Genomic DNA, 268,061 nt, shown 5'->3' on the forward strand with positions numbered 1-268,061 from the left:
ACCTAGGTTCCAACAGTTTAGCAGGCAATCATTGCTCTTCCCATATTTCAACAACTAATAGGTGTCTGATATTGATGTACTGGTGTCTGTACTGTTTAATTGCACCTACTTACATAGGTCAATAAACAGCGACTGCAGGATATCTATTGTACTGTCCAAGATGTTTTGGCAAAAGTTATTGATAAATGGACAAATATCAGATGTGGAACGAATAACACAATTTACATGGTCATGTATTCTCCTTAGGATGCATGATTTCTTCCTTCAGCCTGAAACAAATGCTGTTATGACCATATAGAACGTAACACTATAGGAAATATGTGAAATATATGAACATCACATACATATACACATACACATACATATTTACATAAGAAATGATGTATACTGTATATTGCTGGAAAGAAATTAGATATAGGCATGCCCCATAAATTGCCATACAGATTCTGTATTCCTGCCTCTGAGGAGTGGAGCCGAAAGACTTCTAAATGTTACATCACTCTCTTAAAATGAATAGCCTACTTCTAGAATCAAGCTTGTAAAAAAAAAAAAACTAGCTGTGTTCACTGTGAGAAAAATCTATTCGTGTACAGCATCTGCAGATCAAGTTGAACAAATTGTAGCCAAAGCCTATAGAATATGCAATGTTCTCAGTTAGGCGTGTTGTTATGGTGACGATGCCAACTCTTCACACAGATTGCACAAGTGCTTAATTAAACTTTCATCAATCATATGTTTGGTCTCCACCATGCGAGCTGTCAGACTTTTACTGAGTCTCTTGATTATGTAAGGATTTTCCCTCTTTTTTTAAGTTTTCAACCATTCTTTGAAAACACTGAAAAGCTTCCATAGTGTGCATGGAGTTGTAGATGACAAGAAACGCTATGAACTAAAGCCAGTGACTAGATGAATGAAAATGGTATTTTGCAGTCTTCACTTCAAGCTCTAATAAAGACTCCATCTAGAATAAAAGAGTAACAGAATCTTTCTTCTTTAGTACTCCTGTTGCACACCCTCCCTCGCCAAAATCAGTCAAGATGCTAGACCTCTTGACCGTATTCATATTCAGGTCTTGATTGATTAATTCATTTATTAAAATTCTTTATTGTCAAATACAAAAACACTTTCTAAAGATAGATAATTAATCAAATAACACTATTGTCAAAAGGATAAAAAAAACAATAAAGCCTAAAGGTTTATTTCTATTAGTCCTCAGGGGTCAGGGTCTGGTAGTGTGGTGTCTTTGTGATGATTTGCTTTATGAAGCTTCCTCTCTGTGGCTGAAATGAGCCAGTGACTGCTGTGGCAAATCACACCCACAAATAGCTGAACAACAAGTTCTTCTGAAAAGCCCTAATTGCTTAGCTGATTCTTAAACAACTTTGGGTTCAGCTTTACAGTAGAACATACTGTCTGTCATAATTATACGGTATATTCATTCATTCAAGTTACATAATCACACCACAACACCACCTGCCCTCTCATAGTGCAAATACGACATGTCTGTCATTCTGCATGCTAAGCAGCTTTCTCTGTGGTGGGTGTTTAATGAGTTCACCCTCATCACAGTTCTAAAATATGTCCACCCAGGCATGGAAAAAATGTATTGGCTTCATTTATATCACACATGTGCTTTTCATTACACTATTTTCTTTCCAAAGACATGACTCGCTAAACTAATTACAGGGTTTCAGGGCCACAGTGCTTGTAGTTTTGCGTGGGGGCAGAAGGGGGAGAGAGACGTGGGAGAGGGTAGAGCTGCTGTTTCTCACGATGGCTACCGACCAAGCGGCTCGCAGCCCGCTGCAGAACTGTGCCAGTAGTAGGCCTACCCAGTACTTTATTCCGGAGGATAACGAGAACAAGAGCCTAAAACTTGAACATGCTTCCATTTTGAAGGAGGGCCTCCTATTTGTTCCGCATGGCCCCAGGGTAGAAAATCTCTTCCCCCAATCCCCCACTCCTAGGTGCCTCTCCCCTGCGCCTATTTAGTGGCTGGAACATTGAATCAGGTGTGTGTGTGTGTGCTTTGTTTGCCATATTGAAGCTGAGCTGTAGCGTACAAGGCGGGATAAAGGTGAGGCTTTGAGGAAGATCGGGGAAAGTAGGTATACACACTGTAGGCCTACTTCTAGAAATATAGTTTGTACAAAACTACACAATGGGCACAATTAGTTCCAGTGTTTTTTTTTCTTTTCAAGCAATAAAAGGCTTCTGATATATTTGGTTATGGTAATATTTTACACTTACAGGTCTGTCGAAATACCAACAGTTAATCTTGGCATTGGTAAGATGTGTTTATTTTATTCGTCGCCAATACTGACCTTAAACAGACTGTAAGCAAATTGCTTCATGGTACTGCAGTAAATGTCCCTGTTAGGACGTTAGCTTCTAAGGGAATGGTTGATCATGCTGTTTCATTAACGTTCCACTGCAATTTCACCAGCAGATGGCCTTCTCCTGCCCCCTGTTTTTTATCAGATAAATGCGTGTGAACCCCTAAAGAATGCTTAATGTGCTAAAAATCAAGTCGGAGTACAGTGGTTTGGACCCTGTGCGACCCAGTCAGTCTGCCGATGTATGTGACACCTGTCCTCCTGTGTGAAGGGGAGTGGTCATCTCGGGAGAGCGCTCAGGGAGGGTGAATCCGATTTATACGCACGGACGTGCTCCAGCTCCCAGGGCTGTGAGGAGAGCGCGGTCGGCGGACTGAAGAGATTCGGATTGCGGGCTAATTTCAACTCCCCCAGAATGGAATACATTCAGTAAACCATCGTTTGAAGGAGTTGCGGGGACCCTGTGCCATGGCCGTAGACGGTAAGTTCAAACATTAACTTTCTATTTATTGTTCCAAGTTCGGATGCTTGAAATCACTTCTAACATCAAATCAGCATTTCCATCACCCACTTGTCTTATTGTAAACGTTGGACACTATGAGGTGACAAAACATTCTTGAGACAAAGCCTAGCCTACTTTGTGAAATTAATAACCAGTAATTTATGTCATGTATCATTTACAGACTATGGCAACAAAACTGGCGAGTTTCCTTTGCAATACTGATTGCAAAGATTAGACTACACAGGCAGATCGTCATTAACCATACTGACAAAAGCTTTAACTTTCAGACTGGAACTCTAAAACAAATACGCTCAGCATATATATCTGGGAGGGAAATTGAAAGCGCAGGGATTTAATATGAGCGTTGTTAGCATGTTTTGAGTTATCCTATCCTTAATCTTTTCCTATTAATTTAGTCTTTACATTCTTGAGAAACAGGTTCGGAGCGCAGTTTGACTTCAGGTTCACATTTCTAGCATTATAACCATGCCTATGATGTCATTACAGTATTTATCTCAGTCATGCATAGTCGTTTACCTCTTTATCATCAATAGGCTACTTAATCCTACTTTCACTTGTTTCTGTGAGAACAAAATGTAATTCACAAATTTCACCAGTGTTCTATGGCTTATGTGTGCTACATTTAGGTCATGTTGGCGGTGGATGTTGTTTTTCCCATGCATATCATCGCAATCAGGTCTGAACTTGTCCAAAGGTGCCAAACCCACGAATTACCTCACTCAGTTCTCGCCGCATAGAATGTTCAACACAGACAGTTTAGTGCCCTGATGTGAATGGATGGATCTATAGTGGACTTTATGAATAATAAATTGTGATCACTCAGCAGATGTGCAAATTTCACTGCCTTCCTCAGATAGAAGGTAAGGGGGAAAGGAAAGCAGATAAGTGCTTTATAACACCTTCTCCTAAATAACAGTTATAGCCTTATCTCTGGGGTGACTAGAGATATGGGCAGATGGATAAGCAGGTGGGTAGTTGGATGGAGTGGCAGTGGATGGATGGATGTTTGGATATGTGGATAGATGGATAAATACATTTCCAATTGAAATTTCAGCAAATGGTAGATCTGTGCATGATTACAAAAAAGACTATCATAAAGATTGATAGTATGAATGACCAACACTTGAAAGTGCAGATCATGATAAAAAAAAACTTTTGGCTGTTATACCAAAACAAACAGCTTATGGTCTGTCATAAAGCTTATCAGCTCATAATGGCTTGTTCCTGTGACTGTCATAATGGCCCTTTATGATTACTGTGACCCCCTTGACAGGTCTTTCACGGCGTGCTGTGAACCCTTTTACCCTCTCTCTGAGGTGCCATTTTTGGGCAGTCTAACTGTGTCGAATATGTGGGAGAGTGACATAGTTAAACAGTAGCCTAGTTCATCATCTACATTGTGCTGCTCCGCTTTTGTAAACATTGTCCAACTCACAGTAACCCCAATACTGCATAATATACATGTAGTGAATGCATGTTAAGACATCTCTAAATGTGGCTGCAAGGCACATAGGTGGTGTCTTTCATTAATAACACCCGTAAATGTCTACTTACAGTCCGACCTTAGATGTACGCACAGAAAAAGGCACATATGTTCATGTACACATATAAATAACAAATACACACAAACCTCAAAAGGGAATCCAGCACCTGCTAACATACATTCACATTTACCACGGTCACAGAACCGCCATCACACATAAATGCATGCATGCTTAAAACATTCCTTTCATAAAAGGCAGTAGACTACAGCCCCCACCGCACAACCCGCTTCCAATCAGTTTTGTTCTCTCTTACACACACACACACACACACACACACACACACACACACACGCGTGCACACACACACACACACACACACACACACACACACACACACACACACACACACACACACACACACACACACACACACACACAAATACAAGTCTAGTTCTGAAGGACATAGGGATTTGAGGCAATCAAAGGCTCTGTGTTTGAGACTAGTAGCACTTATTCATGGACAGATTAGTTTTACACACACACACACACACACAGACACAGACACACACACACATACACAGGCTGACAGATATAAACACAAACTCACACACACAAGTCACATGAAGGAAATGACACCATCTGTGAACTAGGGAGTTGAAGCCATAACCCACACACACACACACACCGACACACACTGACACACACACACACAAACACACACACACAGACACAGACACACACACACATACACACGCTGACAGATATAAACACAAACTCACACACACAAGTCACATGGAGGAATGGACACCGTCTGTGAACTAGGGAGTTGAAGCCATAACCCACACACACACACACACACACACACACACACACACACACACACACACACACACACACAAGACTGTTAATAAAAAGACATCCCTTTTATCTTTTCCCCCAAGCCCTCACTACCCACAACACCCCCATCACATTTGACTGGCTGTCCCCATTTGTGCTAAAAACCTATGGTGTCAATTAGAGGGGAGAGAGATTTTAATGAGTGTGCGCACACACACACACACACACACACACACACACACACACACACACACACACACACACACACACACACACGGCCTGTGCTGCCTAGAAGCATGCTACAAATGAAGTGGAGAAGCAGCCCAACCTGTGCTGCCTAGTAAATCATTAAAACGGCGATGCCAGACTGAAGTACTGAGCATCGGTGTTTTCTCTCTGGGCGCCGTGATGAGAAACATGCCACCTGCTGCACACTGGGACTGCCAGATTGCCCAGAGATCGCCCAGAATGCAAAGCGAGAGAGCAACATCTGTTGGCTGTCATAAATGAGAATGTAAATGACCATTATCTATCTGTGGTGTCAAATTGGGTTATGGGGAGTACAGTGTAGCCCTTTAGAAGAAAAAGTTTCTCCACGGATTGGCTTAATGCAGATAAAGGGAGATGGGTGGCAGCTGGTAGACGTTTAGCTTGGTGTGTGGTTGCACCAAACCAACCTATGGTTGCTGTTCAGTAGGTTGGATCTCTGGAAACAGCCTAACTATTCTCTCCAGCACCAGTACAGTATGAAATTGGAACATTTCTTGTTAACAGTCTCACATGTATGTATGTGTAAGCATTTGGGTTATGCAAGCTGCTTGAACCATAAGATTTTACAAGCTCTGTAAATCAAATTCATTATCAGTGAGCCACAATTTGCTCACTAACACAGCTCTAATACTAGCAAATTAATTAATCCACTGTAGGATTAGATCATCATTACCACTGCTCCGTAAATGATGCCTCTGGATACTGTTGTAATCCTCAAACATTACCAGTGTTGGCATAATTACTATTACTGATACTGATCCATGCATCTGTGAGATTCTGTGACAAAAGATTAGAAAAATGTCATAGTAATAGTAGTAGTAATAGCAGTAGTAGTGGAGAAGTAGTAGTAGAAGTAGTAGTTGGTGGTGGCGGTTGCAGTAATGGTGCTATTAGTGGTGGTACTATTTCCATTTTCTCCCATTGGAAGAGTTTTGCATCAATCATTGAATTATGAAGATAGGATGGTTCTGAATAAAACCTCCATAGGTCCTTACGGAGACAGAGGAAGGAATTATTAGATAGAAGAGCCTAGAAAAGGCATAGAAGAGTACAGAAGAGAACACATGTTGAGAGGGAAAGCATCCCTCCCAACACGCACATCACCCCTTGTGTCAGTGCTTTGTTGCTTAATTTCATTGTCTGCAAAATGGCGCTCCTTTATTTAATCACCTTTTCTTTTCGTTTATGAGAAATGCAAAAAGAATTTGCGGTTAAAAGACATGTTAAGCTGCAATCACTTCTCTAGCTGCTAAATTAAATTATACTGTAACACAAGAGCTTACATGAAGCTGAATCTCAGATCTATGATGCCTCGTATTATCATTTTCACTCTAATGTGTGCACATCCATTTAGAACAAACTAAGCAGGACCTTAGCGATTATGTGCTCTCTCCAAGGATATGTGAACGATTGACTTAAAAACAGAAGCAAAATGATTTGCATATTCCCAGTTTAAACAGCACTCCGTACATTCATGAATTATTTACTGAACACGGCAGTGCAATATTTGTGTGTACCGGTATTTGTGTCAGAGACACAGATTAAACATTCAACTTTATTAAACCCAGACACAGATTGAAGCACACACACAAAATCAAAACAATGGGTCAAATAAACAAATAAACATGGAAATAAACCACAAACATTTTAATATGCGCCCCCAATTTTCTTTTCATCAACAACAAAGATGAGTAAAGCCTCATCTCTATTACAGTAAGCCAAGGTGTGTAAGAGGAACCCAGTTTAATATGTGGCCCTGCAATTAGTCTAAGGGCAAAGGCCAACGATGACAGCAGGGCAGCAAGGCATTAAGAGAAAAATTATGGACATTATCGATTAAATCAAAAGCAAAGAGCCATGACAAGGCTGATTTGTTGTTTTCTTTCTAGGAGGGAGGAAATGTGTCAGAAACCTCTTAGGTGTCAGGACAAATGGAGATGTAACATCATGTCAGATGCTGATACTGATCAATACCAACACTGCATTGGTAGCATTCAATTAAAAGCCAACTTTACTTTTAAAGGACATCATTGTTACTAATGCCTTTTAAATGCCTTTCTTCTTTCCTTCTTTCCTTCTTTCTTTCTTTCTTTCTTTCTTTCTTTCTTTCTTTCTTTCTTTCGGTCACTCTCTTTTCTTCTTTCTTTGTTTCTCTCTTTCTTTCTGTCTGTCTTTCTTTCTTTCTCTCTTCTCGGTCTCTAGCTGCCTCTAGTTTTAGTTTCTGTCGCCCAGCTGTGGAGTACAAGGCCCTTCCTGAGGACTTCAAGTACCACCTCACCCGCTGCACTGGGGGGAACCTGACCTGGCATGAGGGCCGCAGCCAGAAGACGGCGGGGGGCCGGACAGTCAAACTCCTGCAGCAGCCAGGCACTGAAGGACTGCAGGTAAAGGCCGTGTGCACACAGTAAGACAACTTCATCTTTATTGCCATGCCAGGTTACATAAGAAGAGTCCTTATCCTGCTTGAAATAGGCTTCCAGTACAAAGCCTTAGAATGCTGTTGTGTGGGCCGGTGCTGAGTGTGACAATGTGTTATTATACAAATGTAGTTTTTTTCTATGTGATTATCTCGCTCTCCAATTATTGTCTTTCTTGTCTTAGTGATAAAAGGCCTTTACATTATGAATTCCATCTTGAAGTCAGTTTTTTCTTCTTGATATGAAGCCTTTATGGTTGCTGTATGCCCAAGTGGCTGAGTTGGTCTTTGTGAGTTTCCCCCCATGAAAGACGAGGTTCATGGGAGGATGAAAAAGTGACCCCCAAAAGAGGCAGCTCTGAGAATCTACCATGGCACCCGGCGCTTTTAAGTAGCCCATCTACAGGGACCAGACAACAAGCAGGCCTTTTCATAGCATGGCTGCCTTTAATGAGCCATTCTTTCTGTGTCCTCATTTCATATCTTTGTAGGAGAAACCGATTTCGTGAGAGGCATACCTATGTCTTATTGCCACTTTTTTTTTTTTTTTTTTGAGTTATCAAATTGGCCCCATGTTTGCGTGCTTCTCCTTAGTCTCTGCGATGCATTTACACAAAAGCTCCTCCGCAAAAGAAGGGGAGGGAGGAGAGGAGAAAGAAGAGGAAAAAAGGCTAAATGGACTCTTCCTCTCCGCCTCTGTCCATGTATCCTGCCATCCAAATGAGCCCTTTGTTTGGGGAGAATAGGAGAGATGCTGTTCACCCAGGGGGCACTGTTAGCGGGCACTCAGTCAAACGCAGCTTTAAATAGATTGCAACTCCTTTACTTGGAAACAGCGTTGCTGGTCAGTGCATGGAACAGGACTAGGGCAAGTGTCTGCTTTTGGGTCCCCTATTTTTCTTGCCCCCCCCCCTTTCCCCCCTGCCCAATTCTGTATTAACCAGCCAAAATCGGTCTCTTTGTCACTTGAGTTATGCTCAATTTAATTCCTCTCACACTCTCTCCTATGCATTTTCCTGTCATTTTTTTAGTCATGTTAATTAGCAACAAATTCATGGTGGCTAATCTGATTCAGTTAATGTTATCTTAATGAGGATGTTGACTTCTTTCAAAAACTGTTATTAGAGAGGAATATAGCATGGCATGTCAAGGAGTCAGGCCTCTTTTGTTACGTCCTAAATTAACTTCTCTAATCTCGGCAGCGGAATAACTCCTCACATGGTGCCTGTAATGAACCCAGTCCTCAGTAATTACACAGATTGTAGGGGTTAATGTCGTGTCCACTCGATAAAGCATAATGAAAACGATAAAGGAAATTACTTTTATTTCTTCATTGTTGTATTTTTCGTGTATTTAAAAAAAAATGTATTTATAATGCTTTAATGCATACTTAGCATGCTTAGTCTAAGGAGGACCTGGGACTTTTAATATTTTCTTTGTGGGCCTCTGTGATTTTGCTGGTTTAATTGGGACTCATGTACCATGCTTAATTTGAACCCTTTGAACTTCAAAGTGGGGGTATTTTTCTCACAGGTCTAATTGGCGAAGGACCAGCACGTCAGCAAAATGCTTAAAAAATGACTGCTCCTGAATTGAATCCGGTCAACCTAGAAGGAGTAAAAAAAATAAATAAAAAAAATAAGCGTTTATTTGGTTCCAGATTTTGTGGTAGGTTCTCTCAGCTCTGCAGAAGATGATCTGAGCAGCAATTTCCCTCCTTGTTTGATGTTTTCGAAAGGGAATATGTGATCAAACACAGCGGTTTGATTAGCCCACCATGGTCATTCCTTTTCTCATGCAGATACTAAATGGAACGTTGGTCAGGGATACAGTCTGACCTCAGCACAATCTCTCCTTTCTGTGAAGGAATCTTAGGCTATCTCTCCTTCCTCGCTCAAGAATGCTTGCTTTTTGATGTGCATGAAAGTAGGGGAAAATTCAAGGGGAAACCTTATGATCAGAGATTAATAAGTGTGCGTGAAGGACAGCTGGAGCTCATTAAATATGATTATTTTTTTCTATTAGCATGTGACTATCTGCACTACTAGTTCACATTGACCACACAAGCACCAGCTTCATTCTTCCTAACAGTCTCCCCATCAGCAATAGTGCAGCTTTGGCACTGAATGGCACTGTTGTGATTCCAGGAACTGCTTGAAAGTATGATGGGTATGAATCCTCAATCAGCGCATGAATAATAAACAACTGCTCAGCTAAGTACAAATGAATTCAGCTGTCTCTCTCTCTCTCTCTCTCTCTCTCCCTCCCTCCATCTCTCTCTCTTGATTTACACTGATCCTCTCTATCTTCCTGTGTATATCTAGGAGGTGGTCTTGTGAATAAGTAAAAAAAAAGCAAATGCTGCTGACATTCCTAGCATCATCCATACAACATACAAATAACTCTAACATACAAAAAAGAAACACACACACACACACACACACACACACACACACACACACACACACACACACACACACACACACACACACACACACACACACACACACACACATACACAAACTAAATGTGGCACATGGGTGATCTGAGCCAGGACTGCCCTGGCCTGTCCTGCCCTTCAAACTCAGGGGTTGTACGTAGAGGGGCAGCCCAGCAGCTCAGCAGAAGCCTGGCAGTGTGGAGAGGGAGAGAGGGAGGGAGGGGTGGGGGAGTCGGGAGTCTGTAGGGTGGAGGAGGGACGGGGTGGCACACTCACACTCCAGTGACATTGCAGAGGCTGAGTGACCGACATGCACCATAGTCTGGCAGTCCCCGCAGAGCCCATGTTTGTGTTTGATGAATGGCTGTCTTGTGTGTATGTGTGTGTGGGGGTGTTTATTGGGAACAGAGGGGGAAGGGGGTGTGTGTTTGTGCATCAATGCATGTTTGTGTAAGTGTGTGTGATATATGTGCATGTCTGTTTGTGTGTGTTTTATATACGTGTGTGCAATGTTTCTGTTTTGTGTGTATGTGTTTGTGTTTGTGTTTGTGTTTTTGTTTCTCTGTCTCTCTCTCTCTCTCTCTCTCTCTCTCTCTCTCTTTCTCTTTCTTTCTGTTTGTGTGTGTGTGTGTGTGTGTGTGTTTGTGCATGTTTATTTGTTTAGTGCAGATGCACGCTGCAGGATGAGTGGAGAGAGGTTTGCGGTGTCCAGAGCTGTTCCCTACGGATGAGGCTCTGCTGGTGCGAACAGCGCTGCTGTGCGTGTGTTTACTGTGCACTTATGGATGTGGGTCGGTGTTCTCACGGAGAGGAACCCAGGGCCGCCCAGGGACCAGTGAAGGTCAAACACCAGAGGGGAATAGGAAAACGCCAAGAGTGAGATAGCAGAAAGTAAAGAGAGAGGGAGAAAGAGAGAGGGAGAGAGAAAGAGAGGGAGAGAGAAAGAGAAATGGTCATCAGGCATTTGTAGAGGCACAGAAGCACTTGAGAGAAAAGTAGAGACGGAGAGGGAGAGAAAGAACGATAGATAGAAAAGGAGAGAAAACTAATGAGGCAGCAGATGGTAGGGGATGGGTGAGGAGAGGGGTCACTGATAGGACAGAGCACAACCACCAGGCTTTAGAGGAGAGGCAGGTAAGATAAGGGAAGATGAGAGATCAGAGGAAATCTGGCGAGAGAGAGAGAAAGAGGGTTTGAACGACAGAGACAGCTCTGTCGACAGAGAGAGAGGTACCCCAGTGGTGTTTGAAACTGACGAATCTCTGTGATCTTCAAAGGGTCCTGTAGGCTAAAAGCAAATTGCACATTTAGCATAAAAATTCTCTAAATGCAGACAGATCAGTATTGTAGGTCTATAATTATAATTTTTATTGACCTTGTTGTATAATTAGATTAGTTCTTATTTTATTATATTTATCTACAATTAGATATTGTTTTATTTATATGACAATAGAACCTGATAAGATTATTAGATACTAGTTGTCTGTTGTCTGTACTTTCAGTATAGCAGAACAATATTGTGAAGTTATATGAGAAGTGCTTGGTCCAACAGTAAAATGTACAGTAACTTGGTTGGTCCCACACTGTTGAGAGCCCCAAGCCTGAAATGTCGATCTACATACCGGTATGTGACTGTAGTGATTGGATGGTAACTAGTGCAGAGCGGCTTGTGGATTTGATGCTAGGATGGCCCCTGATTGGTGGAATGATAACAAGCAATGATGCTCGACATCTGAAGGGGAGCCATCCGTCACCGAGGAAAATGACCCTGCTTTGACAAAGCGAGGATGGTGGGGAATATCAACACAAATATAGAGCTGCATTTAACGACTGCAGTTTGGTTAATTATGGACAAGTCCCTTTGCCAACCAATCAGAGGGGCCGCTTGAGATTAAATGATCCATCTTAATTATGGACTGTGCATACTGTGGAACAGGGTTATTAAAACACTTTATTTCCCAAACGGGTGAGAGACAGCATGAAAGTCATGTGTAACTGGCCAATGTGCATTTAGTCAGAACAGCATGTTTTTGTGTGTGTGTGTGTGTGTGTGTGTGTGTGTGTGTGTGTGTGTGTGTGTGTGTGTGTGTGTGTGTGTGTGTGTGTGTGTGTGTAAGAGACAGAGAGAGAGAGGGAGGGAGAGACGGAGGAAGGGAGAGTTTGTGTATGCTCTTGTTGCAGCACCAGGGAATGAGTGTACTCGTTACTTATGCCTTGGGAGAGCACACCATATGCATAGCCCTCCTCTCCAGACTGTGCTGCACAGCTTATGTTGTTTGTTGTTGTTTGTTTATAAGGTAATTCTTACAGTAATGAAGGTTCAGTGTATAATAGATTTACAGTAAAACATTAAGGCTTTTTCAAGGCTTTTTGAAATATGTTTTGGTCTAGTTTTCTCTGCCTCTTTTATATAGTTTTCCCAAACATCATCTTTCATTATATGACAAACAGATCGCTTGTGTCTTTGATAGTGGTTTCCCCTCTGTGTATATCTTTAGTTAAACTTATTTGAGAACATCAAGCTAGTTTTATTAATGGGTTTGCATACTTTATTTCTCTCTCTGTCTCTGTTTCTCTCTGTCACACTCTCTCTCTCGCTCTCCCTCTCTCAGCTGCGTACAGGCGATTCCTACTCTGTGTACCACACCAGTCCCACCATCCCCAGTCTGTCCCGGCCTGTGGTGCTGTGGAGTCAACAGGACGTGTGTCGCTGGTTGAAGAAGCACTGTCCACACAACTACCTGACCTACGTAGAGGCCTTCTCCCATCACGCCATCACAGGTAGCTCACCACTGGACCTCCCCCACTGGGCAAGGGCCAGTTGTGTTCACAGTCCACAGTGATATTGTGTCAAGCAGTTGTGACATTTTCACTTTAACCTTTTGAAATGTAAAATTTAGTTGCATACTTAGTTAGTAATGCTGTTTCATATCTATCCTTATCTTTAGGTAGATGAACTCTAATATTTCCCTTCAATTTACCTCTACAACTTGCTGTCATGGAAGTTCCCAATGCATAATGCTGTTATGATAGTAATGTGAAAAGGTCAGCAATCATAATGGTTCTTACACTTTGCAGCCAACTAGACAAGATTTTAAAATCTATTTTGTTCAGATAAGCACAATAAGCCAGCCTCAGCTTCCAAAAACAACACATGTTTCCAGTTTTATGAGCATATGGTTGTAAGTATCATAAAAGTCAAAGCCACAGACATACCACATGCAGATGGGCTTCCACTGGGCTGAGTTCTGCTAAGGGTTTTCACCTCTGCAGGGAGTTTTTCCTCACCACTAACATCACTGACGTAGGCACTTAGTTTGATTTAGGATGTGAAGTTCTCCAAGCATTTGGGTTAAGATCCCAGATATGCAAAACAAATTTGTAAATGAAAAACTGAACCGGATTGGCTTGGATTGGAAATGGACGAGTGGGTGAAAGGGACGGGAGAGCTCCGGTGACCTCCCTACCACCACGCGGTCACAAACCCTCCACACTAGTGGAAAACCTCAGACGTGAGTCAGAGGATATAAAACAGGGCCCAGAACCCAGCAATTACCTTTGGCACAACCTCAGAAAAACAACACATATCATCACAGCTAGTTGTGGGAAAGCACAAACGTTGAGTGATAGTGGCACATGGAGGGTAGTCACAGGACACAAACACACAGACACACACACACACACACACACACACACACCCTCATGGAAAGAGGTGTTTGGTGCGGATTCAAAGAGGAAGAGTCCTCCCCACCATTATGTGACCGACATCTGGATTCGTTAATGAGAGCGACTCCAGGAGGTTCAGCTAATGAGAGCGAGATCGGCTGCTTCCAGGAGAGCGGAGGTGGACAGAGAGCATGGCACCACTTTCACTCTCAGCCCCAACGTTCACTTTCCCTTTTTTGGAAAGGCATCAGCGTTTGGAAGCAGGGGACATGGGGAGAAGTGGGTTGCAGCATCTCCAGAGCTGCAGCAGGCTCCAGCACACCAGCGATTATTATAAATCTGTCATATGAAAACTACAGTCTGACAGAGCTATTTTACAACAGTGAAGTTTTATTTTTTTTGCCACAGAAACATCACTGAGACGTGTTATCTTCTATCTCGACCATGCATTGATATATATTATGTGATGTCACACACTCATTAAGTCAGATCAATCGTGCCTCTGCCCCCATTGCTTCGCATGGAATTATGAATACAGCAACCTCGGGGTTAATGCAGGACAGGGGGCGTGACCTGCCGTTGAGGTCAATCAGATGAGTTCCTGCTGTCCTGTAGTGACGGATGCAGTGGGGTCAGAGGTCGCTTCCCCGCTGACAGAACCTTGGTCTGCCCGGTTCTTCTGGCTGTGTTCCGCTGAATCTTAAATAAGTCTGTGAAAGCTATAGGGAGATCTAGGTGTCATAATATCACCATCAAGATCCACAGCAGGTCTTGTAGGGGCATGGTGTGTATGTGGTGTGAGTTAAGGATGAGAGAGGCAGTGTGTGTGTGTGTGTGTGAGGGGGGTGTTTGTGTGTGTGTGAATGCATGTGTGTGTGTGTGTCTTTTTGTGAGTCTGTGCATGATGTCTGTGCGTATGCATGCGCTGCTTTATGCTAAGAGAGTGTGAACGCGTGGGTTGATGAGAGTGTGTGTGTGTGTGTGGGGGTATCTGTGGATGCATCTGTTGATTCCTTTGAGGTGGTTACTACAGCTTGGCAGGAGATGACTTGGGTCTGAAAGGACACGTTCCAGGAATCTTGCTGGGATCATAAAACCCTCTCAACAGTCACGCATGTGTGAATTCTGACAGACGAGATGAAAGCAGTGATTAGAGGAACTACACACACACACACACACACTCTAACTGGGCCCTAAATGGGATTTCAGCTTGATGGCTATTATCTATTCATTGTTTCACAGATCAATGGTTATGAAGATGAGAGTAAATGAAAGCTGTTAAGTTTATTCATATGAATCACACTCTTTGCTGCCTCAGTCATTCTGCTTTGCTCGATATCTGCATTGAGGTAAATCAGTCTCTCATGATCTCTCTCAACGCTTTACCGGTTTGGTTTTCTGAGAGGGTTAATTCACAATTCGTTGAAACGGTACAATGTTTGCATCCATGTTTGTGTGAAGGGGTGTATATGGTTCATGTGTACATTTGTGAGTTGTGTGTGCATATAAATGTGTATGTGTGTGTGTGTGTGTGTGTGTGTGTGTGTGTGTGTGTATGTGTGTGTGTGAGAGAGAGAGTGCAGAGAATGAAAAGAGAGACAGACAAACAGACAGGCAGCCTGTGTTTGTGTGTGTGTGTGTGTGTGTGTGTGTGTGTGTGTGTGTGTGTGTGTGTGTGTGTGTGTGTGTGTGTGTGTGTGTGTGTGTGTGTGTGTGTGTGTGTGTGTGTGTGTGTGTCTGTGTATATACACACGCCTGCATGTGCGTGTGCATGTGCATCCCTACACCCGAGCGAGTGTCCAGACTGTATCTTCCAACATGTCCCTGGGCTCCTTTAAGACCTCTCCCGTCCGTCCATGGGGAATCGCCTGGCATTCCGCTCTGTCCCGTCCCTCTAATTGGACTCAAAGCATCAAGGGCAGAAGCATGCTGGGACCTGTTTAGAGGAGAGAGGGCTTTCTCGAGACTTAGCACTGGGGTGCTGAAAGGCACAGAGAAGTGTATCTGAGACAGAGAGGGAGTGGGAGAGAGAGAGCGAGAGACAATGAGATGGAGAGAGGGGAGGACAGAGAGAGAGAAGGAGAAAGATGGGGAGAGAGTGTAGGGATGAAGTGGAGCTGTGAGGGCAGTTCGGCCCCGGGCGTGCTTGTTTTCAGACAGTATGTGGCTATGCACACATACAAGATTTATTTAGGGAGTTGGATCAATTCCTCAAGTGTTTTTGCCCTGCAGGGGGCTATGACAACACTCCAAGAATGTAGCCAGTATAGCTCACCATCACTTTTCATTAGTTAACAACCATGTCCTATGTGTCATTCAGAATGCCTCTTTGTGTCTTTATTTTCAGTATTCTACAGCATCAAATTTTTAGCGTTGAAAGCAATAAAGCTGCAAGTTATAAAGTTGCATATATACCTATCTATCTCTCTGTCTGTCTGTCTATCTATCTATCTGTCTGTCTGTCTGTCTATCTATCTATCTAACCATCTTTCTAGTGTAATGTAATCTGCTGTGCTGTGTCCTCCTCCCAGGCCGTGCTCTGTTGCGGCTGAATGGGGAGAAGCTGGAGCGCATGGGCCTGGTGCAGGAGACCCTCAGACAGGAGCTGCTCCAGCAGGTGCTGCAGCTCCAGGTGCAGGAGGAGGGACGCAACCTGCAGCTCCTCAGCAGGGGTTTGTGTGTGTATTACTCACAACATGCCATTATGTGTGTGTGTGTGTGTGTGTGTGTGTGTGTGTGTGTGTGTGTGTGTGTGTGTGTGTGTGTGTGTGTGTGTGTGTGTGTGTGTGTCTAAAGTTGTGTCCATGTCTGTGTATTCACCTGGATTGCATGCTTCAGAAAATGTATATTGGGTTCTTGCATTGCAAGTCTGTCCAGTTGTATGTGGTTGAAGAATCTGTTGGTTGGCTGTTAGAGTGTGTGTAACCTATAGCATGTGTATAATGAGTGTATGTGGGTTTGTGACATGCATGTAGGTTGTCAAGTACTGAGTACATGAAGGTGTTTGTTTTGTGAACGTGATTGTGATCTACCCTGCTGAAGTTAGCTCATGCTCACTTGGATCATGCTACTATAGGTATTTATCCAGTTATTCTCCTTCTGTGTATGTTTGTCTTTCTCTTTCTCTCCTTCTCCCCTGTCTGTCTCCCTCTTTTTTATCTCTCATTCACCCCCCCCCCCTCCCATCTCTCTCTCATCTCCTCCTTTCCCTTCACTTCTTTTCCACTTCACTCTCTGTCACACAGGTTCATTCGGAAACCTGTCATAATCCATCCATCCATGGACCCACTTGCCCAGGCATGGCAGAGAGCGAGAGACAGAGAGTGAGCCAGAGAGGAAAGGGCATCGGACCGTGCTGGGGGAGGGAGATGGGGTGTGTAAGTGTGTGTGTGTGTGTGTGTGTGTGTGTGTGTGTGTGTGTGTGTGTGTGTGTGTGTGTCTGTCAGAGCCTCTGGGCCTGAGGCTTCTGAGACAGATAACACCAGGCTGGACCAAAGCACTGGAAACGGACTCCTGAAAGACATGCTGGAAAGGCCTCCCGTCGAGGCCCTCCAACTGCAGCCTCCTCTCATCACACACTTACTGGAGCGGTGTGCTGTAGCCCGCAGCAGTGGACAGAGGAAGCTTGAGAACAAGGGAAGGGAAAGGAGAGCATGTTGAGCACTGAGCACTCCTCTTCTGCTGCTTCTGCTTCCATCGTCTCATTTTCTCCCTTATTTGTTGGTGGCAGATGGGCCAAGCTGGAACCGATTCCATATCATTGTCTTTTTCATCGCTGGACTTAAGAGACATTCTGTGAGAATGAGTGAGTGAGTGAGTGAGTGAGTGAGTGAGTGAGTGAGTGAGTGAATGAGTGTGTGTGTGTGTGTGTGTGTGTGTGTGTGTGTGTGTGTGTGTGTGTGTGTGTGTGTGTGTGTGTATGTGTGCATATGTGTGTGTGTGTGTGTGTGTGTGTGTGTGTGTGTGTGTGTGTGTGTGTGTGTGTGTGGAATGGACTGTGCAGTGTGCAGACTGCGCCGCATGCTTCAAAGTCGCCCTAGATGACAGAAGGCAGATGCCAACAAAAGAGAGAATGCACGAGTCCCTCTTCGCCCCAAGGACCCAGTTCTTCCATCAAACAGACCAGTACTCATTGACATTAAAAAGCGCTGGGACTTCACAAGACATTGTTATGCATACAGCATACTCACTTTTGCATAAGGAATACAAATAAGTTACTTTGAAAGCATTTATTTGCCCCATATGTTTATGTTAGTATAGGTAAATGGAAACAGATTGATGGATTGTGCTTTGATATTTATAGTACTATCAATAGAACTTATTATTTTACCATATGGACTGGCATCTCCTGATTATTTGACATGTCAGAGATATAGGCATTGATTGTTATGCTAAATTGGATTGTGTCAGTTGCCCAACGGCTAGAATGATTGATAATGAATTCCCACCAGTAGACTATGTTATGTTTTGTTGTTTGAGCCATGTGTCTGGGTGATGTATGACCTATTCTAAGATCCTTCCATGAGATATATCCTGCAAATTATGTTGACACGGTGACCTCAGGGGAGAGGTGATCGCTATAATTGCAAATTTATTTGGAGTCACTTGTTTGCCAGTTCAGTTGATGCCACTGACAACAAAATCAGATTTGTCCAAGGTGACCACCATAAAAGTAGGCTGCAAAACATGTATTCTGTCCTACTATATGGTGTAAATCGAAATGACTGTAAAAGACTTTTCAAAACACATTCAGACTGTTACAAGACATATACTGCTGTTTAATATTGTTGAGTTTGCTTATTATTAAGTGAGTTTTTCCTATCTGCGTGATGTACCCACAGTTATCAGCGACAAAAATAAAACGTACAAAACCTGTGGTCTTCTTTTGTGCTTAGACAACTGGGTATATACTGCCATCATCTGGTGTTTGAAAATAGCTTTCCCGACCGGACTAAACAACAAAACCAAGGAAGATGAGATATTGTTATTATAAAAGTGGGTAATTTTCTGTGCGCTAATAGAAGCATAAAACCGACAGGGTTTGGAGCTGCTTTCATAATCGAATGGTAATGATCATTTACAATCGAGATAGCCTAGGTTGTCCCTGCCGTTGAATGAACTAGCCTACATTTCCCAGAAAGCATTTGGAGCACCGCGGCCAGCTGATTGTCAGAAATGTTCATGGCGATGTCGGAGATTTACAGGGAATGTCGCATCCCGCTGATGGAGTGTGGGAAGAAAGGCTCCTCTTTGTCAGACAGGTATTCAAAGTTGTTCATAGGGAGCAATTAATTTACTCTTACATTAAAGCAGACATTAAAGCTGTTTGTGTTCGCCACTCTGGCCGGTGGCAAGATTTTGACGATGCTCCGTGAGTGAGTCATCGGTTGAAACAGCGCGTTAATTCTGCAAAACTATTACACCAATAATTCCTGGATTAATCGAGGAGTTTGTGAAATCTGAATTCCAACGATAGTAGTTATTTTTTCTGTAGCCTAGACCATAACAATGCAGCTTATTTTTCAAAAAGTAGGTGAAGGGTTTGATACTATGGAACTATGAATGCGCATGACTGATTTTTGTCCTATTGCAGTGCCATCCTGTCCGTCTGCACCTCATTGGGTACACCAGAGAAAATCTGCCTCTTGCATAATGCCAGTTTAACATGTAATGTGGTTTTATTTTAAACGTGAAACACTATTAGTTCGAGGGAGAACATCTTTAGTAGTAGGCAGCCACACGCATAATAGGATTAGAGTAATGGCCAGCTCAGCTATGTCTGACCTTAAGGTCCAGAACAACTGCAGGTGATAAATATACCTCTACATCCCATGCTGAGGAAGCCTGTTGTTGAAATATAATGCTCAGTTCAAGTAGGCTATATTCTGACTAAAATAGTTTAGGATGGATAGTTTTTGTGGGCATATCTCTTTCTCTTCGGACTGCAATCGGTGCTTTTCTGTCTATCATAATAATGCCATAAGTGGTTCGTTTAGATGTTATCCATATTTCTTTTTTATCCCATGTTTTATGTCTGACTTCACAATCAGACTGTTTGACTTCCATTTGGCCCTGATCAGCTGACCTACTGTAGGCCTACATTTAGTGCTGGTCTTGGATCAGTGGTACCCTTTTGTTATCCTGCAGTGACTGACCTAAATACCTGGTCCCAACTCACCCAAACTTAATTTTTAGTGTGTGTTACAAAATGTTCCACTAGAGGGCAGGCTGTGGCCATATGAGTCCCCTCTCATAGGTGATAGGGGAGAGTCATGTAGGAGAGGCAACTAAACCAGAGACTTTCTAATGAAGAGACACAGCACTCAAAAAATCCTCAATAGAAAAACATGGGGTTACTTTGTAACGCCAATATGGCCAATAAGAAATGTTTATCTTCACATATCCCAGCCCTTCCGCAGCAAAACGTCGACACGTGAATATATTGAGCCAATCATGTGGTGTGTTGTGAAGACATTGTGGCAATCAGGTGTTGTGATCTCGCCGCTGGAGCAAGATTGGTGTCGTGAAGCCTTGCGCATGCACATTTCTGCCGAAATAGATGCCCGATAAGTGTCCCAAAAGCGTTGCACTATGGCTGCCGAGTAGAGGGACTTGCCTAAAAGGACTTTGACTAAACTGGTCACAGCTGACAGAGCACAGGTTTTATTGACAACAGCATACTCCAACATGACAAATGTCCATGTTCATGGAATTTCAAGATGTTTTTGTTTTCCTGAAAAGCAAATGTATCAAAAGGCTGTAATCCTCTACAGTATAATTCAACAAATTTGAGCACATCTACCTCATTTTTGTTCCTCTTGTCAGGATATAGTGCATAGAGACTGACACAGTAGATCTGCTACATAACAACAATTTTCAGGTATTGATGTTAGTAGGGAAATAGCACAGAAAACTCTGGCATATTGATGTTTAAACCTCTGACATACTGTTTGAAATAAGCTTCAGATAATAGGCCTTGGCTTATATATTTTTCTTCAGACTAAAAAAAAAAACAGTCAACAATATATTCTGACTGACGATCTCTTCTCTCTTCACTCTAACTCTCTTACTCTTACTCAGACTTAACACATGCTAACACACACAAACACACACCCCACATGCAGAGGATCAGCAGGAGATGTTCTTTGACTGATGCCTGACGGGTGTTTATGTTGTTATTTATACCAGCCTAACACGTATCACCTGCCACCGATCCCCTCTAAGCCCTTTCGCTTTCCCACAGGCTCCTCGGGCAGGTGGGGAATTAGAGGAGAAAGGAAACAAGACTGCAGGAGTGGAACCTGGAGCTTACTATTGCAGAGAGAGAGAGAGAGAGAGAGAGAGAGAGAGAGAGAGAGAGACAGAGAGAGACAGAGAAATGAGGAAAGACCAGAAGTGTCTGTGTCTGAGGTGAAATGTCAGACAGATTCAGGGCAGAAAGACAAAGTTTTTTTTGTGCGTTCCTTCCTGCTGGTCAGTATATGGCAGTACTTTTTTTTCGCGTCTTGGCAACAGTGCTACTTTGGACAGGCTTCTTGTTTGTACTTGGTGTGGGAAGAGAGATCTGCTGGAGCGGTCTGTTGAGGATATTTTGCTCATTTGGACAGCCACGTGTCGTAGATGGAAAGCTGTCGGCAGCCGTACTCGGGGGCAGATATGACTACCCTGCCAGGCTACACTGGCGCCAGGATATCTGGTTGCTGGGCACTGCGCTCTGATGGAGGGTATGTGAATGTCAATGATTTGTTGAAGAAGTCTACACATTATTTAGCTTTGTTCTACCTTTTGGCCATTTTGTAGTCAAAGTGTACTTAGTACCTTTCATAACAAAAGGGAAGATTGAGATCAAGCGAGACCAGAATCTTGATGAAAGTGATTTTAAAGAATAAAGATTTTAAAGTGGAATGTATTCTATCCAAAAGGATCAGATGGCCTCATTGAAGTTCTTGTGTCTTTTCATGAAGAAGTTGAAACTTATTATTTGCTGTGTACTCGGGGCAATGTTTGGTCTTTAATTCATCCAAGAACTGTGTGATTATCCCCAGCTTTTGAGTGAACACTTACATCAGAGGGAACCGAGGAACTTTCTGTTTTTGTGTGTGCTCCACCATGCCTCCAAATGTGTTCTCTGAGGCCTAGGCATAAGAGCTAAATGAGAAGAGCGGTAAATAAAGCAGGGTGTCACAAAGAGAGAGTGGCAGCTAAAAGAAGGCCCTGATTTAAACTGACTTAGGGTTTGCTCTCTTGCCAGACGAGCACTTCAGCTCATGCACATCTTTTGGATGCCGTCCACCGGCCAATAAGGAGACTTGAGCTGTCTGTCTTGATTGATTCTCTGTGGGAGGACCTTTTCTGCAGGGGTGATCCCCTGGGATATGTATGTTTGTATGAATTATGTATCATATACCTTACCCATCTGCTTTCCATGCCTATTGACATACCCACTTCAGGAACTCTTTTATATTTATAGATTGTGGTTCAATGCTGATGCAGGCTATGCAAGAGATGCATCATGAAATGTTCAAGTGCTTGAGTGTGCAATGTGCATGTGAATCACTAAAAGCTAGATGATATGTACTTTTTGATAGGAATTGGACTGGTTTGTTTCTGACTAATAGAAGAGGGTGCAGGTTAAATGTCTGAATCAGCTGTGAGCATATAGCATGATCATTTTAAATCACTGCAGAAATGGGCCCATTATTCAATCATTAAATACTGTATACCGAAGGTGGCATGTGGATTCAGTAGACTAGAGCATGGGTTTGAAGTATACTGGAATCAGAGTCTGTGCGCTCTTTCCTCTTGACACATGACTAGTGAAGTGTTGCGATCAGTTTGTTTGTTTTTTATTTTGTGTTGCGTCTCAGTGGCAGTGGCGAGGACTCTCTGGACCGGCTCCTGCCCACTGTAAGCAGCGCCCCCCGCAGAAAAAGCACATCTCTGAGTAAGTCGGAGCCACCACTCCTCCGCACTGGCACACGCACCATCTACACCGCCGGACGGCCCCCATGGTACAACGAGCACGGAGCCCAGTCCAAAGATGCCTTCGTCATCGGTACGGCCAGTATATGTCCCCTCCCCTCCGTCCTACACACATGCCATGTGCACTAATGCTCCTGAACGTTATTGTTTTGTTTTTTTTGTCATTGTTGGCGCGAGACACAGCACCAGTACACCTGCACGTAGGCACAAAATGTTCACACAAAAAGTATTTTGCACTTGAAAAAATATAAATATGTTGATATATTGATATCATAACTTGTACTAACAACAGTATGTCCTGAGGCATAGCATGCCTGGCGCCATGTAGTGGGACTATGGAATGCTGGTGTAACAGCTGAATATTGCCAGCGTCGTTCCTAGCAGGTCTTTGATGTGCGGTGCCTCAACCACAGGGGTGTTGGGGTTCTCAGAAGGTTGAACTCCAGTCTGGTTCTTTTCCTACCCAAGCTTTGTTTTGTTTAGCAATTTGAGAGGGTTAACATGAGTCGCTGGGTGACTCCCACACAGTGCTCTCCCTCTCATTTCTGTACAGAGAGCAGGTCTGCCATCTGTGGAGGTGTCTTGAAAGCAAACAGTATACACCACTTTTATACACCACATGTTGTGAAACAGTTTATTTGTATCATAAGATCACTGTGTAATCCTCAATTAAGATGATAAATAGACAAAGCCCATGCAAAAGAATGACTACATAAAAAGGCTTGGGGAGCTTACCTGGGATATGTTAGACGGTGTGTTTTCTTTTCACTGCTGCACAGTATAAAGGCATTTCTGTTTGAGTTTGTGTTTTTATGAAGTTGTTCGACTGCAGCCCTTAGTGTTCTGCTTCTGTGCTGTGCGTACCTTAGGGCTGTGTGGCGGCAGTGCTTCAGGGAAGACCACAGTGGCCAACAAGATCATAGAAGCTCTGGATGTACCCTGGGTAGTACTGCTGTCTATGGACTCCTTTTACAAGGTCTGTCTCTGTGTGTGTGTGTGCGTGTGCGCGCGCGTGTGTGCGTGTGCGTGTGTGTGTGTGTGTGTGTGTGTGTGTGTGTGTGCTGTGCGTATGTGTGTGTGTGGTATGTGTGTGTGGGTGTGTGCATGAATGTGCACTAATCTGTGAATGCCTGTGTCCTGTGTGTCCGTTGCCTAATCATCTGGGTCAGTTGTTTCTGAACAGGGCCAGGTAATCTCTGCCTCACTTCCTGTCTGTTTATAGTATACTAGAGAGCATGGCGTTAAATAGCGCCCTGTGCAAAGCTCACCACACAGAAAGCAATTCTCATTCCCTACTGATGTTCACTAGTGTTGGAAAGACAGGAACAAAGACAAGGTTACGCAAAGATACGAAATAAAAAACAAATCTATTTGACGTAACGTTACTCCGCACTAGATTCTATAATGTGTAGCACTCATCATCAAAACACACAAAAGAGGAGCTTCACTTCCATGAAGGAGAGATTTTTAGAGCAGATGTTGTTGATCTCATGTAGTAGTCGTCATTGACGACTCCGTCTGTGCGTTTCTGACCGAAAGACAGAATGCTTCCCCATGTTTACACACATACAAGCAAATTATAACACATTTTCGGAATGCCAAAATAACCAAAAAACATATTTCACTGATATAAAGGTATAAAGGTAGCCTACTCCACTGTGCTGAAATAGGTCTTTACTATACTCCATAGTACATTAAAGACCTTTTGATCACTTTTTATTGTTCACTCTTTTTAGGATTTTCAATTTAATATATTCTTCCCGTCACAATGACGTGGACAGCGACGTGCTGTGGCGTTAAAGTTTTGAGGTGTTTCATGTTTGCCCCTCCCACAGGTGCTGACAGCAGAGGAGCAGGTGCTGGCGGCCAGTAATGACTATAACTTCGACCACCCCGGGGCATTTGACTTTGAGCTGCTGGTGGCCACGCTGAGGAAACTCAAGCAGGGAAAGAGCGTGAAGATCCCTGTGTATGACTTTACCACCCACAGCCGCCACAAAGACTGGGTGAGTGCTGTATTAGTTAAAATGGCATGGCAGCACATATTGATTTTAAGACAGTAGAATAGTACTAATAGTGTGTTTTCAAGTAAAATAAGTAAGTCAGTAAGTTCTAACAGTTATGAAATCAGTGAGCATATAATGGAAAATGATACATTTATTGAGTGTTCAGATTCAGTAATTGGTTTATTCTAATATTTCCCATTTGGTTTAATATTTTTATCATTACTTTTATATTTGTGTTAAGAGCTAAAGTGAAAGTCATGACATGTTAAATGCTAAAATGGGCTTGATCTGATTTCGAGAGACAGAAATTATGATCATTATGATCAAATTAGAAATCATTTTTATGACCCGTTTAAATTGCTATGAAACCATTTTTATCTTCTTCTTTTTTAAAGAGCTTTTAACCCAATGATCTATTGCACTGCTCTGTTAGTAGGTGTATGTGTGTATAAGTATGTGTTCAACCAAGGACAGAATTACCTCTGGAATTAATAAGTTCAGCACACATGCATGTACAGTTTACAGTCCTGTCCATTTAGTTGTGTTGTGTGTATGCAGCAGCAATAGCAGAGGCTGTTAGCAGAGGCTCCAGGTTGGCGGCCGCTGCAACTACAGCAGCAGCTTAGGCAAATCTAATCCATCAAGGCCATTACTACCATGTACTTACATGAATAAAGCTCATAAACTCATACATCTGAGAGTTATCATGAATTCACCAAGAAGCCCCTTTTTGGCTTATACTATGCTTATTCAAACTTCAAGTTTTTATAATAAAGCTATTTCAATGTTATGTCCGATCGAGTGCCAATTGTTGTCCAGGTTTCTTGTCAGAGTCAGAGCAAAGGTTTGCTTCTGTTAATAAACCACAAAGCTCACCTCACTTTATTTCTGTAATGTAAATTTCCACAACCCCCTTCATTTCTAGTCAGCTTAGGCTTGACATTTTGAGTTGGATACTGTGGATAATTCTCTCTTCATTTGGTCTTTCAGAAAAACCTCTATGGTGCCAGTGTCATCATCTTTGAGGGAATCATGTCCTTTGCTGATAAGGAGCTTTTGCAGGTGAGAGACCTTTTGAAACATTTTCGATTTAGGCTCTTCTTCTTCTGCATGTGCCCTATGGCTGGTGCTATTGAGATAGCTGCCTGGTGAAGCTTCTGTGCATCTCTAAAGAAATTAGACTAGGCGAAAGAGACAGATAAGGCGAATAGGAAGAGAAAGGCTGGGGATATTGAAGAAAATGAAACTCTGGAGATAGGAGAGGGGAGGATTGCATGGCTACTCTTTTTTCCCCCGTGGTCTAATAGCAGATGCAGCTAGCAGCTCAGTTTTTTAGCGTGTTGTCTAAGCGGATCCGAGCGTCACTTGGTGTCTTGCTGTTTGCAGCTCCTGGACATGAAGATCTTTGTGGACACAGACTCGGACATCCGTCTGGTACGGAGGCTCAGGAGAGACATCACGGAGCGTGGACGGGACATTGAAGGTGTCCTCAAGCAGTACAATAAGTTTGTAAAGCCAGCCTTTGAACAGTATATTGAGCCCACCATGAGATTGGCAGACATTGTTGTGCCACGCGGTAAGTCTCTCCACTGATGGTTATGCGCTATTGTTTGGGCACTTATGGGCAAGATATAATTAATTATCTTTAGTTCTTTTGGACTAATATCACTGTCACAAGCTATCATTAATTATCTTTAGTTCTTTTGGATTGATACTGTCAACTTGGTCATCTATTCTTTGGTTGTTTATTTCCCTGTGCTTGTTTATGTCTGTTATTTATTTTTCTTTACTTCCTACTGCACTACTTATTATTACTTATAAGTCAACATTTCTAATGCATACTCTTATATATTCTGTACTGCCCCCCTCCCTAAAAAAACACCCAAACTATGCACATGATCAGGTGGGGGAAACATGGTGGCCATAGACCTGATAGTCCAGCATGTTCAAAGTCAACTGGAGGAGGTGAGCAGGGAGCATCATGGGAAAACACTGAGGAGCCATAGGCACTTCACTAAACATAACATACACACAAGCACACACACACGCACAGCACAGATACATTTGTACTGCATCATATCTAACAGCTAGACATTTTGTCTTTTGCTCATTTTTTATCCAGTCCTTTCTCACTCTCCCTCTCTCTCTCTTTTCTTTGTTTTCTCTCCTGCTCTTAATGCAGCGTGAACTCAGTGTCAGGTAGAGTAGACCCTCCCTTCCATCCCTCCATCCTTCCCTCCTCTCTCTCTCTCTCTCTCTCTCTCTCTCTTTCCTCTGTGTTATCTTGTCTCCCCTCCCATGTGCCTCCAGTTATATCAACACAACTCATCTGTGGGCCCGTTTACCTGTGGAACACACACAGTACTGTGCTCATGCAATCATTTGGCTTTTGCAGCAGTTTTATGACAGGAAAATATTCCAGAGTATGAACATAAACACACTCCCATTTAGCACTAGTAGTCAGTAAATCATAGTCAGTTCACATCAGATGCATCCGAGTGGACTGAGGTAAGGTAAAGAAACCTTAAAGACACTTGCAGAAAGTCAGCCAACACAGCAGTCCCCATCAAAGAGAGAATTGTACTGGCAAGTGTTTTTGAGATGCTGTTGTTGAAATATTTGGAGGCCATAACTGTCAACCCTTAGGTTTTAAGAGAGGCTCTTCTGCCTGAGATGACCTAATTGCAGCAGTTGTGCAGTGTTGCTCGTCTCCTGTTGCTCGATGTTTGTAGCGGCTGCTATTTATAAAAAGACAGTCTGCCCCTGACCTTCCTGTGGAAATCCACCAGTAGAACTTGTTTAGAGTATAACTTTGGCAATGAGACATTAGTGAGATATTAGTGAGACTGAGACAGCACAAGTGTCTATGTTTTGCCCCCAAGTGTCTGCTGTCAGGCACATGGTAGCAGACGTTTGTAGCCTCATTAAAATCTCAGGCTTCAGATCTGTCTCCGGGAGAGTCATTGTGTTCCCGTGGCAGATTGTTCCCTGTTCCTTCTCTTCATATTTTTGTTTTTCAGAACTTTTGTAAAGTGTTTTCAGTGAAGTTGGAATAATAGCAAGACTGGGCTGGTCTCTAATGGCTTTTGTTTTTTCTCCCTCTGACGTACATGTACTGATGTACTCATTCACCCACACAATCTCTTTCTCTCTCTTTCTCTCTCTTACATACACACACACACACACACACACACACACACACACACACACACACACACACACACGCACACACACACACACACACACACACACACACACACACACACACACATACACACACACACACACATGCACACATGCACACACATGTTGATACCCTGATGATAAAATCATGATAATTAATATAAAATATACACACACTCACTCACTCACACACACAAACACGCATACCCATCATGCACACTAAACCACGCACCCAAACAGAGCTGTCCTGGCCTCCGCCCCCCAGACGCAGCCTTTGCCCCAGACACTCAGCGTACTGGAGAGCACCCCACAGGTCCGAGGCCTGCACACCATCATCAGGTCAGACTGCACCTCCCTGTCTCTCTCCAGTCACTTCTTCACCTTTTCTGCCACCAAGCTTGCTCTCACTCTCCCTTCAACCCTTTTAACTCTGAATCACTGCCTAGCCGTAGCGCACAGTACATCACATATCAATAGAGCATGTAATACTAATTGTTGTTTGTAGTGTATATATCATATTTACCATACTGTGTGTGTGTGTGTGTGTGTGTGTGTGTGCTATATGCATGTACGGTTTTGCCTCTGTGGCAGACTGATTGCATTAGTCTGGGAAGGTGAGAGAGGAGGCCAAGTGGTGTACCCTCATAGCCAGGGATGGGCAGAATTTCTAATAGATGTATTTAAAATATGTATTTCAAATACAAAATACCATTTTGTAATTTGTATTTTATTGAGATGATGAAAATGCCTATTTTTTGTATCAAAATACTTGAAACACTGTGATGATATCTATCTATCTATAAAGCACAAAATCTCTGTCTCTGTCTGTCTGTGGCACCCTCGCATGGTCAAGCCCCTCTGCTCCAGTAGAGCGTTTATTTTCCTTTGCTGGACTGATTAACAGGCCCCATAGGCATCGTCTGAATGCAACATTGTTTGAGAAGTTAGTTGTGCTTAAAGGCATCAACTGAGGAGACACGACTAGCTAAGGTTACACACACTCCTTTGCTCACACAAGGACAGCACAAGGACTTGAGTTCACAAGCTTATATTGCAACACTTGAGTTTGCTATTTTCCTTTCTTTTTTCTGTTTTACAGTTTTTTTCTAGACTTTAAATGTGTCTATGTTCTCTGACCTGTGAAACATTTCAGTGCTATGGTATCTTGACAAGATACCTCAAACAAGGACATTTCCAATTTTGCACATTTTAAATAGGAAATGATTGATAATGTCTTAATTATTGGCTTCTAATTGGCTTAACTGATTGGATGGTATTAATGTGACAACCTGACTTTTTTTGTATTTACATTGATAGAGGTTGTGCACACACCAGTTTCAGTGTATACAAAATTATTCAACTGTGATGAAACTCACCATAAGCGTTGTAGTGATGGTGTTAAATAACTTAAAAGGTTAAAATGCTACCTAGTTTAAATTTCTAAATAAGTCATCCATTTGTCTTTGAGTTATTGTCACAGATTCATAGTGGGCAATCTATTACACCAACTGGCTGGGAAGTGCAACATTGTTGGCATTCAAAGCCTGTCACTGCTAAACAGTCCATCTCCAAACTCAAAAACAGTAGACTAACAGTCAATAAAAGTGGACTGTCAGAGCAGCACAAAATACTAAAAGCCATGCCGAGTGTCCTGTTCGCTCATAAACTTTCCATCACATATCTAATCTGTTGACTGATTATGGAAGGATTGCTTTCAGATGTTTTTCCAGGTAGTGTACAAGTGAAGGGATAGACGAAAAAGGCTTTTAGAAAGAAGTATTTTGTAGTATTTTGAAAATACAAAAATACACTATTTTATTTTGATACATTTTTTGGCTGCTGTATTTTGTAGCTTATTTTGATACATTTGAAGGTGGGTATTTGGTATTTTATTTGGAAATACATTTTGATGTATTTGTGCCCATCCCTGCTCATAGCTTAGGGTTGTTCCAGTTACCTGTCCCCCACTAACAGTGACAGCAGACCTTACTGTGGAGGACAGGATGCTAATTTGGATGGTATTATTAGTAACCTCACTGGCCGCCTCCTGCTCAAAGGCTAACAGGTGCTGCAGTGAGGGCAAGCCATGCCATCCCATAATACATGATGCATGTCAAGTAGTGGGAAGATACTGTGTTAGGTTTTACAGTCATGATGATGCTGTCCCGAATGGATCCAGGCAGATTCTCTAACTGAACGCTCTCTCTCTCTTTCTCTCTCTCTCTCTCTCTCTCTCTTTCTCTCTCAATTTCAGAAATAAGGAGACCAGTCGAGATGAGTTTATCTTCTACTCCAAAAGACTGATGCGCCTTCTAATAGAGCATGCTTTGACCTTCTTGCCATCTAAGGTGTGCTTTTGTGTACCGGTGTCTTAATATATATCTGTATGTTATAGAAAGATAGCTGTGCGTGCGTGCGTGTGTGTGTGTGTGTGTGTGTGTGTGTGTGTGTGTGTGTGTGTGTGTGTGTGTGTAACCAGTGCATATGTTCATCAATGCCTGTATAGGTGCTCCTGTATGAATCATGATTGTGTGGTGCAGTACTGTATACATAGTATTTAAATAGCACATTTCAAGTGTATATCTCAAGCGCACTATTGTCTCATACTTCACACCCATAGGCCAGGTCCTGTGTTATTATTATAGGAAGATCAAAGTTGGCTGTACCACACACAATACTAATTATAGCCTCAAAACCAATGGCTCGTTACTATTGTTCTGCTGACCCGGGTTCATTTGGTATGCATGTTTTTAATTAATTTGCCAGATAAATGCAGAGTCATGTGCTTTGAGTGTACTTGATGTTCTATTGCGGTGTTACGGCATGGTCAGACTGATAAAAGTGAGATGCTAATGAGATAGTAAAGCGCTCGGTTGTTTCCGCAGCCTTCCACTGTGCAGACGCCGCAGGGCCAGGAGTATGAGGGGAGGAGCTTCAGCGGGAAAGGGGTGGGTCTTAATGATGTGCACTCTCTCTCTCTCTCTCTCTCTCTCTCTCTCTCTCTCTCTCTCTATGTCTTTCTTTCTCTTTCTTTTTCCTCTATTTCTTTCTGTTTGTTTTTCTCTCTCTTTAGTATATCTGCACCATTTTTGTCATTTTTTTCAATGTCTGATAATCCTTTGTATGCAGGATTTATCTCGAGTGGATTTGAAATTGTCCTGACATCTGACATTAGCCCATATCTGGCCCATAATAGCAAATGTGTCAACACCCTCCATCTACAAACTGTAATCTGTGTGTTGTGTTGTCCTTATAGTATGCCATGTCATCTCCTAACACTCACGTATGATGACCCATAGATAACAGGCGTGATGGCAATAACACCCTCTATCTACAAACTGTAATCTGTGTGTTGTTATGCCCTCTCCTAACACTCATGCATACTCCACAGATAACAGGCGTGTCCATTCTGCGGGCAGGGGAAACCATGGAGCCTGCTCTGAGGGCAGTCTGTAAAGATGTCCGCATCGGCAAGATCCTCATCCAGACCAACCTGGACTCAGGGGAACCAGAGGTAACTAACCAGGGGAAACATCCTGCACATACAGCCAGATGGACGTATCAGTTTGGAAGGACACAGGTGAAAATTGCTTTAGCTTGGAGGTAGTCATAACAACTCAGCTTTTCATAAATGTAGTTAAATGTTTACTTTGTGGGTCTGAAGAACACTGAAATACTGAATCAGAAGAATATTGCTCTGTTCTTGGAACATGTTCTGTTTTCTTGGAACAGAGGCAATTGCTTTTAGTGTGGTGGCTTCAATGTGGCAACTTGAGCATGTGATAAAAACAAATGTGAAAAGGGTAGGGAATAAGATATTGCTCAGCTCTTACTGAGTTAAATGATTGTGTAATGAACAGTGACAAACTTTTGAGATATTTCATCGTCTTCCTCAACTACTGCTCTTCTCCTGCCTTTCTTGCCCCTTCGACTTGGTCTCCATGGTAACCAGGAGTTCCAAGTTCTCACCATATCTCTGTGGTGACCAGGGTTTCCTCTTCCTCTCTCAGTCTCCATGGTAACAGCCTCTTCACCATCCTCTTCTTCTCTCCGTCCCTCTCTCTCTCTCTCTCTCTCTCCCTCTCTCTCCACCAGCTGCACTACCTGCGCCTGCCCAAAGACATCAGTGAGGATCACGTGATCTTGATGGACAGCACGGTGTCCACCGGAGCGGCTGCCATGATGGCTGTGCGCGTGTTGCTGGTGCGTCACGCCACCACCGCCCATCTGCTTTATATGCATTACAGACCTTAATGATCTCCAGTGAGGGGCAACAGCTGTCCCCACAAAACGTGACTGACAGACTGTCACTCGGTTTTGTATATAGTATGTCTTTACTCTTGTTTGTCTTACTCCATATTATGTAATATTCACTATGATAACAATATAATTCTCATAATTATCTATTTTATTCTATTCTCAAGAATACTTACTTGCTTCTCCAAAACCTTTGACTGAGAACCATAAAAATGGATCTCCAACTGACTGTGTTTAGGTTCATACCAGGGTCATGTACAGACTTCAGAATTAGTTTGATCATGCTATGGTCATGTGTTATGTATTATTTCAGGGGAGTTATTACAGAAACTAAATCTGAACTATTGTAAGAGTTGGGTCTGTTGCTCTCCAGTGAAGTAAAAAAAATTGAAATGTTTTGAAATGCTTCGACTTCCAGAGCAGTAGCTCAAGCTCCCTGGGGTCTGGCATGTATCTGTGTGTAGCTTCACTCCTCTGAGGCCGTGTGCTAACTGGCTGTAGTGTGTTTCCAGGACCATGATGTGCAGGAGGAGAACATTCTCTTGGTGTCTCTACTGATGGCGGAGCTGGGAGTGCATTCAGTGGCCTACGCTTTCCCCCGTGTCAGAATCATCACCACCGCTGTCGACGAAAGCGTAGACGACCTTCTCCACGTCATCCCAGGAATAGGTGAGTTCGGTGGTCCAAAGGGTCAACAACCCTGCCCCAAAGCAGGTGGAGTATGTGGTCAGTGCACATTTAGATAAACAGTTAGTGGTTCTGAATTTAACATCTTTCATCCAAACAAAATAGCCTATCGTTGGCTAAATGAGTCATTTATAACTGAAAACTACTTTGATGTTCATTCCCAATATGAATGTTGATAAAGGTTTTTCAAAGAATCATGTCTCTGATCAGTGCTGTTTGTAAAATCTTAAACTTTAAAGAATGCAAGCCCAAGGTCTTTCAGTGTGATGCATTCTGAAACATTAATACAGAAGATGTCTTTCTTCAGTTTCTCTGAAACACATGCACAGCACACTGTGTACAGTATCCTGTAAACATATATTTCACAGAATGTAGTGTGTCGGAGAATAAAATGAAGTTTTGTTCTTCATCTGTGCTCATGAGCACATGACCTTGGCCTTGTGACTGTCATTTACCAGTGGCAATAGGAATTCAATATGTTACATCTGTTGCATGACTGAACTACTGTGTACATGTACATAATAAAAAACGTATAGCGTCTTCTGTACAGTGCTGACAAATCTCTTTATTATACGGCTCTTCACAATGCTAGTAGAACGCTCCATTGACTTGAATGGGATTTCCCAACGTTCTACGGTAAAATAAATTCATGTAATTACCGCTGCAAACATATAATTACCGCTGTCAATGGCAACGGGTTTTGTGCTGCTGATCATATCACTCCGCAAGTATTCCGGTCACTTCTTGCATTGGAACTTCATTCAAAAGTGAAAGCAGACGGTTGATCAGCTGTGTTCTAAAGAATGTTTGAATCAAGTTCAGTGTGTGTTGCGAACTGTTTGTTTCTCAGCAAAAGCCACGACGAAACGGTAACAATTAAGTGTAAAGAGACATATCGTGGAGTTTATTTTTTCGTTTTGGCAAGTAGCCGTATAATAAGCGGGATAATGAATAGAACTCCAGTCATTATGGGAAAATAAGTTCCTTCAGGGCGAAACAAGACCCCTCCGCTGGCGCGTCGGGGTCCGGTTCGCCCTGTCGGGACTTATTTTCCCCATAATGACCGGCGTTCTATACATTATCCCTTACGTAATACCTACAGGTCAATTGCACATATCAGTAGCTAATACCGGACACAGCACTGACCTTTATGTAACACAGAATTATGAGCTTGTCGTCTTGTCTTTTTTTTCCCCGTAGGGGACTTTGGGGACCGCTACTTTGGGACGGACGGCACGGCGAACTGGAGCGACGATGACGACGAAGATACGCCCAGCCACTGAGAACCGGGCGGTGTGCTGGTTGCTGGTGGGGGAGTGGGTAGGTGGGGGGGGCATTGATATTCTGCACAGAGCAGCCCCAGGGAAAGGCTGCGCTTCTCCTCCGACTGCCAGGGCTACCTGTCTGACAGCTTCTCCACACACACACACACACACACACACACACACACACAGTCCAGAAGAGCACCGTCTTGCAAATTGTCTTGCAAATGAGACCGCACATCCACAAATATATTTCTTTTTCTAATGAATGTGTGTAACTGTGATGGATGTTTTGATAACCTCATTTCGCTTCTCCGAAAGTGTGCAGGTTGTCTTGTAGATATCTTTATCTCTGTAAGTGAGGGTGTGATTATGAGGTGTTTTGTACTCAGAGGAAATGGACCTGTTAATTTGGTGATCCCAGATTTGTCCCGGTGGGTTTGTGAGATTACAGAAAAGCACACAAGTCATTGTTTAATAATAACTTGTACTCAATAAAACCATTACTACTCTTCACTGTGATGTTACTCTTAACTCTTAATAGTATCTCCGTTAACACTGATAAAATCCCTGTTAATACCATGGGTTAATAATAAGGATGGTTAGTTACAGCCTCTTTTCCCTTAATGCACATGTATAGATCTTTGGGTATACCCATAGAAGTCTTTGGAGGGGAAAGAAATGGGTAGGCAAAGAGAGAAATATTATGGCTGCCTTATATTGCCTCCCATAGTGCAGTCGATGGCAGAGATAGCCAGGATAGATCTACTGTATTGATTACTGTTGGTTGGCTGACAGGAAGGGTAGCGTGTAGCCTCCCTCTGAGAGCTCTTGTGAGCCGCTCCCTTTCTGATAGTCTGAGAGTCACGCTTGTCCTCAGTCTTGTTCTCCCATGTTTACTAACATGGCTGTAATTATGTGTATGTCTTGTAAAGAGCACAATAGAGGGAGCAAGAACACAAACATTGTCTTATACCTCTTTATGATATGTTGTGTTATTCTAGGAAATGCTGTGTAGGTGTGGACCACTATAAGATAAATAAGAATCATTTTGGATTGAGGATTGACTACCGTCAAACTGTTAAGAGCTTCAGTTTTTAAAGCCCCTCACATAACTTAGACTTAAATGAATGTATCTGAGTATCTGACCAACTGCTTTTACACTCAGAGATGAGGCTAAGCCCGATGCACCACCAAAATCAAATCAATGGAGCAGGGAAACCTGTCCTCCTACAAAAGCTTGCCTCGAAAGACAGCGAGGGGTTTGATATTTTCAAGGTGTGCCACATTCGCTTCAGTAAACTTGACAAACCCATTTGCGGGCAGCCGCTGACCTGAAAATAGCCCCGTGATGAGCGCTGTGACTGGAGCAGCAGTGAGTAAGCGTTTGAAACGGCTCCTCCAGCTATGCTGTGAGGGCTGTGCTCCTGTATGTTTCACTTCCACCACCAGGGGGCAGCTGCAGTCACTTTTGACTTGGCCAGTTCTGGTTGCTATGTCTTCCAAACTGCAAAAAGGGCAGTAGTGTAGACAGCAAGCATAGAGAAGTATGAAAATTCTTAAAATCTCTGTTGAGTGTAAGTGTGTCTGTAAAAAACATTGGTCAGTCTCTGGCTTGCTTAAATTAAGAAATGTCAGTTAAGTAGTTTGAATGAGACAGGGAACCCCCAACCTCTCAATGGCTTTTGGCACGGTTGCAAATGTTGTCAATAAACAACATTAAAATGCCCTCACCATTAGCTCACTTGCACAACACATCCATTTCACTTAGCATCACACAAGTTTCGAATAGCTGAGTGCATTTATGTAAATGAGAACAACAATTGCAGTTTGCAGTTAGCTTTATAATCAATTACATTTCTTTGGCTTATCGAAATGGACTGTATGTTGCTTCTCTCTTGAATTGTGTTACTCTCAAATACATGTACAAATACATGTACTTGTAGATCATCTCACATAAAATAGTACCGCCAGTGCCTTCAATTTGTAAAGTATTGGCCTTGGCAGACTGTAACGTTATGTACCATGTGTCTTTGTTGTGAAATCTACCAACAGTCTTATACATTTATTGTAGTAAAAGAGGCAATTAATAAAGACTACCCCTGTGGCACCTGCTTTAGAGCCAGCATTATGTAAGCTAAGCCTCAGGTGGACTACGTCTGTAGTGAAGAACGTTACAATAGTAGGCCTAACCTTGTACAAACACATCAACACCAAACAATGACAGTACCAGGAAACCTTTAGCAATCTAAAGGTCTGTCAATGGACCAGGTGCCATACTGCGTAGGATGAAGGCTGCTCTAGAGCCTCTGAGAGGGTGCTCTCAGTTTTTCAATTTGCTGATAGCTTTGCAAGGTTACTTGGAACCCTACTGAGTGGAAGTAGCCGCAGAATAAACGATAGATAGCTAATGCCCCCCCCCCCCCTTAAAAATATGTAGAAATACTTAACCATTCCTCTTCTGCACACCCATTTCCCTCCAACATATTTGTTTTGTCTACATAAGAAAACCGTATAAGAATGTATTGCTTAATAACTGATTAGTGATTATTAAAACATATTAGTCTCTCTCTCTGGACATCTTAAATGGATGAAATACTCATCCACAAACCATACTTCAATTGGGTTATCCCATCTGCACACAATAATTGCTCCTAGAAATGTGTTCCATATATACAGTATGGGTATACATCACAGACCAGACAATGTATCTCCCTGTTGCTATGGCACCAACTAATTATGAATTTAACAGGCAGCTCTTGCCATATGTCTGTAGCGTATGCTCAGAAGACAATTAAAAAGCCATTTTCCATGTTCCATGTTTTTTTTTAAGAGAATGTAAAAATGTAGATGTGTACTTAACAAATATAATTCTCATTGAGGACAATGGCCTGCCATTATTGCTAAAGACCGCATTCTAAGACAGCACACCAAGAGTACTGTTGTGTCGTGTCTGGCAAGTGGGAATGCTGTTGACACTGAATGACTGGTTTCAAGGCCACACCTCAAACGTGGCCATGCCTGTGCTTCTACATCTGCCTGAGCTGTGTATAAATGTTTTAGGGACGCATCCCCCGACAGTTTCCCCCCTGTCTCCCCAATGGTCCTAACCATGTTGACATCTTGGTGATTGAACCTATCATGCATGCTGGATTCTCCTAGACAGCAAGCGGGTCTATGACCATGTGACTGCAGCCTCAAGGTTAACCCGTTACTATGGAGACAAGCCCACCAATAAAAATTCAGCTGACGGTTGCTATGTTGACTGCACGCTTTTTGTTTTAAGGATGACCTATTTTTTTTCCTTAACCAAGTCAGACACAGGCCTCATTCCGACAACACATGCACACACACACACACACACACACACACACACTTCGCATCACATCACAATAGAGGATAAGAACATAAGCAGTAACATGCAGTAGAATTCCATTCACTGCCTGGGCGGTTTCTTATCTAAAATAATGAGTGAAGTGGCTTCAGGAGTATGGGAGGAACTCTATATTTTAGATGAATGTAAGAGTTGTCATGGCAACAGTGTCGCCACTAAAACTGCATCATGACATTCATGAGCGGTACTTTTGGTGTTGAATTAAATTGTTAAATACCTGCATCTGGAGGATCTAAAGGGCTTAAGATTAAGTAATAGTGTTACCCTGCAATGGATCAGAAGTAGCCTACACTGTCAGCAGAATGAAATATAATTTCCACTGTCCTGCATGCCCATTATTGCCCCCAACTAGCCCTGGCTGGGAACTGCATGACAGAAAAGCAAGAAACTATTCAGGCTTTGGATGTCTGATAATTGAGAAATACATGACAAAGCCCCACCCTCATAACACACACACATGCCATTTAGGAAGATGGTTATGAAGTGGCTATGACGCATTTACAAATTTCTGTCTGTGGAAGGGGAAGCTAGTTAGGCTATGCCAACATTTCCAGATGATCCTATTGACACGGTTGGATAAACAAATGTATTCAGAGGAAAACCGAATAGTATCCTCACTTGGCTTAGATTAGTGCCCCTGCTCAAATGAGCCCTTTTTACAGAGACCGCAGTAGTGAACTTGTGAATAAGCCCATCAAAAACCCTGCATATGAGTACATGAAGTGCTTTTTGAGTGCTACTTTATTACAAAAGTATAAACTTGACCCGACATTTTTATGAATAGTAATTTTGATATAAAAACATTACAATCTTTTGCACGTTAGCACTTAATTACACGGTTTGAGTACACACAACCCTGTTGTTTGATTTGCAAACACATGACAGTAGCTGCCACACTTGACTCAGTTTGCCTTCAAAGTACACATTATAGCGGGAATGGAGAGAGGGAAGATCAAATGAAAACAAAAACATAAAAAATAAACTCAATACAACTCACGGAGAAAGCAATTTTGCAATTTTGTCACCAAAAGTCATTCCAAAGAACACAAACAAAAATAAATGTATATTCTCAAAAACACCTAGGATAGTAGTTTCTTCTTTCTCTTTTATAACATATATACAACATTGCATTAACATATATGATAACTGCCATGTACTGGGCTCAAATATGCAGTTTTGTGTGTATATTTGGTCTAGCCAAGTTCACTGTTGTACTTTTAAGTCCAGTTAGGTTTGTCCAGTTGCTATTCTTTATATATATATTCAGTGATTCACTTTTTTTTCCAGGACACACAGAAATACTTAAGTGTCATTTCAATAGCATAAGGACTGTAACACTGTTCATGAGAACCTTTGCACCTTTGCATACAGATTGGAAGATGAAGGTTCATGACCTCCAGGAAATATATAAACTGTCACTTAGCGATTTTTGTAGCATTTTATACAGGGGTACTTCACAAGTTTTAAGGTACCGAGTCACTGAAGGAGGAAGTCATGATGCTTCTGTCTTCCATTATAAACCAGACAATTGCTAAAGCATTTCCTGGTCAGTGTTATGAGTTTTTTTTTTAGATATGATTGTGATCCAGGAAGTAGTCCTGCTCTGAGATCTCAAGTGGACCACACTGCAGACCAACACTGCCAATGGACAAAGACCAACCATGCCTTACAACCAGACAGACAAGACTCAAACTTGTCCTTTGTATGCCACTTAATATCAGTACTGGGTCCACAATGACATTGTGCTGTCTCCAACAAAATAAAAAGACATTTAAATAAAAAAAGAATCAACCAACAACAGCAATAAATAACCCATTCTCAGGTACCATAAGAACAGTGCTTTTTTTGTTCACTTTTTTAAAAGTTTGTTAGTTTTTGTTTGCTTTTCTTTTTTTAATGCATGCTCTTTTTCATCAGGCAAAGTGCATAAACAGCATAGACAAAGTAAAACACTTACAGGACTGAACTGTACTTTTATGGCAGTGGTGGCTCACTCACCAACAGTCAATCAATGTCATGTGTAACACAACCAACGGGAAAAAAAACACACATGAGAGCAAAAATATAGTCCCATTTTCCACTCAGGGTCATGATTGATTAATACAGCTATTAACACTTCATTTCTTTTAATTGGAGGAGATTAAACTTTGTGTGCAATTAGGATTCTCCATTGTTTAGTATTACTCTGTCCCTGAGCATTTGTTAACTATAGCATTGTCTTTACTGTAATTTAATTTAATTCAATTCAAATGTTTTAAATGGGATACCATATGTTCTTGACAAACTACAATAAGTGCCAACAAGAATGTTACACAAGGAGGGAGGGGTTGTGCTTAACACTAGAATAAGGGTGCAAGAATTCTCCAATCATCTTGTGCAATTTCATTTTCTTTGTACTTTCAAAATTCCAAATTTTCTTTTTTGGAACAACCATTGTCACTACGAAGATAATCCAGTGTATTTGTTTCCATCATCAAATGTTCCAATAAAGCTGTGATCATAGCTTACAGGGTACAAACGTTTTTAGAAAGCTTTGACCCTCAGAAAAGACAGTACTGATTATTTAATAACAGCACTTCAGTAGTCATTATTTAATAACAGCAACTCAGTAGTCATGTACTGATTAATGAAGGTTCTCTTTTGAGATTTCACAGCAAATGCCTTACTCCCACATGCACAAATACTGTGGAGATTCATAATTTCAACAACTTATTCTCCCTGCAAAAAGACTATGTTTAGATACAGGGTGACATTGCTCAGTAAACTTTCTATCCAACCGTTGTGCTCATTATTTTACTTTGACTTTGGAAGCCTCTCGGCAAATCTTGAAAGTGACACCTGCCACCTCAAGGGGCTGATGACGAGAAAATCACAATGGAGTGAGTGAGTGTGTGTATGTGTGTGTGTGTGTGTGTGTGTGTGTGTGTGTGTGTGTGTGTGTGTGTGTGTCTGTGCAAGTGTTTCACGTCTTTCTTTTAAATCAGGAGTGGGAGGGAGAGGCTTTGTGCTCTCCAAGATGGACACAATTGCAGACATATCAATCACTGTTTGGGGGAAAATCCAATAGAAACCTTTTAGACTAGTTTAATTTCATTGGCTCAGAGTGCTGAAATATATTGAATTTCCACTTAGAAAAACCCAAAGCCTCTGACTGCCATTATCTGGTTATCACCTCACAAGGTGCTGAAACATCACTGTTCACCAAACTAAAACTTAGCGGATGGGCCATCGAGTGTTAGGAGTAGCAGTTTATGACATGCTAGCAGAAGTGATCAACAATAGCATGGGATGCGCTGTTGTGGCATAGCATCGCAGCCCACATTCACTCTGATGCGAATGCCACCTTCCTTCTCAGACTCTGCATACTGTGCACTAAGGCTATGGGTGGGGGGGGGGGCTTGAGAATCAGCTAGACAGGGATGTAAACAGACTATGTGAAGAGCAATGTGCTGTGGGAGCTCACTTCTTTTTCTTTCTATTTTGTTTGTCGTTTTTTTTATTTTTTTTTTTTTTTTGAAGTGTTGAGAGGCAGGGCATGTGTCGTGTGTATGTACTGTAGTTATGCATTAATGTCTCTGTGACTTGAATTGCAGAGATATGTGTTCTTCGCTGTATTGTATTGTGCGGTGGCTCCACACACCCAAACACACACACATACATACACACACACACACGCACACACACAAACAAACACACACACACACACACACACACACAAACACTCCTACAAGCCAGTAACGTACATCTCCATGCCATCGTTGAAGGTGAAGATGGTGGTGGTGCTGGAGGTGGCCGAGCTGTGCTTCAGGTCCCCAATGCTCTCGTACAGGTTCTCCCCAGGCAGCAAGAGGGATTTGGCGGGCAGATGCTGCAGTTTAGGAGTCTGCTGTGGTGGAGGCGGCGGAGGCTGCTGCAGGGGTTGCTGGGGCTTCTTCTTCTTTGGCCGGAGTGTGGCGCTGGCGTTGGGCAAGGGCGGGGGTCGCTCGCGTTTCCAGGCGCCTGCCCCGGCCCCCGCACCCGCGCCGCCCCCTTCTATGGCCTCGTAGGCCGGGTCACACTCTTCGGAGCCAATGGCCTCGTAGCAATGGTCCTCCATGGAGCCAGGGGGCGCTCTGGCCCCCTTGGCCTCCTGGGGGGCCCACGTTTGCGGCTTCACCACCACACTGAAGCCCCCGTCGCGGTCGCGATCCCTGTCCCCACGCCCCAAGGTCCGGTAGCCGGTGTTGCCCGGGGGGGACCCAGGCATGGCTCTCTTCTTCTTGCTAGGTTTGCACACTTTGGAGTACATGTCTGCTATCTGAGGACCAACAAAAGAATGGTTTCACAGTCCTGTTAGTCCCACATGATCATGAAACAAATACACATTGAAGGTTTTGTACTAGCACACAGATGGGGACTTTTTTGCACAGTCATAGTTTAGGTCCCCTAAAACTATGGGGACATAAACTCTGGTGCTCACAAGTAAAGGTCCTCACAAACCAACAGCCACTGAAAACACCATTTGAGATTTATGTGAGTGCTGAATTCCTTGGTATTGCTTCAATTATACTTACTAAATGTGTGTTTCGTTTAAGCGTTACTTCATGTCCTTTATGTTGTATTTATCTGCATTGCTCAGTGTTTAAAAGGAACTCAGCTATACCCCCCCCCCCCCACACACACACACACACACACACACACACACAAGCTCACCCCAGCTACTGACGGCTGTATGCTCTCGCCCAGTGGTCCTGGTCCTATCTGTTTGTGTTGGATCATGAAGTCTTCATCATCTGGGGGCTTCCATATATACTCCTCGCCATTACCCATGAACACTGCTTCCTGATGGACCAACAGCACAGGCAGAGGAAACAATCAACACCTGTACAATGTGCTCTTTCCACACCATGGTCTCCTATGAATCTTATATGAATTGGACATATCTCCTGCACAAACACTGAAATACAGATGTATATGAGGACCAGTCAAGAGAGAACAGTTAACATATACTCCTCCTCCAATATAAATGGTCTCCTTACTTTCCATGTTATAGCCATCTCTGCTTCTGTGATCTGGTCATGATCTGTTATGATCAGGCAATGCTCTCACAATTGAGTTTACTTCAGAGAAGTTGCATGGCAGTGCACTGCGCCCAAACATTTTTCACCAACACTTTGCATGTTATATTATTATTAGCCTATCTCTGGTGCTGTAACAGGTAACAAGTATAACAGGTAGTGCTGTGATCTGCTCATGTTCTATTATAACAGGTGCTCAATTGAATTTATTTCGGAGATCCGAGTTGTATGACCCTATCACCTCAGACACGACTTGCTCTGTCTGCTCAAAGTGGTTTCCAGGGACCTCATCTTCAGGAGCCTTACTGTCCCAGTTGCCAGCAGTCATCCGTTTCATCTATAAAGATGATTACTGTCTTTCAATCTCTTACTGACCTACAATCAAAGCCCCCAACTGAGGTTGGGATACCGTCTTTTCTGGTCACAGTCAATTAAAGCCAAGCTTGTCCACCTGAGACAACAGATGATTACAGATCGGTCTTGGATTCTTTTCTCTAACTGGCAGCTCTCCTTTCATTTCAAATGGCATCGTCTCACCTCCAATCCTTACCAGCACAAGAACAAACTGCTTGCACATGAGAGAGTGTCTTTGATGACACGACTCTTCTCATGTTGATATTTGAACATAATCAGCATGACTGTGGAGAATCAGGGGGGACAATTACATTTGTTCAGGCATGTTTACAAGGCTGCTTATCACAGATAAAGGCATGAAAACACACAGTACATACATACACACATACATTTCAAACGCACACATACGATACATAACAGCACTTACAGGGATATAATGATTCGACTTACACTGTGACAGCTGTGTACAAAGACAAGGACTCAGTAAAAACACATACATATCACAGACACACACTCCCAGCTTGAGGAACATGAGTAACGAGCATTTTGTTGGTGTCCACATTTTACTTCTGGTCCCATCAGCGTTCGGTTACATCCTGCTCAGAGGAAACTGTGAAGCAACGCATTTACAAGAGTGATGAGGAAACGCTCTGATTTTTGCGCTCATTGTTGGTTTGCGAGGCTGGCGTGGCCCCTGCGCTCTGTAGTAAAAATGACAGCTCTCATTAGTCAGGCCAACAGAGGCGAGATGGGTGAATGGGGAGCGGTTGGGGGTTAAGGGGACGGGGGAATGGGGAGGGGAGGCCTGTCATAACATCAGACGGCTCCGCAGACAGACAGAGGGTAAAACATACACACACACACACACACACACACACACACACAAACACATGCACTCGGCTTGGGTCAATGCCAAGGGACAACTATTTCACATAAAGACACACAGAAAGACAATGTACACACAGAGACAAGCAAAGACTCGATCATTATTTCAGTCAACGTTAAAAAGTGACAAAATAGAAACTGTATATTTCTACAACCACAAAAAAAGGCCTCACATATGGCAAATACAGTTGAATGACAATGACAACATGAGATTTCTCAGCTTCGAAGGGATTGTAATTAGGCTACCATGTTGCCTACTATGGCAACATGACCTATCCCATCTCATTGGGTTTATGCTCCCCTCCACTGTCACGCTAAATGTAAGAGTATGGAATTAAAAGGAATATTTGGATACACACGGTTCACATTGGCTAACATCAAAATAACAAAAGGCGGGGAAGCTGCCTGGCTCTGCATATTCCAGTCATTTAGATGCAGAGGGACACAGACCAGGGAATGGGGCGTGCTAAACACAGCGTTTCCAAAATGGGGGAGATTAGGCCGTCACACACACAGGCTTTCATCTGCTGCTACACATCTAGCATGTTTCAACAGCCAGAGCCTCGCCGTTATGGATGCCGGCTCACGTGTTTGAGTGACAGCTCCTTGCAGATTGCTCCGCTCTTGATAAGAGAGAGAGGTCTGTATTTCTGAAAATTGCGTCACCTCAGAAGATGGAGATTGCTATGAGGACAATTCTACATGACAGTATCAGTATGCATCTAAAGGGAGGGTTTAGCCTCATTTCCCTGCTAAGTAAGGACTGCATTCATCATATGCACAGAGTAAGAGATTCAATTTGTTACACACCTGTATTCTCTCTAATGTAGATCTTAATCACTTTTAGCCTCTTATGGTTATTGAGTGCATTAGTCATAAACTGACTTACAAACAGCACCAGTTATTTATTCAAGGCAGAACGAAAGTCAGATATTTCACCCATGCAGTGATCAAGCCTAATTCCCTGGCTTTTCATCCTGGTGTAAACATGGTACTAGCACACAAAAACAGATTTTCTGACACAAATCCCACCTACTAAATCAGGTACTTTCATTGTTATTGAAAACAGGAAAAGTCAATACACAATCAAAATGAACTCATGGATCAGACCTCAAACCAGCAGTTCTCTCTGCTATGCCTGTACGGGATAACCAGCATGTCAACAAAGACACTTATGGTCAGCTCTCATGCGTCTTACCTTGGGGAAGGTGGGCAGGTTGAAGGCGTCCATGTTCTTGCGGGGCATCTTCTGGCTGTGTGGGTGAGGTGGGGGTGGTGCGGGGTGTGAGGGCGGCCCGTGACGCACGTCTCCGCTGCTGTGCCTCTGCTGGACGAGGCCCTCATCCGTCTCCGTCCCGTTGTCCCTCTTCTGCGCCGCCTTGTCCACCTTCCGCACCTTCCGGATGCAGGCGTACTCGGCGGTCTCCGGCGGGCCCGGCGGTCCCATCACCTGCTGCACGTTCTCCGGGTCGGGCATCCCTCCGTCCACGCCGTCTCCGTCCGGGTCCGGGGGCGCAGGGGTGTTGGCCGGGACCGCCGGAGGTGCGGGCGTGTCGGTCTCGCCTGCCCTGCCCCCTACTATGGCATAGAGGGCGTCATCAGGGCAACGGGTCGGAGAGGAGCGGCGGCCCACCTCTGAGTATGTATGCTCTCCATCCTCACCAGTGCCTGGGGGGATCTGCGGTAGCTGGCGGTCCGAGTTGGAGCGGCGGCTGGGAAGCAGCAGCAGGTCCATGCTGGCCGGGCGGTTCTTCTTGGACGCCTCTGAAGAGTGCCCATCCGAGAGGAGAACCATTACTCACAAGTCATGAGGTCAAACTGAGGTGAACATATCAGGTGACACTCATGGGCAGGGGTCTCAAACTCCAAACTCCAAATGCCCAATTCCGGCCTGCGGCCTAATGTCAAAATAATAATGTAATTCGGCCCTTGAGGGTATTTTTTTTTTTTTTTAAGTATATTTTTGGGCTTTTTGTTTTGCCTTTAGTGTGACAGGACAGTAGAGAATGACAGGAAGCGAGTGGGAGAGAGAGTCGGGGCGGGATCCGGAAAGGACCACGGGGCGGAAACCGAACCCGGGTCGCCGGGTGCGACAGTGCAGGTGCCCCAGCCAAGCCGCACCACAGCTGGGGCCCCTTGAGGGTATTTTTAATTGCGACAACAACACTGATTAAAATAGACGATAGATCCAAGTACGGTGACAAATCCCATTTGTACTCTCCTCCACCAGTTGCTAGACATCCAGAGCTTCGATTTAAGACCAAATTCACTGCACAAAGTTTGCCATGCAGGTTTAAATAAGTTATGAGAAGAAAATGTTTTTATTTGGAGGCTATGAAACTGACACACATACCTGATTTTTTATGCAGTGATAGTCCGCGGTTTTTTTCTTTTTTATAATTTGTATTAATATTTATTTTATCATTATTTTAATTATAAGCTAATGGGTTGTTAGACACAGGTGTCTGAAAAAGTCAGATAAAAATATTTGCACGGTTTGTGGTTATAGGCTAGTTATAGTTTACTATTGTTGGTTTACATCTTGCAGTTTTTGTTAATTTGTTATGAGGGTATTTGAAAAAAACAAATTGCATTTTCAGCATAATTTGAGGTGCTTGCCATCCAGTGGCAAATTAGATACATTTTTTTGTATTATTCTTTTTAACTTTCAAGCCTGTTTATGTCAAAATCCAATGGTGGTCCTGCCCAATCAGATGCTTTTTGTTTTTATAATTTGTATTAATATTTATTTTATCATTATTTTAATTATAAGCTAAGGTTGGGTGTCTAAAAAGATAAAAATATTTGGCCCCAGCTCATTTGAGTTTGAGACCCTGCTCATGGGTGTAGCAAGAATAGCTAAACATTATAGATCGACCTTCTGTCAGATCAAACAATGTATTATAATACATTCTCTTTGAAGTGAACATATATTTAAATTATGTTAGATTCTAGGCAATTTGTAGTACTGCATCAGATACATTATCATTATCATTTTAATGCTATATACACTGTCAAACATTCCCTCCCTGGTATCCTATTCAAGGCTCTAATGAAAAACCACATATTACCAGATCTCAGCGGCTAGTCAGAGGTACGTACTCTTTCCGTTGCAGTTCAGTTTGTTCATCTCGTGCAGCTTTGTGTCAGACTTGCTAATGGACCGCAGCTTGGACTGTCTCAGTATACTCTGAGAACAAACAGCAGAAAGAGAACATTCTTTTTTTTTTAAACATGTCAAATACAGACTCATTTACACCATACACAAACGATATTTGAAGAGCCATGCTGAAAAGGAGTAGCCATCTTGACAAAGGTTGGGTTGGTGGTGAATGAAGAGAGACGGTGATCTTTGGTGCTCACCATGTCCATTAGCCGGTGCTTTCCGCCCTCGCCGGAGCCACTGTGAGTCTTGCCCTTCCTGTAAAGTGGCATGCTAAATCAACTACTTTGTTTGACTTGTTGGTTTATTTCTTTATTCTATATATCAAAAAAGACTTTAACTGTTTTAGGACAAAATCACAGACCGCATGCCCATACAAATGTTGAGAGACAAAGAGGAACATGTCAAGAGGATAACTTGGAAACGACAGCGTGAGACTGGGACTGAGTGTTGGACTCTGAATGTGTGACAACACTTACTTTGATGATTTGACTTTAAGACAAAATGCTAAAAAACGTATTTCATCCCCCCGTAACAAGACAGAAACCTTATGCGCCTTTGATCTCTCATCAGCTCTGCTCTGGGGATACCTTGTTGTAAGCGGGTGCGGCTTCAGTGACCCATGACAGCAGCTACATGTTTGGTGTAGGAGACAGTACCAGATGTCTTCTGGCACGGCGCTAACATCTCTCCTTTTGCTCTGAGGTGTCTGTGTGCGCCTACACCAAAGATGGTAGGCATCTTTGCCTGCACTGTCTGCCTGCCCTTTGAGAGACATCCATTCTCGACGACGCCCTTTTCTTGTGATTTTAACAGCTTGTCAAATGGTTGTGGTGCTATCTGTCTCCCAGTGCCAGCCAGTTAAAATACCACCCAGCCAACATGATTAAATACCTTAATAACTCTGTAATTTGACAAAGTCCAATAATCCACAATAGAGTCGTGAAAACTACTTGTGTTAATACCCTCTGCCAATTAGCACCAAATGAGCTCTGTAAAACTTCTCTTGAAGTTTATTTTTCATTCAGAACTATTATGTGAACCCAACCATTATGTTTTCAAGAACCAAGCTGTCCCTGATTGTGCATGGGCAACATCAGGAGAGAAACTTCACTTCATATTTCAGTTACGTGCACCCCAGAGGAAAGACTTATTTTCAACTTACCAAGCTTGGTGTCAGTTTCAGAGCATTAGGCTGAGTTACAGCACTGTAGTATAACAGGAACATTTTTTTTTAAATATCACAGCACGAAAAATAGTGGATGAAAAAACCTTACCAATCCAATAGTCACTAATACTAGAACAAATGGTTTAAAATCCTCCAATTACAACAGAAATAATGCAGCTATTGTGACTACTAAAATGAGGTCTCTGGTGGAGTTTCTGATTGCTGGAGAGGAGAAAGGAAGAGTTTGGGAAAGAGGGAGGAAAGACAAATGTACGGAGAGATAGAGGAAAGACAGATACAACAGAGGGGGAAGGAGACGAGAGATGAGTAGCGTTTTTCCCCTCTTGAAAAATCGGTGTCTGTCAGGACCTCATTAACCGTGACACCAGTATTGTTTATCATTGTGATTAACTCTCCCCACTGTAAATGATGAACAACATCTCTGGCCAAATCAATCCTCAGATAGTGTAATGACACCATGACAATGCAGTGTGTCAAAGCCAAGTTTGATTTCTCAAAGCCCTTTTTTTTTCCGTCTCTTTGTCTCTGCGGTAGTTTAAACATGAGGCTTGCAACGAAAGGCCCTCGGCGGAGTCGGGTATTAGCCGAGGTCAGGCCTGTTGCACAGGGCAGGGAGGGTACTTACTGTTACCGGACAGAAAATCTTCCTTCTAAATCATCCTGCTTCACAAATAGATCACATGTGATTAAGAGAGAATGTAGTTCAACTTGTTTTCCGCTATGAGAGAACAGTATGAGGATGATACATTCAGAATACAATATGCCATAAAGGCAGCTTGTTCAGATACACGGAACACAGAATGACCACACAAGGACTGAAGAACAGGAACAGTGACGACGTCGGGGAAAGGGGTGGGGGAGGAGCCAGGTCCACGGCCCCAACAAAGGTTTGAGAGAGGGGGGTGACGATGACATGTTGTCCAGGTCCTGAGAGGGGGTAGTGGGGGTTTAGAGGATTGGGGGTTGGGGGGGGTTATTCCTCACCTCTGGCATCCCACACAGAGAACGACGATGAGGATGGTGACGACGAAGGCTGAGGCGGCTGCGATGGCCCCCAGCAGCAGGACCTTGCCGTAGGGAGGAGCAGTGAAGTTCACCCCGTCCTGCATGGAGGCCATGTGGGAGGGCTGCCACACTCACACACGTTCTCTCTCTCTCCCCCCTCTCTCTCCCGCTCTCTCTCCCCCACTCACTCTTCCTCTCCTCCCTCTCTCTCTCTCTCTCTCTCTCAGTATATTTCTCACTCACTCGCTCGCTCTTTTGCTCCCGCACTCGTTCACACACACACTTTCATCCAGTCGCATGCACAGTCACAAGATCTGGAAGAGAGAAAAGGAAGAGGGAGAAGAAGGGAGAAAGAGAGGGGGAGAAAGAAGAAGAAGGGAGAAAGAGAGGGGGAGAAAAACAGCATGGGGAGGGAGGGAGCGGGTGAGTTGAAATCATCTGAAATTCTCTGGCCCAGCTCCCTTGAAGAGGACCCAGTCATTAGAGGAAAAAAATAGGACATAAATAAAACAAAATACATATCAGATCAGGCTTCATCGAGTCAGTGTACATACTCCATGAGTTGTCATAAATAAACGTAGCCTCATCCATCTCCTCTCTGTGCCAGCACTGAGCTGTGAATAAACAAGCGGCCGTGCCAGAGGAGGAGGGGGATGTTCCTGCCCCCGATCTCTCTTTATTAATCTTACATCTCTGCGTCCGCCTTTTCGCCGGGTCGCTGCCCAGTGCCTGTCATTCTTCCTCTGGCTTCTTCAGCCGTCTTCTGCTCTCTTGGGACTGGGGGCGCTTGTGATATTTCCCCTCTTTGTGGATTCAAGTGCATCAGGTTTGCTACCTGTGCAATGCAGCTACCAGGGCAGTGCTCACATAAAAAAAGCTACAGGTGTACCTGGTAGCTTTTAAAAAAAAAAAATGTTTCTACGAGTAAATGCTTGCAACAATAGTGTATCTGGCATCCTTCATACATATGAAAATTAACCTTTCCTTGCTCAGATCTAATGACCTCTCTCACCCGAACAGAAGCCAGCTCTCCTGACATGGAGCATCAGAGTCCCGGCATCCCCACCCCCACACCATCGCAAGGACTCCAAACAGCACTTGTTTAATAGGGGATATCGGAGAGTGTTCCCGAAGACAACAATTAACCTCGACCGCAAAGCCCTATGGGAGACTCAGTGGAACAAGACAGCTGACTTCAGTTTTTCACCCACAACACACCATTCATTTGACTCATGACCCCCCCCCCACACACACACACACTCCACGTCCAATCACACCACCCCACCCCATCCATTCCAACACTCAGCAACCAAGTGCACTGTGGATAAATATCAACTAAAAACGGCACATTAAATCTGGATCCTTAATTCATATTGCAAAAGGCTGCTCCTAGAATGCATAGCCTACATACTAAAATACAATCAAAATGAGGTGCGTTTGGGTTATTCATTAAAAGTAAATCATCGGCTTAGGTTTCTTTGCGTATACGGCAATTGCGTATAAATGCATTTCTACATACTTGCACACGACCTGAGAGGAAAACTTTATTATCTGTGCCACTTATTAAATTTAGAGGCAATTTCTCATTGTATGAAACAAAAGAACACACTATATATGTAAATGACAATTTGGCTGTGCTTTAATCTTTGCACTCAGCTGCTTAAGGAGGATCCAAAGCAGAGAGTGAGTCACAGCACAGGCTAAAAATACTTCTGTGCAAAGGCACAGCCACAGAGAGCGAAGATGCAAAGAGAAAAACAACAGACAGGACCTATGAAAGGATGAATGTATGTTGCCGCAACTATTTTTTTTTCAGGGCAGGGGTGCTTGATCAAAAAAGATTCTGGAATATGATAAAAACTTTTCCAGCGTGACGATTTTATCGCCAGGGGAAAAACTGCTTTCTACAAATGATCTTTATTAAGGTTGCAAAGCCGCTGTCATGTTTTGACACCCTATCTTTATCAAAAGGTGCCTATCTTTATCAGAGTGCCTATCTTTATTCATCTTTTTGTTTAAATCTGCCTATCTTTATCTTCTATCTTTATCAAAGAGTGCCTATCTTTATCAAAGAGTGCCTATCTTTATCAAAGAGTGCCCTAGAAAGGTTGGCTCTTCATTTTTTGTTTAAATCTGTTGTGCTTCTATACATAAGGACCATTGTCAGAGGTAGATACTAGATACACAAAAATATTTCATTTTTACATTTAAACTTAGACCACATTATTATTGAAGTCAGATACAGCAGTAAATTCTAGCTAAGGTCTCTTCACTGTAGCTTTAATATTATTCTCTTGCTGTAAGTCAATTTAGATAAAAGCGTCTGCTAAATGAGTAAATAAGCAAAATAGAGCACAGGCGTTTGTGACATTCTGTTGCTATGTCCAGATCATTTTTTAAAGTTATAAACAGAAAAAAACTCTACATAGCACCTTAAAATTGACATTAATGAGCAACATCTTACTCACAAGAAGTTTAACCAAGTTTAACTTGTTTAAGGTTGTGCTATGAAATGTAAGTAGTTTCCTTGGAAACAATGAACATAGTGTTTGCATTAATTCCTGAGCCTTTAAAACAAGGACAAAACAAATATGCTCTTAACTTGTATCATTACTGCGAAGTCTTGATCTAACCAAAGATTGTTCTCTGTAGAAATACCGTCTGAATCCTCCCTTCAGGCTCCAATGCAAATACCAGGAAAATCTTTCCCAGCTCAAGCATATGCCGAGGAGGTTTAATTCCTGACTGGAGGTCTTTAAAAGAAAACATTTGCCCCTTTATTTATACAGTCTATGCAACTGCCATGGTGGTGAAGCAGTGCAAGGTTCCCATGATCTTTTATTGGATCAGCCATTAACCTTTACAGAGCCATCCACAGAGTCTGCATATCAGGGGTAAGTGCCATTTAACATGAAATGCTCTATATTATGCACAAATACAAACCACACCGTCCCCACATACACTCTATCAATAGACCATGCACCTATACAACACTTATTCCATATACTTCTGTCTGCCTTTTTCTTCATCTGTCGTAGTCTGTGTGGAAAACTTACAGGAATAAGCCTCAAGAGGTCATATTTTACGGTTATTTTAGATCAGCTAAGGGGCATTGTTGGGCACAACGTGAAGGTAAGATTCCTCTTAAAAGTTTAATCGGAGAAACATTTGATAGATTGACCGATTGACTGATCAATTTGGGACTGCACTGTTTCAGAGTTTCAAAGAGAACTTCAGAGATTGACCAACAGTATGCTTACCAAAATACAATTGCATTGACTAACACATTTTATCCTCAAAATATGACACCTGTGTGTACAGTGTGTACATGAGGCTACAATGGAAAAGTAGAGAAAAGACAGATAAAATCTCCCTTACAAAATGAACCACTGGAAGCTGGTACAAAACCCCCAGAAAAAAAGCATCCTTCATTTTGTTTCAGTGACAGCCATGCTGTTGCCTTCAGCAAAACTCACAGATATCCACATAAGCATGTGCTCAAACTCTGGGGGAATCATTAGGGTAAAGAACAACAGGACTCCATCATAAGCCATCCTATTTAATGAATCCATATTAGTATCTCTCTTATTAAAATGTTCTCATCACACAGACTGCTTAAGACAGACTTCATCGGACGAGAACAGGAGGTCTTACAGTCTACATTGCTGCAACTCCTTCCCTTTGCCTGAAGTGATATTTCAAACAATATTTCCTATGCTAGGGTGTCTATTCAAATTTCAGCCAGGCACCTGTGATTCTGTGAAATGTCTTCTATCCATAATTATCTTATCTACACTTTATTAGGTGCATCTTGTTGGTAGTGGCTTGGACCATTTTTGCCTTCAAAACTGCCTTAATTCTTCATGGCATAGATTCAATAAGGTGCTGGAGATTTTAGTCTATTTTGACATGATAGCATCATGCAGTTTCTGCAGTTTTGTCGGCTGCACATGATGCAAATCTCCTATTCCACCTCAAACAAAGGTGCTCTATTGGATTGTGATCTGGTGACTGTGGGGTCTCTTTGTCATGTTCAAGAAACCAATTTAAGATTGTCTAAGCTTTGTGACGCGTTGTGTTATTCTGCTGGAAGTAGCGATCAGAAGATGGGTTCACTGTGGTCATAAAGGGATAGACAGGGTCAGCAACATGCAGACGTTGGTTTAAATGATGCTCAGTCGGTACTAAGGGGCCCAAAGTAAAATATCCCCCACAACATACCACCACAAACAGCCTGAACCATCAATACAAAGCAGGATGGTTCCATGCTTTCATTTTGTTTATGCCAAATTCTCACCCTATCATCCAAATGTCGCAGAGGAAATCGACACTTTTACATTTTACAATCTTCTGTTGTCCAATTTTCTTGAGCCTGTGCCAATTGTAGCCTCACTATCCTGTTTTTAGCTGTCAGGAGTGGACCCCGGTGTGGTCCTCTGCTGCCGTAGCCCATCTGCTTCAAGGTACGACGTGCGGTGCATTCAGAGATGCTCCTCTGCATACAGTTGTAAGGAGTGGTTATTTGAGTTACTGCTGCCATCAGCTCCAGCCAGTCTAGCCGTTTTCCTCTGACCTCTGGCATCAACAAGGCATTTTCGCCCAGAGAACTGCCACTCACCCAATTTTTCCCTGAATAAAAAAGGGTTGATGATGAAATGCATTGAGTTGCTGCCATGTGATTGGCTGAGTAGATATCTGTGATAATGAGCAGTTGAACATGTGTACCTAGTCGGGCAGCCGTGGCCTACTGGTTAGCACTTCGGACCTGTAACCAGAGGGTTGCCGGTTCTGAACCCTGACCAGTAGGCAGGGCTGAAGTGCCCTTGAGCAAGGCACCTTCCCCTCACTGCTCCCCAAGCGCCACTGTTGATGCAGGCAGCTCACTGCGCCGGGATTAGTGTGTGCTTCACCTTACTGTGTGTACACTGTGTGCTGTGTGTGTTTCACTAATTCACGGATTGGGATAAATGCAGAGACCAAATTTCCCTCACAGGATCAAAAAAGTATATATACTATACTATACTAGTAAAGTGGCTGGTGAGTGTACGTAGGTCTCTTGCAAATTGCAACTTCTTGTTCAATACTCTGCTGTCTTCTTCTCTTGTCTATTTCACAATCACTTTTTCTATTTTTGTCACATTTTCACATGTAATTCCACACTTCACCATTACAGCTTGAGGACACTTTGCTTTATCTTGTTCTTATGACAAACAGATTATTGTCTACACTGTGCTGTTTATATTGCATATAACCAAGAAAGGCAGGGAAATAGACAGGGAAAGTGTTTTTTTTTATGTCTGAGAGGAAATTGTCACCTAGCTGATCCAGAAGTATCTGGGCCCTGGCAGCTGAATTGAAGCCTAATCTAAACATTCTGCTTTATTGCATCACTGGCTATGTCCTGATATTGTACCTCTCAGAGGTATCCCTGCATGATGTCTGGCTCTGACAGATGCCAGCTGAATAATGTAATTTCACACAGATTTCTGATGGAAGTCTGTGGGTAACATATTACGCAAATGACATTGCAAAATACATTAATACTGATCATTTTAAATGTGCAACATATGAAAATTGACAGACAACATGCATAAACATACCAAAAAACAACATTTTCTTCTCTGCACATAGCCTATAGTACCATCTGTTCTTTTATGAGATATTTTTTCGAGAGAACACTTTTTTTTTAAATTGCTAATTTTGCCAGATGCCAGTTCCCTGACACTAACACAAATCCTGGTCATGACACTTACTGCCGCATCAGCCCAGGAGGAATTTCACCTCCCTATAATTAGCTGTAATAGTTTATCAGTTCATAGAACCTGCTGAACACATAGCAATGAGGTATGATGAACACCATTCAGAGATACAGTAGGTAGCCAAGATCCATCCAAGATCTCATCCAGCCAGGACAATGTCTCTATTCATTTACAGCATTCATACATGCACATAACACATGGTTCCACAGTTCAAGGTTTTGAGCTGAATTTACTGTTTCTTACAATGGCTCTCTCACTGCATTTTGTTTTGTTGAGATGTTTTGATAGATAAGTGAGCCTTTCATAGGCCACTGGATTAGCTTTGCTAAGGCATACAGAAACTCAACCGGCAGCTTTCTCTGCAACAACACAGTGACAGCCAACCCGACATGCAGACAACAGGAATAATAGACACACAACACACATATTCAATTCATGGATGCCTGGAGCAACGTGTAGGAATCACCCTAGGAGATCTCGCCGACGTTCACTGCCATTAGTTCCAGCTTAGATGATTGTCTGGAGTGGCCATGGGGACAAAGTGGGTTTCTGTGTTTGGGGGGGTGAAATGGGACATACAGTGAAATAGCACCAGTACACAGAGACCGTTTCAGCCTGGAGACACTGAGAGCCTAATGATTCACTCGGTAGAACAGAAATTTAAGGTGTGGATGGGTACAAAAAAACAGTGGAAAACAGGCTTTGTTTAGGTAGTGACTTGCTATCCTGCTCAGTAATTGTGCTCAGTGACAAGAGATGGCATTGTTTTTATAGTCGAAAAGTAGCTATGAAGATGATGGCCTTAATGTAACAAATTCCACAGATGTTTCTGGTGTGTATAATTCACATTTACAGTGAGCATTTGTAACATTTCCATGGATGAGATTTTAGAGATGTGCTTCAAGTGGTATAGCAACAGCATGTTGAGATTCTACCTAGCCAAGAAAATTAGAATGTTAAAATCATACTGGCACCTAAAAAACCTTGAGATACTTGGACCCTTGTAAAGTGCTCTTAACACAGTGGTGCTATCAACTGGCTCTTCACTTAAGCATTTTATCTTTTGCTACTAAATATTGATACAATTTGATTAATAAATCATTACTCCCATGGTGGAGAGTGGTATCCAACCAAGTGCTTTTTGAAAATAAATTAAAGTTAACTCACTACCTCCATTTATGAGACCATCTTGGTGAATAAATTAACTGGGTAAATCAGTTCAGAGAGCGCAACTTCTTTCACACTCCTGACATGATCATGCTCACCAGAATTTCATCTTTAATGATGTCTAGATCTAGGAAATAGTGGATTTGTTTTTGTGGGGTTTTTTTTCCAGAAAAGTGTTAGAGTACAGTTATGTGTTTTTATAAGAATATATGTGGTGAACCTTGTATGGTGCAGGCTCTGACTACAAACAGCTATCTCTAAGACCTTATGTGAAATGATCAGTATTTTACATTTTTCAACATTCTCAGATTTCAGTTGTCATGTAACATGTCTCCAACGAGCACGGGAAATATGTTGTTTTGTCACTGACATCCAACCCCAACCAAGTGTTCCATGCTAGAGTAATGCTGAAGCTATCTAGATAAAATGCTAAATGAGCCTTAGAGGAGACCTCTGACTGTCAGCACGTGATTGGCCCTGGCCCTGAGACCAGCAGTTAAACAGCCAATTACGGCGAGTCAGCAGGAGAGTTGGAGGTGCTCTCCATCATGATGTCCTCTGCTGAGAAACCCTAAATTACTACCAGTAAAGGCAGCAGGAGTCTCTCTCTCTTTCACTCTCTCTCTCTCTTTCTCTCTCTCTCTCTCTCTCTTTCACTCTCACCCTCTCTCACTCCCTCCATCTCTACCATCCACACACACACAACTGGAGTACTCTTCTCAGATACTGATGGAACATTGGGTACCTGGCTTGTAGGTCAAAAGGATTACTTCTGCCCACAAAAAGAAGTAGAAGTATTCTGAGGGTCTGACTGGTTGTGAAGAACCACAATCTCAGCCTGTGGTGTATAACATGAACCATTACAAAAACCTCCTTAGACCTCATAAAAATAAACTCTCAAATTGCACAGGTTTTGTATTGCCTTTGATTATTTTGTGACTACTTTCAAAGCACTCCAGCAGAACCAGTAAAATGGTTCGCTTTTGTTGTGCTTCAAAGTCTTAACTCACAAGACATTAAAAAGTCACTGAGTCCTGGCTTGTGTCTAGAGACTGCCAGCAGAAAATGTGTCTCACAGGGAAGATATTATAGAATCACATAAATCACAAATCTCAAATCAGACAGAAAATGAGAGCTGTCTTTGAAGATTTGGTATCTGAAGATAAATGGTTGTGGGCATGCAGCAGTATTACCCAATAATACCCAAAGGTACGACTTGTGTTCTGCCAAGGAAGTGTCAATGTGCACTCTGTCACATGTTCAGAATCTCTGGTACACCTACATCTTAGAAAACCAAGTGGCAGTTCAGCATTGGATGTTTAGTGTAGCTTCTGTACCATACATATCAATATATTCTTCAGTTAAATCTAGGTGAACTTTGCCAGTTCTGTGTACATTGTGGTGTATGTATGAGTGCATATTAAGGTTCTTAGTGTCCTCCACCTCCGTGCCCACCTGTCCATCTGTGTCCCCTCCCCTCCCTCCTTCTTCCACCGTCCAGCCCCTCACCTGCCAGCACCTGCCCACCTGGGCCTTCGTATCCGCCAGCCTCTCCACCAGCCAGGCCTCTCTCTCCGTTTCGATCTCCCGTATATTACTGCTGTTCCTGCTCTGCTGCTGCTTCCCTCCACCAATTCTGTCTGTGACATCCTGGAGTGGCCTACCCCCCCCCCCCACCACCATCACCACCCTACCCCCCCACCCACCACCCACCATCACCATCTCACCACCCTACCCCCCACACACACCACCATCACCACCCCCACCCACCACTACCATCACCATCATCACCACCATTACCCCCTACCCCCCCACACACACACCACCATTACCCCCCACACACACCACCATTAGCACCCTGCCCACCCACACACACCACCAGCACCCTGCCCACCCACCTGTCCGCTTTGCCCAACCTCCTCTCTAAATGAGACTGATGCCTCAGCACTACCCTGCCATCCCCATCTTCAAAGCAATCTCTCCTTCTCTCTCTCTCTCTCTTCCTGCCAACTGGACAGAGCACACAGTGATCAGTCCAACCAGCTACTTGAGTACCTCTGGCTGTCTCTTCTACAAAATGAAGGCCCTTTCCTCCTGCACAACCCCCCACACACACACACACACCCTGGCAGTGCAGTCTTTGCCCATCTCTCACCCTGTTGGTTAATCCCCTGTTTCCCAAATCCAGCACAAGAAAAGAAGTTCAATTACTTGTGAACTTTGGCTTGCCAGATCCCTGTGCTCTGCCTCTTCTCCAGGCAGGACTACCTGACAAGACGAGTGCAAAAGGAAGCTGCGAAGGAGGGATTAGACGCCAGGGTTCAGAAAAGCTCACCTGTCATTTCTAAACACAAACTGAGCTTAAGGAGCAAGCCCTCCTCTCATCTATCACTTCCTTCCTCCCTCTCTTTATCTCCATCCCTTCCTTCCCCTCCCTCTTTCTCTCTCTCTCTCTCTCTCTCACACACACACACACCCACACACAAGCCTTTTGGCCTGTGTAGTTGAAAAGGTCACCGCCGTCTGAGCATACAGGGCCCATCCTGCATTTAAAGGCGGCGATGTCTCATTATCACCATATCTGAATTCAGAATGCATGGGTCTGTCTCACCAGAAGTCAACTTTAATGTCAAACTCACACACACGTCCTCCCGCCCGCCCACCAGAGAAGAATTCTTAGCCAGGCCCTTTAGATTTAAGATAAAGACGAACAGGTCATATGTGTCTGAATGGTGTGAGGAATGTAATGTCACAAAATCATGTGGGACGGTTTCTGAGTACTGAGCATTTCTGTTGTGATTGCGATTTCTCAGTTTTACATTTAGCCTATATGATGGGACACAGATTCTTTCCCAGACACTTTCCCAGTCTTCATAACGCAAGAAGCAATTACAAGCTAACGTCTCCAGTCTGTGAGTACTCATAGAGCCTGTGCTGTAGACAATGCTACAACTATTCCCAAAGCAGAATCTTTGATCTTCAGCAAGTTGCAGTGCAATGAGGGCAGGCCTTTTTTTTATCAAAGCGTTTGCTCCCTCGAAACTGAACCTCTGACCTCGGTGCTGCGTGTGAGTCGCCAGGCGAGTTCTGCAACAAACATGAGCACAAACATGACACGGGTAGTTGCAAACATTTCCCTCACTCAGATCATTGGTGTATTGTGCGTGGAGTCTCTCAGCGAAACAGAGGCACTAGCAGAGGAGACTCAATGACTGTTGTTGTTGTCTCTTGGCCTGAGTCCAGGCGCATCCCTCAAACATCAGCCTCCCAGCCCTCTCCACAGGCTGGGTTGCTCAAAAGTAAACAGATAAATATTGAGCAACTTTCCAACAATGTTGACCCTGTTTCCTGTTTTCCACTCCTCACAATAACACCGCTTCCCATAAGAAGCCCCCTATCACTTTCATGTCCATGTTTAGGTTTCCACCTGTCAACAAACATTAAATTGACTACTGTAATCATTTTATCTTCATATTTTCATTAAAAGGCTATTGATTTTTCAGATTTAGTGTAATAACATTTTAATGTATCTGATCTCAGGAATTGGAATTCCAAAAAGGGCAGAGAACACTATTACAGTGTCATAAGAGACATTCAATTTCAGATGAAGTGTGCTCATTTGAAATATCCTTTACAAACAAAACATTAATGACCCTTTTTAATGAGGATAGGGAAGAATCTGTGATGATGTCAAAGGTTTCACCATCATGACAAGCTGTATTTCACACTGTTGCCAGATTACTGTAAAAAAAAACAGAAAATCCCAACCAAGTCTATTTATAAAGAATAATCTGCATAATTTGGTCGTTAGGACCATATATAGAGCATATAAAAATGGTCACTTGGTATTAAACAAAATATTTTCATTAACCACAACAAACTCATGTGTTGGAGACAATGGTTTGATGGAAAGAATACATAGCCATCAAGTCACTTTTGTTGTAAAGGACTGATGAGGCCATGGATGAGGCAGAGGAGCAGGAAGCCCTCTTATCTTCCCTTAGGACCACGAATATCCCCAAAGGACTCCCAGATTGTCTCTCAGTCAGCGGTGTGAATACTGCACCCTGGTGGCCATAATTAACATCTGGAGGACCTACTGTATGTCTATGTGCTGTATGAACTCAATGGCATGGGTTCCCAAAGTGGGGGTCGGGACCCCCCGGGGGGTTGCGGGACACCGAGGGGTGGGTCGCGAAATGATTTCCATAAATCAAATAAATTTGGGAAAAATAAAAGAGCTGTCACTTGACCGCACTTTAAAGACAGATTTTAATTCCAAGACGCTTGCTGAGTTCTGAATTTCAGTCGAGAGGGAATATCCACAGCTATTCAAGGCGCGATGGACGTACTGGCGCCCGTTTGGCTCCACATACCTGTCGAAAAAGACTTTCTCTGCACTGACATATATTAAAAACAAATACATATCGCGTCTAAATGTGGAGGATGATCTCCGTGTGGCCGTGTCCACAATTAAACCAAAAATGGACTTGCTGTGTTCCGCGCATAGCGCGCATCCATATCATTAGATGACATTAACGCTGAAACAGAGTTGCCAAAATGTAAATTTGCGCAGCAACAATGTACATATGTTTACAACAGTTTGTGGATATTACCCTGACTGAGATATTCTTCTGTTAAAATGGAAATTAAAGTAATGTTTTAAGTTTGCACGACAGCAATAATGTGCACTCATGTTACATGGATATTATTTTTTGACTAAGGTATTCTGCTTTTATCATATAGTAAATTTCTATATGTAAAAATCATAACAGGCTGCTCTGTTCTTTTGTGTGTTGTCGTTAAGCCCGTGTTTGGATAAGCCTAGTGCGTATGGCCAGTGAGCACATTTTATTTTATTTTTTGAGTCACATCCAGGGACAGTGGGGGTCGCCAGTCTCTGGCACGGTTATTTTGGGGGTCGCGGGTTGAAAAGTTTGGGAACCCCTGGACTAAGGCATCTTCATCTACAATGTACATTATACCTGATTGCTTGGCAAGTTGCTCACATACTTCATACTTCTCCAATTTAAACTTAATGAAACTAAAAAAAGAGTGTAGTATAGAGTGAGTGATTTATGAGTTGGAGTCTAAATTGCAGGAGCCAAAATAAAAGCATTTTGTGCATTCCAAGTTATTTGTGTAATGTATGACCAAGAGCTGTTTGTGGCCATTCTCTTCCGGCTTTTGCAATGCTTCCACTTGCAGATCACGTCGGAGCAGACACCCACTCCCCCTTTTCTGCCAATTACAGCTCCAAGAGAAAGAAGGAGAGACACAGAGACATGGGGGACTGACTGACTAGCATGGCTTTAATTACCGCAAAGCCCTACTTTCCACAGGGAGGAACTGGCACGACGCACCCCAACACCCCAACAACCCCCAAGACATGACTCTCTCTCTCTTCCTCTCTCCAATCCTCCTCTTCTCTCTTCCTTTCTTTCTGTATCCGGATAGACTTTTCAAACATCAGAGGGAGAAAGTGTGTGTGTGTGTTGGGGGTGGGGGGGGGTTGTTGTGAAGAGGTACCAGACTCTTTCATGCCAGTATGTTGTGAGAAACTACTAATATTTTATGAAGGATTTAAAATGAGACACAAGCTTTATTATATACTTTGCTTTCTCCGATATCTGTGAGTGAGCCTGAAAGTGACTCATTTTTCCATCTCTCTAATATCGAACCTATTCCTTTCACATAAAACAATAATGCATTTCCTGGTTGACTATAATAGGTCTGGTCTTGAAATTATTAATAATGTCTGCTGTCTATAGTCCATCTGCTATTTGCTTTTTGTTCATTTAATATGTTAACAAAAAATAAACATTTTACCTGTTGGTCCATGGTGCAGGGGTATTTTCAATGCCTTTGTTGGTATTCAAAATAAGATCTTTATGGCCTGTGTTGTCTTTAAAGTAAATTGTCTTTAACAGGGGCGGTGATCAAAGGACCTTCCTCTATGACTTAATTTCCCCCATCATTAAACATTGACCTATGCAGCTAAGATATGGCCAAAGGAAAACCGTTAGCAAAGCTCAATGCTTGTCATACAGAGCAAATCAGCTCAAAACATGCAGACATTTTAAACATAGATTAAACATTAACAGAGCTACATACTAATTGAAAATATTTGATATTTGATTCTTATATTGAATATAAGATTGACAGAATGATCTTCTGTTCTGATTTTGGTTTAAAACAGTGTTTAATCCTACAAGTAATACTGGACGAATCCAGACTAAAATACTGTATAATATAAGTCTCAAAACCACTTCCCCAAATGCCACACATCCAGCACTATATCACATCCACGAGTCAGTGGGAGAAACAATATACTGTGCAGCATCTTTCTTAGAGGAAAAGACTATTAGAGTTTCTTGCAACCTCTCTCCTCTCTCTCTCTCTCTATCTCTCCCAGCTCAGCTACAGTGATATCTCCTCTCCTCACCAATACAGACATACGCATGGCCAGTGAGAGAACAACATGGCATATTCATCATCATTGTCGAGTGAAGCAAAGCGTGATGAATTCTAAAGTGGGTGTGTGTGATTCAGCTCTGACCAGAGAGCTGTTCTTAGGCGAGGAGAAAACTTAAATGAAGTTTTTTTCCCCCAGGTTTCTTATCGCCATCCAACAGGCGCAGGTGGTGGGCACGGGAAGCTGGTGACGGGGCAGGGGTTAATATTTACTCATTTGGGCACCAGTGCCGAGGAAAACAGGTGAAGATGAGGTTACGGTTACGTTTATGTGTAGGGATGGGTGGGTGACTCTACTGGTGGATTTCAAACCTGGAAAATATCTGGGGCGCCAACTGCTGAAGTGAGATGGAATTTCCAGTGGGGGTTCATGTTTGTGTGGGGAATTCTAAAATCTGGTTGGGGGTGAAATGAAGAACACTATTACAGGACTTGCTACATTATCAGGATGATAAGATAAAACCAAGTAATAAAGGTTCTGATTTGCAACTCAATTTCTCCATATAGGGTATTGAGAACCCTGGACCTGACTGTCTAAACATGGGATTCTTTGATATCAAATGGTGCTATAGGACAAGCAGAACCTGACTTCCAAACTGAGATTTTGCTTATTTCCAGATTGCACATTTCCTCTGTGATTTGGCATGCCTGTTAGTGCCATCTCCCAATGGGATGAGAGAACAGCAGAGGTCTGGCATTCTGGCTTCACAGTGACCTATAAAACCCTGCAAACAGCGGGCCTACAAAAAACCCAATCTTTATACGAGGAGGCAGCGAGGCCACTTCTTACCTGAGGCATGGCTTCATTAGAACCATACCTTGTCAAAAGTATAACAGAACCCTCTTTGATGGCATGTGGAACATAATTATCACAATTGACTTTGCTGGTTATCTACAGTGATCAAATCAATCAGCCTAATTAAAGGGCAGAGGACATCTAAGGTCAATACTTCCCCACTGTAATTTGTTGCATCAAATGAACATATGGCCATGCACACACTGACACGGATTGCAACAGTAAGAGAGGACTAGAAAATAGAGTAGCGGTTGGATATCCTTAGTATATAGGTACAGACATGGCCAAATTCGACCAAAATGGAGTTTTCAGGGACAGCCATGACACAGTCGTACAATAATCAACACAGTTTCCTTTTGCGTGGCTTTCTACAAACAAGACAGTTTGTACAAGTTGTGTTATTACAGTCTTGCAAAATGTATCGTGTGGATTTTAAGCTGCTGCTATCACAAACTGTGTTCTAACAAGCTATGGTGCAAAAACAAATTGGTCTCTTTTAACAAACGAATATAATTTTCAAAAAAGTGCATCTTTACTAACCAATCAGGACCATTCCAAAAGGCATGGTCTTCGCCTGGCAATTATAACTGCACAATAGAAGAATGGAGATGGACCCATAAGAGTTACAGTAATTACAGCATCATCTAGCAGTGAACACTACTTGCAGTAGTTTTAAGGCTGATGCAAGCACCTCTGAATGTAATCAATATGTCTATAATATATAGATAAGGAATAATACTGATCAATACAGGTAAATCCAGCAGATATGCCAAGGATTTTTATATGGTGATGGGAGACAGGGCATCTGGAAAGTCCTCCAATATAGTGTGGCTCTCTTGCCTTAAACGTGATGGAATACTATAGGTTTTGTCCTAAATAGCACCACAGGTCTCTTGTGCCAGTAAATCAACAACCACTAATATGACACATAAACCCCCTCGTTCAGTACAGGCAAAGATGAGAGAGTTCATCAATATTAGGTAATTGGTAGATCCCTGTTTTTCGTGTCTTGCCGAAATTACCTCTGCTTGCAGTGTATAAGTAAGTATAAGTGAGTACTCTTTTGATCCCGTGAGGGAAATTTGGTCTCTGCATTTATCCCAATCTATGAATTAGTGAAACACACTCAGCACACAGTGAACACACAATGAGGTGAAGCACACACTAATCCCAGCGCAGTGAGCAGCCTGCAACAACAGCGGCGCTCAGGGAGCAGTGAGGGGTTAGGTGCCTTGCTCAAGGGCACTTCAGCCATGCCTACTGGTCGGGGTTCGAACCGGCAACCCTCCGGTTACAAGTCTGAAGTGCTAACCAGTGTGTGTGTGTGTGTGTGTGTGTGTGTGTGTGTGTGTGTGTGTGTGTGTGTGTGTGTGTGTGTGTGTGTGTGTGTGTGTGTGTGTGTGTGTGTGTGTGTGCGTGCGTGCGTGCGTGCAAGGCATATTACAGACCATGGTTTAGACTGGACATCTTCCAGACACCCAAACACAAAGCCTTGCTCTTTTTTGAGAATTTGTCAGTATGCATACTCTCCCTGTTTTTAACTGAACATTGACAACTCCTCTGTTATTTTCCTTCTGTATGTGAAGAATAATAACAAGTCTACCTCAATTTGATCAATCAAACTGACACACATGTGAGTGGATGACCTATTTTCACCAAGTCAGTGAGCTAGTTCACACAAGGTGCCTGCCACCCCCCAAAAACATACACAATCATCTAATTTGATGCCCATTGATAAAGCTAATCACCATACACACACACATTAGCACTGACTTCCCTGGGAGCATCCCTGTTTTGGTGTGTGTGTGTGTGTGTGTGTGTGTGTGTGTATGTAAAGTGGTGTTCCTTCAGTATACATGCCTCCCCAAAATGGACAGCGTTATGGCAATAACTGATCGTGGCTAAGCATTTCGCATATATTTGAACATCTGTGCATTTGGTTCCACCAGATTATCATCTGACTGATCTGCATTGACCTAAGGTATGCGTCTGCAACTATATTTCTACGAATAATTCTACGCCACAGCGCTCACACCCACCCACCCACACACACACACAACAGCAGATACATACGAATCTTGTTAAGGGGGTCATGCACCTCTCATCATGTCTCACACCTTTAATCGCCCCCCACCCCCTAATTTCTGAACCGTTGCTGCACACCAGCGCTCCACCTTTGCGCACGTTTGGCATTTTCCTCTAATAAACAACCCTTACAGTTAGGACTGCGGCGATTAAATCACCCGCATACAACAGGTTAGAGACAAAAATCACATCAAACACACAACACAGACGCTGACAGCGGTTGTCAACGCCTCATCTACGCGAGCGATAACGCAGTTCAGACGCATGCAATGAAATGTCATCAAAACAAGTGTGGATTAAACAAGTAATTGGTATTTTTCAGCGTTTGCCTATGCGCTTGTGCAGCAGCTAAGCGCGGTCAACCCTATATTCAATATGAGTAATTCGATGCTCCCTTGGGTATTGTCCCACCAATCATCATTGCACTCCGAAAATAATCTGGCAAGATCAAAGTAAAATGTACGCGCAGTGCAGACGCCTCTCGGAGGTCAGCTATCCGTACGCCAAAGGATTTCCCCTATTTCTTTCTTCATGAAATACACGACCATTAAAGGTGTCAGTGTATAGTTGATTGGCCCCATGATTCATAGTATTGACCGGAATACTAAGTAGCATTTGTTTAAATTGACTGCGAAGGCGTCAATTTCCATTTTCCTCGTCTGCAGTTACATCAAAGTTCTCTGATGAATCGGCTAATTAACCGTCGAATCACAAAGGGGACTGCGGATACATTGTGGCTGTTGCACACGTGTCTGCTGTTTAAATGTATGACTGAGTAAAAATTAAACATTGCCATCTGAGCTATCTTTCCCCATTCATTATGGATAAAAAGCAATTCATTAGGATTCACACAAACCAGACGACAGATTGTAAAGAAATCTAGGGTATGGGCTAGAGGATAACCTTAACGTATGGGCGACCCCATTTTCCAAATCCAGTTGCAATTGATGCGACATGGGAGAGGTGCATCTGGATTTTACAGGAAGAGAAGAACATGCTTGAGGCAGAACATTGCGCCAGGAGGTCGTACTCACTCAGTTAAGAGATTCAAGGGGCGCGACGCCACGCAGTATCCACCTCGCCGGGCTTCTCTGCGGCTGAATTTCTGGCTCCCGGTCGGACCCCGCAGACTCCGCACGCATAATCAATTATGGGCGCTAAGTTGGAAATTGTATGTGACAGAGAGCATGAATGCAGCATGGCATTTGGCATCCCCTTTATCACATGCTCGCATCCTTCTCTGTGCGCATGGCTCCCTTGCAGGGTGCAGCGGCAGACTGGCACTTCAGTTATTTCTTGTTGCCGCTTGTTCTTAATATTAAACTGTCAGATTTCCTTCCCAGTCTCTCTCTCTCTCTCTCTCTCCGGCTGTTCCTTCGCATCGGTGGCAGTAGCCTACCATGTGACAGCAAAGCCCCTCGATTCTTGTCACTTGTTATTTGTATTTAGCGCCACCTACTGGAAGACCTAAGCACTGTATAAGAATGCAGGTCATGTAGTAAGGCATCAATGGTATTAGGTTGTAATCCCAATGCATGATTCACTGATGTAGAGTTTTCTAAATCCAAACCAAAATATGAAAGAGAGGCGACATATATGTAGGAATAGCTCAGAATTTTGAATATATTTATATTATCTTCACAATTACAAGGGCATGATTAGATAGGCTAGGTCTTATTTATTTTGTGTATTTAAAACCTCTCTCTCACACTCTCTCTCTCTCTCTCTCACACACACACACACACACACACACAGAAGGCTATACTGGGGGAGGGAAGGGTATTTCAGAGGCAGTGTGGTGACAGTGATGATCGTCTTGCATATGTGTGAGTGTGTATTTTCACACGTCTCTGTGATTGTGTGTGACCACTCTATGGCTGTGTGTATGTTTGTGCATGCCTGGATGAGAGTGTGCATTTACTTTGTGACTCTCTCTCTCTCTCTCTCTCTGTGTGTGTGTGTGTGTGTGTGTGTATTCATGTGTCTGAGTGAGTATTGGAATTGGAACTTATGATTTTTTTTTATTCACAAGCAGTTTATGTCCTGATTTTTCTGTTGTTATGCGTTCTTCCACATATGAGATGATATCTGCTCCGGATTGCCAGGTTGGCATTAATCAATTGAGTCTGCTTCAGTGTGGTCCACATAAATGGGATGACCAACACCATCTCCCATCAGCCTGGAAGGATACTTAAACCCTAACTATTTCCTTGTCTGGTTAGAGCAGCTGGTGGATTTTTAGGTGAAGTCATGCTGTCTCTCCTTTGATGGACATCATTGTTAATAAAACTCTGTTATGATTTTTCCTACCATTGGTCAGACTGGGTCTTCATTCATCTGTGGTATCAAAATTACCGTCAAGTGTGTGCCTGACTGTATGACTGTCTATCTATGAGTGTGTGTTGGTGTGTGACTGTGTGTAAGGGGGGGTAGGGAGGGAGCATGAGTGTGTGCGCATGTCGTGTGAATGTGTGTTTGTGTGACTGTTGGTGTGTGTGAGGTGAGGACCCTCCAGAAGGCCAGGGAGAGTCAGACACACACTCAGCGCTTAGGGGCTTCTCTCTGACAGCACCCATCTGGAGCAGTTATGTAGAGCATGCCCTTACAGGAGAAAACACACACACACACACACACACACACACACACACACACACACACACACACACACATATGACTGCAGACACACATGGATACACATACATGTAGGCAGATAGAGTCATCACTGTCCACACACATACACACACACATTCAGATTTAGACACTCAGATCAGATGTAAAAGCATGTGCACTACACATACACACACAGACATACAGGGAAAAAGGCACACGTGCACACACACACACACACACACACATAGAGAGAGCACACACACACACACATACAAAGAGAGAGAGGTACACCATATTCATAACATTTTAGAATTATATTTGAGCATTTATAAGGGTGATTATTTATTGTAAGAATATACCTTATATTACAGTAATATGACCCAAGACTAAACTCCCTTGCATTACCAATTGGTTAAAGATTAATACATGCAGTTGAATAGATTGATTACATTTTATTTTTTATAGAAGTTTCCTTTATTCTGTCAATCTCACTTCAAAGAGGCTTCTCTGAGTGAAACAATGTTTGTTTTTATGTACCCATGACATTACAGCTTAACCAAGCAGCTATTATGGATGGATAAGATTGTAGCTCTTTAAACTCAAGAAAGACAGACTCATTCAATCTCAGATTCATTCAAATCCACACTCACCACAAACAGCCCATGCAAAGTGACAGGAAGCGGATCATCATGAATATTTGAACATTTCTGCCAAGAAAGTTCCAAAAGACCTTCAGCAGTTTCTCAAAGTCACAAAGAGACTCACTTTCCTAAGGCTTCACAATGCCCAAACAGCTGTCACACTCTATCACATGCCAGATCGCTCCCACAAAAGCCGTAGAACAGCAGAGCATAGCAATATATGGTGACATTTTTCACATAAACTCTATTTCACATTAAAGTTTCCCTCTTCAACATACATCAATTGAAGAAGACCTATACAATTCTACTTCCAGAGATGATCTTGTTCTCATCTGTAACCTTTCCCAAATGCTCTCAGTATCCTTCAACCCTTTGTGGCGGCATTCCATGTTTCATTTTTGAACTAAACAATTATAGTTGATATGGAGACCTATGACTTTTGTATCATACGTAACACACATGCATTGTATACATGCAGAGATTCTCACACATATCATCATTTTAACAAAATATCACACACACACACACACACACACACACACACACACACACACACACACACACACACTCACACTCACACACATACACACGCATTTCCAGAGAGTTTGAAAAAAGAGAGATTTCCACACTGATAGGTAACATCAGAATTGAAGAACACACAAAGAGGGTAGTAGAAGAAGCCATGAATTGAGAGCAGCTGCTATGGTTTTATGAGATGTAAAATGTCATGTCCTCCTCAACTGGTCTTCAAATGTGTAAAACATTCATCACAGCTCCCCCAAACACAGAGGTCAGCCATGGAAAACCCATCCACTTCGGGAACATGAGAAAATCCACTGATGCGGCCATGGTATCTGTGGGTCACTACCCTCGAGACACTCTGGGCATGAAGATGGAAAATGTCCTCTCCCTCGATAACTAATATGACTCAACTTCAGATGACCCATCAAGACCCACCCTAATGTGGCATCCCAGTCTATTTGTCGCTATTGAAGCCCTGCATATATTTGGCACTCATTCTTTTTTAACCCCACCATTTGTTATTTGTACAGATAATATGAACAAAGGCACGCATAAGAAAATTAAGATATGACAGAAGTACATTCATCACATTACAGAGAATTATTAGAGAAAGCCTAGGGGCACAGCTGGTCTATAAAATATGAAAGGATATGTTAATATCAAACTAGCATAATGTGTTGAATTTAAGTTAGTAGAAGTAGATTTGTTTAAGTTAGTGTTCGTGCTGGAGAAGTGGCACCTACACTACACAAAAAGTCATTGTTCAGCTATACTCTGGTAATCTCATTTGTTTATTGGACTTATGAAAATATTAATGAAGTTGAGCCTGATAATAATTGTGTCCCATGTAATACCACTGGGTTTGTGGTGTTAGTTTGTTTGTTTAGTTTTCTCAGTTTTCTGAGTGCAAAAAAGTTCATCTTCAACACTTGGCGGTCCGTGTAACGCTTTGCAGTGCTTTGTTCTATTTGCTCCATCCATCTGATCCAAATAAAAAATGTGTTCAATAATCCAATTTTCTATTTTTTTAACTGGTCAGCAAATAGATAATTGCTGTTATTTTCTAAATGTGTCATTAGTCACGCAAGATAAAAAAAAACAGAAACTGGATTGGAAACAAAAGTAAAATTCAGTTAATATTGGATTTTTGCCTTTTTTACCGTTTTTGTTGGGGTGAACCACAAGCGTAGGGGGGTGACCTGATACATATTGGCGCGCGGTGTTGGTGATCACATTTTATCAGCGGATGTAGAGATGGAGGGCTATCAAACACAGTTCAGCTTGCATCAAGGTGCCAAGCGATTGATAATGTCAGCTCGAGATCAGAACTTCAGATGCAGAGGGATACATTGCTGCATCCTGACACTTATGAGTAGGCCCTACGTGTGTAGAATGTTCATGTTCTGGGAGGCTTTGGAGACCTACATGAGCATTACCATGGACTTGAGCTGTAGCCTATAGCCAGTGTTGGGAAGGTTACTTTCAAAACGTATTCCGTCATAGAATACAGAATACATGCCCAAAAATGTAATTTGTAACGTATTCCGTTACGTTACTCAATCTGAGTAACATATTCTGAATACTTAGATTACTTCCGCATTGAATTGCATTTTATAAGTGTAGGAATGCGGCCATCAAATCCTGCTTACTAAACAGGCCTATTCTGGTGTGTTCTTCTGTTCCAAATGGCTGAAGTGTTAGGCCCACATAGGAGAATGTAAAGTCAACTAAGCTACCTGATACAACTATAAAATAGCAAGGTGACCTCTAAAACTACAGCAGGCAACTAGGCTAATCAAACAAACAAAATAAATAGGCTACTTTAAGGGCGTAGCCAGAAATGATAGTTGTGCCTTTGAGATTTTTTGGTGACATTAACCCAGTACAAGTGAGGGGCGCATATGACAGGTGGACCGCAAATGACCTGCAAATGTAAACACTAGTCTACTGTATCAGTGCTCTCAAAATGAATGTGATTGCGTAATGACAATCAAAAACCCCACGTTAAAATATACTACTCGCAAGAATAATTCTTCAGAGGCTGCACCATATAATTCATTTTAAAACGTAAATGTAGATATAATTAGAAAAAAAAATAAAAAATAAAAAAATAAATCTCTAAAAATAAAGCTATTTTAAAGGAAGTATCCGGAGTAAAATGCACTTTAGATAAATTTACGGATGATTGGGAGTACATACGTTGAGTTGACATCAAATCATGTCATTGGATGTGTTTTTTTGAAAGTTCGATGTTACCGTTTTTAGTCAAAACTTCGTTAGCGTGGAAGTGAGAAGGGCATATTATTTCGCCGCTACAAAACGCTATTTTTATACCTCTTGTACAGTTCCAAACAACATTACACTTACGTGGTAGTGAGTAGAGGGTCCCTAAAGCCAAACCGAAGTACCGAACTGAGGGTCCCTAAAGCCAAACCGAACTGTAGAAGAGGTATAAAAATAGCGTTTTGTAGTGGCGAAATAATATGCCCTTCTCACTTCCACGCTAACGAGTTTTGACTAAAAACGGTAACATCGAACTTTCTCAAAACACATCTGAATGACATGATTTGGATGTCAATATGTACTCCCAATCATCAGTAAATTGATCTAAAGTACATTTTACTCCAGATAATTCCTTTAAGTTAGAATAAAAAACTTAAAATGCAGTGCCTATTTTAGAGATGGGTTTGGGGTTGGGTTAGAGATGTGAGTGCAAGATGGCGGGGCTTGGATTTAAACATGGAAACAATTTCATCATAGATTACTTTCAGGAGCTTCTGGGAAATGGAGTTGTCCTAATTTATTTAGCGTGTGAATCAACTTATGAAACAGAGAAGTATCGTCATGTAATCTATTGATTTCAACAATGTAACTGTATTCTAAATACCAACTATTTAACTTGTAACTGTAACGGAATGCAGTTACTCATAATTTGTATTCTGAATATGTATAACGCTGGTACATGTATTCCATTACATCCCAACACTGCCTATAGCAATGTAGGCCTAGGTTATTTGCTGTTGAAATTAATAAATGGATAAACTGATAAATTAGGCATACTCACTGTTTTGTCTTCGTTTAGCCTAATGATAGTCTAGCGTAAAGTGTTAAATAAGCAAAAATGTCCCATGTCAAACAGTGCTTGGGGTAGCCTAGCCTGTATAGCCTAGACTGACGTCGATGCTTGAAATCATTCTGCTTTGGGGAATTATTTGCTATGGTATGGCATGGCCATGGTATTCAAATGTACTGTAGATATGTTCAACATATTGGCTGAAAGTTATGTTATGAAAGTGTTGGTTATGAAAGTGTTAGTTATTAATCTCTAAAGTAGGCTAATGAGTCAAAATCACGCACAACTTCAGACGGCGCTCTCTTCCACCATCTAGCCTGGCCCAGCCAGATGGTGTTCTCCCACCGGTGCTCGTGGTTCAGTCCAACCACAAGGGCAAAAAGGAAAATTAACGCATCATTTCAAATTTTAACTTCTGAACAGAAACCCGTAACTGTGCTCAATTGACAATCAAAATATGCAACAATAACCCATTTACTGTGTAGAATGGATAACGGATTTTTAAGCCTATTTTTATATTTTTTCATGTGAATTCTGCAAATAAAACATAGCACTGCAAAGCGTTACATGCCCTTGGCAGACACTAATGGGTTCTCATTTATAGTTATAGAGAATAGTAATTTCTGAGAGATTAGTAGAAATGTGTAATCTTTACAAAGTAAAGATTCTTGATATATTTGAAATTTCAGACCGAAATTACTGTCAATCCATGTTGTTAATTTCTAAAACATTCTGTTTGAAGAATGGCTTTCATTGTCTTACATCTTGCTTATGTTAGTAATCAAACCATAATCAAGCCATAGTTCTCTGTTTCCAGTTATATCTGCCATGTTTAATTTGATCAAAGTTGTATACCTCCCAAAACCAGTGCAACTGCTTGATAACATTCATGTGTATGAGAAGAAATAGATGGGAGAAGGGGGATTCAGATGTATTGCCTTAATTGCCTAGAACGATAATTGTGACTAATAAAAAAGAAAAAAAATGTATGCAACTATCAAAAGCATGATGTCCAATTATAATCAACAGGCAATGTAAACTTTGTTTTCTATTTGGGGAAGTAGTAGCCTACAATAGGCTACAGACTTTGTCACATTTTATCAGTAAGGAATGATAGACAATCAAGGTTGTGGTGTGGATGCATAATATGTGTGCGGTCATCCCTGACAGCCCCTCCTGCTGTTGTCAGTCGCTGGCACAACGGGGTGTGTTCGGGCCAGCTCCTCCTCTTCTGCACCTCAAAGACGGCTAACATTAGCCTACTTCATTGCATCTGCCCGCCACGCTAGCCCACCCCTTCCCCTCGCTGACATCGTGTTGTGGGGTGTTGTGTTGTTGTGTAGTCTACGCTCGGTGAACCATAGCTGCTTGCAAAAACTCAGAAACACATAGTTTAATTAGTCAGTGATTAAGCATGATCGGATTATTTTATTATTTCTGAAAAAAGGTGCATTTCACATTTCATTTATCGCCGAGCGCTTTTTGAAGAAAGAATGGGTTGCTGTTCCGGACGATGCATGCTGATATTCATTTGCACTCTGCAACTGGTAAGTCTATTCTCAAGATTTGTATCAAACATAGGCCTACATAAAGTGCTGATACCAAGTTAATTGACTACTTATAAGGGTCTATTTTGCTTTATGATGCTAAATGAGGTCTATATCATATGAAGTCTTCAATCGTAACAGTGGGTATTTGTTATAATCAACTAATCTGTTGTCTGAAAGGTTGGTGATAAACAAATTAAACTAAATGTGGTTATGCAAACTGATATAGTTTCCAAAGAGACATGATTACACAACTTTGGTCTTTTTTTTTATACTTTAAATCATAAACCAATATGTCTATTATTTCAACTGGTTGCAAATATTTAGTTAGTTTTCTCCCATGTTATTAGTTGAATAAATGCGTTTGTGTTGTTTTAAAATGATTAGTCATTCATATAAATAACTGAATAAATATACATTCATTCATAAGAGTAAAAAAGTAGCCTAGGTGTACAGTGAGGATGTGTATACTTTTGACATAATCTCCAAAGTCAAATCTCTTGTTCCCTCTCAATGATTTAAGTGGAAACTACAATGTGATTCCATTTTCTTTGGGAATGTTAAATAAATAACATAGCATCTCATGCATCCAGTCAATTTTCCTCTTGTCAGCATATAGTACTCGGGGAACAACCTGGTGTTTTACTGCAAACATATGTTTACAAATAATTTTTCAAGATATCCTTGTCTCATGACGGGCCCATGCGTATTAGACAGGTTGAAGTTTTCTCTATCAAAAGGTTGTACAAACACAGAAGTATACCATGTGTCCCAGAATACACTGGTGTGTCAATGTCTATTTCACAGATTATTTTTGCTCTGATCTGTATTCCGCTGTGAGTCCAGGGAGAATCTGTTGAACAAGATCCTCTTAAAATGAACCAAAACTCATCTTGATTATGGTGGACAACACAGTACATGGTTGAGCCTTTTCTATTATTTTATTTTGCATTTTTCACTGATGATTTTGTTCCAAATATGAATCAGTGTCTTTCACTCAAGGCTACCATGATCACAGCCATCTTGCCTTCCATAAGTTCAGAACCCAGTATGAAACTGATAAATGATAATGGAATATATTAAATGATAATGGAATATAAGATCCAGACACCATTAGCCAAGAGTTATGATCACAACACTGCTGTTCCAATCACCACCCCACATCAAGGAATACAAAACCAAACCAGAGTGAATGTGTATCTGCCCCACCATTTGGAGCGTAAGAGAAAAGGCCTGTGAATTTTTGATCAGAGGCAAAGCTTCTGACTGTGTGATGCAAAGCAGCCATAGTGTTATGGAGAGAGGGAAAGGGGGGTATAGAGTGGGGGAAGGGGGTGGGTGAGGGTGCCTTTATTCGAGGGGGAGGGGTGGTAACCAGGCAGGGGCTGGGTGACTGATTTTATCACCATGCTACACAGTGCATCATGAAAGGCAGGCTGAAGGATGTGTCCCCCACCATCCAGCCGTCCCACTCACCCATTCCCACACCCTGTCCCGCCCCCTCTGACTGATTGAGCAGAGACGACCTCACAGGAGAACGCTCATCTCCCCGGTCAGGGTGCTCTCTGACATGCATTGTTCCCCCTTGGGTCTGTTACCTTGGCAACCCGGAGTGAGAACCTTGTATGTGGAAAGAAAAAATAAGAGGCAGAGGTTTTGTTGCCTCTCTCAGGAGGTGGAGTCTCTGTTATCTTTGTCTTCAGGTCAAAGGTGCCACTGTCTGTCATAGCATGTTGATAGTTTTGCGGCCACTGGGGCATTGTCGGCCATAGGAATGTGGTTCGAGCAAATGAATAGTGGTAAATTCATGAGCAGGGCACAGATAAGTTTGTGCTAACATATTCCACCGTCTTTCTCCCTCTCTCTCTCTCTCCCTCCCTCTCCCTCTTATTTGATTTCTCTCTCTCTCTCTTCTTTCATCTCAAGTTAACAGCACTGGAGAGACAGGTGTTTGATTTCCTGGGTTACCAATGGGCTCCAATCCTGGTGAATTTCTTGCACATTGTTGTTGTCATCCTAGGCCTGTTTGGTACTGTCCAGTACAGACCTCGCTATGTTGTGCTTGTGAGTACCATTTCATCATTCATTTGAACAGATTAATAATATATGCATTGAGATGTCAGACTATGGTGCAGCTAGAAAAACAATTTTAACAAATGTGTTGCAGATTCTCTCTCTATATATATATATAATACCCTGGGCACCAATGTTTGAATGGTTTTCAAAAGACTAATATGATTCACTAGCTAGGGACAGTACAACAATGGTTCCTTCAGTGTTTGGTGAAGATGTATGCAGTTATTCCAAGAAGAACATTTTGTTCCGTGAGCACAACCATAATACCGTAAAAAGGACTCAGGCTATGATTTGCTATTTCTTATGTCTAATTTATGAAACAGGGTGCATATAGGGGACAGGGCTTTTCTTTTAACAGAGCGTAGAAGAATTTAGTAGTGGCATTTACCATGAGAAATTATTAAAAATTTATATTGCCTGAATCCACTCCTTCAAAAACAGTAGTGAATTGCAACAAGCACATTGCTTTGTGTTCATTTACTAGCAAAACGCTACATGGTAGGATTAAGTAACCTTCAAATGAGTTCGGAAAAGAATGTGTGGTTTTCAGAATATATACCTGAATGAGAATGTGTTCATGTGTTCTTGAAACCCGTGGAACATTTGTAATCATTTTAATGAGGGTCTGTTAAGTGGACTGACCTCATGTATCCTTACAGTGGGTTAGCTTTTGCATATTTTTTTTTTGAGAGGAAATCTTTTACAGAAAGAACAATAGATTCCATTGGAATTACCTCAGTCACACAACACCTAACAACCATGACTTATTCTTCCAATGCCTGCACTCCTTGAGATTTCAAATTCTGTTTTGTTCATCCACCAGTACCTAACATGGACTGTGTTTTGGGTCGGCTGGAACATATTTGTGTGTTGCCTCTACCTTGACCTTGGCGGCCTTTCCAAGGTAAGAAAGTGCATCAGTATTTTCCTTCTAGAATTTACAACATATTGTCTATCAATTTTAACAAAAACAAATCATAATTAAAGCTGCAGTTGGCAAGATTGTTTTGATCATCATTGAAAACGACACTATGCTCCGACAGAACACCATAAATCAGCCGGTTTTAGAAAAAAAAAACCCTGCACTTCTACCTCCACCTAGAGCCTGTTATTTGTTTTGCAAAAATTCACAGCTCCCGGTTCTTCTGGTCCAATCAGAGCAGGGCTGCGTGAGATCTGACTGAATCACAGTCTGGTGCAGTCTGGTGCGCATTGACGAGCACAAACTCGATGAGAGGGTGCTCGGAGGTAGTGGGGGAGGGACATGAGAGTTGTAAACATTCAAAATTTTGGCTAAGTCCCCTAAATCTGTCAGACTTGCCAACTGCAGCTTTAAGTAATAAAGAAAACAAACCTTTTGCTATTTTTAATCATTTGCTTGCTTTCTCTAATTTTCCTCATGGCTACTTTTCTTTACCCTTCCTTCTGCTGCTTCAGCTTGCCCCCCTCTCTACTCTCTCTCTCTCTCTCTCTCTCTCTCTGTCATCTGACCCCCCCCCCCCCCACTCCCATGCACCTGTTTCCTAGCCATACCCAACAGCTTAAAAGCCCCACCCACCAAATAGTGAGGTAGCAGCTGGTAGCAAACATCATCTGGTGACCTGATGGATTTTATGAATGAGCCATTCGCCTGACCTAGATATGGCCTCAAATGTGCTCTGTGTATAAGTAGAGGGTGAGCAGGATATATAAACCAATAACAGTTAATGACTATATCAACGACATTATTATAGAGAAATAGCATGGGGCTAGTCAGTAAGGAAGGCACTGCAAATATTTCATGGCTATAGAAGAGAATATTAAGAGAGGCCATTGTTAACCTTTATGTGGCTTGTGACCTGTTGTTTTTTCATGATCATCTTATTGGAATACACTTGACTGACACCTCTGAAATAAATAAGTAGCCACATTTTACCCAAGACTGTAAACAAGAAACCAAATCTAATAATAAATCAAAAAATGAATATACGTAAAAGTTTAGGCTATTTATTTCCCAGGTCTTGGCCTTCGACTCCTAACTCTAAAACCGTAGACTTAAAGGAAAATTCCGGTGTGATATTGACCTAAAGTGTGTTGAAACATGATACCGAGTGTGAACGTATGTCTCATAGCCCATCTCGGCTTGTCCCCTGCACTCCGAAATCTGGCGCTAGTTAGCCGATGCTACCAACAGCTTTTTCAATGGGGGTTCCTCGGGCATCGGCCTAGCCAAGCAAATAAATCACTGTTTTACACCATTTACGAGGCTCAACGTATCTCCACACTTAATTGGTAGACTTCCGAGGGCCCTGACATTTAAAATGAGACATTGAGAACTTTGAAAAAGCACTGGTAGTTCACTTACAAGACGATTTATACAGACAGTATCTTCACAAAGTTTAGCGTTTGCAGCCATCTTGAATTTAGTCGCGATAAGTCGGCGGAGTATGAATGAACAGGTATGATAAGGGATCAGATTCCAAAAATAATTCTGTGGAAATGCATGGATTCCAGTTGCTGCTACTGGAAAAAACTGGAATCCATGCATTTCCACAGAATTATTTTTGGAATCTGATCCCTTATCATACCTGTTCATTCATACTTGTGAAGATACTGTCTGTATAAATCGTCTTGTAAGTAAACTACCAGTGCTTTTTCAAAGTTCTCAATGTCTCGTTTTAAATGTCAGGGCCCTCAGAAGTCTACCAATGAAGTGTGGAGATACGTTGAGCCTTGTAAATGGTATAAAACAGTGATTTATTTGCATGACTAGGCCGATGCCCGAGGCACCCCCATTGAAAAAGCTGTTGGTAGCATCAGCTAACTAGCACCCGATTTGCGGAGTGCAGTGGACAAGCCGAGATGGGCTATGAGACATATGTTCACACTCGGTATCATGTTTCAACACACTTTAGGTCAATATCACACCGGAATTCTCCTTTAAGACTTAAGCTCTTATGTTATAGTGAAGTTGAGGGGAGTGTATGTCAGGGGTAATAGTAACTGAATCAAGCTCCATACATGTGTGCAGTTTTACTCTCAACCCCACAGGGTAAAACAAACCACAATCCAGCTGCAAATCAGATATTTAAGCGCATGGTGGAGCTGCGGCACAAGCAGCAGCATTGGTACCTCAAGTGTCCACAGGGCCCCGGGTTCAAGTCTGACTCACGGTCATTTCCTCATCCCACCTCTTTTCTCTCTCTCCCACTTGCTTCCTGTCAATCTTCATTGTCCTATCCAATAAAGTGCAAAAATACCCCAAAATACTGTATACTTTAAAAAATGATATTTAACATCATGGTTGGCTTACTTTTGCAGTGTTTTTGCACCATGAGTTTGAGATGAGTGATGACCATGACAACCACCCCTCCACTCCACTCATTCACTATTACGTACCGTGTCATTTCAGGACAGTAACTACCTCTCTCTGGGAGTGTCCTCTCATTCCTCCTGGTGGAAGGAGAATGCCCCGGGATGTGACGACAGAGACCTTCCCGCCACTAGGTGGCAGAGTCTGGAGAGCCCGGCACTGATCTCATCTCTAGGTTGCATGCTGGAGTATCAGTACATAGAGGTGCTGCACAGTGCCCTGCAACTTTTCATATCTGTAAGTACATGAGGGAATTACAAAGACATACTGGCACACAGACATGGAGATGTTGTACTGTACACTGTATTAGCTCCCCACATCTCAGGTGAGGCAGACGGTATAGAGATACATACCATGAGGGGATTTCTTTTAATGTAAAAAAAAAATGTATGAATGTGTAACTCTTAAGGAACTGAAAATAGTTTTAGGGGTAAGTCAGTGGCTGAAGTAGGTCTTTAATGGTGCAGTCCGCAATTTCAAGCTGATAAAATTCTTCTTACATTCTGCGAACATCTCATCATGATCAACTAGCTGCCCATCCTATGAGTACACAAAAGATCTCTGTAGGCAGCCTGGGCTCCAAAAACAGGAAACAAACAAAGTGAGGGCAGCCTGTCCCCCCAAACAAAAACTAAAGACTATATGGATTTTCTCTGGGAATACTGAGGGAGGGGTGAGCTACCTCTCTGGTGTGTTTTGTTTGACCCTTGCTGAAAATATAATGTACGTTGTTTTGGACAAAAGTGTATGGTAGGAAATGTAAATGTTAACATAAACAAAAACATAAACAAACGCAATGTCATGCACATGTCATCGCTGACTGCACCTTTTACCAAAATACAGGTGTGCTCTGGACTGTTTATATTTGAAGGCTTCAGAAATTTCTGATAACTTCAGAACATACAGTATGCAAATTTAGAGCCACATTAAGGCATGCACACAAATGTTCACACATACACTTCAACGTAAGTCCTAATACATGAAATAGATACACACATATATACACACAGACACATGCCTTTAGGTAGGGCAGCCTGTATCCCAAAAGCACTCCAATACATGCACAGCATAGGAGCGGTATGTACAGTGCATTCATAATTCTAATCACACAGTGCAAAGAAGTGGTTTAGGTGTGTATTCATGTCAGTGTTCTATTTGAAGGCGAATACACCTGTATGTCTTGTATATATGAGACTCAGCAGTTTCCATGGTGATGCTACATTAATTTTGGTCTACCGGTGTGTGTGTGTGTGTGTGTGTGTGTGTGTGTGTGTGCAGCTTCTGGGATTTGTATACGCCTGCTACGTGCTCAGTGTCTTCAATGAAGAGGAGGACACCTGTAAGTGACCTTCTCTTTGTTTACTCGCTCCCTCATTCCCTCTCCAACATCTCCCTGTCCTTTGGATTTCTGTTCTTTCTATCTGTTTTTCCCAAATAGTCACTTCACATGCTTGCCTCCGTCTCCCTTCTTTGTAAAACACTTTGAAACATAATACATGAGGCTGAAGATTTATCATTTCACTTCCTTAACATCCCCCTTTTGTCAGCCATATTGCCTTTTTGTTTCATCGGTTTTGTATTTCCCTGCATTTGCTTTTGGCTTTCAGTTGATTTCATTGGTGGATTTGATCAGTTCCCTGTCTTGCATGGCAATGAGAAAGCATCCCATCTCTTTCTTTAATACTCACTTTTGTGTAAGTACTGTACTTCGACTGTCCATCCACACACAACTTGGTCTTGCATTTAAATTTAATTGTCTTTTGATGTTCCACATTTATTTTTTCTATTTTTCTTTTAGATCTCTACAAATGAGGCATCAGTCAGCCCTTCGAGAAAAACACTGACAGGACAGACTGATTAAAAGGGATTACAGTGAGAAAAAAACACATTGCTCAGCATATAAGTAACTTTAAGGCAGACGAGACGACATATGGAGATCATCACTCGCTCCTTTCTCCACATACATTCACCCGGTTAATAAAATAGGGATGTTGATGCCAGCAGTCTAGGCAGGGTAACAATTTTGCATTGGACTGTGAGTTCAAATTCAACCGGCGCTCAAGCGTTTACAATTGCCCAAAACTGAGCCACAAAATACATGCAGATGCAACAAAAAATGCCCCGAAGGCAGACTTTAAAGTTTGCATGTTCCGAGTTATCTCTGATGATGGCAGAGGCAGAATACAAGGAAGGATGCCCCTCTCAGCTCCTGATTTACTATGGGCATTTTCACATTAAGCCATTTTACAGCTCCACTCCCATATCTGGCTCCCGAGGCTTAGCCTCTTGGCCTCTCAATGGGAGCGTGAGTCATACACTGAAAGATGACAAAGAGCCATAGCTAGAGCCTCTGGTCCCAGGTCACTTGGAAGAGAACTCGGCCAGACGCTTCTGTCGAGGTGGGATTCCCAATGCTAGATTCAGTAAGTAGGCCAGCTACTTAAATGCCATGTATCTTTTGATAATTAATGAACACAACATTTTGGTACGAGTGTGTCATGTACATGTTTCTGTATGTGTGTGTGTGTGTGTGTGTGTGTGTGTGTGTGTGTGTGTGTGTGTGTGTGTTGTCTATAATAGTGACTTCTGTGTGGGTGACACATTAGAGCACACATAGTATATGTTGTAAATAGCACCATGTGAATCACTTGTAAAAGTGGCGTATGGTATAGTGAACCCTATGGTGTGTTCAACACTGCCACCTAGTGACAGCTTGTGAAAATATTTTGTATGATAGTGCTGTGCCAAAGGGCAAATTACCACATTTTACATTTCCAACAAACATACTGGCTCCAAGGAGGTCAGAAATGACCGTGTTTAGTCTTTACCAGGAAGTGAGGGCTTATGGAATAATCTATTCCATACAATGGAATAACATATGTGTGTATCCTGTAAGAATTGAGGTAAAAGTAAATTGCTGATTCCTCCAGTCTATGATCCAGTCACACTCATCTATCACCATCTGAAGAATGGTGTAATGGAGTTCTTTCACATACAAATTCATCATCCCATATGCCAAGAGAGGGTTATTAGTGTCCTTGAAATATGTGTACTGATTGTATGTATTCCACACTGTTCTTGTAAAGTGATGATGAAAACCTACTGTGATATTCATGTTTTGTGTTTAAAAGGAAAATGCAAATAAACCAAATGTTGATGTCACGAGTGCCTCTTTTAATATGGGCATGGGGACACCACGTTCAAAATACTCAAACACTTGATATGGTAGCTTTCATGTGTATTTGATGTATTATTATCAACAGACATGATGCTGCTGCCGTTGCAAAGCTACAGGCAGCATTTTTTAAAACACTCATACAACTATGCACATGGGGTTGTCAGCGTATTGGTACAACACTCTTTCTGTGCTAGGATGTATGATCTACTATATTTTTTATAAAGCCGTATCTACAGTCCTCATATACAGGTGCTGGTCATATAATTAGAATATTATCAAAAAGTTGATGTCAGTAATTCCATTCAAAAAGTGAAACTTGTATATTATATTCATTCATTACACAGAGACTGATACATTTCAAATGTTTATTTCTTTTCATTTTTATAGTAACTGACAACTAATGAAAATCACAAATTCAGTATTTCAAAAAATTAGAATATTGTGAAAAGGTTCAATATTGACACCTGGTGCCACACTCACACACCCCATTAAATGGTCTCAGTCTAGTTCTATAGGCTACACAATCATGGGGAAGACTGCTGACTTGACATTTGTCTAAAAGATGACAATTGGAACCTTGCACAAGGAGGGCAAGACACAAAAGGTCATTGCTAAAGAGGTTGGCTAACAGAGCTCTGTGTCCAAGCACATTAATAGAGAGGCCAAGGGAAGGAAAAGATGTGGTAGAAAAAAGTGTACAAGCAATAGGGATAACTGCACCCTGGAGAGGATTGTGAAACAAAACCCATTCAAAAATGTAGGGGAGATTCACAAAGAGTGGACTGCAGCTGGAGTCAGTGCTTCAAGAACCACCACGCACAGACGTATGCAAGATGGGTTTTAGCTGTCGCATTCCTTGTGTCAAGCCACTCTTGAACAAGAGACAGCATCAGAAGCGTCTCGCCTGGGCTAAAGACAAAAAGGACTGGACTGCTACGGAGTGGTCCAAAGTTATGTTCTCTGATGAAAGTAAAATTATTTTGCATTTCCTTTGGAAATCAAGATCCCAGAGTCTGGAGGAAGAGAGGAGAGGCACAGAATCCACGTTGCTTGAAGTCCAGTGTAAAGTTTCCAGTCAGTGATGGTTTGGGGTGCCATGTCATCTGCTGGTGTTGGTCCACTGTGTTTTCTGAGGTCCAAGGTCAACGCAACCGTCTACCAGGAAGTTTTAGCTTTTATGCTTCCTGCTGCTGACCAACTTTATGGAGATGATTTAATTTTCCAACAGGACTTGGCACCTGCACACAGTGCCAAAGCTACCACTACCTGGTTTAAGGACCATGGTAACCCTGTTCTTAGTTGGCAAGCAAACTCGCCTGACCTTAACCCCATGGTATTGTAAAGAAGAAGATGCAATATGCCAGACCCAACAATGCAGAAGAGCTGAAGGCCACTATCAGAGCAACCTGGGCTCTCATAACACCTGAGCAGTGCCACAGACTGATCGACTCCATGCCACGCCACATTGCTGCAGTAATTCAGGCACAAGGACCCCAACTAAGTATTGAGTGCTGTACATGCTCATACTTTTCAGTTGGGCAACATTTCTAAAAAAACTTTTTTTGTATTACCATTATTTTGGTCTTAAGTAATATTTTAATTTTCTGAGATACTGAATTTGGGAATTTCATTAGTTGTCAGTTATAATCATCAAAATTTGTGTAATGTGTAATGTCCGCCAAAAATCAATTCATACTCCACATTCCATAAAAAATGGGGGCAGTATACCTCCAGAAAGTGAGCTGGTTTACCCTAGAGTAACAACCGAGACTTCGTGTATTGCAGTTTGGTTAGCGGTTATGTTGTCCGTGATACTGCCTCCCATTGGCGAAACTGGTATTATGACACCTGTCGGGCTGTGGCTAGTAATTTAGCATGCTAATTCAGGTTGATATCTCTGCAGCACTATACCTTGTTATTTTTTTAATGACATCATTGCCCTTATTTCTTCTCATTCTTTTGATGCGTGTAGCTCATCTTTTGGATATTTTTACCTCAATTCTTACACATGGCACCTTTAAAGAAATAAACATTTGAAATACATCAGTCTGTGTGTAATGAATGAATATAATATACAAGTTTAACTTTTTGTATGGAATCACTGACATACATTAACTTTTTGATGATATTCTAATTATATGACCAGCACCTGTATGTTTAAAACACTGAGAAATTCTCCACTTTGCAATTTCTTATTCCCTAACCGTATTATTAAAACAGCCCACCAATGGAGTAATCTGTCAGCACTGTGAAGTGAAGCGAATTTAAGGTGAGCTTGTAAGAGATCCTGCACAATTTCAGTCTGATTATATTTGTGGCTGTGAAATTCAACTGATTGAAAGTGACTGTGCTTAGAAAAAATCCAAGTACAAAAAGGTATTTAATGTTGGTAGCAATATTAACATAATGGTAAAATCTGTAAAATCCAAACAGGACACACAATATCCTTCAAGACAAATAATAATACCATCACAGTGTTGAGTGAGCATTGACCAAAACCTAAAACAGACATTGTCCTTGAATGTTTCCACTCTGTGAGTCAGGTATAGCCTGGGTGCCATTCCGAACTTAGTCCCGCCCACAACATTTGAGTTCGGGAAATTCGGTCTGGCATTGCTCCATTGTGGTGGAAGTATGCTCGCCCTATATCGGGCGGACCAATCAAATCAGGCTTTACGATGATGGACAGGTGAGCAACAGCGCCTGGTCAATCACGTCATCTGAGCACGCTTAGATTAGGCTTATGTTTGAAACAAAAACGCTGTGGCTAGAAGGATACATGGCTTTTAAGACCCCATACGGAAAATTCATATTATTTAATGAGGTTGTCACTGAAAACTATTATTATTTATATGAAAACTTTGGCCAAAATTGAGATGTGGGAAAACTCGTGGTTTCACTTTCATCAAGGGAAAACAGCGCTGTTGCATTGCGACATGTTCCCTCGTTCGTTTGAAATCTCTGATTGACCACCTGTTCGAGGGATTTGCGACAGCCTTTCCTAGCTGTTTAACATGTTTGTAGCATATTACTGTCAGGGTTCCTACACATTTTCCATTTCAAAATTCCATACTTTTTCCATACTCAAATATTCAAACTTCTCGGTTGATTTTTCTGACCATATTCTAGACATTGTCAATGGAGCGTTCTATTAGCATTTGAAGAGCTGTATAATAATGTTTATTATTAACTTGTTAGCCCTCAGAAAACACTTCCCCATTGTTGGATACTTTTCATTGGGGAAGTGCTGTGTTGTTTAGTTCTCTGTAGATACAGCATAGCCTACATACAGAGGTGGAAAAAGTACGAAAATATTGTACTCAAGTAAAAGTACCAGTATCTTGATGAAATATTACTGAAGTACAAGTTAAAATACTGATCTGAAAATGTACTTAAGTTAAAGTAAAAAGTAGTTAATTTAAAATGTACTTTAAGTAAAAAGTTACTTAGTTTTTTTTTTTTTTGGGGGGTAAAACAACCAGTTTTACCAGAGACTTTCTAATGAGGAGATACAGCACTCAAAAAATCCTCCATAGTAATGCATGGGGTTAGTCAGTTGTCTACAAATATCACAACCCTTCCGCGGCAAAACGTTGACATGTGAATACATGGAGCCAATCATGTGGTGTGCTGTGAAGACATCGTGCCAATCATCTGTTGTGATCTCGCTGCTGGAGCAAGATTGGTGTTGTGAAGCCTTACGCACACACATTTCTGCCGAAATAGATGCACGATAAGTGCCCAAAAAGTGTTGCAATATGGCCGCCGAGTGGAGGTACTTGCCTGAAAAGGACTTTGGTCCTAGCTCGAGGCAGCCATGTTCATGCTCCCAGTGTGTAGCGCTGTAGCTGCAGCAACTTGAGCTAGGTAAAACCAATTGTTTCAGTTATGTTCATACCGACAGTACTCGGTGACGTTGAGAAATGGATATCTATGTGAAAAATCACTCCTTTAAGTTTGAGCAGTAGTTGATTTTCAAAGATAGTTCCACTTATCCTTGCGTCGCTTTGCAGTGAACAGTAATCCAGCACAACTAAAAAGCCCCTCACAGGCAGCTGAGGCAGGCAGGCCAATGTTGAGTTGGAGAGAGTTTTTTTATATTTGGAAATGAGCAGAAGGTTCAGCAGATTAAAGGGCGTCCAACTGGGAAGTGGGAAGTATAGGGCCCCAATGGAGGAGAGGGCCCTTGAAAAGTGGAATACGGGGGGTACAACATTTTCACCAGGCATTAATAACTCAGGTAATCCACACATAAAAAATCCAAACAACTCCATAAGTAGAGTCATGTGTAAAGTGGAATAACACAGGGAAAAAGTATTGAACAAGCTAAGAAAAAGCACTAAGGCAAGGAAAGGGAAGGAACGAGCTGGAATCTGTAAGTAGTTAGAGTAGTTATCCTTTCTATCTGTGCAAATTAATATAAGCTTGGTTAGTAGCCTACATATTGATGGGCTATAAAAAGGTTTTTCATTACCAAGGTGTCACACAAGAAACATTTCATGATGAATAAAAGCAAAAAGCTCTCCCAAGGCCTTTGCAGCCTTATTGTTGCAAAACATATCAATGAAACTGGTTACAGATGCATTTCAAAACTTCAGAATCTTCAGTAAGCAGCATGGGAGCCATTATCTGCAAGTGGAAGAAACATCATCACTGCATCATCAACCGCCATGCAGGGATCTCCACTTATGATGCTCAATATTTCTGACCAGGGAGTCAGAAGGATAGTCAATTCCAAGAGCCAAGGACCACTGAGGAAAGCTCCAGAAAAAAAAGACTTGAAGGCAGCCAATTCAATTAAATTCAATTAAACAGTTCTGGAACTGTTTAATTGTGAACTAAAGATCAGGATTCACAAGAGAGGGAAACCCCTGAAGGCAGCCAATTCAATTAAATCTGTTTTAGAACAATGGGCCAAAATCAAAACACCTGATACTGTGACTAATACATTTTGTCATACAGGAAATGTCTTGAAGCTGTCTTTCAAAAAAAGGCTTTTCCACAAAGTATTGAAGAAATTTCAGTAGGCACGTTTAATACTTTTTTCCTGTCATTCCACTTTAATACACATAACTCTTATGTTTGGATTATGGATGTCCACCATATATTTATTTTACCTGTATATTTTAACTTCCAAATTAAATGTCAAAATGAATGTCAGACGAAATTTAAAGTTTGACTGACTGGATTTTGTATACAAAACATAGTGAAAACTGTCTAAGGTCACTCTCACTCTCCCTTGCTAAAGAGCTAAATGGTTTAGTCCGCCTGCATGATTCATAAGGTAGTCTATCTTTTGTTTATTTAGTTGAGCATCGCTAGTAGTGGACCGCTAATTGTTGTGCTGCTGGTGCAATGTCTTTCTCCAAGAAAGCCAAGTCAGGTTACTAAAAAGAGAGACATCAAAATGAGGGTAAACAACTGCTAATAAACTTCTTTCCAAAGAAAGGTGAGCACAAACGTCAAAACACGAAATCCCATGGTGTTTGCTTGAATATCTCCGCTATCATTAGTGCTAAAACGAACTGAGACAACCCATTGAAATAGCGGAAAATACACTTTCATAGGTTAGGCTACACATGTAATCTGATGCATCTCGTGATCCAGCTCTATCTCCATCACTTTCAGAAAACTGCATGGCGCCAGCTTGATTCATGTCCTGTTGTAGGCTACATGCTGATCATTATCACTAGGCTAGTGGTTTAGGGCCCGATTTATTTTCTCTCCCTTTCTGTTTTCATTAGTCTTAACTTTTTTTTTTACTCAAGTAACGGATGCGATTTTTGATGTAGCGAAGTACAATACTTCACTCAAAATGTAATCAAGTAAAATGTAAAATACCGATTTAATAAACTACTTAAAAAATACACAGAAAAACTACTCAATGCAGTAACGTGAGTAAATGTATTTCGTTACTTTCCACCTCTGCCTACATACATGTACTGTATGTTGGAGACTGCACTGCTGGCAGAGGCCTCACCATAATCAGTATTATTTGTTTGCAATAAAAGTTTATCAGATAATGCAGAATCCATGTCTTGGGTAACTTTTACAAAATCAAAAAAGTCTACCAGTGTTTTAGCAGAAAATAGCAGAGCTACGCAAACATACCAGTGCACAATAGGGCATGTGCATAGAACAGGGGTTTTGGTACTGTTAAAGGTGCCATGTGTAATGTCCGCCAAAAATCAATTCATACTCCACATTCCATAAAAAATGGGGGCAGTATACCTCCAGAAAGTGAGCTGGTTTACCCTAGAGTAACAACCGAGACTCGTGCAAAGATTGTTAAGGCGGAGCAAGATATGTCATCAGGAGCCACTTCCGGGAACCCGGATCGCACGAGGGGGGGGGGTCAAAATCCCCCTTTATGCAGAGCAGAGGCAGCGACTGCTCCATTGAAGTCTATGGGCATAGCTCAGAATTTCACCGCATATGCTAAGGTCTTGGTTCTATAGAGTTAGGAATGTGAATTTCGGGCACATTTTCATGATCCTCAAACCCTTCTGAACATTTCAGGTACATTTTTAGCATTTTTGAGCAATCCAGTCTGGAGAAAATCAACCTTATATCAGGTGTGCCCGGTTATTTCTGCCGCTGCTGTTGGCGGTTGCAACTTACGCTGTCAATACGCCATCGACACGCTCTTTATGCAGACAGGATTCGATCCCCATTTCGCGCCCATAGACATGAACTACGACGAAGTATCTTGCTCCGCCTTAACAATCTTTGACTCGTGTATAGCAGTTTGGTTAGCGGTTATGTTGTCCGCATACTGCCTCCCATGGCCGAAACTGGTATTATGACACCTGTCGGCTGTGGCTAGTAATTTAGCATGCTAATTCAGGTTGATATCTCTGCAGCACTATACCTTGTTATTTTTTTTAATGACATCATCGCCCTTATTTCTTCTCATTCTTTTGATGCGTGTAGCTCATCTTTTGGATATTTTTACCTCAATTCTTACACATGGCACCTTTAAGCTACACAGTACTCAGTTCCTACTCAGTAGGAATAGTTCATTATGACCTGAGTGAAGTGATTAAGCTTAGTACTGTAGATGCAATAGTCTGGAAACATTTCCCCAAATACTTATCCAGACCTGGAAATTACCCAAATTCCATACTTTTCCAGGTTTTCCATACTGCGTAGGAACCCTGCACTGTTCAACATAATTATTTTTAAAAACGGAGGGGATATAGGAGAAGAAGGATGGTTCATGTGTTTTCTACCTACCCCATAATGAAACGCGTCCCAATGGAGCAGTATCAGACTCATATTCTGACTAGAATTGAGTATGACTACGTCAGGCTAAGTCAGGTAACCATGCGGGAATAACTTGCCATAGATTATGAAAAGGCCTAGAGTTTTACTAAAGATGAAGCACTTGATGCTTTAGCAGCCTTGTTGTAATAAAGGAGAGTGCATGTTCATTGTCTGAAAATCACATCACCTGACCTGACTTACTTGTTTAGGAGGGAATGGTGATAGATTTGGAGACGCGCACAGATGCCTAGATCTAAACACACATTTACAGAGAGAGAGAGAGAGATGTAGCCAATAGAAAGACAGCAAGGATGGCAGTAATCATAAAAAATATTCTGTGGATATCTCCAATATTTTTCCAACCATCACTGACGACTTTACCATATGCCTCTCTCAGCCTATTCTTAAGAGCAACTTAGGCCTATGTGAAGTAGGTTAGGTTATGGGCAAAGAGAAACAGTCTTTTTGATGTTTTTATAAATACACATACATGATATGTGGATATAATTAACAGTCAGTTATATTATATGTATGTGCAAACTTTTTAGGCCTCTCTGGTGATCTCTCAGAACACCAGGACTAGCATCAGAATTCTGTTTCACTCAACCTACTTTGCATGATAATTCAAACACATGCAACCTTGTGTTTTAAAGTATGGTGGCTCAATCAACATACTGAAAGACCCCACAACGTGTGCTCACAATTTTGTAACTTTGATCATCTATCTTCCTTACACTGAGCATGGTCAACCCACCGGTACTGCTGACGTCAATCTTCAGTGAACAGACCCGGATGAAGCTGCCATTGGGGGGAAGTGAACTGGGCTGCACAATAACTGGGGGTTTGTTGGAGTAGGAAAAAAACAGTAAAAAGAAGACCTTAAGGGATATAAATGGTTTATATCTTTAAACGGAACACTTGAAAGTACCACCTCACCTTCAAGCTGGAATTTAGAAAAGACCAGAGGACTGGATTAGCTGAATCTTGCAGTGGAACTTGTGTTGGGGATTCGTGCAGTAAAAAAACACAGCTAGCTAGCTAGCTTGCTACTGTACTGGGATCTGAAGGAAACACGGATTTTTCGGAAGACATTGACAAGCTATCTAGTTTCAAGGTTTCATACGAATCCGGATTGTTTCTTGATGAATTATGTCTACCACCAGCATTGACCCTCAGGTAAGTTTGAAAGGATTTGCCGGAAGATTTCTGTAGAGCACAGAAGGCCTCTAGAAGGAGCAGGGAATGTGCGTCCAATCCTTGCTGCCTGTGCGGAGATGTAGATTCTAACGTTAACATTAACTTAGCAAGCTATTGCCACCTAGCTCAGGAGTTAGCTTAATAGCCGCTTTCCGTGGAGCATATTTCGATGCCTATGGCGTGTCCAATCAGAATTCTTACTGTAGAGTGCACCACATGAACATTATTTCCACTATTACAACCATTCACGCTCAAAGAACCAGTTAAATGGCATATAAGGTCCCCTGTAGAACAGTTACATTATTAATATTTTCGTTGAAGATGCATGGTTCGGTTTAAGTTCACGTTAGCTTAATAGCTAGCGACGCACTATTGGCTCTTGCAAGCCTTAACCAAAGGGCATGATTAGCTAACCAGATAACGCTGTATAGTTAGCAATGTCGTTAATTTAGCACAGTTTGCATTTTATTAGTGTCACAATTTTTGATGAAGGAATGTCAGGAATCTAGTTAGTTTGCTAACTGTCTCACGAATCTAGAGCAAAACTAAGGTTAGCCAGCGACAACATTTGCTAGGTTACGTTAGCTTAATTGATGTACGTAGAATACATTGATTGCTAAAAACGATATCTATTAATTTTCCGAACCTATTACGCATAACGTCAACCTGTGCTTTTTGTGTAACGTTATTGTATATTGGTTAAAGTATCTAGCTGATATATAAGCAATCACGTCTCTCCCTCTTTTTCTTTTTCCATCTGCTTTTGCGGTCTTCATCAACGGAACGCAGACATCAAAGGGACAAGATGCTAAAGGTAAGATCTAAGAATTTGCATAATTAACGCAAATGTCACAGCTCCTATTTGTGTTCGTAAGGTCATTTTAACAACATTACACTTTCAACATGTCTATTGTGGTTGTCTTATATGTATGGTGGTGTGGATTGACAACGAGCGCACACTGTATTTGGTGCATCTGAAAGAGGCAGAAGGATATAACGTAGGGTCTGCTAGCAAATCATCATGCCCGATCTCCCAACGATTACCCTTCGATATGATTTGTTTTACACACAAAGTTAGTTAGTTGCCATTTAGTACCAGAAGCACCACTCAATCAGTTCATTTCGAATGTCCTCAACAACATGGGTAACTGTAGCCTTTAGGCTGACAATGTCTTTCATGTCAGAGGCTGATGGGAAAATGTAACTTAAGTATTAATAACTTTATGGTGGTGCTGCCTGTGAAAGATGGGATTTTAAATTACTGGCACACATTACAGAAGGCACAATTCAAGACAACTTGTCAGTACAGTACTTTTGACGGCTACACACAAACCCTTATTTTCACCTGCCATTTAATAGGACCCCAGCAGACAGTCAGGCCTGCATTTGTGACTCAAAGCAGTGAGGTGAAGTGTGTGTGTGTCACATTTTTCTTTATAAACGACCTCTGAATCACATCCTCTTAAGTCTATGTAGGGTACAGGTAGTATGAAGTTATGACAGGGACCCAGAAATTGCTCAAAGATATTTTATGCAATCCACAAAGATTCTGTTATAAATGTAGGAAGGGTGATATGTCTGTAAGGGTTTGTGAGAAATCTGCAGATGGTGTGAGTGAGGACTTTTAATGTAAATGCTTAGTGTGTGTGTGTGTGTGTGTGAGACAGTGAGTGAGTGAGTGGAACAGTTGGACTGTGTCTGTATATGTGGGTGTTTGATGTGTTGATTGATAAATAACTCCTATCACTCAGTTTTTCCTGTTTCAGTGCAAAATGGCTCGCTCCATCAGAAGGAAACTGTTCATGACAACGACTTTGAACCATACCTCACTAGCCAGTCCAATCAGGTAAGATATTTTGTTTTCCCCCTCCAAAACATTTTGTCCTTATAAGATGTTGTAGAAAAACTGTATAATGCTATATCAGTTTGAGGAGATATACTAGGATATTATTTCAAATATCCATGGTGATGAATCTATAGCCCATTTCAGTTTTGACAATATTGTGTTTTTTGCCTGCCTGTTTCCTAGTCAGTCATGATCAGAGCTGTGTATTGATGTATGATGTATGATAATTGAAGATCAGTTTTGAAACCAACCGCCCATCAATTTTTAATGCATTGATAGAGGCAGCTTATTCTGAGATGGATTTTTTTCCCAAGACAGATAGAAACAAAAATCTCCATTAAGCAGCGTTCTCCAGCTCATTAGCAAAGCTATTGCTCAAATGATGCTAAGCAAGTTATTCATTAGCAAGTGTAACGAAAAAATGGCAGGAACGAATGGAGATTTATTTCAAATATCATGACCCAATGGACTCAACACCCAGCTATCACACGCTCTAAACAGAAATCACTGACAGTAGGCTTGAAATGAGAATCATTCTCTAAATGTAGCAAAGCTGGGCATGGATGGATGATTGATATTTAGGGAACGTGGGAGTCATAAATGTCACCAGTCTGGAGATATGGAAGAGGGTTTTACTACCCAGCAGAGGCCAGACGCCTGCTGGAGGAGAAACAAGTGGCCTTTTTGAATTTATGCAAAACTTGTGGATAATTTTCTTTCAGAGGAAAGAAATACCTTGAAGTAAAATCATCAGATATTTCAAGGAACGGCGATATGTTTGTGAGGACACAATCATTAATTGACTGCGAGTGTGTGCCACTATTTTGGTCTTGCTGGCTGGTTGTCTGCTGTCCAGTTGTGTAGTGGATTTAGTGGTTTGATTAGGTTGTGTTGATTGATGAGTGATAGTTACCTAGTTGCCACCATAAAATGATCTGTGCTGTCTTCCATTTGCTCAGAGCATACAAGGACTAGTGAACATTAATGTGGACATTTTATTAGTTATACATCTCTCCCTAAAGAAACCACTGGAGATATGATGATTAGGAGGAGGGGCACCAGACCTGATTTCAGTTCAAAGAACCAGCACAAAGCCAAGAAACAGCCTGCACATCACATCAGTACATATGGAAGTCATATTTTGACGGATGCCATTCTGACAAGCTTTTTGTTTTTTAGCAAATGGGTTAACGTTGACCTGATATTTCAGACAAATCTTTCTAATGTGGACATAACCCTCATAACCTTCAAGGCTATAAAGTTATGGTGATATAATCGCTGAGGGATGCATTGCTTGGCGGCGCGTGGATTAACAGGAGTCACATCACAAGGTTAACCTCCCGCATCTGTTGGCACATGGTGCGCAAGAGTAAGTCAGGGGCAATACACTTCGGACCACACTGTTTGTCTTCTCTATTCATGCCCTGTGACATTTATTTACCTTTGATGCGTAATGGTATATTGACTGTTACACTTCAGTGAATCTATTCAGGACCCTAGTAGATAGTATTGGCTTGGAGTAATCTCTTTATAATCTTTCCTTTTAAGTACATTGATGCATTCACCTGCACCCTTAGTTATTAGATGACAAGAGCATGGCACGGCATTAGACAGAATGTGCTTTTGGATATAAACATGACAGAAAGATGCCTTAGGGGTGTTAGTCACTCTTTATTTGTTGTGTGTACACAGAACGCTTAACTGACTTGACTGTATATTTGGGTATGTCATGTTGTTTATAGTGAGTTTAATGCTTTATTGTTTATCAGTTTGCTGGCCAAAGTTCTTAAAGGAGAAGGAATCCTGATAACCATACAGTTAGTGACCTGTTAGTGGCCCTGTGTGCCCCATTGTTTCCCTGCTGCCAGCATAACAGTCCATCAGGGCTGCAACTAAAGATTATTTTCATAGTCAATCAACCCATGGACTATTTTCTCGATTAATGGATTAGGTGTTTGGTCGATAAAATGTCAGAAAACGGTCCAAAAATGTTAATCAGTGTTTCCCAAAGTGCAAGATTATGTCCTCAACTGCCTTATCTGCATTATAGACTAAATATATTTAGGAGTGAGTAAAGCTGAAAGTATTCAGGTTTAAGAAGGTGCAATCGGGACATTTTCAGGTATCCTCTTAACAAATGACACAAACCGATAAACTGATTACCAGAATAGTTGGCAATTTAATTTAATACCTGACAACTAATTGATTAATCGTTGCATCCCTAGTCCATACATAGTTTCTGACGATTAACACCATGTTGAAATTTTGTTTTCATTTCTCAGAACAACAGCTATCAATCCATGACCGACCCCTACCTGTCCAGCTACTATGCACCCTCCATCGGTTTCCCCTACCCTTTGAGTGAGGCCCCGTGGTCAACTGGTGGGGATCCCCCGATCCCTTATCTTGCCCCCTATGCCCCCCTCAGCAATGGCGACCACCACTTCATGCACGACACTGTTTTTGGACAGCCGGGGGGTCTGGGCAGCAGCATCTACCCCCACCGATTTAACTTTTTCCCTGAGAACCCTGCCTTCTCGGCCTGGGGCACTAGTGGCTCCCAGGGGCAGCAGACTCAGAGCTCTGCGTACGGGGGCAGTTACAGCTACCCCCCCAGCTCTCTGGGTGGCACCCTGGTGCCGGACGGGCAGACGGGGTTCCACAGCGACACATTGAACAAGGCCCCGGGCATGAACAGCCTGGAGCAGGGCATGGTGGGATTGAAGATCGGCGGCGACGTCACGGGTGGTGGCTCGGGTGTCAAGACGGTCGGCTCGGTGATCGGTGGCGGGGCTGTGGCCGCCACCGGCAACGGGGGCACCCCCATCGGCATGCCGCCGCCCAAGCCCACCTCCTGGGCAGCCATCGCCAGCAAGCCGGCCAAGCCGCAGCAGCTGAAGGTGAAGGCCAAGCCCGGCATGCCCATGGCCGGAGGTGCCCTCCCACCGCCGCCCATCAGGCACAACATGGACATCGGGACTTGGGACAACAAGGGGCCCGTGACCAAAGTGGCCTCCCCCTTGCCCCCCCACCACCAACACCAGCAGCAGCAGCAGCTCCACTCCCACGGTCACTTGCCCCCCCATCACAGCATGCCCCCGCCCCCCCAGCAGCCCATGCCCTCCAACCAGTCGCTCGCCCAGCAGATGGCGCTGCAGGGTCCACCCCCGCCCCAGCCCTACCAGAACCACAACCCCATCCCGCCGCCGCAGACCCGCTGGGTCGCCCCGCGCAACCGTAACCCCGGCTACAGCGGTGGCAGCATGGACAGCAGTGGCTCATCTAGCGGGGGCGGCGGTGTGGGGAACGGTGGCGGCGGCGGACCCCCCGGCTCAGGACCCGGCATAGAGTCGCACCCGGTGTTGGAGAAGCTGCGCGCCGCCCACAGCTACAACCCCAAGGACTTCGACTGGAACCTGAAGACCGGCCGCGTGTTCATCATCAAGAGCTACTCGGAGGACGACATCCACCGCTCCATCAAGTACTCCATCTGGTGCAGCACGGAGCACGGCAACAAGCGGTTGGACGCGGCCTTCCGCGCCGTCAACGGCAAGGGCCCCGTCTACCTGCTCTTTAGCGTCAACGGCAGCGGGCACTTCTGTGGCGTGGCCGAGATGCGCTCGCCCGTGGACTACGGCACGAGCGCGGGCGTCTGGGCCCAGGACAAGTGGAAGGGCAAGTTCGACGTGGACTGGCTGTTCGTGAAGGACGTGCCCAACAGCCAGCTCCGGCACATCCGGCTGGAGAACAACGACAACAAGCCGGTGACCAACTCGCGTGACACGCAGGAGGTGCCCCTGGAGAAGGCCAAGCAGGTGCTCAAGATCATCGCCACCTACAAACACACCACCTCCATCTTTGACGACTTCTCACACTACGAGAAGAGGCAGGAGGAGGAGGAGGTGGTCAAAAAGGTAATTTCAGCTCATAATGGGGGCACAAAGAGAGTTGTTACACACACACACACACACACACACACAGACAGGAGTTAATAATTATGCAGCTACAGAATGACAATCCAGCTCCTTCATATATATATAACTATATAACATAATGATATGCACACGTTCAGTCTCCGATAACCCCAATGCACACAAGTATAGTCTTGTCATTTATAAGGGAGTTTCCTGTTCTTAAATGGAGAATCTGAGATTGTTGTTTGACCACAGGAGGATGTAACGTTTCTGTTATCGTGGAAAAACTGAAAAGAATCCTTTTGTTAAGTTCAGACTGTCTTTGCAGATGTAATGGTATGCATATATACATGCTAAATGCTAAATCATAAAGGATTATTTACAGCACATTCAGAAATGTCTGGACCAATATTCCAAATTAGGTCTCTTCCAGGAAAAGATCTAGCCCTTCTAGAATTCTGTTCTCCACCAGATCATGGAGTTATCTGCTCTCTGGTTCTAGGCTAAATATTATAACAGGGAATGACCTTACTATAATAATAAGAATAAGAAGAATAATAAGAATAATAATGTCTGAATTGAATATTTTTTATTAAGTTCAAAAATGTAATAAGAAAAATGGTGCCTGATGTCCCACTTTACAAAAAAGAGACATATAGTTTTGTTGTTTTTTTGGAGTCACATAAACTATTTAAATGTCTCCAGAGGGGTATTTTACAAAGGCAGAATTAAGACATCCAAGATAAGTGATAAAGCGAGGTTTGACATAGCGTTATCTGGTCATCCTAGCTCAACTCGTTTCACTAATGCCAATCCAGGATGAGTAGGAGCGACTATGTCAAGCCAGGTGTAAGTAATTCGGGGATGTGTGCCCTTCGTTTCTGCTCCAAAGTGCCCACGGTTGGAATAAAAAAGACGCGGAAAATAGCGCCACTCACACAAAGTGAACAACCGCTTTTGATATAGACTAACAATGAAGTAAAGTTGTCCTTTTTGGAATAGGGAATCATGGCTATTTCTGCAGGAGTAGGCGTTGTAGACCAACTGAATGCAAATTTACGTATGAACCCACGTGTGAGTGCTTCCTTGTCTCGGCACGCAATGTCATTAAGAAAGCGCTTGCCACTGCAAAGATGCACATAGTATGATATACCTTAATATTATAGTTGAAAATATCTTTGAAAACTTGCCCCTCCACTTCCAATTAACTACAGTAGGCTATTCATCAAATGTCTATCAACAAAAGAAGCAAACAACGACTACCTAGGCCTATGTTAATAATGATAAGGCTATCACAATTAAAATAATAACCATATGGTAGTAGGCAGACAATCTGTTTTGTTTTGCGAGCAAATACATTTAGCAAATAGTATATAAATGAAATAAAGCTCCTTAAAAATTAGCACAGAGGTCTGATTTGAATGACAGCTAGCTGAGCCAATAAGACAACATAATTACCATTAGAATTAACTTAGCTTGGCTGTTAGCCTGGTCGGGACCAGGCTAGGTGCAGAGAATAAATCCCCATGGTAACTTATGTGCCATCTCTTTTGTGAAACCATGTCAAGGCTAAATTCATCCAGGATAACCAAAAAATCCCAGCTTAATCGCTTATCTAGGTTTTGTGAAATACCCCTCAGGCTGCCTATTCGGGCTGCAGATGGAGGAATCTTATCAGTACCTGTTTTAACTCATTCAGTTTAATTGTGTATGATGGAGGACATAGGATATGCTACAGGCTTGGGCTACACAATATCTGCTTTCAATTTTGTTTTGTTTTATTTTTTGTATGTATTGTTATGTTTGGAATGCATAGACTACATTATTTCATTAAATAATAGCTACTGTATGCTAGGCTATTATGTGTGACACTCCAATGTTCAGTGACAGTTTTGACTTGAAGTTCAATGTTTATTCTTTTTATTTGTAATGGTTATTGAGGAAAGATTTTCCTATTTGGTGTCTAAGTTTGTAAATACTGAATTGGCTGGCTAACTACTGTCATATACACCTAGAAGCTGAAATAACAGACAGACATGGACTGTGGTTATTCATTTGAAATGTAATCTCCCTAAATGTGGTGTAGACTTGTCAGTACAGGTACAGTATCTGTGCACTGAACAAATAAGTAGAGTGAAGTCCCATGGAACATCTTTCCTCATATTTTGGGTGCACTGTCTCATTTATGCTTGTGTATCGTGTACATAGCTTATTTATGATTAACACACTACTGTTGGGCTGCTGTGCATGAGGCTAACTGTAGATGATATTTATGACTTATGTCCTATCATTTGGATGCTGATTGTGATCCTTGAAGCTTATGGCCTTGATAAATGTAACTCATATGAGAGTACAGACCTTATTAATGTGCATCAAATGGGTATTTTTGACCACAGTAACTGGCCCAGTCAGGAACCATTGCCACGTGTAGCACTAATTAATTTTCCATCAACCTTTCCAATTACTTCATTATTGTGTCTGTTAATTATGATCTGAAACACACTGCTACTGTAACCTTACTTTTTGCTGCACCAATGGCAAACTGAAAAAAAAAACAGTTATAGTTGTTTAATACCTGCAGTGCCCTACTTTTTTGTGCTGTAGAAAAGGCTCAAAGTATGTATTTGGTTGTGTAGTACATGCGCCCTATCAAATTAATAAACTTGTTTGTCTTTTTGTGACAGACCTATGAGCCTGCTCCCATTCAGAATCGCTCCCGACTGGATCAGGTATGCTATCAACATCAGAAATATTTAACATTGTGCCTGTGGAGTTGATTGTGAGAGTGATGTGTTGACTTATATATATATATATTTATTTATTTAACACTGCAATGAATAATGGAATTCATCTCCATCCTCAGTTTATGAGCATAGCATCCAAATGTAGTGATTGTTGCAAACTAGGCTGATCTTGGTGTTTTCTTTGGCCTTAACATCTTGGGCAATTTGGTGTACCTTCTGTTCTGAGAGTCCTTAGAATGCTATTCTCACCCTAGGTCATAATTTTTGGTGATTTAACTTAAAGTGAACTGTGACCTTTTTGTGTTGGAGTGATGACTGCTGACTGCTGCTTACCTCGACAACCCAGTATGGCTCTAATCATGTTGTCTCCTTTCGTTTCCTTTATTTGTTTTCAGGAACGCCAAAATCGAAGTAAACAATAGAAGACTGCACCCCATAGCTTGATCAACGGTTGTTTTAGGACTGACATTTTGAAATTGGAATTTAAGAGGACATGAAAGAAGAAATTATAAAAACAAACAACATTATTGAAAAAAAAACAATCTTTTTGTTTTTCTATTTAATTCTGGTGACTTCGGCCAGCATCGAACTTAAGCCTCTTTCTCCTGACCCCCCCACCCCACCCACCCATCCAACCAACCACCTCCCCTGTCATAGGCCGTGTCAGGGGGGGGGCATCGTCAGCCATCGCCTATCAAATTACTTTATCTTTTTTTTTCTCTCTTTTTCTATCATTCAGTATGATTTTCATCCACCCCTTCTGCTCATCCTTAATGTTGACCAATATCTGCACGTTGTCTTTTTGTTCTGTCAGCACATTGCTCATGAAAGTCAATGAGTGCAATTCAGCGATTGTCAAGCCTATGACGTGTGAGTGTTTTGGTCATGTAAATGCTTTTGTGTCGTAGTCTGTGGAGGGGTGAACGTTTGGGTGACAAGTGATTGAGCCCAGCAGGGGTTTGACCACAATTGTACTTGGCCAGTTTTATTTTGTACAGTCAAAAAAGAAGACATGTTATGTGATACCTTTTTGTTGTCCATTCGGATGAATATGAGATGTGTTGATTAAAGCAAGGCCAGAAAGTTATCGTGCAACCCACAGAGAAGGGACAAAGAGCGATGTGACATTAAGGTATTGATGTAAAAGAAAATCTATATTTTTTTGAATTATGTAACACTTGGCTTATTACTTTTGGTGACAAACAGAAATGTCATGTCAGTGTCACAGTACTTTTTCATTTGTTTTTTTGTTTTTTTTTGTTTCCTGCTTGGAGCCTTAACATTTTCAAGCTAGTGTGTATGGTCAACACAGTGAAATCTAATATCAAGTACCTCAAATGAAACAGCACCAAGTTATCAGGGAAAAGAGGTCATCCTGCGCACCCTTACCAAGGGAAGTCACCTTCATCTCTCCTGATTGGTTGGAAGGAGGAATCGTGCCGCTGAAGTTAAGGTTATTAGCCCCATGATAAGATTGTCACATTTGCCTAATCTTTTTTTGTTTTGTTTTTTTGTTCTTGAAGCCGAATTGTAACTTTTTACTGTTCCACCTGTACCCATCAGAGGTCGCTGTTTCTTTGTGTGAGTCAATTTGGGGAAAATGTAGCATTCACTGCTTTGAAATCAAGTTTAGACCTATCACTTACAGTATTTTTTTCCCCTCTGTTAACAGAAATCAGTTATTTCTTTGCTTTCTTCCCCTCATCATCAGTATAATGCTAAGCTTTAACGTAGGAACATATAATAACGAAGAACGCCTCAAACGTGTAACCTGAAAATTAATGTTACTGAATTACCGTTAAAAGTAAGAAAAAAAGATTATATGGTTTCTGTGCGTGATTTTTTAGGACCTGCTTGCTGTTTTGTGTGTGCGTGTTTGTGTGTGAAAGAGAGGGTGTGTATTGTGTGAGGGAATCAGATTTATATAATCATATAACAAATGATTCATGAGAATATATGAAATACTAAAAAATTATGAAGCAAAGTTTAAAGTCACCCCTGAAATGAATATGCATTGTATCGAAGGTCACTATCTATCACGTTCTTAGATTTGATCATGGTCATTATTAAAATAATACTCTATGTTGTAACTGGTGTAAGGGTCACTGTTTTATGTTTTTATTTTTCTGTTTTGAGCTGTCTGTCGGTTTGTTTTAATTATTCTTTATTGCAATGGTTATGGGTTTTCAGTACACAAATTAAATGGAAAACCAAGTCTTTAATTTAATCTACCATTCACACACTATAAACAGAGCTCGTGTCGTTTGAGCTTCTGCCTTAAGCTCATTGGGCTGATTGTTACTGGACTGCAAACGGCCATGCGCTGGCGCCGTCGCTGATGTATTAGCCAATCCAAAATTAGTCCGTGACCGTGGAGGACTGTGAGCGTTGGGCATGGACTCGTGATTTGAAAATCATTTATAATTTTGGAGCCTACTATACTGCAATTTTAAAATGTCTATGGTGCGTTTTTAGCCAGGCCTTTGTGTGCTAGACCCAGATGTAGACTGCCTAATTGTCGCTTTGCGCGATATTGAACAGAAAATCACCAATCCATTTAGAAGTGGAACCTTAATAGAGGGGGGAAAGAAAACACAATTTCTGCTACAACATTTGTATTTTTATTGGTAAATTCATCGATTTTTACACAACTAAGACATACCACGCTCAATATAACCTACAATTCAATCATACCATAATTTCAGATAGCTACTACGAGAGGTCGCTCTGATTCAGGCAGCCTAGGCATACATTGACCGATTTCCTCTAATTCTGACTGCATGAAGGCCCGAGACGTGGAAGTTGTGAGGACTGAACGCAAGGAAGTTCTTATGTAGTTCAAAACTGTAGCATCATAATTAAGTATAGAAAGCCCATGAGTTTATTGTAGGCCTACTCTTGTAATCATGATCTCAGTAATATAAAATGAAAATAGAAACGTTGTCTGTTGACCTTCCGTTGTGCGTTATGCCTAGCCTATCACCAATGCTTTGCGCCATCTGTGGTTAGTTGAGTGTTGAACACGATAATTTTTAATATGCATATCGCATATTGAATCGTTGAAGACGACTAGTGTGATCGTAGCCCAATAGGTTAGAAAAAACAAGTTTTGCATTGCACCTGAACAGGCTGTGCTCATACCACAGATATTAGTGCAGCGCAACTATGCGGTGTGCTGGAGACAGTCTCCTCATTACATAAGAGACCGTCCTGAATTTGAATTCTGATCATGCAGCCCCAACAGAAGTGACTCACACAGCTCCACTCTACCCCACAGAAAGTCAATTAGATGTTTAGCCAAGTCCCCAATTTCCATTGCAACATTTGATGGGGGTCCATCACATAGGCCTACGTCGCAGTTTACATCGTTTCAGCAAGGCTTCCCAACAAGGGGTGCTGACTGCATCAGTGGATATAGGAACAGGTCGAACACAACAAACATCGCATCCATCGATTGCCATTCCCAAATTAGGTTGCTGCAGATGTATAAATTCGGTGAGATCTGAGACCTCGCTGCTTGAATCTGAGTTCAGACCAGCAACCAAGCTAGGCAACGTTATCCAACGCTAGGCTAGTCTCATACAAAACAGTTAATGTTGGAACGAGATAACCTATATTTAATCAAGTTAAAGACCTTCATTTGCACCCTTGAAAGCCATTCACCGAGACGGCGAGTACGAATGTTAGCTGTTCGAGCCCTAGCATCCAGACGACACGATAGTAGAGATGCTGCGCGCTTCCCTGTCCTTTATAAGTTGTCTGTCCTTTTTTAAGTTGAGATGTTTACTGGGCTGCTCTCTTGGCATTCACCGCGTGCCTTAATTGTGTGTATATTAAATCAAGGTCCGCCGTGAACACGCAGAGTGGCAACCCCATGTCCCTTTTCTCCGTCCACCACACGTGCACGTACACATGCACGAGAATTTGCACGCACTGTGGCGCGCGCGCACTCACAAATGTCTCTTGGGTGCCGCACTGCACTGGGTAAGCCTATCGGCAACATTGCGCTAGTAATCCGGTTTGCTAAGAAAAATACCGCGCTATTGGACTGAATAAAAACAGCTCAGTTAACAGAATTCAGAATCAAACTCCAAAGCCAATTTTCCCGGGTCTGCTTTAGCCTATGGACTATGAAATAGAGAACCCATGTATAAAATTCCATGAGGTGCACAGAAGCAGTCCTCTGCTCAAATAGCTAATTCAGATACGGATAGACGGTGAACCTGCAGCATCTGCCAGCCTTTTTTGGTAACCCATCTTGAAACTCTGAACATCAGTGCATCCGATTGTGGTGCGTAATTGTTAGTTCGTATCCGTTTGTTTACATTATTCTGTACCGCTTCAAAATGACCCACAAATTCCTCGCGGAACCATGGAACATGAATTCCCTGCAAAGGACAATCACCACAGCACTAGCAAAGGCTACAATAGCGCAAAAACCAACGCAGCCTCTATTCCGTACAGTAGGCTTCCCCTATATCCAACCATTCACGGTCATATTACACAAGCATCTTTTCATCATCTCCAAGCTTTCTGGACAGTATCGCCGACAACGCATGGCCTATAGACAAATTGATTAGGCAACATCTAAGACAACTGACAAAGGGCGACAGAATACGTTTCTTCTAAAAAAAATAAATAATACCACAATAACATCTTCAGGATTAACTGAAAGCGACACAAACGCGCTAGGCTACAGCACTTCATAAACGCCGCTACATCAATCGCTCTCCGGTGCGTCAGCGGCGACAGAAACATCACCAGTCGAGGATTATTCGAGAAAATATCCATTTCCCATCATTTTCGGACTAAAGTTCTGTCCGCATCCTGTTCGCCTTTCGGCCTCTCTGATCCTGACTTGCGGGATTAGCGCTTCTTCCCTCTCGTCCCAGACACTCGCCCTTCTCTGCTGATTGGGCTCAACGCAAGACGATTACATCGGGACATGGTGACGTAATGACCCGGGCCGCTGGTCCCCCCTCCCCTACGTTTGCCACCAAATGCTCATCAGCAAGATGTCCTTGAAAACACCAAAACTGACATTTTGAACATTAGGCTACCACAAGACTCCTCACATGTGCATTTAAAACTATCCAGGTCAGAGAGGCTTTATTCAGACATGCAATTTTAATGTGAGCCTTGTTACATAGGCTATAATATTGTCTCGATAACACGATGGGGCAGATCAGCCCATTTTCAAAATGCACTGAACAAGTGCAAAGATGGTAAAGATTGCTTGGCATTTCCTTCCTTGTCTTATCCAGCTGTTCAACATTTTGTCAGGGTGTTGCTGTTTAAAATTACTATAGTAGGTCAATATGTTAGTTCAAGCCTTTGTATTTTTAATAGGCCTCTATAATTACGCGGTGATATGACAATATATATGCTGGTTACATGCTATAGCCTAGCCTAGCCTATCCCCCGCGCGCGCATCATTTTTACAAGAAGGAACTCTCATTGCATTACAATAACGAGTAACTCTTCATCATGCCACATCTTTCAACGGCCTTTCAGGTTAACTTCTACCCCCATGGGCCATCCACCCATGGTTTCTCCATGACGAGGCGTAGGCATCACAATAGCCCGTCCAGAGAGGGAAGAGCTACCCTTAGTTATGCAGAAGAGCTACAGTCAGAGGCATTGTTATTTTTGTGAAAGAACGCTAACTTGTCCTTTCTAATGGCCAAATGACGTTATTTACTAATTGTTTCATCGCTGAAAAGAAAACCGCAATGTCCTTTATTCAGGGGCATTGTTCAACGGGGCTTTCAAACTAGCATTCAATCAATTTGGTGTAATCATTATTGGTTTACAAGTTAGAGGCCACATTCTTACCATTAAAATATTCAGAAACTGTTATTTTGCATAGGCAAAATACTTATAATTATTAGAGCCATAATGCACTCAGCTAACATGATCAGTCTTTATAAACTGTGTTGTCTACAGCTGATGATAGTAGATTCAGTCTGGTTCAGAGTAGGTTCTGTGACTTAACCTAACAAAAAAAGTGTTAAGTTCTCTATATGATGACAACAACATTCTGCATGTTGACAGAACAAGCGAGAGCAATATCGTGCTGATGTACTGTATCTTTATTTCTTGTATTAGTGTGTGATGCTAAAACAAGCCCAAATAATGTCTATGTTGTATCAGGTATTAAAGGCACCGTCTAAAAAGGTATGAACTATTTCCTGCTGTCCAAGCATGCTTTGTAATGTGGGATTGCATCAAAGAAAGGACATCCTGTATTCACTGCTACCTTTATTTCTAGACCAAATTCTCTGTCAGCAGAGATTACAGGTTTCGTCTTTGCTTCATTTTCCTGATTAAATTGTATTAGGAAAACTCAAGATGCAGCACATTTTACCCAAGGCAAGGTGACCTACTTAAAGAACAACCCTTCTACCTCAGTCTGCAGTGTGACACTCTTGACATCAAAATATTTTTTGACAATGTTTCAAAGAATATGTGTAAAATTCAATATTTGGAAAAGATTATTAACAGCAGAATACAATAAACTGTAAAAGGCTTGTTTATAGTCCTATTTATAGTCTTGTCTATAGCCATTGCACAAAATCATAATTCATGTGAATGTAACTGTGTCTTTTGTACTTATTTGATGTTATGTTGTGACAACTTATTTGATGTTATGTGTGTTGTTGCATTTACATTGAGTAGGCCTATTTACCAGTACAGTAGATCATTATAGATTCTCTGTATCATTGAGCTATATTGTCAGGTCCTGTATATTTTAGTGGGTTTCTCCACATTGTCTTACTTTGCGCAATTTCCATAAACCCCATTGCTAAGGGTAAAATGTGTTATGAATTTGCTGTAGGGAAACAAAATACAAATACAGGGTTCCTAGGATGTGGTTATGGTGGATAGACAGCTGAGGAGGACCAAAAAGGAGAGAAGATGAAAGATGTAGAGTGGGAAGAAGTGGGACTGGAGAGAGAATGATTGATTACATGGAAATGGGGAGAGATTGAAAAAAAGCAAATGTGAGAAGGAAGGACAGACAGAGAGGATTTACATGGATTTCCTGTTTTACAGTAACCCCATCAAAGATTTACTGAAGCTTGCTTTAATGTTTGCAGACTGTAAACTTTAGTACAAACTGGACAGGGGGTGGATTGCCCTAATGTGGGACATTTTTTGCTTTTCAGACATATGGTGTAGGCTATATTATGCTACAATGTGAAAGCAACACATTAAATCCACATCCACTTTTGATCACAGGACCCTATGCTTTGGTTTTCCCATAGTTTTACTGACATTCATTAGTTTGGAGAAGAGCCACAACCACTGGAGCTTAGGTGTCCCACATTAGGACAATTTAGCATAGACCATTTCAGTCAATAAAGATTAGAAACCAACTAATTAGTAACTGCATTAAATGTGCAGAACCACAACAGTGATTATATTATAACGATTATTAAGAATTTCCTCAATTTGTAGTTGGATCTGTCTCTCTCTCCCTCTCTTTTCTCTCCATTGTTTCCTCCTCCTGCATGCTTACACATCTTCTCTCTATCTCTAGTTCAAGATGCGCTTCACCCCTACAAGTTTCAGCTGATTGGACCAGCTGCTGTGCTCAAATTCACCATAGCAACCACTATCCAGTCGCCAAGCAACGGGATCTTTATTATTTTTTTACCCCCAACCACTAATTTGGAGACCCCTCTCTTCCACAACAAACACTCTGTCACTGAACTAAAATATTGAGGTTATTTTTTCACACCCTCCAAATCACAGCAAAGGGATTGCAAGTGGACAGTGTTTTGACAGTGAAAGCTTGGTTCTCTATCTCCATACAAGACCATGTAGATTGTTGTACAAAGTTCTCAGGATTAGTGTATCAAATAGATAAACTCTTTAGCCAGTCACAGTGGCTGGTGCTATATCCCTATCCCCAGATTTATGATCTGATCAGCAACATAACCAGAGAATCTGCAAGACCTTGATGCAGGCACCCACAAATACTAACAAATTCTTCATTCAATCCTCTTCATTGCTGTGGTCGTTTATGATCCGATCAGCAACATAACCAGACAAACCGCAAGCCCTCACACCCACACAAGTATCAACATATTTTTTTGGTCATTCCACTTTGTTGCTATGGTGGTTTATGGTCCGACTGATCAGCAAAATACTTAGCCAAACCACAAGCCATTAAAATTAATCCCTTAAGCTCACATCACCCTCAGTATTTTTCCAACCTTGGCCAGGTTCTTGGCCTACATAGGCTATAGCACAAAGGAGTGTCCTTATACTGTTCTCGTCTTACAACAGTCAGTGAATTAGCTATGGATGTCAAATGTGTTTGTTTTCTAAGTTCTATGGACTGAAAAAGCAATGCTTTCAGTTATTTCTCTGCCCTGCTTCAGCTGGTGTCCCGCCATGTTTGATGAGGCTCCATAAGGCTCCAGGTTAGAGGGTAGAATTGGGGTTCAGAGGTCATTGATTGCAAACAAAAGGCTGACAGGAAGGCGTGTTGAAATCTGTAGGGTGCATGATAGATGTGTGCCTGCCACGCTTCTGTCTGATTATATTTCCATACATTAGTATATTAATCCCATTTTGAAACTGCACCCCCATCCCTAACTTCTGTGTCTATTCTAATATGATTCTATGCCTATGTATGACCAAACACATTCAGAGGAAAGAGTGAATTTCATTATCACTGTTTGATTTTTCAATTTTATATACTCAACAATCATTGTAAAAAGCTAAAGTCAGTCTAGTGCATAGCCATAGTGTAATAATTTATTATACCATATAACAAAACTGCATAATGTAGGCATAGTCAAGATTAAGAAAGTATGTTAATATACAAAATGGTAAACAGAAAACAATTCCAACTTCCAAGGTAATACGAAGCTCAGTTAATAAAATTGAGAACATTTGTTTTGATGTTCACGGTAATACCCATTTGGCCCACAGGTTTTGCCATTCAAAACAGTAAATGCACAAGTCTGAATATAGTCCCTCTCAGAATATCAATATAGTCTTAGGAGAATTGTGAGCCCACATTGTGAGCCTTTGTTTTGTGTTTTTTAATCATAATAAAAAGGTGAACATTTGCCATTAAATTAATGGATAGTTTATTAAAGTGCTTAATTTATGAGTTCTTCACTAAAACACAAAGTCAGTCATTTCTTTCAGATGTTTTAAACACAAAAAATGTAAGTATTCAGAAGAGTGCTGTAGATGATATGCTGCCACTGCAACACAGCTTAGGGCGCAGGTATAATCAAGTGGTTTGAGTCCTCATTTTCAGCTGTAGAATACATGTCAGCCAAAATGCATAAAGTCAGTGTGTCCCAATTCGGTGCATGGTGTCAAATGAGTATTTCCTATGATTGTTTCTGATTTTGATATGCTAATACTTATGTTAAATATACATGCCTACTCACTTTTAAATGTATTCAACTGCACAATAGCCAAAGGCAGAGAAGAGCAAAGTAATTTTAGTGATTTGCAAATCTGGGACAGGCAGTTTTATCTGGTATTCAGAGTGAGCTTGTAATTGGGACGCATGGCTGGGTCCTGTTAACAGGATAAGGCAGTATGCTCCTAACTAATGTGGAAGATTTTTAAAATGTCATTCAGTGATACCCAGTTGTTGTTTTAGGTTGGCTTAAGAACGCAACGATTTAAGCTAAGCACTTTAAAATGTCAACGCCTTTAACATTTACAGTTCATAAATATGCTTTTGCTGCTTACAATACAATAAAACAATTATAGAGGGAATAGAACATGACAGAGAGGAAAGGGAAATCTCTTGTATCAGCATGAGGTATCTGACCTTGTAATCAAAGACAGGGAAAAGGCAATTAGTTTGGCAATTATGCAGAGGGATGGGGGTTCAGTGGCTCACTAAGCAATATGTCACTGAGGATTTCATTTGCATACTCCAATGTGCAGGTGAGTTCTGTCAAGGTCTTTATCACATTGTCGTGTCTGAGATCAGATTCTGTGAAACTATTGAAAAATATTGTTCTGAAAAGTATAACACTGAAATAATACTGGTTCAGCATTCCTGCAGCTCATTCTACACAGCATGGTTCACTGATAGCTGGTGAAATCATCTCATATCGCTGTGTGAGTTTAGGTCAAGGAATAGCCTATAAAGCAGACAAATGTTCTGTATCCATATCACTGGTATTAGAACACCTGGCATACTGCTGTGTAAGCTTTTATGACAATTACCTACATGAATGATTAAGAGATTTCCTTGTTCTATGTCTGTGACACATACAAGAGCATGCAACCCTACTCTCCATCCACCATTATAAAGAGGGGCAGGATCTGGGTCAAGTCGCATGTCTCTGTGATGAAGTTCCAGCAAGGCGCCTGGTCACTGCAGCATTCTGTCCACCTCAGTGACCAAGCAAGGCGCCCCCGTCTTCCCTGGATGTCTCAGGTCACAGCAACATGGCCACTGGCTTGCCTCATCTCAGCTCGAGACCATCAAGTCTGGCATCTGATCATTACAGTCAAATGATCAGATGCCTCATTGTTATAGTCACATAATGACATGATGTACTGGTATTATAACACCCGGCAGTGCCAACGCATCACATTGCTGTGTGTTACTGTATGTATCATATACTGTATATTAAAAGCATCTTCGTAATGAATGTAAAAACTGTGTTGTTAAACAGAAGCCTATGTGCCTCTATCACCACTTGGCATGGGTATATAATACCTTGACAAATGCAGGTAATAACTTGTCATTATTTCAGAGAAACAGAAGAATCCTCTTCATCAGACAAATGGGTTGAGCACTGTCATGAAGTGTGTAATCATCGCTTCTCCATCAGCAGTGCTTACAGCTCACCTCAATACAAAGTCTGTATTTAAGGAGATTCATTCGCAACAGTGAATGAGGACTAATTTATGTGCACCACTGAGGACTGTCTTTCTGTCAGTCTGTTTTTGAAAAGTAAAACACATCATGCTGAATATGTTTGTGTATGCTATTGTACTTAACCATTTTCATGTTATGACACTGTAATCTGGCAGAGTGAGAGAGAGAGGGGGGAAACAGAGGCCAGGGTGACTCAATTTTCATCATGCTGTGGAGGGAGACCCATGTGGATGAAGTAGTGGGCACAGCATGTTGGCATACAATGTATAATCTCAGATCAAGGTATCATAGTCTCAGATCAAAAGTCATATTTGAAAAAGCTGTATTAAATATGTTGAGGAACTGGCAGTGTGTAAAACGTGAGTGAATTATTTAGCTGTGGTGTTAAAGTCTTTTCCCTAAATGATATCCCACAAAATTACCAAGTTTTTCAGATAAATACTGCTCTATGGAAAGGGTTAGAAGGACTAGACACAAAAAGGTATGAGGTATTTGGCACTGAGATTCATGAAACACATATTTTAATAAAACCTGATAAGGCTATTCATAGACAAAAGAAGAGATAGCGAAGCTGTCAAATACAATACAATTTAAATAGTAAAAACAAAGCAATCAGGCCAAATGTTAAAAACAGTGATTATTAAATTCAATGTCTATAATCTCTTAAATAACAAATAATCTTAGTTATTTTAAAAAGGCATGTTTTGATATGGTGGATTAGACCGTATTTATCTCTCGTCACGTCATTGGGCACCAGTTAATCCCAGCATGGTATATCACTCCGATGAATTCTCTCGAGGAAAAACAGGAGGCAACGGATTTTAAGTCGACGGCCTATTTCTGTCGTGGGAGCTATGAATAAGAAAGCGACGTTCCAATCTATCAACTGCATGCCCAGCCATTGCGCTGTCCATGGTGATGAAAATGTGCGCTCACACCAACATTCCATCGTGGACTACAACAGCAGTGACAACGACCGGTCAACTGTCCTAAACACAGATGTGGTACTGGGTTCAGTGGATTCACCGTGTCAGAACGGGCCGAGGAAGTCCCGAGCTTTACGGTTGAGTATCAATGCGCGGGAACGAAAGCGGATGCACGACCTGAATGATGCCCTGGATGAGTTGAGGTCCGTGATCCCGCACACGCCCAGTCCCACAGTGAGAAGACTGCCTAAGATCGCCACGCTTCTCTTGGCGAAAAATTACATCTTGATGCAAGAGCAGGCTATAGAGGAGATGAAGAAACTACTTGGAAACCAACATGCGACACCTAGCATTAATCCAGTTTGGACAGGACTCCCCTTCGTAAGGCAATTATCTGGATACTCTCAAGACGTTTTGCCAGTCGTGCTATGACTGACAGATGTGGGTTCAGGCCTGTACATTGACTATTTGGGCCCATGTCAAATGTGTTTACTTGATCTTTATCACAATACACTTCGTTTAAGAAATAAAAGCCTAGTCTTCAGCAAACATTACTTTGTCATGAGTAAGCTATATTGACCTATGGAACAGACTCGTTTTGTTTCTTATTTTTTAACTTGTATGTCTTTGTTCTTTGTTTGTGTAGCCTAAGTGTGTTGTGCATGCTCACCTCATCTTCTTTAGCGAGATTGTTAGGAATGGGCATGTTCTTTGTAAACTTGCTTTTAACTTTGGCCTTACAACCTAATCTAGGTTGTAAGTGAGTTTGATAAAGGTTTTTAACCTTTTTGACATAAAATGATGTTGTTGATACATTGTCCTCAAGTCCAGCCATTTTGATGTAATAATTGTAATAATTTCAATTTCAACACTATAGACATGCAACTTTTTTTTGTTTAGTTTATGGAGTCTCTCTTTTTATCAAGTGTGGCACAGCACTAGATGCGTCTAGTGGCATCTGCTGGTTAAAACACATAATGGAATAATGTATCCTCCAGGCCTTCACGAAGCATCACTTGCACTTAAAGACTAGTTGAGTTATTAATGTTATTAGTTTAAGCAGAAAACTACACATAAAAACAGATCTTCAGAAGATAAAAAGGTGTCCAAAAAATAGAGCCTATAAATGACTATAACTTGACAATAAAAAACAAAGACAATTGGATCTTCCAGCATTTTTTATTAAGCCTTAATGGAAAAACAGACACATCAAAACATATTTTTCAGTCAGTTTGTTTTGTGACCTTTATCCTTTAAAAGCACCTGGAGATAATAAAAAAAAGAAAAAGAAAATCTCATGGATTAACACCAAGCGTGAAATCCACTGCTTTTTCTAATACCTTTTGTCATATGATTGTTTTGCAACAACAAAAGAAAATAAAGAGGATATATGAAAGGGTGTATGAAAATGAATGTAATTGGAGCTATGAACAAATCAAAAATGCTCAAGGGGGGCTTTGTTGCCATCAGGGATTTTTAGAGGCTGACTTATTTCATCCCGCACCCCACCATTTGCCCAAACCCACCCCCAAGACTGCTCCATTATCAGTGTGAATATTAATCTGCTTATGCTTAAATTTGAGGTGACACTGACAGATTAATTTACATGTGAGACATAGGTTACAAATAGGGTTGGGCCTTATAGACTATATAGGTACCCTACTGTGACAAAACTGACATTTTGTTGAAACATTGTTGTCCAACAAATAGCCTAAGTAGGCCTCCATTAGACCACCCTGGGTCTGGCTATGCCAGGCTACTATTAGACTAGACCTAGACTTACATGGAAAATGACAGAAATCAGTTTTAGCCTATATAGACAATGAGATTGATTAATTGAGAGCCATGAAAACAGGTCCTTCAGATACAAGTAGCGTTAATTTTCAATTAATGTTAGAAACATAATAACATTATGATATGTAGTAGGCCTAATGTAGGCTAATGCTAAGCAACTCTGGGCTCCTGGACTAGGTCACACATAAGCTTATGCTCTTACATCAGTTTCATTCATATCAGTAAACATTGCCCTTAATTCCACGACGAAATGCGAAACCCAGCAACATTACAGGCAATGTCATCACAGAAAAGGCGGCAATCTCATATTGTTGCGCATTTTCTTTGCGCAGCTTTGACCCATTTGAGCATGGTGAACGTGCCCATCAGTTTTACCACAGCAACGATGACGTCACTCTTCTGACCAATCACTTCGCCCTACTGAAATCTCGTTCACCATTACCCGACGTCTAGTCATCGCGCGATCCCTACAGCGGCCCAAATTCCTTGCTGCAACCAGGAATTTATAAAAGCAGGTATGGTATGATTGTTACCCACGCCAATTTCTCACAAAAATGAAGCGATATGATGTATTAATTTGTAATGTTTTATCATGCATTGACCTAAACATTGTTATTCACTTCTTTATCAGTTTTGAAGCATCTATGTGCGTCTCAAAAAGGGCCAACTTCAGGCTTCAATGTTTTGCTCTTTACCGAGGCCTCAATTTATTGGATAGCTGGCACCTAAAGGGTAGCAGACTTCGACAACGTTAGCTTGTCGTAATTTAAAATTAAAGGGCGCCTAAAATGTTGACAAGTGTCCGTAGTAAAATAAACACTTGTTCTGATTTAGGCAAATTGCACTCCGTTTCAATGAATAAGTATGGCATAGGCACGGCGAAGCAGAACAAGTTATCAGCCGGTAAACTTGTCATCATTCGTAGGCTGTTCAGTTAGCGCTAGTTAGCTAAGTAGCTGCTAGCTATGTTAACTTGCTAACTTACATTTCTGTCATGATTGCCCATCATGATCTTCCGTAGTCTCTTGGAAAAATGTCATTGGGTCACCGAACCGAAGCATCATCCTCTGTCAAAATCAAGTTTGTTGTCTTTTTGTAGATTTTGTTCCGGGTTACATTGGCGATGTGATATGTTGTGCATCATTAAACAGTTGTTATAGATTTACCTTAAAATTAATGTTACTGGTTTTGTAGCTTCTTCATGATGAGTTACGCTGAAAAGCCTGAGGATATTTCAAAAGATGAGTGGATGGACAAACTGAACAACGTGCACATCCAGCGAGCTGATATGAACCGACTGATCATGAACTACTTGGTGACAGGTGCGTCATCTCTTTCAGCATTCTGTCGTCATACTGTGGTCAATCTTTTTCTTAACCCTGTAGCCTAGTCAAATTTACAAACTTCTAAATATACTCTAGGTGTTATTTATTAAAGTCTTTAGTGATCTTGGTTATTCTGTACTGCTGAACATATGACTGACAGAACCGGTCAGTAGGCCTATTTGGCATTTTGTAAAGGGCTGTAAATAAAAATGAAAATAAAGAAGAATCTAGAGCTCCTATATTATGTCTGTCCACAGAGGGTTTTAAAGAGGCTGCAGAGAAATTCCGTATGGAGTCAGGCATTGAGCCAAGCGTGGATCTGGACTCCTTGGATGAGCGGATAAAGATCCGTGAGATGATTTTAAAAGGTCAGATCCAGGAAGCAATCGCTCTCATCAATAGCCTTCATCCAGAGCTCCTCGACACCAACCGCTACCTGTATTTTCATCTACAGGTAAGACTCGTCTCCACAGGACACAGAAAGCATCTGTAGGAGTTTGCGCTATAGTGTGCGTGTATGTGTGTGTAATTGTGTGCTTGTGTGCTAGTTTACACACACATCTTGAACAAACATGAAAAAATCCCTGTTTTTTATGATTAATTCAGAATATTATAAACTTGGACAAACATAGTTGGTATTTGTCATTCTAAACTACTTTAAGCGTGGACAAATGTAGTTGGTATTTGTTAGTCTAAACTTCTGTTTTCTTTCTCCATTGCATTTCACTCTTATCTTTCTTTTATCTTCATATTGTAACATTTACCTCCTCTTCTTATCTTCTGCCCTTACCTCTTTTTCACCCCCGTTCTTCTGGTTTCTGACTTCTTTCTCTGTCTTTATTTTCTCCTCCTGCCCATACAAACATTTAATCCTGACCCTCTCCCGTTTCCACCACTCCTCGGCTTCGCAGCAACAGCACCTTATCGAGCTGATCCGTCTGCGGGAGACGGAGGCGGCGCTGGAGTTTGCCCAGACCCAGCTGGCGGAGCAGGGGGAGGAGAGCCGCGAGTGCCTGACTGAGATGGAGCGCACACTGGCCCTGCTGGCCTTCGACAACCCAGAGGAGTCACCCTTTGGAGATCTTCTCAATATGATGCAGCGGCAGAAGGTGAGAGAGATGGAGAGAGAGGGGGGGGGAGAGGGATGTTTGGGGCACATCAACCACAACCATACAGTGCTACACACACAGACGTGCACGCACAGGCACACTGACAGTGTACAGAAGTTTGTATAGGCACATACACACACCACACACACACACACACGCATTGGCAGTGCACACAAGTTTGTACAGCCACACACATATACACTCACACACACACAGAGACACAAATACTGGTATACACACAGACACACACTCGTATACGAACATGCACACGGGTACACAAACACACACAATGGTAAAAGTCTAGACAGACCGCAAAGCAGGTCATCTGGCTGTAATAAAAAAATACTTTGTCCCTTGTTAGACTACTAGACAAAGTGAGGTCCAGGTTTGGGACCATGTAGAGCAGGGGTCCCCAACTAGTTTGGCCCAAGGGCCAAAGCATTCAGTATTAAACACGCATACACCTGCAAATATTTAAAATATTTTAAATAATCATCCTAACACTCAGGCACATTTGTATATCTGACTCTGACCAAAAACATTTTAATTTACTGCACCTCTGAAAGCAAATTAACAACATTGCAACAAACATCGGAAATTAATTGCTTTTTTGTTTCGGGATGTTTTAATCGGCGATTCTACCTGGCCGACTGAGATTCTCCGAGATGCATCGGGGAACCATGGAGACGATCTCGGAAGAAGAAAAAAAAACACAGAGGAAAAAGCAGGCCGGGGCCCGTAATAGATTGAGGAATAGAGCTCATAGGCCTCCACTGCCTAGCATTCTCCTAGCCAATGTCCAGTCTCTTGTGAACAAGATGGAAGAACTAAGAGCGAGGATACAGTTTCAAAGAGACATCAGGGACTGTAACATTCTATGCTTTACTGAGACATGGCTAACTGAACTTGTACCGGACTGTTCCATCACTCCGAGTTTTTCTCTGCTGCTCGCTCTGACAGGACTGAGGAATCTGGAAAATCTAAAGGTGGCGGTGTTTGCATCATGACGAACAGCAAGTGGTGTGATCCTAGAAATGTCACCGTTCTCTCAAAGTCCTGCTCGCCTCATCTAGAACATCTAGCGATCGCCTGTCGACCCTTCTACCTGCCCCGTGAGTTTACCGGTAAAATTCAACGCTGTCTACATTCCTCCACAAGCCAACACAGATGCTGCGGTTTCAGAATTGCAAGGCGTGTTAAATAGACAACAACACACGCACCCTGAAGCTGCGCTTTATTGTGGCCGGTGATTTCAATCAAGTACATCTGAACCGGTCCATGCCTGAATTTATTCAACACGTTCACTTCCCTACACGTGGTGACAACACACTGGATCACTGCTACACACAGTTCAAGAACAGTTACAAAGCGAAGTCTCTACCAGCTTTCGGAAAATCAGATCATGCCGCTGTTTTCCTACTGCCTATGTACAAACAGAGAAGTCAGACGGACCCCCAGTGGCGAAGGAGGTCAAGCTGGACTGACCAATCGGAAGCCAGGCTACAGGGCGCTTTTAGCAATGTTGACTGGGAGATGTTCAAGACGAACTCTGCTGACATCAATGAGTTTACGGATGTATCATTGAGTTACATCAATATGCTAACTGATTCCATCATCCCAACTGTAAAGATCCGAAGCTTCCCTAAACAGAAGCCATGGGTGGATAGAGAAGTGAGAACGGCATTAAAGACACGCACCATGACTTATAATGCTGGGCTTATTTCAGGGGATATGACGGATTACAAAGCAGCATCTTATAGTTTACGTAGAGCTATTAAAGATGCTAAGCGGCGCTATAGAGACTGATTTCTTGGAGGGTGATCCAGCACGAGTGTGGAAAGGACTCCGAACCATCACTGGCTTTGAAAGAAAGTCCCCTCCTATGATGAATGTGAGTAAAGCCCTCCCTGATGAACTTAATGCTTTTTATGCTCGCTTTGACATGAAAAACACAGACTATCTTGCACTAGCTGCAGCATGTGAAGCAAATGAGGATGCACCTTTCTGTGTCTCTTAGGTCGATGTGAGCAATGCCTTTAGGAGGGTTAATTGTAGAAAAAGTGCTGGACTGGATAGAATTTCTAACAGGGTTTTGAAATCCTGCGCTGCTCAGTTAGCTCCTGTGTTCACTTATATCTTTAACACATCATTGGCTCAAGAGACAGTTCCTACTTGCCTCAAGCAGTCTGTTATTGTTCCAGTACCGAAAAACAAAAGTCCATCATGTCTGAATGACTACTACCCAGTAGCCCTGACGTCTACAATGATGAAGTGTTTTGAGAAGCTTGTGAAAAACATTATCTGCTCATCTCTCCCTGCCTCCTTCGACCCCCTCCAATTTGCTTACAGAGCCAACAGGTCTACAGAGGATGCCATCTCAAACCTCATGCACACCACCTTAACTCACCTGGAGGAGGGGAATGGGAATTATGTCAGGATGCTGTTCATTGACTTTAGTTCAGCATTCAACACGATAGTACCCCTCACCTTGGTCACAAAGATGAAGGCCTTAGGACTGAACACCACCCTGTGTCACTGGATATTTGACTTCCTCACCAACCATTCACAAGTGGTTAGAGTGGGGGGTCTGACATCTGACTCATTAACCATCAGCACTGGTGCTCCCCAAGGCTGTGTTTTGAGTCCACTGCTGTACAACATCTACACACATGACTGCAAAGCCAACAGTAGTCATACCTCCATCATCAAGTTTGCAGATGACACAGTGATCTTGGGCCTGATTAGTAACAACGATGAACAGCTCTACTTGGATCAGGTTGATGAGGTGGCACAGTGGTGTCAATCTAACAGCTTGACACTGAATATCAATATAACCAAGGAAATGGTAGTGGATTACAGAAGGCAGCAGCAGAACTACAGTTACACCCCACTAATAATCAGCGGGCAACCTGTAGAGAGAGTCACAAGTTTTAAATACCTTGGTGTCCACATTACTGAAGACTTAACATGGACTGTTAACACTCAATATGTTCTGAAGAAGTCCAGACAACGACTCTACTTCCTTCGTCAGCTAAGGAAATTCAAAGTTTCTACATCCATCATAAAGGCCTTCTACACTTCAGCGGTTGAGAGTGTTCTAACTAGTAGCATCATCACCTGGTATGCAGGGCTCCGAACCGGTTCAAGGAACGGAAACGAAAACGAACGGAATTTTACGGAATTTTACGAGGAACGGAAACGAAAACAAAATGGTCTTCAACTGTTCCGGAACAGAAACGTTATTCTGAAATCCACAAAACCGTTTAATAACGTTTTTTTTTTTTTTCATTCTCTATATATTTTATAAAATTTCACAAAAGCATATCCTAAGTGTTCTACTCGTTTGATTGTAGGCGAACAGCCTAATAATTTGATTTCTGCATTTCGGAAAAATAAATGGACCTTTGGTCCAAATGTGTATATTTTGTCTTGCTGTTGTAATGTAACCTATCTGTCTGCCACTTCGGATCTTAGGCCAGCCATCATCACTGCCATCACCTCACATACATACAGCACACTGCTTGTTACAATAAGCCTCCTCTACATACTTGCTGCACACTGCCCCCTCCGCCCCTACATACACAGCACATTGTCTTCAGGATCTTCTCCAACACACATCCTCTACATACTTACAGCACACTGCCCCCACCTACCCACACACACACACACACACACACACACACACACAGTCACTGCTCCACTCCCCTCCCGCCCACACACACATCTTCACTGTCATCACTCACATACATCATACATACAGTACTCTGCTTGCAATAGTAAGTCCCTTCACCATACTTGCAGTACACTGCCCCCCCCCCCCTACATACACAGCACATTATTTCATCAGGAAGCTTCTCCAACACACATCCCCAACATACTTACAGCACACTGCCCCCATAAATGCACAAATAGGCTGACACCAGATTTAATTTCACCGCATTTCTTACTTCCAGTAACTATATGCATGTGACAATAAACTTCCTTGTATCCTTGTATCCTTGTACAATATGGGGGCAGCCGTGGCCTACTGGTTAGCGCTTCAGACTTGTAACCGGAGGCTTGCCGGTTCGAACCCCGACCAGTAGGCACGGCTGAAGTGCCCTTGAGCAAGGCACCTAACCCCTGTTGTTGCAGGCAGCTCACTGCGCCAAGATTAGTGTGTGCTTCACCTCACTGTGTGCTGAGTGTGTTTCACTAATTCATGGATTGGGAAAAATGCAGAGCACAATTTTTTCATCACGGGATCAAAAGAGTATATATACTTATATGATACCTGCCCAAATTATCTTGATACTGATACTAAATGGATTCTAGTATAGAGCAAAAACCAAAACATCAGCAAAAGTACTCGAATGACCAATATGGAACTTAACATTTTAAAAATCTGAAAATATTTTGCCAATGTCAATGTAAGGTAGTGGATGTGAAAACAACCCACAAAAAAGGACTGTCATAGTGTGTTCAGAGATAATGAGATAATTAAATACCCTAGTTATCATTTACCTTGTTAAAATCCGACAGTGATTCTTTTCATGCCTCTCACCAAGTCCGACATGCGATGCGAGCAATCATTAGCGATAAAGTCAGTGGTGTGCTGTGGTGTGCAGCGAGATGCAGCGCGACGTTTAGTGCAGACCTTTTCTCGGATGCCGGGTTTCTATTTTATTTCTGTCACTCGCGTTACTCTGCTATTTTGAATGAGAAATATGACTCGTATAAAGGAATCAATGTGGACAGAGGGCATTAAATCCTCCACAACAGTCGGATGCAGTGAGGATTCTCTCTGTTAATACAATGTCATTCTTCTCCGCTCGTGCCAGACACACACATGTCGGCGCGGGCCACTCATTTGGCAAAAGGAATATAAATATGCATTATAAACCTAAATAGATTACATGAGATGACCTGTTGAGGCTCATGGTGGGACCTGATATCTGACCTGATCACTTTCAATCCAACTTTACCTGACAGTCATGAAATGGAACTCATGATATTACCCCAAACCATTTGACCACACCCAGTGTCATCATATCATCTTTGCAGTTTTACTCTTGAAAATAATCAGGGACTATGTTTTTAAAATGGTATTTGTTATCTATTGTAATAACTATGAAGGCCCAGTTTCTTTCAAGTGGGTGATTGTTGACCAGTGGTGGTTCTAGAATTTTTCTGAGACAGGGGCCACAAAGGGGCCACATCATACACTGAGGGGCCAAGAACCGGTCAACATCCATGCACAGAAAATCCCTTGTTCAGTAAGGCAGTGGTGTAGTCTACGTGATATGCAGGACTATGCAGTATACCCACTTAAAATAGGCAAGGATAGGTATTAACATTTGGCATTGATCACACTATACCCACTACAGCTACTGTAACTAGACTACACCACAGCAGTAAGGTGCACATATTTCACCAGTCTCACCTTGTTCAAATACTTTTGCTAAAAAACTAAAAAGCCAATATAAATCTTAACAAATTTCCATTTATTTATAATGTGCATTGAAAACGTGCTTCAAGTTAGAAAAGCCTGATTCTGATTTGAAGACAGACGATGGGGAATTTGGAAGCGAAAAAATTACGGAAGGGGTAGCAAAACACTAAAGATGGAATACTCCAACCATTTGAAGTCTTTGTACATTTGGGGCTTAACCCATAGAATCTAAACAGTACTGTCAACATGGCGTTTCTAAAATGAATGACAAAATATGCTCACTGTAGTGGCAATAGGAAATAGCATCGTACCATTAGGAGCAGCTATGCTTGGTGACTGGTGGTTCTGAAGACTGTGGGTTGAAGTCACCAGCTCCAATCTCTTCAAAAGGTGCATTACTGCACACAGTTGTTTGGGAATGGAATTGAATCTCTGATCCCCTTCTCAACAAGTTTGACACTTATTGATGATTTACGGTACAGGGGCCATTCAGGGGCCAATGAGATTTCAGGTGGGGCAGGGCCCCTGTGGCCCCGCCCCCAGAACCGCCCCTGTTGTTGACCATCCTGCAATGGGGGTAAAGGACTCCATTGTTTCCAGTTTGTGATGTGTGTTTGTTAGGACTGCTGCATTTTCTATGTTGAATGATTTAAATGACTTAAAATTGATTCTTAATATTCAATATTAATTTATTTTAATAACATTCTCCATAGGTATGGAGTGAGGTAAACCAGGCGGTACTGGATTATGAAAACAGAGAATCAACACCAAAACTGGCGAAGCTGCTGAAGTTACTGCTTTGGGCACAGAACGAACTGGATCAAAAGAAAGTGAGATACCCCAAAATGACAGACCTAAGCAAGGGCACAATTGAAGATCCCAAGTAGAATGAAAAACAAAATGGACACCTACACTCATTTTTCTTTTTATTTATGAACAGTTATGGACTGGACTATATATTATATATTATAAGACTGTATGTATAAATATATACACTTTGTTGATGCTTTTGAGAGAATTTACATAATCCAAGGTACAAACTGTATATGGCTCTATTTCAAAACTAATTATCACTACAGAAGTAATACTATAGCATATACACAAAGTCTGAGGCTTTTTAATTGTCACTACTGGGTTAACTTAACAGTATTTACCACTGTTTTATGTTTGAGCATCATGTTCATTTTTACCGTTTTTAAACCACTGTTTTGCATTGAGTGTGCAGGGGGATCATTTGTACATACAGTGTGAGCTCTTATGCCTAAATTAGGCTATGTAATGGACGGTGAGGTACATTTACCTGTGTTTTTTGTTAGGTCCATTGCTTTAAGGATTGTTTTGTATTTCAAAGAAAAGACCGTAAGATTATTCTTCAACTGTGGACTGGCAGGGTTGAGCGTTGCTTGGCTGTTCTTGCTTGTCTGATGCAGCTGATCTGACTTCATGTCTGACTTGAAATTCACTTGATGGAATTTATGGTCAGATCTGTCATTTAGACTTTCTGTCTCTAGTGGAACAACTGATTTTTTTTCTCTGCTTTTTTTCTCATCTCTGAATAGGGAGGGTTTGTGTGAATTTTCAGTATGTGGTTCTTTTTAAGTTATCTGGAGGTACTGAAAGGTAAATGTTTTCCATACACAGTCATTTTGATCCCAGTTTTTCTAGTCATACATGTGGTGATTAAATTTGTACGTTTTCATTATTTACTATGAACCGGTAATGCCTTGTAAATGCTTTGTAATTATTATTATTATTATTATTATTATTTTTTTTTTTTTTTTTTTTTTCATTTTTAAACCAGCTGCTATGTCTTTTCTTTGTCAGTTTTGCTGCCATTTCATTGTAGGGGTTTGCTCATGCGTACACACAAACCACAAAAGTCCATATTTTGAAAAGTTTTTGAGAAGATATTTACAGATATAGGCTAATAAAATGATGTGAACAAATGCCAATCTGATCCTGTATTCTTTTGTTTGTATTACTGCACTCAGTGAAGAAAGTTTGCTAAATATGTAAGACCGCAGTCTCGAAACAGTTTTCCAAGTGTGTGGTTTGATGATAAACCTGGTGAGGTTACCACACAGTAAGTGGTTTTAAGCTTCCTAATCGAAGATTATGCCTCATTTCATATGCTTCTTGGAGGTTTACCACTGAATTAACTTACCCATATGTACTGTACTGTATGTCACCAAATTTGGCTGTCATGGCTGAATTTGTTGGTATCCTTACAGCTTTTTGAAAGAATGCTTAATTTCTTCTGTGAGTGATGAAATTTAAAGCAATTATATTGAATGTATTCACATTCAGATCTTCAGTGTTCAGCAATGTGTAATAAACTGGTTAATCCTAGCGCTACAAACCATCCTCAGGAAGGAAGAGGCTGAAAAAAACCAACATGGAAGTATAGGATATTTCAAGAGAGAAAGACCAGTATATGACTGCAGTACATGATTTGTACTTGTGTGCTCATAGGTGGGTATAGTAAAGGAGTATATCATCAAAGAACACTGATACCCATGCAGAAAAATGATAATGATAATGACAGTGACAGCCCCCATGAGGTCTGGTTCCAAGAAATCCGGCCCACTGTCTAATATGAGTTTGATACCCCTGCAAAGCAAAGAAAGTTTGAAAAGAGATGATTTGTTGTTTATTTTGCGTAGATATTCTAAAATGGTCCAGACATATTTGTTTGTATGCCTAAAAAAGATGATTAATTATTGGATCATATAGTGATGTTTAAAACTAGCTGTTTCACCTTACTTGTTAATATATGTGTATTTGATCCTGTATTCAGTCATTCAGCCTATTTAAATGGAGAAAAGTAGCCACTTTGTATCATCATGCACCTAAATGAACATGGACCAGAGAAATCAAAGGAAAGAGTTGCATGAGGGGATCAGAAAGAAAGTTATAGACAAGCATGTTAAAGGTAAAGGCTATCAGAACATCTCCAAGCAGTTTGATGTTCCAGGGACTACAGTTACTGATGATGTTTGACAAGCCCATAGCCAGAGTCAACATTGAGGGTGACCAAATGTCCTATACAAATTCATGAACAGATGGAGTGATATGTTTATATGTTTTATTTTTACAATAGTGTCTAAGAGTAGCCTACTACATACAGGGATGGATTACTACGGGCCTACCGGGCCCAGGCCCAGGGGCCCAAGCCTTTGCATGGAATCATTGCCTCAATATCAACAAATCAGGATGTAGGCTATGAATCTGATTGAATTTAGTATTGGCCATCCCCAAAATGCACCAGAAGACAGGAAATCACATCAAACAAATAAAAAAAATTCTGGGGGAGGACCCCCAAACACCCCCCTCCCACATATGCAACAATTAGTGGGGGGCCCTTAATACATCTGGGCCCAGGGGCCTGAAAGTTCATAATCCGCCCATGACTACATAGGCCCTGTTCTTCCCCTATGGTTCTTCCTCTTTTCATGTTATTCTATCTGATTACATCCCATATCTATGTTATAGTGTTATAAGAAAATAAGAATATGTGATAAAGAATATGATTATGTAAACAGTAGGCTATTGAAACCTAAACAATTGCACCCTAAACAAAGCGTACACCTTTTCACTTTTAACTGAGTCCTTATTTCCTCATTACTTTCCTCACTCAACCATGCCACCTTCTATCCATGCCCAATAGGCATATTCACATGCTTTCTCTCTCTCTCTTTCTCTCTCTCTAGTCAACTCTGAATGCACCAGAGTGAACATTAGAAATATTATTAGTGGACAACTTTATTTTTGAATCTGAATGACAAATCTAGAAATATTCACTAATGTACACAGAGCAGTGTTTTGCAGATTGACTTGCTTTCCTCAAATATGTTTTTTTGTCTCAAGGCTGTAATCATAACTTTGAGGGAAACATGTTGTGCTCTTACCATGGTAAAATAGGTTTTATATTGCAGTCTGCCAACTAATGAGCATCTCTCTGGAATAGCGCAGCATTTTTCAAAAAGACGATGCCTGATAAAAATGCGTTAAAAATCCACAAGTTATCTAAACCCTCCCCCCACCGGACTGAGCTACAAAAAAATACCATCAACATTGTTGTGTGCCAATTAAAGTTTCTATTCTATTCTATTATATTCTATTTTATTCTATTCTATAGTTTTTTATATCAACTTGTCTACATTATACTCACTCCCTTTAGCACATTACCAGTCCCGGCCCTGTCACTACAAGCGCCTTATGCTTGATCACCCTAAAGCACATTGGACTTTTTAAATTTAATTTATATAGTATATTTAGTATTTAGTTTTGTTAGTTTTCTTATCTTCTACTGTCTTTATTGTACAGTGGAGTTTAGTTATATGTTTATACTTATACTTATATTTACCATTTCTGCTGTAAGTGCATGTTGTGTGTGATGTCTGTATGCTACTGAGACCCTTGAATTTCCCCTTGGGGATCAATAAAGTATCTATCTATCTATCTATCTCTATCTATAAGGGATGAATGTGTCACTCCCAAGGCCAAATGTAAATGTGTGTCTCTGTGTCAACTATTATACATCTTATTGGAGTCCCCGGAGAACCTGTTTTACTAGCCTTGCATGTAAATTAAGTATTGGTATCAGTGTGGTGTTACAACATTAAATCTCCCATCAACAATTGATGGGAACATTAACGGATCCTAACATTACTTCTTGTGTGTATGTGTGTGTGTGTGTGTGTGTGGGGAGGGGGTCATTGGAGGATTGCACTGTTGAAAGCATTATCAAGTCACAATTCTTCTGGAGAAATGTCTTTTGGATTGGTGCGACGAAACTGAAGTTAAGTTACTTTTTGTTAAGTCACATCAGCCTTATGTTCACAGATGTAAAAATGAACATGTCCAAGAAAAGAACACCATGCTTACTTAAAAATGGAGAAGGCTTAGTTGTGTTTTTGTGCTGCTTTGCTGATTTTGGCACAGGGTGCCTTAAATCTGTGGAGGGCACAATACATTTCAAGACTAAGAGGCATCCTGGAGTGAAACATGCAGCCCAGTGTTAGAGAGCTCAGTCTCAAACGCAGGTCATAGGTCCTCCAGCATAATGACCCACAGCTATAAGTTAAGGCAGTGGCGATTCTAGACATTTTCAACAAGGGTGGCACTAGTGAGGCACTGATTAATTCAAGGGTGGCATGAGGCAAAACATCCACATAAACAGAAACAGGCTCAAGATGTGAAATTAGCACAAATACATTAGGGAAACCAGATGCAAACACCATACTCATAAATTGAAGGACAAAAAAACACAAATACCTTACTCTCAAATACACTCTTGTATTTGAATAAAATGTAATACAAACATATTAAAGTTAATTATCTAAGTTGTCTGTCACTGGGCTATGCTGTTCTAAAACAAATTCCATCATGGGGACATTAAAATATAATCAATTTTATTATATCTCAATATAATCTCATATTTCTGATCACAACAACTCTGGGCAAATTACAAGTCAGCACCAGTGCTGCATTCATTGTTTTGCACTTTTATAATCACATCACCAAAAGTAGGTTATTGGTTTTACCAAAAGAATTTGGCACTATTTTTAAACTACAAACCTATAAAGTATTTTGATACAAAATATGATGCCATTTTTTTCCAACTAAATAAAATAAAAATGACAACATACTATTTTGTATTTTACATACATGTATCAGACATACTGCCTATCCCTATGCTGTTGGCTGCAGCAACTCAAGCTAGGTGGTACTGATTTTTTGTGTTTGTTTTGTGTTTATGTTAGTTTTGATCCAATTTGACAGCTTTGCTATGTTGCCCACTCAAAAATTCTACCAGCCCACCCAAATATAGTAGCCTAGCCTAGGTTAGAACCAGCCCTGCCCTGCATGGAGACATATTTTACGATAATAATGGAGAAAATGTTAGCAAAACTTTAGGTTTTTGTTAACGGAATCTCCCGACCCTCATTAATCTATTTGCGCAACAGCCCACATTCTGCCTTCAATCCAGCAAGACAAGTAAAATAAATGTTTTTTTTTTAAAGCTGTCATCGTCATAGGCACGATATTTAGGCTACCTCTGTTAAGCCTACACAAAGTTGCGTATTAAGGAGTATTTCCTGATCGGGGAAACCTTTCGTTCCGCAGTTTATTGTGCCGCAGGCCAATAAAGGCAAGCGTGTTTGCCACTTACATTTCTAACGTCTGACACTTCACACTGCTGCAAGTGCATCAAGAAAGGTCCCGCCTTACACCATGTTAATGGCCAATCGTAGACTAGGATTTGGGGTGGCACCTGGGGTGGCCAATCGAATCTCAAGGGTGGCCTGTGCCACCCGGAGCCACCCCTCTGGCTCCGCCCCTGAGTTAAGGAACAAATCTATTCTGAAACGGCCTTCTATGAGGCCAGATCTAAATCCATTTGAACATCTGGACAGATCTAAAACATTCAGTCTGCAGAAGGCACCCTTCAAACTTGAAACGACTGGAGCAGTTTGCTTAGGAACAATGGGCAAAACTACCAGTTGACAGATGCAGAAGTCTCAGTCAGAGCCACAGAAAGTGTTTGTTTTGAAGTAATTACCTCTAAAGGTTGCGCAACACACAACGGGTGAAGGGTACCATCATTTTTTTCTGTTGTTTAAAATATTCTGTTGAATGAAGAGCCAATATCTATGTTTAATTTGCATTAAACATGGAATATACAATGATGAATGGCAAATACTTTTGTCAGTTTCAAATTATTTCAGAGAAAAAACTCAAACAAAAACCTTCAGAATATAGGTAGGAATAAAATTAGAAGGTTTAGTGTATGTAAGTGCTACTGAAGTGGAGATATCTAGTAGTAAAATAACCCTTAAAGGTGTAGTTTTGAGATTGTCTTTGCATTTGAAGAATATAAGTTACTGAAGCAAAGTACACTGAAAAATTGAAACTGCATATGAAAAACAGTGTTTTTTACCCTCCACTAAAAACCCTTCAGTGCCTCATAAGAGACTAGACCTTAACCTGTGACCGCACAATCTTGACTATTTAATCAGTGCATCTAGTCTTTTACAGTGAGTATCTATGCAAGGTTTAATAAAGATCTGCCACCCCATGTGGGAGATATGGTGTAAATACTGTATAATAGGACCCCAAGTTTGATTGACATCCATCATGCCTCTTGGAAGATATCGCACACTGTATTACACATTACATGAGAACTCCACGTGACCTTCGACCCCATGACTACCTAATGTAGTTGGAGTATCTAATGAGGGGGTCTGAATACTTTCTGAATGCAAATAATATATCAAAAGAAAGAATTCTTATAAGGTGTACTATAATTTAAAATCAGTAGTATATAATATCAGTAATTTAACCGACAAGTCCCAATTTTGTTAAAATAGCTTTAAAGCTGTCCACAACATCAACAGTTCAAGTTTATGGTGTCTAAATAAGGCAACACCAGGCTGCACTCAATTTGCATGAGTGACGCCTACCAGTAGGAAAAACTAGTTTCACTGACATGCTGTTCACAGACACCTATATTCACAATGAGGCAGAGGCGGAGTCACAACCTTGACAGACTTCTTGACATAGTTTCAGTGGTCTGAGGAGTTGACGGGCCTGCTTGAACGTGCACGAGACAAGTCAACGCTTCCCTCTGTGTAGTGGGGCAGCAGCAATGCCATGCTGTCTTCAGAAGAGACCCAGAAGAATAATATCATTCTAGATCTCAATGTAAGGAGTGAAGGAACCAAAACTCAACCATGGCCAAGGTAAGATCTGAACAATAAATTATCAGGCTGTGCTATATGGCCTTATTATACCACTTTAATGTTACCTGTGTTGTTTACTGGGGTTGGAGACAGAACAGAAAGCAACAGAATTCGTAATTCATTATCAATAGCCTACTTTCATCTGACTGGACAGGTTAACAGGAAATGAAACGCACACTTAGACACAGATATTTGAAAGGTTCCTTTCCTCACATTACATCGATATCACATTTTCCCCAGTATACTACTGCTTGTTACAAAATGTTTCTCCTTTGGTCAGTTAATTGTGCATGTTAATGTTAATGCAATGCATGTTTTCTGTAGGATTTGTGATTGTTGCCTATATATTTCTTAGACATATTCTGATACATTTTTCAAACTACTTTTGAGTTTAAAATCAGAATTTCTGAAAAAGAAAGATCAGACATAGCTTCTGGCTTAAACTTGAATGTGACTGACTGACCTTACATTCCTGTTGACAGGAAGATCTGGTCTTGCATCATTTTCGTTAAAGGTGCCATGTGTAATGTCCGCCAAAAATCAATTCATACTCCACATTCCATAAAAAATGGGGGCAGTATACCTCCAGAAAGTGAGCTGGTTTACCCTAGAGTAACAACCGAGACTCGTGTATTGCAGTTTGGTTAGCGGTTATGTTGTCCGCATACTGCCTCCCATGGCCGAAACTGGTATTATGACACCTGTCGGGCTGTGGCTAGTAATTTAGCATGCTAATTCAGGTTGATATCTCTGCAGCACTATACCTTGTTATTTTTTTAATGACATCATCGCCCTTATTTCTTCTCATTCTTTTGATGCGTGTAGCTCATCTTTTGGATATTTTTACCTCAATTCTTACACATGGCACCTTTAATTACAGCTTCAATCCTATTTCTGAAGTAGACTTACACTAAGCAAAAGCAAAGTAATAGTCTTGTTGTCATAAGACTAGCAGCTAATGTTATAGTCACGCAATTATATATATATATATATATTTGTCTTTTCTCTAGATCACTGGCTCAAACATGGACCATAATGCTTCTTCTCGTCACCTGTTTGCTGTACTGTGCCAGGATGGCCATGCCAGTGTGTGCGGTCGCCATGGCCACAGAGTTCGGGTGGAGCAAGACAGAGATCGGTGTAGTGATGAGTGGCTTCTTCTGGGGCTATTGCTTCACTCAGATTGTTGGAGGTCACGTCAGTGACAGGTGGGTATAAGGCAAGCTGTTCAAAAAATGACAGAAATGCTTGGGTACAGCCTAGAACGTTGATTCTGTGCCTTATTTTGGCAGTATGAGTGATAACGCTTTGAAGCCTGATTGGGGTCAGACCATGCTGGATAAGGTTTTAGTTGTTTATGTCAGTGTGACTTCTTCGTCAAACTTTGAAGTGTTTGGTTCGTTATGATTAGTTAACTGGCCATCGTTATGGCATTAAAGACTATCTGCAGTGCACATACCCACTTAGTTATTTTTAGAGAAGTGGATAAGAGCTCATTGCCATTTTAAACAATACTGCATTAACTAGAACAGAAACTAGATCTACATTTATTCATTTAGCAGATGTTTTTATCCAAAGCGACTTACATACAGTGCCACCGGAAAGTATTCAGACCCTTCCAAGTTTTCTACATTTTGTTATATTTCAGACTCATCTTGAAATGGATTCAATTCGGGTTTTTTTCTCATCAATCTCCACACAACACTCCAACACTCCACAAATCAGGTGTTTGGAGTGTTTTGTACATTTATAAAAAGTAAAAGTCTGTAATATTCCATTTACATTAGTATTCAGACCCTTGGTTATGACACTTGCAATTGAGCTCTGGTGCATCCTACTTCTATCAATGGTCCTTGAGATGCTTCTACAAGTTGATTAGAGTCCATCTGTGCCTAAATTAATATATAAGGTCTCACAGTTGATGGTGTATGTCAGAGTGAAAACCAAGCCACAAGGTCGAGACAATTGTCCGTAGACCTGCGAGACAGGTTTCTGTGAAGACACAGATCTGGGCAAGGAAACAAAAAAAAATCTGCAGCATTGAAAGTGCCCAAGAGCACAATAGCCTCCATTATTCTCAACTAGAAAAGTTTGGAACAACTAACAGTCTTCCTAGATCTGGCCGCTCAGCCAAACTAAGTAATCCGGGACAAAGGGCTTTGGTCAGACAGGTAACCAAGGACCCAATGGTCACTATGAATGAGATTCAGAGTTCCTTTGAGAAGATGAGAGAAGCATAAAGAAGGACAAACACCTGATTTTTTGTGGAGTGTTGAAGTATTATGTGTAGATTGATGAGAGAAAAAATTAACTGAATCCATTTTAAGATGAGCCTGAAACATAAAAGTGAAAAACTTGAAAGGGTCTGAATACTTTCCGGTTGCACTGTATGTGTTATTTTACAAGCAACTTGAGTTTAAATGCCTTGCTCAAGGGCACAGTTGAACCCACAACTTTTCTGGCTACTGTATGCCAGCTCCTTGACCACTATGCTACCACCACTCCTGGTATCTCTTAATGTGCATCTACAGTATATGCCTGTCACATATGAACTAATGAGAGACTCATGCTTTGGTAGGATTGGTGGAGAGAGAGTTCTGTTGATGTCTACCATAGCTTGGGCGTCGATTGCAACTCTTACACCAGTTTTAACGCACTTGAATGTCAGCCCCCTGATCACCATGACAACGGCCAGATTCCTCATGGGACTTTTTCAAGGTAAAGGAATTTATGTGACAAATGAGAACTGTTCATAATGTGACAATTAAGAATGAACAAGACTTCAGAGTGGATTCCTGACTTCCCATGCTTTTAAACTAAAAAAGTGTACAGATTGACTTGGAGTAAATGGAGTTAAATTGTCTTAAATTGAATGATATCAGGGTTTAATGTTCACAGGCATATTGCCTGAATTCAGGCTGTTTAAGATTTGAAAACAGATAATTAGATATAACAACTTTGAAAGTTGCCTTGTTGTAAGCCCTGTGACATTAATAATGAACCTTGCTGTTTACCTGTGGCACAGGTGTGCACTACCCATGTCTGACCAGTGTGTGTGCTCAGCGAGTGGAGGATGGAGAGAGAGGCTTTGTGATGAGTATTATTGGCTGTGGTTGCCACCTGGGGTGAGAGGACACAACTCAAACATCTCAAATGGCACTCAGATCATCCCACTCACACATACCATTTCATTATCTTTTTTATGCTCTGTTACATATTCATCACAGAACTGATCCATCTTGTAAACTTCATAGAAATTTACAACAAAGGTTTTTTTTTTACCCAAACAATGTAGCCTAAAATGATTTAGCAATAGTTTATATTCAGGAAATACTAAGTTGTATAGTGATCACAATATTGAATGAAAGACTGGTTAAATTTTAACCTCTCATTTTTTAATCCATTCATGCGGCTGTCTCAGAAACTGAATCCATTACAAACATGTTAGGACTGCAGTGTAGTAAATTGAAGCCAACAGACTGCACAGCTAGCCCTAATCAAACCTAGCTACTTTTTATAGTGCCAATATATTTGGAATTATGCAACAGTTAGGTCCGGTCAAACTATTTATTCATATCTGATTAAATGAGAGGCGTTATTATTGCTAATAATATCTCTGTGTGTTGTTCTGTTTCTGCCGTCAGGGTGCTGTCTGTAGGTGGAGTAGGTTCTGTGATTCTGGAATGGTATAGCTGGGAGCCTGTGTTCACCATAGTTGGGTTCCTCTCCGCCATGTGGGCTTTCAGTGTGTGGAAGTACCTTTTGAAAGGTAGAAATGCAGTGTCCATTCTGTTCCAGTGTTGAGAATGACACAATGCAATCATACATTTGCAAAACTGCAAACATTTTGAATTTAGTTCAGTAGTTTGTAAAAATATGCCGATTGTGTAGTATGAGTTTACACAGAAAGCAAAAAATATGGCATCTGAATTATTATTTGGAGTAGCTTACTAAGTCATTACTTATTAAATTAGCTATGAATGCAATACAATTAATTAATCTAAATATTATGCAAGGAAAGCCATTTTAAAACTGAATGTTTGTGTTTATACCGAGCACATCTGTGTGTATGTCTGTGGTGACTGTTTAAAATTTCAGCACCTGCCAGAATGCCAGAAGTTCCAGAAATGTCATCTAACCATGGGCACCAACTGAGCCCACAGGAATCGGCATCTTTTTGGCTGAAACTCTGCATGGAGCCTGCTGTGCTGTGAGTGAAATTCTAGACATTCTGCTTGCTTTATGTTATTCTTTTCTTTTCGTGTCCCTATTTGTTTGTCTGTCTGTCCATCCATTCCATATGCCTGGCATCAAATCTTTTCCTCCTCCCTTCCCCCATCAGGTCCATGGTTTTTGCACATCTGTGCTTCAGTAGTAGCTATTACACGCTTATATCCTGGCTCCCAACCTTTTTCAAAGAAACATACCCTCAGGCTAAGGTTAGTTTGTTTCTGCCATTTTTAAAGGCATGCGTAATTGATTTATGCAAACAGTCTTTAACTAAAGCCTGTATGTTTGCTTGCACTTCCTGAAATCATTAGACATTTTGTCTGCAGGGCTGTGTGTTTAATGTGGTTCCCTGGTTTGTTGCCATGGTCTCATCTCTGATTGGAGGCAGTTTGTCCAGTTACCTCATCAAAATGGGTAAATTATGAGATTCCTCCATGGCTTCTCAATATCCTCCATGGGCTTCTGAATATCCATTTTGCACAAATACATTGGCTATATGACCTCATTATAACAATTTTTTTCATAGGATACAAAACAGTTAATGTCAGGAAGATGATGCAGGTATGTATAAGGCAAAAAAAAAGTATCTATCGTTATATGCGTTAAATTAACCACAAACATGTTGAAGTAAAAATGCCCCATTTGTATAATTTTGAGTTACACGTGTTTGTACATTATTTGTGACATTATGTGAAACAATTACTCAACAAAGGTCCTACAGACTGAAACACAACATATGGATAGTAAGAATTTCACCATAATATGATAATGTTAATTTATAATAATACACTTAATGTTGAGGTGTTCTCAATCAAACATTTAACGCATGCAAAGGCTCTAAGTAGAAATATATGGTGCACCCTTTAACTCTTTTAGGGTTCTGCTATTAATGTCTTGCTGCTATGAAGATCTGCATGCTGCGGCTTGCATTCAGCCCACTTGCTATCGTAATTAGCTTTCGTCTCGCATTCCTGTGGAAACCTAGGCAATCAAAGTTTTGTGTTCTAATACCAATGTATAGTCATTATCAATGTACTGTAATTGCTTAGAATTGCCAGTTGTGATGTGTGGTTACATTAAATCTGGGATTGCTGGTGTGTGTTTAGATGTGATGGAAGTCTAACGATTGTTTTCTGGGGCGTATTCAGTTTTGTTCCATGGGGCTGAGCGGCATGTTTCTGCTGATGTTATGCAGAAACCCCTCCTTCACCTTAGCTGTTGCCCTGGTCTCTGCAGCCGTTGGCCTGGGAACATTCAACAGCAGGCAAGAATCCTAGAAATCATTTATAAATATATTATAGTGCTTTTACATATTAAATGTTAGTATATTTTGGCCACCAGCAAGAAACAAGTTGCATGAAAGGTGCATTATAGGACTTTCCAAAAACATGTTTGAAGAAATTACCAATAGAAAATAAACTGAACAGGCATATTTTCTGTAATGCTATAATAAAACAGTATTTCATCATCTTATTTTGTGTAATTTGACTGTCTTTGCATGATTCCCATGCTTTGATGCTTCTTGAACTGTTTTTTGTTGAGTTGAGTTATGGTTATGGTTATTGAATTTAATGCTTTTGTCCAAAGCAATCTATGAACCTTATAATAGTTCAAATGAACAGTAAACTGTTTTTTAAAAGTTGTTAAGCCAACATTAAGCAAAACAGTAATAATAATGTCAATATGGGTTTCTACAGTGGTGTGACTGTGAACGTGCACGACCTGGCCCCATCCTGTGCCGGAGCTCTGTTTGGTTAGTTTTTCATCTTTTGTTACGCACATTAGCTTAGGTCACATTTTATTTAGCTTTTTGTCTGCCTTTTGACTCAGCAGCATCATGTTTCATGTCATTAGTTCTTTTGAGAGTATTATTTACTTAATCATTCATTGATGTGGAATTCATTTATTTTTATTTTTTCTTTTTGCACAGGTATTATGAACACCTGTGGTGCTTTCTCAGGTACACCTCAAAACAATGATTCAGAGCACAGGGCCAATGATTCATGGCATTGTGTTTATGCATTTCATAAGTACTTTCTGTTACGACTAGTCCAGTCTTTACTTAGTAGAATTGAACGTCTGCTTGGTGTTCTGGTTTTCCGAATATCCCATTTGGGAATCAGAGAATGTGCCATTCATTTCTCTCACTGGTCTGCATAGGTCTCCTGCTGGTGTACTTCTCTGGATACCTCATAGAACTCACACGGTCCTGGGCCAGTGTGTTTTTCCTTCTGACTCTGGTGAATGTGATGGGTCTCATACTGTTCCTGCTGCTTGGAGAGGCGCGCCGCTTGGACTTATAGGACAGTAACATGTCACTATGGACTACTATGGCTTACAAACACTTACAGAGGAAATACTGCCAGGCTAGTATCTAACATGAAGGTTATGACATGGTAAAAAAAGAAAAAAGCATGTAATGTTTTCATATACATATTTTTTTTTAAAAAGAGGGATTTTTTAAAGTGCAGATGTATTATTGAAAAACATATTTATTGTTAACAGACTACCCAAATGTAGTCCGGAATCATTTGTGCTGTTATGGACATCAGTGTTCAATGCTGTTCTACATATCTTACAAATCCAGCTTGCAGCGCAATAACTGGGTTTAGCCTGCGAAAATGCAGGTCTGTCATATCCCGCTTTTGTCAGATGAGGGCAGTAAGGTCTCCATTTGCATATGCAGTGCATGCAGATGCATATGGGGCATATCACACAGGGTTTATAGGCATAGACAACTTATGTAGTATATTTAGGTAGTTGTGTAGGGCACCGTCCTAGTGAAGGAACAGATTGAGCACCTCCACATTGTGGTACCCTCAAATGTATTCAACATGTATTAAAAGCAGGCAAAGGCAATTTAGCCTACCTAAAAAGAGACCCTCCCAGATATCTGTCCGTTTACTTTATTTATTTTGTGTTTATGGTTTTAATGACTTCGGACTCAACTTGTAATAACCTGATATACGCCATGGGTAAAATTATTTGTATCTTAAACAGAATTATTAATTAAAATATAATTAATTCCTGCCCAGTAGGCTTACCAACTTCAGCAGCCTCAAGTTCACCAACATGTGCAACTCAGCGTTATTTTGCATGGAATGCAGGGTCTCTTATCTAAAGGAAATGGGATGGATGATCATCACACACTGAACATGCTACCATTTATCATTTGACTAATGAGCCTAGTTTCTTCCACACACGCCATTGGGAATTATGGCCAAATCTTTGTTTCATTGTATTTCTCATGGACAGAGTCGTTCAGGTGCTTTTTGGCATACTCCCAGCAAAAAATGGCTTCCATCTGGCCACTCTACCATAAAGGCCTGATTGGTGGAGTGCTGCACTGATTGTTGTCCTTCTGTAAGCTTCTCTTAAGGAACTTCTCTTACAAAGGATCTCTGGATCTCACTCATAGTGACCATTGGGTCCTTGGTTACCTGTCTGACCAAGGTCCTTTGTCCCTGATTACTCAGTTTGACTGGGAGGCCAGATCTAGGAAGTTGTTGGTTGTTTCAAATATTTTCCATTTGAGAATGATGGAGGCTACCATGCTCTTTCAATGCTGCAGAATTTTTCTTGTATCCTTGCAGGTCTATGGACAATTCTTGCCGGTCTATAGACTATTCGGTTACACTTACCGGTAACTTGACAGTATCGACAAAAAAAGTGACATGACACTGTCATGAACGTGTCATAAACAAGTCATAAACTTTTATGACATAACGCTTCTGTTATTAAGTGTCATTTGGTTTTTGTCATAACACGTTAGGGTTAGGATTTAGGTTAGGTTAAGGATCAGGGTTAGGGTTAGGTTTAGGGTTAGAGTTAGAGTTTTGTCGATTCTTGACAGGATCGACAAAAAAAGTGACATGACACTGTCATGAACGCGTCATAAACAAGTCATAAACTTTTATGACATAACGCTTCTGTTATGACATAATGCTTCTGTTATGACATAATGCTTCTGTTATTAAGTGTCATTTGGTTTTTGTCATAACAAGTTAGGGTTAGGATTAGGGTAAGGTTAAGGGTTAGGGTTAGGTTTAGGTTTAGGGTTAGAGATTAGGATTAGGGTTAGGGTTCATGTGTCATGACAGTGTCATGTCACTCTTATTTCGATACTGTCAAGTAAAGTGTTACCGACAAATTATACATTGAAAAAGCATGATTTCATGCACTGCAGAGGGTGGTGAAAACTGCCCAACGCATTACCAGTTCCTCACTCCCCTCCATCGAGACCACCAAGGGCAAGCGATGCTTGCGTAAGGCATGCAGCATCATCAAAGACTGTTCTCACCCCAACCACAGACTGTTCACCCCACTCCCCTCCGGGAGGCACCCAAACCATCAGGTTCAGAGGAAGCTTCTTTCCTGCGGCTGTCACCATACTGAACTCTAGCTCTGCATCCCAGTGACAACCAACCAACTAAGCCCCTGCCCATATTTATATTTCAATTTATATTACTCTAAACCACCCTCTGTAAACCAACATACTACTCTCTACATTGCACTATATGTATTGTCCTGTCTATGCACCACCTGTCTATACTTTGTATAACTCATTGGACTTTTCTGCTTTTTTGCACTTCTGGTTAGACACAAACTACATTTCGTTGTCTTTGTACTTCTCTGCACAATGACAATAAAGTTGAATCTAATCTAATGATTGATGGCATATTAACATTTGCATAATACAACAGTGACTTGTTTAGGACTTAGACTTACTGTAACTTGGCCTTGGTAATACTTGGACTTGGACTTACCTCTCTGTCTTGACTTGGAACTTGACTCAGACTTTAGCATTATAGGACTTGAGACACGTGTTGCATGCCAATCAGTGCCTTTATCCCACCTCTACTAATCAGTCCATTTTCTTTAACTTGTATATTATTTTTTTTTAATGAGTCATGTACTGCTTCACATAAATAATGTGACATTCTGTAGCCTCCTGCACTTGCTTAACAGTCACATAAACTTCTCAGATTCTTTCTACATTTCTACATCTGCAGATTTGATTTATGTTAGGCTAAGTGTCAGTCCATGCAGCAAGAAAAGAGGAGGAACAGAAATGGCTCATTTCATGACTGCGGGATTCCTCGTTGATAGGGAGGGAGGAGATCACCACCACAGGTAACGCGCACAGAGGAGACCCCCAGTGCTGTGAACGCGCACGCTATACGTGGGTGTATGGAAGGAGGGGTTAGTATTCTACAAACAAGTCATAAACTTTTATGACATAACGCTTCTGTTATTAAGTGTCATTTGGTTTTTGTCATAACACGTTAGGGTTAGGATTTAGGTTAGGTTAAGGATCAGGGTTAGGGTTAGGTTTAGGGTTAGAGTTAGAGTTTTGTCGATTCTTGACAGGATCGACAAAAAAAGTGACATGACACTGTCATGAACGCGTCATAAACAAGTCATAAACTTTTATGACATAACGCTTCTGTTATGACATAATGCTTCTGTTATGACATAATGCTTCTGTTATTAAGTGTCATTTGGTTTTTGTCATAACAAGTTAGGGTTAGGATTAGGGTAAGGTTAAGGGTTAGGGTTAGGTTTAGGTTTAGGGTTAGAGATTAGGATTAGGGTTAGGGTTCATGTGTCATGACAGTGTCATGTCACTCTTATTTCGATACTGTCAAGTAAAGTGTTACCGACAAATTATACATTGAAAAGCATGATTTCATGCACTGCAGAGGGTGGTGAAAACTGCCCAACGCATTACCAGTTCCTCACTCCCCTCCATCGAGACCACCAAGGGCAAGCGATGCTTGCGTAAGGCATGCAGCATCATCAAAGACTGTTCTCACCCCAACCACAGACTGTTCACCCCACTCCCCTCCGGGAGGCACCCAAACCATCAGGTTCAGAGGAAGCTTCTTTCCTGCGGCTGTCACCATACTGAACTCTAGCTCTGCATCCCAGTGACAACCAACCAACTAAGCCCCTGCCCATATTTATATTTCAATTTATATTACTCTAAACCACCCTCTGTAAACCAACATACTACTCTCTACATTGCACTATATGTATTGTCCTGTCTATGCACCACCTGTCTATACTTTGTATAACTCATTGGACTTTTCTGCTTTTTTGCACTTCTGGTTAGACACAAACTACATTTCGTTGTCTTTGTACTTCTCTGCACAATGACAATAAAGTTGAATCTAATCTAATGATTGATGGCATATTAACATTTGCATAATACAACAGTGACTTGTTTAGGACTTAGACTTACTGTAACTTGGCCTTGGTAATACTTGGACTTGGACTTACTCTCTGTCTTGACTTGGAACTTGACTCAGACTTTAGCATTATAGGACTTGAGACACGTGTTGCATGCCAATCAGTGCCTTTATCCCACCTCTACTAATCAGTCCATTTTCTTTAACTTGTATATTATTTTTTTTTAATGAGTCATGTACTGCTTCACATAAATAATGTGACATTCTGTAGCCTCCTGCACTTGCTTAACAGTCACATAAACTTCTCAGATTCTTTCTACATTTCTACATCTGCAGATTTGATTTATGTTAGGCTAAGTGTCAGTCCATGCAGCAAGAAAAGAGGAGGAACAGAAATGGCTCATTTCATGACTGCGGGATTCCTCGTTGATAGGGAGGGAGGAGATCACCACCACAGGTAACGCGCACAGAGGAGACCCCCAGTGCTGTGAACGCGCACGCTATACGTGGGTGTATGGAAGGAGGGGTTAGTATTCTACTGCTGCAGCTGCTTGCCTTGGACGTGTGTGCGTATACTGGGATGCAGACTAGTTTCTCATAGGCTATTAAGCCAAACGGCACTGAAATATCACCGCAAGTCAAATCTATCACGCCCGACAAAACGGTAAGAAACATGTTATGAAGGTCTACGAGACATTTTCTTCACTGTTTTCTGCCCCTTAATTTAATGCTGACTTACCCAGACCTGTCTTCTGTATCAAGCTAACCTTAGCAGGCTAACCAATATGGATGCTTATGGTTTGCTAGTGCACTTCTCGGTGATGCGGTAGCTGGCTAAATATGAGCTTCTAAATACAACCCCTTCAAATGATGCTCTAGGCTGTAAGACAAACTACAATCATGAAACGGGGATACCGTTGGGCACATTTATCTCTGCAATAGACTATTACTATCAGTCGGCATCGGTTCAACCTGGTGAAATCTCAACGCAATCAGAGGTTTTTTATATCTTGAGACGCATCTGATGGCCGTGATTTACCTGGCAATTCGTTTGTATCGATGTTTTACCTATAACGAAATGATTTGGTACTAAAAACGATTGGGTTCCTTACTCAAATGTGTTACTATACGAGTCAGTATATTTCCTTACACCTTACGCCTTTTTTGACAATCCTTTAATGCGGTGCGCGCATTTGTGACCATCGCTGTCATGTTGGATGCTGTGGTGTGGATGCAGGCCAATGTGTACCAGCCAGATGCGTTATCCTAAGGCTGCGTGGAGACTGTACAATATTGCTGTTTAATGGATTCAACCATACTCGTACGAACCAAAGCGCAGTCAGAAAAGCAATGACCTGGCTGTATTTTGAATCGTTTCGACATTTCTGTGTAGGGTAGGCCTACGACTCGCCCAATTCCTAGTATTTCCATCGTAGCTTCATTGCACTTTAAATACTGACGTCAGAGGGTATGACATTCTGCGTTTCTAGATAGGCCTATGTCTTAACACTGGCCTACTCAACACCATATTATTGTCGTGCTGGTTTCAGATCTACTAAGCATGTTATATAGTCTAGTGTAAGACGAATGAAGCGATGGGGGCCGTAGTCACAGTTTATGAGCAGGAAGTCTACGAGGATAGGACTCAGCGCCCTATGTCAAGACACGACTATGGTGCTGAATGGACAGTTCCCGATTAAACGGTTATTATGTCATTGTCTGTTTAAATGACTACGAGCTTGACATATCTATGTCAACTGACCCTGAAATAATCCATAGACCTACAAAATATTACCGGCTGTCTAAAATGAGACGTGGCGACCATTTTAAAAATAGCAAATCGTATAACAATAATTGTAACTGTAACTTGTAGCTTAAATTGCTTGTTTTACATGCAGTAGCCTAGCCTAACGTGCTAACTATCTCTTAACTGAATTTATATTTCGCAATAAAAACTCAGACCCTAAATGACACTTACTAAATGGCATCTACACAAAAACACAATAGCCTACCTCAACTCAACAGGCTGTGCAACGAAATGTAGGTTGTGTTACAAAAATGAATGCAAATGTGAACCACCCAGATGTAGCTCCAGAGGTTCTCAACCTGTTTGGGGTTAAACCAAAACGCCAAGGCACACCAACGGTTACTAATTTTGATGAATGTCACACACATTATTATAGGCTATTACCAGGAGAGTTCATTCTCATATGCCCATATTTTTCTGTGTCTACATACAGAGTGTTCATGAGCTGAGCACAAAAGAAAGGCAAGTCATAACATTATTCACAGATTGGGAAAGGTAATTTTATACTGTTGCTCGACAAGGGGAAAATGGTGCTGCTAAAGTTGTGAGAGTCCTCAGATTCGTGGCGACCTGATATATTACAACAGGCAGGTGAAAAGGTAAGAAAAAAAATCTAACAGTTTCAACATATCCTAACAACCAGGCTTATAAGGTAAACTATGGTGATCTTGCCCTAGAGTTGCGAGATGGGTCTCAACTTCACTTCATGGAATCACACTGAGAATGGTAGCTAAAGACCAGATTAAAAAAAGGTGTAAATCTCTGACTACCTGAAATGTTTTTCATTAAGAAGCATTGAAGCATTTAAAATACCTCTCTAGCCTATTTCATGAGTCTGTACAAAAACACATTGGGGTCTTTAAAAAATCCATGGTAGGCCTACACCTTACTTTGCCTCACGGCACACCCATGTGGCTCAGTACATTGGTTGAGAGCCACTTGCCTACACTCAGTGGACGTAGGTTGTCTCATGGGGTTACATTTCTTTGACTGCACAGACCTACCAGGGGAGGTGAGTCACAGATGAACCATGGGAAGGACCTGTGGTGTGTGAAATGTAGGGTGATTATGATGTCACCCTCAGTTCATTGCCAGGCATTAAACCATTTTTGTATGGCCTTTGTTCAGATGTCAGTTTTGTCAATTCATGTTAATTTTAAACTTCACCCTCATCTGTCATATTTTACATTTCTTATTCACATTTGTTTAGCCTACAGTGTCTTTAATCTATTATATTTCCATGCATGAACAGCATCTTGATGAGATAGAATATAAGTTTGATAGTCCAAAGCAGACTCCCCTTTTTGTTTCTGAAAGAACTGTTTCTTAATAAAAAATCCATCTAATATCAGTCAATGACCTTTCCAGGTATGCTATGTTGTACAGTTTTGTGGTATGATTGATCTGTAGTTTTGTTTAGTAGTGTATTATTTGGTATATCTTGGTGACATATTACCACTTCAACTGACTGACATGTGCCTCTTTACGTAACTTTTAAATTACCCTATTGATCTGTGTCCCATTTGCTGATTAGCTGAAACGGTGGTTGTATTTTAGATCTTCAAGTCAGGGGTTTGCTTTAGTGTCCATTCACTTCCCGTCTTTAGTGATGAATGTAACAAATTGAGCTCTATTGTCTGCCATTTACAATTCCAGGTATTTGTCAAATTCTGAATTCATGCAGGTCATCATTTTTTCATTTGTTGTTAGAACCCAGTCACTGTTATTTTTGGTGCAGAGGTATCTCTATTTTGGAGAGTTAAGAGAAATCTACGCACTTCTGTCCACCTTCAGATGAGTATTTAGGGTAATTTGTTTCTTTTCAATTTCCATAAAGTGCCACGGTAACTTCAAGATCATTTCACTTATTAAAAGTCATTCTCAAGAGGTGGAAATTACATGGACATACTTTCACCCCAAACAACAGTTCTTTGGCCTACCTAAAATATTAAGCAACCCAGGGATATGTGTCATGCATATTCATAGCTGGTAAGTGGTAACCCACATTTTTAGATCTTCTCAGAACAGAAATATCTATGCAGAGAAAGATAGAAGGGAGCTTGTGTTATGGCATGGATCTATAATGGGCTTGCTATCCTGTTACTGTGTGGAGCAGGGGAAATCCCGCCCATGGTCAGCCTCCAGACTTGGGCGAGAAAGATGTAGGTTGCTGGGTGAGACGGTTTAGTTACATGCAGTGACTTTAAGCACGCTCAGTTCACACCTATATTTAGCGGCCAGCTCAGTGGATACTGGTAGAAATTTTGAATAACAACTGAGAGATTTTGGGTCTGGTTGTGCCAAGCTAGATGTACAAGATATGTATTTTTTAATATGAACTAAAAACAGAAGTGCATGGTATTTATACAGTTGGTACTTTATACAAAACAGGTTGTTCGAACTAACCTGTTATCACTGGCTGAATCAGTGCTTTCTTGAATCCAGATGTGCAAATATAGAATCACAGTAGCAAAACTGTCGTTTAGAGAAAGTGCCCATATGTGTGGACCACATATGACAATACTAGTTTGAACAGTTGAACAGTACATAGATTTCTCTTTGTATGGCTATGAATCATATGTCTAGAAGTTTATTTATATTTATGTTGATCTGGTTAATTTATTTCAGGAGGGAAACCAGCATAGGGCTAGAAAGCCACGCTTTAAAAATGTTTTGACATGAAGTAAGTGAACTTTAGTGCCAAGGAATAGGCTATAGACCGTTTCCATGGAAACTAAAGCACAGCATCACTGCACAACATCTTGGAAATGCAGAGCACTTCATCAATGAAAGGAAACATCCAGGGTGTATGGGTGTGTGCTATGGTTCTTGCTATGTCTGGGCACTGTGCTCTCTTTCAACCATCCGTCATGTCATCCCACCACAACAGGGCATAGCCTAAACATACACAGATGAGTGAAGAATTAGACCTACAAATTCAGCATAACAGTCAGACTTGAAATTGTTTTACATGTTATAGCAAACAAGTTATCATCAAAGCACAAAGGTATAATAGCTCATCAGTTATACTGAATAGAGAAATACAGAGGGACAATGAGGGGGAGAAGGATCAGCAGGGGTAGTCTACAGGAGGCAATGGAGTGAGGAGAATGGAGCATACATTGCCTATGCCATGTATACTGAATTAGGGTATGATTCCACCCATAAAAGTGAATTAGAATCTTCTTTTGATTCTAATTCTATGGAAGTGCTTAATGTTGTGTCATAGATGGAAGCCCCCATGCTAAGCCTGCCAAATGGACCAGCAATCATTTGCACTCATTTTTTATGCAAATCAGCGTCTTTGGGATGTCATGTTGTGTCCTTTTAGGTCACGAGGCAGGCATTGTGATGAAAGCAATGTGGATGTGATATTAATACATTTGTATGTATGTAAAGATTAGAATGTTAATATGCTGTTGCTGTTAGTATAATACCATGGCAAGATTGGCAATATTTGAATTTATAAGATTTATTAGCTGCCATAAATCTCTTTTAAAATGCACAATAATAAATGTTTAGTCTATTTAGATGTATTTATTAGAGTGCTGTATAGCCACACATTTTCTGGTCAGACTTTTCAAATCTTCATGGACTGTATATTTGGGTAAGTTTTGAGTTATGGTCTTTGGCAAGAAACTGCCAAAAATGAAAGATCACATCACATCTCAATATGTCAACAACAGCAGTGGGACCCCCCCCCCCTTGGAACCCTGCTTCTCCCCATAGAAGGCAATTGGGAGCTGAGAACACTCTAGCTGGTGCTGGATTAGCCTGTATTAATCCCTGGCCTTTTGTTTGGGTGGAGGGGCAGTGACAGCCTCGCTGGCACATACACATAAACAGCCGTCAGCAGGGGATGGGGTGGGTATGTGGCGTTTTGGGGGTGACCTGCCCCCATTGCAGTCCAGACATACGGCATGAGCATAATCTGTTAATTTGTCTTTGGCTGTTACTTAGACACAACAGGGACATTGGATGAGCTGTAGGCCTCAGATAATGAGTGAGTTTGGTGTGTGTGTGTGTGTCTGTCCATCTGTCTTCAAATGCATTCCAAGAAGGCAGTCATTGTCACTGAGAACTAATCATTTGTCTTAGTCGAGGTGCAAAACATGATGTGAGCAATATTATTGTAGGTTCATAGGTTCATGTTGCTCAAGCATTTGTGCCTATCGTGATTGACCAATTGATCAGGCCAGTCAGGTCGATTAATGCCTTTTTTTCATAATCAGTATTGGCAGATCAAAGTGCTTGTGAGGCTCATAAAGCAAAAAAAATCACAGACATGCAGTGTGACAGACAGTGTGATAACTGTCTCAAAAAAGATCACCATTTCAGTGTACAGTACCGCTGCAATCCTATAGTAGCTGTTGTGGATTAATGATAGTGGCCCTATTGTGACCATTCTGATGGCAAACATTAGTGTTGTATGTGTAACTGGATGTCCTGGATGTAACTTTACTTTAGAGAAGAGTGCTTGCATGTACTGACCCTTATTCAGAACACTTGGGCTATGTCATTGTCAAACATGTAAAACATAAGCTAGCACATGACCTTTCTGGGCCTGATATCTACCATGCTTATTTTGACCAGAATTTCTTGATACATTTTCAGCTTCACCAAAATGCAAGCTAGTCGAGTTAGTCTAGCAGGACCATTTTTGCATTACATAAGGTTAATGCCTGACTTAATAACTGAACTGATAAATTAATTTGACCATGTAAAAATAAATAAACAAGAAACACACTTGTTCTTCAATTAAGCTTCAAATAATTGTTTGATGTCCCTTTTGACTGCAACTGACTGTCCCATTTTATATGACCATGCATCAGATTGAGGTAGGAGTTCTTGATGTGTTTGACGTCCAAAGATTCTAAAAGTGTCACGTAAAGTGTTTTTCTGTCAAAAACTGTCCCAATTTACGTGACAAGCACTTCTTTAGTATTCCACACAAACTGCTTTATAATGGGCATAATCAAATAAAATAATGACAATAATAAAACATTAAGCAACAGCAAAACATTAACATGAGAAGCACATCTTTATAAAACCATTTTCCATTGTGTTCCAATTGATTATCCACACAATTTTGTACATCTAGCTTGGCACAACCAGACCCAAAATCTATCAGTTGTTATTGAAAATTTCTACACAAAATTGTGTTCTGTCATTTTGCCAGGACAGTATGAGTGCAATACTGAGTAGAAGCAAGATATGCAGATGCTTGCTGAAGAGAGGGGTTCATTTAATCAGTGAAACACACACACACGCACACACACACACCAACATTCTATATAATTAGAAATGCTTTGGCAATGCAATGTGAGTTTCCGTAATGCCAATAAAGCTCTTTTATTTTCTGTTTGATTGAAGTCTACCAGGCTGGTTCATTGGCCATTTCAATAGTGTGCAAAATTAAGAGGTGATTGATTTATAAATGATCTATTCAAGCCAATCAAATTAGACAACACTATGATGTACAGATCCAACATTCATAGCTCCTTTTGTTTGTGCCTGTCTTGCGGTGACAGTGTGTGTGTGTGTGTTTGGGCTTGGGGGGGACTGATGCCCATGGAGTGTTCATTCAAAAAGGACTGAGAACCACTGGTCAAAAGATAATGTTTATGCAGCTCAATTTTACAATACAAAAAAGAATTTCAGCATTATATTGGCCACCGGCACCATCAGCCACAAAAAACTTATACTGGTCAATCACTAGGTTGTAGTGTACCATATAACATTGTTGTTGTATGAAGGTTAGTCAGTATGTTTTGTCTTAGTTAAATGTGCATTTTTTTTCTTGAGAAGCTGATTCTGTATCTAGGTCTTTACCAAATACATACTTCTACTTCTCCTCTACTAGTGTTCCCCTGTTAGTATTAAGTATGTAGCCTACTATGCTTTGTCAAGCACTGCTGGATTCAGTTTAGGTGCTTTGGTTTGTGTATGTATCTTGTGTACTGTACATTCTGAGCTCAAGTGGTAGCTTGCATTGTTTTCGGGGCTTTCATGTTTTGCAGGCATGTTTTTGCTGTCCCTAAAAATAATCTTTCTTTTTGTGTCACATTACAGTTTTGGTTGCAGCGATAGCTTGTATAGTTTGGTCCTCACTGTCTCTCTCTCTCTCTCTCTCTCTCTCTCTCTCTCTGTAATCTGTTGCAATCCAACAGATTGTTGAGGAGGTAGGTTCTCATCATGGCTGAGCAGCAGCGACAGCGCTCCCTCTCCACCTCTGGAGAAACACTTTACCACATCTTGGGCGTCGACAAGTTGGCTACACCCGACGACATCAAGAAATCTTACAGGTCAGTTTGTATTCCTCATGGAGTGCGGTCACCTTAACCATTAAGGTGCACTCTTTTGTGAAATAGTTTAATACCCTAAAGATGTCTAGTAAAGATTTTTTTCTTGTAAAAATTGCAATGGTTCCATCTCTGGAACTAACCAGGGCTCGACACTGTGCAACTTTAGCATGTTTCAGGTTTGCTTTTATGAAAAAATTTCATATATCACTATAAAAATCAGCATTCTCCGACTCTCATGTGGACATGAATTCAAGATGACCATCAAGAAAAATTCTTAACCTAATTTTAAATTTTAAATTTGGTCTTTTATGTCTGTAATGGTATGTTTCTCACCATCAACCCCTATTCCCAATGTTAGTCTGGGTACCAAGGGGTGGTATGATGAGCGTTGCCATGGTGATTAGGCCTCTAGTCTCACAACATCAGTCGTTAGGTATTTGGAAGATGGAAGAAGCGACTTGGCTGCCTGGCTGCCACATACAAGACTGGATGCACTCTTTTGCCACTAGTATCAAACACACTGGTTTAGATGTGGAGAGATATAGTACATGTTGTCCTGAGTTGCGCTTGGGAGGACGATAATTCTGAAGATTCCATAATGATATGGTAATACTTAAAAGAGTGGTATAGAAGAGGCTGTGACTTTTGTCTTTAGATCAGTTGGGAGATTAGGATCTTGAAGGTGAGATTGACTGGTGACGACGATATGCTAATAAAGCTCTCTGCAAGTTTCACTACCCCACTTACACTAACAACTCTGGCAGTTTGATTTATTGTATTATTATAAACAACACTAGACATCATTAGGGTGATAAAAAAAAAACAGGATGCAAAACATTGCCAAGCAGGTTTGCCAAGTGGAACACTATTGGAAGTGATTATAAGAAGCCACTAACCACTTGTTAATGCTTTCAAGACCACACAGAGCATCTTCTATCAACTGTCTTGCTATATAAATGAAATTAAGAGACATTTGATCAAACTTCATTTGTGTAGGTTTCTCAGGAAACACAGGAATTGATTGCACAGGAATTACCACTGAATGCTCAAACATTAAGAGAAGAGTTGTGCAATAGCATGAGTGCTATAGCATGTTAATATGCAGATTAGGCTGAATTTGTCAGGGCTTTTGAAGAATGACAGCATTTCCCGGAGAACAAAGAAAACTGTCATGTCACTTGATCACTTGATGGTCCTTCCTCTCACAGGAAGCTGGCGCTGAAGTACCATCCCGACAAGAACCCAGACAACCCTGAGGCATCAGATAAATTTAAGGAGATTAACAGCGCCCATGCTATCCTGACCGACGCCACCAAGCGCAACATCTATGATAAGTACGGCTCTCTGGGGCTCTACGTGGCCGAGCAGTTTGGGGAGGAGAACGTCAACACCTACTTCGTCCTGTCCAGCTGGTGGGCCAAGGTAAGGCCATAGAAGGATGGCAAGAAGAATGGGACATTTTAGAGCAGAACAGTATTGCATGGCCTGATGGGATTTCACATTTCTGTTTTTTTCCTCTATGGCATTGATATGATATGATGCTATGTGATATGATCTTCATGTATTTATTTGAGGCCTTCTGCCGTATTACCTCCAATCCTTTTTCTCTTCTGTGCTTCTTTGCGCTGTCTCTTTGACGCCCTCTGCAGGCCTTGTTTGTGCTCTGCGGAGTGGCCACAGGCTGCTATTTCTGCTGCTGCCTGTGCTGCTGCTGTAACTGCTGTTGCGGGAAGTGTAAACCCAGACCCCCTGAGGGCCAGGACCCTGAGTTCTACGTCTCTCCCGAAGACCTGGAGGCTCAGCTGCAATCAGATGAGCGAGGTAAGAGATAAGACTGAGCTTGCAATGAAGCGCACGATTGGCTACGCGCCGGGTTTGGGGTGTGCTGATTCAGTTAACCCCAGTGGGTGTGCGTTCTTCCCCAACAGAGGCTGGCGGCGGTGAGCCCATCGTGATGCAGCCCTCAGCCACAGAGACCACCCAGCTGACGTCCGACGGTCACCACGCCACCTACCGGACCGACACCGGATTTAACTAATGCACCCTCCACCTCCAGCCTACCACACATGGTCCCCCCTCCTCCCTGCTCCACTTGAGTGATGATGAGCTCGAGGAACGATTCGTCCGAACAACATTGAACGTGCCACTGACGGTGGCACGCAACCTGAACTTTTTAAAGACATCCCGCCCCACCCCACCCCACTCCACCCCACCCCACTCCATTCCTCCCCAGCCCTGCCCTGTCCCTGTCCTGCCAACCCATTACCACTTCCATTTGTCCTTGAGTGGCACATTACCCCCATCTGTGTAGCAAAAAAAGGGAAGAAATGATATTTCCTCTCCTATCGTTTGCTGCCACTTCATTTTGGCCTTTTGATCCTGATTTTGCCATCCCACAATCCCTTCCCAGTCCTGGTGTCCTGTAGCATGTGCTGTTTGCTCATTAGGTAGGGTCTTTCTCATGTATGTTTTCTCTAGTCGTAGTTTATGAAGGCGTGTGTTTTTCATTCACCGCATATGCTTATGTTGTGTCGTTCTGCAAGTACAGTAGGCTATGCGGCAGGCTCTACTGGGCGTAGTGTGAGGTGTTTGGGCTCAGGGAGGTATTGGATCTGAAGAGGAAACTGGTCCTTCTGTCTGTTGGTTTGTTTATTTGTTTGTTAGTTTGTTTGTTTGTTTATGCCCAAAGCTGCATGCCGTCTCTTCCCTCACATGCCCCAAGCTTTCAACAACACCTTCCTGGGAGACAAACCACAAAACACACAAAAAACAGGACACACACACACACACACACACACACACACACACACACACACACACACACACACACACACACACACACACACACACACACACACACACAAACTTCTATGCCAATTTATGCCAAAACACTGCTTGTCATTCACATGAGTTCTCATGTTTTATCCAGTCTTATACACTTCTTATTGTAAACTTGCCTGCAAAATCAACTGGGTTGACTCAGCCCTGTTTCAAACAGCCCTTAACTTTTGTTCTTGCACTCATATTTTTACACTACAATACTTAGAACACCAGAGAGACCTTAGGATGGCTACTGTAAGACAACACCTTCTTGCAGAAGATGCAGTGTGTGACAGTCTGAAAGACGGATCTTTACAAAGCACTAGCCAACCAACAGATCATGTTGTCGTGTTGTGACACAGGGGTGCGAGGGAACAGGAGACCCACATTGCAGTGATGCTGTTTGGCAGGTTAGGTGGGCATGACTTTATGTCGTGGTTGTTTTTGGCATTTAGTTGTCTGACTGGTCTTACATGATGGCTCCTTCTTACGGTCATATTATCTCTCGTTGTCTCTGAATCCGGAGGAAAACCATGTGTGTTTGTGTCATTCCTTCCCTCCTCCACACCTCTCCCCTGAGTGTTGAGGATTATGCATCAGAAAATAATACAAAAAAACATGTAAAGATATACAATATACACACATGAGGGATGTGTCTGTATAGTATATGTATATTTTGCTCATTTTTACTTCGTAATTGTTTGGATTTTGTTTTTTCCATTCATATTTGTAAGTGAGTTCCTGTTTGTAGTGCTTGTGATTGTTTGTTGTTGCGAGTGCCACACCCCTCTGGTTGATTGAAGCCTTGACAACCACTGGATGGAAGATTACAACAATAAGGCATCCTCTGTGTGGCATCCTCTGTGTGTGACAAAGGCTGTTTACCATATAGTGCTGTATCATACATTTGAAATCAATTACCACCAGTGTCTGAAGAGATACCTTCAAAGTTTAATATACTGTATACGGATATAATTATTGGAGTCATTTCTTCTCAGGATTGAGAACATTAGAGCTTCATTGGTTAAGGACAGGTCTTGTAATCTGTGCATCTGTTTCATGGGAATATTTTATCTTATCAAGAACAGGAAAGGGGTTTGTTATCAAATGAATGCAGTGGGTTGGGTTACATGTGTCAAAATGACATTCACCTGTGGTTTTTGCACTGTTGGTGTACTCATTCTTTAATTGTGGTGATGTTTAAGTAACCGTTGTACTTAGATTTGGTGGAAATATATGAACTGATTATTATAAGATTTACTTTACAGTAAGGTGAGGATATTCACAACCTCATGATCTAAAGAGACATCTTAAGACTAAAACTCAAAATGGCCAGTTGTGCAGTCTGATGGGAAGAGTCCTCTCCCAACATACAGTAGATTAAGAGTGTAATGTGTTCAGATTGGGCACTGATTTGACGTAACGGAACATTCTTATCACTTCCTCTTGTGTTCACAGCCGTTCATTTGAATTATTTTTTGTCTCTATGGAAATGAGCTGATTTTAAATGTCTGCAGCCAAGGACCCCTGTCTGATATCTTTTTACACCATGACATATTTTGTGTCATCAGGCCACAATAAGTACTATTTATTTTTTTCAAATTTTGTGTTCCATTTTTTGTTTCATCATCATGTTGTATAATCATGACATTTTATAAGGTGTATAATTGTTGGTGTTGTTTTCATGTTCGTGAAGTGGAATTCCTACGTACCGTAGGGTAGGTCCCCATTATGCTATGGAGTACAGAGTAACAGCTTCCTCATAATCAGATCATAAGTGATCACAGTGAGTGTCAACCACTGGCAGTTCCTCCAGTGACCAATAACAGATGTTTCAATATGTAATTTAAATATCAATAAAATGTTGATCTCATAAATGTAAACACTGAGCCGCAGTTATACGCAAGTCATTTCATTCTCAGCCATTTAGTTGTCACATCATGTTTATGTTGTAATATCTCAAAAGCTATAATTTAGTTATTTTATAAGATGATAGCCACCACAATCAGATTTTGGTCATTTTCTAATTTCCTGTTTGTTTATTTATTGTTGGACATTGTTGTGATTGACCACAAAAACCAGCCATATTCAGCCATACGTACTCCTCTTTTTTTGTTGTTTGTGAAATGCCAATAATGTGAGTTTGAACTGTTTACAATGAGTTTGTGAGCATTCCTCCTCTGCCTCCTTGCCTTCTCTCTTCTTCTGCTCTTAATTACTTGCTCTCAGTGGTCGTTTTGGCCCCTGTGGTCCCTAACGTTGCAATTCACACACTTTCCCCCTCAAAACATCTGACAGCTACTACAGCTTCTTTATCGATATGTTGGAAAAATGCAACTTGTTTTGAGTTGAATGCAATGTGTAAAAAAGAAGTCTATTGTACTGAAGAAAAAGATCAGGAAAAAGATTCTTTAGAAAAAAAGAGTCTTCAAAACGAAGACAGTGCTTAGTGTAATAATAGTGATATGGTAAGTTGATGCGTTTTTTATTTTATTATCTTATTTTGTCTGATGAACTGTCCTAGCTTCAAATTGTATGTAATTTGGATGTGGCGAAGCTATGCTACCCATGGTCTAATGGTTAAGGTCTCATGTACATACACTGAAATATGAGGTATAATAACAGACCTTTATGTTGTAGCATGGTTATTGTATGTCTGGAAGAGAAAAAAAACATTTATCTGATTTGCTGTTGTAAAATAAATGTTTCTGAACATTTAAAAATACAGTGTGTTGTTTTCTCTCAAAAACCACAGGTGTTACTGAAATGCTATATCAATGTCTTGTCTTAGTCAGTAAGGATACCTACCCATTGGATTGAAAACTTTATTACTATCAAGTTAATTTGATTATTTCAAGTCAACATGATTTGAGAATAAGAAGACAGCATTTTCACAGCATAATACAAATCAGTGTCCAACATTTCTTCTAGCTGAATTGGAATTACAGAGCATGGAGCTATAAATAAATTTACGGCAATCTATAAATATTTAATTTTTTAAATAACCATCAGCTTTTTATCTGTTCAAGATTTATTTACCGAGAGTGTGGAGTAGTTTTTTGTTCATTTGCGCCTTCTGTGACATTTTCTCTGATCTTGATGTTTCCATCAGCTCTCTCAGGAGATGAAACGTCAGATCCAGTGAGGTTGGTTTTCCAGCTGATGCAATCCTCCTCAGCCGCGAATCTGCATTCCCCCCTTTCTGTTCCTCTACAAATAAATTCTGGAGATCTGGATCCTCCTCGCTTGGGCTTTTGTTAGTTGGCAGCGATGGAATCTCACCAGTAAAATCCAGTTCATCTTCAGATGGTCCGGAGAAAGGATCTCCTGCCACTCCATTCAGTTTACATCCCCCACCAGAGCACAAAGCGGGACGAAATCTCCTGCTGCAGGGACTCAAGATGTCCACTGGGTGGCAGTAACTCCATGGCAAGTAGGCACAGAGCAGAATGCCATACACAAGCAAGGGGGTGATGGCCTTTCTCATGTCTGCCACAAACTAGCTATTAAAAGGTTAAAAATGAACATTATATGAAGTACACCTTTTTGAACACCTGAAACCATGTCTATATTACAAAATCTACAAGCTTTGGTACATAATAAATGACACAAAAGGTGTCCAAATGTAACTGATGTTGACTGTTGAGTGATGAATAAATGCAATTGTGTCAAATCATTAATATATCTACAAAGTTCTGCAGTTTTGTGCACTTACCAAGACCGGAGATATACAAAAGCCTTCAACACAAGATCAGGATGGTGTGTCTTTGATAAGAGGTGGGTATAGCTTTATAGAATGAGTATACAGTGTAAGAATTAAATCCCATATGAACCACTAAGCACCTCTGGGACATGTCATGTTACCATGTCTGTAAATCTGTCGGATTTAGACATAACAAATGACGACAGAAGAGAAATGGGACCGGATGGTTCACTGAACCAAGATTGTTTTCAGACCATGAGTGAGACATAATTATAGGCTAGGGAATGTATTGATGTAAAACACAATATTGTTTATTTTGAGCCTGAACCCTGTATGGTATTATTCATATTATTCATATTATTATATTTAGATGCTATTTCATCTGACTGAGCAGCTAGAAAATTATCATTTCAAATCTGACAGTATTCTCTTCCTGTGGGAGGTTTTTAATGTCAGTATTGGTCAGAATGCTATGAATAACAAATTAAACAGATGTCGAATTTGTTTTGTTGTTTGGAAATAGCATACCATATTTTGTTAGCATTTAAGACATTAATTTTGTCCCAGTGGTTTTTTAGTACACAGGATTGTTTTTTATCATGATGATCCCACTGTTTTTCAAATCATAGATACATGATAAACAGCCAGAGTAAGTTGCTTGTATAGGCACAAGAGACTACAATTCCGTCTTTAGATTTTGGAATAGCTGATGGCATGTGCCAGAACTTACAGTATGACATGCTTATTATAAGTTCAAAGAAAATGGGCCCAAAACACTTATCTGGCAAACAAGGACTTTATTCTGGTGGATTTCTCATAATTAAACCCTTTCAGACCCTTTTTTGTTCATAATGTTGTTTTCCTGTCTGAAACAAACCAAACAACAAAAAACTTCTCTACCACTCTATGGCTACCACTCCATCACTTTAAAACCATGGACCACACATATTAAAGGTGAGATGAGTAGGCAATATGTGGGCCTCCATCAGAATAACAGCTTTTAATGTTTTGTTTTTAATGATTTTATTTACATAGGGGCTATAATTCCAAATTAAATGTGGTATTGGCTGACTTCACTTGTGGGCACTGCATTTTTGTTTTTTAAATCTTTGAGTAATTGTCCTTGCTTGCGACTACATTGAATCTCATCAATTCAATGGTGTGTGCTAGTCCTCTTATAGATGTCAATTTGTAGGCTTATGTGTAACACTCAGTTGTCATAGCTTATAAAAAACAAGTAGGCTTATAGTGAAATAATCAATAACAAGAGAGTTTGAATATGTAGATTAAAAAGGGGAATAATCATACTGAATTTATTGTAGCGTCTCATTGTTTTACTACCATTTATATTTTTGCTCTTATAAGATTTAATACATTCATTTAAACATTTATTCAATAGAGAAGACAAGGCAATCCATCTAAACACAAGTGAGTTTTAGATTTAACGGTTAATAAAATGCATACAGACGATAAAATTTTACCATAAGATCAGACTGATTTACAATATTCAAATGAACTTCAGGCACAAATCACAATTATAACATTTTCCTACATTATTATTGTATATTTAGGGCAGTGCATATACAACACACAAATTAAATCAAATAATATGAAATATGTCCATAAAAGACTATGAGAGCTGGTTGTGGTCTGTGAGGTTCTATTTAATACAGACCCTGATTATCTTCAAGTTTCTGGAATAGCTCCAGACTACGCAAGTGGGACTGCATCTCCCCATCCCTCCAAATGATCAGCAGGTGGTCAGAGGAGCATGTCACCAAGCCTTTCTGGCCAAAGTTCAGAAACATCTGCACAGCTCCAGAATGGCCAATTAAATCACCCATGAACTCCAGGGTCTTGAGGCCTGGGTCTTCCAGAGCCTTTTTCGGAGATGGACCTTGCTTGTTGGACCGCCCGAAGGACCACATTCCAAAGAAGCCTGCTGAGGCAGGCTCTGCGGCGAGTGGGAGGTCTTGAAGTTCCCATATCTTTACATTTCCATCTTCAGAGCATGATATTAGCTTACTTGGAGACAGCAGCTTAGTGTGCAAGATGTCAGAATCATGGGCCACCTTTCTGTATGCCACTACACACTTTTTTTGGATATCATAAACATATAGTCCGCTACCCACTGCTACAACAACAAGCTCTCCATCAGACACAAGATGCTGGATGGACATGTCACTCTGTTTCTGAGACCCCAGCCTGATCTCTGGCCCATCATAATGAAATTCCTCTAAAACAATCTCTTCATCAGCATGAATGGTCCATTCAATAGAATCCCATATGATGAGTTCACCAATATGAGAGCCACTAGCAAATAACTTATCACTAACATTGATGAGGGCTCTGATGCTGTCCTGATGGTTGGCCAAGTGTCGGAATGCTGTGATGGACACATCTGACCCCGTGGATGAAACCTTGAGTTCATAAATGATTATCTCCCTGTCCACTGCAGCTGCTACATAGTTCCTGGGAAGCTCCACCATGGCAGTGACTCCTGTGTCGCTGTGTTGTTCAGTCTGGCTAAGCAGCTGGAAACCTCTATTCCAAACACACAAGTCATTTCCTCCAGAAAGCCACATGTTGTGCCACTCCAGCACTAAGAGGCACTTGATTGAAGACTGTAGGTCAGATACTGTCTGAACACGATTTCCAGTGTCTGGATCCCAAAGACTGACTGATCGGTCAGACGAGGCTGTGATAAGAAATGTGTGTGTTACTTCCTCTTGGGTGATAGTGTATGTCACCAGTGCAGTGATTTGCTGAGTGTGTCCTCTCAGCTCTAGCAGTCGCTCTCCTGTCTCCACATTCCACACCAACACCAGACCATCATCTCCGGCAGATGCAAATCTGATATCATCAATTTGCACCACATATCTAACAATATCAAAGTGTCCTTTCAAGACCTGCAGCTCCGTGAAACAGTTTTTGGGTTGTTCCTCCCCACTGAACAGCACGGAGTTTTTCTCCACTACACCCTGTGCTTCACGACCACCAAGAATCCATCGCAACATGATCGATTTTTTGATGCAATCTTGATAAGACAGACAGAATAATTACCCTTTCCTAGACGTCTTCTTTTATATCATTTCAATATGCCATCAGCAAAGGTCCATCGACACCATAACATATCCTGATGTTTTTTGTTTTTTTTAAACGTCATCATCGTGTTCCGGAAAAGTGGCGCGTAGTGATGACACATTTCTAAATTGAAACGGGCAACGTTAAAGCAGAGACGGTTGATAAGGATCTTTGGTTAAAGGTAAACATTCCAGTGAGGTCTGTGCATTCACTCACGATCTTGCTTTCCGTTTTACTGAATTAGTGATTTTCGATAACAGCCCCTTCTCTTCGGGACAGGTGTTTCGGTGATATCCCTCTAAGTATGGATTCTGTTAATAATGGTAAGACTTCAAAGTACTCAAACGCAGCTAACTTTGGTTAACGTTTTGGTTAAGTTACCTAGCCTAATTGATTTGACGTTGGCTAGCTGGCCTGCCGACACTGATCTTTGCGTAACCTAATATCTTTGTCAATATATTGTTATTCATCGTTTGGTATTTCATACTATTTGGGTTTTCATCGTGGTTTAAATGGTCGTGATAGTTGTTTAAACATTTTCCTCACGGGATCAAAAGAGTATACTTATACTTATACATCGCGTCAGTTAGCTAGTGGTTGCTAATTTAGCTAAGTTGGAAAGTAGGCTAGCTGACGCAACTGGTGCGGCAACTGCTGTCGCGATTAGCTTGCTAGGTAAGTTAACGTTAGCTTTGCAGATATGAAAAATATTGTCATGTGTCTTCATGTTGTCAGTGTAAAACATTAAAATGACTTCGCAGACGCTCACATTAATTACGCAGGTAGTGAGGTTTCGTCCAATAATCAAGACAGTCGGTAGTCAACGTTAATCAATGGCTCCTGAAATGAGACACAGCTACCTGTCAATGGACAACTTGGTATGGAATTCAGGATTCGAAAAGCACTCGTGAGTCTAGCATCTTTTTTTTCGGGGGTTTTGCATCTGTTCTCTGCATGTATGCGGACGTTTTTGATGACTAATGGTTGCCTAACACGATGACTTGTGAGGCGAGTCTCACTGTTAACGCAAATGCTGTCAAACTCGTTTTAATGTTGGTTGGACAACAATTAATGTTACTGACTTTGAGACGGGTAACGGGCTTAAGCTATAAGTATGCATGGGAAGTTGTACTTTATATTAGATTAGGTAGTCTTTATTGTCATTGACACTTTTTGCAAAGGTACAACGAGATTTGAAAGTGCTGTCAACTCATGAGGTTTGCATAACAACAATAATAAATAGTTTAAAAAATGCACATATATAAAAAGAATATAAACATATATTGCACTGGTTATGAACAGGAATGGTTCTGTACATATTTCACTGGTAAAAAGAGCATTACTCCACCATAGAATTTGCACAGTGGGTTAGGGGCCGAGAACAGACTATTTTTAATTTGAAGAGTTAAGGGCCATGATTGCCTTGCCTTCGGATATAAGCTATTTTTTAAACGGTTTGTCCTGGTTTTCATTGTTCTGTATCTCCTGCCTGAAGGCAAGAGCTGAAAGTGACAGTGTCCTGGGTGTGAAGGGTCCTTTGAAATGTCTGTTGCCTTCTTATGGCGTCTAGAGGCGTAGATCTCTTCCAGCGTGGGGAGGGGGCAGCCTATGGTCTTCTCTGCTGCCCTGACGACCCTGTGAAGCGCCTTCCTCTCTGAGGATGTGCAGCTACCGTACCAAACACACAGTCAATACGTGAGCACACTCTCTAAGGAGCAGTGATGGAAGGCGAGAAGCAGATTCTGGGGTATTCTGGGTGTTCTGATTGTTCTCAGGAAGTACAGTCTCTGCTGCGCCTTCTTCAGTAGCTCCTTGGTGTTGGCGCACCATGTCAGGTCGTCCTCCAGCTCAATGCCCAGAAACCTGAACACTGGAACCCTCTCCACACAGGCCCCGCCGATGAAGAGTGGTTGAATGTCAGACTTGTTCTTTCTAAAGTCAATGACCAGCTCCTTTGTTTTTGTGGTGTTGAGGAGCAGGTTGTTGACTGGGCACCACTCTGCCAGCCGCTCCACCTCGTCCCTGTATGCTAGCTCGCCCACCTCGGCTGAGATGAGTCCAACTTCTGTCGTGTCATCTGCGAACTTTACAATCTTGTTGCTGATGTGGGTGGGGGCACAGTCATACGTATAGACACAATACAATGTATTACAATTCAAGCGATTCAAAAATGGAAGGTGGCCTAATGCTCAACTTTGATTTGAGCGTGCCGTCATCACCGTTTATCGGGTTGTAAGACAGTTCATCTCTGAGATTTGATTGTGAATGGTAGGCTATGTTGCTTAAAAGAATTGGTCTTCTGTGTTAAAGGTTTTGGAAGTGCCAGGATGACCGGGTCAATGGAGGGTGCCACCGGTGGAACCCTGCCCCCTGGTCTCACTGAAGAGGAAGCAGAGGAGTTGAGAGTGGAACTCACTAAGGTAAGGTGATATTATGGGATGTGATGTATGGTGTAAGACTCGCCCATGTGTTAAGAGGGATCCCTTTCAAACAGTGTACAAAATGGACTTTTTCTACTGATTTCAGTTGACATGACAAAAAGGATGCCGTTTCTAGTCTAGTCCTTGGGTAAATGTTGGGCTCACTCTTGCTCTGTTGTAGGTGGAGGATGAGATTCAGACTTTAAGGCAGGTCTTGGCTGCTAAGGAGAGGCATGCTGGAGACATCAAAAGACAACTGGGTATCAGTCCGCTCAACGAGATCAAACAGAACATCTCAAAGGGATGGCAGGATGTCCAGTCCTCCAATGCGTGAGTGCTTCTCCTCTCAGATCTGTCCCTCCATAGTATGGGAGCTTATAACGAGTCCATACAGCTTGACAAAAGTCTAGTATTCTTTACCTCTCCTAAGAATATGTACATATGAATATGTATCGTGTCACATGGCTTAAGTACACACTTGCTAATATCTATGCTGCATGTATCTCTGTAAAGTCACCTTTCATCAAACATGACGTGTACACACCAACTGTAAGATAACAGTTGTACAAAGCAATTAAGAGGCTGGTTTTAGGAAAGTCAATCTTTTAGGTTTCTCAAATTAGCACAAAAGAAAATAATTCCCATATCCACTCTAGTAGAATAAATAGATTTGGTTTTTATTTCTAGCTATTTGCAAACCAAAGAGAAACTTGGACAGTGGAATGAAAGCATTACCCACTCAAATGCGTGAGTCACCATTTTTGTTTCTTTTAACTTCTTTTCTTTTAACAGCTTAGCTCCCCTTTGTTAAAAGACCACATCATCTTTTGGGAAAATGATCTTATTTGCCATCTTATCTACCCCAGACTCAGATAAGAGGATATATATCATTCTCTTCTCTGTGCATTTAATAATCCAGTCTGACACCATTAGTCTATCTTAGCATAATTCACTGGGAGTGGGTTAGACCAGTCAACCTATAGCTAGCCTATAACTAAAAGGGACAGAGAAGAGAAGGTGATGTATCCACTTATATAAAACATTGACATGTTCCTTTAAGACATCTATTGTCTGTTGCCTACTGTACAGCTTATGCTTATTTGGATTTGCCAGCTAAATCTCATACAAAAAAACTGTTGTAGGGTGAGCCTATGGTGAAATACGCCAAAAGCAGGAATAGCACATTACAACCCCATACTATACATTTTGTAGGCAAGTTGAAGTTTAAATGGTAGACATAGTTTGTTATATAGAGCATTGTCCTCAACTAGTGTGCCGAGGCAAAGTGAGGTGTGCAATGACATTTTGAGGAGCTCAATATGTTTTTATACAGGCTCATGAAATGGGCTATAGGGCTATTTTTTAAATGTATCCATGTCAACATGACTTAAGCATATACCTTATAATGACGTGACCATATACCATATAATTGAAAAAAAGCTATGTGACATAATGTATAATCAGTAACCATAAGTTGGTGTGCTTTGGCGTTTCAGTTTGACCTTTGGTGTGTCTTAGCCCCAAAAAGGTTGAGAACTTTTGATGTAGAGCAGCAGCATTTGTAGCATAGAGCAGCAGTCAACAACAGTTTTAACTGACGTTTGTTGACTCCAGTCCAGATACTTCGTTTACCACCATCTGTATTGTCTTGCATGACGGACCCTTAAAAAGACTCTGGTGAATATGGACAGTCAGAAGAACACTTAACTGTTGTCTGGTTCATGGAGTCCCTTCATGTGCATTTCTAATGTAGTATTTCATTATTTAATGTATCCAAAACATGTGGACAGGGAAATTTACCAATCTTTTCTATCAAAGACAGATTTAGCTGGCTAATTTCTTTCCTGTAGCATTTCCCCCTAGTTTTCAAAGATGGCTTAGATCAGACATTCCTTTAGCAGAGTAGGGCCACTTGGACACATGCATGTCAGAGTGATGTAATGTGAGAAGGCAATTACCCTTGCATCTGCTAGAATTAAGATGCACAGGATAAACCATGTGCAGGAACAAGGCTTCTAAGTTTCTCCTGATCCTCCTCCATGGATACACACACATCACATGGCCAGAACACAATGTTGAAGATGTTTGAGCATAATGAGTAATTATGAGAGTGTGCAGTGGGATGAGAGTGTGGTGACAACTGTCAGATCTGAGCCAATCTTGTCCTTAGAATGGCACCTGTGTTGCAATCTTGTCCTTAGAATGGCACCTGTGTTGCTAGCTTGACCTCAGGCCCCCTACCCACCAGGCTGATTGTCTGCTAAACTTGTTTTAAGGTGTTGAACAGATGTTAGGACTGACTGACGCCATTCAACAAACTGTCCTCCAGCTGCCCTGTTTATAAAAGATTTACCAGTGAAATTATTTATTATAATTCTTAACATCCCTCTAGACCTCTCTTATGAGCAAACACAGATTTTTGCATAATGAGGTTTTGAATAATGGTGCATCGCACAGGACATTAAATCTAAAGGCCTTTGCTATCTTTCCCCCTAATTAGCTGAAAAATATTTATGCTTCACCATCCATGCTTGCTTGCCTGTCTTGACGCCAGCAGTTATTTATTAGTGGCACAAGTTTGCAATTGTCCAGGGAAGGAAAGTCATTATTTTGTTCCAGCAGCTCTCCCAGGTCATGCTGTATGTAGTATCAGTTTAGCACCGTGAATAGCATATATAAGAGAGCATAACAAGGATTGCCTCTCTCTATCCTCCCACAATCCCATGTCAGTGTTAAATGTTTATGTGTATACACCCATTCCCTGCTTGTGTTTGTGGGAGGACATTTCTCTTGTAATCTAAAGCTATATGTGTGTCTCTGTAGTTACCTTACAGCCTCTGCCACTCTGGACGACATAAGCCAATCTGACGCGTGAGTTTTGATTCATCTGTTGCTAGTTGTTGTTTTCATTTCAGAATTAGCTTAGAGTTCTTTTCATTCCCATGCCATCATTTGGCTGAATGTTAACATGCTAACAGACAAGGGCTACAGTACAGCGGGTGGGAACTAGTTTCAGATCTGAGGCTAACCTCCTCTTTGTGTATCAACCATATTAGTTTAATTATGCTCAAGGCCTCAGATTTTGGACATTAATACTTGGTGCACTGATTACATTGGTACTAATGCACGCTAAAAAGTGCATTAGTAAAGAGACCTGTACTTTATCATATTGAATGTCAGAACTTCAAACAATGGACTTGAAAATTGTTCCTGTTTCTAACTCATTAATAACCCTAATCTGTGTGATTAATAATGATGATAATACATTTTATTTATTAGAGTGCTGTAAAATATGCTCAGATGCCATACATTTCATCTTAGAAATGAAAAAAAGGTTTATCAAGCTTTGTGTGCTTGGCAGCACAGTGGAATTGGCATAATAAGCCTTAGATGAGGAAATGTTGAAAAAGAAAAGTAGTAAGTAAGCAAAGTAAGGGAGGAGAAATCCACCCAAGTCAGTAGTACCTTCTGAGCTAAATCAGCTACTCATATTATTTGACATTGTGGTTACCCCCTGTCTGACAGCATGGTCATGTGATCAGATGTCATAGAGAAACTCTGTGTTTGTGCAACGAGTCTCTTCATGACCAAGTGTCGGCATTCTGCCCTCGAGGAGCCATAGTTGCCTAATCCCCTACATGCTTTTTAGCGTGTACTTTCCAGGACAGCACAGGGGAGAACACCGGTTCCCTCCACCTGAAACCTAAGGCCTCCCCTGCTCCCTCCCTACTGGGCTGGGCGTGTTCATTCACTGTGGGAACTCGAGTGAGCGCAAGAAGGCTTGTGGAGGGATGGCGGGGCGGGATGGGGAGCTTTGGTGGCCTGAGAGCGGCATCACTCCTCCCTCCTCTCACATGGGAGCGCACAGAGAGGACTGAGGGAACAGCTGATTGGATTGGCGGGTTAACCTGGATCAGGGCACTGTGATTAGCATAGCCCAGGCACACAAGTAATGATATTAGCACGGAGACCATAGCTGTATCCATGGGGGGAACACACGCACACACACAAAAACAGGGAGGTCCATGCTAAAAGAGTCCAAGCAGGAGTCTATAGTGAGTGTGTGTCTAGTCTACACATGCTGGCACATGCCTGTTTACAACTTTCACTGAAGCTGTGCAGTCTCAGTGTGCTGTACTTTATTTATAACCACTAAGCCCATGTGTGTTTGGACTGCAGGGAAGATGAGTGCTTTGTTTGTGTGACTGAGGGTGATTCATTCAGGAGTCATTGAGGAAAGTGATTAGTAATGCAGTTGAAGGTTTAAGATTTTGAAACATTTACTTTTGTGTCATTGATGGGAGAATTAGATTTTAGTCAGTAATGCTAAGATAATATTTGAATTGTTGAGTGATTCGTTGTTTCGGAAGTTGTTCTTGCAGAGTATGTCAAAACAAAATATGTGATTTCTTGGAAACCTAACTTTCCCTCTCTTGGTAACACATTAACCTCTCCCTTTCTGTCTGCTCTCTGTTCTTTGATAATTATGTGTCTGAACACCAGTGTACAGAGAGCCTCTGTGCACACCTGTGTTATGTGTACAAATGTAGGAGAGGAGAGCCAGCAAAAGTTCCTCTATTCCAAGGCCTGTTTCACACTGGATGCACTGTGGAACCTCTTAATCTTTACTGATTTTCATGAACAGCTTACCCGTGAACGTGGGCACTAAAATGAAAATCAAGCCGTTCTGAAGCCGTCATGCAAACCCAACTCATTCAGTGTGAAACAGGCCTTGTGGTCATTTCCAGCTGCGATGCTCTACCACCACTCCCCATCGCACAGAATTGGATGAAACGCCACTAACTGTGATGCAGACACTACTGTCACACATGCTTTGAAGTCTTCACAGAAACAAATCTAGTGTGTGTGTTTTAATTTCCCCCTCTCACTTTCTCTTTCCCCTTTCTCTGTGAACCTCATCTCCCTTGTCTTCCGTTTCCCCTGCTTGGTTTCTCGCCACTGTGATTTCCCACTCTGCAGGTATAAGAAGACCCAGGAGACTCTCTCCCAGGCAGGCCAGGTGACCTCTGCAGCCTTGTCCAGCATGGGTGCAGCCATCAGCGAGAGAATTGGGACCATGAGGTGAGACTTCATCATGTCTAAACACTCAGTCTTTTCAAACGTCACTGCTTTTCCACCCTGGGTGATGGGCTCTGCATATTAATGCAATCATTTGTATAGAGGCTATAATCAGATGTGCTCAGTAGTGCTTCTACGATATACTCTTAATACTACTAATGTGTATGCACTGGACTTTGTAACAAATCTCTGTTATTGAGCTCTACTAACCAGGAGGTGGGGGTATAGCCTTCCAAATTATTATTTTTTATGTTGCTAATGGTTTGTTGACCTGGATACAAATCAGTTTCATGATTATGACCGCTATCAGTAACAAAAAAAGACGGCTATTACAGTTATTAGAACTATTAAAGATAAGTAAGCAAGTAAAGCTAAAGAAAGCTATTATCATATTGCCTTTGACATGTAGACACTGAATCTTGTCTGTGGGTTAGGTTTTTCTGGGGGAGATGAAACATGATGTAATAACATGGCATAAATGATAAATTGTGGCAATTATGTCACCTTGACCTTGACCGCCTTGGTAGTTCAGCCCAGATCTGTGGCCTTCATCTCCTCAGACAGTCAACTTGGTAATAGAGACTGTTACTGTGAAGGGAGAAAAGAAACAAAATTTGCCACTTCTTATTGAAGTGGAATACCGAATACAGCTCTATTATGCATTGTGTGTGTGTGTGTGACTGTTTGTCTGTCTTCATTTGACCTTGACCTTGACCATGACCGTGAAAAATGTTCTTTCTCACTCACTGCCATGTTTCCCTCCTTTAATGCTGCCTGATGGCTCTGCAGGGCTCTGCCCTTTTATAACACGCCTAGGTAAGACAGTGTGGAGGTATAGCACACAACACAGGGGGTTAGTTTAGTTTGACCAAATCCAGAGTAAGAATACACTGTTGTATCTTTGTAGACTGGATCTCAAGTACTTGTGTTGCATGGTATTAAAGAATCTGTATTGTGTGGTCCGTGGTCATATTTTATCAAACTGAACATTCTACACCAGGGGCCTGTCTCACGGTGCAGTCATTAGGGATTAACTTGCTCCCTTAGTTTGGTCTAACCCAAAATATACTTTCTAACAATACTGGCTCACTTTTTACTGGGTTGTGTTACACCATTTGCTTCTCTGCTAACATGCCCTTGGGCAACTGATTTAAGGTCATAAACAGAAAATGGAGGTAGCCACCCTCCCTTTTAACTGTTCCATCACACAGTTTGCGGCTGATCATTACTCGCTCATTGGTATTTTTGATATGTGCATACAGTTGACCCACTGTATTTTTTTTTAAAAATCTCTCTTACCAGGCCACCACTTTCGTTAACTTTTTGATGGTTTGTATCTTTTTGATACTTCAACAGCACAGTTGTGTGTGCTCCCATGGGGTTTTCACAATGCATCTCTTGCTGTAGCTAACACTAAAATGATTAACAGTATCATGAAGATAGAACCTTGACTGTGCTGAACGTTTTGAGACAGGCCCCATTGAAGAGAGAAGACCAAATCAGTCTGAATTGCATAATGTTTCTCCTGCTACAATGCCTGTGGGACCTCCCATAAAGAGACTCCAGCAGTTTATTACACCCCTAAACTTCTTTTCCTCTAAAGTATACACTCAGAAGTTGTTTTCATGCTTTAAAATGGTTTAAAACGTAACTTTACACTTTCTTCGTCATTTTGGGAATTGAGATGTATCTGGCTGTGGGGATTGATCTGAATGTGCTGCATGGCTTATGCTCTTTCTGTCTTCCACTGTCTGTGGCTCTAACCTCGTCTGCTTGCCTTAACGCTGCCCCTGTCTGCCTCCTCCGCACTGAAGACTTGGTTACTCCGTGCATCACTCCTTAAGTATGCCATCTATGAGGTAAAGCATTATCATAGAATGTCATCACAGTGCGCACAGCCACCTGTACCACATATCTCAGCCACCTGTACCACATATCTCAAAACTCCATTTTGGCTATTGAATCACTCAATGTTGTCATATTCCAGTATACTTGCTAGGTTTATTAGGGCAATTAATGAGTTTGTAATATATTTAGATGTACATTGTATTCTGTTTTAGAAAAGTGAGGTTGTGATGTTCAGTCTGATATGAAGAAACATTACTACAAACTACTAACGAGACAGAGAGACTTGTTGCCATACGTGTTCCCTTTGCTCTTCGCAGGAGCTCGCCCTCCTTCAGGTCCTTTGAAGACCGGGTAGGAAGCCTGAGGGTGACATGCCTTTCTTATCTCTGTCTTCTCTGACTTGCTCCAGTTTGGCCATTTCTTCATTTTACCCCTCTAATTGTAATGTGGAAAAAGCTAGTCTAGTGGTGTATGGCTTTTGATTGTGATTCTTTGGGTGATGTAGTACAGCGACAGCATAAAGAGCATGTTGTACGGTAGTCACCCAGGGACTGTTTGCTTATTTTTTTGTAAATGTTTGTTCTGTCTTTCCACAGAAGTAACAAGGACCCAGCTCTCTCTCCTTTCACTCCTGATAAAGAACAAGCTAGCCTGTGCCCGGTGACATGGTGAAGGATATCTGATGGTATCAAGCCCTGCAGTGAAAACACCCCTCGATAACCTCTTAACTGCACTCCTTAAACCAGCTGTTGTGAATGTACTAATACATTTGTATACGGAAAAGGGACAAGCACAACTGAACTGTCTTCGATAAAATCAACTCTAGAGATATATTTATTTTTGTTAATTTCTGTACAGTTCACTTTTAATGCTGCACCGCCTTAATGATATGAAATCTATGCTCAGATTTTGCAGCAGAAGTTAAAATACGTTGTCCAAACCTAATGTCTAAGCTAAGCCAAGAACATCCTGGATGACACTATTTGTCAGTCACAAGAATATTTCTCTGAAAGAAATCTGAATTCTAGTTGTTTTTACCGTGAATTAACATTGGAGTTGGTCTGGCATATACTCCCCTTTAGTATCAGTCTGTGTTTCCGTTTATATTTGGAAAGGAACGTTGTGGCCCTTCTTATAAATGTAGTTTTACAATCTACCCTGTCTGCTTTGTGGCTTGAATGTTTAATGATACATGTTATTAGACTTTGCAGACCTCAGACTGTTGTGAATGCTCTGCCCTTTGCCATTGCTGCTCCTAATCCAGGATCAGTCTTCAAGGGCATTTTAAAACCACCAGACTATTTACACGCTTACAAAAGACCCACCGCAGCAATTGACATTTGTAGCCTCTGTAGACATTGTTACATGTTTATATTGAATGTAAGATGTCTCATTAATGACTTGGATTGATTGGCAGTAAAAAAAGGGCTATAGTTGGCAAGCCACATTGTGGTCTTGAACCAAATGTTTTTTTAAAACACTAGTGATACTACATTGTCTGAAATCAGATACAGGGCTCATTCAACCATTCGTTTTACACTCATTTATTTGCATGAAGCAATTTGTTATGCTCCCACTGTGATGTCAGAAGAGCAGGATGGTTTATTCTATGCAAAAACCTGGTCACAGTAACTTTAAATGTCTGAATGCACAATAGGGCTTTTCTTTTCTTTTGAGGGTGGCAAGATTATATTTGCCAGAATTTATGTTACAACCTGGTGTTTGTTTCTCATTGTAGATTGTCTTTTGTGTTATTGTGGAGAAGCTGTATCAGACTATTGTCAGAAAATGAAGTGACGTTAACTCTCAGAACATTTAAGGAATAGTTAAAATACACATTGCAATAGCGGCCTTGGGTGCATTTGTGGGAACTACATTTTGCATAAGCACTCAGTTTAACAGGTCAAGTGTCTGATGTAAGGTCGGGTGGGTTGTGTCATGATCAATGGCCATGGGGATCACATTTTAATTATGATAGTACTAGTATACATATATTCATTTTTGACAGTACTTTGATTCAAGTTACAATGGATATTTATTGCTTTTGGTGACTTCAATAAAGGATAGAAAAAAGTAGCCTATGTCTGTGGTATTATTTTAGAGCAAAAGAATAATGAGTGGGTTAAACAATGCCTAATAGTGTGTTTTTTTACATGTTAATATTTTGTTAGTCAGAACGGATTTTTCAAAGTGGCAATCAGGGACGGATCAAGGCTTGTGCCAAGTGTGCACGTGCACAGGGGGCCTCAGCCAATGGGGGCCCTCGGATTAAAAAAAAAAAAAATTGCCATGAATTTAGGCTGGATTATGCCCGGTGCTTCTGTCTGTTAATTTGCGGCACAACTGAATGGTGTTATGGAACCGCGGACCGAAAGAAAAATAAACTAAATGTTTTCCTGATCAATAAATACTTTTTAATTCATTAAATATAGAGGCATAACATTAGGTGGAAGTGGTAGGCTATGAGTGCTCATTCAATGTGTATGCGTGTTTGCGGAAGTGAAACTAACCTACTCGTGGGTAGGTGAATGAAGTGGATTCCTGCAATGTTCATGAAAACAGCATAGCGATTGGATAGCCTAATAAATCGCGACTTGTAGGCCTAACAGTAGCTTATATCGTAGCAAATAGCCTATGGCGATGCCGGTGACCGATAGGCCTACACTTATTTCACTCGTCTCGCTGGAGTGAGCGCATAATGTGGGCTGTTGCGCAAAGAAATTAATTAGGGAGATGATCTGCATCTCCATTTACCAAACGCTATAGTTTTGCTAACATCTCCACTGTTAACGTGAAATATGTCTCCATGCAAGGTAGTGTCAAGCAGCAGTAGTGTCAAGCAACCTTATCATGCAGGTAGCCAATGTTCACGTCACCTGAGTCAGACAGAAAACGGGCCCTGCTTGCTCTGTTAAAGTTTGTATGCCCCTTCCAAACTGCGTTAAAAGGGTATATTTAACAGCCAGAATTTCGAAAATTTCCAGGGGGAGACACCCCCGAACCCCCGTAGATCAGCACCACCTCTCACAAAATACTATCAACGTCCCTGCTACCGGTCCGTCAGATATGACAGCTGTGTCCGGTCCGTTTAGTGAAAAATGTTGCTGTAGAGTTTGGACAGCAAAGGGAGATTACAGCCTAGTAATAAAAACAGCTGCTGGAATTCATTTCTGTGTAGGCCTGAGTTATAATATATGACATAATGTACTACATTTTCATTGTGTACAATTGTGCACCAGCCTGCACAGCGACAGCAAAGAGAGAAACGCTGGCTGCACGCGCAAACGCGCCCGCGCGCGTCGCGGTCAGGGGGAGGCGGGGCCTTTTTTGATATTGTGCACAAGGGCCCATTTTGTTTAATCCGTCCCTGGTGGCAATAGGTGGCGATAAGGTGCCACTAAATGTTTCCACGTTGTAGGTAGGCTAACGCAGCCATATGTAGGCTACTTGCCTATCAGGATACTGTTCCCCGCTTTTTAATGTGTGCTGTGCATTTCCATACAATTCTCTGACGTGTTACGGATTGTAGGCTACACAAGTAATAATACACAACTATTTATGCTGGTTAACAGGACGAGAACAAAACATTCCTTCCCTGACCGGGAATCGAACCCGGGCCGCGGCGGTGAGAGCGCCGAATCCTAACCACTAGACCACCAGGGATGTACACTCTCGAATCCACGATGATATATTCATTGTATTTGGTGTTATTTTCAGGTTATGAAACCATGATGAATTAAAAAGGTTACCATCAAGTTAGAATGGTAGGCTAATGGAAATGGCAGTTGCCTCGGACACAATGAGACCTGTTACAATGTTGTCAAACACGCATGGGCAGCATCATGTTGTTTACGTGCTTCTCTCTGTCCTTGAATTTTCTCCCTGCAGAGAGCGACAGCTGGCTGCGTTCCTCATGTTTGGCAACAGTTTCGTGCATGGAAACTGACACTGTCTAGTCCTAGCGCCTCCCAGGAGGAGGATCGTAGCTTGACGTCATGTTAACCTAAGCTATAAACAGGTTCATCCCACTGTACCAGATCAAACCTGTCACTGAAGCTAAAGAAGGACCTATCGAGCGTCTCACCTGACAAACTCATCAAATGGGCCCTGTCGCTTAGCGTTTACTCGCCTTGTCTTCCGACCGTCATCCTGAATCGCAGTTGGTGTTCCTTCCACATCACCGTAGGCTACACCATATTTAAAAGGTAAGGAAGAAATTTGAGTAATTTGTGTAGAATATTGGTGTGTGCATGGTCTGCAGGCCAATGCCAAAGTTATTATAGGGACCAAATGTAGCCAATATAGGTCTTTGCCAATGGGCCATAGCATACACAAATATAACCGTCACTAAGAGGTCTTTCCAGAAATGTTGTCTTCGTGCTGACCTCACCTGTACAGGTTGGTGTAGCACTGAGACACAAACAAGGTCAAATCAAATCTGTGACTGAAGATAGAGAAGGACCCATTGATGTCTATCAGTATATGCCATTGCAATCATTAGTAGTAGCCTAGTCTAGCTTAATACTGGCATATCACTGTTGTAGCCTAATTGAAGGCCCTATAGACCTATACCCTGGAGTTCTCCTAAATTCTGAGACTCATTTGTTTTTAACAACATGGCAGATTCGTCTGCGTCGGTTAAACTGAGAAAGGCTTTGTTTTCTTTTTTTTGTTGTTTTTCAGTTCTTTATCATAGTTTGAATATCATTAGACGGAGAAGTAGGCTATCAAATTTCATTTACACGTCCTCTACCAGAAAAGGGTTGTTGTGAGGTAAGCATCCAAATGCACCCCACCTCAGTATGCCTGCATGTGTCAGCTGTCGCTGTCCTCCTTGGCATCACTGGAACCCTCTCTGCTTTGCAAGCGTCACTTGTGTCTGTCCAGCTGTGCGAATGATTTTTAATGCAGGTGGCACGTGCGAAAGTACGTCCCTTCAAGTAGGCTATCCTACTGTGGGCGATATCAAATCTAGATGTGAGAGCTATCGGTTTATCCTTGAGAGGTGCGCTATGTGGCACAAACGGGCATTAGCCTGCCCGCACGCACGGTATTAAAATCTGCCTCAATCTGGAACTTGATACAGGCACTTTGCTTGTCCTTCCCCACAATGAGAGTGGCAGGCAAAAGCACTCACAACATTTTTCCAATTCAATTGAAAAGGCAGTGGGCAAAAATTGAGCCACTGTTTCTGAAGTAGACTGGCTATGAAGAGGCTAAAAAATTTGTGCCATGAGGGATTTTAGCCAGCTATATTTATCATGTAATTGTCTTTATACTTATGGCTTGTAAAATGTCAAGGGTACTGTTGGAGCCCCAAATATTCTAGTCACGCAGGAGTGGTTCGTGCAATGTAGTATGCACACAGGACACAGTAGTTGGTTTTGTTCAGTAGGCCTAAGCCTATTGATAGGAGCTAGTGCATGCATGCACCAGGCACGCACGCACCCATGCCCTGGGCAGTAACTGGCTCCTAAGCTGCTGGCAGAAGTCTGGAGGGGGAATGGAATCCTACTCCTGCTCCAGCTGTCTGCACATAACACCAGAACTCAGGTTCTGTAGGGGAATGTGGAGAAGGCAGAGAGGCCATAGCAGGCCACTGCCCTTAAAGCATTTACAAAACCCCATCCTCTTAAGGGCCTCCAACTCTTGAATGTAGCAGACTAACCTGATATAGAGTTGTCCTTACAAAAGAATTACAACTGTTCTGTAGTCCTTTTCGTAACTACAAAGCTGAAAAAAAAAAGTTTTGATAGGGGAGAATTGTTATATGCCTGTCTGCTCCAGTGATGATGTATCAATGAAGCATTGCATGATACCTGCTGGGAAGACCTTGACTAAATGAACGCAAACAAAACTCATGTTAAAGTCCGATATCCTTTGACCGCTGTTCTGCCTGAAAGACCTCCATCTGTCCAGTCGTTACCTCATGCCTGTATCTCTTTGCAGTCATTTCCCAACACTCATGTGGGTCACTTTATTTTTGCCTACAGAATTTCCATCTTTGCAAGGTTGACGTGTAAATTTTGAAGAAAAATGGCAGCAATTCCATCCAGCGGATCTCTCATCGCCACCCATGACTACTACCGAAGTGAGTATGAGTCAGCAGCAATTATTCATCACTTTACATCATTTTGATCAGCCTATAATGTCTAGAAGTGACATTGTAATGAAATTGAGTTACCTATATTAAGGGTGAAATTGTACACATTCTTACACATTCTTATACATTTCTTTCATACATTTTTGCAGGGCGCATAGGATCAACATCTAGCAACAGTTCCTGTGGCAGTTCGGAGTATTCAGGGGAGGTCATTCCTCACCCACCAGGTAAGAATGGCCACAAAGTTAATGCTAAGCTACATATTACTGAAAGTATATACTGAAATGATGGATTTCTAATTATCACACTACCATTTTAATTTTACTGAAGTTTCCTACAAGTCTTTATACGTTGACTTATTTGCAATCATTGTTTCAGGTGTAGCCAGACAAGACTCAGGTCACTGGTGGTCTTCCTTCTTCTTTGCAAAGGGCCAGCCTGGAATGCCCAGCAGCACCGACTCAAAGAAGTAAGTCAACATGCGAAACTATGGAAACCTATAGAAAGCCTGACTCTCTAAAATGAATGGTGAAGGGGTGCCAATCAGAATGTAAAACTAATAGATCATCTATCTTTCCTTGATGGTGTACAGGGACGGGACCTACACCGTATCCAATGGGCAGGTGACCTGCATAGCCAGGGAGATGGTGCTGAAGAGGCAGTCCAGCGAAACCAGCGACTCTGGGAAGGCGGAAGCAGGAACTTCCCCCTCCCCCTGAGCCCACCACCCAAACACCACCCCTACCCCTCCCCACACCTCCCCATCCCACCCGGGCCTGGAACTCCTAACCCACCCTGCTCCTGTTCTAGCCCGACCCCAAGCTTGACCCCCCCTAACCTCATCCATCCGTCAACCCCCAGATGCCATCTCAGGAAGATACAGGCGTTGGTGGCTCTGTTTTAAATATTAGCTTTTTTTACTCTGTAGAAAGACTGTTGTAAAACTATTTGTAAGTATTTTTCCTTGGTTTTGTAATTACTATATAATAAAATGTGAAAGAGGCCAAAAAGTTGTCATTTTGTGGCTTGAAGCCTGTAGAGCATAATCCTGTTTGTTACTGTGCTCTCATTGTCATCATGTTTGCATTGAATAAAGTTGCTTTTGAAGCTTCTTCCTGCTTACCATCTTATCTTTTCAAAACCTTCTGGTCTCGTCAAAGCAATAACCAGATTGGTCAGGTTTCCCATTGATTTCTCTGATTACCTATTTAATTAGGAAAGTCAGAATTTGCTTATAGTCTATTTTATTCACGCCTCTAAAGCTACCATTGAAAATATTGGATCTGCAGATATGGCTGATCCACATCTAGTCAAATACAACAAATACCATTCTGCTACTTTCTACACAGGTTATAACCATGTTTCATTTGTAATAACTATGAAGGTTTAACTATACATTGGTTGTAACAAAGTCTTTATACATTTAGTATATATTTTAACATTCTACATGGTAGAGCACATGTGAACAGTACTAGTATCCCTATAAATATAATAAATACTACTAATAAAAATTATTTGTAACAAATTATTCCTACTATGTCTATAATGGTTTACATAAGTTGTTGTTGATATACTTTATTTTGTTATCACCTGTGCGCTACAATGGCACAGACAAAACAATCCAATTGTACAGAGTGACCCCTTAATCTGCTAACGTCAGGTTTGTTTTCCACTGGCCTTCAACCATCTGTGTGATTGAGCACAGAGTGCATGGCTTTAAAGCTCCTGGACATGATTAAAATACCTAGTTAGATAAGATGAGATCCAGACTAGTCACTAATACCCTTTATATAATACTGCACCTGCTAGTGAGACAGCCAGGAGCAAATAGTTTGGAGGAGTGGAGGTTGAATGAGGGATGTTATGCTATGTATAGCCTACAAAGAGACGTAGTTTTCGGTCCAAGATACTGGGCCAATTTCCTGTCCTTTGGGATGTTTCCATTTGGCAAGCAGCAAGCAGCAGTCATAGGGCAAATTTATATTTCTGTTAAGTAAGAGAGGTCAATGTGTGAGGTCTCCTCACCAGAGAGAAAGAGGGACCATATCCTCAGGATTTACAAAACCGAGGAGCTCTACTACCTACAGTGAACATCATGATATTGTTATGTTGTTAATTCCCTTTGTTCGTCATACATGTTGACATTTGCTTTCTTTTCTCAACAACTGTTACCAGTTGATCGAGGACTTGCTTTACATGTGACATATGTGCATATTACTGGCAAAAGCCAGATGAAATGCTGGAAATACAAAAAGTATTCATTGTTTGAATTTGAATTTGTATCATAACTCAAGTATCAACAGGTTCCACTGAAAAGCTATAACTTTTGACAGCTTCAGTGGACAAGTTTCCGTTAACACATGCTAGAACATCTGTTTCACAAGATTCGTAAATACAACGATCAGATCAGGAAGAACAACACTGCAACAGACTCAGACCCGCCTGAGTTCTCTTGTTCGCACATTATCTTTCCTTAATCTGTTATTATTTCCACTGGGACCAGGCCCTCACCCACATCTTCTTTCACTCTCAATCACACAATCCCTGGTTGTGTAACCTCGGGCTCTGCTGTGCTTTCAGATAAGAGACCGATGTGCAACCTGTTCCTAGCAGTTTGTTTGTCGATTGGGAGCACGATGTGACACACTATGGGGAAACCGTTACGGTTTTCCACCTGCAGGCGCAGTCGCTGTCCCGAAAAATTAAGAGCAGAGACCAGAGGCACATCCTGCTGCTCTTAAATGAATGGAAATATGCCATAAAATGGGAGGCCAAAATAATTGAAAGGACTTCCATACCATATAGCCTACCAAGAGGCAATTAGTGTTCAGTAGGTGAAAAGTCAATTGAAAGGGCAAATGCATTTTTTCCTCTACAAGAGTTGTCAGAGAGATGCCAAAGGTTCCCCTACCCTCGGCCCCTCACCTGACCATTCACTCTCCAATGTCCACTTCTCTTTCTGATGGACTAGAAACACACAAGCATAAGACATGTTCCAAATACCTGAACTGAAATAAACTCCATATTTGGGCTATATTTAAGTGTGCTCTCAAGTCCTCACCCCTGTTACATAGCGGTTCTGTAAACTAAACTTCTAAATGGAATACATTTTTACATGTTCTCCCTCATTACCGTCTATTTCATCAAAACATGAGGGGAAATCATCAACAGCAAATTATGCATGTTACGCACATTATGTATGTAGTTTATTCTTTGGTTGGTCTCACCAAATTCACACAACCTTACCCTGGAGATCAAAATCTATCTTTGTTGGAGGCCATTATAGGAGGTAGTCTGTATAGCCACAAACAATATATTACAGGAAATTAAGCAGCAACTGGACATGGGTGTAATCTTGATTCCTTTAATGTGCTCCTTATTTTATAAACGTCTACCCACTGCTCACTAATGCTGCCTTGTGTTTCACATGTGTCACAATGGCTCCTATTCTCAGCAGCCACTAAGCAAGTCATTCTTAAAGCTCCTGGGATACATCGGTGAAACTTGGGTGGGGGGCGGGGGTCTTAACACGCACGTGCGTTTTGGGTGGCATCCTGAGGGGTTACTCGGTCACGTTGTGGCAGTGCCACGTGGCATGGTGATGCCCTGGGCATGTGAATGTGTGTGAGTGGCCTACCCTATCTGCTAGATGTGTTCTTATTTGGGAAGTGTCTCCTGGTTGTTAAAATGTGCACCTCCATCACCTCTCACCAGCAGAAGCATGTATTGACTCTGCATGGGAGAACAACAACCTCTTAATGACTGAATTGTATTATTTATATTCATGTTTTCCCACTTTCATTTATGTAACTAGAATGTATATTTCATATTTCAACTGTTTTTAATCTATTTGGATGTTTAATGTATCAGTAAAAGCAAAAGAGACAGAAATCTCAAAATACAGACTTGAAGCACCAAGCTTGAAGTCCACGTTTAGATCTAAGTTATCAATGTTCAAAAAACCTTACCGTATCAATGTTCAAAAAATAATAACAGCAATAATCAGCTTTGCTTAAAACCCTTTTGATGTTGAACTATTATCGTTTGTTTATCTATCTTGTTTATTGCTGCTTAGTAACATGTGAAAAGCATCTCTCATACCTCCAACATTCTCTCTCTCTCTCACACACACACACAAACACACACACATTTCCACTGCTTTACAGACCCTGAAACACATGTTCACCTTTATACAGAGTAACCTCGCAATCCCTGTCTATGACAAAAAAAAAAAAAAAACAGAGAGCTCTGATTGGTACGGGTGTTCTAGTCAAACCTATGGGGCCGGCTGGAGAAGTCCTTGTCTGTCTGGCGCACCCAATGACTCTAAATAAAGGGAAGCACTGAGAAATTCCTAGATTTGACAAACAACTCCACGTAACCGTGTGAAAGGTTAAAGCTTTTTTGGGCTTTTAGATATATAGATAGATACTTTATTGATCCCCAAGGGAAATTCAAGGTCTCAGTAGCATAGACATCACACACACATTCACTAACAGCAGAAAAAAGTAATTAAAAGTATGTATTATAAAAAACACAACTAAGCAATAAGGACAGTAGAAGATAAAGAATATACTAAATATACTAAAATACAAATTATACTAAATAACACTTAAACTAAATAAATTCTAAAAAACGTATCCACATAGTGGGTGATTAATCAAGAGGCGCTTGCAATGACTGAGGCAGGGACTGAGCCTGTGATTCTTATATATACAGTATATGACTATATTTAAAAAAGATATAAGTGTGGCCACAATTCGGCTGTGGCATGGAGGGAGGGGTTATTTATATGTGCTAATATAGCACGCAAAAAGTGAGCCAGTAAGACAGTGGTAAAAAGTGGCTAGTGGACAGACAGTATCCAAACATGGAGGGGGTGAAGAGGCAGACAGACTATGCAGAGAAGTCTATCTCTCCTCTTCCCTTAAGTGAAGCATTGAACAGTTCAATGGCCCTGGGGACAAATTACTTCCTCAGTCTGTCTGTTGTGCAAGCAAGTGAGCAAAGTCTCCAGCTGATCAGGCTCTTCTGCTTTACAATAGTGCTGTGGAGTTAATGACACTCATTGTCCAAGATGTTGATCAGTTTGTTCAGGGTCCTTTGTCAGATATTGAAGGGATGCACTCCAGTTCAGCTCCCACAATTTTATGGGTTTTAGTGAATAACATGTTGTCATAAACCGTTCTAATTAATCAATATACTCTGTATTTTCTTCTGCTTTATTTACTTACAGGATGAGACTTTTAGTAGGTACATGTTTTGGAAAAAAATATTAATTGAAATATTGAGACAAGAGCTTCCTCTCACAGAAACACGGTGACCACATTTGACCCACTGAATAATGTAAAAAGAGCTGTTGTGTTCAGCTTATGACCAAGGTGTGTGCCAGTAAGTAGTTATGACTGACATGACCGGGTGACTCATCAGACTCGTCTCCATTTCCCCCTCTTCTCATCCCACGGGCTGGACGCTCCACCAGAACACAGCAGCAGGTGTAGTGTGTCCAGTGATGTGTTGGTCATCAGGCATACAGGGACAAATCTCGGTGGACCGCTACATTTGTAGGCCCCTTGATGTTCAATGTAAAAGTTGGAAACTAGTAGCCCACTAGCCCTGTCTCTCTCATTACTAGCTCTCTGGTTGGTGCCACACATTTGCCACAGCGCTTCATTGGGGTCATCAGGATAAATGAGGAATCTGGGGCAAATTTGGGGGGCAATGCCGTGCTACCTCCTGTTGCCCTGATGTGGCACTGTGACCTATTTAACCCACGCTGCATGCAGCAGTGAGAGCTCACAAAACATACACTCACGACCTATGAGAAATACCTCCTGGTTTGAAAAAGGTTACCCAACATCTATGCCCTACTCTTAAACTTTTCCAAGCTGGACATCTCCAGCTTGTTCTGGTTAAGTGTCTGGTTACCTGCCGGTCAGTGGTCAGACAGGAGAATATACTGGAAGTAACCAAAGCCATTAAAGTTGAAAAGTAATATTTACACCGTTCCATTTCTGGCGAGGTGCTGAGACGGGTTTATCTGGCTGCCTGCTGTATTAAAAGCAACAGCCTAACTGAGGGTCTATTTTTGGTGCAGCATGCGTAGGGGTCATGCACAAAGCATGGTCGTGACCATCTGGTTTTGTGAATGTGCATGTGAGCAAAGCAATGAGAGAACGAGGCAGGTCTGCATGACAGCATCTCCACAGTAAAAAGAAATGATGAGAACATTGTAACTGTAGATGGTTTCAAGGACTTTGTAATCAATCTGTGTCTCACTATTACTTTGTTATAAATCACTATCAGTATGTCATGACCCCCTGTGCCCCTTCAGGCCTCTCCTTGTCAGTGCACGGGCAGGTAGGGCCTGATTAGGTAAATTAGGTTGATTGTGTACACCTGCATCAGGGTGTGGTTATATAAGGAGTTCTCCTCTCCTCCCCTTTAGGCACTTTTCTTCTCTCTTGCAGGCGCCATTTAGACTTTCTCTCTGCATTGGCACTTTACTCTTTCTCTCTCTAATCTTCCTATCTTCCTTTGTCTACCATTTAGTTATCTTACATACTGATGCTGACATTGCATTCACACATACACGCACACCAACACTCTGTTTGGTAATATTATTTTTGCTTAATCTTAATAGATATTATAAATAAAATTATAAATTGGAACTTGGTTGTCTGTCTCCCTTTATGTTGCGGTCAGTAAACGAGCCGGCCGTAACATGGTAATACTGGGCAAGGAGTACTATAAGGCTTTGCAATTATAGCAATATGCTTTATTCTTGTTATCATAGTGAACTGGGAAACACAAGCTTTATCTTGTTGAAACAATCTATCTATCTATCTCTTTCTGAATTATGTCTGTCTCTGTCTGATGTCTTATGAATCCTCTGGTTTTAAGTAGTTGGAACATGAGCTTAGGGCATTGAAATGTGCCAGGCTTTTGCTTGAGATATTTGTTTGGATTGGATAAACACTCCTCTCTAGTGACACCCTGTTGCCAAAGCAGGCCACTGCAACCTTGTGGTGAGGAGTGGAAAAACCCATTCAATCCAAGTGATTGGGACATGTCTTGAGCCTCAACCAGATAGCAACATATCAGGTTCCTTCCTCACGTTTTCCACAAGCATCTGAAACTGCCAGCACGCAAGCATGACCCCCAGATGAGAAAATGGCAGTGTCGGTGGTCTAGGAATTCCCCTATTTGTTGGCAGGAGGTAGGAGTTGGCAAAAACATCACCTGGGACACTCCACCAAATTTGGCCCTACAACAGCAAACACACAGTACGTACCGTACTTTACTTGTTTACATAACTCTTTTCTGAGGTCGTTAATAATGTGTGACACTGCCACTATAATAATTTGTGCCACTGGCAGGAAATTAGACCTGAATGAAGAGGAAAACACACACAGACAATAATGACAGCTATAAAATCAATTCTCTGCATTTTCATCTGTCAATGTATTATATGTCACTGAGTAATATTCATGTCACATTATATTGTAGTATATGTATGATGTAATCATCATGGGTTTGTTTTGTTATCAAGGCCCCATTTCAGACAGCAGTGGCTCAAAAGTACCTACTGTTCAACATATACATTATGCTTGCAGTATAAGCAGGTATCATTCAGAGGGTTATCAATTAAAAGGTAGTGAAAGGAAGATCATTGGGTTGCACTTTACTTGAATGTATCTACATAACAATTACATGACACTGTCGTGAACGTGTCATAAACATTATAAACAAGTCATAAACATTATAAACAAGTCATAAACGTGTCATTCGGTTTTTGTCATTCAGAATTTTGACAAAGTGTCATTCAGTTTTTGTCATGACAAGTTAGGGTTAGGGTTAAGCTTAGGCTTAGGGTTAGAGTTATGACAGTGTCATGTCACTCTTATGTATATACCTTCAAGTAAAATGTTACCGATCATTGTAATGATCATCACAATTAATTAATTATATATAATATATTACTTAACACATTCTGGTAATTCAGATTCAGATTCATGTTTTCAGAAGAAAAAAACACACATTCTAGATCCTGTTTGAGAGTTTAAGAACAACATTGTTCCAGACAGGCACTGGCATTCTCACGCAGATCCAAACAGTAATACATGTCACAACATCTTCAAAGGAATGTGGCGAAGGCTGAAAGGAATGTGGCGGAGGTGTTTGCCTAGTTCATGTCGCATATTGGTCTGCCACAGAGCCCACATGGCACCACCAGAACCCCAGAACCCCAGTTCTTAAACCCATATGTGTGCAATGGATGTGAAGTCTCTCTCCAACGGCTGCCACCGTGTGGTTGCTCCCTAGACGTGGTTGCATCCTGCTCTGTCTCTCACTCATCACTGCCCCCTAGTGCCTCTGGATCGTCAACACAGCTCTCTGGGGTACACTCATCGTAGCGACAAGAGGACTGCAAAAGGGATCGGAGCTCCTTAAAGTCGGGTCGTTCCTCTGGCGAATCGCTCCAGCACATCAGCATGATATCATAAATGTGCCTTGGACATTTGGATGGGCAAGGCAGCCGATATCCGCTGCTGATGAGCTGGAATATCTCATGGGTTGCATAAGCTGCAAGACGCAAACAACATAGCTGAAGTGTTGGGCTTATGTCCTGTATCAGGTATTATCTATCTATCTATCTATCTATCTATCTATCTGTCTGTTTACAAAAATAACTCTAAACACTAATGTTGTATGTACACAAATTGACAATTTCACATGTAGAAATACCTATCAGACACATGCATACAGCTACACTACCATGCTGGTGCAAACATTTACTTGGGTATGGTGATCCTCCATAACTGAAGATTTCAAAGAGCAGTATTCCAAACGACCAGACATCTGATTTGTTCGAGAACCTTCCGTGGCTAATGGCTTCCGGAGCACACCACTTATACGGGATCTTCTTGTCATCCGAAACATAAAATGGCTCCTGAGGTCAAATGTTGATGACAGGTAACTACATTATACAACTAAATTACAGGTTTAACATTACATTTAAAATATATAGATATATAAACAAAAAGAGCTACTGAAAGTTAGTCTGATGGACGACCTTGATGACTCGAGCAAGGCCAAAGTCTGCCACTTTGCAGATGTTTCCCTCTCCCACCAGGACATTTCGTGCGGCCAGGTCACGGTGGATGCTGTTCTCTGACTCAAGGTAGGCCATGCCATCGGACACCTGAATGGCCATGTTCGTCAGGGAGAGTAAGTCCATACTCTGTCCCTCTGGATCTGCAGCAGAGAGAGAGATACATGAGTGCTTACTCCTACTCAAATGTTACCAAAACTAGATGTACCGCAGAGCGGTACAAAATATGACCGCCGCCCAGTCCAGCACGTTTTCCACAAAAATAAGTCACGCTGAAAGGCATATATGATTCTAACTATCTCACTGAATTGCATTATGCACACTCAATTCTCACTGGTATCTGCTAGACAACAAGTACCAAAACATGATTAGTTCATAGATTTCACATGTAATATACATTTTATACAACCCCACCCCCATCTTGCCTGTTCATAATTTTGAGAAATTCTTGAATTGTGTGCATGTACATGTTTATGTTTATGTGTGTGTGGGTGTGTGTGTGTGTGCGTGCATGTGCATGTGCTTGTGTGTTTGCCTGTTTATGTGCCTGTGTGTGTGCATGTGCATGCATGCGTATATATGTCTACTGTGTGAGTATGTGTCATACGTAGGATTACTGTGAATGTTTGTGTGTGCGTGTGTATCTGTTTATGCACATGTGTGCATATGGAATGGGTTTACATGACCCCTGGAGGCAAACATAATGAAAAAAAAAATTGGTCATCCTAGGCCCCACGGTTCTCAAGATATTCACAGAAAACTGTGTCTGCCCTACCCTCCTTTCGGGGTCCAGTCCAGCGGGGCTACAGATCAAAACGAAAAGCTTATGGTTCCATGCTATCCATGTGGGGTTACATGCCCACCAAGTTTCGTGGTACCCTGGTCTTTCAGTGTCCCGAATCCTTGTTGGTGTAATGGTCACTAAATGTACACAAAAATTATTTTATTCTAAGGCCCCCATGAACGAAAGTCCACGAAACTGGGCATGCATTCGAGGGTGTCATAATGATCCTACACTTTCAATTTCTACAGGCAGGGTCACTAAATGTACACAAAAATTATTTTATTCTAAGGCCCCCATGAACGAAAGTCCACGAAACTGGGCATGCACTGGAGGGTGTCATAATGATCCACACTTTCAATTTCGTGCAGTTTTGACCATGTCAACCAGAGATATTGTGATGAAAACACCTAATGTTTTGCTTTTTAATTTTTAACTAGGTGGCACTATACATGAAATAAGTGGTAATGGGATAGGTTGACATGCCCCCTTAAGACCAACATACAAAAAAAAGGTGGATCTCCTAGGCCCTACGGTTCTCGAGATATTCAAAGAAAACTGTCTCCGGCCACCTACAGGCCAGTTGGTGTATAGTAACATAAATTAATTTATTGTGTGGCCCCCCATGAACGGAATTCCAAGAAACTTGGCGTGCATTCAGAGGGTGTCATAACGATCCTACAGTTCCTATTTCGTGCAGTTTTGACTATGTTAGGTCACAGATACCTGCGATTACAACACCTCATTTTTACTTTTTTGTGTTTAACTAGGTGGCGCTATACATAAAATGAGTGGTTATGGAATGGGTTGACATGGCCCTTTGAGATCAACATACAAAAAAAAATGGTCCTCCTAAACCCTACGGTTCTCGAGATATTCACAGAAAACTGTGTCTGCCCTACCCTCCTTTCGGGGGGTCCAGTGCAGAAGGGGGATACAGATCAAAACGAAAACAGGAGGTTCCATGCTATCCATGTGGGGTTACATGCCCACCAAGTTTCGTGTACCCCAGTCTTACAGTGTCCCGGGAATCCTTGACGGAAATTTGGACATGCGAAAAAAAAAAAAAAAAAAAAATCTGACTAAACCTATATGACCGCCGCTTCGCTGCGCGGCGGTCATAATAATTTAAAAAAATACTTACAGAGAAGCTGTAACCAGTAAAATAAGTAACCAGTGCATATTTTAGGAATGTGAATACATAAGTAGGTGAAGAAATAATATGTTGTTCAAAGACAAAAGACAAAAAAAATTCTCAAAGAAAAACTTGCTTGACCAGATTCAGGCCTTTCTTCTGGGTAGGCTTTACACTCGTTCTCAGTCACTTTGGTGCATTTCTCCAATAATCATTAAAGTTTGCCCAACAGTAAGTGCATTTCACAATACAATTAGTACAAACTGCACTACACAGTGGATAACCTGCAAAAGCATGTAACTGTAACAAATCCTTTTACCATTGATTATGAATAACATAGTTAAAATGGTTAGTCATGTTTTCAGTAACATTACAGTAGTACAGTAGTAAAATAGTAGAACTAAAATGATTGAAAATGTGGTATGTTAATCTTTGTCTGTGTGACATACCAATTTCAGCTGTACGATGTTACACATTACTTTATGTGGAATATTATTGGCCAGGATAATAATTTCCCTTTGGGGGAATCTATTTATCTATCTATAGTAATCTATATATCTATATAAATTCATTCAGTATACTTCTACAATATATGGTTATGGTTATGGTTATGGATTTAACAGACGCCTTTGTCCAAAGCGACACATAAATACAAAACAACATAATAATATTTAAAATTGAACAGGGAACAGATTAGAATGTTGGTCAAATATAATAAGGAGAATAGTTATAATAAACAATAATATCAATTCAATCAATAGCCTAATAAAAAAAGCAATGAAAAAAGGGGAAAGGCAATAATAAAACAATTATGTCCATTCAATCAATAATATAAAAACAATGACATGCTACAGAGACTACATTAAGGAGAATATCAATAATAAACAATAATGTCAAATTAATTAACAGCCCAATTAAAATAAAACAACATTATACAAACCATAACACATAAGTGCTTAAACAACTAAGTATATGATGAATAGGAATGTCTTTAGACCCCTCTTAAACGACCCAAAACTACCACAGGAACGGAGAGCACTGGGCAATTCATTCCACCAACATGGAACCACTGAAGAAAAGACTCTGGAATTAGACCCAGTTTTCATGACTGGTCGACACAACAGAGGCTCACTAGAAGACCGCAGTGGGCGGTTGGGGATGTAAGGCTTGATTATTTAATTAAAATAACTAGGAGCAGATCCAGTCAGATACTGTTTGTATTGCAGATAGTTACCAGATGATGTCATTCAATGTCATCCAAGAAAGGAAGACCTATAGTACTGTCAAACAGAATGAAAGACTGTTTTAATACCTTTTTACAGTACTACAATATCTTACAGTAGGGGGAAATACACTAAATTAGAAATGTGAATATAGGAAACGACCCTTTGGCAGCACTATACATATGTATATGTATTGACAATTGAAGAAGATTCATGATATGCACTTCTGAGCTTAAAGAAATGGTTGTTCACTGATTCTTCTATCTTCACCCATTGTGAAACACATAAGTAATTAACGAATCTTGAGGATATTTAAAAAATATATATGGAATAGAAATGGCAAAATTATACTTGACAGATTACATATGACAACTGGTTGAACATAATTGCATGTAATGACTCAAGCAATGAACCAAAAATGCACACTGACATACGCTATTGATAATGCAACAAAGACACAGACAATTGTACACATTGCATGGATGCGCCAAAGCATTTGCTGTTGGTGCAAAATAATGAGATATTGCTTATGATGTGTATAAGTGACTAGATGATGTGGAGGTTGAACTAGTAGTTTTGACAATTTCATTTCAAGAGCATGAGGAAAGTAATCTAAGAAATGCACCAAAACGATTGCGGTAACCTGTGGTTACAAGAAGACTTTGTCACATATCCATTATTGTACTCCTCATTCACTGCCCTGAATGCATAAAACAGGAAACTGAGCAACTGGACTCTAAATAGGATCAATGGGCATCATAGCAAACAGAGCCAAGTCCTACTGACACAAGATGGCACAGAAGGAGAGGGGTTAAAGGAAGGGGGAGGGGCAACAACCTCTGAGGAAGTGAAGCAGGTTGCCCTTCGCCATGAGCTCGGTGATGATGTAGAAGGGCATGGCATCGGTGCAGATGGCAAAGAGTGAGATGAGGTGCTTGTGCCTCAACCTCTTCAGAATCTGCGTCTCCAGATGGAACTCACGGTGATCCAGGGCATCTGACACACAACAGAAAGAGAGCAGGAGGAGAGCAGCAGGAGAGTAAGAGGAGAACAGGAGGAGAACAGGAGGAGAGTAAGAGGAGAGCAGGAGGAGAACAGGAGGAGAACAGGAGGAGAGTAAGATGAGAACAGGAGGAGAGTAAGAGGAGAACAGGAGGAGAACAGGAGGAGAACAGGAGGAGAGTAAGAGGAGAACAGGGGGAGAGTAAGAGGAGAACAGGAGAGTAAGAGGAGAGTAAGAGGAGAACAGGAGGAGAGCAGGAGGAGAGTAAGAGGAGAGCAGGAGGAGAACAGGAGGAGAGTAAGAGGAGAGTAAGAGGGGAGCAGGAGGAGAGTAAGAGGAGAACAGGAGGAGAACAGGAGGAGAGTAAGAGGAGAGAGAAACAGGAGGAGAGCAGGAGGAGAGTAAGAGGAGAGCAGGAGGAGAACAGGAGGAGAGTAAGAGGAGAGTAAGAGGGAGCAGGAGGAGAGTAAGAGGAGAACAGGAGGAGAACAGGAGGAGAGTAAGAGGAGAGAGGAAAAAAAGACAGGAGGAGAGCAGGAGGAGAGCAGGAGGAGAACAGGAGGAGAGTAAGAGGAGAGTAAGAGGAGAGCAGGAGGAGAGTAAGAGGAGAACAGGAGGAGAACAGGAGGAGACCAGGAGGAGAGCAGGAGAACAGAAGGGGAGAGTAAGAGGAGAACGGGAGGAGAGTAAGAGGAGAGCAGGAGGAGAGCAGGAGGACAGTAAGAGGAGAACAGGAAAAGAGAAAGAGGAGAACAGGAGGAGAACAGGAGATCAAGGGCTTCTACATACCTGACGACCGACCGGGTAGCGCTGACAACGCGACGCCAAAATGACGTGAAATCTTGCTGGCGGGCTTGTTGAAGCCAGGTAGCGAGGTAGCCACCACTCATTTTTTCAGACGAAGCGACAAGGCGGAAACAGGAAGAGGACTAGTTCGAGGGCAAAGTGAGAGTTGCAGTGTTTTGTTACAGTCGGGAATTTTTAATAGTTTGCTGGATAAGTTAACAAAGTTACCAGCAGAGTAAGAGGAGAACAGGAGAGTAAGAGGAGAGTAAGAGGAGAACAGGAGGAGAACAGGAGGAGAGTAAGAGGAGAACAGGAGGAGAGTAAGAGGAGAACAGGAGGAGAACAGGAGGAGAGCAGGAGGAGAGTAAGAGGAGAACAGGAGGAGAGCAGGAGGAGAGTAAGAGGAGAACAGGAGGAGAGTAAGAGGAGAACAGGAGGAGAACAGGAGGAGAGTAAGAGGAGAGTAAGAGGAGGTAAGAGGAGGTAAGAGGAGGCAGGAGGAGGTAAGAGGAGGTAAGAGGAGAACAGGAGAGTAAGAGGAGAGCAGGAGGAGAGTAAGAGGAGAACAGGAGGAGAGTAAGAGGAGAACAGGAGGAGAGTAAGAGGAGAACAGGAGGAGAACAGGAGGAGAGTAAGAGGAGAACAGGAGGAGAGCAGGAGGAGAGTAAGAGGAGAACAGGAGGAGAGTAAGAGGAGAGTAAGAGGAGAGCAGGAGGAGAACAGGAGGAGAGTAAGAGGAGAACAGGAGGAGAACAGGAGAGTAAGAGGAGAGTAAGAGGAGAACAGGAGGAGAGTAAGAGGAGAACAGGAGGAGAACAGGAGGAGAGTAAGAGGAGAACAGGAGGAGAGTAAGAGGAGAACAGGAGGAGAACAGGAGAGTAAGAGGAGAACAGGAGGAGAGCAGGAGGAGAGTAAGAGGAGAACAGGAGGAGAGCAGGAGGACAGTAAGAGGAGAACAGGAAAAGAGTAAGAGGAGAACAGGAGGTAAGAGGAGGTAAGAGGAGGTAAGAGGAGGCAGGAGGAGAACAGGAGGAATTTTTAATAGTTTGCTGGATAAGTTAACAAAGTTACCAGTGAGAGTTGCAACACATGGAATTAAGAGGGAATAATAGAAACGATTTATTTTCAAACAAAGGATATATTAAGGCCTGAAATCTATTTATTAAGGCCAGGGAATTACACAAACTCAGCCAGCTGCTAGCTAGCTAGCCAGCTAACTAAACTGTTTAAATTATTAAAATTTCCCTCGGGATGACTAAGATATCTATCTATATATCCATCTATCTATCTATCTATCTATCTACCTGTGCACACACCTTGGAAACTAGATGATAATGATGATGGTAGTTGTGATGGTAGCATGTGGGACGCATGTGGGTATGTGGGACGTTTAACCATTTATACTCGCGCGTGGTGGTCGCGACACTAGTTGCAATATTCTCCTGAACAGAGGTGTCGCTGTTGTGAAAAGACTAACGCTAACTATGTTACACAGCAGAAGAAGCTGCAGTAAGAAACACTAGTAGCTACCTAGCTAGCCTCTGTGATGGTACTTCAGACTTTGGTTGCTACTATTCACAACTACCATCATCATTATCATCTAGTTTCCAAGGTGTGTGCACAGGTAGATAGATAGATAGATAGATAGATGGATATATAGATAGATATCTTAGTCATCCCGAGGGAAATTTTAATAATTTAAACAGTTTAGTTAACTTCATATAACATATATCCTGTGCCGATATTGTAGCTTCTGTGTAATCCACATAAACACTACAAAGGCAAAACAGACTCCACTACCTCGTCCGTAACGTTGGTTACCCCGTGAAGAAGAATGGTTAGCTTGTTCGGTTGGAGGAAGCTAGCTTTGGCGTAATCTCTCTTCGGCGCCGGGGGGAGATAACTGTATTGTCTGGATAAGAAGCTCAGTCCACCTTACTGTCTATGACGGTAACTCATAAGCAAAACCTAGCATACACGACCGTATGTTAAGGTAAAGCATTACACAGAGGCAACCTAATAATAGTAAAAAAGTAAACCTATGTTTTTTAAAAACGGCACTAATCATTACAGAGGTTTTGATGGATTGACCGTGGGGTCGGAAAAGTGGAAAGAAGATTAGCTTCAAGGCTATAACTTTTTGTTTTGTTGACTGTTTTTGAAGATGATCATGTATGGTAGCTTCAACATTAACTGACTTTTGGTGAGGATGATATTAATAATAATACATAAATAAATGTTTAACTTTGATGACTTTGAAGGCGAAGGAAGTGTGAGAAGAATTTCTGTGTATCTATCATATGAGTTACAAGATTCAGTTCGATGGCTAACGTCACGAAGTTAAGTGTGAGTCTGCGCAGTACTGGGGGGACCAACTGAAAAATCGTTCTATTTGACTCAGTGCCCTCCCATTGAAAACGACGGAGTCTGTTCGTCCATTTCTTTTACTGTCTATGGCGCTACCTGGCTTCAACCCTGGCGCGCCAGCAAGATTTACGTCATTTTGACGTCACGTTGTCGCGCTACCGATCGGGTGCGTCAGGTATGTAGAAGCCCTTATTCTCCTATTACTCTCCTCCTCCTCTCCTCCCGTTCTCCTCTTACTCTCCTCCCGTTCTCGTTCTCCTCTTACTCTCCTCCTCCTCTCCTCCCGTTCTCCTCTTACTCTTCTCTTACTCAGGCATGTTTTTTTTTTTTTTTTTTTTTTTTGGGTGCGTCAGGTATGTAGAAGCCCTTACGGCGCTTCTGTGACGTCACATTGTCGCGCTACAGGTCGGTGCGTCGAGTATGTGGGACGTTTAAGACAAGTCAGGGAATTTCTATTCATCTATGCTCTTAGTGTGGTAAAATATGAAATGTATGTATCACTGTTGTACTGGTGTCAGTTTCTGTGTATCTGATATAAGGCAACTCATTCATATTTTCATCTTCAGGGCTTCTTGTTAGCACTGCAAGTTTCACAGACATTTGAAATCATTCATAAGTGAACTCAGTGACTCTATATTCTGAATTCACTGAATATGGGTAATTCAAAGACTGTCTGAGAGAATATGTGAGATACAAATAGTGGGTGGATATATTAAAGTCTACAGTCAGCAAATCCAAATTGATTTGAACGTGACATGTAAAAACCTCATTCCACACTGTAAAGTACTGTTTCAATGTCTCATATTACTATAGAGTGGTGAAGTCCCGGCCCTTCTTCTTCCGGTCCATGGGACCTATCTTTCAAAAAATTATGAACGGGAGTTAATGGAGAGATAACAATTATTTTTTGGTCAAGTTTGAATTGTCCCACAAATTTCACATATGATGTGTGTGAATTTAAAAGATAATTTTTCACGTCAAGAAAGTACTGTTGTTCGATAGACTTCAAAAGTTATGTTGGTTTTGTGCGAATCCACTCAGTGGACTACATCTCTTGTCTCGAGGCGATAATGCGTCACCAGCGTAATGAAACGATAAGAGCTGTTATGCTAGTTAACGGTTGCATCTTGCTGCCTGCTATGCCACTTAACAGTATGTAATGTACAGTCTATGGACGAATACAACTTAACTGTGTTTAATCCTCTGACTCATGGTATTTTCTTCGGCAAGGAAAGCCCAATTAAGACCTGTTGCTGGTATGCCTGTACAATCTAGTGTGGCTGTGAATGAGCTAACGTCACTAGCGCGACTGATGGGTTTGTAGTCGTTGGAATTACTAATATTCTAATTCAATAGTTACGAAACAAACTGCAAATGTCTTTACATGAAAAATTGTCTTTAAAATTGACAAACATCATATGGGTAATTCAAGGCACAAGTCAACCGGGACCAGTAAATAATTTATTTTTCGCCATAGACTGCCGTTCAATTTTTTTTGAAAGATAGGTCCCATGGAGGCAAACGGAAGGGGCGGGACTTCACCACTCTATACCTAAAGTTAACTATAACTAGAGCTTTTGTGGTATTCTGTATATAACATAAATACTGATTAGACAAGATGTATATCTTGGTGCCCTCCCACCTGCCACTCTCAACTCTATAATCTGTGCTTGAAAAAGAAGTCTTTCCTCCACCACCCACGTATCTCAAGCAAGCATGAGGAAACTGAATGATGTTGGTTAGTAATCCAGGAGCTACTGAAAGACAGGGGAGACTGGAAAGTCAGGTTTCCACTAACGTGGAAAAAATTACTGTGCAGCATTGCCGTTTTTGTTCCAAACCTCTTACCTGATCATGTCACATCTGAGTCAATGGGCTCTAGTGCCAAAAGACAGAACATGGTCAAGCAAATAAGTTTTTTTTTTCATAAAAATGTATTTGTTTTATGATGTAACCTTTGCAGATGATTTCTCATCTTTTGCTACTGGGAATGTCCAACCGTTCCAGGCTACAAAAATATGGGTCAGCTGAATGTAGGCTAGTTTACCTCCCAGTGTTAAACTGAGTGATTATGAATACTTCACAACTTGTAAAGTGACATTTGATGTAGACTTCATAAGATATTCATGAAATATTTAGCCCATTGACTCAGATGTGACGTGATCAGGTAAGAGGTTTGAAACAAAAACGGCAATGCTGCTTTGCGATTGTTGGACTTTCATTTTGACAAGTTGTTGTCGTTCTGTTTTCCACATTCATGAAAGGTTTGGTATGAATGTTGAGTCATGTCTCATGAAACAGTCATGAATGCTTTATGTGCAGTTTATGACAGCTGCTATGAATGTGGTATGAACTCACCCGTCAAGTAAAGTGTTACCAGTACTTCAAAACTTACCATCAATGCCAATGTCAATGTCAATATGAATGGCAATATTCAAATCATTTAAAGGGGCATGTTATTGTATGAAGTAATGGTAAAACTATGTAAAACATTCAGAAGACAGGCAGAAACCCTTGACAGATAAATAGACAGGCAGACAGATAGACACACACACACACACACACACACACACACACACACACAGTATATCCATTACATGACATACCATTTTTCTTCAGGACCTTGATAGCAACATTAACGCCTTTCCACTTTCCACGGTACACCTCTGAAAAGTAACCTGAGCCCAGCTGCTCTTCAAGAGTGAACTCAGCCTTGGGAAGTTCCCAGTCTTCCACTGTCGCATGGGAAAGATCCTGTGGCTCTGGCTTCCTCTGTCAACACACACAGCATATGTTGCACACACAAACACACACACAGAATTCCTTACAGTTTCCTACTGTAATTAGGTGTCCTGGTTTCCTGAGTGATACTGTGATGACTAAATATATAACAATGTGAGACATGAGGACAGAGATTTCTGATGAAACCTGCCTTTCATAATCACACGTCTAATGCTTATGACTCATTGATGTTTACAGCAAACCTGGTGTTTTCCCATCTCCAGAATGTATGGAATTTCTGTCCTGTTTATAGCAGTTGTCCTAGTGTTAGTGTCAAATCTACCAGTTCTGTTGCTATCCTTCCCTTCATGATAGATGGTTATCAGTAAAGAAATGAAGGCCAATGTTGCGTGCGTCTTATCATTTCTTTCCATGTTACAGCAGCCTCCATCTTACGGTATGTACTCACTTACTGCAGGTTGCAGGTTGATGTAACATTGAACACCACAGTCACAATCAAGGCAAAATATGCCACCACACACACAAACACATCTACACACACACACATACACACACACACACAACACACACACACACACACAACACACAACACACACACAAACACATGCACACACACACACACACATGCACATACTGTATTTATCAGGCCCGGCTTGGCAGTGTAAGCTAACAGGTCTTACGGTCTTACCTGGGCACAGGCCTCTGTAATCTGGACGGTGGACAGCAAGTGGCTTCTGTAGTGCGTCACCAGGGCCTCCACATCTGGGAACATCAGATTCGAAACCACATAGAACAACCCCTCCTCTCCCTGGAAGATCTGGAAATGCTTCACCTTATCATCTGCCTTCACTGCAAGGGTACAAAAAAAAACAAGACATGACTGCTACACGTGTGAATGGGCAAGATCTACAGGTCTACACTGAGAAGTGAGACTCAAAGGAGGCCTATCTATGATTCAAAAGCAAAAGGTCAGCTGAGTCAATGGGCCCTATCATGATGGTCTAAAGCGCAGCGCAAAACAAATAATCATCACGACGCAAAGCTCCTATCGTACACTCAAGTTTTTCGCCATGCCCGTCTCTTTTATTGAGCAAAACCAAGGGGTGTGGCCATTAACAACCTAAGGAGCGGTCTAGCGCATTATCTAAAAATCGCTATCGTACACTACCTAAAAAGCATTACGCCACTGACCAAGAGAAACCTAGTCAGAAATCCATGGCGAGTTGTTTATATGTTATTTTAAGAGCACATTATTAACAGTGAACTACACCCTGCTTCTCTTGTCCACAGGAACGCCCACCAGCGCACATCCATTGATGGGAATTATTTTGGAGTTTTAAGACTGGTTTTGGTGGCCATGTAGGCCCTCTTGGCATTAAATAAAGACATCCTCCCCTCCCCCAATGAACGAGAGAGAGGTTGATCCAGAGGCCATGGCCTATAGACCATAGCCCATTTTTACCCTCTCTACTTGTAACAGAATAAACCTGATTCCTGAGTGTTCCTGAAGTTTGCCAGTCTAAGTTAATATTAAGTAATTATTCACCACAATTACTTTCACCATGCAAAACATTACAAATTACACGATTACAATGGGAAACATCATTATAATAAAGATATAACGAAATACGTCTCACAATGAGTAGTTATTCACCATCATTTGCAAATTGGTAATGATGCTTAAAAGTGATTAGGCGAGAGGCACATATGGAGCGCAGCTGAAGACGCACTGTCACGAGATGTAAGCAGCAACTCCTCTGCAATATAAATATCCTTAAGTTTTTTATTCAGTCATTCGAAAATTTTTGGGGTAAGTGTTGCTTTTTTTTAGGCTATGTTTTCAATGGTAACCTATTGTCAGTCAATAGTGAAAGTAACTGTGTATAACTGTTTCACAGTGAAGTTAGCTTCACTTTACCAGTGAGTTCAAATCATAGATGAGTGCAGATGCGTGTAGGCTATATACTGTAGTTTTAGTAAAGCATGGTTTAGTGGAATACCTGTTCCATACGGTCTATCTGCAAGCAGATTCCTTCAAATGCGCCAGTGACCATCAAAATACTGATGCGCTGTTTGAAGTTGCACTGCTTGCTGTTAAAGGGAATGACAGATGTCACTCTCATGGTTTAAAAACACACCCATGACTGATTAAGAAACATAAGGCCCAAACTTCTTGCGCCCAGTGCGCCGGACGTTTGATAACGTTTCATAACAAACCCCAGAATTTGTTTAAACTATTCACCAGTGACCATGTATTTTAGATCGCCAAAATATAGCCTATTGTTTTATATCATGATATTCAGGGTCACTGAAGAAATGAAAGGACATAAAATATATTGCATAATTTTACAAGAAATGTGCTGATCCACGTACATTCACTGTAAACCTAGAGCATTATTAACATTTTAGTTTGATAATGTCTGATAAGATCTGCAAAGTGTCCCTATTGTTACTCATTCCTGAAATTTGCTGAGAAGCCATTAACTGTTTACTGTAAACTCTTATGTTTTATAGGAGTGCAAAGGCCAAAGTACCAGATAAGACATATCCCACTTCATCCTTCTCACTGTGCCGCACCAGGAATGCACCTTCAGGATTTGTAGAGGTGAAGAGGAGGTTTTGGGCCTCAAATCGACTTAGCTTTCCAAAATACCACCTGGGAAATACATCACATGTTAATACACCACATGTTAAAATAAATTCTTGAGGACTTAACTTCCCCTTAGCGATTGCAAAATATAGTCAATTCTGAAAGTTTTTGACCCTTTAGACCCTTTCAGCTTTTCTACGTTGTACATGTTTCACCCATCTTAAAATGGAATTAAGTAAGTTTTCAATCTGCACACAATACTCTACAATAACAAAACGCACACAATGACAAAACAAAACGTGTTCTGGGTTTCTTTCTTAATTTTTAAAGTATTCAGATCCTTCACTTAGTACTTGGCTAAAGCACTTTTGTGAGTAAGCTTAACACTCCTTTCTTTTGGAAATTATTAAAATTTTTCTTGGCTGAATCATTCAAGCGCAACCAACTTGAACTGCATCAATGTAGCCATTTTCAGGTCTCTCCACAGATGCTTCAGGTCATTGTCTTGTTGAAATGTAAACATTCACCCCATGGTGAGCAGCTGGAGGTTTTCACTCATGATTGCTCTATATCTTTCTGCAGCCATCTTTCCCTCTCTCCTGACTCATCTACCAGTCCCTGACACAGTTATGCACGATAGTTGTCCATCTGTAAGGTTCTCTCATCTCGTCTCTGGACGCTATTCATAATGACCACTTCGTTCTTGGTTACCTGTTTGACCAAGGCTCTTCAGCCTCAATTATTCTGTTTGGCTAGGCAGTAAAACTGTTTTTTTGGTCCCTCTGTCCATAATAACCACTAGTCTGCATAGGTGTACAGTATGCATATGGTATTTAGGATTGATGATGTTGGAAACATACTTTGTCTTTCAGGAAGTCAGACTTTTTTATTATTTGAGCATTTGTTTAACTTATGACTTCCAAATTATTACCAACTATATTACTAAATTATACATATATTATAAATAATGATAAACAAATAATACATTTGCATTGTCAGCTGCAGAGGCTTTAGCAGGACTTTCTTGGTAATAAACTACATATTTCTTTCTCTCATAATGTATCCGAAGCATGCATGGAAAAAAGACCTCGGTATCCTCAATGGCAAATATGGTCATGATTAGCGCAATCAATTTATCGTTCGTAGATAGTGAGTAAAGTAGGTACAATTCTGAGTGATTTGAACATAGCCTACCATTGACAAAAACAAAAACAACACCCCTAATAGTAGAGACATTGGCCTATCACGTCGTGAAAAATAACCATACTAAAACGAAATTGGAAAAGTATTTACTCACGGCTGAGATTCTAATGTGTCTCCTTTAACAAGATAATTATAGGGTACAACACCGCTGGCCACCACCTCTCCATTGACGAGTTTCTCCGCTTTCCACCAGTCCCCTGTCCGCTCTGTAACTCTAAACAAGTCATCTGTCTGAAAAGATAATTCCTCCTTTGCCCGCGCATCGAACGGCCACAGCGCCTTGTAGATGCCTAGATTTTCATCCGTTGGTGGCAGTGGCAGAGGCGGCAAATTTCTCTTTGTGGAGTTGTGAGGGAAATATTTCGTGGGTTCAGGTTCTCCCTCAGCTTCTTGGTCTTCACCCTCTGAAAATGTATCGCTGTTGTATCCGTCATGTGTCTCACGGTTGTCTCCGTTTTCTCCGTCTTTTTTATGTTTCCAGGGAGGACAATTTGAACAGTTGAAATATTCACGTATTTTTGTCAAGTCAAAAGGCATATTGCTAGTGCATGGTTCACACGCGCTCTCCTGGACTAACAGACTCGGAAGTGTCAAGTGACAAGTGCACGGCACCTTTTAAAGGGCAGACAGTGGAATCCATGCAATAAGGTTCGCGTAAAATCCCTGGAACAAGGAAATGAACCTGGCCAGTTATAAATAAACTGAGGGCATGTATCATAGGCTACTTTTTTCAGTAGTTTAGTCAGGTTTGTCTCTTCATCACCAGTGTAGAGCCAACTGGTTAGCTTACGTCTCATTTTCTTAGGAATAGCCTAATCCTTACAAAAACTAGATGTATCGCAGAGCGGTACAAAATAGGACCGCCGCCCAGTCCTGCACATTCTCGCCACAAAAATAAATCACGCTTGTCAATTTGTCTCCATTTCCTACTTTTGTGTGTGTAAATGAGTGCGTGCATAGTGTGTGTTTATTTTAGTGTATGCTTCTGTGTGTGTGTGTGTGTGTGTGTGTGTGTGTGTGTGTGTGTGTGTGTGTGCGCGCGCGCTTGTGAGGGTGTTTGTGTGTGTGTGTGTGTGTGTGTGTGTATGTTCAAGTTCAAGTTTATTTACATAGCACATTATCATACAAAATGTCATTCAATGTGCTTAAAAGAAACAAAAATAAAAATAAAAGATTAACAGCAATAACAATAGTAATTAATACAATAAAATAATAAAATAGATCAAGGGGAAATAAGACTGAATGAATAGGAGGTAAAATAGAAATAAATAAATAAAAAATAAAAATAAACCTAAAAACTAATCAATAAATGCAGAATGAAAAAGTTCAGTTTTTAGTTTCTTTTTAAAACATTCTAGTGTTGGTGTGTATTTGTGTATGTATGTGTGTGTGCCTGCATGTGTGTGTATTTGTATGTGTGTGTGGGTGTTTCTGGGTGTGTTTATGTGTGTGTGTGTGTGAGTGTGCGTATATGCGTGCATGTAGGGGTGTGTGCATGTGTGCGTGAGTGTGTGTGCGTGTGTGTGTGTGTGCGTGCGTGTGAGTGTGTGCATGCCTGTGTGTGTGCATGCTTGTATACTGTGTGTGTGTGTTTGTGATTATGTGAGTGCCAGTCAAGGTATCACATTCAAAAATAGGTGGTCACATTTTACAAAAATGCTATTGATTGGGTGCTGCTGGAGAATTTGGGCCCAATGACATAAAATACTTTTGGGCCTTCCAAAGGCTAGGGGGGTTCGGGGGGATGTTCCCCTGTGAGGAAACTTTTGAAAAATAACCCCTTAAATCAGTGGTTCTCAAACTTTTCACAATGAGTACCACCTCAGAAAACAATTGGCTCTCCAAGTACCACCATTAGGACTAGCATTAAATAGTGTAGAACAGTTTCACATATTGTATATTGTGCATACTGTTTTGCATTGACCCTTGCTGGCAGGTGCCATGGAAACTTCACTAGTCACCTGTGCATGGACTGATTGTCACCAACTTCAGTTTCTGCTCGACATATTCATCACACTTCTCTTTCTAACACTTCCCTGTTTGGAGCCATGATTGCATGAATGTTCATTATGCATGATCCATCATGTTTGCTTCTTTTTCCTTTGCTTGCCATCACAGCTTAGCTTGTCAACCATTTGCTAATGCTCTATACAGTTAAACTAGCCTATAGTAGGCCTATTGGCTCCTATTGGCTAATAGGAAAACTGATATAGGCCTACTTTTTTTCATGAATTCCACGAAACTTGGCATGCATTCAGAGGGTGCCATAATGATACTCATCAAATGTTGTACAGTTATGAACATGTCAGCCAAAGATACCTGCGTTTACAATGCCTCGTTTTTTCTTTTTCATTTTTAACTAGGTGGCGCTATACCTCAAATGAGTGGATATGGGATGGGTTGACATGGCCCCTTGAGACCAAGATACGAAAAAAAGTTAATTCATCCTTTCAGGGGGCCCGGTGCGGCGGGCGGGCGATGGATCAAAACGAAAAACATTGGTTCTGTGTTATCCTTGTGGGACTACTGTACATGGGCACCAAATTTCTGTGTCCCGGGAATCGTTGACGGAAGTTCACTGGAAAAAAAAACAATTAAAAAATCAGGAAGAAAAAAAACTGACTAAACCTATTTGACCACCGCAGCGGTCATAATAACTGAATATTAGGCTAGGCCTACACATGACGAAATTGAGATCACATCTGTGTGAAAAAAACTTTGCATCAACAGATGAAGCCACTAAAGCAGTAAGCCTACTATCTTTACTACAGCACATTTCCAAGATAATTGCACTGAAACAATAATATAGGCCTACTGATAATGACCCTATATTTCACACCCAGCTGGATTTGTGGTGATAGAGTACAAATACAGAAGATTCGTATACTACAAATGGTTGTTTGAGATATAAAATATTAGAGTGTTTTGTCACCTTTGATTCTCTTAAATAAACAAAATCAACTCCCTATAATGAACATGAACTAAAGTGGTGTTTGCACCCATAAAATGCTTAATAAATCTTATTAAATCCAAATGTCTTAACTTAATATATTATGTCTAGGTGTATAATTACAGTATATTTAACAAGCAGAAACTAGGCCTAAATAATGTATATCATCAAAATATACTGTAGCTTTATGTGACGTGAGATGATAGACAAAGGCTTTGTGCACTCCAAAAATCAACCCCCAAACACACACACACACACAGAAAAAACACAGGCGCAAGCATGTTTCCATTGGATATCTCAGGGCACTGTTTTATTCATTTACTCAGCTTTGTGACAGACACCTCACAAGGAAAGAACCTAGCAATGCTGCGGCTGTTGGGAAACCAACAAGTTTACTGTAGCGTCGACATCACACTGAAAAGTCAAAGTGTCACCTCAGAAAGGGTAGGAGTCTCTCATTTAAAGTGATATGTAGGAGGCAGACCATTTTTCAGCCTCTTTTTGTTTTTTTTTTCTTCTTCTTTACATGGAACAAACAGACATGAATCTTCCCGCCATTTTCGCATCACATATATTTATATTTATATATATTTATATTTATCAACACTTTTCTAAAGAATTAAAATATTCAGCCACAAGTACTGGAAAAAAATGTTTCACTTTTAAATCACAATAATAAATATAAAAAAGGAACAATAGTAAATCCAATACAAATGACATGGAATCCGAGAGAGAACGTGGACTGTTAAGTCAAGACAAATGTGCCTCGATATAAAACAAACTCAGAGATTCAACATTTCCTGAGGTTCTTGTGTTCCCCTGTTAAGACTATCCGAGGGAGGGAAATGGCTTTTACATCACTAAGGAGCTTTTACAAGAGGTCAAAGCGCACCCCGGAACATGCCTCTGCCACGGCATCTACAAACCCAGGAAAAAGCTTTGGTCTGACATGCAGAAAGAGAGAGACAATGATCCTTTGAAGGCATTTCCATTAAACATCAGAATCCCAAAAACACACAAAAAGTCCACAATATGCCAAACACTATACTGAAAGAATTGTCAAAACTACAAACTTTTTTTTTGTTTTAAATCTTGGATGGCCACCTTAGCTTAATCGTCTTTAACAAGTGTCTTGTTTGCATTGTTGGGCAGAGGTATGAATAGAGCACTTTGACACCATGTGAAGCTCCTTCCCTCTCTGGTCCCCCAGTCTGAAGCCATCATCCCAAGGTTGGAAGCCAGAAATCGCTGAGTCTAATGTAAAAGGCCCTTGCACAGGCTCCAGGTGTGATTTCTGTCCTTTACCCCCTCCCCTGGTCTGCAAAGCCTTTAGTTGTACCCTAAATGCTATATCTCGCTGTGAGAATTACAACATAAGGCGCTAGAAGTAGGGTGATTTTCATTTCTCCTTAAGGTTGAGGAGGTAAAACATCTACGGGAGTTGGTTTTGGGTTTGTTTGTTTGTTACAGCACTTCAGAAACAGCGTGTGGTAAAGGCAGATGGCGACCATCCCTGTGCGCCCTACACTCAGGTCTCCTGGGTCAAAGCCATACACTTTCACCACATTCCCAAAAATGGCCAGGCTTGTCGGTGTGGTTGACTGTTGACATACTCGACCGTAGTGACAGCCTCCAATACAAGGTGATGGATTACAGATGGTTCAGAAGGTCGTAAGAGGTTTTAGAAGAGACGTATACCTTTTGTCATGAAAAGCATTGAGCACAGCTGTGCTTTTTCTTTGTGCAAAAATATTACTGACTATATAGAGTGCAAGGACCTCAACTGCAGTTCAAATAAACATGGACGTGACTTCTCTGCATCTAAAAAGAAGCCCCGTTTCCTTTTAAAGCATGGGATTGGAGTCTGATTACAGTTATCTGGGCTAGGTGAGAGAGACGAAGGTAGCGAAAGGGAGGTGGGGGGTATGGAGTGGAGGAAAAATCAGTTTAAAATCTGTACATGTAAACATCACACTTTCACTGAGTCAAAAACCAGAAGGAAAAAATACAAAGCTTCACATTGGTATACAAAGAGAAACTGAGCATAGGTCTGCTGTTCCTAGAAGGTACAGAAGTAGAAACAAACAAAATAATAACATTAACAATAATAATAATAATTAATCATAATAACTATACAAAGCACCACAAAAAAGAAAACAAAACATAACACAGGCAATGGTTAGAACCATATTCGACTGCTGCTGCATTAGGCAGCAATTAAAAAAAAGAATTGTTTTTAACATTTTTTTCTTTCTTCATTTTAAGCTTTTTAAATTCTGAGTTGCACCTTGGATGTGAAATGCAACTCACGGACACCCAGGGCTTAACCTCTATTTAAAAAAAAAATGTTTACATTACATCTGTCATTTAAAATGTGAATCTCACTGGCAATTGAACTAAAACGTGAAATGAAATACAATTCAAAAGAAGACACTCAGGGACCAGAGAGTGTTCTATTGGAATCACCACAGCAAACATACACACACAGTAACATTGATGTGCCTCATGAGGCTGATTGAGAGACGTGTAATGGTGTGGCCAAATGAACACTTTCCCTGGTTTTAAGTTTTCAGAGATTAAGCCCTTGGTGCCCTTCTCTACACAAATGCTCATTGGTAATCACCCTGGCTATAGACATTGCAGAGGAGACACTGGCAAAAATACAAATTTGCTGTTATATGTGATAATTCGCCAAAGCAGGAGGTTGTTTTAAATGACAACTTTGTTGTGAAACAAAATAAACCATGTTACACTCTACTGGACATACTGTCCTTGTGGTGGCATTTAAAAATCATTTGTTTTCCATTAGCAAACACATAATTTTATGTCACATCTTCCCATCCAAACAATGAGTAAATGCTGTTTTTAATTGTATATCTGAGCAATTCTGCTGTAGGGTCAGATTGAACTGTATGATAAAGTAGTGGCCAGGGTGATTGCCATTGAGTCTCACTCCTTGAATGCTGACTGTGAACATACAGGGCAAATCATGAATATGTCAGTGATGTACAAAAAGCTTGGAAAAGACCACTTTATACTTTACACAACAAATACAAGATAACCAAAATGTCTCATTAATAACAATGGCAAACATCGATAACAAAAATAGAGTTAGAAATAAGATACACATATACGTCTATTCAGTGATGAGTGCTCCGCCAACAAAAACCCACCCCACCCTCTGTCATTAAATATGCTGTGTTTGTCCCCTTCTATTACAAATCCTCACCGACACACTACCTTACATAGACTCAGAAAGACCTCTAATTTATCTAGCTGTTACCTGGGAATTTCAACTGTCATAAAATGACTCATATTCCAGGATTGTCTTTTGCTTTGTTTTCATTTTTTTTTGTTGTTGTTGTTGTTTTTCCTCAAATGCGGGTGATTTGGTCTGAGTATGTGCAAACCAACAGGAGAAATGAGACTGTTACAGGAGCACTATTTGAAACTCCACCATTACAAGGAATAACGCCTGGCATCTACGAAAGTAGTAATGGAAGTCTACAAAGACCTCATCTGGATCCAACATTGCAATGAGCTACCATACTTATCAGGGACTGCTCTCACTCAAGTCACTGGGTAACGTGGTGCTGTGGCACTACTGAATGGTAATCTGGTGATTTGTTTTTTTCATCACCTAAAATAAAACAATTTCTGTTTTATTGTTAACCAATGTGTGCTTTTAACTCCATCTAATTGATTAGTCCCAAAATTCTTTCTTTGTTTCTTTTTTTTTTTTTTTTTGCTAATGAAAGTGACTCAGTCATGAGGTCAGAGAAGAAGCAGCTTTTGCAACACAAGACTATACATTGCAATGTATCATGGGAGATGTAGTCATTTGTAGTTGTGGGATGATTTGTCCGATTTCCATCTAAGAAATAAGAGACTAATGCTCTCATGAGGGGTTGAGTTTCACAGTGGTTTATGAGAGTACTGTTCTCTGTCTGGGATGGTTGGGCGGAAGTGTCAGGTACTCTGACACTAAACTTGCTGCAGCTGGTCCAATAGCTCCTTTTGCATATAAACTCTTACAGCCAAACTGACCAACTAACTGGAATGGGACAGCCTAGCTATATATTAACAGTCAGTCACAATCCAACTAATTGTGCGTGTGTGTGTTTATGGGTACAGCTACCATGCTAAATGTAGGCATGTGTGCATGTTTCGAGTTTGGTGTATGTGTAAGGAACTCAGCATCCACTAAATCTCTGTTGATTATCATCTGTGTTGCACTTCATGTTCTACTTCAATAGCATCGTCAGTTCCTGTTGATTAGATTAGCTAAATTGTAAATGTACTTTGTGTTACAGAGTGGTCAAAGACCATGGCTTTCATTAGTAAGCACTGTCACAATTCCCATTTCCCTTCCCTGTCCCATACCCTAGAGTATACACATCTTTAAATCCCCCATCATAGGGGACACGTAGCTTCTTGCCACAGAAACAGAATAGTGTGCAATGTGTCATGCCAAGGGACCCTCTGCAAAATGTGCTATGTGTTGGGTCTGCGACCAATGACAAATTACAGGACACGATTGCGCTCAAGCGCTGACTGAAGTGCTGAAAGGTAGCAACAGCAAGAAAAAAAAAACATGTCTGTAGCAACAGCAAAAAAAGTAGCGGGTCTTTAAGTAGTGGGTGACCGTGAACAGTTGATGAGATACAGGCAGTAAGGAAGGTGGTTATGAACATGGCACTTGTGACCCATCAACACAAAACTACATCTAGACTTACTATTGGCAAGCCCTCGTGTGGAGCATTGCCACATCTGACGTCTCCTTCCTCTGGCTTCAATGGTACTAAACGATACAAAAGGCTCTAATGGAGTAATATCCGTTAACCTAAGAAAATCCTTCAGGCCTACGCTACAATCTGCAAAAAATACGGCATTTTCATCAGTTATGGCATTTTGGGTGTGACTGACAGAGGGAGAGAGAGAGTGAGAGAGAGAGAGAGAGAGAGTTTGACTTATGGCAGCAGTTAACCTAAGAGGGCCGGGCACTTGAACTGCAAACCCATGTATAGGCAGTTGACTGGGCCAGGCGAGGTGCTGGGTCCCCTTTAGAGTCACACGCCATCTGGGAAGCTTCTCTGTGAGGCGTTACATGCCTGCAATCAAGTCCAATGACGGATGGCAACCAAGGTGAGTTACCGCATGGGGTGGGGTCACAATTCGAATCCTTACCGGAATCCTTACAGCCAGGTAAAGTCCTGCCCCAAAGAGACAGAGTTTCAAAGTCTGAAGTCCTGAAGTGGTGACACAGAGAGTGAGCCAGTTGCGACTCTGCAAAGACCAGCTGTTCTGTCTGTTTTGCACTTTTCTTATTTTTTTTAATCTTGGTCTTTTTTTTTGTAAATGTCTCTGGCATTCGTAGGCTAAGAGGCTTGTCTGAATGTGCCAGCTGTTCAGGTTGGTAGCAGCAGAGTCCAGAAAACAACAGAGAAAAATTCAATGCATGAATTAAAAAGTGATAAACTATACAAAAAAAAAAACTGAGAATGAGGTGTGAATCAAGACCCGTCACCCAAAACATCATTAGAGGATGACGATGGATGGAATGACGTGTTAAAGGGCTATGGAGTCAATCTAGAGCTACATTAAGTCCTTATGACAGAAGACAGACCGCTGAAACCTGCACTACAACTCACTCTTTCTGTCTCCACACCATCTGTTTTTCTGTTGATGTTACAGGTTTGTTGCTGAGCCTTCCATCCTGCCTCCATTTCCCCCTTACATCTGAGGATCTGGATCTGAGATGGCTATCTCAGCCCTGTCTATGAGATGTGTCATTTCGCGGTAGTGGGGAGGACAGCAGCTGTGCTACACATACAAGGCGATGGTCTGGTCCAATGAGATGCCACGGGATTGTCAGAAGACCGAGCGGTGTGTGTGTGGAGGGGGGTTTGTCGGCTTGTGTTTCTATCATAACGGTGCTGAGTGCAATGCATAGGTCCACGAGTGAGGAGCTGCACATCCACCTCTGAGCCCAGCTGGGAACCAAAGCAACGAGGGGCTGAGAGAGCTGGAAGTGGCGAGAACAGTCTGAGTATTTTTTTTTTTTTTAAAAAAAAAAAGAGGAAAATCTGTTAGTTTTGAGTGTGAAAGCCAAACGGCTCCTCTTCGTCTTCACCTATCACCTCTTCCTTTTCTCTTAGTGGCTGGAGAGAGGTTTTTTCTTTTCTTTTTTCTCTTCCCTCGCTCTCCAGAAAACAAGAGTTGGTTTGCAATGATCGTGGTGATGGCGAAGATGGAATACATAGAGAAAGAGAGAGAGAGAGATAGAGAGAGAGAGAGAGCGCTGTTGCTGAACGTGTGCATCTGTGTGTTTGTGCGTCTTTACTGACTCCGTCACTGTCACACGTAAACGTCCGGGCAAAATAAAAATGAATGAGACAGAGCGTGTGTGTGTGTGTGTGTGTGTGTGTGTGTGTGTGGAACGAGAGGCAGGCTGACACCAGGTCACCACCAGGTTCGGAGTGGTTCGGTTCGGCACGAATTGGCTCGGTTTGGTCCGACGTGTATAGTGTATGTGTTTGAGAGTGTGTATAGGTGCGCCCCGGCTCAGTTCTGCTGGAGGATCAGGTTCTCGAGCTCGTCGGCGGAGCGAAGCAGGAAGGCGGCAGACTCGCGGTAGCCGGCGATGAGCTGTCGCACGGCCGTCACCTCAGGGGCACTCAGCTGGGCTGAAGCCCCACCGTTGCCCCCTCCTTGACCATGACTGTTGGAACTGGAGGAGGTGGAGGAGTTGGAGGCCAGGGACTTCATACTTAGATCTGTGGGACCTGGAGAAATAAATCAGAAGAGACAGAGAGAGAGAGAGAGAGAGACAGAGAGAGAGAGAGAGAGATGGAGAGAGAGAGAGGGAGAGAGAGAGGGAATAAGAAAAAGGCAAGAGTGAGTAAATGATAAAAAGGAATGATAGAAAGACAATGCAGTAAACTTCAGTATTAAAATGAACACGCTTCACAGTGGCTAAATGAGACTGAAAAAAGCTGAGGCTTCAGGGTTGAGGGAGGTCCTGGGAGGGAACGAGAGGGAACTCAGGGATTCAGGGAAAGAGCGGCTACATCAGGGAAAGAGCGGCTACATCAGGGAAAGAGCAGCTCTATCTAAATTAGAAGATCTGCTATGGTGCCTGACATACAACCCAACTACCTACCTATGCACACATTCACACTCAGAGACACACACACAGAAACATACACACACGTTTTCCCTTTTGTAAGCACACATGCACACACACACACTAGTGTGCATGGATGCACACACACACACACACACACACACACACACACACACACTCTTGCTCCCCCTCCTCTTCAAACAAACCCTCTCATTCCCTCAACCAGGCGGAGTAACAGCCAATCACCATTGCTCTGTGTTGTGCCGCTGTTCTGCAGGCTGCCACCGAGGGCCCCGTAACCACGGAAACTGTAATTGAGCCCACCGTTGGTGTAGAGCTGGTCCTGGGAGTAGGCAGAGGCGGCCAGAGCAAAGCCTGAGTGGGCCAGAGCGGCCGGGTCCCTGGAGCCGGGTTTATCTATGGAGATCTGCTCGTCCTGAGGGGGGAGTGACAGAGAGAAAGAGGGACTTTAAAATACTGGCAACTGTGAGGGTGATTCCGAAAGTAGACACAAAATAGCCACGGGTTACAAAAGTAGGTGCACACAGGCATACACACAAACACACACACACACACACAAAAACACACACACACACACACACACACACACACACACACAAACACACACACACACACAAACACACTTACTCACACACAAACACACACACAACCATTCACCACTTATCTGGTATGCACCCATATAGCAATTTGTACATATTCCCATACAGTGCATATGCACTTACATTGGTCTGGTAGATGTCTAGTCGCATCCTCTTGGCAGCATTGCGTGACTCATTCTCACAGGCAGCAGCCAGGATATTCTCAGCCATGGCAGAGGTGAGGTGGGGGGGTGTGGGACGAGTCTGTGTGTGTGTGGGGGGTGGTGATGATGACAGAACAGGAAAGGAGAGCATGGTGAGGTGAACAACGTGGTGGGGGAAAGGAATGCATATTAAATTCTGTCATGAGAAATGCACCAATCCAACAACTGCCCAAAACCCACCCCCACCCCACCCCCAAGCAATGTGCATGAGCACTGAAATGCAGCCCAATGTCCTGACCATAAACACATTAAATAATCCATAGGTTAAGACAAGGCTGCCACTAGAGGGCAGGAGTGTGCTTCCCAAATGTGCACTTCAATAATGTATGGAGAACAGTATCGGTCTCTGACTGTCTCTTCAGTATCCAGAATCTTTTGAATTCAAACAACAGGGAGAATTTTAGATTTAGATAGAGGTACGAAACTCCATGTTCCAAGGGGAAAACCCTGTATGTGAGTGTGATTGTGTGTGTGTGCCTCCATGCTTTTTTAAGCTTACCTCGAAGCCACTCTTCTTCATGCGGCGGCAGGACTTGAGGTAGGTGCGTATACGCTTGCGGGCGCGCTCCTGGAACTCAGGGAACTGGCGACTGCATGACTCGATGATGGCCTGGATCTTCTCCTTAGGCTGCTTGGAGATGGGCACCATGCGGTCCAGGTTCTCATCCACAAAGAGACGCACAAACATCTGCAGCAGGACAAGAGAAAGCACACGGATGAGTGGGTGAAAAGTGAAAAAGAAAAAGAAAAGACAGAGAGAGAGAAAATAAATGAAATAAGAAATAAGACCAAGATAGAGAAAAAGTCTGACAAACTAGGAGAAACAGAACAATACTGTTTGTAGCAGCAAGCATAGATATGATGTATATTAAGAGAGGACAGGGGTGGTTAACAGTAACACACAAAGGGAGAGAGCTATAAAGAGGGAGAGATAGAACTAGAGCGAGATAGAGGGAAAGAGAGAGAGAAAGAGAGAGAGAGAGAGAGAGGGAGAGGAAAGGAGAGAGAGCAAGAGGTTGAATACAGACACTGTGCTGTGCAATGCACGTATATCACAAAGAAAATACCTGTGATGTTTTTTTAATGTAAACATGCAGCCAACAACTTAAAGGAAAAGCCCTTGTATATGAACAAAGCCAACAACAAACAAAAACCTTTCAACATTTTGTAATGAGAGCTTGCAGAATGAATGCTCCCTTTAATAGACTACAGCGAGGAGTCCTCTTTTAAGGCAGTCCAGAACAAGAGACAAAGGGTAAAGCTCTGAAAGACATCTACACTGGTGAAGCCTTGAACATGAGCGAGAAGCCTTCTGCTCTCCCTTCTCCTCCATCAGGGAGGACGAGAGGCAGAGAAAATACAGAGAAGGGTCCAGTGGGGGTCCAGCTAAACCCACATTATGCTAGACACATGCGTGCGCCCACAAAATCTATTTTAATTGAAACTGTATGTGTTCTCTTGTAAAAAAAAAAAAAATGCTTTTCCTTTTGCGCCTTTTCTCGTGTAATATTAGCAAGGGCCTAGTTTCTGGGCTGAAAAATTGCTCTCATGCTGTGCATAAATAGGCGTTATTTTCACATGTAGATCTGATTGAGCACAGAATGAAAGACTTCTTATTTCATGCATAGATTTATCAGGGGGTCTCTCCATAGCTTTGCTATTTGATGTGGCAATCTCTCAAATTCTGTGGGATGATTTTAAATGAGCTAGCTCAGTTTAGTTATTAAGATGCTTTCCCCCCCCATGATATACTTTGTCAGTCTCATATTCCAGGCTAATTCCATACATTTCATGAGATGAGTTTATTGTCTAATGAAATTAATGCTATTGCAATTACACATACATAAAAACTCTTTGAAGGGTCTGTACAGTCTCTATGACCTAATGGAAAAGTAGTGTAGAGTTGTGTTAAGGTGACAGCGAGATGGAGATAGAGTATAGGTCAGTTTGAGGTCAGGGAGACGTACATTAAAGGCCTTCAGTCTCTCGGGGTCCAGGCCCTCTGCGATTTTATCACTGTCGTCATGGTCATCGTGCTCGTCATCATCATCATCCAAGGCCTGGGACCGGGCTGATGTCAGCTCCTCCACACACATGCTCACTTCAGTCTTCACCGAGTCATAGCTCCCTGAGCTGTACTGAGGAGACTGGGGAGACACACACACACACGCACACACGCGCACACACACACACACACACACACACACACACACACACACACACCAATCACATACATAATCTTAGATTAGAAAAAAGAGCAGCATGATGCATGTTACGCTCTTTTTGAGATGAGTCAGCTATGAGTCAGCTCAACCACAAAACCCAATTATCTCACAATATGGCCATAAAACATTCAAAAATAAAAAGCAAATTTACTCCAACGTCTAACCAATATAACACAGCAGAAGCCTAGGCATTGGTACATCTGTCAGTGCATTTTGTCCCTACCTTGTTGCCATACTCTGATTTGACAGGGTACTTCCTGGTGGGCTCAGGTTGCACGGGCAGCAGCCGGTCTGTCATGCTCACAGGCTGCTGGTCTTCAGACGAGGAAGAGGAGGAAGTGGTGCTGAAGTCCAGCGGCGTCGCCACCGTCCCGTTCCCGTTCACCTCCCGATACGGCAGAGCCCCGTCAGCGGTTACCACAGCAACCACCCCAGGCACCACAGTGGCCCCAGGCAGGGTCAGGGCGGGGAGGCCGTTGGCACTGCCGTTCTCCGAGGACGAGTCATCTACAGAGAGAGAGAGAGAGAGAGAGAAATAGACAGATTTATGCATTTATAATTACATTATGCATTTATAATTACATTTATTTTCCCTGTAAACCTCCCTGTAAACTTATCTTACCTAACTTGTTCATCTTACTTAAGCACATAGACATGATTAGAACATAAATAAATGCTATTTAAAAATTTTAATCAAGTATATGGTAAATATGACTTTCCAATTTTTGTTTGTATACAGAGACATATAGAATAAATTTACGATTTTATAGTCATCCATGAAGAATTCAACTTTGGGAATTTGGAGCACTACAAATCATGTATGTGTTAATCTTGCCCTTGAGCACATGTGAATTCCTGCTATGAGATGATTAATAGGTCAACAATAAGAAGGAAGAGGAAGTGGAAAATGTGTTTATGTAACGGCCAAAGTGCACATAGGGCCACACATCCATGCATGTGAGCATACATCTATATGTGCTGTGCGGGAGTGCAAATGTGTCTGCGTCCATGTGTGTGTGAGGGGGGAGGGGAGCCGTGCCGATGCTCTACTTTCCAGCGTGGTCCTTAGCTGTCACAGCGTGTGTGTGTGTGTGTGTGTAGGAGCAGAGGGGTGGCAGCATCAGGGTCAACTGTCAAGTACTGTTGACTGGAGGGTGGGAGGGGGCAAAAGAAGAGGAGGGGGTGGAGGGAGAGAGGGTAAAAAATGGGTAAAGGTTAGGATGGAGGGGGTGTGGAAGAAGAGGAGGCTAGATGAGAGGGATGGAGAGAGGGAGGGGAAAATGGCGGGATGAGGAGAGAGGGAGAGGGGGCAAGGAAGGGTGGGAGGAGAGGGGAGGGGAAAGAGAGGGGAAGAAATGGATAGAGGTTAAAATGGAGGGGTTGTGGAAGAGGAGGCTAGACGGGGTAGTGAAAGGGAGAGAGGGATGGAGAGAGAGGGGAAAATGGAGGGATGGGGAGAGTGGGAGAGGGGGCAAGGATGGGTGGGGGGGGTATAGGGGCAAGGATGGGGGTGGAAAACGAGCGGTAGGAGGTCAATTGACCTTGGCAAAGGGGTGGGGGGCAGGGTTAGGGTTAGAGGCTGGAAGAGAGAATGGGAGAGTGGGTAACACACACACACACACACACACACACACACACACACACACACACACACAAACAAACACACACACACACACAAACACACACACACACACACACACACACACACACACACACACACACCGATAAGAAGGCTGCAGACATAGGCACTTGATAGTGATAGTGCGTGGTGACAACACACAGTTCCCTGATACACTGTCACCCCTCCCCAAACCCACTCCTATCTGCCAACCCCCTTCTGTTCTCAGCCTCCTGAGAGGCAGCCAGAGCAGATCCCCTCAGCCAATCTCCTCACAGGCCTTATCTCTAGTGTTTACAATCTCCTCACAGGCCTTATCTCTAGAGTCCCTCTCCTCAGGACCACATTGCATACACACACTAATACACACACACAGAGAGAGAGAGAGAGAGAGAGAGAGACACACACAGACTTCCATTCAAACAAACTCACTACTTCTCAGAACTATACCCCCCCCACACACACACACACAAACAAGAGCTCAGATACATACACCATTATCCCCCATATACCACATAATTATTTTAAAACAGACATCACAGACAACACACTCACATAGTGCACTGGTGCCTGGGGTGAGTGAGCGGATTGAGAGGCCAGATGTGAGAGTCAAATGTAAGCATAGGCTAGAGGAGATGTTTGCGGTGGGTGAGCCGTTATTTAGATGGGGGATAAAGACTCTCCAAAAGGCAGAGAGGGCTGCTGTAGAAAGCCTGCCTACAGAGTGGGTCTAAAGGCAAGTCCCATTTCATAGATGGTGATGGGTTGATGGGCCTGACCTTCTGATACAGGCATGCGCTGTTTATATGGGGGAGAGGATCTGTCTAGAACCTTGATTGGCCCTTTGGCTCGCAGAGAATATATTGAAGAACTTCTTGCGGTTGCCCTTAAACCCTGAACATTTCAAGAAAGAACCATCTTAAGCTTTGAAGAACCCTTCTTGGAATGTTTGCTTGCAGAATATTTCCAGATGATCTTAACACTTCAGAAATTACTTTAGAAAGCTGATTCTACTCTGGTGACTTCTGTAAACACTGCAAAATGTAAACGCAATAAAAATGACAAATAAAAAAATATATAATTTCTCACTTGTCTAGTAGCACATGAACATCTGGTGGAGTGTGCTGTGTGGTATGGTGTAAAAGCACCCCCCAACACACACACACACACAGCATTCTGCCCTACAGACTTCATTACAGCGCATAGCCCTGTTTGCTGCTGTGTGAGTCTATGCAAGCAAATGACAGTGACCTTTGACCTCAAAGTTGCTTAGGCTGTCAATCTGGGGCTGAGCTCAACTGAGCATGCGCAGAAATGCCCCAATCGACTCCCTAACTTTCCCTTGGGTTGGGGGGGGGGGCATATGTGTGGCCGAGTGGACCACTACCCAACCCTCCCTCCCTAACACACACATACAGAACACACACACACAATCCACCCTATCCCTACCCCCCTTCTATGGGAGATTAGGATGGATTAGCCCACTAAGAAGCGGCACAAGCTGCTCCCTGTGCTTTAAGGCTGCCTGCTAAGCAACCCCCCCCCAGTCCTGCTGGACCACTTATTTTAATGCCCATTGGATCCGCATTGAGCCGCTACCACTGTCCCCTTCCCCACCCCACCAATCCCAACCTCCTCCTACACCATGCTACCCTGCTCCATGTGTAACCTGCGTTGTGTTGAACCTGCGCGATTCAGCCCTGCACACGCCCGGACTCGAACCCGCGAAACAGCAGCACCTCGGATCGGGAGGCGAGCGCGCTAACAATTGAGCCAATAGCCCAGGCTACTGGCTCGCATGCCAGTAGCACTCTTGAGACGTTCCACAAGCACAGCTAAGCTAGCTGGCATCCGTTACACTCACCCCCCTAAACCTCACACCCAATCCGGGTCACGGCACCAATGTAACCTGCGTTGTGTTGAACCTGCGCGATTCAGCCCTGCACACGCCCGGACTCGAACCCGCGAAACAGCAGCACCTCAGATCGGGAGGAGAGTGCGCTAACAATTGAGCCAATAGCCCAGGCTACTGGCTCGCATGCCAGTAGCACTCTTGAGGCGTCGGGGAGTGAGGTTTACCAACGTTCCACAAGCACAGCTAAGCTAGCTGGCATCCGTTACACATGGCAAAGATAAATATGAAAATAACCAACTGTGCTCCACAAGAAATATTGGCTCCACATGCAGTACATACATATATAAATGCAGTGGTCTGCAAAAGTATTCATTCAACCCCCTGAAAGCATCATCATTTTCACAATTACAAGAGAAACTAATTGTCTTAGATACATCTCTTCCTAAGCAGTACATTTATTGGTTTGGAGAAATGCTTAAATGAGAGAAAGATTACAACAATATATCCAAGTGTCATGTCTAATTGAGGACCACTAAATGACTGTGTACACCACTGGAACCTATAAGCAGTGAAAGTTGCATCACACCACACCCAGATGTTTTATAGATGAGGCTGTCTCCCAAACTAAACATCCACAGAAGTTATTACTATAACTACTGAAGGAAGTTATTGCTGTAACTACTGAAGGAGGCCACTGCAGTCCAACCCATAAATCTACAGATTTCTACGCCTGGAATTGGGGTGCAGGGAGTATAGGAGTCCGCACTCAAAAGATTATAATCATAATCAGACCCATAAAAACTGGACAAGAGCCTGGAAAACGATCAACAATGCATATGAAAGCATTAAATGGAAGTTGCTTTTATGGAGGGTTGGAAACTATTTTTATGGTAATATGAGACCACAGTAAAGCTTTTTGGTCAATCCTTAGTATGCAACAGGGCTGTAAATCTAACAACGTCCATGCCCCAACAAGCACCATGCTCCCAATTGTGAAATATGGTGGTAACATCAGGTGTGGGAACATTTCTCATTTGCAAGACCTGAATGATTAGAGATATATTCTACACAATATTGTAAGAAACCTGTTGCAGTGGGTTGCGAAACCAAGGCATGGGAGAGCGATAGGCTGCGACACTGGAGCGACTGAAAACAGTGAAGTGAACGTTCTAGAATGCTTCAGTCAAGCCCTGATCCTACTAAAAATCTGTAGCACTAAAGTCCAGGACCACCATCTCATAAACCTATATTGTGCCGTACAAATTCTACCTAAAAAAATAGGGGTGACAACAAAGCAGTGTAGCACCCACCAATGTAATAAACCACCAACATAATAAAAATATGCAGGTTTTAAACCCACCAACGTAATAACTTCCCACCAATGTAATAATTTCCCACCAACGTAATAAACCAATATTTATTAAATTTGCAGGAAGTTATTACATTAACTTCCTACCAATGTAATAAATCACCAATTTAGTGAAATGATATCTGTTTTATCAGTTGTAATGGTATGGTTGCACAACTGTCACCTCAATCTCATGACCATAGACCCCCCCCCCCTTTACTTTCTCTCTTTACTTTTTATTCCTCACCTTCACTAGGAGCCAAGCAAAGCTAGACAGACAGTGTGCACAGAGTGAGCGTACAAACCATGACATTACTGTAAGAGGCAGGGACCTGTCCATGTAGCTCTGCTTGGCCCCTAGTAAAGATAATGCATAATAAGTAAAGGTAGAAAGTAAAGGGGGGGGGGGGGGGGGGGGGTAAAAAGCTTTATGGTGATTACAGTAAATTGGTGTAGATGGTGACAATTATGCAACTATACCTTATACAGATATCATTTCACTAATTCAGTGATTTATTACATTGGTGTGATAACTCTTTTAACCTTCCGACCAATGCAATAACTTCCTGCAAACTTAAAAATGATTGGTTTATTACGTTGGTGGGAAATTATCACGTTGGTGGGTGTTACACTGCAGGCACGCTGGCACGGTCTCACTTTAAAAGACTTAATTGCAGCAAAGGGTTTCTCCAGCATGCATTCATTTACAAGGGTTGAACACTGTAAGCAGCAGTAGTTTGAATTAACATATTTATTTTAATTTTAAAACACAAATAATCAATTCAGCCTTTAGAAATAGACTACTACAGCATGTTAACAATGTGTTAACAACAAAAATACTCACTGGTAAAATATGCGTATGTATATTTTGTTAACAAAAAAATAGTAAGGACCTTTTAGGGGGGTTGCAGGGAAATGACTGTGTAATAATAATGCTGGCAGTGTGTTGTGTCTATGTTTTTAACATGTATTTATGCATAAACATCAAAAATATTTAAGTATGTGCAACTGTTTATGCTGATACACCTGAGCATACTTTTTAATAGGGGTGTAAAGATTAACCGATGCGTATCGGTATCCGTTTTTAACGTGTAAGATACGGCTACATCGATACGTGAAGCCCCGTATCGGAAAAAAACTGAAATGAACCGGTCATTATATCGATTTACTTGTTATGAATCGGTGCACAACCTTTTCTGCTCACCGTTTTGAAACTATCGCGGGTAACGGAATTGTGGGTAATGCAGTTCTTTTTTTGGTTACATTCATTGCCCAAAGTTGTCAAATGACCTCATTACCCATACATCTATTGCAACTTAACCATGTGACAACTTGCACTTTCGGTCGGCTTTTGTTTTTTGAAATCCAGCCGAAATTAAGCACTTATAGCATTCCTAAACAGCAACGGTAGTCTGTAGAGTAGCCTTACCTTTGATGAAGGGATTTCCTTAATGTTCCTTAATAATTTGGCCCTTGCTGCTAAAATGATGCATAAATTATTAGCCAATGATTTTGTTCATATTCACTCAGACTTGTGGCATTTTAGGTTTCTGCATTAGGTCTACTGTTGGAACAAAATAAGCCCAGAGAGTTCATTGATTTGTAGGTCTATTTTATTCTTGTAGGGTAGGCTAGGCCTATATGAGAAAAGGCCAAGAGTGTCTTAAGCACTGTTTTATTTTATTTCGGTATTGTCTTACCTCAACAAGGCTACAGCTCCATGAAAACAATCAGATTTAACTCTATAAAATCTGTAAAGTCTATAAAAATGTATTTTTATGTTGTATTTGGCTGCTGTGTTTGACTGAAATGTAGACTATTCTTTTTTATTTCAATACAGTATATGAAACAAACCTCAGTTTAGATAATCATATTCACAAATTTTGTTGCCTGATTGACAACCATGACCATGATAATTGATAATATAAAATGAATGTGCACCTTCAGCAAATTATAAAAAATCTTTCAGAATGCTTTCCATTCTTGAACTGCATCGAATTGCATCAAATCGCATTGAATCGTACTGAATCGTTTTTTATAAACATGTATCTTTTCTTGTATCGAATCGTGCCCATGTATAGATGCGAATCGTATCGTCTTTTACATGAGAGATTCACACCCCTACTTTTTAATGATGGAATTTGGGTGACCTGCTCATTCTGACTCAGAGTTTCATTCTGTCAGAGTACAGTTTGTGATTCAGAATTAATGGGCATATGTATTTCCTGTTTATGTGTGTTTGCACAACTACTGCATCTGTGTATGTTACTGTAATACAAAGCCTTAGGATACACCTTGTGCTTGTGTGTGTGTGTGTGTGTGTGTTGTTTTGTTGCGTCTCCCTCTGGACCCAAATGAAAGCACTTGAACTGTGTTAAACTGTGTGAGTGGTGTCTGCTTACCGTCCTCCTCTTTGATGGCGGGCTGGGGGCTTTCTCGGGGTGGGCTGGGCTGCGGTACGGAGGCAGCAGCGACCGCGGCCGCGGCGAGAGCGAGAGCGGCGGCCGGAGCGGAATTCGAGGCGGGAATGGGAGCGCGCTCAGCGGAGACCCACGCCGGCTCTGCCATGTCCATGTCCTCACTGCTCACCGAACTGTCATCCTGCAACACGACAGAACAACATCAGAACATTACACAAACCCAGCACAAACATTACACTAACACTATATTGTTATACTGAGGTCAGGAAGAGTTAAACAGACTAATCTATAGGTTGCAGATCTGATGCCAAGACTGGAGATGTTAAGCACTATTGTCAAACATGCTTTGGATCTTTGGGGGGTTTTTTCCGCAATATGTTGGTAGTTGGTTGAGCAGGTTAGGTTTAACATGAGAACGAAAGACTCAAAGATTCACGTCAGTACTCTGAGGCTTCCAATTTCTCTCTTCTCTTCATCTCAGCCATGACTTGTATGCTCAGTTATTTAAACTTCAACACACAATACACTTCCATTCCTGTTGCTGATGTCAAATTTCAGCCTTGAACACAACCCGCTCATTCAGGACGCCACATAGTAAGGAAGGTAAAAGAAAAGTCAATAATAGAAGAAGGGCACAGAAATGTGAGACAGAAAAAAGGTTACATTTTAAACCTGCAACGTGAAATCACTCTACAGTACCGTTTCTGCCTTTGGTTATACAGCTCCAAAATTAATTGTGTGCTATGTGCCGTGTACCGGTATGTGCCCTGAAAATTGATAAATTGATTCTACAGCCAAAAGAAGTGGAAAAACTCTGAAGGACGACGGGCAGCACTAACCCTGTCTCTAGTCTGACTCTGAAAAACAAAGTAACATTTCACTGCAATAAAATGTATACCCTGTACCACAATGTCACTCTCGTTTTCCCTTCTCCAAACTGCAGATGTACACCATCTTCTTCTCCCATAAAACGATCGTATTTTAGACAGTCCCAATCCCCAGTTGAGAAAGGTATATGCTGCAACCCCCCCCCCCTCCATAGTGCTGGTGCAGGAGGTAAGTGAAAAGCCCAGGTGGTTAAATAAATGCCCCGTGGACAGGGCTAAATGGCCCGTCTCATTTGTCTAAAGCTTGCCACTCAGTCACAGCAGCTAGTGTTGGGGCGAGACAGATATGGTCGGCGGTCTTTTCAAATAATGATAAGCTATCCAGTGACATCCGTCACCGGAGCACAGCTGAGAGTGAGGAAACGCGAGAGCACCCGTAACAGGCCCCCATCAATCACACCGCCACAGAGGGGCGTGTTCAAATTACCTGTGGCACCGAGCTTCAATCATCTCCCTCTCAGGGTCTTTTATACTTCCCTTAAAATGGGCCCTTGGTTCAGGCGCTGAGACAGAAGGAAGGCTGCATTTCTGTAGCCATTTATAATGTGCCGGAAGAGTCCGGAAATAGTCTATGATGGGAGATGATGGGTGTGTTAATTTACGAACAATATCACATGTGTGCACTTTGTCTTCACTTTGCACCTATTTCTGTCTCTCTCAGTCTCTCCCTCTGTTACCATCACTCTCTCTCTACCTTTTTATGTATACATTAATGTATGAAATCAACCCCATTTGTTGTTATAGCTATGTCAAGAAAGATCGTTTGATTACAGTTGTATATGTCTTGGATTTAGTGTTGAGTAATGCACACTAGTTTATTTAGACTGGCACTACTGGTATTACCCATGCATACTATGCATTTAAAAAATCAGTGATGTCCCAGCCCAACAATAACACTTTGAAATTGTGACTTACTTTCAAAATCTGCTCTGTGAAATTAGTGGATACTAACGACTGACATGTTTAGATGAAAGACCTCATAAAAATGTATCAGATGTTTCCTCAGCTTGCCTATAGCTTGTTTATTTTAACTGGTGACATTAAAGCACAATATAATGTGTTATTTCCTCTGAGAGATTAAAAAAAAAACACAAAAAAAACACCACCACTGAATTCCCAGACCAGGAATTCCTTCATGTGCATGTACATGTATGTCCTCCTTCAGCAAACAACAGCAGAACACCCTTTCCACAACACCACACCAACACAACACCAACACACAGCTGTCATTCCCATCAGCGTTTGGCCGCGAGCGCCGCCACCTTCAGTATTTACAGTCTGTGCCTTCCTGAGGAAGCACCAGAGCCCACTCGCGACATTCCAAAGGCCGGGAATGGGAAGAGGGATGGAGGGAGAGGGAGACATGGGGAGAGGGGAAAACACTCCCTGTTAAATAATAAGTGACTTGGAGCGCTGCTATTTTTACCAGGCTGGAGTAGGGGCCCCAAAGATGCTCAGCTGAGCGGAACATCAACACGAGTGCAGCGGTTGGGGGGGGGGGGTGGGGGTATGGGGGGTAATGGGTGCTGAGGGGCAATGGGGGTTGTAAGTAGAAATGGGCTGATGGGCTGTAAGCGAAGGGCGACGCTGGTTTAAAAACACACACACTAATGCACACACACATATAGTGTCATGCTTATGGGGTGTTTATACTGTATATGTGTGCATGTACGCGTAAATATATAGACACTGACGTATATGCTGGATGGCGTCTGGGCATTTCCCCACAGTGCCAAATTACAAGAGGATTTCAGGACCCTGCTTCTGTAATACTGTGGGCCTTGGCTTATATAGGCTAACGCATTCATGTTTGCACAATAATATGTGTGGACCCACAAATCTTTCGGTAACCTCAATACACACACAGACACACAGACACACAGACACACACACACACACACACACACACACACACACACACACACACACACACATATTCAAACACCTTTAATCTTTCATTTCATGTCCAGGGCAATCTAAGGATAAATCTGCTTGCACGTGCAGCAACACACACACACACACACACACACACATAAAAAAATACACACTGTGCGGGTCGTGTGTAAACTCAGGGGTGAATGCTTTAATGTACTGAGGACTCTACTATGGTCGAGATAGATTGACATGTCCTGACACATTTAGCACCCTTAGTGAGTGGGTGCGGTGTCACCCCTGGCCCTCTCTATTCATTTGCCCTTTCCCATTCATCTGTCTCTCCGTCACTCACCCCCCTCACTCCCCCTGACACAATGCGGTGATGTGGCCCGTGTTTCACAGGTAGTGGGAGTGATTATAAACCTGCCATCTGGACACGGTGCCACCATCACAATGCAATCAGACTTAACACCCCCACCCCCTCCAACCCTCCCACCACCATCATTCATTACCACAACAAACAAAGCCGGAGGACACCCGTGTAACGTAGCACATCAAACAGTCCCCTGAGCACAGCATTCAGGTTCTGAGGTTCTCCTGACGTGGCGGATTTCTTCTGTGTCTTCTTTGTATGCTGCTACTACCCTGTCAAATATACCTTGTCTTTTTACATAGAGGCTCTTAATCAAAGACCAGTGGTATACCCTGTCCCTCATCAAGCCTGCCCTGTTCCCATCCTGTCTCAGTCTGCTATGTGACAGCCCCCCCCCCACACACACACACACACACACTCTCTCTCTCTGCATCTTCTCATCTTCCATCCCTGCCCCCATCCCCAGTGAAATTTTCTGAGGCTTGGAGTACTGAAGCCCCTCTTTAATGCTGCTACCCCAACCCCATCAAAGGCAGATACACACACACACACACAAACACACCATGCTATACACATACACTAGCACATACATAGATTTACACTTACATGAACACACACACACACACACACACAACCACTGACACAAAAACACACACAAAATCTATAGGCAATTCCAGCCATACCTCCGCACTCCGCCCCCCACCCCCCCACTTCAATGCCCAGCCCTCTACTCAAAATCAACCCCCACAAATGCTGGCGGCTGACGTGACTCACAACCCTTCATATTTCACCAGGGTGAAGATGGCCGCTCTCTCTCTGAGTAACCATGGGGACCGGATGGGATGGTGGGTAAGGGTTCAAAGCCCTTCCCCACACCCACTCCCAAACTAAACATGAAAGAAGAAGAAACGGTCCTTCTATACAGGGTGTGGATGTATACCCAGAGAACGCAAACGCTGCAGCAAATGTATTACTATTCTGAGCAGTGAGCTCTTGATGTAAATATCTGTGAAAAAGGGAAGGAATGTACATATATGGGAATATGAAAGTGAAAAGGGAAGAAATGCAGATGTGAATGCATGTAAGGCCTTGAGCAAACAAAGCAGGAGTATCAGACTTCTCTGAAGCAGCAATGTGACTGGACTTACAACACACCATATCCGCACAATGAAGATTATAGGTACAGCTTAACTAAGGCTTTCTGTTTAAACATATATTCTAAATACACAAATATGAGTTAACATTTAGACACTCTTTAACATTTAGAGTCAAGTGTCTAAATTTCACTTAGTGCCTCTTTGGGTTTGTCTAATATTTCCCGCTGAGTAACAAAATCTGTTAAGCTTCCATGAAGTTTCAATTCACTGTTTGCCTTTATTTAAATTCAGTTTCATTCATTTACATGACTATTAACAATTCCCATAGTCTACTACACTTCACAGAGCCTAAGGCCCAGTTATTGTAACAAATTCGACCACGTCCTAAGTGGGTTACCTGCACATTTGCGGAAGGCAAAAACGCCTGCTGTGACTAAATTCAAATGTAAATTTCATGATGCTGCAGTTCCACTCCACGACCGCAGCTGATTAACAACCGCACAGTACTGGCCGTCAGTGGTTCTGCGAACATAAGAGGACTCATGCAGCTCCGCTATCCATCTGACTGAGGTCTTGGTGGAAGTGGTTGGTGGCGTTGGTGCTAGAAGCAAAGTAATACTATGCCCAACATGCCAATTAACCAACAAGGACACACATGTATGCATATAGTGATTCACCACAGACACACAGACACACAACAACGTCACGCAGCAAACATAAAGCACTCTCATACACATACTAACAGCTAATAGACCTACACACACACACACACACACACACACACACATACAGTCACACAGACACAGACACAGACACAGACACGCTCACATACAGATCCATGTAAACACAGATTGAGAGGTACATGTACGGCACAGCCTCCTGTGAGACAGCCTTCCCTCATGTGTTTAGAGCTGGCTCTATTAGGCACCAAGTGGGGCATGGCATAATGGTGTGCATGAACAAGAGATGGGGTTGAGGAGAGAGAGAGAGAGAGAGAGAGAGAGAGAGAATGAAAGGGAGAGGAGGAAAAAGAAGGGGAACAGCAAGAAGAGCAGAGAGAGACCAAAGTCAAGAGAGTCAAGCATAAAGTACATGGGGATTTTGAGGTTAAAGGGGAGGAGAGCATCACTGTTCATAGAAAGCAAAGGAAAAAGAGAAGAGGTGTGAGAAAGAGAAAGACAGAGAGAGAGAGAGAGAGAGGTGGAAATTGAGCATGGGCTAGGAGGAAGTGGGACTTCTGGAGGAGCTTTTTTGAGGGCCTAAGAAGAGGCGTGACATAAGAACAGGGGGGCCTAATGTGAGCTAAAGACACACTGATGGAAGGCTGAAGGCCGAATAAGAGCAGGAGATAGAGGGAGGGAGAGAGAGAGAGAGAGAGAGAGAGAGAGATGGAGAGATGTATGGGACAAGTGGAGGGGGAAAGGGGGATCGGCTGGTAAACGGTCTGATGAGTTGAGAGGATTTAGCACAGAAGCTGCTCCTCCAGCTGCTCAATCCTGACCAAAAGAGTGAGATGGGGTGGAGGGGTGGGGTGAGAGGCAGCGAGAGCGAGAGACAGAGGGGGTGGGTGAGAGATGATGAGTGGCAGAGGGTGTGTATGTGTGTGAATGTGGGGGTTCAGTGAGGAAAAAGATAGTTGTAAGGAAACGAAAGAGTAAGGGAGTGTGTATGTGTGTGTGTGTGTGTGTGTGTGTGTGTGTGTGTGTGTGTGTGTGTGTGTGTGTGAGGGAGTGAGAGAGCGAGAGAAACAGAAGACGCAACATAGTGATGTCACTGCATTTCCCTATACATTAAACCATAGAGCAAAAGCTTTTATGTAAAGTGAATGAGCTTTTATTGTACAAGTGAGGCACAACCTGAGCAACAGCAGAGAGGGGTGTGACAGAACAAAAGTGTGACAGAGGCACTTCACAGAGAGAATGAGGAGAGATAGTGATGGGGAGACAGACAGGAGGAGAGAGAGAGGTCCTGATAATGCACTGTGATGGGCACTGACTGTGGTGCTCTGGACTAAAAGCAGCGGCACAGTGCTTTTTAACACTGTGTTTTTAAGAGCGTTAACCTCTGTGTACGCCTCCAGCCTGGTTCAGTGGAGCAGAACGGCGTGACCCTAATACACAACCTCTGACTCCTACCAGCATGGCAGGCAGCCACACTGACTGCCCCATTGAGACTCGACGCAGCTGAGTCCAGTTCTAGCCCTCTACTGTGGCATGCTTCCTCTTTCAGAACACAAACAGCTCCAAAAGCATCTCACTCAAACCTCTCTCTCTCTCTCTCTCTCTCTCTTTCTCTCTCTCTCTCTCTCACACACACACACACACACACACACACACACACACACACACACACACACACACACAGCCCCACTTACAAGGAGACAAACCTATTACAATACAAACATGGATTTCCTACAAATTGTTACCTCCCTCCCTCCCTGTCGTTGACACTTGTGATGCTCAGAACAGAAGCCAACCAGCCCTTAGAGCATGCAGCTGCACTGCAGTCAGCTCTGAATAATTTGAAAGCTCTTTTTGCAGGTAACTTGACACGTGAATTAAGGGAATTTCAACAACTAAACCCAGTTCCCCTATCAGACTGTTTAGCTGAGAATTAAGAATTGGTATGCAAACAAAAACACCCTAAGCACCAAAAAAAAAATTATGCAGGTGTAAGTACAGACCACAACAATATGTTCAATAAACCTGAAATAATGCATAGCACATCTGATATCAAACACACGTAAATCCTATAATCGATTCCATTAATATATCTTATTTTAAGGCATAATAAACAAACATAGTATAAGCAAAAACATAGAGTTGCGTTAGCCTAAAGAGTAAACGAATAGGCTAGTACGAACTAATCCTTCCAGGCCGGTACGATTAAAGTTTCCGCAAACACTGGAGAACACAGTTCTATCCAAGTGCTCTTGCAGAAGAGAATGCGCAGGGGGTTAAAACATAGATAAAACGAATTAATTCTTTAAAGGTAATATATTATTCAGGGGGGGGGGGTATTTTGATCGCACCATGAATGCATTCATGTGCATTTAGGCAAAAGGTCAAGACATCACACATTTGTAAAATGTTAACTGCAGCTACCGTTCAATTCTGCGCGTGTCAAATGACAAATGCAGTCTCAGAAGCGATATTTCCAAGAAACGAAACAACCCAAATCTTGAATGAAAATTGCTATACATTTGGAAATGTATGTAAACACATCCAATATTTCTCTTTTTTTCTTTAGCTCATACACTAACACTATAGGAGCAGCTTGGAGCTTACCTTAACAACAACGGATTTGTCCCGGATCTATTTCCAGCACACCGTCTATCACGGTGAAAGAATGCTGTTCCTGTTTTCTAGCCTCTATAACCGCCCGGTAATTTTAGACAATATCCTGTCAGTGTGAGAGACATTGGACCCTGGGCGTCTCTCACGGACTTTCAGTTCCGAAGAAGGAGGAGGGGCTTACTCGAGTGACGTCAGTTGTATTGCCATTGCCCTCTCTCTGTCGATTGAATGGATGCCTATGCACTTGATTGACAACTTTGACCCCCCCCCCCCCCAAACTTCCCTTATCTCCTCCCTCTTTGTTTAGAAGAGGCTTTAGCTGCTCTATACAGCATCCTACGTGCCCTCGACTGAACAGTCTATTCTCCTGGCCTCTGTACTAATTAGAGCCAATAATATTTGCTTGTTAAACCATATTTCCCCATTTTTTAACAGCCTGTGTGTGACTGATACTAATGAATGCTGCTTTGCTGATTTGGTTTGTGGTTTAAGACAAATGGACTCACAGACAAATGCTGCTCTCTAGTGAATCAATCAGGAACAGTCCCTCTACCAGCAACATTCCACGGGTCATTTGTGTTATCATTCAGACCATGCACAGTCTGTTGAATTTCTTTCTGATGTTGGCCTTCGCACATCAAGCTCTGACGCACGTGCTTTCATACTATATCTAGTAGGCCTAACTGTATGATGACGACAAAAGATAACTCAAAAATGTATGCCCCACTTCACAATGGAAAACAATAGGCTGCATATTATATCAGAACTACAAAGACTGTACATCAAGCATCCCATCCTCCCCACTTCACTGGCCTTTTCTTCACTTAACAAGACTGATCTACAGACACCTTCAGTAGGCTACATATTAGTTGCTATTTCAGGTAGTAACTGTTGCTGGGGCAACCCATTTACCTGGCTACCAACACACTATCTTACAGACCATATAGATACCTTATGGAATGTTTAGATTCTATGTGTGTGTGTGTGTGTGTGTGTGTGTGGGTAAGACGAGAACTGGGAAATAAGAAAATGCTTATTTTTATGAAGTGCTACTGCAATCCTTCACAAACTTGCATACTGTGATACTTTAAAATATGGTGGCATTTTTGTTGTGGTGAAATGCATATAGCCCACAGAGAGCTGTAGGAACTCATATGCTTTGACTGTCAGCACCCTGAAAGAGTGAACCGATGTAGAGGATCGGTTCTCTCATTAAAGTTTAATCAAAGTCATGTCAATAAAATCATGTCAATGTTTATCTAAACAGCCTAAAAACTAAGCCTACATTCTGTGATAAGATGAAACAGTAACAACCACTGGCAACGCTAAATAGCATTTACTGAATCTAACACAATATCTTCAGTGCTAAAAATGCAGTTTGCCTTTAGTTTCAAGACCAGCAGTGATGCAATTAAGGGAACAAAGAGAGTATATTCCCAATACATTGTTCTGAATCTTTAGATACAATCAAAGTCCTTATAATGTCTCTGATATGGTTTTGAGTATATTAATTATATGTTTTACATTAATAACCTGACAAAACACAACAAAATATTTGTAACCTCAAAGAAAGCACATTAATAAAATGCACATGATGACTGTAAAAATGGATATTTATAGTATATTATTCAATTGTCAATACGATTTGTTTTTTACAGAGAATGAAGCAGTATCTATTTCTTGTTTGTCCTTTCTTGAATGCTGAGGGCCCTTATCACGATCATCATCATCATCATCATCATCATCATCAGACCACACTGAATTACTTCTACAGAATAAGACGTACAAAACCTGCAGCAGGGAAAGCTCTGCCAAACCACCACCATAAAATATTCATAGGCAGCACAGCCATTCTTCACTACAGAGCACTGTGTTGTGTTTTAATGCCTGTGATCCACACCACCATGTACAGTGTTCTCCATACACTCAAGCTTTAGGCAATGTTGTCATGCTTGCACACTGAGTGAGAGGAGAAGCACCCTGCTTGCTTACCTGCTCATTGGCATTCATACACTGCAGTTTCATCTGCTTCAGGTAGGTGGCAGTAAGAGGCATGTTATAGTCAATGAGGTCTGGGACCAGAGAAGTGGGACGGTCATTTTCTGTAAAGGGAAAAAATGAAGAAAACACACACACACACACACACACACACATGTTTTATATATTAAAAGTGTTTCGTCATGTTGTAACTGAACTGGTGTAAAATATAACAGATCAGTTTCTAAATGTGATTTATAAAACAAAATCCTTCAACAGGCACGTACAGGGAATTGTTATTTTAAAGAATAAAATCCTCACACATTATTTATTCAAAGACAGAGCAACAGAGCAGTTTTATCTAAGAAGGGATTGGATGCCCATGGAATAAATCAATACCATACCAGCATGCTAGTTTCAGAAACCCACTTTAATTCCAAATCCAAATTCCCCATTATTCCCAATTAAGATAGCTTTCAATTATTCCCTGTGTCCTCCAGATTCTATTAAGGACCATTGTTAGAGACAACACTAACAAAACAAAAACACTTCTGAAATAGACTAATTAAAAATGACAAGCAGAAATTGATTAATGCAATTTTCATGGATTTATATATAACGATTTTATTTTTCAGATGCTATGGGAGGCTATAAAGTCGACCATAATTTTACAAGGCCATCATTCCTGGCAGTACAGTGATTCGGCATGCTCATGACAGCTGCTTCAGAGAGCTGTGGTCTTGACACCCCTCTGCTGGCATGGTTAAGAACTCTGACAGAGTTGACTGACAGGAAGGCTCCACTGATCCAGCTATTCATTGGTCCAGAATAGGCAATGTCTCTACAATTACTTTAGTCAATTTTGTTTCAAATTAAAAAAATCCTAATACATTTTTTGCGACTATATTTAGCCTTTTTCAAATGTTTTATTCTTTTGTGTACAAGCCAAAGAAACTAGACCTGTATAAAAATCCGGTGACAAATAATTAATAGATCCGCATATGGATACGTCACAAGTGGACTCTAATCTTTTGGCAAATTGGGTTAGAGGGCTTTACAAAGCAACAAGCTTGTGTGCCATTTAGTATTCAGTACCCTGGATGTTTCATGGCCTCTCTCAACCGCACGCCCGGACAAGAGGGTCTACTTTCACTTCCTCTGATCTACAGAGCAGAACGGAAGCCCTGAAATGTACAACGCCACAGCCACAAGCCAGGCACTTCTTGATAACTAAGAACAAAGAAATATCTGGAATAATCTCTTCCATCAAAACTCTTAGCTGCTTAAGTGGTACAGATGAAATATGCTAATGGATACTGTGCATAGATGTTTACAGGTTTAGATGCAGAGATGAGGTGAAAATTAATTATAATATTAAATCTCACAAACGTCACTGATTGTACTTTACTATGTATTAAGCACATCTTACATGATGGTTATCTTAAATTTGATGTGTGCGTGTCAATATATGTGTTGTGAATGTCCCAGGGTATACAGCAGTGAGTGTGTTGTATGCATATAGATAGATAGATAGATAGATAGATAGATAGATACTTTATTGATCCTCAAGGGGAAATTCAACAATATGAATGTTGTGTCAGTCCATGTGGGGCTCTGACCTTTGAACTCTGCAGTGCTTGGGTTGATGTGCATCCTCTTCTGGCATTCTCCACAGCTCATCAGGAAACGGGTCACAGCCTCTCTGGGTAAGAAGGCGTATGTCTCCGCAATCTGCATCCAGGGCAGAGATGTGACGGTAACACAATGAGACCAGCACACAAACACAAAGGAAAGGGAGCACGAGGAGAAATGATGGGAAGAGGATGAAGTGTAGACTGGACCCCCCCCCCCTTACATATTTAACGGACTGAGTGTTTGGTTTCATTTCAAGTGGTCCAGATTCTTTCCATAAGAAAGAACATAAACTGTTGTTTATGTTATGGGATTTGTTCTCACTTTACAGGAATAGAGACAAAAGAATGGCAAGGATGTGCCAAGAGTGTAAGGTCCTTTGATTCTTCTCCCTGACCTCATACTCTATCAATTTCAAATAAAAATCTACAAAATGGCCTGAGCCCAAACCATCTCTTCTTCCTTTCTCACTCTGTCCCTAACCTTTCTGTCCCTCTCCTTCTCCGTCTCCCTCTCTGCTTCCATCCCTCTCTCACCCTGCTGGCATGTCTGTGCCGTACGTGACCTTCACACACAGGCGCACACACACACACACACACACACACACACACACACACAGAGGAGAAGCCGGATGGCCAAGGGGAGTATCACGGATGCGTTCTTCTCCTTCCGAGACCTCAGGCAGCGGGATAGGAAAGGCCACCCAAAAATGTGTGGCACCTCCGAGAGGGATACTTGGTACCCAGGCCCCCCACCCCACACACACACACACCCATCCCACCCCCACCCCCAGCACTGTCTAGTCGGGGCAAGGAGATGAGACGTGACAGGATCTCTCTACAGGGCAAGAAGCAACACAGGGCTTAACTCCAGAGACCAAGAGAGTCCCACGGCATTGGGAGACATCACAACCCCCCCCCCCCCCAAACGACACACACACACACACACACACACACACACACACACACGCACACACACACACACATCCATGCCACTGTCCTCTGAACACAACCTCCCCTTCAACTTTCCACTGACATGCTCTCTGCCACTGGACTGCCTATCAATTGTTTACTTTAACAAACATGAGGTGGTCTCCTATGCAGCCTGTATCCTCTACAGCCCTCTTCCATATCTTTTCTGACTCTGCTATCAAGCTGGCTATAAAACATATGATACCATACAATGAGTCTTTGTTCACACATGATTTGTTTTGTTCAAAACATGCTGCCAACTGAACTTCATGGGCTTGATGTGAGAATATGTGTTCATATAATGGCTGATAATTGCTTTTTATTTATAGTGTTCTCAAATTCCTTGCAAGGCAATAGTAAACTGCAGGTCTCAGGAGGAAGCATGCAGTTCCAAACAGCTGCCAGAAGAGGGCGGTATCAAAGAGCAGCAAGCCAGGAAAGCTTGGAGCAAGATGTGGGTGCACAGGAACTGTACATGATTTGTCCTCCCAAACAGCTATGTCTCACTGCAGGCAAGCTGCAAAACGGGTCTGGTTCAAACTGGGTCTTAATTACCTTGCTCAAGCAGCATGTGGTTTGATTGACATATCTCTGAGATGCAGAATGGCTTGGCATAGCAGGAAGAAAAACTGTATACATCTGGGCATTAACAATTGGTAAAGCACAGATTATGTGTATTTGTGATTCTACCACATTCTTGCAGTGTCCAGGTAAGGGTACTGAAAAATCCAATGACACCCAGTCACAGTTAATTACAACCTATCATGGCCGGTTGAAGCCAGATCAAATCAATCCAATCACAAGCAATCACCACTTGTCACACTTTATTACCGCAAGTCACAACCAATCAAAGAGCAGAAAGTTTCGGATTTTCTTGATCGCCTGATGGACACTAGTCTAACAGGTCTGTCGAGGTTTCCCCTGAATGCCAAATGTCAGGAAAACAGACCTACTGGGCCTGTAATTGCTCTAATTAGGCGATTAGCACAGTGTTTGGCTGGAGTTAGAACCTGACACCTGCTCTCCCACAGTGACTAACCACTGCTCTGGGGACAAAGAGCGCCAGCCCAGGGTGTCTCTTCCCCACCCTCAGTCCCTCACCCTTGCTATTGGCTATACGTGTAACCTGCTCGGTGTGAGGCAGAAGTAGCAGTGCAAACATCAGGCAAATATAACTGGTCAAGAAAAAGAATGGAGTTTGAGCTGTTGATTGAGCTCACTGGCAGTGTGGCCCTTTTCAAAGTGAGTCAGGCGAGCGTTTCATAGCAGCGCTCCTGGCAGCACCACAGAGAGGGGCGAGCCATTCATTTACTTTACCTGGAGCTCATTCTATCGACAGTGCTGTAGTAGCTTGTGATAAGTCACGCTCAATGGAACATGATTTAGAGGGGGGCGAAAAGCAGATCATAAAATCAGGTGAGAGAAAGAAAAAACCATCTGACAGTGCCTTTTTTATCCAGCACACTCATGCCAATGCTCAAATATGAGCCAATAGGACAGGACTTGAGTGCCAAATGTTGTTTTATTTCAATTTTTATTCATAAGAGGCCCACAGGCTTAACTTCCTCAAACTCCATGTAAGTGTTTACAAGATTGTACCCTTTTTGCAAAGTAAGAGAGTCATACACAGTACACTGAAATCACCTTTACTACAGAATGCTCTACATACCAACCACTTAAAATAGATAAGACCACTCAGTGCAATATAGATAGCTGTTTCTTCTGCTTCTAGTGCTACAAGCAGAACCAAATACTGGTTTCCAGCACCACTACACCACTGCAGTAGTCACAATATTTACAGTCTTACAACACTTTCCTCTAAATTTAGTAGGCCATTTGAGAGGATAAACAATACATTACTTTCTCCTGATTGTTTTTTTTATGTATTTTAAAAGTAACTAAAATATATCATATTAATATAATTTCAATGTATACCTTTATATGTTGGTACATATCATAACATAAATACAAAACTATTTAATCAACAAGTTGTTATTACGCTACTAAATGAATATAGTAGTATTCGCACTATGTTGCCAAAAAACACTCAACTTGCATCCTGATATTAAGTTGCATTTATTCTCTCTAGACCATTATAGATCTATGAGCACCTTTTTCTCAATGTGCCATTTAAATGAAAGGTATTGGTGTTTAAGGGAGGGAATTCCTCACCGCCTTGTAGGTCTTCTTCTGGCCCGCATGTTTGGGGGCTCGCCCGGGATCGGCCCCCATCTCCACATGCATGGCATAGATGATGTCGAAGAAGTCCTCCACCACCGCCACTCGCTTCAGGGAGCTGTCCTGGGTCGCACTGCCGTCTGAACACTGTAAAAGGAGGAAGGGCAGACGGTCACAGGAAGTTAATGAGCCAGTGATCCCTCCAAGAAGACAATTAGCCACAAACACAAAAACACAAAAACACAAACAGTCACATAGCACAAACTACAGGGCTTTGCACAAGAATGATGAGAGTAGAGAAGTGCAGTGACCAAGTGTGTCAGTATAAGGAGAGCTTAGACGGGGACAAAACTTAACAAATGGATTGCCTTTCTACCAGATACTTTTAGGGTTGAGAATGTCTAGTATAAGCCTTTCAGAGCTGCGGCAGAATTAATTTTTTCCCCCCCTCGACAAGAACTAAGCACACACTCAGCTGAGCCGCAGTGAGAGTCTTGGCACCTTTTTTCCCCCACACAGCAAGCTGTCTGCCTGATGTCACAGCCCTATACTGTAGCTTTCAAAAGCTTTGCTTCGTTAGAGCATCTCACTTTCCTTGGCTGTGCTGCTTGACTGGTCCTCAGCTACACCAGGCAGTGTGGCTCACTGGGATGTTCAAGGAGGAAACCTTCCATCCTGAGCCTCGTGGTTTTGGCTCCAATTCATCCTGAGAGGCTTTTCCCCACTCAAAATGAGATTTCACGTGCAACTCAAGAGGGTTGGGCAACTGCACTGAGGGGCTGTTCAAAACGTGCAAGGGGGATTTGAGGAGGCCAAAATTATATGACGGCCCCCCTGCTGTGTTTAGAAATAACACCTTGGCGGGCAACTGTAAGAGTGCAGCTCCACCTCCTGCTACCATCATACCCCCCAAACCTGCTTTCCATGCAGCTGACCCCGTCACCATGGAAACTAACACCAGGTGTGCAGGGCAGCGGGTCATGTGACACCTGGAAGACCTCAAATCGCTAAGACAACAGCCTTGCTCCGTCTGTCCCACGTGGGCATTTTCTGTTACCTACCCCGTGCTAGCTGGGCCTTTGTTTCTTTCTTTTTCATTTTTTCTTTTTTTTTTCTTCATCTCTTTCACAACAGTTCGTGTTTCCTGTACCCTCTGTAACATCCTACATGTGTTTTTGTTTTTTTTAGTTTCCTTTCTTTAGTTCCTGTTTTCTTTCTGGTCTCTTTGTTCTCTTGCTTCTTCTATTGTAATGCATTCAAACCCTCCACCTAGGTACATAATGAGGAATGATATGTAACTTGATGAACACCTTGAGCGCATAACGTGACTAAAGGAGAACCAACTATTACTTTCAAATATACAGTAACTGCATAATTAATGCATGCTATTGTCAGGTCGGAGAACAGAGACATAAGGCTTCAAAGCAAACCTTTAAAAGACTTCAGTATTGAATAGAAGAGAAGCTCATTTGTGGCATAACATTTACCCAATAGAAGTATTGAGGGTGAAATGTGTATGTTTTTCTCAATCTGTGTCCCTAATAGGCTATGAGAGTTTTTGTGTCAGGGGAAAATCCCTTGAGTGGAATGATCCCTAGACGTCTATGGGACAGCAGCTCAACGGTTTTTCCCTCTTGTGTGTCTTTCTTTATCTCGTTTGCTCTTCCCCTCTCTTTTACTCTCTTCCTCATTTCTGCTTCCTGGAGGAACCTCTATCCCTTCCCCTGCTCTGCCACAAACATACTTTTTATATTTTCCTTCCTCTGGCTCCACTTCTATGAACACATTTTCTTTCTTTCTTTCTCTTTTTTCTCTTCTTTCTTTCTTTTGTTCTTTCTTTCTTTCTTTCCTTCCCTTTATCTGTCCCACTCCCTCTTCCCTTTTCCTCGCTCCCCTCTCCCAAGTGCCAGGTAATGAACGTTGCTATGGCAACTAAAACCAGCACACAGAACGGGTTTGCTTTAATCCGGCCCTCTCCAGCCACTCTCCTTGTGCGTGTGCATGTGTGTGTGTGTGTGTGTGTGTGTGTGTGTGTGTGTGTGTGTGCGTGTGCTCCCTCTACTCTGGCTAATTATTTTTATTTTATAAATTTTAGATTGGTATTGGTATTATTAGCAGTTCATTTCAGTCGCAGTAGTGGAGGTGCTACAGGTAAGACTGAGAATCGTTCATCTCTCTGCCCCAGCTAATTTTTATGGCCCTCATCCTGAATCTTCTTTCTTTGTTCTCTGTCTATTCTCTCTCTCTCTCCTTTGCTCAGCTCTCTCTGTCTCACTCTCTCTCCCTCATTTTATTATAGTATTGTTAAGATTGTCCCTCTTCAACATGCAAAAAAACTAGGCAAGTGCTTTACATTATATGGAGGAAGAAAGCAAAGCTAGTGGGACACTGGCATCTGACACTGCCCGCCCCGTGGTCAATATCTCTATCTCAAAATCGCTGACACGTACGCATGCACATGTGCACACTCAAACACAAACACTGGGTGCGTAAACAGACACACAAAACTGCTAGCCATCGCCTTGTTCGGGGCACATCACTGTCCAGAGCAAGACTCTGTGTGACTAATCTGGGCCATGAGGCTGGGGGTGGGGACAGGCTGGGGTGGGGCGGCGGAATCGGATGAGGAGGAGGCACTCATGGCTCGCAGCGGAGCGCCCCCAGCACCGCTGGCTTAGACACGGGACACTGTCTGGGACAAACATATCCTCCTCCCCCAGCGGAGAGAGAGAGAGAGAGAGAGAGAGAGAGAGAGAGAGAGTGGGGGGCCGTGGCTGACTGGGTAAAATTATTAATAATTCCCCAGACGCTGGCGGTTGGTGATCAACGATGCTGTCACGGGCATATAATAACACTACTCCTTCAGCCGGCAGGCCTCCCTACCTCAGACACTGGACTACACTAATAAGGGTCAGGGAGAAAAATTCTGCAGATCAGAATGGGGTTGTGGGGTCAGGCGTGTGTATGGGGCGAACCAATGAGATTTTCAAAAAGCTCTAACAGGGAGAGGTCCATTATAAGGTGTACGCGAGTGTAATTATGACACCTTACTGTGTCTGTTTGAATAACCTGTGTGTTTAATCATTAAACCAAACTGGCGGTAAAGCCTCGGAGGGGAACAGCTGTTCAATGGCCCAGTGAATATGTGCTTTCCTCATCATCATACCGTTTTAAAGAGGCGCGGCAAAATGTCAGCGTCGGTAATCACCATTTCCTGTGGAAGCTCTCACAAGACAGGAGGACCCTCCTCGCTCCCAATCCCTCTCTCCATCGCGTCACTCTCTTTCTCTCTCCTTCTCTCCGTCTCTCCAAATCCTGCAGGCCCTTGCACTCACCAGACAAGCCATATTATGCTACACACATCCCTCCCTCACTTCTCTCTTTCTCTCTTTCTCTCTCACTCCCTTGCTCTCTCTCCCTCTCTCCGTCCCGCTCCAAACAGCTCTGTTGCTAGGAGACTGGAGGGGCTGTTTCGGCAAGCGGCCGCCCCCGACCCCCCACCCCCCTCTGGCACACAGAGACTCGCACATACACACACTCACACAGCCACACACACAGTCACACACACACACACACACACACACACACACACACACACACACACACACACACACACACACACACTCTAACACACAGCCGTGAGTCTCACTCTGAGTGGTCCTGCAGACACACACAGACACACACACACACACACACACACACAGACATACACACACAAGGGCAGGGAGAAAGGGAGATGAGGTGAGGCAGCTGGGTCACACACACACACACACACACATACACACACACACACACACATACACACACATACACACACACACACACACACACACACACACACACACACACACACACACACACACACACACACACAAAATACACACTAACACATATGCACACACAGACACAGGCTAGTGAAGAGAAGAGACCCGGCAAATATTTAAGATGAAAAGGGCAAAACATCCCGTGCTGAGTAGAGATGAAAATACTGGGCCACAGCAGGCATTATGGGAAATCACTGCCCCATGTGACATACCGTCTCACTCCAGTCTTTATATAATGTGGGCTGTTCTATAATGTACACCACATAATGTACACAGTGCCACTACTGGCTAACGACTGTGCTGTCATATTAGCCCATGGCGAAGATTTAGCTCATTCAGTATTCTCATCTGCTGCTATTGCTAACAAGTTGCTGAACATCAGTGTACTGGTACTGAACTGTAAAATTCTTCTCCTTATAATATCACTACAGGTGAAAACACGTTGTGCCTGTTTGTGCTGTAAAATATGCTCTTGCTCATAATGGCATAACGGCCCAAACGGTTAACCTAAATTACACTGGCAAGTCATTAGTGAAGACACACACTGGACACCTTTTTATCTTGCAGGCTTAAGTGTGGCAATGTATACTGAGCCTGTGCAATGCTAACAATAATCCCTTGTCTTCAATAAACATCAGAATATTTTACAGGACATATTAGGAGCATGTGGTCTTGATTACGGAAGGCATAGAGAAACAAATTGAACATCAGGGGGTGGTGAAAGACAAACATATGGAGAGAGAGAGAGAGAGAGAGAGAGAGAGAGAGAGAGAGCATGCCTTCGCTGAGTTACAAGAAGGAGATGGGAAAGAGGGGGGGGGGTGTTGATTGTGTCAGCAGTGCTCATGACTGTGATTAGCTCACTGCGAATGTGACAACAGGTCACCTTTTAAAGTCCCATCTCCCCTGGTCGGTCCATCAGTGGGTAAATGGAGGCATAAATTGGAGTGGCCTCGTGTTCACACGGCAGGGGCTGGAGGGGCTGGGGTGGACGTGGGGGATGGACGTGGGGTATTCGACAGGCTGTGCAGACCCACTGGGGTCAGGGGAAGATAGAGTATAATCTCTCATGCCCCTTTCTCTCTTCTCCTCCCTCTTTACACTCGTCATACACTCCTCCCACCCCTCTCCTTCCATTCTACTTCTTCCTTCAGTTCATAAAGCCCCTTCATTAAATCCACATTACGCCTGCCTCTCTGTATTCTTTCCCTTTATTCTCTCACTCCCATTGCTCCTCTGTATCTCTCTCCCATGTTCTCTCTCTTGCCCCCCCTTTCTCTATTGCTCTCTCTTTCTATCTCTCTTAGAGGAAACACTGCTACGACGCATCCATGGCCCATCCGGCTGGTGACATTGTGACACAGTTGCAGCATTTGTCAGACCCCTGGTTGTGGAGATCAGGCCTCAAACTTTGCACCCAACCCCCCCACCAACCCCCTGGCTCTCTGTCTCCGTCTGAAATCAGTGAAACGATTATGATGATATTACCGCAGCAATAATCATCATTGTCTTTGTCTTAATTATTGCTACTGATTATGCTCCTTTTATTTTTCTTTCGCTGCCATCATCATCATTATAAGCGGCTCCATGATTTCTGCTTTCAATAGCGTCTGAAATATTAAACACTCGCTGTGACAAAAGTGATGTACATGCAGAGGGAATGAGAGGTTCTAGCCAGAGCAGAATGGCACAACCAAGTGGAGGAAAACGTCATTTTGAGACCAAACAACAGTAGGGATGTGTCGTCGTAGCAACATTGTTACTTTGTAACACCATCATTAACATTGATATCTGTTTGTTGGGTTACACCCCACTCCAACACCACCCCCAAGCGCACCGCACCCACCTCACCCCTCCCCACCCCACCTCACCTCACCCCTCCCCACCCCACCTCACCTCACCCCACGCCGTGTCACAGTGTAATTACAGGCGGACGGACAGGCGGCCAGGGACAGACAGATACGGAACGCTAATGAGCGGCTCTATGGGCTAATTATGTGATAGGGCTGGCAGCTGGACCAGAGAGAGAGTGGCAACGAGGGGAGGGGATGGGGGGGGCAGGGGTGCACCGGGAGGTGGAGGGGGGGGAGTCGAGAGAGAGGCGCTCTTTTGTCCCACTGCAGCAGCAGCATCCTCCAAGAATAGAGGAGAGGAGGCGGCTTTTATCCCTACAACTCTGCACACACACAAACACAAACACACAGACTTCATTGGTACAATCTCTGTTAATGCTGCCATGCTTCTCGTGTGCATGTCAGACTGGGAAGTTTTTATATGTTGGCTCAAGGATGTAGCCTGTCTTTGGTGCATTTCTGCATACAGTACATAGTGTGGGACACATGAACATGTGGAAAAAATCTGTACAAGTGAGACAGTATAATATGTATATAAAAGAGCGAGAGAGAAAGAGGAAGAGAGAGAGAGAGAGAGAGACGGAGAGAGAGGACCAGTATGTGGATGGGTGGTTGATGGGGTCTGTCATGCATTCTCAACGACTAAGCCTTTGTGTCTGAACGTCCCATGAGTATGGCTGCACCAGGGTGTACTACACATGTACATCAGTGTGTGTGTGAGAGTGTGTGTGTGTGTGTGGTGTCGGGGGTTGTGTATCTGGAGCAGAGCTCCCACTCTCACACACACGGGGGGGAGGCCCTGCAGCCAGTTAAAAATGGTGTTAATTTCTCCTCCTATGGGAGAATGGAACTGTCTCTCCATGGCAACAGAGGGTGCCGAGGGGAGGAAAAACAGAGCAGTACCATCAGCGACCCTCTCTCTCTCTCTCCCTCTCCCCGTCTTTCTTTCTCTCTCTCTCTTTCCCTCTTCCCTCTCTCTCTCTCTCTCTCTCTCTCTCTCTCTCTCTCTCTGGTGCACACACAAACACACAAATTCATACACACACACAAACACACAGTTATGGACATACACATACAGTACATGTAGGCAATGAGATCACTCACAGGTTTAAAAGATTATTTGCTAAACAAAAGAATACCAGAACAGTGAGTACCAGAGTGGTTGAATGCTGAACATACATGTATGTTCCTTTCATTTTCACACACACACACACACACACACACACACACACACACACACACACACACACACACACACACACATACACATACCCACATGCACACACACGCACACACACACACACACAAAGGGTCCAACTTGGCTCCATCCATACTCATTAACAGCATTTAAATGTGATGACTTGGAGGCTGAAATGGCAGGGGAAGGGGGATCTCAGATACAGTGCAGTACACCAGCCAGCATCAAAGCAACTCCACTCTCTCATATCCTACTCAAGAAAGAGGCCTCTCACTTACAAGAGACCAGGATGAAGTGGGTCAATCAGGACCTGTGTATGTGTATCTGGGTGTGTGTGTGTGTGTGTGTGTGTGTGCACGTGTATGAATGTGTTCACATATGCACCAGCTCAGTTCATTTTCCAGTCATTTAACAGCTACACAGGCAATCTTTTTTTAACATTCAACACATGCGCTATTTGCAAGTCATTGCCACTTTCTCGAAACTAAAGTGGGCTCTGGCTTCATGTTCTGTTCCTTGTCCTATTTCACATAACTGTTGGGCTGTGCCATGTTCCAGCTGTCCCGTGCCTGTATTACAAATGTGCCATGCAAAACTGTTAGCTCCTATGCAAATGACTCCAGAATGAAAGGGTCCACTATTGTGGCTACAGAGCCTATGGGGTAAAAACATCTATAAGGCAGCGCCCTGTTTGATACTGACTCTGTCACTATCTCTGTGAGCGTGTGTCTGCTAACCCTCTGAAGATGTACGGGTAATTAATCAGTTAGCATAATGAGGTTCCTCCTCCGTTTAAAGGTTTCAGAGAGATGCTAATAAATGGAATTCAATTGTTAGCGATGTCGTTTTCATCCGTTCTGATTGCCTCGACCTGTCTGAGTCACACCCTGATCAGGGTCCCGTGTTGTTACACTGGTTTCGCATATACCCGCATTAAGCCAGTAGTTTTTTGGTTTTAACTGTGTAAAGTCCTAGGATGTGATGGCTTAGGTGTCGGCAAACATCATAGAGACAACAGGAGGTGCAAGCCACTGTTTTATTTTTGACAAGCTTTTGAAATATTGTTTTCTAGCCAATGCGATGCAAAAGAGTCTTTGTTCCTGCCACTGGCCAGAGTGGTTCAGCTTCAACCAAAAACCAAAGACCAGGGCCAAAAGCTAGGAGGAGGATATTTCTGTGATGGTTGGCATGGTAACGCTGATACATTTCTGAGCTTGTGAACATATATATACTCCCATAGATGCTTTCGCATACAGATGTTTGTCAGTACACAATGTATGAACCATGCATTAGATGCTATTGCCATGACTACAGTTTCCAAGCATACGTGTATACGTACGTATGTGTATAAATCATAATCCTTTGCTTAGCTGATATTGATACTACTTCATACCTGTACGCTGGACATCAGAACTGCCTAAAGCAAGTGTGGGAAGCCAAGCCATGATTATCAGATGAAAGGTGGGGGGTAAAGAGACTTTTTGGCCTAACCTACCTATTCATGCAGGTTGTTCTCTCCTGATTTGGATGCATTTGACTAAACAGACACACCCAGACAAACCAGTACTTTTAGGCCTGTCCTGTTCCAGGACTATGAGCGAATGACGAAGCAGCAGCTTGAGTGTTTAAGTAAAATATCAAACTGGTAACATGACCCGATGGCACAGCACAAGGCCTCCAGCATGTTTACACCTGTGCACGTGTGTTGGGTGAGTGCACACACGGGCGGGTGGTCCACATCAGTGGTGTGCTGTCTGGCCATCAGGCATACAGAGACAAATCCCCATGGGCTGCTGCATCTGTGGGTTGGCGGACCATCAAAAAGACAAAATGTTTATTATATTATTTACTAGCTCTATATGCCTCATTACTGGCCTTCTGGCCAGTGTTAGCAGATAAGTCCAGGGCTGAATGTCTTTTCCCAGTGGACCGCTGGTGTGTTGTGTGAATGTGTGCACAAGCAGGCAGTCCACGTTACTGTAAGATACAAGGCTTAGACTGTTCTGACTGCCGCGACTGGGTCTGCTCTCCTCCTCCTCTTCTGTGAGCTCTAATCAGGCCATAATGACAGATAAACGAGGTTGCACCCCCCCCCCCCCATGCTGCACTACAGGCTGCTGGGTATACTGAGCCATCCTTCCAGGCAATCCCAGCTAATATCAATGTATGCCTGTATGTGTGTCTGTGTGTGTGTGTGTGTGTGTGTGTGTGTGTGTTTGTGTATGTGTGTGCGTGTGTGTGTATGTGTGCGTGTCTGTGTGTGTGTGTATGTGTGTGTGTGTGTGTGTGTGTGTGTGTGTGTATGTTTGTGTGTTTTGTGTCTGTGTGTGTGTGTGTGTGTGTGTATGTGTGTGTGTGTGTGTGTGTGTGGGTGGGTGGCACTGGCTACCTTAAGCTGTCACAGCTTGACCAGAGTAAGGTCTGCATGGGGCATGTAACGTAATAGCCAGCTCCCACTTGTGCTTATATGAACAAAGGGCTGCAAGCGTTGTCAGGGTGAGCAAGGCTTCCAATGATTTCTGTCTGCCCTTGCTCTGTGTGAGAGTGTGTGCTGGTGTGTCTCTGAGTGTGTGTGTGTGTGTGTGTGTGTGTGTGTGTGTGTGTGTGTGTGTGTGTGTGTGTGTGTGTGTATGTGTGTGTGTGTGTGTTTGTGTGTGCGCATGTATGTGGGTGGGTGTTTCTGTGGTGTGTGCGTGTGTGTGTATGTGTGTGTATTCTTGTGCACGCTCTCATGTGTGTATATTTAAACCACAGGATAACTGCTCCCTCGTGACCAACTGCAGACACACACACACACACACACACACACACATACACATACGCACACCCCTGCCCCCTGGCCCTGAGCAAACCCCTCTTTGTCAACAACCAACACCCCACCTCTCCCCCCGCCCGCTGCCCCCACGCACTGCCTCCTGTGCCAAAACTTGGCACACCCTGTGTGCAGCTGCAGTGGTACTGGGGCCCTCAGCCGCACGCTATGCACTCTGGAGATGGAGGCGCAACCATGACACCCTCCCACCCCCCTCTAGAGCCCCACACAGGCAGTTGGAGTGGAGGTGGGGGGGGGGGAGAAGAGGCACCCTAGGCAAGACCACCAAATTCTTTGCCTATTTTAGCACAACACTCTTATGGGTCTGCCTAAGGAAATGTTGTGAAATGAAATCTAGCAATCTTACAACCAAAGTTAAAATATTCAATAAAGCTTTCAATTTTGTCTGTCCTTGAAATCAATGAATGTAGAAAGTACTTGGATCTGTTTCACTGGTAAAATGAATGTTAGGATTTCAGCAATATACCAACTTAACATCTTTTCATTCATTCATTCATTTATTCATTCAACCTTTATTTATTCTCGGAGGGTCATTGAGGGAAGCCCTCATTTTCAATGAAGCCGAGATTACAGAAACAATGAAGTAACAAGATGAAAAAAGAGAGAGAAAAAAAGTATAGGTCTAGGCCTATAAATAAAATAAAACAAAGTAAAATAAATAAATAATAAGATAACATACACTACATTATAGAGGTGGAAGGGGAAAAAATGCACAGAGTGCAACCCAAAGCGCTCCACATACAAGACATTGACAAAAAACAAAATTGCATCAGTGCATCCCTAGTTAACAGCACAGCTCAATATAAGGCTGCACCATGCACAAGGCCTAACCCCTCACTGGTATCATCTTGTGTGTGCAGTCCTTAAAGATGCCATAAAGTGGACCTAACCTCAGGGACAGAACAGAGGAGAAGGCTATCAGAACTAGTACTGGGCATCACTGCCAACCTGGGATAATACTGACAGAGTTGCATTTCAATCGGTACGCCTAATCTCTTCTCTATGGATGTTTGTTGGGCATAATGAGCCCTTCAAGATGAGCTCGGAAACAAAGAGACAGGAGGAACCAGGTAAAAAGGGTAGAAATACGAATAAAGGTAGAGTGAGAAAAGAAAGAGGAATAGATAAGTAAGCACAGAGAAAGAGAGAGATCACTGGACAGATATGAGCAAGGGACAGATAAGAGAGGGAGGGAGCATTACAAAAACTGATCCACTCAAGGCGAAGACACTCAAGGCGAAGACAGCAGCTCAGGAGGTTACTCCATCATACACCCACACTCAAACACACACAATCACACTAACTACATGCAACATATGCAACATAAAACCTACGTACAAAAAACAATTAACACTAAAAAAAAATAGTAGTCAAAGATTGACAGCATAACAAAGTAAACAGGCACATATGCCCCCCCACACACACACACACACTTTTGCACAAATGTACTCCTTTACTTAAATCCTACTCAACACATCTAGCTACAAAAAAAACTCTTCATTTTTCAATCGTACATTCAGAAACTCAAACAGTGTATCCTATTACTGTAACGCGGTGCCTCTAGTTTCCTAATTATTCTATTCTACTGCTTTGGTCTTTTTGTTTGTTTTGTAGTTTGTCTGGCACGGGAGCCAGTTAGGGGGATGTCTCCTGCTGTTCTTCATCATTAGTCACATTGATGTATGTGTGTGTGTGTGTGTGTGTGTGTTTGTGTGTGTGTGTGTGTGTGTTTGTGTGTGTGTGTGTGTGTGTGTGTGTGTGTGTGTGTGTGTGTGTGTGTGTGTGTGTGTGTGTGTGTGTGTGTGTGTGTGTGTGTGTGTGTGTGTGTGTGTGTGTGGTGTGTGTGTGTATGTGTGAGCACACGTCCATGTACATGCCTGTCTCCACATGTGTATGTGTGTGTTTGTGGAAGAGAGAGAGACTGTGTGAGTGTGAATGTGTGACTCCACAAGGCAACAAGCTACTCTCTGACTCTTGCCTGACACTGCTCACTGTCACTAAAAGTGTGTGCTATTATCAAACATCAAACACCCCAATTAATGAACAAGCAATTGTTGGGCAATTGTTTCTGAAATATGAAACAAACTGCAACTGAAAAGCGCAATCAGACAACCAGAAACAACTGGGTGTCACAACAACTCTGTGAACTTGTTGACTTCATGACATGACATGAAGCTCCCTTGGAACACTGTCATTCATGACAGCTGGATCCGACAAAGAAAGCCCTTTAAAAAGACTCTCATCAGCTGATTCATTCTAGAACACATTCCAGAATGCCGCCTTACACATCAAACTCTAGCATGAGGCTGCAACAGACAGTAATCCCCAGCGACCAGCAGATGGAGAAGAAAAAAAGAGAAGAAAGATTGATGAGCTGAAAAACAAATTGGGGCTTTAAGGAGGTCTCAATGGTTCTTTAATAATGACGGTGGCTGACAACAGCGTGTGTAACAATTATCACAGCGTTTGCCCTCAACAAGATCAACAGTCAGCACCATGGAGAGGGGGGAGAGAGAGAGAGAGAAAGACGCTGTTAATGCATGTTAAAGGATGACAGATTAAACATATGGAGCCAAAAAAGGGACAATAAAGAAGTAACAATTAGACTGTTAACATGACAGGGCGAAAGGGACTGTTAACATGACAGGGCGAAAGGGACTGTTAACATGGGACAACAACAAAAAGGGGGGGTGAGTCTCCAAATATTGGAACTAAGTAAAAAAAAAAACGGTCAGTCTGTCTTCATCTTTCTCTTGATGCTAATTGAACTACTTTAGTTCAATGGGTTGTGTGATTCAGTTTGTAACCGTGTGTGTGTGTGTGTGTGTGTGTGTGTGTGTGTGTGTGTGTGTGTGTGTGTGCACGTGCGCATGTTTGGGTGGGGGGTGGCTGTGCAACAAGTGACTAACATAGATGAAAAATAAACTTGTCCCAACATGACAGTAACACAAAAGGTTTATGATCCCTAAAATTGAAGCTACACTTGTATGTTAAATATTGGTGCTACATGCAAAAAGAATTTAAATACTTGTATGTTAACTTAAGGAAGTCTGCCAGTATATTAGCACCAAAATATTTATTTTAATAATAAATCTCACGATTGACTCTGAACTTCTGAAGTAGGCATTGAAAGTCACACTGACAGGTTGTCACACATTTAGAGTTCTCAGAATGTCTTGACTTCACTGAAGCGCCTTTTTGTCCTGATCTACAAATGATTTTTCCTGGGAGATGCAACTGTAGAGCTACAAAACATTGCAAAATTCACACCAAATTTTGGGGCAATAAATAGGGAATAATTAAGGATATTTAGTGTTTTATTACCAAGGTCAGCACCTTCAAAAATAATAAGAGAATTAAATATAAAAAAAGCATTTAATTTAAATCACAGACAGGATCACACATGCCAGAATGTTTCAGGGGGTAGGCTATGCTTGTTTAATCTTTTACCTCTGCAGGCTACAGGATATCCATAGTCCTCTGTCTATACTATGCACAATGAGCCAAGAAGTTTTGTTGAATTCATCACTCAAGTTTGTATATTTAGCAGCTGAGTGGCTCCTGTCCCCTCAAAGACTGTAGGCTACCAACTGCCTGGGTGGCTGTAAGCTGTTGGCGACTCCCTGAGAGGATTATTTAAAATGGTGGCTCATTTTCTGGCACCCCACCACCATAGTGACACGTTGACACAGTGGTGGGAAGAGGAAATAAATAAGAGAAATTATTGCTCAGTCAAGTTTCCTATCTGTCAAATAAAGGGTGGGCCTCGTTCGTTTTATAGACTAGTTTATTCTGAGCCAATCCTTAGTAACCATCAACCACTATCCCAGGACAGCTACAGTAGCCTAACCTCCATTCCTGTAAGGCCATGCCCAGGATGTGCCAGCCAACATAGTCTTATGTGTCGTGATATCAATGAATGATCTTTGTGCGTCAGTAATAACAAATTGTGGTGCATCACGCAGACAAAAGTAGCCTGAATGCTGAAAATAAAACATTATTTGTTAAGCATTTAAGTTAGGCCGTGTGAATCATATAAACCGCTGCATGATGTGAAAAAATATTGGTCTCATATAAAATGGAGACTTAAGGCTATAGTATAGGAACGGCCGGGTTACCAGAGCAACGAGTGCCAACAGTCCGTTCCGCCTTCATCCCGCGCAGGACAATGCAAGTGGTGGCAATACGTAATATCGGCACGCGCTGCAATAGTGAGTTCACTTTCCGTCCTTTACTGTTCAAATTAAGCGGACGTTGGACCACATTTAAATCTAAATCTCTGAAAGTACTCCGGAATACCAACGATGAACATTAAAATAATAAAAAGAAGACTGCATCAGCGCTTGGCTGGAAGGAGGGCGGTGCGCGAGCCCTTTGAGGAGATTCTGCGGGAACATTCTCTGTCCCGCCACATTATTGGAAAGGCTAATTACATTATTAGGCCAGCTTTCTAAATATGGTTATTATTAATCAATGAATATAGTGCTTGGCATCCATCCTAAACGCGCCCTCTCTTCTGTGCGCCAACAACGCACCCTGGCATCCCCAACAATTTGGGTAACCTACACCATAAGAGCGCGCAATCCCGCCCGGTCTTGTAGCGTCATGTTGGCTACAGTCTGTCCGTGTCATTTTAAGTATGTGGAGAAAAATATTTGATCATAAGCACATTCAATGACCCGAGTATGAGGACCTAATCAAAACCTCATAGAGCATGCCCTTCAGTTCGCAGGACAACGCCATACCCATTCGTTAGACTGTGCGGTAGCTTATATCTTGACCAGGACACCATCATCACTAGACAGGCAATGCTCCTGTGAGGCAGCAGCGTTGCTATGGCAGCTAGATCTCAGAGTAGGACTGTTCTGCTCGGTTGAAAATGAGTGATGTGAGAGTCGGACAGAGTCCGGTAGTGTTTGAAGTGAAGAGGAAGTACATGACATGAGGAGTTATTATAGCATGCGCTTTCCTGCCATTATTAAACTGCGTTACGCGGACAAATAAATATATATATGCTTTAGGTGAAAAAATGTGTGACACACAAACACACTTACACGAACAGTCAGACAGCCATGACAGCTAAAATACTTCACATGGTGTCCCAATAACGTTGAAGGAAAATACACGTTACCGTTGATTTGACAGGAACGTACAGGACGGGCTTCCCCGGTGCTCCTTTCTTGTTGTGCTCGCCCAGAATGTTGTTTCCGACCTGAAACCCTTTTGACTTCACCCAGAATTTAAATTTGGCATTGATGTGGCTATTATCAACGTAAACGCCGTCTGAGTCGTCGTTCTGCAAAAGAGTCTGCATAATTTTGTTGTATTTTCGGCGGGTGACAGTCTTTGTTTTACCCGAGTCACCGTAAGTCCGGAGACACCAGTCCTGAAATTCCCTGAACATCTCCGCCTCTAAAACGACGGGGCTTCGGCTCCTTTTCGTTAAATCCGTGCATGTCTTTTTAGTTGTCATAGCGTTTTCTCTATGGACCTTATCCCTTTGTTGTATAGCCTGATAGAAAAAAATAGGCTATTTGAATGCCAGCAACTGAAAAGGGAACAAACTCCCCCTCCTCTCCCCGTCCCGCTACGAGGATGATTGTTTCGAGACCTAGGTAGGCTTTCCACACGAACAAGCAGGAAAAGGCGTCTGGGCCGGATTCGGGCAGCCGCACACCTGTTTGCAGATTCGCCTACTGTCCCAAACCGCAACGGCAAATGTCACTCGCTCACATCATCCGCTGTGGAACTGAAAGAGGGGGCCGTCCTACGAAACGGGTATCTCCCACCTGTGCGTAAACGGTCTCTTGACTGAGGTCTAATATATGAATAAAACCCACAAGGCTACGTGGGATGTCAAACGACGTAGACAATGAATAGTGTTTTTGGAGAATGACATTTATTTACGTCTGAGCAGTCTGTGCGCCTTTTAACCGATGGCCCATTAATTCTCAACGGGATGCCACCGATCCCGATACGACCCATAGACTAATGATAGACTAATCCGCAGAAATAGAAATATCAGAGTTTATGTGGTATAAATAACGTTTATAACATGCTGAGTAAATGTTACAGCATGGATAAAAAGCGCTTGCAGTCACGCGCCAGCGGGGATCGTCCTCTTTCTTTCCACCTGTTTGAATCGGACCGGCGCGTGCGCTGCCCAGTTCCGCTTTTACACATCAACACACACGATTCGACATAATCTTACTTTGTTGGCTTTTTCTTATTTCCCGGGCGAGACCCATACGACTCAATTTGAACGTTAAGCACGGACAGATCACATTTTGTTAGGGGACGTTTAAAATCAGGAAGTGTGCGCGGTGGGCAAGAATCCAAAGCGAGCAAGTCAGCCACACACGGTTAGTAGCCTAATGTTGAGGGGAAAGAAAATGTCCGATACGGACAGTTTGGATTGAAATGACTAAACCATAAGAAATAAATACGCACATCGTATCCAAAACAAACCAGTCCAGTATTTTGATGTAATATTTTATGCTAGTAATTGATTGTTTTATGTTTTCTTTCTGGAGGGTCATTTAACGTTTCACATAGAATGGATTTTTACAGCAATTACTTTGCTGCATACTTAGATAAACATATAATAAAATAATTGCCCTATGTATGATAGGCTACAATATAGTTGGTGTTAACCATGGTGTTAACATGGTTTAACATTGTTACAACAAACTGAACATGGGAACACATCTGAGATTTCATCACAAAGGCTATGTAATACCTTGAATGGTCTTTAAGGTGTAGCCTACAATGTGAAAGGAAACTTTTAAAATAATTCTCTGCACACAGCACAGATCTTTTTCACTCTGCTTTCACACTGCTCTAACAATCTTGAGTAGACCTATACTTCTAAATCCATCTGTTTATTTCTCATGATGTTTCCACTTTTTTTCCACTATAATCATCCCTTTGATTATCCTGTCAAGGACTCTGATCAGGCATGTTGGAATGCAGGCCTCGACATTAGCCCCTGTATTGATTTACAAGGTAACTCAGTTCCAAAACCTGAACCAAAGGGCATGGTGTGTGTGTGTCTCATCCCTTACACAGATGCTCCAGGTTGTCGACATGTTTCCTCTACTCTGCTTGAGATTAGGCTCTTTTTCGTCCTCTTCCTGCCCATGACTTCAACGTGTCCATCAGTGTTTAGTATATCTCTCTGCCTCAGTGTCCTGCGTATAGCACTTTCCTCTAGAATGACACTTTCGTCACCTGCTTCACCTTGTTTGTGCAGTATAGCCTACTATGGGCCCAAACTATTTACATTCATGGTGAGCTACTGTTGTGGATGTTATGTCAGTTTTTCTGAATATCAGATCATTGATTTTCTACACAAATCAGATGATTTAAAAAAAAAAGCTTTTTCAGATATCTGTATTCCCAGCGTGTTTAGTTTTTTACTGTGTGATTCTCTCTGTCGGTGCAAGGTGCTGATTGGCAGATGACAAACACATCTAATTACACACCCTCTGCTATTTGCCTTTGTTTGCCTCTTCTCTTTGTCTCAGGATGTTGCTACCTCCTTTAGCTCCATCTCTATCCTCTTCCAACCTCTGTTCAGTGCCTGCCAATACAATATCACAAATGAAATGAACGGAAAAGATCATTGATAAGGTCATAATGTTCTTGTCATAGCCTGCACAAAGTGATTTTGACATTGAATTTCCTTTTTTTATACAGAAACTGCATGTAGTATGCAGCAACACTATGAAGCCAGGCTCAAATATGAAGAATGTGTCTGTCTCCTCTTGGATGTAAGTGGTTTGCACAAAAAAATACAATCTACCATTGTAAGTTCAAGACAGATTGTAAGTGTTCCTTTGCAGTTCACTGCAGTGACCAATTCTTTTCTGCCCCGGTGAACACTTTTTGTGAACAGAAATCTTGTTCTGTGGTTAATGTCCTATCCAGAGTAAGTTTCTAAACTGTATGCAAACATACAGAGAAATGCCTAATGGTCTTTCATTGTTGCCGTTTTCACAGCTAGATACTGTGTACATAGGACTGCCACACCGGAGGAAGTATATTCCACAGTGTATTAGCAAAAACAAAAACATGACTGGGGAACATGGACGTGGTACATTTGCGCATTTATGCTTTACGTTTATGTGCTGCAGTGATCTTTATGTTTTTGTGCTATTACAGACTGCCACATTCAACAGAGGCTCAATGGAATTATCTTAGATGAAAGATGAAATTTGTTTATTTATTTTCCCTGTGTCAAAGTGAGGGTATTGTTTGGATGGATTGATATTGCTGGAAGGTAGAGAGAATTTTAATTCAGCCGGCTGACCCAAGGTTGTCTTTCCTTTGTTCTATGATTTGGGTAATACTTCTGAAACATAACAAGACTTGGAGCGTGTAACGAGGAGCACTGAGTTATAGCACAAGCCAAATTACATTTTAAAATAATGTAGATGTGTGCACTAGCTTGTTATCACTGTCAGTGTGTTACAGTCTTGACCCTTTCAATAGTCTCCTGGCTTGTAAACCATAAGATTAGAATGCTAATTTGACATCGGATTTTAAGATGGAATATTGCCACATACCTAAAAAATGTAAACAAGTGACTCCTTTAACTTATTTATTACCAGTGAACATGTTTATTGACTCTGTTCTACATATCCATTTTTCTTTTATGCATTGATCCCACAATGATTGACACATCATTTCAATCGAGTCAATTCAGATTACAATGCACCTTGGTGTATGTGTATGTGTCTGTATAGTTGATAATGCAATATTTATGTGTGTGGGTATGTATTATGTGTGTGTGTGTGTGTGTGTGTGTGTGTGTGTGTGTGTGTGTGTGTGTGTGTGTGTGTGTGTGTGTATGTGTGTGTGTGTTTGTGTGCGGCTATGTGTATGGGACAGTCAGTGTGTGGGTAAGTGTTTAATATTGCGTGCGTGTGTGTGTGTGCGGGATATCTCCGTGCATGTGTGCATTATCTGTGTGCATCTGTGTGTGATGTGTTGGTATGTGGCTCGCTCCCTGTTCCCTGTGTGTTTCCCATTCGCTGCGTGAACTGACTGCTCCGGGGCTCGGCTGAGGACCATGCTGGGACTGCCAGTGATGTCGGCTGCTGTTGCCATGACAGCAGTTCGCTCGGGCTGAGGCTGATGCTCAGGCTGCGATGAGGAAGAGCTGGTTGCCCCGGCGCTGTCCCACCCCACTCCCCATCCCCCCAACACACACACACACACACACACACACACACACACACACACACACTCACTCACATACGTAGACACACACACACACACATGCAACCCCCCCTGTCCTGACTCTGCCCACAGATCAGCGCCTCATCTGCTGCTGGAGGCTCCGGAATCTTCTCTGGCTCACCGCTCGCCCGCCCGTACTCTGCTCCTGTGTAAACTGTGGTGCAGTGTGTGCTCCAGAGCTTTCCCTGCTGCCGCTAATGTGTGTGATGGGTCATGTGGACGAAGGAGAAAGCAAACACTCATCTGCCATCCAGCCCATTTTGGCCTTTGTGCTCAGATATACATTGATTTGGTTTGGTGCTGTCCACAAAGATGATGGGGTTAAGCATGACTTAATCAGAACACCAAAGATTCTTGTATATGCATGAGTGTGTGTGTGTAGTGCTTTACAGATGTCTGTGTGTGTGTGTGTGTGTGTGTGTGTGTGTGTGTGTGTGTGTGTGTGTGTACCTTGGTCATTAACATGTATATACTGTAAATGTGTGTGGGTGGTGGAAGTGTGGGCTCACCCTGGTGTCAAACATGTTTGGATGTTTCGTGTAGTTTCATCATATGGTCTGTATCCGATGTGATGCTGATTAGCTCGGCCCAGCCTGTGATTGGCCTGCGCCAGTGTACTGTGTTAGTGGATTAGCCTGCTTCAGCACTAGCCGACTGAGGGGGCTCCGCACGGAGCTTAACTCACTGGCTCCTCGCAATATCCCCAGGATACGACTCTGCCAGAGAGGGGATGCTTCGTTTTGTGTGGGTGTGTGTGTGTTTCCTGTTTTGTGTGTTATTGTGTGTATTTTCCCGCTCCTGACACAGACCTAATTTTGCTTGTGCGCAGTTCTACCTAACCACTGTGTCACAGTTGATTTTTATATTTATTTATTTATTTATTTTTGCTGCCGGAGGCTCCTTGAGACTGCTGCCTCTCTTACACACACAGAGGACCGGGGGAAGCGTACCTTCGTTGAGACGCTATTCATTTGAGAGTGAATGGGATGGGGATTAATGCTTGCACCATGAGAGCCGTTTCTGGTGCATAGGCTTTTTCTCTGCCCCCCATACCCACCCCCCCACTCCGTCGTAATGCTGATACGCTGCTTCTATTGCGAGACCAGAGTGGGTGTAACCCAAGATCCTGTGCTGCTACAGCCCGCATTCGTCCCCCCAAAAACCCACTGTTAGCAGAGCGCTATCTTGGGCCGGCACTGGCCCACATCTTGTGCTGGTCAGGGCCAGATCCGCTCACGCACTCAGGTGCTGGGATGAAGAATCGCCTCAGCCAGCTACTGTCCTGCTTTCACACAGACACGCACACGCACACATCTTGTTTCCTTCCTTTCCCATTTTCCCCAATTCTCCCTTTTCCCTCTTCTTTTGCAGCTTTCTTTTTCTCTTTGTCATGCACTGTTTGCTTATTTGTGTATGTGCATTTGTGCATGTGTACGTGTTCTGATTGCCCAGAAAATTACAGAGGTAAAAATAACCAGATTGCTGAAAACAGTTATAAAACCATTCAACCTCAACAAGACGGCATGACCCTCGGCAAACATGTTTGTGTGTGGGAAAATTATGTTCATGCATGCATCCAATGTATGTATGTACTGTATGTGTTTTTCGTGTGTGTGTGTGTGTGTGTGTGTGAAAGTGTGTGTTTGTGTTTAGACAAAGGGTATTAGCAACTATAAATACCTGTCAGAAGCACATGCACGCGTGCCGATACAAACGCACAAACAATAGCAGAGGACCACCATCCGTCCCGCTGAGGTGACTCAAAGCCTTTTGACAGCGCTGACCTTTGACTTCCAGGTTTGCGCCCCGCGGCACCGAGATCGGATGTGGCTCAGCTGCTGGGGCCGGCGGAGGGGCGTGCCAGGCCATGCGGTCATACAGCCACCCCCTGAGCCATGCCTCATTCCAGATGAGAGGAGAGACGGCCCCCCCATCCCCTTCCCCCTCCTCAGATGAGCTGAAATGATGAGCTCCCTTTTACTCAGCATCTAAATGAAAACCCATCATTTGGGACAGTGGGGGAGAGGGAGGAGGAGCGGATGAAGGAGGTTGGGGTGTGTTGGGTTGGAGGGGTGGCCATTAACTTCATCCCATCCCCCACAAAGCACCCCTCGGGCTGCGTGTGCGGGAGGTCACATGACTAATCTTGACGCCGTGGCGTGCAAGTCACCGTATCCGTGGTGATTAGTGTCACATGGAGGATTCCAATTCGGCGTCCCGTCCTCTTGTAGGAGGCAGCCACTGTGCCGCTGGTCTGCTGTGCAGTATGAGTGTGGTGTAGAGTGGCGTGGTGCAGTGTAGTGCCATGCAGCCTCTGCTCCGTCTCACATGACGTGTGTGTGTATGTGTGTGTGTGTTTGTTTAAACAGCCCTGAGAGGCAGGTGTAAATAAAGGTGAATAAAACAGCCTCATCATCCTCCCACGGTCTGTCTGCTGTAGAGTAGGGGGCTGTTGTGAAATACATGGATTCGAGCAAGCTCTCTTTCTCTCCCTCTCTCTCCCTCTTTCTCTGTCTCTCTCAGGCTGGACAGGCTCTCTCTTTCTCTTTCCCCCTCCCTCCCTCTCACTCTCTCTCCCTCTCTCTCTCTCTCTCTCTCTCCCGCTTTCTCTGTCTCTCTCAGGTCCTTTATTCTAGTAGGAGCACAGTGCTCACCTCTTCAGCTGTCAACCACAGAGTTGGACGGGGGTGTGGTGGAGGATAAAGGAGATTGGGATACAACAACCTCTCACCTCGGCCTCATTCTCCCCGAGAACCAGCCTGCTGCACTGCGCCGCTCTGCCTCAGGTTTCACACACTGAGGAGCACGCAGGTGGGAGAGATGGAGAGACGGAGGGAGAGAGAGAGAGGGGGATGAGAGAGAGAGAGGAATGAGAGAGAAAGAGCATTTAGTGAGGTACAAGGACAGGAAGAAAGAGTGGAAGGACTGAGGGCCGTGGACAGGGGGAGGTGGTGAGTGATAGAGAAGGACAAAGAGTGACAGTGAGTGAGTCAGAGAGGCTGTGTCTGAGAGAGAGGGAGAGGAAGAGAGAGAGAGGGAGAGGAGGGGGAGTGAAAGAGAGAGAGAGAATCAGAGGGACAGGAAGGAAGAGAGATGTGCCTTGTGCACTTCTGTGAGCTGCAGGGTGAGCCACTGGCAGGACTGAGGGAAATAAATTGGGGGCAGAGGACGACTCTGTGTGTGTGCGTGTGTGTGTGTGTGCTCTCACATAGATTCCAAATCAATGTTGACTTCCCATAGTGTATTTCCCTCCTCCATGATTGATGTGAAATGATCAATTGACTGGTGCCACCTGTAGGTGTGACCCCAAAACAGCGTGTAGTAATTGCTCGACTGTTGAACGGCTGGACTGTGAATATGCAAAGACCATCCGCGCCTTTTGTGTGACTTCTGACAGGAAAAATCAGGTTATTGTAGCAAACTGTGGTCATAAGTTGATTTTTTTTGATGATACAATTCATGTTTATGTTGCATGAGAGATATGTTATTTGTGTATACCAGTAATGATTTAAAATATCTATTTGCTGTTTGTTTTAGTGTGCAGAGATGAATATGTTCTTTGGACAAAAATAGAGAAATTATTTGCACGGGCATGTCTTCTGACGTTTTGCAGAGTTTTTTTATGATCAGTAATTTACATTCTCAGCATACATTTTTCACAGTGTGGTAAAATCAAACAATACTAAGCTATGGGCCTATTTGAACCCAATTTTGTATTTATTTCCTCCTTATAATTATCTGAAACCCCCACCCCTCTCTGTGGGCATACAAGTCCTGCTGGCAGGTGTTAAATGACTGCTTTGGGACAGAGGAGAGGAGGAGGGGCAGAGAGATTACACACCGGCAGCCTCGTGGGACACCAGAGGCCAAGGATGCCGGGAGGTAAGGGGTGGGCCATGAGGGGCCCGGGGGTCTCTGGGACACAGGAGAGGTAGTGGGGGTGGACATGGTGTGTGTGTTTATGTGTGTGTATGTATGTGTGTGTGTGTGTGTGTGTGTGTGTGTGTGTGGTATGGGGTGTGTGTGCGGGAGATGTCAGGACAGGCAAGCCAGGAGGCAGCCGGGAGACGACAGAATGGGCACGGTCACCATGGCAACGCAATCGGCCCAGGCAATTCGCGGCAACTGGTAACCAAGTAACAAGGAAACAACCAACCGAAAGGGGAGCACAGGCCGCTCCGTCTGGTTAATCATAAAGAAAGAGAGAGGAAGGCTTTGGGATAGATAGCCAAAGTAGAGGGGGAGAGAGAGGGAGAGAGAGTTAATATACTGCAGAGAGTTGGAGGGCAATTGGTGGAAATGGGATTTGGTGGTATGTTTGGGATAGTCTTGAGCAGCCCATGGACACTTTATGCTTCTTTTGTATTGTATTGTATGCATAATAGGTTTTATGCGATGCAATTGATGTGTTTGAGTTCGTGTTGTATTGTGTTGTGTTGTGTTGTGTTGTCTGGTTAGTGTGTGTGTTTGAATGTGTGCTTTTGTTGTCGGTGGGTCTGTCTGTCGGTGTGTGTGTGTGTGTGTGTGTGTGTGTGTGTGTGTGTGTGTGTGTGTGTGTGTGTGTGTGTGTGTGTATGTGTGTATGTGTGTGTGTGTGTGTGTGTGTGTGTGTGTGTGTGTGTGTGTGTGTGTGCCGCTCTCTCATCTGATGCGCCATCACAAACGTGACCCAGTTGTTCACTTGCGGAGAGTGCCATAGAGAACCCTGGGCTTGGTGCCATCTTGTTCTGTCAGCATCAGTTGGCCTGCTCAGTAAAAACAGCAGGCGTCCATATTCAGCATGGATCCAGAACAGCACCAGAACTGCCATCAGTTTAACTTAATCATACAGTCGGTTCAACTTATTAATATCTTTGTGACACTCACATCATTAAATACATTTCAATATCTAAAATTCTTCTATCACTACTTAGAATTACTAACTTTTTACCAAACAAACAATTTCAGATATTGTCCTAGTGCATGTAGAGCAGCAAATCTAGAAATTAAAAGTATTTTAAAGAATACAGAGTGCCAATGGATGAAGTTTTAGCAGTTTTATTATAGATAGATAGATAGATAGATGGATAGATAGATAGATAGATAGATAGATAGATAGATACTTTATTGATCTTCAAGGGGAAATTCATATCATATCATACACTCAATAGATATCCAAACGAAGATGGATTTTGGTGTTGCTTTAGATGGACAGGTAAACAAAGAAAAACCTACATGTTCAATATGAAAAAAGGGAAATGTGATTTTATGTAGCAATATATAATATTTTATTTAAAGTCTCAAACCCACACTGTATGTGACTCAGGGTGTACAAACAACATGATCGTAATGAAAAACGTGCAGCATTTGCCGTCACCTTGCAGGAACTTCCATAATGGGCCCAGTATAACTTGATCCCACACAGATGTCCGCGGAGTGACATCGCTGATGAGGAACCATGGCGACCATGCTGCCTCCTCCAGCCTTCTCCTGAGAGGAGTTGGTAACTGTAGTCGTGCGCAGCCAAACCACTTTACAGACAAATTAAGCAATAAACACCTACCAGCTCTGACAATTATCTCAGTCTATTTAAGTCTGTGTCATGGTGCCACTAATTAAAACTTGGTGGCATGTTTACACATCTCATCAGCTAACTCATCAGTAGATTTCAAAGTTCTTCTGCTAAGGTCGCTGGAAGTTGCTGAAAAAAATACAGATATAAATAGTTGCCAAAATGAATCATGCTTGTTTCTGAGAACAAAAAAGAGTGACATTGAAATATGTCATACAGCCTTGGACTGTGAGAGTATACAGCTCATGTTTAAGCTTAATGACAAAAGCCATTTTTCAGAGTGGGGAATTTAACAAAAGAAATGAAAAACCTGCTCTTGGTAGCTATATTGCATCATAGGAATTAAGTCCCAGGGGGCTCAACATTTTGAATAAAAAATCTTTTTTAGTCACACTGTTACAATAATATTTCCACTCGGAAGTCCTTTAAAACTGGTAATTTCCTTGATGAAGATAATACAATGTGCACCAGATCCTTCTCTTATATGTCTTTTGAAACCTGTCAGGAACTCCCCAACAAAAGCTGGTCTTCCATGTTATAAAAGGGTCCCAAGGTTGTACTCTTACAAGCTCTCTGACTTCCCTTGACAATGGACCCTTAATAGACTACCAAGAATCCTCTACCAAAGAGCTCTCTAAGGAGACATGTTCAAGAGGCCATACGTTATTAACAGTTTTACATGAGGAGTTTTTCTATACACCCGTCCCGTGAACCCCATTTGAAAACAACCAAGTGTGCTATGTTCTCCAAGTCGACTGTGTGCATCGTTCCTCTTACTTTCAATCTATTTGGTTTCTCTGTGTTAATCACATTGCTGCCACGCACACTCTTTAGCTTTGTAAAGAAGTCACAATAAACCTGGATTTAAAACAGGGTGGATACAATATAAGCCAGTGGCTAAGTGTTGTAGGGTTGTCGAAGCCTTATGGTGGACCAGGTGCACATGCATAAGGTTGTGATAGATTGGCAGATGTAGTGTCTTCAGTCGCAATTTTATGTAGATGGGGCCAGGATTATGGCATGAGATAACACTGTGGCCCAGGTTGTTGTCCTGGAAACAGATGAACATCTATGTCGTTTCTTATGGTTCCCATCCTGAAGGCAAAGACTGATCAATATTTATTTTCAATATGTCCAATTCATCTGCGAAGTGGGGGTAATGTGCTACTGTTTGAGATGGACAAAGAAAGAGGTGGGAAACAAAACTGAAAGGAAAAAAAAGAGTCCTACCATTCTATGTTCAATATACATCCTGTTGCCAGTGCAAATCGGAAACTGAGTTTCAGTTTTATACTTATCCATAATAGCCAAGAAATTTTCTTTGTCACTGAAGGCAATTCCAAATAAGGGTGGTTTGATTAGTTCAATTCCTCCACCACAGTTGTCTTGGAAACCAACTTCTGTCCTTGCATACTTAGAGACAGTAAGTCTTTGTGTCTCCACGGGTTTGGAGCACCATATTGAATGGCTAATCCTTTTAATTACTTGAGACACGTTCAAATTCTGATCTTGTGGACTGATTGAGATCAGTCACAAAATGTGTCTACTCATCGTTCCAGCCATACAGATCTTGTGTTCTCTGTGGAGGCTCTTACACATTGTACTTACAGGGGAATGGCTAGAGGGCCATGACCGGAATTGTTGAACAAATTCTATAGAATTCGAATGGGGGAGCATCATGATTTCACACAATTGTTTCGCTAGTCACATACATAATACAGGTGAACATGTAACATCTCCAAAGAGCGGCTTTTGTGTGTGTACATGCTTGTCCGCATTCAAGGGAATTCACAGTCAAGTATTTAAGCCTTGCTTTGAATTCTAATGTGCACAATATTGACAATGTAATGACAATAAGTATTTTAAGTGTTGTTTGAAGTACATATATGTGTGTGTGTGTGTGTGTGTGTGTGTGTTTGTGTATGTGTGTGCACATGTATGTCTGTGTGTGTGCGTGCATGTGTGTGAGCGCGCGCATGCATGTGTGTGTGTGTAAGGGAGAGTGCCCGTGCATGTTTACTCAAGTGAAGTTTCATGTGGAGCAGCAGGGTTGCCATGGTAACCCAAGGTCAGTGGCTTGGCCGTGTGACTCCTGAGGGCGTGGGGGGTGTGCGCGTAGACGCAGGATCGCAGAGTGGGCCCACGTGCCACATGGTTCAACAATGAACAAAGCAGTCCTAAGGGAGAACCACATTTGATTGATACAGTCCAAATATTTCTTAACAATTTCACCCTCACCCCAAATGACAGTCTCAACTTTTATTCAGTGTTTCTTATGGGGTGCGGTTTCTTATAAGGTACATTCTTTTTCAAACCTTAGAGAAAACAGTGATCGTACGTGTCATGTTCACATATTCTACACTCTAATAATGACAACAGAGTTCTCCAGTAGACTAATATCTGTACACCTGTAGAACTTGGCCTGACTCAAATTTCAAGACATGAAGCTACCACGTCCACAGAAATGTCAAGCTGAAAAGGTTGCACACAAAAAAGAGGCTGATGTCTGTAGCCAAGTCTTAGAAAGGAAACCATATTGTGATAGAATTTGTTTTCTAACCTCTAAAGTAGGAGATTAAATATGGAATGGAATGAACTGGTTGTAAATCCAGTAGGGCTCTGCTGACCTAAGTCCAATCTTATGATTTTGGAGTGTTGTCATTTGTCCACTAGGTGGCGGTAAATGTATGCCATTAAATATTCCCTGAAATCAGAGACTGGTGATTCTAATCAGTGACCAGATGGTTGGGGTTGTCAATAACTCTAATAACATTAACCTTGTAATATCTTGTCACTTCACAAAAATTGTGTGAAAACAAATCATATATTATTTCTCAGTGGACCTTTACATTTAATGAATGTACACCAATGGGCCAGAACCACTCAGAAATAAAGTCAATAACATGTATTACTTTGATAATGGCATTCATCAGGTACAAGTCAGGGATATAAGAGAAGGGGAAATGAATGGTCTGTTTTCTTAATCAACAGATTGGACACAGAAAAAAAAACTGTCCCCAATGAGCGTTGATGTCAGAACTGGACCTTCAAGCTGTGGAAGGATGGCGTCTGGTCTGATTAGTCCAGTTCTTTCTTATTTGATGTGGATAACCAAGTAAATGTGCCGACTGTCACATAATTTACTTGGGATATGGATGGCAGCAGGATCCACTGTGTGGAAGATGGGAGGCACTGTGATACACTGTGAAATGGTCTGCAAGGGAACAGATGTGTGGATGTCAATTTGACCTGTCCTGTCAATCATCCATACCATCCAGTCACAGCTTCCCTGGGCAGGCCACTTAATCCATATGCCAGAATATCAGCTCCCCAAGCAACACCTCTATGGTGAGTTGCTTCATGGGAAGCAGGAAGGGCACAGGGAGGGCCATCTTTGTACTTGCTGATAGTCCCAAAACAGTGTTTTTTTATCTTTTAAAAAACTCTAAGACTTTAGAGATTTTACTGGTCTTAACTTTGTTCCCTCATAGTTAAAGGACATCCATGTCAAATGATGTATCACTGATGTTTACATTGGTGTTAAACGAGTATGAGAATTTAGGTTTTTATAAGTGCATATCCAGCAGTGTAACAAACTGGAGAAAAGTCTTCTCCTGACGACCCTGTGTTAACCCCTCTGAGGCCCTTCAGAAGAGGAAGATCAATAATGACACACAAAAATAGTGTGTGAATGTGTGTGTGTGTGTGTGTGTGTGTGTGTGTGTGTGTGTGTGTCTCACCCACCAACCCATACCTTACGCTTATTGTGTCACGTATGAGTGAGGTATCTGGGATAATGTGCTGACTAGTGTGTAATTTAATTCAGCATGACTGCTCCATGTCAAACTGCATTCCAAATTCATGTGTTTGTATATACACAAACTCAGTGTGTCAGTGTGAAAAAATACCTTAATAAAGACACCTTTAGATAGTGCATAACAAACATGTTTACGTTGACTTTTCATGAGATTTCTCAGGCACACACTCATTCATACACGATGAGGTGACATGAGATGTGTTACATTTCTTAATTCAAAAACTATAATTCTGTGTTTATGAGTGTGGATATACTCATTTCCAATTACTTCCAACTTTTACATCTCCATCATATAATTGTCTGTAGCACTGACTCCACTGCCCGCTATGTATCTGGCTATCTATCACAAGCAAAAGGCCAAAGGACTTTTTAAAATAAAATAAAAAACTACTTTACGCTGTTTTCCACTGTCACATGTATTTCAATATCTGTCTGTCACACTTGGCATCAGTAAATAAATTGCTGGTAACAGACTCACGGTGGGAAGACGCAAACACTGACTGCGGTTCTGGCTGATCCTTCTGATTGGCTCTGACATGCTCACAGTGGCCCCCTGCTGTCACGGTGACATCCCCACAGAGGTGGATGGGCCATGCGTCTGATCGCGGCTGTCAGCAGCTGAGTGCTGCCCATTGTTCCCAGTGCCTTCCCTGACCTCTGCTCTCACACACACTTTCTCTCTCTCTTCCTCTCTGTGGGTTCACTCCTTTCACTACCTTTTCACTCATGCCAACAACATCCCTGACTATCTCTCTCTCTCTCTCTTTACTTGTCTCTCCTTTGATACAGCCCTCTTTCTAACCTCACTTTGATCTTGGTCATGTTTACTCTGGAATTCACATAAACCACACAGAGTGTTATAAAGTCTAAACACAAGCCCCTGCTCCTGACTGGTTATCTTCCTGTCATTGTACTAACCGGATAATAATTAACCAAATGAGAAGGAGGTATATCTAGATTCACACAGGAAAGACAGAATTAGCCACCACTTTGTACATCGTGTAAATGATGATACATCATATTTGTTAGTTTCCCCCACCTGTTTTAAATGTAGCTGAGTGATTCTTTCTGCTGTTCTAGACCAGGACTGAACTCTCCCCCTCCCCCCTACTGATCTTAGATTGGAATCCAACTGGGTGACCTTTGAACTTTCAGGACAAAGCTGCCCCCACATGAGGAGGACATCTTTACTAGTTCCCCTAACTTCTCACACTCTCCTCTGGATCATTTGACCAGCAGCTGTAATTGCCCATCAGACCAATTGCCCAATGGACCATCAGACAAATTGTGGAAGTTATATTCATTCCGTAACACTGTCAAAAGATCTAAGTAAAATCTGAGAGAACACACAGTTCAGGGGCCAGTTGTTCAAAAGAAATCTGATCGGATTTCTGGAGCATTCTGATCCAGATTAAACTTTTTGAACAACTGGGCCCAGGCTATCAAAAAATGGTATTCAAACCATAAAAAACAGACTGTTCTCATTATTCAGGCCTACTTGTTTGACTCTGTAATTGAATTAAAGGTAGAGTCCTTGATCATGGCACAAATGTGTTGTCAACCAAACACACCCAAACACGTGCTACAATAGCACATAGCTCAATCCAAGCCAGGACTACAGGAACAACAGGGTTTATTCAAATCACGCACTGAATGGACACCAAAGGGAAAATGTGCTGCATTTTACAGAAATGCAATGGATTTATATAAATTACATCACTTTCATACTGTAAAGAGAAATTGCTACCATCATGCTAATACCATAGATTCAGCAAAGACATGCTTCATGTTTTATGCCCTTTGACATTGAAAAATGTAGAGCTGGGCAAGATTTATGTTTTGTTTAATGGTTTGTTAAACTGATAGGATCAGGGTGAAAAGGAAAAGAGGAACCAATTCCTTGGGTGTGTCACTGTTTCCTGTTTCAGTTGGCACTAAAAAAGAAACCATCGCCATTTCCAGTGCCTCAATCTACCACCTCATATATGTGGGGCTAATGTGCAAGGTTTCCCATCAGCTTAGCCTCCCATTGTCCAAACTTTTGTCCTGCACCCATTTTATGTTCAGTTTGGTTGCAGCATACTGAGGGTTCAGAAACCACCCACCTTCCACCACTTCTATTGTCTGGTCTCCTAGGGTTGGAGGGCTGTAATAGTGCTGCTGTTACTGAATGAGGATTGGGGGCCACTGTCATTTCAGCCTTTTCAAAGCATTGTTTTAATTGTCTGTGGAGTCCCATAGTCTAATCCACATCTGGTCAGGCTCTCCTTAAAGTGATGTTAATCTCTGGAGAGCAACACCATGAAAGCAGCCTACCGCCTGATCATGCAAGGGTTCTGTTACACTTTGTGTGGCTTGGCTTTAGAAGCATGCATGGATGGCTGTTGATACCACAGGCACGCCATTTGCTATTCTACTCTCTTTCAAGTTAACTTGGAGTCCCCCTTGATTTACAAACTTGATATACCCACCCACCACCTTGGAGTCCAAGTTGATATACTCGATACCGAGTCAACACCACGCCCCACCCAGCAATTTTTAGAGGGATGCACCTACCCTAGGGACTTATTTCGCACCTGTAAACGTTATTGAAAATTGTCCTTATGGTGCAGTCCCTGCAGTGACATGGTGCAGAGACATGCACCAACGCTCGAGGCCCTAGTGATTCAGTGACATGATGAAAATGAAGCAAGACTAGACCGAGAAAAAAGGGAAGAAAAAGGCAGGAAGTAAAGATTAGACATGGACAGCCGAGTGGGGAGGGATCATCTCTCTTGGAGACCAGCACTCTCTACTGAAACAGGTGGCGCCGGTCACAGGCTGACAGTGCAGCACCAGGTGCCTGGAGTATCAGCTCAAATTACAGGCCTCAGCCTCTGGCCCATGCAGTATGGCTGTACATAGTAGAGTATGATGCTGATTCAAAGAGGAGATCTTCACCTCACAGTACAGCTGAAACTGTCACAGGAGGGTCATTCTGTGTCAAACAGAATCCAACAAAATGGTTGTTGTTCGAAGCTTGTCTACATAATGTTTAGGTCGCAAAAATGAACATCTGTAGAATACTACTGTTAAATTCCAGTGTATTTGTATTTGTTTGCCCTTCTTAAGCTATTACACTCTCAAAAAATGCCTTATCTTCGAAGCATTTTTGGGCATTAATAAGTAGTATTCCAAGCCTGACAAAACTTGTAGGATGGACGACAAACACGTTCTCTGTACGCCATAACCATTAAAAGGTGATAATGTATGCCCATTGAATAAAAGGCGCTTGATTAGGAACAAATAGTGATAGTGTGTTATAAGAGTGAAGAGTGTATAAAGGTATATAGCCGCTTTTTTGTACACACATGGAATCAATCAGTATTTTGTCTGAAAATGTTTAATGCAATATTTAATTAATATTGTACCAATATGTTAGTGTGGTGAGAATTACAAATGACGTGGAAGCAAACCCGTGCTGAGATGTGTTAAGAAAGGGAAACGTTCCCAGGTTTATTACAAGCCGGCTCGGAGGAGAAACATAAAAAAAGTTGCCTCAAGTCACCTGCCGATTGTAGTTTCTCACAGCCTTATATTCAGTTAGCAGGGTCTTTGTCTGTGGCAGTGGAGAAGTTCAGACATATGCGGACATATGCGTGCTTAATTGGCACCGACCACTTATTGTGAAGTCTGCCATAAGACAAAAGCTGGGTCGTTGTACATGACAAAAGACTTGATTTGCAAATGGTCGAGGCGGGTTTTCACCAAGTACAGCAGTTAATGCAAATATGAGGGAGGCAGGCAAATGCAGGTAAAATTACATTTGTATACGGTATGTTCTTACAAATAATTTTTACTACATTAGGTCTCCACAACATATGAACTTGAAGATATTAAAGACTAAACAAGGTGTGATTGCAATTTTTGGTCATGGGATTGAAGTTTTTTGTGGGGTAGTTAGGAACATGCAATCTATATAGCTCAAAGTGTGATCATTTGGTGTATAAAGTGCCAGTGTTGTACAATTATAGATAAGTACATTGTTAATTCACTGTTGTACCTATGTGTCGTATGTGTCTACATTACACACCCTTATGTGTGTAAATGCACAACCTGATAAAATCTATCTGCTTTGGATAAACATCCCTGTGAAACAAACACACAAAACCAGTTTATTAACCAGGGGTTATATGAGGCATTAAGGTCATGAGTAACAACGATTGTAGGTTTATTGTTGCCTACTTTTACAACCCCAATTCCAAAAAAGTCGGGACACTACAAAATGTAGATAAAAACAAAATGCTACGATTTGTAAATTATGTGAACTCTATTTAATTAAGAATAGTTCAAAGATAACATATCAATTGTGGAAAGAGGAAAAAAAATTGTTTTAAATATAGGCCTATGTTCATTTTGAATTTGTTGGTTATGGTTATGGTTATGGTTACGCTTTTGTCCAAAGCGACATACAAATACAAAACAATACTTAAAATTTGGGAACAAATTAAGATATTGGTCAGACTATAATAAGGAGAATAACAAAAATAAACAACCATGTCAATTCAATCCATAGTCTAATGAAATAAACAATGAAAAGGAAGGAAGGAAAATAGCAATTGCTAGGAAAATAGCAATAATAAACAATAATGTACATTCAATCAATAATATAATAACAATAACAATAGTATGGTAAGACTACATTATGGAAAATGCAAAACATCTCAAAAAAGTTGGGACAGGGGCATGTTTATCACTGTGTTGCTTCACTTCTTCATTTAACAACATTCAGTAAATGTTTCTGAGGAGACCAGTTGCTAGAGTTTTGAGAGTGAAATGTTATCCCATTCTTGCCTGATATAGGATTTCAACTGCTCAACAGTTCCATCCATTATATGCCCAATTTGACATGATTGGTCTGCAGACAGGCCATTTTAGCACCTGGACTCTTATTCTATGGAGTCATATGTAATATGTGCAGAATAATTCATTTTGGCATTGTTTTTCTGAATTATTCGTTACAGTATATAAGGTATTGTATAAAATATATGTTGTTTGGATGGCATTATATGTAGTTCAAAATCTGGGTACATCATGCAGAATTAATGTAGCACTCTGCAGAGAGTAGTGCGCTCAGCTGAACGTACTATAAGAACTCAACTCCCTGCTCTACAAGGCAATCAAGGACATGGGTAGATGGAGGAGAAATCTAGCCCCCTCCCCGACCGGTAGCGCGACAATGTGACGTCAAAATGACGTAGATCTCTCTGGCGCGCCAGGGTTTTGGCCGACCACGGTAGCGCACCACTCTTTTTTTTTTCAGACGAGCGCGACAAGGCTGGAAACAGGAAGATGGACTAGTTCGAAGGCAAGCGAGTTGCAGTGTTTTGTTACAGTCGTGAATGTTTAATAGTTTGCTGGATAAGTTAACAAAGTTACCAGTGAGAGTTGCAACACATGGAATTAAGAGGAAAGAATAGAAACGATTTATTTTCAAACAAAGGATATCTATTAAGGCCTGAACAAAATCTCTTTCCACTTAAGGAAATTACACAAACTAGCCAGCTAACTAAACTGTTTAAATTATTAAAATTTCCCTCGGGATGACTAAAGTACCTATCTATATATCCATCTATCTATCTATCTATCTACCTGTGCACACACCTTGGAAACTACATGATAATGATAATGGTAGTTGTGAATAGTAGCAACCAAAGTCTGAAGTACCGGCTAGCTACCTGGTGTTTCTTACTGCAGCTTCTTCTGCTGTGTAAGTAGTTAATGTTAGTCACCTCTGTTCAGGAGAATATTGCAACTAGTGTTTAGGACGTTTAAGCCTCCTCTGCTTGCAATAGTAAGTCCCTTCACCATACTTGCAGTACACTGCCCCCCACTCTCCCCACATACACAGCACACTATCCCCTCTCCCCTCCCCCCCCCATAAATGCACAAATAGGCTTGACACCAGACACTGCCCCCCATTTACACTGCACTTTCCCCCTGCCCCCCCCCCTTACAAATTGACACCAGACATCATTTCATGCATGTCTTCCAGTATATGCGTCCTTGTATCCTTGTATCCTATTTAGCCCACAGGATACAGAGTCCATGATATCCAAAAAGAATTACAATTTTTAATTGGTCTAACCATAGGACCGTTTTCCAATTTACCTCAGTCCATCTTAAAATGTACTTGGGCCCAGATAGTGGCATTTGTGTATGTCTAAATACAATACGAAAGGAGGGTAGGGCGGACACAGTTTTTTGTGAATATCTCAAGAACCATAGGTCCTAGGAGGACCACATTTTTTTAGTATGTTGGTATCAAGGGGCCATGTCAACCCATCCCATATCCACTCATTTGATGTATAGCGCCACCTAGTTAAAAATAAAAAGCAAAGACGAGGTATTGTAATCGCAGGTATCTTTGGCTGAGAGGTTCAAAATTGCACGGAATTTGAAGTGTAGGATCATTATCACACCCTCTGAAAGCATGCCAAGTTTCATGGATTTCCGTTGATGGGGGACCATACAATAAATTAATATGTGTACATTTAGTGACTGTACACTACACATGTTTTATGTGTTTGTTTGTGTTGTCACTAGGGTTAGAGTGTAGGCCTATTGCTTTTCCCAAGTTGAGTCGTTTTGCATGGATGCGCAATTGCGGGCATCTAAATGTAAAATGCAAGATGCAACAACTATTTAGGCCTATTCTACGAGGCCTATAAACAGGATAATTTTTACGTTACCACAAGCATATAAATGCATTGCTTGTTTGTAAGACGTGAAAGAAACCAATGACATGCACGCACAAATTCATTTTTAAAATAAATGTGCAAATATGTTTCACTTTCGCTATCATTGCGAGGAAAATATGCTACAGTAGGCCTATGTAATATGCTTCAAAGTTCCCTTTGAGTCTTATCGGCTCCAAAAATAATGGGGTTTCCTTAGCCTGTGCACACCTCTCTAACAAGATTTATGACAATTTAACCGGTAGCCTAGCTTTTGCGATATTGTTGACAGCCCTACAACTACCGCACCGCAGTAGTCTATAGGCCTAAATGGAAGCTTTTAGCACACGCCACTAACGAAAAACCACCAGGACAAAACACTCTGCGGTGTAGGCTAGACTACTCCCTGGAACCGGTCACTAATGTGTGTATTTACGTTTGATTGCATTTCAGATAGTGGTGCTTGTTGGCTTCCTGTAGTAGCCTATCGCGTTTTTTTTCTTTATTTATTTTTCTATGTCTGTATATTGGGGGGACATTTTGGTCATGTCTGAATATGACTACGGCCCTGCTACTCGGTAAACCTTTGGCCAATGTTGCCAAAAATCCTGACTTGCTTAGTTGTAGGCTTAGTAGTCTAGCTCCAATATCACCTGCCGACACCATAAAGCATTTTTTAATAAACATTGCTTTCTCTCCAACATGTTCAAAATGTCCAGGGTTTCATTTCCTATAGAAATCAATTAACTTCGTAGGGCGTTCTCGGTGAAATCAGTCGGCCATGTTGAAGCAAATCTGGCGCCTCCGCCATTTCAATGCTGGGCTGTTAATTCATGATATGGCCTACGATTGTAACACAGGGTTGGGTATTAGCCCATAAGAAAGCGTAGGCCTACAATAAATGCAGTCAAGTAGGTTACGACTAGGCCTACATATTAAGCAACACTGAAAATGTAAGAGTCACGCTAATGGAAGTAGTCTGTGATTTGGGGCAAGACAACGTTTAACGCCATTATACCTGTTGTGCTACATTTTTCGTAAGCTTTACTGCATTAGGATACGTTCGGCTACCCAACGCTAAACTGAGACAAATAGTGTAGAAGTCATTAAAGAAGGCTACTCTAGCTGTTCATGTAGGCTATAATGCTGATTATAGGCTCATGAGGTTATCCGTTTCCGGAAGGGAAACAAAGCAACATTAAGTTACAATGTTACAAAGTTACAACTCGCGTCTAGACTGTAGCACAGCGGGCTGGTCTGATCTAAGCAGTTTAAGGCTAGTTTTGGAATGGTTTTAAATTACGTGCGTAACCAAATGCTAGGCAAATCAGGCAGGTTCTTCACTTCGAGTAGTAGGCCTAGTAAGCCCAGTTTGAGCTGGACTAGCACCAGAAAGTGACGCTATTGTGTGTATAAGCTATAGCAAAAGTCACTGTAAGCAATGTATAGTGTAGCCTACATTTTATGCCTGCTTTCTTACACTTAGCGTAGCCTAACAGACGAATGATAATTGCGAAATTTGAGGGATAGGCTAGGCCTAATCGTTTATTCATTGGACCCTTTCATTAATTGCTTGCCAGTGAATTAGGCTTAAGAAAAACATGCTTGCATTAAACCAATAACAACTATATATATATATATATATACACACACACACATATATATATATATATATATATATATGCTAGATAGATATATGCCTATGGATTGTTTGTTGAGCGTTGACGGGAGGATTGCCTTGTCGATTTGTCGACCAATCATGACTAAGAACCTTAGCAAGACCAGCGGACGTCATCTCATGTGTGCTCGAAAAGAAAATCTGCTAGTTTGCGGGGTGTCTATGCGCGGGATCTAGGGCCGATAAAGGTAGGTGGCATAAACCTTATTTTGTATCGACCTATAATTCATATGTAGACCAGTCTTGTAACTGGTACTGTACGCTACTGTAACCGATCATCTTCTTTGTTGTTGTTCTGAACATATTCTATGCTCTTATGTTCTGATCACTAGTGTACATTGCATGCTCAAACCGACAAAGGCAATTGTTAAAAAAAGAACTTATTTTTGCTGTAACAGTTTGCTGTTTGCATGGGGTTGCAATGTATGTTACAATGCCTGCTTGTTGTTTTACATAGATCCTAGTTTCAAAACAGAGATGGGCTACCTACTACTACACTCGAAAATCAAACAATACACCAAACAAAGCAACCCAGACTCAGTCCTCTCCGTTTTAAAAAAAAAATGTACTCGGGTTGAATCGAATACAAGTGTCAAACGTGAGGGAACATAGCAAGTTCTTTCATTGGCATTTATATATTTGTTAATACATGTGGAGTGTATAACGTACCCTAGGTAAATGGCTCAGTGCTGCGCAAGCTCATGTTACTGTCTGTTGGATAAGCCCAATTAATGCTGAGCTTGTCCCACTGTTCTCAAATTTGTGCACTCTGGAATGACACTTCCGAACACTTTTACTTCGCGGCAAAAATTGCCCCGCCAGAATTTCCCCATAGTCGAGATCAAGTGGGAGGAGATTGCTCAAAATTGCACAACGTGTCTGGCACATATTCTACAGCATGCTCGCATCTTGGTCATGTATCCATTCCCTTTGAAATCAAATGGTTATTGAAGCCACACTGATGGTGGCACACAATATAGCCTGCAAAACCACTATTTTCTGCTTCTGCGTCGAATCCCCCGCCTCTGCGTCGCCGCGAACCGCTCTCCGACGTAGCTTGACGTCCACCTCCAAGCCTCAAGGACTGCGATTAGTCAACTCGTCCTGTGTGTTGATAGTCGGTGTTTCAAACAGCCTACTGTGGGGAGTTAGCAACATGCTAGCTCACTAAGCTTTGCAAATAAACTCAGATTTTGGTTACAATGACTGGGTTATCCGTTTGTAAAGTCATTTTGAAATTAGAACTAGCACTTCGCCAGCAAGCAGTAGCTTTGTGGGCAGTTGCGCTAAAGTTGCTACCATAACTTAAACTG

At 42.0% G+C, this 268,061-nt stretch overlaps 13 protein-coding genes, 1 long non-coding RNA gene and 1 other non-coding gene across 54 annotated transcripts; 9 read left to right on the forward strand and 6 right to left on the reverse strand.

The window, feature by feature from the left end:
- The first annotated feature begins 2,571 nt into the window (after positions 1–2,571).
- On the forward strand, positions 2,572–18,845 carry samd10a (sterile alpha motif domain containing 10a). 2 transcript variants are annotated; one of them, XM_048240313.1, is made up of 5 exons: positions 2,572–2,817; positions 7,653–7,834; positions 12,919–13,087; positions 16,504–16,650; positions 17,218–18,845. In XM_048240313.1, the coding sequence occupies exons 1-5, from the start codon at positions 2,805–2,807 to the stop codon at positions 17,238–17,240; spliced, it is 534 nt and encodes a 177-aa protein (XP_048096270.1). In that variant the 5' UTR covers positions 2,572–2,804; the 3' UTR covers positions 17,241–18,845. The 2 variants fall into 2 exon arrangements, with proteins under 2 accessions (XP_048096270.1, XP_048096271.1); XM_048240314.1 differs by having other exon boundaries at positions 2,579–2,817; positions 16,504–16,644.
- Positions 18,846–19,001: 156 nt separating this feature from the next.
- On the forward strand, positions 19,002–34,865 carry uckl1a (uridine-cytidine kinase 1-like 1a). 4 transcript variants are annotated; one of them, XM_048242404.1, is made up of 15 exons: positions 19,002–19,233; positions 22,840–23,027; positions 23,824–23,930; positions 24,790–24,960; positions 25,951–26,022; positions 26,347–26,536; positions 26,864–26,925; positions 27,143–27,159; positions 28,384–28,482; positions 30,398–30,491; positions 31,029–31,091; positions 31,535–31,723; positions 32,239–32,346; positions 32,913–33,069; positions 34,288–34,865. In XM_048242404.1, the coding sequence occupies exons 1-15, from the start codon at positions 19,148–19,150 to the stop codon at positions 34,368–34,370; spliced, it is 1,686 nt and encodes a 561-aa protein (XP_048098361.1). In that variant the 5' UTR covers positions 19,002–19,147; the 3' UTR covers positions 34,371–34,865. The 4 variants fall into 4 exon arrangements, with proteins under 4 accessions (XP_048098361.1, XP_048098363.1, XP_048098360.1 ...); XM_048242406.1 differs by having other exon boundaries at positions 19,023–19,233; positions 31,535–31,657; XM_048242403.1 differs by lacking the exon at positions 19,002–19,233 and adding an exon at positions 21,254–21,696.
- Positions 34,866–38,466: 3,601 nt separating this feature from the next.
- si:dkey-70p6.1 (uncharacterized protein LOC570575 homolog) lies at positions 38,467–67,060 on the reverse strand. Of its 2 annotated transcripts, none has more exons than XM_048241650.1 (8): positions 66,712–67,060; positions 49,376–49,710; positions 47,403–47,460; positions 47,142–47,229; positions 45,702–45,803; positions 45,238–45,614; positions 42,436–42,564; positions 38,467–42,040 (listed from the first exon to the last, which is right to left on the reverse strand). In XM_048241650.1, exons 2-8 carry the CDS (start codon positions 49,507–49,509, stop codon positions 41,468–41,470), a joined length of 1,461 nt encoding a protein of 486 aa, XP_048097607.1. In that variant the 5' UTR covers positions 49,510–49,710; positions 66,712–67,060; the 3' UTR covers positions 38,467–41,467. The 2 variants fall into 2 exon arrangements, with proteins under 2 accessions (XP_048097607.1, XP_048097606.1); XM_048241649.1 differs by having other exon boundaries at positions 45,238–45,617.
- Positions 67,061–73,785: 6,725 nt separating this feature from the next.
- nkain5 (sodium/potassium transporting ATPase interacting 5) lies at positions 73,786–82,660 on the forward strand. Of its 2 annotated transcripts, XM_048241370.1 has the most exons (7): positions 73,786–74,070; positions 75,997–76,134; positions 76,970–77,050; positions 79,538–79,735; positions 80,777–80,837; positions 81,106–81,192; positions 81,297–82,660. In XM_048241370.1, the coding sequence occupies exons 1-6, from the start codon at positions 74,017–74,019 to the stop codon at positions 81,177–81,179; spliced, it is 606 nt and encodes a 201-aa protein (XP_048097327.1). In that variant the 5' UTR covers positions 73,786–74,016; the 3' UTR covers positions 81,180–81,192; positions 81,297–82,660. The 2 variants fall into 2 exon arrangements, with proteins under 2 accessions (XP_048097327.1, XP_048097328.1); XM_048241371.1 differs by lacking the exon at positions 81,106–81,192.
- Positions 82,661–90,735: 8,075 nt separating this feature from the next.
- On the forward strand, positions 90,736–101,733 carry ythdf1 (YTH N(6)-methyladenosine RNA binding protein 1). Of its 3 annotated transcripts, none has more exons than XM_048241637.1 (6): positions 90,736–91,118; positions 91,929–91,953; positions 92,891–92,985; positions 95,268–96,899; positions 99,584–99,628; positions 100,039–101,733. In XM_048241637.1, the coding sequence occupies exons 1-6, from the start codon at positions 91,092–91,094 to the stop codon at positions 100,063–100,065; spliced, it is 1,851 nt and encodes a 616-aa protein (XP_048097594.1). In that variant the 5' UTR covers positions 90,736–91,091; the 3' UTR covers positions 100,066–101,733. The 3 variants fall into 3 exon arrangements, with proteins under 3 accessions (XP_048097594.1, XP_048097595.1, XP_048097596.1); XM_048241638.1 differs by having other exon boundaries at positions 92,906–92,985; XM_048241639.1 differs by lacking the exons at positions 90,736–91,118; positions 91,929–91,953; positions 92,891–92,985 and adding an exon at positions 93,009–94,354.
- Positions 101,734–112,621: 10,888 nt separating this feature from the next.
- On the reverse strand, positions 112,622–114,495 carry LOC125293921. The gene is made up of 3 exons (XR_007193453.1): positions 114,406–114,495; positions 114,225–114,306; positions 112,622–112,708 (listed from the first exon to the last, which is right to left on the reverse strand). It is a non-coding gene; the product is annotated as an uncharacterized LOC125293921 (long non-coding RNA).
- gid8a (GID complex subunit 8 homolog a (S. cerevisiae)) lies at positions 112,636–123,056 on the forward strand. 2 transcript variants are annotated; one of them, XM_048242170.1, is made up of 5 exons: positions 112,636–113,759; positions 114,434–114,561; positions 114,822–115,018; positions 115,476–115,673; positions 121,818–123,056. In XM_048242170.1, exons 2-5 carry the CDS (start codon positions 114,441–114,443, stop codon positions 121,989–121,991), a joined length of 690 nt encoding a protein of 229 aa, XP_048098127.1. In that variant the 5' UTR covers positions 112,636–113,759; positions 114,434–114,440; the 3' UTR covers positions 121,992–123,056. The 2 variants fall into 2 exon arrangements, with proteins under 2 accessions (XP_048098127.1, XP_048098126.1); XM_048242169.1 differs by having other exon boundaries at positions 112,638–113,754.
- Positions 123,057–128,728: 5,672 nt separating this feature from the next.
- On the forward strand, positions 128,729–135,960 carry slc17a9a (solute carrier family 17 member 9a). Its single transcript, XM_048241652.1, has 13 exons — positions 128,729–128,849; positions 129,860–130,057; positions 131,428–131,567; positions 131,875–131,974; positions 132,494–132,618; positions 132,948–133,059; positions 133,192–133,288; positions 133,406–133,493; positions 133,606–133,640; positions 134,228–134,343; positions 134,777–134,832; positions 135,010–135,039; positions 135,240–135,960. Exons 1-13 carry the CDS (start codon positions 128,761–128,763, stop codon positions 135,380–135,382), a joined length of 1,329 nt encoding a protein of 442 aa, XP_048097609.1. The 5' UTR covers positions 128,729–128,760; the 3' UTR covers positions 135,383–135,960.
- Positions 135,961–139,796: 3,836 nt separating this feature from the next.
- On the forward strand, positions 139,797–152,925 carry dnajc5aa (DnaJ (Hsp40) homolog, subfamily C, member 5aa). Its single transcript, XM_048241788.1, has 5 exons — positions 139,797–139,934; positions 147,248–147,382; positions 148,591–148,804; positions 149,032–149,203; positions 149,311–152,925. The coding sequence occupies exons 2-5, from the start codon at positions 147,273–147,275 to the stop codon at positions 149,418–149,420; spliced, it is 606 nt and encodes a 201-aa protein (XP_048097745.1). The 5' UTR covers positions 139,797–139,934; positions 147,248–147,272; the 3' UTR covers positions 149,421–152,925.
- A 2,262-nt stretch (positions 152,926–155,187) lies between these two features.
- On the reverse strand, positions 155,188–157,057 carry wdr41 (WD repeat domain 41). The gene has a single exon (XM_048240317.1). The coding sequence runs from the start codon at positions 156,920–156,922 to the stop codon at positions 155,570–155,572; it is 1,353 nt and encodes a 450-aa protein (XP_048096274.1). The 5' UTR covers positions 156,923–157,057; the 3' UTR covers positions 155,188–155,569.
- Positions 157,058–157,088: 31 nt separating this feature from the next.
- LOC125292853 (tumor protein D54-like) lies at positions 157,089–168,412 on the forward strand. 29 transcript variants are annotated; one of them, XM_048240318.1, is made up of 10 exons: positions 157,089–157,170; positions 157,269–157,312; positions 159,300–159,409; positions 159,591–159,739; positions 160,097–160,156; positions 162,233–162,280; positions 164,390–164,491; positions 165,278–165,304; positions 166,303–166,347; positions 166,654–166,926. In XM_048240318.1, the coding sequence occupies exons 2-10, from the start codon at positions 157,294–157,296 to the stop codon at positions 166,733–166,735; spliced, it is 642 nt and encodes a 213-aa protein (XP_048096275.1). In that variant the 5' UTR covers positions 157,089–157,170; positions 157,269–157,293; the 3' UTR covers positions 166,736–166,926. The 29 variants fall into 29 exon arrangements, 25 of the variants coding, with proteins under 25 accessions (XP_048096275.1, XP_048096279.1, XP_048096276.1 ...); XM_048240319.1 differs by having other exon boundaries at positions 157,169–157,187; XR_007193288.1 differs by lacking the exon at positions 157,089–157,170 and adding an exon at positions 166,933–168,412 and having other exon boundaries at positions 157,177–157,312; positions 166,549–166,702.
- A 1,515-nt stretch (positions 168,413–169,927) lies between these two features.
- trnae-cuc lies at positions 169,928–169,999 on the reverse strand. Its single transcript has one exon. It is a non-coding gene; the product is annotated as a tRNA-Glu (tRNA).
- A 364-nt stretch (positions 170,000–170,363) lies between these two features.
- ppdpfa (pancreatic progenitor cell differentiation and proliferation factor a) lies at positions 170,364–173,551 on the forward strand. 2 transcript variants are annotated; one of them, XM_048240346.1, is made up of 6 exons: positions 170,364–170,541; positions 171,020–171,109; positions 172,330–172,427; positions 172,589–172,666; positions 172,818–172,908; positions 173,032–173,551. In XM_048240346.1, the coding sequence occupies exons 3-6, from the start codon at positions 172,373–172,375 to the stop codon at positions 173,156–173,158; spliced, it is 351 nt and encodes a 116-aa protein (XP_048096303.1). In that variant the 5' UTR covers positions 170,364–170,541; positions 171,020–171,109; positions 172,330–172,372; the 3' UTR covers positions 173,159–173,551. The 2 variants fall into 2 exon arrangements, with proteins under 2 accessions (XP_048096303.1, XP_048096302.1); XM_048240345.1 differs by lacking the exon at positions 171,020–171,109 and having other exon boundaries at positions 170,365–170,541.
- A 6,333-nt stretch (positions 173,552–179,884) lies between these two features.
- ptk6a (PTK6 protein tyrosine kinase 6a) lies at positions 179,885–195,955 on the reverse strand. Its single transcript, XM_048240312.1, has 8 exons — positions 195,479–195,955; positions 194,126–194,247; positions 192,280–192,440; positions 191,456–191,621; positions 185,531–185,689; positions 181,516–181,697; positions 181,239–181,392; positions 179,885–181,025 (listed from the first exon to the last, which is right to left on the reverse strand). The coding sequence occupies exons 1-8, from the start codon at positions 195,919–195,921 to the stop codon at positions 180,790–180,792; spliced, it is 1,623 nt and encodes a 540-aa protein (XP_048096269.1). The 5' UTR covers positions 195,922–195,955; the 3' UTR covers positions 179,885–180,789.
- A 2,661-nt stretch (positions 195,956–198,616) lies between these two features.
- On the reverse strand, positions 198,617–245,708 carry nol4la (nucleolar protein 4-like a). 2 transcript variants are annotated; one of them, XM_048241455.1, is made up of 11 exons: positions 244,875–245,708; positions 230,030–230,182; positions 226,874–226,985; positions 225,270–225,379; positions 215,732–215,930; positions 208,732–209,015; positions 208,251–208,430; positions 206,783–206,971; positions 206,204–206,323; positions 205,785–205,896; positions 198,617–205,119 (listed from the first exon to the last, which is right to left on the reverse strand). In XM_048241455.1, the coding sequence occupies exons 1-11, from the start codon at positions 245,214–245,216 to the stop codon at positions 204,899–204,901; spliced, it is 2,022 nt and encodes a 673-aa protein (XP_048097412.1). In that variant the 5' UTR covers positions 245,217–245,708; the 3' UTR covers positions 198,617–204,898. The 2 variants fall into 2 exon arrangements, with proteins under 2 accessions (XP_048097412.1, XP_048097411.1); XM_048241454.1 differs by having other exon boundaries at positions 205,707–205,896.
- Positions 245,709–268,061: the final 22,353 nt, after the last annotated feature.

Source organism: Alosa alosa, chromosome 4 (genome assembly GCF_017589495.1).
Source record: "Alosa alosa isolate M-15738 ecotype Scorff River chromosome 4, AALO_Geno_1.1, whole genome shotgun sequence".
NCBI lineage: Eukaryota > Metazoa > Chordata > Actinopteri > Clupeiformes > Clupeidae > Alosa > Alosa alosa.

Coding starts and splice junctions, on each gene's coding strand:
- ptk6a (XM_048240312.1), bottom strand. CDS start 195,921: ATGCCTTTTGACTTGACAAAAATACGTGAATATTTCAACTGTTCAAAT. Junction 192,441..194,125: donor AGTGGGATATGTCTTATCTG/GTACTTTGGCCT, acceptor GTACCCTTGCAG/TGAAGGCAGATGATAAGGTG. Junction 191,622..192,279: donor TTACAGAGGCCTGTGCCCAG/GTAAGACCGTAA, acceptor GTGTGTTGACAG/AGGAAGCCAGAGCCACAGGA.
- samd10a (XM_048240313.1), top strand. Junction 7,835..12,918: donor CAGGCACTGAAGGACTGCAG/GTAAAGGCCGTG, acceptor TCCCTCTCTCAG/CTGCGTACAGGCGATTCCTA. Junction 13,088..16,503: donor CTCCCATCACGCCATCACAG/GTAGCTCACCAC, acceptor TCCTCCTCCCAG/GCCGTGCTCTGTTGCGGCTG.
- si:dkey-70p6.1 (XM_048241649.1), bottom strand. CDS start 49,509: ATGGCCTCCATGCAGGACGGGGTGAACTTCACTGCTCCTCCCTACGGC. Junction 47,230..47,402: donor AGCACCGGCTAATGGACATG/GTGAGCACCAAA, acceptor GTTTGTTCTCAG/AGTATACTGAGACAGTCCAA. Junction 45,618..45,701: donor GCAGATCCCCCCAGGCACTG/GTGAGGATGGAG, acceptor TCTATGCCATAG/TAGGGGGCAGGGCAGGCGAG.
- slc17a9a (XM_048241652.1), top strand. CDS start 128,761: ATGCTGTCTTCAGAAGAGACCCAGAAGAATAATATCATTCTAGATCTC. Junction 132,619..132,947: donor GTGGAAGTACCTTTTGAAAG/GTAGAAATGCAG, acceptor TTAAAATTTCAG/CACCTGCCAGAATGCCAGAA. Junction 133,289..133,405: donor AAACATACCCTCAGGCTAAG/GTTAGTTTGTTT, acceptor TTTTGTCTGCAG/GGCTGTGTGTTTAATGTGGT.
- gid8a (XM_048242170.1), top strand. CDS start 114,441: ATGATGAGTTACGCTGAAAAGCCTGAGGATATTTCAAAAGATGAGTGG. Junction 114,562..114,821: donor CATGAACTACTTGGTGACAG/GTGCGTCATCTC, acceptor GTCTGTCCACAG/AGGGTTTTAAAGAGGCTGCA. Junction 115,674..121,817: donor ATATGATGCAGCGGCAGAAG/GTGAGAGAGATG, acceptor CATTCTCCATAG/GTATGGAGTGAGGTAAACCA.
- nol4la (XM_048241454.1), bottom strand. CDS start 245,216: ATGACAACTAAAAAGACATGCACGGATTTAACGAAAAGGAGCCGAAGC. Junction 215,931..225,269: donor GTATGAATGCCAATGAGCAG/GTAAGCAAGCAG, acceptor GTCGTGTTGCAG/GATGACAGTTCGGTGAGCAG. Junction 206,972..208,250: donor AGAGACTGAAGGCCTTTAAT/GTACGTCTCCCT, acceptor GTCCTGCTGCAG/ATGTTTGTGCGTCTCTTTGT.
- ppdpfa (XM_048240346.1), top strand. CDS start 172,373: ATGGCAGCAATTCCATCCAGCGGATCTCTCATCGCCACCCATGACTAC. Junction 172,428..172,588: donor CACCCATGACTACTACCGAA/GTGAGTATGAGT, acceptor ACATTTTTGCAG/GGCGCATAGGATCAACATCT. Junction 172,909..173,031: donor AGCAGCACCGACTCAAAGAA/GTAAGTCAACAT, acceptor GATGGTGTACAG/GGACGGGACCTACACCGTAT.
- nkain5 (XM_048241370.1), top strand. CDS start 74,017: ATGGGTTGCTGTTCCGGACGATGCATGCTGATATTCATTTGCACTCTG. Junction 74,071..75,996: donor TCATTTGCACTCTGCAACTG/GTAAGTCTATTC, acceptor TTTCATCTCAAG/TTAACAGCACTGGAGAGACA. Junction 79,736..80,776: donor CCCTGCAACTTTTCATATCT/GTAAGTACATGA, acceptor GTGTGTGTGCAG/CTTCTGGGATTTGTATACGC.
- wdr41 (XM_048240317.1), bottom strand. CDS start 156,922: ATGTTGCGATGGATTCTTGGTGGTCGTGAAGCACAGGGTGTAGTGGAG.
- ythdf1 (XM_048241637.1), top strand. CDS start 91,092: ATGTCTACCACCAGCATTGACCCTCAG. Junction 92,986..95,267: donor TCACTAGCCAGTCCAATCAG/GTAAGATATTTT, acceptor TTCATTTCTCAG/AACAACAGCTATCAATCCAT. Junction 96,900..99,583: donor AGGAGGAGGTGGTCAAAAAG/GTAATTTCAGCT, acceptor TTTTTGTGACAG/ACCTATGAGCCTGCTCCCAT.
- uckl1a (XM_048242403.1), top strand. CDS start 21,593: ATGGAAAGCTGTCGGCAGCCGTACTCGGGGGCAGATATGACTACCCTG. Junction 21,697..22,839: donor GCACTGCGCTCTGATGGAGG/GTATGTGAATGT, acceptor GTTGCGTCTCAG/TGGCAGTGGCGAGGACTCTC. Junction 23,931..24,789: donor CTATGGACTCCTTTTACAAG/GTCTGTCTCTGT, acceptor CCCCTCCCACAG/GTGCTGACAGCAGAGGAGCA.
- LOC125292853 (XM_048240318.1), top strand. Junction 159,740..160,096: donor GATGTCCAGTCCTCCAATGC/GTGAGTGCTTCT, acceptor TTTTATTTCTAG/CTATTTGCAAACCAAAGAGA. Junction 160,157..162,232: donor AGCATTACCCACTCAAATGC/GTGAGTCACCAT, acceptor GTGTCTCTGTAG/TTACCTTACAGCCTCTGCCA.
- dnajc5aa (XM_048241788.1), top strand. CDS start 147,273: ATGGCTGAGCAGCAGCGACAGCGCTCCCTCTCCACCTCTGGAGAAACA. Junction 147,383..148,590: donor GACATCAAGAAATCTTACAG/GTCAGTTTGTAT, acceptor TTCCTCTCACAG/GAAGCTGGCGCTGAAGTACC. Junction 148,805..149,031: donor TGTCCAGCTGGTGGGCCAAG/GTAAGGCCATAG, acceptor CGCCCTCTGCAG/GCCTTGTTTGTGCTCTGCGG.